The 288,358-nt window shown below is 29.8% G+C and overlaps 12 protein-coding genes across 21 annotated transcripts; 3 read left to right on the top strand and 9 right to left on the bottom strand.

The window, feature by feature from the left end:
- The first annotated feature begins 12,921 nt into the window (after positions 1 to 12,921).
- Positions 12,922 to 14,908, top strand: LysRS (Lysyl-tRNA synthetase). Its single transcript, XM_016061951.5, has one exon. It carries the CDS (start codon positions 12,977 to 12,979, stop codon positions 14,807 to 14,809), a length of 1,833 nt encoding a protein of 610 aa, XP_015917437.1. The 5' UTR covers positions 12,922 to 12,976; the 3' UTR covers positions 14,810 to 14,908.
- An 11,410-nt stretch (positions 14,909 to 26,318) lies between these two features.
- LOC107447121 (ribonuclease Z, mitochondrial) lies at positions 26,319 to 55,786 on the bottom strand. The gene is made up of 22 exons (XM_016061953.4): positions 55,305 to 55,786; positions 53,186 to 53,236; positions 53,031 to 53,101; positions 52,892 to 52,956; positions 51,504 to 51,558; positions 50,886 to 51,032; positions 50,664 to 50,734; positions 49,925 to 49,983; positions 48,587 to 48,647; positions 46,827 to 46,878; positions 44,830 to 44,995; positions 43,719 to 43,851; positions 43,344 to 43,438; positions 42,586 to 42,710; positions 42,411 to 42,501; positions 39,352 to 39,490; positions 37,579 to 37,727; positions 37,426 to 37,504; positions 37,216 to 37,339; positions 36,329 to 36,407; positions 29,812 to 29,956; positions 26,319 to 26,525 (listed from the first exon to the last, which is right to left on the bottom strand). The coding sequence occupies exons 1-22, from the start codon at positions 55,592 to 55,594 to the stop codon at positions 26,364 to 26,366; spliced, it is 2,409 nt and encodes an 802-aa protein (XP_015917439.2). The 5' UTR covers positions 55,595 to 55,786; the 3' UTR covers positions 26,319 to 26,363.
- A 187-nt stretch (positions 55,787 to 55,973) lies between these two features.
- Positions 55,974 to 65,589, top strand: mRRF1 (mitochondrial ribosome recycling factor 1). The gene is made up of 6 exons (XM_016061955.5): positions 55,974 to 56,333; positions 58,155 to 58,301; positions 59,387 to 59,502; positions 60,279 to 60,370; positions 64,108 to 64,264; positions 65,434 to 65,589. Exons 1-6 carry the CDS (start codon positions 56,129 to 56,131, stop codon positions 65,515 to 65,517), a joined length of 801 nt encoding a protein of 266 aa, XP_015917441.3. The 5' UTR covers positions 55,974 to 56,128; the 3' UTR covers positions 65,518 to 65,589.
- A 911-nt stretch (positions 65,590 to 66,500) lies between these two features.
- Positions 66,501 to 76,659, bottom strand: LOC107447127 (UNC93-like protein). The gene is made up of 4 exons (XM_016061961.4): positions 76,567 to 76,659; positions 69,777 to 70,803; positions 68,183 to 68,450; positions 66,501 to 66,793 (listed from the first exon to the last, which is right to left on the bottom strand). The coding sequence occupies exons 2-4, from the start codon at positions 70,635 to 70,637 to the stop codon at positions 66,540 to 66,542; spliced, it is 1,383 nt and encodes a 460-aa protein (XP_015917447.1). The 5' UTR covers positions 70,638 to 70,803; positions 76,567 to 76,659; the 3' UTR covers positions 66,501 to 66,539.
- A 3,742-nt stretch (positions 76,660 to 80,401) lies between these two features.
- Positions 80,402 to 113,251, bottom strand: LOC107447124 (UNC93-like protein). 4 transcript variants are annotated; one of them, XM_087150301.1, is made up of 4 exons: positions 112,904 to 113,251; positions 84,849 to 85,774; positions 82,413 to 82,680; positions 80,402 to 81,204 (listed from the first exon to the last, which is right to left on the bottom strand). In XM_087150301.1, the coding sequence occupies exons 2-4, from the start codon at positions 85,740 to 85,742 to the stop codon at positions 80,981 to 80,983; spliced, it is 1,386 nt and encodes a 461-aa protein (XP_087006427.1). In that variant the 5' UTR covers positions 85,743 to 85,774; positions 112,904 to 113,251; the 3' UTR covers positions 80,402 to 80,980. The 4 variants fall into 4 exon arrangements, with proteins under 4 accessions (XP_087006427.1, XP_015917443.3, XP_015917444.3 ...); XM_016061957.4 differs by lacking the exon at positions 112,904 to 113,251 and adding an exon at positions 97,397 to 97,530; XM_016061958.4 differs by lacking the exon at positions 112,904 to 113,251 and adding an exon at positions 89,783 to 89,926.
- Positions 113,252 to 116,435: 3,184 nt separating this feature from the next.
- On the bottom strand, positions 116,436 to 130,687 carry LOC107447129 (UNC93-like protein). Of its 2 annotated transcripts, none has more exons than XM_016061963.4 (4): positions 130,555 to 130,687; positions 121,029 to 121,953; positions 119,188 to 119,455; positions 116,436 to 118,271 (listed from the first exon to the last, which is right to left on the bottom strand). In XM_016061963.4, exons 2-4 carry the CDS (start codon positions 121,944 to 121,946, stop codon positions 118,036 to 118,038), a joined length of 1,422 nt encoding a protein of 473 aa, XP_015917449.3. In that variant the 5' UTR covers positions 121,947 to 121,953; positions 130,555 to 130,687; the 3' UTR covers positions 116,436 to 118,035. The 2 variants fall into 2 exon arrangements, with proteins under 2 accessions (XP_015917449.3, XP_071037504.2); XM_071181403.2 differs by lacking the exon at positions 130,555 to 130,687 and adding an exon at positions 123,442 to 123,498 and having other exon boundaries at positions 117,891 to 118,271.
- Positions 130,688 to 132,449: 1,762 nt separating this feature from the next.
- Positions 132,450 to 152,145, bottom strand: LOC107447117 (UNC93-like protein). 2 transcript variants are annotated; one of them, XM_043049736.3, is made up of 4 exons: positions 152,044 to 152,145; positions 137,342 to 138,293; positions 134,104 to 134,371; positions 132,450 to 132,797 (listed from the first exon to the last, which is right to left on the bottom strand). In XM_043049736.3, exons 2-4 carry the CDS (start codon positions 138,284 to 138,286, stop codon positions 132,577 to 132,579), a joined length of 1,434 nt encoding a protein of 477 aa, XP_042905670.2. In that variant the 5' UTR covers positions 138,287 to 138,293; positions 152,044 to 152,145; the 3' UTR covers positions 132,450 to 132,576. The 2 variants fall into 2 exon arrangements, with proteins under 2 accessions (XP_042905670.2, XP_015917434.3); XM_016061948.4 differs by lacking the exon at positions 152,044 to 152,145 and adding an exon at positions 139,600 to 139,799.
- A 669-nt stretch (positions 152,146 to 152,814) lies between these two features.
- LOC107447128 (N-acetylglucosamine transporter UNC93A) lies at positions 152,815 to 162,675 on the bottom strand. Of its 2 annotated transcripts, XM_016061962.4 has the most exons (4): positions 162,335 to 162,675; positions 159,984 to 160,923; positions 156,247 to 156,514; positions 152,815 to 153,246 (listed from the first exon to the last, which is right to left on the bottom strand). In XM_016061962.4, the coding sequence occupies exons 2-4, from the start codon at positions 160,875 to 160,877 to the stop codon at positions 153,032 to 153,034; spliced, it is 1,377 nt and encodes a 458-aa protein (XP_015917448.2). In that variant the 5' UTR covers positions 160,878 to 160,923; positions 162,335 to 162,675; the 3' UTR covers positions 152,815 to 153,031. The 2 variants fall into 2 exon arrangements, with proteins under 2 accessions (XP_015917448.2, XP_087006428.1); XM_087150302.1 differs by lacking the exon at positions 162,335 to 162,675 and having other exon boundaries at positions 152,892 to 153,246; positions 159,984 to 160,971.
- A 6,135-nt stretch (positions 162,676 to 168,810) lies between these two features.
- Positions 168,811 to 186,769, bottom strand: LOC107450251 (N-acetylglucosamine transporter UNC93A). Its single transcript, XM_071181400.2, has 3 exons — positions 185,662 to 186,769; positions 169,965 to 170,232; positions 168,811 to 169,161 (listed from the first exon to the last, which is right to left on the bottom strand). Exons 1-3 carry the CDS (start codon positions 186,607 to 186,609, stop codon positions 168,929 to 168,931), a joined length of 1,449 nt encoding a protein of 482 aa, XP_071037501.2. The 5' UTR covers positions 186,610 to 186,769; the 3' UTR covers positions 168,811 to 168,928.
- An 8,257-nt stretch (positions 186,770 to 195,026) lies between these two features.
- LOC107450217 (uncharacterized) lies at positions 195,027 to 232,427 on the bottom strand. Its single transcript, XM_087149564.1, has 6 exons — positions 230,571 to 232,427; positions 222,921 to 223,188; positions 221,586 to 221,810; positions 211,878 to 212,836; positions 196,172 to 196,439; positions 195,027 to 195,368 (listed from the first exon to the last, which is right to left on the bottom strand). Exons 1-6 carry the CDS (start codon positions 231,516 to 231,518, stop codon positions 195,136 to 195,138), a joined length of 2,901 nt encoding a protein of 966 aa, XP_087005690.1. The 5' UTR covers positions 231,519 to 232,427; the 3' UTR covers positions 195,027 to 195,135.
- A 3,251-nt stretch (positions 232,428 to 235,678) lies between these two features.
- On the bottom strand, positions 235,679 to 286,596 carry LOC107450242 (UNC93-like protein). 4 transcript variants are annotated; one of them, XM_016065998.5, is made up of 3 exons: positions 285,166 to 286,596; positions 242,011 to 242,278; positions 235,679 to 238,154 (listed from the first exon to the last, which is right to left on the bottom strand). In XM_016065998.5, the coding sequence occupies exons 1-3, from the start codon at positions 286,132 to 286,134 to the stop codon at positions 237,916 to 237,918; spliced, it is 1,476 nt and encodes a 491-aa protein (XP_015921484.2). In that variant the 5' UTR covers positions 286,135 to 286,596; the 3' UTR covers positions 235,679 to 237,915. The 4 variants fall into 4 exon arrangements, with proteins under 4 accessions (XP_015921484.2, XP_015921485.3, XP_015921483.2 ...); XM_016065999.4 differs by lacking the exon at positions 285,166 to 286,596 and adding an exon at positions 281,181 to 282,435; XM_016065997.5 differs by lacking the exon at positions 285,166 to 286,596 and adding an exon at positions 255,229 to 256,626.
- LOC147806154 (uncharacterized) lies at positions 262,358 to 267,687 on the top strand. The gene has a single exon (XM_087150303.1). It carries the CDS (start codon positions 262,863 to 262,865, stop codon positions 267,315 to 267,317), a length of 4,455 nt encoding a protein of 1,484 aa, XP_087006429.1. The 5' UTR covers positions 262,358 to 262,862; the 3' UTR covers positions 267,318 to 267,687.
- Positions 286,597 to 288,358: the final 1,762 nt, after the last annotated feature.

Below are 288,358 nucleotides of genomic sequence, written 5' to 3' on the forward strand. Positions count from 1 at the left end.
GCTTTTAGTTTTGTTCTAGGTTGTCATCATCATCAGTTACATGTGGAAATAAGGCTCCTGCATTGACTGAATTTTTCACAGTTCTGACCTGAGTATTGTTACGACTGCCAGGTCAGTCTTGTTGAAAATCCAGTTTTGGTCCCTCAGTACAGAAATAGATATTTCTAGGTGACCCAAATGAATGTTATGAAGAAAGCTGATTGGACTAGTATACATTTTGACTACTTGAAAGTAATGTTGATTAAAATAATGTTTTGAACATTTTAATTTGTTTTAATGATATAGTTAATAGTACTTGGGTAAATTTGAGTTAATAAAGTATATAGTAGCATTTTTTTATATCATCCTTTTTTTTATATTGTGATTGATTAACTCAACACCTTAGTACATTATCTCTCTCTTCTAATAATAAATGTTTTTAAAAAAGTTAATTAAAAAATTTTAAAGCGCAGAATATAGAAGTGATGGAAATATAAATATTATTCTATTATAAACTTAATAACTAGAGTTGATTTGTTATAAAAAGCAATGGAAAAAAAACAATTTTATTTTCGGGTTTACCCTGATCTCAGTGTAAAATCATTGAGATCTAGTCATATGGCTCTGTTTTCCTCTACCCCTATAATGGCTCTGGTATTGCAATATAAATAGTATTTTAGAATGTTTTGTTTCATTTTATTACATAAAGTGTCTTAACATTAAAAAGAAATACCAGCACTTTTGTAATTTCAAACATGATTGTTCTAAACTGTTGTCAAATTTTTGTCATTTTGTTTTCAAATTTTTGTAGCATGCCTATCATATTTATATCTTGTAATCTAAAACTTTCAAAAGTTAAATAGGCGCCTAATAAATATTTAGAATTATGAATGAAATGTATGACTGTCACTCACATCGAAAAGTATTACTTTTGGTATTTTATTTATCTTAACTGCTTTTAAAGAGCTCCTGTAAAAGAAGAATTTTACATTTTGTTCATAGACTAAAAATTTTATTTATTTAATTTGTAAAATGTACTGGATTTTTCTTATAATGTAGGTAGCTGTGGTATTTTTGATCCAAATGTATGTCTAAATTGTTTTCATTTTATAATAAATAAATGATTTTTCTACTGACTTAGTCTCTCTCTCTTCCTTTTTTTTTTCTCTTTGTGTTTACTAAAAAAAAATTTATAAAATGAAGAGGAATACTACTTTTAAACATAAATTGAATTTTTCTAAATATACTTAAAAGCTTAACTTCATAACTAATTAAATTAAGTTTTATAAAAGTAATCATAATTGAAATACACTATGAAAATTAAATTATAACAGAACATTTCATGCACCAAAACATGTAACTGCTTTATAGTAGTACATAATCAGGGCTCAAAGTAATCCTTAATTTCCTTTAAAAAAATAAGATAAAGAAAGTATTCTTAATTATTAAACATTTCCATAGATGTCCCGAAATTTTTGTGATTTTAAAATTTTGTTGAAATTAATAGGGAGAAAAATTACTATTTATCTAAAAAAATATTGAAGAAATTTCATGAAACAAAATAAATAACAAAATGAACTACGAAGTCTTCATAGCTCTCAAGTACGATATTAATCTACTTCCAGTATTAGAGACAATTACTCTTAAATTGATAGCATATTCGATGTGTGAGAGGAATATAGAAAAATCTCTTACCTCACTACTCCCATCATACTCTACTGTTTCTCAAAAGAAAATCCTCGTATTTTGCTACAACTTAACGATTTTCTATGTTTAGGCAATTTTATTCTCTCTTTTGTGAGAAAGAAAACACATTTTTAAGAAATATTTCTTTTTTCACTTAAGTACAGGAACTACTAAAACTATTAACAATTGAATATCTGCGAATTCATGTTAGCATTGTACAGTGGACCAAAAAAAAAAATAATTATAATAATAATAACTTTCCCTCATAACCACCCTCAATAACTTTCGTTCTAATGATCTGATTTTCACATACTAAGGCTGCGTTCCAATATTCGCACCGGTGACACTGGTTACACGAAAGCAAACTAATCACGTGACCTCAGTTCGCACCGTAATTTAGGAACGATCGGTGCGGTTAGGTCCAGTTCTGGTTGCCATTAGCAACCAGAAGCAGACGCTCTCCTCTTTCGGAATCTTTGAGAAAAATATATTAGTGATAACAAATTTATTTTTTGTTCTATTATATTTATTTCTTGACCATTCTATTTTTGCATTGCTTGTTAAAGAATATATATTTCTAGACTTTTAAAGCTGTTTCATATAATAAAGCAAAATATCATGATTAGTTTCAGTTTATCTTATTTATTTTTTAAGTTTAGTTGATAGAAAGTAAAACTTCAGTTTCTTATTGCATATTTTTCCTATTTAAATGTTTATTTTAAAATGCATCCATCATCTCAGTAAGTTTTATATTTAAATATTAAACAAAATTAAAGAGAGAAATAAAAATCTGCTTAGTACAATTTTTATTGTTTTTCTTTGAAATATTTTGGAAATCATATTTTTGAAAAATGAGTGAGTTATGATTTTTTAAATTAAAAAAATATATATATTTAGCTTGCTTTAAACTTCATTCTTCATGTAAATAGCGTAATTAATTGACTTTAAATATATAAAAAACTTACTTTTATAATGAATTTTCTGAAGAGAGCAACTTTATCTTAATATAATAAGATCTTTTAAAATGTAAATTTGATAGCATTTTAAATGCATGAGATGGCATCTTTGTAATGTCTCTCATTGTAAGCTTAAATGTCAATGACAAACAGTCAAAATAAGTTTAAAATTTGATTGCTAGAATTTAGAAAAATTAACACAGCTTCTATTATGATAGAGATGGTATATAGTGCAATGTTTATGAGCAAATTGACTTCAATTGTGTAATAAATATATTTTCATAGTGAAATTTTTCACGAAAGCTAATTTGTTTACATGAAGAAATTTTAAAGTGAAACTTCCTCAGTTCCTCTAACAGAAATTGAAAATAACCATGTGTTAGATAAGACTAAAAAGATCAAAATCCAGTTGTGAGATTTTTTTCTTAGCTGCAGTTTAAGCATTTATATATATATATAAAAAAAAAAAAGAAGATAGGTAATTTTTATTAGTGAACATACTGTAAGATATTTTTTATACTAGCCACCTTTGACGAGAAGTTATGTCACCTTTCAAAATTATCTTGTACAATATATAAACTTTAACGGTAATCAAGTCGAATGCAGAGCACATCAGTATTTAAATATTTTAATACTTCAAACCCACCACCGATCCTAACAGCATAATCAGTTTTAAAAAATATATTAACCAAATTTTTTTCACCTTTTAGCTGTTGCCCCAGTTGAAAGTACTTTGATCACAATTTTAACAAAATAGTTAACACAGAGGAAAAAATTAGATTATTGTATGGTAAAAGAAATCCCTCCTAATACTGGATAATAAAATCAAAATATATAGTATTTATATATTTCACTTCAATTTTCCCATTCACAAGATAACGATTTTCTGAAAATTCTGGTTTTCAAAATTACCCACACACAATTAATACAAAATACTTAACTGAAAAGCGGGTTTAAGTGAATAAATTAATTTTAGGCCATGCTCCAAGGTATCATGAAAAAATTATTAAACTTTACCAAACTTAATTTCATATTATAAAACCATATTTTATTTATGGTGTTTATTTCTATAAAATTACAAGATGACTCTAAATAAATACTTAATGCATAACTAACTGTAAAGCTTAGTGCCAAATATTTTTATTAATTTACAAATAGCACATGGACAAACAAATTTGATTAATTACGAGGAGAGAAAAAAGGGCCATTCGGTTTAAAGTCTGAGCATCCACTGCCTGGTATGTGGAGGTGCTGCAAGTTTTTATATAGTTAACATTTCTGTATGAAAAGCTAATTGTTGAACACTTTTTTTCAAAAAAAAAATTTTTTTTACCAGTTATTTGAAATTCTATTTTAGCATTAATAGTATTAGCAATAGAAAGAAAATAGTTGTCAAGCCACTTTTCTTGAATTCTACTGTGAAGCACTTATGCTGCTTAAAATTTACTTTGAAACACTAAACAGTGTTGCTAATATATAGAGAAATACCATGGTGCCACATGGGAGAAATATTTATAAATAGATAACATACTTAACTGAAATGAGTTTGTGTTACAAAGAGAGAAAGATATTATTATAATTTTGCTACAAGTGGGAGCTTTAGTATTCCATCACAACTATACAATTATAGTATTTAAGTGAGAAAAAAAATTTTAACACAACAATATCATTTTATTGTAAAATATACATGTAAAACTTAAATTATTTAAAAAAATTAAGAAACAAAAATGTTGCAACAAAACAAGAAATGAACTAATGATAAAGTTTAAAGCGTTTTTTTTTTTTGTTTACATTCAAAAATAAGAAATTCACTAATATTGTAATCTGCAGATATTGTTGTAATAAAAAATTTTCTATGTTGGACAGAAATATTTAAATTTGTAGTAATATAATTACACATAGTGACAGCAACCTTTGCCATCAAGTTTAAAATCGTTTCAGATAAACTTAACTATTGTTTGCAATTAGTGTGAAATAATGGTGCACACAAAGATGTTTCACATAAAGTTAAATCTCTCTGTCATAACTATTAAGTTGTATTTGTCAAAAATGTTTTAAATCAAACTTTTAAAATAAGTTTAAATATTAACCCGAAAGTTTAAGATGACACAAGCTAGTCAATAATTCACTTATTTCAGTCTTTTTTTAAAAAAAATTTGCCAAAAGTTAGATTTAGTAGTATAATTAAAAAAAAAAAAGTACACAAAACAACAGTTATAAATAAGTGTTTCAGAAATTTTCAAGTTAGTGTTATAAAAAATGAATATTTATATTACATATAGATCAATAATCACGTAATAAATACCTTGAATTAAAAAATAATTATCATTAAGAAATAGAAATCTTGAAACAAAAAGTAATAAACTAATAAGAAATGTAAATAGAAGTCGATTTTTTTAAAATTTTAAACAGAATCAAAGCTTAAATTAAAAATTTACCAATAACATAAAAAATCTTCATATTTTTCAAAATTATCATGTCATAATATAATACTAGAATGTTTATTATATTGTGATTTTCAGAATTTATTTTAGTTAACAATTATGAAAGAAATATACATGTTAAAAACCTTTGGTATTAAAAGTCTAGTTCTAATAACACAGGCCAATGAACGACCTTAGTCGTTGGGCTCTATTTAAGATCCTTTTACAATAACTAAACTTTTATATAATATCATTTGTTATTAATCTAAGACATTGATTTGCACGTGTGCTGAAGGAGGTACAGATCAGGATAGATTTCCATATCATCACTATGTTGTGGTTATCAGAAATGATTTAATATTATAAAAAGAAATACATAAAACACAAATTATAAGCATAATACATTGAAGGCCTAGTTTAACAACTTAGGTCAGTCCCTTTAATGAAACTCATATGATGTATAATATAGTAAAAACTAAAAGCATAATTTGTTATTAAGCTAGGATAATATTCATCGTTCCAGGTCTGATATGGAATATAGAAAGGATATAAGAAAAATTTATGACACAAAAGAAAAGTATTTAACAATCAAATATTGATTGGATTTGTTTATTTTAAAAACAATATACATTGGACAAAAATGTTTATGAATGCATATGAAGCAATAAATATTTTACTGATTTTAAAGTTCTATCGCTATTACAATGCTTTGGATAGTTGTTTGATGTACAAAACGATATGTTTATTGAAAATCACAAGTCAAAATTCTTTCGATGTGAATCTATCAAGTAAATCTAATCACCACACGTATCAAAATTCAGATGAATTCTTAGTCTTGAAAACAAAAACATACTAATATCAGAAATAAAACGTTTATGAATGATATCCATTGCTATAAACAGCATCAAGGTGATTCATCTACAGAATACATTTCCAATAATAATTATTATACTTCAACTTAATACAAGAAAATTTATTTTAAATGATAAAACAAGTTTTTATAACAAATTTATATTAAAATCCATTCAAAAATACAGCAAAATTATGACGATCTCAACAGCAGTATAATAAAGTTTGTAAACAAATAAGGGTAATGACGTCATGCGAACTGACCAAACCGACCAGAAACCTGGTGCACTTCGTGCGTAACTGGTGACACTGGTTTGAATATTGGAACGATCGGTAAGTGTCAATCTTAATGGTTCCTGAGGGTGACCTCATATATGAAAATTATTTAGTGCTAACTATTAAGTTTCGAAATCGGACACAGAAACGTACTTTCTCTGAATAAAAAAACATTTTTTTTGCATATTTGGATATTTATCCGTTTGTTTATAAATTATTCATAATTTTAATTCGGTTTTTTATAAGTACTGAATGGTCAATACTTTACTGTAGGTAAAATTTTACAACTCATCATAGGTCTTAAAAACCAAATTACTTTTAGGCAAACTATAAAAAATAATAGGCTCCATGAACTTTTATTTTACAAAAAAATCTGAAATGTAGTTTAACATAAATTTACAAAAAAATAGAGGGTTCGTTTAAAGAGTTAATAATGCAAATAGTTTTGAGAAACTAATTTTTTTTTGCAACAATACATGAAAAATTTAAAAATAAAATCAGATGCTGATTACAATTTAATACACTTAAGTAATAAGGAATTTATTTCGAAATATATATCTTTAAATTACGAATTTTCAACTTAAAAATACAATTTATTTGCCTCAAATGCCATGTTCTAGCTGTATAATACGACATATTCAATACCCAACTAATTTCTGTGATGGATTTTCCATTTTTATATAGTGCCACTATTTTTTCTTTTAGAATGTATGAGCAGTGGAACATTATTTTCTCTACTAAAATTAAATTCAATTAAAATTAGTAAAACTCCAATAAAAACTTGCAAATCTCTAAATAATCTACAACGGCAAAACTCAACGAAAAACTCTAAGTAAAATTTACTCTGCAATTTACTAGAACCTTCAGGACATGGACGTCAATTTTTGGCGAATTTTAATTTTTTCAAAGATTTGAAACTCTTTTTATTTATTTTCTTAAATTTGAAATTTCATTTAGAAAAATTAAGTTTTTATGCTTGTAGTAGTCTGTATCTTAATATTTTAACAGGACTTATATTGTCCTTAATAAATTAAGAAAACTGTAGCATTAGTGTCGTAATTATAAAGTTAAAATTAGAATTTGAAAAATCACACATTTCGTTACCACGAATTTACAAGTTTTTGAAATTAAATATTGAATGTTGTGGTGAATATACACATATTAAAATACTTCTTTTTAGTTTTGCTGCCACATGTTTAACTTCTTAAGGACTTAGATGGCTATTTAGCAAGAACTGAACAGGATAGTTTATCTCCATTACTATAGCCAACCAAATTAGCAAAAACTTATTTACAACCATTACCTATTTTTCGTTTTTAATATACTTCGAACCTATAAAAAATTGAAAATTATCTTACTTCCAATGTAACATAAACTTGTTCTATCTTTCAAAGAGAAAAAGAAATACTGAAATGCCAGCAAAATATGACATGTAAGAGGATGATACTGAATTTTATTGTCAAATCTAATTTGTTCCGACTTATAACAATTTTGTCAGAAAAAATCTGTTGAAATATTAAAATGTTGCAAGTTATATATCTCACATTCTGATTTTATAATTAAAATCAGAATTTAAAGCAATATAATTAGCTTTCCAAAACATACTGGTTAATTGATTTAATAGCCTTCATTTGATTATTTGTGTAGATTAAATTACGCAGATTAAACTTATATTTAACATAGTAGAGGAAAGAAATCTCTACAGTTGTCAAAACTGCTATTGAAATATGTGAAATGTTGCAATAAGTTTTTACTGATCCATTATTGAACTAATAAATGAACACATGGTATAACAATCAATGCTGTAATAAAAATTAAACTTCTCCAGAGATCTTGATAATTTTATTTTATCCTTCTTGATTACTTTATGAATTATTTTGAATAAATTATACATTAATGTCTTATCTGCAACCAATCTTTTCTTATTTATATGGAATATGCACAAAACAGAAAGACATAACAACACAATTAAAAAAGAAAAAATGATTTTAATTTCTTTATTTAGTATTTAATTTGGCCCTAAAGTGTGACTTTACATATTTATAATGAGAGAAACACATTTTCAGTTTTGCATTATGATTAAACTTGGTCATATAATACACGAAAAAGATTTGCTTGAATTTTAAGAAACATATTATTTTACTTTGATTAAAAAATATAACTTAATGTGTTCATTTATATTAACTCAATTTAGAAGTTAAACGCCAATTTTTAAGCTGAAATAGTTTATTTACATGAATATCTAATTTTAGAAAGAGATATTCTATCCTTATAACTTTTTTTTTATATCTAAATAAAATTTATCTGTTAGATAAATATTAGTTCAAAATAAAATCAATTATATATTGTCTATATAATCTTTTCTGCATTGATCTTATTTTCTTAAAAAAAAATTTTTTTTTTTTTAAATTCAGTAAATTTTTTGTGGGAAAAAAACGAGGTAGTTATTCTTTAGAGAATATAACCTATAATAGTTAAATTTATTCCCGTTTTGTGCTTTGCTCAAATGATTGTTCCAATCGTATACAGTTTATTAACTTTACTTAATTAAAATAACAATAGTTATTACTTAGTTAGATTAATAGTTATCTATATAACAAATTTATAACGAAATCGCGTAAATATTAAAGGAGTTATCAAATACCAGAGTTTTCAAAGTACTTAAAAAAAATTAATTAAACATTTCTAAAATCTTGCTTTATACATCTCAGAATGCATGCAAAGAATTCTTTTATCTCTAAATAGTACAAAAAATTTCTCAAAATTTCATGAAATTGACTTACATAAAGAATAGAAGAAATTGAATGAATTTGCAATCCATAGTAGTAAACTTGACATTTAGTGATAATCAATATACGTATATTCATTTCATTTACAGATCATTTGAATATAATATTAGTTAATGAACTCACTGTTAAGTGTCATAGTACTGAGATAAAGTTGCGGAAACATACATTATAGTTTTGAAACAAATATTTATCACTCTGACACAAACCACCAGAAAGACTGCATAAAATATTAGATTTTAAAATTATTATATTCATTTCATTTACAGAACATTTGAATATAATGTTAGTTAATGAACTCACTGCTAAGGGTCATAGTACTGAGATAGAGTTGCGGAAACATACATTATAGTTTTGAAACAAATATTTATCACTCTAACACAAACCACCAGAAAGACTGCATGAAATATTAGATTTTCACATGATTATGTAAAAACTGAGATATGTTTTTATCTTGAAATTATATGTAATTAAATTAAATAAGTGGCAATGAATGATTTAAAAAAAGAAAACGTAACACATTATTAAAAAAAGATGGAAAAAAAACCAAAGTATTTACGCATGATATTGATTACTTTTTTTTTCAAACCTCTTCTTAACGTACTTTATGAATATTCAACTAATCATCTAAATAATAATTTTCTAAGAAAAATTACGATCGCAACAGAATTACATAACTGGGTATAAAATATTATACAGCTAAATTTCCGAAAGCAAATATAGAAGGAAAAAAAATCTATGCACAGAAATCAATACTATATGTACCTTTGTACTATGTTAGCACTTTGTTGTAAAATACCTTGATAAGTATGAATACTCTTTAATTCGTTAGAATCCGGAAGAAAGAAAAAGAGAGTACATATAGTATATTTATTTGATTTGAATTAACTCGCATGAGTCTGAAAAAAAAATACCCTTGCAAACCTTTCTTGCAACGATTTTTCAAAATAATTATTAGACGATTTCACCACTAATTTAAAAAACATATCATCAAAGAAAGCTCTTATTTTATTAAGCATTCAATTAATCCCTTCACCTCAGTTAATAAGTTCATTGACAGTTAGATTTTTATTGGATGTCATTGATACGTGACACCGATATGGTTGACACTGAGATATGATCACACACAAAAGTATCAAATTTAAATTAAATAACTGCCATTTTTGAAGAAGATAATTCAGTTGTTCTCTAATCCGGGCCGTTAATATATATTTTACGAATCCTTATAAGTAATGGAATAAAAAACGTGTGTAGGGATCAAATTAATATTTAGGAGAGAAAGAACGCAGACACGCTGCTGAACTTTGATCAAAAGCATGATATAACGAGGTTAATAAGAGATGAAGGATTAAAATCATCTGAAATTATTTTTATCGATAACAAAGTTTTAAGGCGTTTGTGATAGAAAGTATATTTCAAAAAAATCAACAGGTATTTTTTGTCTCTTCCTGACTCAAAGAACATTTGGTTAGAAATTTTTTTTTCTCCAGATATTTCAATATACATATATCAGATATTTCAAAATACATATATCAGATATTTCAATATAACATATATCAGATATTTCAATATAACATACTAGAATAAGTTATTAGTAAAATAATAAAATCATAAGACATATATCAGATATTTCAATATAACATATATCAGATATTTCAATATAACATACTAGAATAAGTTATTAGTAAAATAATAAAATCATAGGAACCCGAGTACTTAAGTTTTTTTAATTTTAACAATGTAAAAAAAGTTCATGTTTATTTTATCATTTGGATATTTTCGCCATTACAAATACAATACTATTTGCTCGAATTTTATTTTCAGATGTTGACAAAAGACAACCTGATGAACCGTCAAATTTTCTAACAGTAATGAAGAAGAATCATTTTTCACTTAAAAAAAAAAAATAATAATGGTAAGAAGGGAAGCAGAAAATAAATCAATTTATTGAATCAAAATATACAGGCAAGTTCATCATAATTCCAAATTCTGGACGCATCAGTTTTATAATAAAGCATTTACTCTGGTTTTTGGAGTGGTTAATAATGGTATAAATATTTTTCTTCCTTGCTTGAATAAAAATTTGAGAAAACAATCATATTTTGCATTATACGTGAAGGGAAACCACGAAAATATCTTTCAGATGGCTTGATTCCATTTAGAAGTTCAGTAATCGCAATGAATTTTTTTTTATAATGAATCATTTTTCAGCATCTTTGAGAGACTTCTTTGTGACTATAACGAGATGTTCTTCAAATTTTTGTAGTTTTTAACCGAAAATCAAAGTAACTCGCTATTTTAGTATCGGAATAAAACCATATTTACGTTATAAAAATAATTATGTTTATAAAAATAATTAAGTTAATTAATTATTTTAATTAATTGATAAATTAATTAATAAATTAATTTTAAATAATTAAGTTAAAATAATTAAGTTAATAAATAATTAAGTTAATAAACAATTAAGTTGTAAAAATAATTAATTATAATCAAGATTAAATTGAAATTAAAATTATCAAATTTCGCGTTATACGCTATGAAAAACAGACAAAAATGTTTTTCAGATTGCTGCTATTGGTATATAAAATAAAATAATTTGCAATTTAAGTATAGGAGTAAAATTATAAATAAAAATTTTTTCATTATTATTATCCTTAATAGATAGGGTACCATCTTTCTGAACAGAACGAAAAGCTCTTCTTATTAACTCAACCCAGAAATCAAAGTGTGAGCTTTTTTATTTTGTGAATGTAATGAAACACCCTTATTATGCTTAATCCAATTCAGAAATCAAAGTAATTAACAATTTAAGTATCAGAATACAATCAAATTCATGAAAGTTATAAGAATAATTTATTTTAATGAAGATTAAGTTAAAGTAATCAAATTTGTGTTACATGCGAAGGAAAACCACGAAAAAGTCTTTTAAATTGCTTAATAGTAATAGGTTTCCAGCTTAATGTTGATTATCGCAATAAAATTATTTTTTAATAATCAATAATTTTTTTTATCATCTTTGATAAATAGTAAATGCTGTGAAATGCTCTAAATTTTTTTTGTACTTTTTTGAATTTTTGTAGGCAACCCAGATATCAAAGTTACTTGTAATTTAAATACAGGAATAAAATTATATTTTGAAAGACTTTTTGAATGAAAATAATTAGAATTTAGATTACGCACAAATGAATATCATGAATAAGTTTTAATAACTAACTAACTGAACGCTAACAGGAAATTATGAGACTCTATCTCAGCAATTATTAACATTTTCCAATTTATTGTTCATCATGAAATTAAATGCTTTGGGCAGCTTAGATTGCTTATAAAACTGTTCTATTTTATTTTAATCATTTTATTAATTTTTTTAGTTATTTTATATTTTTTATATATTTTTAATAAGCACTTAAATTGTTTTTTTTTTTTTTTATTTATTTCAAGTATTTGAATTTCAGAACAATATAAAAATCATTTTTTTAAAATACATTAATTTTTTCATTTAAAATTTACAAATTATAAATCTTTAAAAAAAATGTGATCAGATTTTTCTGGCACAGTAACAGAATGTTATTATTTATCATAACAATTTATGAAAATCAAATAAAAAAAAATAGAGACCAGTGATGTGTCCAGTGTCAAAGTTCACCCTGACATCTGTTTGGTACAGTGATTGATCTTTCCATCTTTATGTCTTTGTTTGAGTTACACGAGCAAAGGAGGGGATACAAGCGTCTATATTCTTTGTCTACGAAGTACTTAGATTGGTTTGAATAAATTATCAAACTGAGCATGCGCGTTATTAAAATTGCGCCAAACAAAAATGCTAAAAACGCCATTCTAGTAAACCTGACAAAACGATGAAGAGATAACGATGAAAACGATGATGTAATCGACCAATCAAATGCCTCTATTTATTAAAAAGGCGGTCAGCCAAGCAACAGCCTTAACTGCCACTGTGTGGCTTACGAAATATTAAGTTTCGTTTACATCATAGTTAACTGTTACTGTGGGTTTCTTTCTGTTCATGGCATGCCGCGTATTATTGTTATTATTTCCATATCGTCAGTCTAACTTGCTTAGTTTACACAAATTAAAGCATCTAATACAGGTCAATTCCTCCATTATGTCAACCTCAACTTCTTTGTCCAAAAATGAACTCAAACGTCAGCTTAAAGCTGAAAAAAAAGCTAAGGAAAAATCCGAAAAGGAGAAATTGCAAGCTCAACAGCCGGCTGCCGAAAAAAAGGATGCAGTAGCTAAACAAGAAGATCCTACTGATGCGGCAGAATATTTTAAGATACGTCTTCAAGCTATTGAAGATTTAAAAGCAGCTGGAAAATCTCCATACCCACACAAATTCCATGTTTCAATGTCTTTAACTGATTTTGTTGATCAATATAACAATCTTAATCCTGCCGAGATATTAAAAGATGTTAATGTGTCGGTTGCTGGCCGCGTGCATGCTAAAAGAGAATCCGGAGCTAAGTTGCTTTTCTACGATCTTAGAGGAGAAGGAACCAAGATTCAAGTAATGGCTCATGTTGCACATTACCCTTCTGAAGAGGAATTTCTTGAAATCAATGGTAGAATTCGAAGAGGAGATATCATTGGCTGTGTTGGACATCCTGGCAAAACTAAAATGGGAGAGCTGAGCATAATACCAACCCGATTAGAGATCCTATCACCCTGTCTCCACATGCTCCCTCATCTTCATTACGGACTTAAAGATAAAGAGACGCGTTTTCGGCAGAGATATTTAGATTTGATTCTTAATGATTCTGTCCGCCAACGATTCACATTTAGAGCTAAAGCCACTAACTATATCCGTGCCTTCTTCGATGGACTAGGGTTCCTCGAGGTGGAAACACCAATGATGAATATGATAGCTGGTGGAGCAACTGCCAAACCATTCATAACTCATCACAATGATTTAAATTTGGACTTGTATATGCGAGTTGCACCAGAACTCTACTTAAAGATGCTTGTTGTTGGCGGATTGGATCGGGTTTACGAAATTGGGCGACAGTTTAGAAATGAAGGTATAGATTTAACTCACAATCCTGAATTTACAACTTGTGAGTTTTACATGGCATATGCAGATTACAATGATGTTATGGATATAACAGAAAAATTAATATCAGGAATGGTTAAGGAGTTAACAGGTTCTTACAAGATTAAATACCATCCTGATGGTCCGGAAGGCGAAGAATTTGAGATTGATTTTACACCTCCTTTTAAAAGAATAAGTATGCTTACTGGTTTGCAGGAAGCAATGGGCGAAGAATTACCTAAACCATCTGATTTTCATCTGCCAGAATCAAATAAGAGATTATCTGATTTGTGCAATAAATATGAAATAGAGTGTCCTGCACCAAGGACCACTGCGAGATTGCTCGATAAACTTGTAGGACATTTTCTTGAAGAAAATTGCATCAATCCTACTTTTCTCTGTGATCATCCAGAAATAATGAGCCCACTTTCGAAGTATCATCGTAGTGTTCCTGGACTTACTGAAAGATTTGAAATGTTTGTCATGAAAACAGAGGTAGTCAATGCTTACACCGAATTGAATGATCCCATCGTCCAACGGCAAAGGTTTGAACGCCAGGCTCAAGATAAGGCTGCTGGTGATGATGAAGCTCAACTTGTCGACGAAAACTTCTGCACGGCTTTAGAATATGGACTACCTCCTACTGGTGGCTGGGGAATGGGAATTGACAGATTCATCATGCTTCTCACCGATACTAATAATATCAAAGAGGTTCTGTGTTTCCCAGCAATGAAACCTGAATCAAATATCAAACCAAATGAACAAGAACCATCATCTCCAGAAAAGAAAGCAACTCCAAAGAAATAATATTTTGCTTGTAATCACATCTGATTAACCTAACATTTGTCTAAATTATAGAATTTTTAAATTATTTATCAGGAATATTGAATAAATATTCTAAAAGTTTTTGTGATTATTTATTGTTGTATGGCTTTTATTTCTAAGTAATTTGTTCTAATATATTTAAGATTTCTAAGAGCGTGTTATTTAGAAGTATTACATTTCATTCAAGATTTAAAAGAAATTAGTGAGTAAATGTTATGTTTGAAAGATAAGTTAAATTTTAAATGAAGAAATAGATTGTCTTTTTTTTTTAAATTCTTAGTTTAGATTTTTAATTATATTTGTTTATGACTTTTAATAATTTATAGTAAATAAATCACTTTGATTCGTAGTTTATTGATGTTTGGTAAAAAAAAAATTATATATATTTAATTTTAGAAAATTGAATTTTACAGATTATATATATTATTGTTTTTTTTTTTTTTAGAGTGATAGCATGATCTAATAAATCAAAAAATTGGCAAAATAGCATGATTTTAGATTTGATAATACAATGAAAAAGCCAATAGCACCGATTGAATTTTGAACAATTCACTAATACATCACATAGAACTATCTTTAAGTATTGAAATTTTCAAGACTAATAGTATTCTAAAAAATTTCAGTTTTAATTTAACAACCTTTTGTGTTTTAAATTAATTAAAGAATGTGTTATGATTTCTACAACAATATCTTAGTAATTATTAAAATTAGTAATTTCATATACAAAAAAATTATTTGGGGGATATTTCTATGTTGTGCCATCTACAATTGCCAAATGGATTAAAAACATGTTACAGGTTGCTACTAATTATACCCTTTGAGTTGGCCCCTATCTCTGATTTTTTTTTTTTTTTTTTACTTTCTTACAGGCCACTACTACCCAAAAGTCTTAGATGATTTCAATGTCTGAACATTTGCAAGGTCATTAGTCTATTCATACTTGGACTTATTTTCGGTCACTTTGGATCCCATCACAAATTCTTGAGATTTTTTTTTTTTTATTGTTTCCCGATTCAATGTTTTTTTTTTACAATGAATAAAAAATTTTCTTTTTTTAAGGCAACTCAATATCTTTTCTATGTGAACACATACATACTTATTACATTAAGTAACGTTACTTGTAATCTTTCTTCACCCTAGTCCAGGGGTCGGCAACCTTTTGAAATGAAAGAGCCAAAAGTTACAATTTTACAAAATTTCCCGCTTTTAAAGGAGCCACTGAAAATTTTTTATTTAATACTATAATATTTTTTTATGTATATATGATTTTTAATTAAAAAAAAATGGTTTTGAGTACAGAATAATATTTATTCTTTATTTTTAAAATACGCTAATGATTTTTTTAAAATTTAGTTTTTATTTAATTTTTTTAACTTATTTCTTTTTTTTGGGGGGGGGATAAGTTATTTGGGTCATTAAAATTCGATGAAAATTGTAAATTTTCTTACTAATTCTTGTCAAATTTTCAACAGAAAACGCGATTTTTTTTTTATTAAATGTGCAACGAAACACAATCTTATCCGACAGATTTTATAATAATTCTTTTTAATTTTTCATAGCAATTCCGTAATAATATTCATTTATATTATATCAGAATCTTTTCACAATTTTCCTTTTTTAAGAAATATGTACCGTCTATTCTTGTTATTGTTAAAAACAATTTTTAAGCTCTTAATTATTAAACATTTAAATAAATTTTGCATTTTTTTTGTCAAGGCAAACGTTAAATCGACTTATGATGAAGTGCTAGAAACGATGGTCACATACTTTTTCTATTTATTGTAATTTCCATTTCTATTTATTGTAAACATTTATAGAGCCTCGAGCTTTCCAACTCAAATAATTTAACATTTTTTTTTAAAAAATTTATTTAATAAAAGTCACTGAAAGTAACGATCTTCTATTATTTTAAATATCTTTTATACGCAAAATTACAACATTAATGTATTTGATTGCTAAATTTAATAATATGCAGGTAATTCGGAGTGACCGCTCTTAATATGCATTTAAAGAAATTTTGTTTCAAGTGAACGCGAAAACGGAACGGATAGAGGTCACACATTAGAATTTTAACAATCGAAAACAAACAAATCACTGTTGAGGAAGGCGAGTGTAAAAAGGCTATTAACGATTTTTTACCAAATTAAATAACTTTATAAATTAAAAACTTCAACATTCACCTGGCAATTAAACAGGCCTCTTATTATTACTATTATTATAAAGATTATATCAATATATTGCATTAGATATTTTTTAAATTTATATGCTTGTTTTTTCCCTTTTAAATTTTAATTTACTACATCCGCTGAAGTAGATTTTTATCTTTATTTTCGACAAGGTTTATAAAAATTTATATTAAGGGTGGTCTTTTCATAACATAATGTTTTACATGATAATAACATGTGATACACATCAAAGGCTTTAAAAAATGTAGATGAAAATTAAATTAGTATTTATTCATTAAACTGAAAAATTATCAGACATCAATTATGACTCGTGCATTTTTTTTAAACTCTTAATCTAAGTAGGATTCTTTCTATTCAAATATTATATGCATATGCATTATATGCATATATATTATATGCATATGCTTTCTATTCAAATATTAATATTAGATGCATTTCAAATATTATATGCGTATTTATTTAATTTTAGTAATTTCATTTGCGAATAATTATTTTTAATGCTTATTTATTACTAAAATTTTATTTTTCATTTTCATTTAATAATTTTATTTATTTTTATTATTCATTTTATAATTTACATTGCTATTAATATAAGAGCTGTGACTAAAATCTTGAATGGGGATACAGAAATAGTTCTTTTTTTTCTGGGGAGGGGGGAATGAACTAGTTTTGGAAGCACAGATAAATTTTTTCACGCATTCTTGCCTTAAATTTGTAAAACGCTAAATTTTTTATCCGAATATTTCTTTATATAAAAATAATACTAGGTAAATAATAAATAAAACTTTAAAAAAAATTTAACTATGTATTCAAACATTGCAGCGTGATAAATCATAAATAAATATTTTTAAAATTTGATGATTTGTAAATAATGCTTTACCGAAGAATGTTTAAGTCTTTTTTTAAAATATTAAAAAAAAAAATACCCTTAAATCGCAAAATAATTTTTTTTTCTAGTTAAGGTAGTTAAAGTACAATTTTGTTAATTATTTATTTTGTTAATTATTGTGCCTTTTAATACAAAACTGTGAATTGAGTTTTTACATAATTACAAAAAATTAAGTTTCTTTTTACTAATAATTAACTTAAACAAATGGAAAATTGTTAACTTAAATCTAAAATATAAATAAAAAACATTAAATACATACGAAATACATCAACATAGTAACAAAAAAGATGGAAAAAAAATTATTTAAAAAAAAACTGCAGCTTTTCTATTTTTAAACACATTACATTTTTAATAAAATAAGCATTAGTATAGTTTTGTTCATAAAGGATTGCAGTTTGAACTTATTATAAAAACAACTGCTACGAACAAATATAGAATTTGATTTTTGAAATTTAAATTAAATAAGATCTGTGAAAAATAATCTCAACTGAAAAAATTAAATTTAAAAATAAATTACTATTTTAAACACAAAATTAAAAAGCTTAGTAAATAACTATTTAAAAAAAGGAAAAAGAACTCCTATATTTAGAATTCAAATGTGATTTATCTGTTTCCATCTCAAGCTCCTACTAATGAATATAAATAACGTAAAAAATTTTTAATTGCTCTTTTTTCTTTCTTTTAATCATTTTACAGTGGAAAAGAGATTAAAAATTTTTTATCTACTTCACAAAAATAAATTTTTACCCATATATATTTTTAAAATTTTTTTTTTCTTTTTTGAAAAAAGTCTTATGCCTAAATTTTGAAGCAATAATTGAGGAATTAATTTAATAAGAAAATAACAACATATTTAATGAAATTTAATTTTACCTTAATATTTAAACAATAAGACTGCAAATAGTAAATATTCATAAAAAATTTATACTTGCATTCAATAATAATATTAATTTATAAGATATGCTTTGAGTAACTAAGTACTTGTAAACTGGTACTGGACAGTTAAAGACAGGTCAGTGAAGTAACTGGGGAGGTGAGTGAAAAGAAACTGGACAGTCATATAGAGAAAACCACAGCTGTATGTGCATTGAGAGCCCTTTCCTTCCCTTTCTTAACGACATGGACAAAGATATTGTCTTTATTCTTAGAAAGAGCAAGAGAAAACGTGAGAAAAAGCCATTTCTAAATAATTACTTTTAAAGCACCCTGGATTTTTCAAGTTGACAGAAATTTCCGGGGTTTTGTCTGCTGTTTCACAAGATCGGAGTAGCAGGCATCACCCTTTTTTTGTGCCTTTTCATGGTGTCGGTAACGGCATGCTCAAACAGACAGCAGACTTGCCACTTTTCCGGGTGAATACTCGGAATCGAGTCGGAATGAGACACCCCTTTAACCGGGAATAACGACAGGCCTGAGGGTAGCGGTTTGTAATTAACGATTATAAGAATAGAAAGCTCTTGAGAAATTAGGTACTTAAAAATATTTTTTCTTATTTTTAAGGGCTTTGGTAACAATTTATTATTTCTTTCGTATGAAACTGGAGAGCCGCAACTTTACATCAAAAGAGCCACCTGTGGCTCGCGAGCCACAGGTTGCCGACCACTGCCCTAGTCCTATATTTAAAAATGGTCTCTTAATTGTTTCAGTAACTGTTTTCAATCCACTTGAAAACTTTTAACAGCACACGATTAATTTTTAAGGTTAAATATAAATTGTCATCTTGTAAAAGGAAATAAAAATTATGACCTGAAAATAAATTTTCTCGACTTTTTTCACAGTATTTTGCTTTCAATTTTTTATAAAACTTATTTAAGCAAATTTCATTGAATGCATTTTATGTTCATGTGATTAGTAAAATATAAAAAAATAAAAAATTTTTAATTAACCAAATATACTTCCGTTGAAGTGTGTAAAAGTTTGATGACATGCTTTTCTGAAACCTTATACATTATTCAAATGGATTAATAATGTGTTAAAAATTATTCAAGTATTGTTATTTTTCTATGCAATTTGACTTTCTGCACAAAGCAATTCCATAGTAAAAATTCAAGTTAGTCCAAATTACAACAATATTATCTAACAGCTTTTCTCATAATAAAAATATGTCACATGAAAACAACTGAAATTAATTTTAAAAAAATTTGCTCGGAATAAATTTCTTCAAAGAAAAATTTTTTATTTACATGAAATACATAGTATTACTCATTTTTTCAAATGAGTTAACATCAAGTTTAAGCTTTTGCATTTAGTTTATGAGGCTGATAGCAGGGATCGTAAATATCATGATATTTTCGAAAATATCCGATATTTTGATATATATTCAAATTTTTGTTTTATATTTAGTATCTTCAATATAAATTAACTTTTTTGTTAGGAATTGTTTTGCAGACATTATATACACATTTAAAACATAAAATAATTCATTTTACATAAATTCTAAATTCCTAATGTTAATTGTAATTAATACATTTATAATTTTTATAAAATAAAACATTAGAAATTTTTTTTAAATGAAAAGGTTCTCTGAAATGAATTTTTTTGTAATCACCAAAATACAAAACATTTTTATTTTACTTTTACTTTACTAAGTTTTAAAACACATTTTTTCTTTATTTCTTGTTAAAATATTTGAACATAAAAGTAAGTTTTTCTGCCTTTTCAGTCCCTAATCAATTCCACAACTTGGACTGAATAAATCCAAAGCTACAGAATATTCTCTCTAACCCAGTTGTGGAAGGAGAGGCAGTTAGTAGTTGTTCAAGAAGATTTGTTATTCTGACTTTTAATGGTTCCTCTAACTTGATAGTTTCCCACCAAACTGTGGGTTCCACATTGAGAAAGTCGTATTCGAACTTGAAGCCTGGAAAGGGGCGGCTCTTTTTTACCAAAAAATTCATAGCCATAGGTAAAATACTTTTGTCAACAGAACGTAGGAAATTAAAAGCTCTTTGTGTTTTCTCGTCATTTAGTTTTTTTCCACAATATCTATGGCATATTAGCAGCTAAATGAGCAGGGTTTAATGCCATTACTTCTCTTTCTGTGAACTTTTTCATCACGTCTTTTTTTCCACATGCTTCTAATTTCTCCTTTAGTTTACACCAGATTTCAACACATTGTGCTATTGTGCATTTATTTGCTTGAACTGCATCTAAAGCATTTGCAATTGGTTCTAAAATGCTTAGATAATCAGAGTAATTTACCATTGAATCATTTACTAAATTATCTACCTTGACCACTTACTCATCATAGAAGGGGTTTATTTCCTTCTTTAAAAGTGGGGGAATGAGAACAGGTTCTGTCTAAGAATGAATTTTTCTAGGTAGGTAGAGGGTATGTGGGGGCAGGTGCAATCTAAAACAAGATTTTTGTAGGAAGTAAAGATAGTGTGAATGGTAGCATGAGTTTGTGTAGTGCTTAAAAGAAATCTTGAAATAACGTGGGGGATATTTTAGAAATTTTGCTGAAAATATATTTATTTCAAAATAAATATCGGATACAGTAGAGCGCCGATTATCCGAACTGCTCGGAATCGAACGTTGTTCGGTTAATGAAAAGTTCGGATAATTGGAAAGTTGCTTTAAATCAAGTTTAATGATTATTATTTATGCCCTAACTTCTCTTCACACTTTTTCCAGGTTTAGGACAGGCAGTACTATCTAAAATAGCTTAGTTTAAAAGTTTTTTTTCTTAATTTTTAATTTATTTTTTTTACTTTTTTTTTACATTTTACTTTTCTATTTTACATTTTCATTTACTTTTTTTTCCATTCCAGCTAACTTTTTTTTTGTTAATTACTGATTTTGACACATTTTACTTTGTTTTCCATTGCCAAAGAAATTCAGCCAAGACTTTTGTTTCAAAAAAGATGCTCTTTTTTTGAGCAGTCATAAATCTTTTTAAATAAATCAACTGAACTGGATCAATATCATTTTGACGTTCTAACCAATTTATTGCAATATCTAATGAATTGCGTCCCGTGTCTCCCGGCTGAAAGAGACACGGTTCCCATCAGATCACCGAAGTCAAGCATCACTGGCTGCGGTCAGTGTGCGGGTGGGTGATCCACTTGGATCAGTCTGCGTAGGGACCGAGGGTGTGCGGTATTGGTCCTCGTTAAACTGTGCTACCGTAAAGTGCTCGACTTCGCGCGCAGGTCGTCGGGCTACCGAAGCGGGGGTGCCATCCCCTCTGCAGAGGATCAAAATTGTGATGGCATGTCTTCGGATCATCCTCAGGGATGTTTCCCAGACCGTCGCCAATAGCCCATTGTGCAGCTCTAGTGCGACGTAAATGAACAACAACAACTAATGAATTGCATGCTTCTATATGAGAAGGTCCACTATCTTGAACTTGATCACCTATCTCTTCCTCTGAGGAGTTCCAATTTTCTTTCACAATTTCATCATCAAACTTGAAATCCTGGGACGTTTTCAGTGTTTCGACACCAGCATTCTATTTTTCTATTTCTTCTGCTGCATAACCTGGCATCTTTTCAGCCGGAAAATCTACTGGTTTAGAAATTCAGAAAAAAAAGTTTTCTAAACTTCACGAATTCAGACATAGTTCGGATAATTGGACGTTCGGATAATTGGCGCTCTACTGTATATATCAACGAACCCTGGCTGATAGAAAGTTTCTGATTTACCTGCTGCCTAAATTAGTTTCCTTCATCAATCACTTTCTGCTTCTATGATAAGTTCTTTCTTTTTCTTTGAGACAATGTTTGACTGAATTATTTAAAATTCCTTATGTTAGAAAGAACATTAAGCTTCATTTAAACACAATGAGTACTCGCATCTTTATTGTAAGTAAATTTTCTAATTGTCAGAAAAAATCTTATTTTTCAGGGAAAACACCACCCATTAACCCTTTGGTCCTTTAATTGTGATTAGCTGCCTGATATATTTTTTAAAAATATATAGATAGCTGTATTTCTGTTAATTTCCTCGAAAATACTATAAGTAATTTTTTTTTTATTGTTTTTTAGGTATCTCTACTAATTTCAATATTTTTAATATGGTGTTATTCTGACACTCGAATTTTTATTTTTGATGTGCTTAGTTCAGGAATATTCCATTATTTCTAATTTCGTAACACTTACGATCAGTTCTTCAGCCTATGATATGTTAGAACATTCATAACAAAAATTATTTATAATTTAAGATCAGGACCGAGTGGAATTCTATTGATGGAATAAACAAACGAATAATAAAAAATCAAATAAAATTTACGAAAACCCTTAACTGGCATCCTTAATGTGGCATTTTATGTTAAAAATTTCATATTTTAATGAATTTAGTTGAAAAGAAAATTTTGTAAAACACAAAGGAAAGAGAAAAAAAAAAGAGAGTAAGAAGAAAATTAACATATGTGCAATTAATTTTATCCTAATCGTTAAATGTTGCTGACCCTTACTCTAATTGCAGTAAGTTGCATTTCATTGCAGTCATCAATATTTGAACAGGTGAGCCTGGTACTTCACGATATTAATTTGCTTTTAGATTTTTTTTTCCCAGCTACTCAACGTAAGTTAGACTTATTTTTATTGCTGTTTGCTGCATAATAAATAGAAATTGTTCTGGTCTATCCTTGAAAAACGAAAAGCAAAGCAATTAGCTTTATATTCATAATCAGGTAAAAAAAAAAATTTTTTTTATTTAAGTTATCTATTAATGATTTATTCTTAATGAAAACTTATCGTCCGAAATGGTTAAAACATTAATGATTTCGTTAAACATATTCTATACAAAATATTGTCTGTAATTATACATGTTTAAAAATAAAAAAAAACTGAAAAGATTTTAGTGAAAAAAGTTTATATCAAGACATCAATTTACCATTCATGTTTAACATAATTTTATAAAATTTAAAATTAAGATTCATAAGATTTAAAATTATAATTAAATTTTCTACAAATGAAGAATATCACACCGTTCTAATCACTAATTTAAGAAAAAACTTAGTTTTTATAAGAATCGCGATATTAGAAACGAAAAAAAAAAAAAATTAATAATCACGATATTGGATTTTTAAATCGCGTGAAAAAAATCACGGAATTGCGATGCATGATCGAAATGCATAGTTTTTAAATCACGTATAAATATAATGATCGAAGTTTGATAATATTAACTTAAGGAAATACGAATCACAATAATGGATGATTATTACGTATGAAAATACGAATAGCAATATTGGATTTTAAAAACGCGGGAATACGAATCGCGATATTAATTTTAAAAATGCTTAAATAGAAATCGCGATATTGGATTTTTAAATCGCGCGACTACGAATCGCGATACGATTTTTAAATCGCGTGAATGAGGAACCGCAACGTTAAACTTTCAAATCAGGTAAATACGAAAATGGATGTTTGATATTAAAATAGTGTGAATATGAATCGCAGTTTTATTCGGACTCCAGCACAGTTCCAAATATTCAAAACGGGGAAAATCCACAAAACAAAAAGAATCAAATTGGCGGGAGAATCACAAACATGTATGTTTCTCCGGAATTAAGCAATAGTTTCAAAATTATACTTGGATTATAAGTTTTAGATACATCAGAGAGCAAATGGTCTTGAAATACGATGAATGCTGCAAAATGGCTAGAAAGACATAGGGTAGAATCCCCTTGCTGTTGGGCTAACCTTGAGAAGCTTTCCACTCCATGTAATGCAAATGCTGGCTAGTTCCATTAAAAAGTCCTCCATGAAAGCTAGTTTGTCTCAATGCTTGATCCAGGAGTTACTTTGTCTTCTGAGTTGGGTTCATAATTACAAGGCCACAGAGTTGAACATTGATAGTTGTAAACTCAGGATTGGGTTGGCTGTTCAATACGGGTTATAAAATAAAACGTAAAGCTTTTAAATAGCTATTAATTTTTCCTTCCAAAAGTTAATATTTTACTTATTTTAAACTTCAGCTTTATTCTTTTATGCAATCACCTTTGCTTTTATATACTAATTTTAGTCAAATTCGCTTTATTTAATACATTCAAAAATTACGATAGTAAATACATCAGTATAACTTATTTTTATTACATTATGTATGTAGTGCAGCATGAATTGTTAAGTCTTCAACTGGTTTTAAATTAAATTAACAAAATATTGGTAAAATTTATGTTTTGTTATTTAATAACATTAACTATTATAAATTAGTATTAGTAATTCTGGAAAGATATTAGTTTTGAAAACATCTTAAAATTTTTATAATAAAATGGGCCTCCCTTTATCAGCCTCAGGCCCTGTAACACTTTTACTTGGCCCTGTTTAAGATGACTTACATTTTATTCATTAACTCCTACATATGTTTCAAAGAGCATAAAACATGCTTTGACGTTTATGCAACACTTTAAAATCATATTCCTGCCAACAGAAATTCAAAAAGCCTCATACCTCTTGTGACCATCGCATAACATATACTAAGCAGAGTTATAATGAAGATAAAAACAAGCTCACATTCTTTACATTAAATTTAACTTTGTAAGCCTAAAAATAATAAATTAACCTATTATTTTAAAGCAGAGTGACCAATTTAACATTATATAAAAAAATTTCAAAAAATACAGCTTTTTCTGATCTGCTTTTTCAGTCAACAAATTCGGAAAATCTAGCTTTGACAAGGAGATACTGTAACAGCGTGTTGGCTATAACGAACTCGGCTCAAATACCATGTAGGTATTACTTTTAATGCTGCTGTTTTTACACCATTTCATATTAATCCCATAAAAAAAAAATGAAAAAAAATACTGAAAAGTTTTCAAGCTGTTAAGTACAAAAACTGAGTGTATAGAACATTGAAAACAAGCATATTTTCCTAAAACTACCAACACAGATAAACTGTACATAGTAAATTTGGTGCTTGAAAAAAATAAAACAGTGGAAAAAATTTTACTCAAATTTATCTCTGTGTGAGTTCAGATATCACTGTTTGCATTTAACACAGCATTAGTATATGCTTAATTAATTTAAATATTATATATTTATCTTTTTTTTTGGGAGGCAGACATTTTGAGCAAAAAAAGATTACTAAAAAAAGAACTAACGGCAAACGGGATACAATCGAACTCGGAAAGAAATTCTGTTATCAGAAGGTAAAGAGTAAGGGCTGCAAGCAAGTTGTACATGGATCAACTAATTTATCCACTTAATAGAAAAAAGGCCTGAGACAATAATTCAATGGCCAAAAGCTAGATAGTATGGTAGGTGTACACATCTATGTGTTAAAAAGATAAAATTCATATTCACAATGAAAATTCCACAGCTTAAGTATAAAATTTTAGTACAAGAGTTAAGTAATAAAATATCAATAAATCAATGTTATTTCAGTTATCTAAATTAAAACTTAAGAATTTTTTAAAATTTTTTGCAGTTGAGTATAAATTTCGCATACTACTATTTTAAATTTGCTAACTAAATGCAAATAGAAAATAAAATATTTATTTACATTCAATAACATTACTTTACATTTTATTTGCAACTGATTCATTTAACATTGAATTAATTAATTCAATTCTCTTCTTTCTTTTATCGCCCCTGTTATTCATATCTTCGACATCTTCTGCAAATAAGCATTTCAATGCTGGAATAAGCAAAGGTAGAATGTATAATTCATCGGAACATACCTGGAAAAAACAAAATACGAAAAATTATTACTTTTTAACATCAACTTTTTATAATATATTTTGAAAAACATCCCAAAAAAGTGCCATTTTAATATACTTGCATCGAATTACATAGACTTGCATTTTAATTACATAGAATCTGAAGATCAAAACAGAATGCAATTAGTTTTCGGCTCTGATTTTTGTACACTGAAGATTAAATAACCAAAATTTATTTTTAACAAGTGGTAGACTAAATGTAAATAAAAGTTTTATAACTAGATAAACTAAAATAATTAATCTATCACCCTTTTATGGTACCTTTTAAAGGGGATAAATAGATTTAATTTAGAACCTTTTAAAATGCATTATTTCATTTTTTTATTAAAATCCTTTGTGTCCAAAATCACCCCAATTTATCCAGGACAGATTGATGGCATATTTGGTTTGTTTTTGTCTATAGGCCAGAGGTTTCTAAACTTATTCAGGTTGCGATAACCTTACACGATTTAAAATTATCTTGTGACGCTACAATATGAGATTTATTCACAGTATTATGTACTAATAATATCTGTTCCTATGTGCAAAACTATGAGACAGAAATATAGTTAAGAATGATGAGTGATGAGAATTTAAATATAGTTAATGATAACTTCTACTTAAAATCCAAACAGGTCATTTAATTGTACTTAATAAAAAGGCATTAACAATAATCATCAGCTTTAATAACATAAGAAAAAGTAGAAATGAAGAGAAATTACTGTGCATAATTAAAGATATTGTAAATTCATTTAGTGAGATGGAAAGTGAAAACATTTTGATAAGCAACCATGCAATCTATCCCTCTGTAATAGATTTAAAGTGACCTGCATCAATAAAATTGAAGATTATAGCACTTCAAAGAACCATACACCTTGATGTAATTCATTGATTTTAGTGTTTTTTAATGTATTAGCTTCCCAGTACTGTTTTAACCGATAGAGGATTGCAAATTAACGTGGTATGAACACATAAACTAGTATAAAGGCTCAAGGGTGCCAGCAGAATAATACAAAAGGGGGTGCAACCCTCTAACAAACTACTCCCCATCCCCCCCAAAAAATTACAAATATTCTGTTGTCACATTTTGTTTTGTTATTACATATACTTTCATCTGTTAATTTTTTTCAAGATACATTTCTTCATTGTTAACAATACATTTTAAAAAAAAGTACCATATTAAGGGGTACGAAATGTGGAGGAATAGAGAAAATTCTTATGAATCCCTGATCGATTTACTTATTGAGGCCACACCGTTTTATCTAGCTGTAACGGAGACAATCAAAATTAGCCTAACTCTTCCAGCTACTACGTGCTCTATTGAACGCACTTTTAGTACAATGCAACGCATCAAAATATGGAATCGGTCTACAATGCTTCACGAGAGGTTAAGTAGTTTGTGCATGCTCAGTGCGCATAAGAAAAGAATTAAAGATAACTCAGAATTCATTGAAAAAGTTATAAATAAATTTGGACAGCTAACAAAATTATTACAATCCTTGTTTGATTAAACAGTTTTTTTAATTGTTATATATCAATAATTACATAATTATTTGTTTTCGAAAAAAAATATTTTTAATTAAAAAATGTTATACTCTTTAATAGTTTTAAAAAAAAAGCCAGGGGGTGCAAGTGCACCCCCTTGCACCCGGCGCCCTTGCAAAGGCTACAAAACTGGACATTTATCAACGTGACTGAAAGTGTTAAAATAACAAGGTCCATCATGTTCTAAAAAGAAAAATAAGTGGTAAACAAAAATGTCAGTTTCTTCTTTGGAAGAGAGATCTCTTTTAGCTTGTTTTTAAAAGAGAGTACAAAGCTAAATCAGTTAAAGGGAAGAGAGCACTACCTTAAACTTTTCTACAAAAATAATGAATTTTAAATTATTTTCTGCATTATGAATAAATTTTTAAAAATGGCAAACATTAGACTTGAATCTATGAACACCTCACAACAGTCTAAGATGCCATAACAAATACTTTGGAAACACCTGCTGCAGACAATCAGCATGTACAAAAATTTATGAATGTGATGCCTCTGACTATTAATATGATAGTGCAATAAAAAATTAAGTGTTATACAAATTTATAATTGTTGCATTTTATTAAATAACAAAATGTAATTATGCTATACATACACAAAAATTTAATGATTAAACTAAATATTACGTTCAGTATCTGCTGAAAATTATATCAGCGTTTAAAAAGAAAATAACATATCAAATATCTGGCATGAAAATAATAAATGAGCCTTTTTTCTCACAAAATTTTATTTTCGATTATTTGTTTTAATATTTTTTGATAAACTTCATCACTAAAGTACTTTCTAAGTTTTGTTAGATGTTGCTTAATCATCATAATGAGTTCTAAAAAAATTTCAAATGAAAAAAAAAACTTTTTTTTTTCACTGTGAAAAGTTTATTTTTAAAGTTTAAATAAAATTCTATAAGTTAATATTGCAAAAAAATGGCTGAAAATTGCTAATATGAACAAATGAATACAAAACAGTTCACCAAAACCTAATTTTAGCTAAGTAAAAAAAAAAAAATAGTTTGAACTTGACACTGTTTTTCGCATTATGCTGAAATAGTTTATATCTTATAACAGCTAAAAAGATACATAGAGTATCTAAATATATAGAGTGGTATATAAATTGAATTGTATTTCAATATATCCTTAGTAACAACTGTTTTGTGTTTACCCATACAGCATATAATCGATTTTTAAAGGTGAAGATTTAAAGGTTTGATAGAATAGGGAATGGAAATAAATTTTATGCAATTAAATTCAATAAAATATACCATGAAAATTTTTAAACAAACTAACATACTAATAAAAATGTAAAAAATTAGTTTGGATATGAATAATTATACAAAATAAAAATAGTAATAACAATGAGTAGTAAATATAAATAATGAATCCACTATTGCAAAGCTGAAACTAAATTTTTAATCAAATAATAAATAAAAAGGCATGCAAAATAAAACTAAGAAAGAATAAAGTAGGGGAAAAAAACACTGCTGAGCAGTAAAATTTGGACAGAAAAAAATAAGAAGAAAAAAAAAGTTAGTATCAAAGAAATCATAATTTTCTAAACATAATAAGCATTGTATTACACATAATTTTTATCAACAGTATTAGTAAATATACCACTTAAAATTAAAATTTTTTTTTTAAAACACACTCAAATGATGAAGTGATTGACACATCTTATCATTGATTTTGCAATACTCTATGGTAAAATAGATTTAAGAAATAGCATTACTTACTGTCATATTATCAAAGGCACAGCCAACATGATTGTGAAAATTTTCATTAAAGAGTGGTATCTTTGCATACCGTTGACTAAAATGAGTAAGTACGGTGTAGTTTGAGTTCATATCTGCACCTATCTTGATTGCTTGACTAGTTGTACTTCAAAAAAACATAATTGAAAATTAGTTAAAAATATGTATGCTTAAAATATTACATAATAGAAATATTTCTTTATATTTCTTATTATATAACTGATGCAAATATTGAAACTGTCAAATGTTAAATTTACATGAATTAATCAGTCATGATGAGAATAACTATTTTAACTGAATCATCAAATAATTTAAATGGAGTGGTTCCCATCACTTAAAACATGCATGCTTTTGTTTCAAATTCAGAACTAATTTAATATTTTATCAAAATTGAAAAACAAAATTAAAAATTTAGCAAATACCAATTAGAAAATACAGATTTAATAGTTCATGTTAAAAATTAAAAAATACAGTCTGAAGATGCATTAGTTTATAACTTTTCGCTAAGTACTTAAATAGTAAAGAACAAGAACAAATAATGAATACGTGACAAAATCAATTTTTCAGTGAAAGCTTTTTATATTTTGCCCCTATAAATTATAAGTATTCAATAAATTTAATTTTGAAAGATATTTTTGATTAAAAATATTTAACTAAAAAATAAAGATTAGAAATTCCCCATTTATTTCAATAAAAATAAATATTTGTTTTCCTCATTTTTCTAAGCGTAGGATTTATTAAAAATAAATTGTAAACTTATTCTTATTTTATCTGTTTTACACACAAAACTTATATGTGATTGCCATCATACAAATTTTATAAATTCAATACACAACCAGTTCTTATCAGAACTAAATTCAAATAAATCCGCTAAGACCTACCCTACTTTAAAAATTACATTGTATCATAGATAATAGCTTTACAACACAATTTTAAATGGTATTTTATTAATCTTATGCCAGGCTATATTATTTTTTTACTAAAATTGTTGTTGAATATATGAGAAAGTGTAACACATCATTACATCAGGCCACTTGCCACAGAACAATACAGCACTACAATTAGAACTTGAAATACCAAAACATTAACCCTTTCGCAACGGGAAGCGCGCTTACCGCTGAGGCCGTCAGTCTCTCTCCAGGGCCAGAGGGTTTTTTGCTGTTAAGCCTAATTCCATGAAATTACCGAAACATCAACGCGTTGTTTAATATTATTCTGTAGAATATTTAAATGACATATGCTTTATATATATATTTCTATGGATACTTTAGTTACTTAAGGGTGTCTTGGAGTCGGGAAAAACTTCGATGAGACACTCGGACAAAAATAACCAGGTGTTTTTCTTTCCCCCAAGTAGTACAGTTAAGTCGTCAATCATGTCAAACCCCCATTTCACACTCTTTTTACACTGTTTGGGAGGTCTGACAACTCCATGGGTCTGACCACTGCGGTCATGCCTTACTTCAGAAAAGGACTAAATAAAAGCACGAATTTCTTATGTTCCTGGTGAATGAAATAAGCAAGTTTTTCTTTTTATAACAAATAAATTATACTTCGTGAAATCTTATCAATTTAATTATTTAAAATTTTAATAAAAAAATTTCTTAGAGATATTTCTTTTACTTCATTATTCACTTTTTAAATTTTATTCATAATGTTACATGCATAGCGTTTTAAATTCCAAACGTGGTTCTACTATTCACTGTTACTTTTTTCCGATTTTTTAAATTTAGATAATTTCAGTGTTTTTAAGCTTGAACTCTAAGAAAATTCATAAAGCCTATATGTATTTTGTGTTCTTTCTACAATTCTAAGTAAAGCGTAATATTTTATAGTTATCATTTTCATTTTAAAGTTCTCATAGTTACTTTCTTTTCCTTCGTTAGTTTATTATCATCTCAACCAAGATAATTTGAAGTTCAAATCAAACGACGATTATATATATATATATATATATATATATATATATATATATATATATATATATATATGTATATATGTATATATATATATATATATATATATATATATATATATATATATATATATATATATATATATATATATATATGTATATATGTATATATATATATATATATATATATATATATATATATAAATATATATATATATATATGTATATATATATATATATATATATATATATATATATATATATATATATATATATATATATATATATATATATATATATATATATATATATATATATATATATATATGATTGTTGCCAATTGAAACCAGTAGTGAATTTTTCAAGTTTAAGCAATATCATTGTATTTGGTATCATTTTTAAGTAAATTTGTTGTAATTTATAAATTCAAAAGTTATTCATTTATTTATTTATTTTTTGAGTTCTGCATGATCAATGCATGACAATTTATCATCTATATAAATCTATATAAATTTATTTATCACTTCTGCATGAAAATTTATCATAGAGGGCATTCATGATTTTGACTAATTCTACCAAAAAAACCCTTTTTTTAAAGAAGAATCCGTTATTAAAAATAAAACGATTTTACGTATAGTTTGATTTATATTGTTAAATAAATTGTTCCTGTTTAATTATGCAGTAATTACTGTGAAAAAAAAATTTTTCTTATATTTTAAGTCAAAAATTATCTCAAATATATAGTGTCTCCTATCTATATTTCATGCGTAGGTAAAACACCATATAAAATGTGTATGTGCTATTGACGAAAATGTGAATTTGTTATTAAAATCACCGTTATTTGCCTAATAAATACATAGAATTACTAAATATAGCGAGTTGCGACAATCATTCGATTGACTTTTTATTTTATAACCGTCGTTGAACAACAGACCCAAATTTTAGCTTGCGGCTACCAATGTTCAACTCCGTAGCCTCATAATTTTGAATCCAATCCAAAAGACATCGATCAGTACCCCCAGAGGCATAGATTTGTTTAGGAACTTGGTGGACTTAGGGATCCGACATATTTAATGTATACCAGTCACCATTTAAAACACTGGGAATCTTTTGATGTTGCTATAGATAGTTTCGCAAGTGTAAAAAGTTCTTGGAAAAAAATCGGTAGTTAATTTTGTTGCCCGAAAAGCTGAAATTGAGAAAGAAGCAAAGGATGCACTTTTTTTTTCTTTTTAAACAGAGTCTGGTAAAACAAAAACTTTCAAATATAACTACAAAGATGTAGTACGGGTTTCAATTATAGTAATGCTGCCAACTCCAATTTTAAATAACCGAAGAGTCACATTTAATAGTGATATTTCCCTTTAACTTTTAGTCAAATTTGTAAGACGTCCCCTCTGTTACATTCCATATCCTTTCTGTCTTATAATAATTTATTTTTCCTCGAAATGTGATAATTTATAAAAAAATAATAAAACACAGATAATGTTTCGGATGGTCTAAATCACAGAATTTAGCTAAAATAAGAGTGCTATAATAATATGGGATTTAATAAAGATAATGATATGGGATTAGATAAAAATATGGGATTTTATTTGTCCCCTCTGTTAAAACTACATTTAATCAATTTATTCATGAGGTTCTTTTATTATTTTATGCCAATTAATTAAACATTGCACCCTAAAGTAGCATATCCTAATAGAATTTTTGTTTTCAAAAATATTAAATATATTTTTTAGAATAAAATATTTGGGTGATTTCCCCTCTGTTACGCTTGAAATCTATCTATCTATCTATCTATCTATCTATCTATCTATATATATATATATATACATATATATATATTGTTCACTTGATAATTACACATAGATTACTCTAAATATTTTATTAATTACATTTTCAATAAAATAAGAGAGCCATGCATAGAAAAAAATCTTTCCTTTATTTCTTCACAAAATCAATTGTCTCACTGATAGTTTTCGAAAAGAAAAATGTATTCTGTAAATGTCATGACAAATAAAGAAACATTGATTTAAATTCGATGGATATCAATCTTTTTACTGATTATCACTCGATATTAGATAATTTGTAATTGATTAGTAATTTTCTGCTCACTTAATAGTACTTTTTCATTGAATTGTGTATAGAATGTTCCGTAAATACTACCTCCTCGATAAATGTCTAGAATTCTAGTCACAAATGAGATATAAAAAAAAAGGATCACAAAATAACACTTTAGGGAAGAAAAAAAAATTAAAACATGATCATTCATCAATTGAGAAGGTGAGATTAAAAATGTATGTTTAGATTCCGAAAAAACATAGAGGAATTGAAAGACACTTTTTTGAGACACTTCAAACTAAATTCGGCAATCAAACTGTTTTTAAAGTTTTAATTCCGTTTATCTTAATAGTGATTCTGACGATTTTCTTATCGTTTTCTCCCGCTCTTAAATTATATTTTGCGATTCCTAATTTGTATATTTTTTTAAACTTAATTCTTAAAGAAGATTCTAAAATTATATATGAGGATGTAGATTACGGAACACTCTCCATCATAGAAACAAGATGTTTCAGTTTTCATAATTAGATATTGAATGTTAGTAAAAGATATTGATTTGATTGTGAAATATAATTTTCTTCTGTTTAATGCCATGTTTTTGTCATATATTAGAAAAAGTTATTTTTATCAATCCATGCGTGTATTTCGGTTTATATTATATATATATATATACATAAATTTTATCTGACGACGTCAATGCAGCCTTTTTTTTTAATTTTAAAAGTAATGTCCCATATTAGCAATCTACGATAATCTATAACAAACGCTCCTCCACAAAATCTAAGCATGAAATACAAACAGAAATGCATGAGGATGCACATAAGAAAAGGTGGTAGGGAGAGTCATAAATCACAGTGAAAGCTGGTTTCAGCCTCCTGCGGTGCAAAGGGTAATTTTCGCTGTGGGTAATTATGTTGAAAAGGGTTTTAGAAGGGGAAGGAAATTTTGAGTCTGATGATTGAAATTATTGAAACTAATTTACGATTTACGTAATATGTATAAAACCTAGAATTAAAATATTAATCTTAAGTTATAGAGAGTGTCTTAAGCTTTAAATCTGTCTTAAAATTTTTCCAAAAATGTTAAAAATAAACTTGTAATTAAAGTTTATCTCCCAAATTTCAGTCTTTCGAAGAACATGTTAGTTTCAAAAAAGTTTTAAAAATATTTAAAATCTTCCAACTGAAAATTTTGTAAGATAGTTTAATAGTAGACATTTCAAAGCATACTATGAAGCAAAAGAAATTCCAAAATGTTAATTAGTGACTATATAATGAGTAGGCTAAGAATCATATAATTCTCCATAGACTAACATGGAGGACGACGAAAGAAGAATCTCTCTCCAAGACACCCTTAAGTTATTTCTTGTTTAAATGTATATAAATAAATATATATTTGACACATTTTATTTTCATTATGTACTTATCATTTACTAACATTCAACATTACATATCTGAAAACTAAATATATGACTTAAAGTTCTTTTTTCGAATGAAAAATTTTAAAACAGGGATTTACAAGATCTAAATACCCACTAAAAACTAAACCGAAAATCGAAAGTAGCGAGAAAAAAAACCTCCCCTGCTTATTGTAAACAAATACCACATGCGAATTTAAAGAGCCATCATAAAACATTCCTTCCCCCTCCATTCCTTCCTCCTAAAAACCACGTGAATGTACTCTCATCTTAAGTAGAAGGTCAAATCTATATGTATCTGAAACCATATGGACATACAATGGCATCTTTTGGAAGAAATTTTATTTTTTAAAATGTTCCAAAAAGCTGGCACAAATGAGTGACGGCCGGGGGTGAACGAGAAAACGCTCTGGCACACGGGTGTGTCAGCCGGGAAGTGAGAGCGTTTCTTGCTGGCACGTACATGTGAAAGTCGGCGCGAAAAGGTTAAATGAACTTTAAACATTAAAAACATGATGAAACTATTTATTTAACGACTATTCATCTAGAGGGACATGATATCCCTGTCCAGTGCAGCTTCTAAACGGCCAGAGCTAATCTAAATTAGAGTCAAGGTCATGACAAACTAATGCTGTTCATTAATAGTGATATTACAAAAAGAGCATAGTTAATATGCTTATATTTTTGAGGAGTTAAGCTAAACAATCATGTCATGCACTCAGTTTGCAATTAACCATTTGCCACAGCATCTATACATGGACTGAACTCTATCCTTTATTTTCTTCTAGACTTTATGTTTCAATTTAATTGAGAGTTATAATATATGGAATATATTTTTTTTAATGCTGCTCACATCAATACCATTCTCTATGTCACATGATCCCTTATGTTAAATGAGTATCAGTTAGAGGTTATGGTTACTTTTTAATTATATGATTTTATGTAAATGACATTAACCTTTAATAATAAAGACTTTTTTTAGATAAAAATTTAAACTTGAATAATTAACTGTCTTAAAGGGCACATAATAAATAATTAGTATATATTTAGTATTTCTGCAGTATTAAATGCATTTCACAAATTACATAAAATATATAAATTTTTACCTGTGTTTTTTAATGACTGCCTCATCAAGCAAATCATCTTCCATAGTAGCTTCATGTATCAATACAGAACAATCTCGACCTTTAATAAAGTGTGTGTATTTATATATATTAATAAGCATTGATAGAATTTAATTAGCTTTTAAAGGAGAACATAAGTAATATGCTTGTAAGCATTTTGAATGGACAAGTTAGATATTTTTTAAATATACATAGATGAAGAATACCTAAAGGTGTTTTTCATAGCTATTTCGTTAAAAATAAATAATAAAAAAACATAAAGTTTTTTTTTTTTAAATTACAAAATATCAGCATATTAAATAAAAAATGATCTTGAAAGTGAAAGGTTAAAATCCATAAAATACCTATAAAATGCACTGTTTTAATCAGAAAATAATCTTTTAAAGTTTATGAATTCTTATACTATTTCTGCACCTCAGTGGTATATGTATATTACTTAGTTTCTAGTCACACATTTAGAAACAGTTAGCAAATAAACATATTATTAAAATAAAATACATACAAATGATTTTTAAAACCAGTTTTAGAAAACTTTGCAACGTTTGAGAAATTAAAAAACATATATAAAAGAAACACACAGAAATTAAATATGATCAAAGTTGCTCAGTTGTATAAGTGCATTAAATCATTTGATAAAGTAGTATACCGATACAATTTCACTAATTATTGGCTCTTCCCATTGAATTTAAATTATATCTTAGTTTTGAAAGAAAATATTTGTATATAAATTTGAAGAAAATTTTTTTATTATAGTAATAATATTATTGGTTTTGAGGAGAAATCTGAGAAAAATATGTACAGAAGCTCTAAGTTAGATGTTTGACTTTCTTAGGTAAGAAAAATAAATTTAAATAAATTATATTGTTTACCAGCTTCAACTAGTTTTTCACAAGGCATAGTATCTCCAGAATAGACTATTTTCCATTTAGAATCTTTGGGAGCTATGATAACACCATGAGCATCAGGGCAATGTTGCACAGGAACTGTTGATATCTAAAAATATAATTGGGTCAGTAAATTTACATATACTATTTAACATACATTAAGTTTATAGAACTATGAAATTTTAGGGAACTTACTTGAATATGTTTACTAATTTTTATAGTGTTTTCTAATTTTACCATCTGATTATGCTCCAAACAAGTACATTCTAAGAACCTAAAAGTAAATTTTTTGTTAAGAGAAAATACTTAAATTATTTTAAGTTGATTCAGATTTTAAGTTCAGTTTACCTGTAGAGATAAGTAATGGGCTCTATCTGCCTGTGATAGTTTTTTAACCAAAAGTTTAACTGTTTTGGTCCAATAAGTAAAAGAGGTTTATTTTGAATTTTCATATTTCGGTACAAATCTTCTCTGGTTTTTAAAATTTTAATTAAACCCTGGAACAAGAAACAAAAAGACATGAAAAGTACTAAATTGTACTCAAATTAAAGTACAGTTTTGAAGTTTAGTAGTTAAAGGATACTAATTCTAATGAAAGAAAAACTAATTGTAAATAATCTTTCATTAGTTTAGAACAATAGTACAAAACATCAAGTATTTCAAAATATCATTAGGATTAAGATTCAAGAACAATAAGAAATAAAAAATTTCAATTATTTAAAACCAAAATAATTATCATGAAATATTTAATACATAGCATTAAGATATACAAGCATATAAAAAATTAGTACAAATGAATGAACACTTAAAAGGCTGATAATCACAGACTAATCGACTAAGGAAAGCAATACAACAAAATAACTGCTGCAGCAAAATAAATTAGGAATGTAAAAAATATTAATTTATGAACTACAGTAAAATAAAATGCTGATTATTTAAATAAAGGACAAAACATTATTAAAATGAAAAAAAATTTTTATACACATATTATAAGACTTTTCTAATCTCATTTATTACTCACAAAAAATATACGACTAAAAAGAAACCCACATACTAAATTTTTTTCCCCCATTAATGCCATAATAACAGTTCTTCAACATATACCCTTACTTGGTTACCTTTTCTTTTGATTGCTTAAAACCAATGGTATGAATACTGTACCTAGGTAATATTTTTTTCTTGATTCATAAACTCATAGAGAGAGAGAGAGAGAGAGAGTAATTAATTATGAATTTGGAAGTTGGAATGAATTTGGAATCACAATCATCCATTTTACCAATTGAATTAAAGGCATTATTTTAGATGATTTGTTATACTCTTGTTAGTTCAATATTGATACAATATATTAGTTAGCTATGGGAAGAATATGTTACTAACTGAGTTAAAAGATAAATTAAATTATAACAATCTAAAAAATTATTAATTTAACCATAAGAGTAGTAGTTTCATACTTGTGATAAAAGTGGAAAAACTATGCTGTTCTTCAATTATTAGTATTTTATTTTTAATTTTTATAATAAAAATTGTTATAAAATGTAAAGTTTTAAGCATGACAACAGAAATAACTGTTAAAACTATATAAAAAAAATACATAGTACATGACCAAATAATAAATTTGGAAGATGCGAAAAAAGCTAAAAACTTAAAATGACTCCTTCTTTTACAAACACATTGTTGATTGGCCTTGAGTTAACTCTTCGTTACATCCCCAAATGTTGTTGACGACGAGGATTTAACTAGTCATTACACTTGCATTATCTATTTCAATTTATGCAATCCAGGGTGATATAGAATATTGCAAAAGCTTTGCAATATCCTTTTCCAAAATTTCATTGCATTTCATTCAAAATAAATAAAATTTATTGGAGTTCATCTCGTATGTTTAATTTTATTTCTACATTCAAATACAAAAATAATAGCTGGTGCCCTAAAATATTTTCTGTATAAAATTACTCACCAACAAAGAGTTAATAAAAATGTTTTGCATCAAGCATATTTTAAAAATTAATTCAAAATATGGAATTCAAAAAGAATCTTATCTGAAATAAATTTGTATAAATTCCACACATAATAGTATATTAACACCTGAAACAACACAAAATAAAATAAAATGATTATTACCAAATGGTGATCAGCATGCATATGAGAAATAAAAATACAATTTAAGTGTTCCAAGACTTTCTTATGATGTTTACCATGCAGCCTAACTAACTGGTCGTGAGTCCCTTCACCACAATCTAGCAAAATATATTTATTTTCACTGCAAAAAAAAGAAAAAAAAAACATAGTTAGATTATTTCCATTTTCAAAGCCTATGTAAAACAGGAAAATTTTAGAATAAAAGTAAATGTAATGCTAAAATAAAAAATATTTTCAAACAATAACTTTTCAGTTTAGTCTTTACTTAAATTTATTCATTAACTTTTTTTTAATGTTAACAAGAATTTTTAAAGCAAAGAAAAAATATATGTGATTAGTCATATTTTAAAAATAAAATCTAAAGCATACATTTTAATTTTAAATTAACTTTCATGAAATAACAAGTATATATATACAATAGAATTAATCAAATTTCTTATTATAAATTAGAAAAAATTATTAAAGATGCTGTAACTGTTTAAATTTAATGCTAATAAGGTTAAAGATAGTAGTACTTTTTTTTTACGTCGTAGTAAAGCTGCACGATGGGCTACGGGTGGCAGTCTGGGAAACATTCCTGAGGATAATGTGAAGACATGCCTTCACAATTTTGATCCTCTGCGGAGGGGATGGTTCATCTTGCTTCTGTTGTCCAATAACCTTTGCGCAACTTCACGGTAGAAAAATTTAACAAGGACCACTCTCAGTCTCTTCCGAGGCTGCTCAAAGTGGTCACCCACCTGCTTACTGATCCCAGAATGTGATATTTGACTTCAGTAATCTACTAGGAACCAAACTGCTCAACAAGGTTAGATATACTCAAATTAAGGTGGGCTCACATCATTGATTACTAGTATTTTAAATATGAAAGTAAAACAAATTGCTTCTAGGTAGAAAAATAAAAAGTTTAAGCAATTTTTACTTTTAAAAAAGGTTGGTTTTAAAAACAAAACAGAAATGTACCTAAAAAAATTGCATAAGAAAAAAAAATTAGACGCAGGTCTATCTAAAGTGACTTGGCAAGTACAGTTTTTTTTTAAAGAAGGCAGAAAACTTTATATCTGAAATGTATGTTATTTTAAAATCCAATACACATCTTTTGGAGAGAAAAAAACTTCTGCTTAATGCAATAATTCTTCCAATTTAATAAAGCCAGTTTTAAATGTCTGGTTTAAAAAAAACCCATCTGAATTAAATTTAAACATATGTAAAGATTTGTTGATACATAATGAGCTTAAAGAAAAGTAAACCCAAATCTTGTTTCGATTTTAACATATTATTTAAGATATTGATATATTAATTAATAGCAGATAAATTATTGTTTCAAGTTAGATTTTCTTCAGTTAGAATATACTTCAATATTAAGCTTAGTATCACCGTTCACTTTCTACCAATAGAGTTTATAAGAAAGTTTCTGAATGCTTATATATTATTGTTTACGGTTTTAATTTTGCTTCCGTTTACCTTGAAGTTTTAGATTCTTTATATTTACTCGAGAAAAAATATTATTTATCCTAATTTGTTAGAAATTACGTATCAAGATGAGATAATCGAATTTTTTCAAGTAAAAATAATAACAAATTAAAAAGATCAAAATTCAAAACTGAAAAAGTCATAGATCTGAATTCAGAAACCTTTCTCAAGTTTAATCCACTGACGGTTTTGTATGTAAAAGCTTTTTATAATTCCAGAATTTGGAAATTGAGCAGTTAGGGCTGGTATTCTTTTTTTTGCCCATCACGAAGAATACAACATTTTGCTTTGGTAAACAGATTGAGGGTGAAAGTACTTAAGAAGCAAAGTTTATTGCTAAAAATTAATGCACAAAACCATTACTGAATGTTTTTTTGTTTTATTTCAGAAAAATATTTTTTGTTTCATCTCATTTAATAATTCAGCATCTTCTAATAACTAAATTTTAATGGTATTGGGTCATTAAGTATGAAACGTCTGATTCGAGACTGAAAGTTTGGCTTATTATATCTCGGGCAAGAAATAATATAATTAATTAAAATATGCACCTTAACTATCAATACAACATTGCCAATTTAACGATAGCTTATTAATACCGCTAGTGAAAAAATCTGGAGAGCAGCTGGTGATGAAATCCCGAAATGCATTTTCAACCACAAGCTGGGAATTAAATATTTTTTCTTACAAAAAATTTACCAAAACTAGGAAAAAAGGGTAGTCAGTTGTCACGAGAACTCATATTCGAAAATAACTCGCATTTTTATCTTATCCACGACTTACAATATTTAACCTCCAGACGACAATACAATAGACTATTAAAAACAAAAAAGTGCATCTAAAAGCTAGATGGCGTACCTTCTCAATGCAAGAAAAATAAAAGACGATCGAAGTGAAATATCGGAGACATCAAACATAACTGGCATCAAACTAGAGACTTTAGGTAATCGGACACTTTATACTTTAAGACCCAATACTTTAATAATATCTTATCAGCCAATCAAGACATAAATTTAAAAAAAAAAATTTTTAGGAATGTGTAATAAATAAAAAAATGGTAAGAGTTTTAATAAAATTTAGAATGTATTCCTAGGAGCATAAAAATGGGATGGGAAATATCATTTTATTAAAAAACATATTGCAATTTAAATATTTTGTATGTTAAAGAAATATGTGTATCCAGCAGAAAAATATATTTATTAATGATCTGAGAATGTCTTATTATACAACATTTATAATAACAAACACGATTTTTTTCATTATTATAACAACATTTATTATAAATAGAGAGGTATTTTAAACTGGTATGATTCAGTTTTCAAAAAAGAAAAAAAAGTACTTCACATGGGATTTGAACTCACTATCACTCATTTTCAACCTTAACACGGTTACTGAATATAAATTTTAATATTAGTTTAAGTATGTGTTTATACTAACTTCAATTGGAAAGCTTACTAAATAGGGGCATTGATGAACAAAATAAATATAGATGACCTATCAAAAAACTTAAATTACCATAATACAAATAATTGATAAATTTTGTAAGACAAAAAAATAAAATAAGAAGTTACCTTGTGTTTACTAATATTGCTGATACATTTCTAGCTTTGCTCGGAATACAAGAGCCTGTCCCAAGAAATGACATGATGGGAAAATGATCTTCTAAAAAATGCAAAAAATACTAAAATAAAACAAACTTAAACATAAATTTGTATATAAATAAAAATAAATTTTTTTGTTCCTTACTATTAGATTGTTGCAGTGAATGTTGTTGTATATTATTTTTCAGGTGATTGAGACTTTCTTGAAAACCTTCTATTAGCATAGCTTCCTCAATAAATTCTTCTGAATTCATCTTTATGCTAAAACTTCTATTTTTAAAAAATAATACTACGTTACTTGCTTTTACTAACTAAAGAAATTAATAAAAGAAATCTTCAATATAAAAGAGACTGCTGAAAAAATTAGATTTAATGCAACATTTTTTTTCTGATAAATTGTGATTATTTTCAAGCTACAAAAAAATGCTCATTAATTCCTTTTTCTCCCCTTTAGATTTATATGTTTCTTCAACATTTGTCACAGAGACAATGATTTCTAAATTTGAATTAATAAACAGATAAAAAGTACTCTTAAATTAATACACTACACTCACAGAAGAATGGACTAGAAAATAAAATAAAGCATGAAAATAAAATATTGCTAAAATAGGAAGAAAAAAAATAGAAAAATAAGTAAAAAAAATTATTATCACTAATTTTATTAGATATCTTTATGATATAAAAGATATGTCTTTTTCAAACATTTGTTAGATAGAGATAGCGTTTTTCATTTTTCCTTGCTTAGATATTGGTAGGTGAAGCCTAATTGCATACTTTTCTAACCATATTTTAGAAAAGAAGTTTTAAAACATTGATTAAAGACAGACATTTTGGAAAACCCTGTATACAAAAAATATATATTTGTTATTATAAATTAAATAAAAAGGTTAATTTGAAACTCACCTATCTAATCCTCTAGGAGGACGCAAGTAATATCTATCTAAAGTGTTGGCTTGAATAATGTTTTCTTTTTGATATTCTCTAAATTCTTCTGCAGTCTTTCAAATAAGAAAATATTAGTAACACAAAATATAAATTATAAGTGCATGTATGAAACTATAAGAAAATAAACATACATAGATTGCAAAGGAAATCAGTGGTTAATATTTAGTGAAAACAAAATAGTAAATTTGATTTGTATTGAAAATAATTGTTAAAAACATTTTACAAAAGTTAAAAAAAATTTAAAGTGAAGAGTGCTAACTGATATTTTTAAAAATAAGTTACTAATTCTAAACTATACATCTAAATTGTAAAAAATATTTTTATAATTATTACATCATTTTCATGTAGTAAACTAAATATTCCAGGGTGCAACAAGTTTAGCTTGTGCTGGATTCGATGAACTCCTGCACTATTAAGAGTTGCATTGGTTTTGTTTAAAATCAAATGGCACGTTGAATCAGGAAACCTAAAGTACAAAAAGAACAAATCTTATCATAAATAAATTATTTAACAAAATAAGCTAAAAATATTTTTTTTAAAGGCATGTTAAAAATTTATAAATATATTTAGCATTTTTTTTTACATACAATTTTAGAAATAAAATAATGTGGCTTTTATTGCTTTTCTGAAACAATATCAATAAAATACAAATTTCTAGATAACAAATTTGCAAAACAGAGAAATGAAAAAATTTTTCATCATAAAAAGAATTTTTTATTATGAAAAGATTTTTTATTTTGAATAAAATATATATGTCAACTATGTATTTTGTAAGGAATCGCAAAGTGATAAATGAACGTCAAAAATATATAGATATACAAAAAAACTAATATTTTGTAGAAAATATAGAAAAATTTATAATTTATAGGTCTGGCATTTATTTGAAACTATTTAAAGCTACATCAAAAATTTAAAATGCAACTTAGTTTCATGACATAATAAAATCAAATGATAATAAAGCCATTATCAAACTTACTTGTGAATAAGAAACAAAATTACTTAAATTTGCAAATTCAGTTGTAACACTTACTAATACTAGTATTACTGATATACACTTTAAAACGAGAAACTATTAAAGAAAAATTATACTGATTAACAATATGATTTAAATAAATATTGTAACTGAGTTAGTAATTTTCACCCTGAAAATCATTATTAAATTCACTTAAATTTTGGAATGTTTCACCTACCGAACATTTTTTTAAAAAAATTAAAAAAGGAATTTCAAAATGTCTCAAAATGAAAAATTAAGCTTAAATGTATGTATCTGACTTGGTCTGGACAAATAAACAAAATTATTATTAATAAAAAATAAATAAATAAATGTTTACAGTTCAATATTAACACATAATATACACAGTTAACCTGATACAAAGATATACATTTGAGATACTATCCTCCAAATCTCCACAACTTAATGAAGTAATCAAAATAGTATACATACTTGTTCATCCAATCTTGATATTCTGGAGTTGTCAAAATATTTGGCGGGGTAAAATGTACAACAAGTGAGGCTGCTTCAGATGAAGGAGATGAGGCGTCTTGATACTGAGAAAACTTTTCCTCACTTACAAAAGGCTTAAGAAATTTAGGTGAAGGGCACTCTACAACTAAAAATAAAAAAAAAATATAATAAAAAAATAAAAGCTTTTACATGAAGAATAGTGTATTTTGGAACAGTTTGATGCATAATTGGTTTGAAACAATTTTTATAACAATTTGGAGTAAGAGATTTGTACTTATGAAACTAGATATTAAAGAGTACCAGAATATTAGCAGATCTGGTGTTTAAACCAACTCTTTGTTCAAAATCGTGATTTTAGAGTTCATTGGGTGTAAATGTCGACTAGTTCAAATAAAAATTTTTAATCTATCATAAGACTTTATTATTTAAAAAAAATTTATAATATAAAAAATTTTAATTTCAAAAATTTATCTTATACTCAAAAAAAAATTATTAAAAATTTAAACAAGTAACTAAAAATGTTTTACTGCTATCTTACATCATAAAATATAAATGAAAACCATATGATCATACCTCAAATGAAGTATTTAAAATCAATGACATTAACAAGCTATAAATTTTTCAAATAAATAGAGTCATGTCAAACGATCTACGACATATTGTAAAAAGCTTTTACTTCTGTTCTATAAAAGTTACGATTCTTTTATAATTGTATTACTTTTATTGTATTTGAATTCGCACACTCAGAAATTTTTTAAGCTAAAGCGTCATTTGTTCCAGAAAAAAATTTCTTTTTATGGGTATACATGCATGGCCAGTGCTAAGCATTCGCCACCTCGCCAAATGAGACAAGATCCTAAGTTTGGCGAAAGAAATGTGTTTTAGGTAAAGTATTTATATTGAAAATAAAAATATATATTACACTCAATCATAGAAAAAAAAATCGAGTATAAAAGGTTAAAAGGAATTTTGTAGAAGAAATCTTGTATTCTTTAATTGATTACACTGATTTCCATAATATGCAGTGAAAAACCAATTATAATTATAATAAGTCCAGATAATGTAAGCATAAGCAACAGGAGAGATTACTTAAGAATGAGTAAAAAACTACAATAAAACACAGATTAATATGCTCATTACTGGATCGCACAATATTGCGGAGCAAAATTCTTTCCTACAGTTTGTGTCAATAAAACAGATTAAATGGTAGCAAGATGCATATTATCATCCAAATATATTTGCAGAAAATATATTTTCTCATGCAATAAGAAGACAACAACAAAATGTTGCTTCAGGTTTATCCTTATGTTACTGCTGTAGTAAGAAGACTTCTTATGTCTAAGAAGTAAACTAAAACTAAGTCTTAGACTCTAGTCTAAGATTAAATTAACCCCCCTCAAATTAACCTATCCCTATTTTTATCTATTCATTGCTCATTTACTCCATCCTATCTGCAAATTGACACTTTATTTGAATTTTATAAAATAATTCATTTTTTAGTAAATTTGCATTTTGATTTTAAGTTTTTTACAGAAAAAAATTCAATCATAAAAATTATTCGAGTTTTGCTTTTAGCTAAGAATTTTTAAAATTAGCTTACTTTTGATATTTGAACTTACTGGCTAATAATTTGAAGTGCTTTGCATGGTCCTGGGTATATAAGTAAAACCTCTAACTATCATTGCTATTTAGAATTCAAAAGGTTCACTTATATCTTGAAAACTACACTAATTTCTATTGCTCTAGAATCATAACTATAAAAAAGTTGTTTGTTTTATTTCACTTGAACTAAAGCAGAAATAATTTTAAGATGATACAAATTTAACTAAAACAGCTATTTTATAAATTAGGAGCTATTTTATGTGGAAATGTCTATTTTAAGCAACAATCATAACAATGCAGGAATATATAACGGTAAAATTTAATTAAATACTATATATATATAGTTGTTTACAGCTTATAGAAATTAAACTAACCTAAGAAAACTGGGCAATGCTGAACTTCAGACACAACATCTTTTGAAAGAACCTATATAATATAAATTTCATTATTCAATAATATGATTGAATAAAATACATAAATTACAAAATAATGATAATAAATAAGTGGAGTGTTTAACTTCATTTAAGTTGCATATTCAAAAGCAATTTTAAGACTAAAAAAGCTATATATTTCAATCTAGTAAGCTGACTAACTCATGTAAATATTATTAATAGTAAAGAAAAAATTTTTATTCATTACTTTTTTACAAAACTCAGCAAAAAATAACTTGCACTGTTTAATCAAATTAAAATTGAGAATAAGTTGTCATTCAAATAATAAAAAAATAATTCATTTTAGAAACAAAAATACAAAGTTTTAAATCTTTGCATACTCTCCAACTTATGAGGATTTTGAAAATAATTCTTTCTAGTGGTAGCGAACCAAAGTAGAAATTTTTAAAGCAAATGGATCTCTCATAAAACTTTTATCAGAACTTAAGAATCTAGCCATATGGCCTGCACTTTTATAAGTAATAGTGGACAAGTTACGCTAAAATTAATTTTTCTTAAACATTAAGACATTAATTTTGCTACCGTCTGAAAAGAAGATTTCTGAAACTACGGAAATTCCGTAGCAGTTGGAGGGTATGTCTTTGAAAGCAAAATTACATTTTTTGTAAGTTTAATATGCAGTACAGTAGTATTATGTACCGTACATCATATTATACTAAACTTTTAGGTTGTACCCATACCCATTAATATATTTTAAAATTAATGGTTAATACTAAACGTGTTCTTAAAATTACAGCACAACATGTAAAACCACCAAAATAATAAACCCATATTAAAATTTTAAAATTCTATATTATAGTTTAGAATTATGGAGCATTATAAATTGCATTACCTAAAATTATAAGTTATTTCACAATGAAAAGAAAAGCTATGCTTTCGGAAAAAATTTTATGAAGTGGTAGAAATTTTTTAAAAAAAACTTCAGAAATACATGGAATTTTTCTAAGACAATTTGTGCAATAAAATGTGTTATTTAAAATAACAATTGAATTATTTATATGCAACGGTGGTAAAAACCATTTTGTTTCAAATGTATTAAACACAGAATTACTTACATTAAAACACAAATTTTGAATTCCATAAAAAAAAATTTTTTTCATGCAGTGGAACAAGTCAACATCCCAAATTGACTTTGTAAAACTCTTTTTCTTTCTACCTCCCACCAATTTTGAGAAAGGAATGCTTACTCTCCAGATTTTCTCTGCTTTGTATTGCATGGGACTTTATTAAGAAACGAATACATTATTAGTATACACTATTAGACACCACTTTCATAGCTGAAACTGCTTGAAAGTTAGAGAGAAACGGATAACTTTGTTATCAGACCATAAATGCAATCCCCAAATGGCAAATGAATAAAAGCATAAAAACAAAAAAGCATATTTTCTCATAATGTTCAGTACAAAAATACACTATAGCTTTAAAATTACTAATAAAAAAATTTTAATTCTAGATGATGAAAAGAAGTATTATATACAGAAAGATAGATTAGAGATATAGCTATTAGTAAAATGGATTTAGATTAAAATCTGGATGTATCTTCAACTAAGATTGTTAAAAATAAAATTCAGAATTCATTGAGATTAGGCTACCGCACACAATAAAAGTAGGACATTAGGCACAAAAATAAAATAACAAGGATGAAAAAAATTATGCATAGTTAATATCAAAATATTACTCACAACTTTCCCTGTAGGTAGACAAACATCTTTGCCATTTTTTAAATCTCCTAACAAAGGACCCCTGACAACAATCAAAATACATTTATGCATTTCATTGTATGAAAAATTGAAATAAAAATATTTATAAAATACCTTCTAGATAAATTTTAATAAAAATATTCATCAAATAAAAATAACTTTAAAGAAAAACTGAACAAATGCAAATGTTGCAAAATAGATGATATTTTTCATGTGTTTGAAATTAAAAAGTGGTATAATAAAGTACATAATCTAATAAGTTAACTTTGCAAAATTACACAACAAATCACTTGAGGTGACTCAATTGTTTTGATGCCTTTCTTCAACAACTGACAATTCAGAATGCATTTACTTATTTTTAACAGACTATCTTGTTCTTATACAATACAAAAATAAGAAATACAAATTATAACTTACATAACTGGATTTTAAAAAATAAATTATAGTCAAAACAACTTTTAAAAATAAATGCTTTTAATAAAAAATTTGCAAAGAATTGTGCAAATTGCTGAATATTTAAAAGGAATTAAAACCTTAAGAAGGGAAATGGAAACAGATTTACATCATTTGTAAAAATGAAACTAATTGCAAAAAATATTTTTATAGAACAACTGCAACAGCTCACATAATAATTATTACCAAGATCAGTAAGATTTGACTTTTAATGTTGCAAGATGCTATATATATGTTGCAATTAATTAAACATTTCTTCTTTTCACTCACTCATTCATTAACTTGCTATATTAAGAGTTGTAAGCTACAATTCAGAAAATTAATATATATATATATATATATATATATATATATATATATATATATATATATATATATATATATATATATATATATATATATATATATATATATATATATAAAGTAACAGGATAGAAAATACTACACGATAGCTAAAAATATTATATGAAACTTCGTAAAGAATGCACAAATATTATGCAAGAAAATATTTGCTTAAATAAATAAAAAAGATGTATAGTCCTCATAGGGACAAAAAAATATAAAAGATGCTTGTTATGAGTTAAAATATTTGTTTTGTTCATATTTTCTCTTGACAGACTAAAAGTTTATAATTTTTCTTTTTCTTATTTACATTCACTTAATATCAATTTTTGTGATGAAAGTTTCGTATGAAACATAGCAAATGAAACAATTAACTGCACTAAAACATAACAATTTGGAAAAGTACTCAGTTTTGTCATACTTTTGTAAATTTTACTTTATTTTATTTTATTAATAATGGTATCTTGTTTTTTGAAATTAAGTTAAAACAAAATTCAAAGAAGAATTTGTCATAAAATAACTTACGGTGGAACTCCCAAATCAATGCATTTCTCATATAACAGTTGACCAGGTTTACTGTGACCCTAAAAAAAGTTCATGCAAAATTATAATCAGTAATTAAACTTCTTGAGGAAGAAAATAAATAAAGAAGTTATATTTGATGAAACAAATCACATTTTTGCAAATGATTTAAAGGTTAATAATTTTATTGTATGAAAATGGCTTTTCATTCTAACAAATTTTATTCAAAATATATCAAAAGAAATTTTAACATCCAGAAATATCAAAGTAAAATTTTTTTTATATATTTATATAATTTCAGTCAAAAATAAAAATAAGATTGAAAAAACACTTTCTTGCAAATCTGAAATAAATGAATTTCAAAACAACTACCTGCTAGGCTAAATGGTTTTATACAAAAAATTTACTATCAACTTAACAGTAAAACAATAAATCTTACTAAAAATATAACGGATAATTATCCAAATATTAATGAATCCAAATAATATAAATTAATTCAAACACTACTCATCTCATTGTCAAAAAACTAATACACAAATTTGTTCTTTTTTTAATATTTTATGTTCCATTTAATTTGTTTCATATAGTTAGTTCATTCATTGCTTAAAAAAATTAAAAATAAAAATAAATAAAAAAACACTTAAGGCATGTAACTAACTTGACATAACAGACCATCATTGCAACTTTTCTGTAAATAAAATTTTAATAATAAAGAAAATTATTTAGACATATAATTACAGACCTTACAGGCATATGCAACAACCATATCTTGGCATCTTTTTTTTTGTGAAGAATAGCACACTTTCTTTGGTTCTGCAATAAAAAAAAATTTGTACAAAACATTTACAGAGTAATTTCAATCAAGGTTGTTTCATTGTGCACACAGTTATATAATCAAAAAATAGATCTTCTAAATTTGAGAATTTTATTTATATTTTCAAGCAAAGAAATAAATTATGCATACTAGGCTCATCAATATCATCAAATTCTTGAGAGCTGCTGCCTGAAGAATCAGAATTATAGTCATCACTTGAATCTTCAGATAAAATAGGAATGTAAGAAACATCCATACAATCATCTGAAAACTTTTCCTCGCATAAGGGTTTTGCTCCTAAATGTAAATAAAACATTAATACTTATTTATAATTTACTAACTAACAATTTTATCAATAATAGTATATTTAAACTATAGATTACTTAGATTTAAACTAACTAAGAATAGATGCATTTTAATGCTTAATATAACGATCCTCGTGTTTTGGACAAAAATAGAAGTTAGAACATAAGGCCATTATATGGTAAGTGCACAAAAATACTGTAAATATTACCTCACAGCTAAAAAAATACTTTTACTAAAAAAATAGACCAATTTTAACGCAAGCAAAGCTTTACTTTAAAAATAATTTGGTAACTAACAGAAAAATTTGCACCAACACAAATTTCCTTGCTTCAGAATTGATTTGCAACATCCAATTAGTATACTTTATTCATATAATTTTTGACAAGGTTTCAAAAAATTTTAATAATAAAGGCAGTGATTAGGAAAAACCCTTTTTATTAAAAATAAAAATAATTTTCTTACCAATGTCAAGGCTTTTTAGTACAACAAAAGATCTGGCTTGGTCAAATAATGAATCCTAAAATGAAGAAATTTGTTTCTATTTTAGTAGACTCAGAATAAAAGGGTTAGCAGTTTTTACAATTTTTGAAATGAGAAAAAAATGTCCAAAATTAATTAATATTTACTTTGATTGTATTTAGGAAGAAAAGAAAAAAAATACCATTTTATTATTCAACTATGGACAGAATTTCTACAGCCAAAAATTAATTATATTCTTTATGAATGAATTTTAAAAGAAAATTGAGGGAGAAAAAACAATTTTCCTAAATCTAACTACTTAGCAGTTCTTTCAAAACTAGCATACTGATTTCATTTACACAGAGAAAAAAAAAGAAGAGAAATCTGATTTTAATTTAAATCACACTTACCTGATTCTTAACCATTTTTATTCATAAATTAACATAAATTTTTTTAAAAAATTCTGAAATTTTATAGATATTAGTATATATATCTTTAAAAAAAAATCTCTTTTTTGGTATCTAATAGTTTTAAACACTATCTTATTGATATGACATGTCCGATTTTATTAAATAAAGTGCATATTGCTAAACATGAACTATAAAGATAAAATTTTATGGCAAAATTAAATAAGTTTTTTTTCAATTGATTTTTTTAAAAATATTATAAATTTGTTTTCAAATGTCATAAATATTAGAAACTTTTCTCTAAACTACATTTAATGCAACAACTTTTTCACCTCATAATTATACATTTTTCTAAATGTCTGCACTAATATAAAAAAAAAAAAATTTTTAACATGTAAAAATCTTTTTTTCAACCTTCTTAGAAAAATATGCATGTGCAAATAATGTAAAAATATAAATAGTGTAAAAAAACACTATGAATATTATGTAAAAGTATGAATAGTTATGTTTATAATAGTTATGTTAAAATATAAATAGTGTAAAAAAACACTATGAATATTATGTAAAAGTATGAATAGTTATGTAAAAATTTTTATGTATTAAGAAAATTTGTCTGAAGGGTAAATGTTGAACTATACAAAGAAAACTATTTCGAAGATTATGCCACTAAGGCAGAATGAAGCTGGTTAACCCATAGAGTTATTCCAGAACTAGTCACAGAGTAAATTAATGAAATGACCTATTTTTTAAATTCAAGCTGTGAAGATTTGTATTGGATCATAAGTTGATTTTAAGAGCATGAATTCCCAAAATGGCTAAAATATCTGACTTTGTTTAATGCTCTAAATGATATAAATATAATGTCATTAACATTTTAAGATATAAATGTGATACAATAAGGTAGAATAGAAAATATACATTTCAGTTTTAAATATAATTTCTAACATTATATAATAAATTAAAAAAAAGTAATTGTAGGCCTACTATTTCAGGTGGACCATGTAGAGTAATTTCAGGAACACCCATGTCTTGCAAAGTAAGAGATAAACCTGTAAAATATGGGTAAAAATTAATGCCAAGTAAGATATACATTATAAAAGAAAACATATGAAATGTTCCTTACCTAATAAACCACCAATATTATCCCAGCTTTTATGAGTAATAAAGATATTATCTAATTTGGATAACTTTGTCCTGAAATGATAAAGATTAACTTCAATTTTTAAAAAATAATTAAACAAGTAGATAACATAATCAAAAATAAGTAAATGATATTACTTGTGTTCTGATGATAACCTTTGAGTTCCTTCACCACAATTAAAAAGATATCTAAAATTAAAATAAATTTATAAAGAACAATAAAAATTTAAAGTTCAGGAAACTTAGTTATTTTTTTAAAAAAAATATACTTCTTTAATCAAAGAAGAAGGAAAGATTTCAATTTGGAACTTTACCAACAAGCAGTGCCCCCCCTCCCCCGCAAGCTCTTGGGCGAATTCATCCCTCCCCCAAAAAAATTTGCTAACTTCCCCCTTCCATGTTAGGTTGTTCGAAATAGTGCTATGTTGCTTCTTTTATTTATGTACTTAAAAAAAAAAATTCTCTGGTCTAAATTCCCCCCCAAAACTATTTGTTTTATTTAGTGTAAAAATCCCCCCAAGCTTTAAAATCCCCCCACCTTCCCCCCTGATGGGGGCCTTTGCCAACAAGGGTACCAAATTTCTGTCTGTAATACCCAAAAGCAGAAGTAATAAGAACTATACCATTAACATTTCTAGGGATTTCAAAACGAACATCAAAGTGCTAAATAGTTTTTTTACTTAAAGAATAATTTAAAAAAAGTATGTTTCAACTTGCTTCCTATTGGCCAGGAATTCAACTTAGTCTTTTTCTGTGATTTTATATTTTTTAGTTTGACCTGTCTCTCTCCCCCATAGTGAACGTAGGCAGCAAGAGGGCAATTGGTTTATGTTCTCTTCAATATTTCAGACAAAAAAAAAGAAAATATTTCCGAATCATCAAAGTTAAAAATGAGAAAGAGATAAAAAATAATTAACCTTTTTGCAAATATTTAGAAGTCTTAAGAATGTTTTTGAATTTTGAAAGCTATTATAACTGTGTATTTTAATTTCCTCCCCCCTGTGGTGCTCATTCACTGCTCAGTTGTCACCAAAAATAGGGGAATATTTCGAAGCAAATAATAACAATGAAATTTTCTGCCACTTCAAGAAATATATATAGGTATAAATTATTAAAATTATTCTTTGTTTTTTCAAGGCCCACAGCAATCAAAAAGATAACAATTAGAGAAGGCTTAAAAACTTTAATGAATAGAATGAATAGGTCATTTTTTATTTTTAACAGTAACAAAACAAATTCATTGACTAATGAGTAGCAAGCACACACAACATGAAGCCATGAAGTAAGAAAATGGCACGAAAGTTCAGAATGCAAAATAGAAACATGATATACAAGTCAAGCAGTTTGACAATCTTGTAGTTCCTCACAATCTGTCAAATCTGGTATAGATTAGTTGTCAAAAGTGTAACTATCTTATCATTAAATTTAAGGATGTTTTCGCATCGAAATCTGTCGTGCCAACTACAATCTTGGGGAGATTTCCGTATAATCACAGAAAGAGAAAAACTCAAAAGGTATAACTCGCAGTCACCCCCAGGCATACATCTACATATTTTCTTTTATAAAAATTTTGAAAGTTTAAGATCTATTTGACACTTTGGCAATTGTAGTTGGCATGTCAGATTACGATACGGAAATATCCCCACAATCTCCAAGACCAAATGGATTTTTAAATTGCAAATCGGAAAGAAAAAAAACATGTAGAGATTTGCGGAGGGTCGCTACAAGTTATATCCCTCCAGTTGGCAAGATTTGTTGATTATTATTCTGCCACAGATAACGATACATAAAACTTCTTTTAAATTTTACACTCGAATTCCATTTCTTAATAATAAATTGTAAGATACAAGTATAAAAATTTTTGCATATTTTTTTTTTAAAAAAACCAATTTAACATTAACCCTCTGACTGATTATCCCGCGATTTCCACGGGTAACTGAATTGTAGCAAAATCTGCTCATCCCGCGATTTCCGCGGGCATGTGTTTTTCTTCCTTTATTGATTAGCGCATCCCGTTTATTCCCCGTTTCAGCGGTATTAGACGTTTAATTTACGTTTTGACCAACAGATGTCGTTAGTTGTCCTTTAAATTGCTGTATTTGAAAGCGCGCAGTGTAAAGCGATTTCGTAAGGGCGGAAAGCGCGTAGTGTAAAGCAAATTTTTAAAGCGGCTTCGGTCCAAAAATGGAGCAGTCAGAGGGTTAAGAAATATCCAGTAAAATTATAGATAGAGCAGAATGATAAAATTAGTTTTTACCTCTCATGATCGGTAAACATATAAAGAGCTTTAGGAGATGAAATCGATCCGTTTCCCAACACACATAGATATATTTCACCAGGTGGGAAACGAGCACTTTTGCATTGTTTTCTTTTTTTCATCCTAATTTCTTTTAAAGCTGCGATTTCGTCTTTGTTTCGAGGCATTTTAAAAATTGCTGGATATTTTTGGAAACTATGATACACCTTCTGAGTATGTTGAAGTTTTAAACTTAAAAACTGTCGACTTTTTATCAAACATAAATTAGTTATCTTATAACTAATGTGCATGAAAAAAATAATAATAAATTATGAAATTTACAATTATTATTATAATACAGCTGAAAATATTGCTTGAGAAATCAAAAATTTCTAATTTTTATCTTCATTCATTCGATAATTACTGTCACTAACCATCGAGAAAAAAAGATACCATGCTAATAAAAGTAAACAAAATTGTAAATAAACACGCTTCGAAATGATGATGAAATCACGGCGACTGAATGAACCGTTCAAAACTTTTCAGTTGAAACGGTTGAAATCAAACACTATTTCGAACTGAAAACTTTGTAGCCACAATTGTCAGAGTCTCAAGGCTGAAGTCACTGGTGAATGGACTTTATGAACGATTTTATAAATAGACTTTCAATTCATGTAGTTGGTTTTGAGTAAAATGTGTATTTTGATTATTAGAGAAAGTGTTTATTTTCATTTGAAGACATGAGTAGAAGATATATCTAAAATTTTAAAAATTCTTTGATGTAAATCCGTTTTTTTTTCGATTTCTCTGGCGATATATTTTTCAAGCATTTTTGCTTTTTTAGGATGGAAATATTTATTAAATTGAGAACTTATTCTAAGTTATTGAAAACTCTAAAGATGAAACCACCTTCTGTTTATAAGTCATGTAGTATCTTATATTCAAATGTAATTCCTATCGAAAGTACTCGAAGAAATATTTTGGTAGTGACACCTCTTCAATTGAATCATGTTTGCTTTGCAAAGAAGGCTCAAGGAAAAATGTCTAAAGGTTACATTCCTTCACATTTTATAATATTTATTAATTTGAATAAAAATTTCCTTTAATTTTAGTTTCATGCAGTAAGAAAGCAATTAAAAAGAAAAGAAACTTAACTAACAAAACGTAGGTAATGTTTTAAATAAGTCTTCAGTTATAAATATTGATAGTTATTCTGCCATAATTCTTCACATATTTTGCACTCTAAAATATCACTAGAAAATGGTCTATGCATTGTTTACCACAATATTTCTAACAATCATGAGAAATAATCTAAATTAAAATCTGGAGAGGAAATTAATAAAATTTCTTCATCCGTAGCTGTGCCAAAATAATCACCAAGTTTGGGTAACTTCCGAGCAGTGACCCTTGAGAAACTTTAAATAAAGTAAAAAAATCACTGAGGAAAATCAACCTGGGCAAAGCTCTATAAATTTTTAAAAGTTAAAAATACCTCTGGCGTATGTAATGAGCGCAAACAGGTAATAATATGAAAGCAGAGCTCATTCTAGGCAGAAAAAAGGGCAGGATGCAGAAGTTTAAAAAAAGGGCATTATTATTCTAAAAAGGCAATAATTTCTTTCTTTGGGCTTTACACGTTCTATTAAAAAACATTGTCCATTAGTAAAAGAATTTTTTTCTTCACTTTACTAAAAGTAGCAAAGCAATCATATTAATTACTAATTTTTATTAATAAATTAACATATATATTGAGTGTCATAGTGAGTAACATATATATTTTTAAGTGTCTGTAGTTATGATTTAATAATTAAAATAAATAATTATAATTTAATGATAGTGGAAGTAACTGCAAACTTTCAAAGACAAGTGCAACAAGGGGGTGTGATGGCTATTTTTCCTTTCCCATATAAATCTATGTATTGACAGCAATGACAAACTAATTAAAAAGAGTTGAAAATAACAAAAGTTTAAGAAATCCATAGTAGAGTTTGGGGAAAAAACAAAGGGTTGAGGAAAGAAAGCGGAAAAAGGGTATGGAGTCTATTATATCGGAGCACTAATTTACTTCAGGGGCAACAGGGTGGATTCTTTTGATCAAAAGGGCAGCAGGGTGCTGCGCCCTGTTTACCCTGCTTAGAATGAGCTCTGATGAAAGTATCCTTGAGAAAATTTACTCTCTATACTGGTTTATAGATGATTTATCTACTAAAAGATTTAATTTGTCTGTGCACATTTTCATTGGCTCATTTGTATACTTCTATTAGATTAAAAAAAAATACATTGGAATTTATTATGCAAAAAATTAACAATATATTATTAGAATTTTTTAAAAAAGAATTTGAATGTAGCTTCAAAATTTTATCATTGTGTTATAATAAACGACTTAAGTATTATATATTTAGACGAATATTGAACATATAAAATATTAAACTGAAATTTAACGAAAAATATTGGAGAGTGTGTGATATTTGTAACTATGATGATGTATGCTATTTTACAACAAAACACTGACCAAAATGATAAACCATTAAAATAAACAGTTTATACTTTGTTAATTATTTCATGATGGCCTGAATAATGTCTTAGTAATCCAAAATCAGTGTTGATTTCAAGTCCTGAAAATGTGTCTCGAAGTATTAAATATTGCAAATATCATTGTTTTGAATATCTTTATGCTAAAAAGAAAATGTTTTTCCACATAAAATTATTTTAGATATTTGATCATTATGCTTACAATTATTATTGTGAGTAGTCTTTTATTTTCTTATAGAACTAATGAAAGAGTGGAACAATGCATGCATAATAAAAAAAACAGTTACTATTTCCTAAGTTTTCCATTGAAGTTGAAAAAATATTATTATGTTATTTCAGGTGGAGGAAAATCTAAAATTGCACAGCTATCTGATGAAGAAATAAAAGAGGTCATTGATATTGAAGACTACAGAAATCAATTACTTACTGTTAAAGAAAAATTAAAGAAGGAATATGTTGAGAACCTTTCTCTTCGCTCAGCTTCTAGTATTAATTCCTCATTAATTTTATATCTAGCATTGATTTATTTTATAATTAGCATTGTTTTGTGTTTAAAACATATTAAATTTGCCTTTTTCTCTTCTGTTATTATTTTATCATAAATTTTATACTTATTAAGTTAAAAAATTATTTATGAATTATACATTTGATTACCATTTATTGTTTTTTTCTAGAAAAAATCGCAAGTTTGTTAACTGCATTACTTCCATGAAAATGCATTTTACTATGATTTTTTCGCTCTTAGCCACAAGTTTTTCTTAGTTTCTATTCTCTCTCGGTTAATGAGGTTTTTCTAGTTTTGTTACTCACCTTTATTTTACATTTTTATTAGCAACTTTACATTTTATATTTCAATACACTGTTGTTTCTCCTCATTCACATCTGGTCAATCTTGAAAAATTGGCGCATATTTTTGAGCAATTGAAACGTGTTGACTATTATTTCCAATCTGTATATTTCTGAAGCAAATTAAAGTTTTTTAATCAAATTGTATGAATAAATATGTTTTAAATAGAAACTTGAGATAAGTTATTGATATAACTTTATTATTTAAAATTCATTACACTTTGATTATCATACAATTTCAATATTCAAAATTCAATGCATATTGTATCTGCTTTAACAACTAAATTCAATTGTTTGACAATTTTGCAGGAACACACTTTGCTTAATTGTCCCACTGTTTTGTTTTATTTTTAACTATTAGTTTTAAGTACTAAAAACTTAGAATATTCTTGTGTTTGCTTATACCTGATATTTTGTTTCTTTCTTTAGTAGTTTATATCTTTGTTTACTTTTATAATAAGAATTGTGCATTTTTTTCATCTTAATAATTAATTTAGTTAATATTTTCTACAAATTTTAATTTTGAATTGTATTTACCTTTTCTTAAACATAATTAGATAAATTTTGCAACTTGCATTAAATTTAGTTTAGTTACTTTTCAAAAAATAACTTTTTCGTTAGAAAAATATTAAATATTTTGTTCAGAAAAACTTATTTGCTTACTAGGAATTTTTTAATTTAAAAATATTTTGTTTTCTTTTTATAAATAAATTTCATGTTTGTAGATGTGGAAAATATTATGGTCAAAATTGATGATGATGAGTACCCTCTACACGAATTAGCTCAAATTTCAAGGAAGAATCAAAACTTGATTGCCATCAATTTGATAGATTTTCCAGAGGTAATGAAATGTTTACATTTATTTTGTCAGTCATTTTTTTTAAATTTTAAATTTGTAGATTAATTTTAAAATTGTAAAAAGAGTTTTTTTTAAGCATAGTTTCTATTTTTATTGTGAGATTTGTAAGTTATAAAACTTACTCATTGGTAATACAATGTGTACCTGGTGGCAAAGTTTTCTGATTTAATCTGCAACAACATCTTCATAAATCAAAACTTGTCTGCTATCCAAACGTAATTAAGAGGAAACTAAAATTTAAAAATAAAAAATTGCTCACTTAAACTTGTAGCAAAATTTGCAAATAATAGATAAAAACTTAATAGTGCAGGAAATGTATGGTTAGTTTGAAATTTATAATAATGCTTGAAAGAAAGAGAGAAATTTGAAGAAAAAAAATTTAAATTTATTTAATTGTTAATTTCCCCTCCCCCTCCCCCCCCCTAGGTAACGACGAATTGAAGGTTACATGAACAAATTGTATTCATTTAAAAAAAATTTGCTGTTAGCCTGTTAACAATCTCTCAGTCAGAAGTTATCTTTATAATAAATTTTCACTAGCTGATATTACTCACTTAAATTTTTAACAATGCATATAAAGGACTACTGAACTGTTTATTTAAATTAATAAATCTTAATTGAAAATATATCTTCAAATGTTTCAGATTTTATTAAGAATTGCAATTTTGGTGTTTATATATTTTAAATTATAATTGTTATTTTTTTAATGCATTTTTTGTGTGTTGTTTTGTTTTTTCATATTTAAAGAATTTCAATAGGCGTTAAAACCAGCTATACAATCTATTATTGATTCTGGTATTGGCATAAATCCTCAGCAAGATGGCACTATGATCTACTTAACCATTCCTAAGTAAGACACCAGTTTGTTATCAATTTTCATTTTTATTGTTCATCTTATTTCTGTCATTGTATCCTTTTTATTTATGCCTTGCTTGTAATCAACTAACTTGCTTTAATTTTTATTTACTGAGAAAAATTCTATCTCAAATTCTTTAGCTTTATGAAACTTACCAATTTTTTAGATCTTTCAAAATCAGAATTATGAGTATTGTTTGCTCTATAATTATCTTTTTATCCTGTATATTATAAACTTACATTACTTAAATTACCTAATTTATTTATTAATGAACTCAGTAAAAGTATCCTTATCAATTTCATTTGTGATCTAGTGTAAAAAAAAAAAGAACAACGAAAGAAAAATAATAAAACTTCCAACTTTGCATACCTGTTTGGCTTTTTTTTTCTCCCATCAAGAATCGAATTGAACAAATTTGACAGTCAGACCTCGATATAGGGTCACCCTAAGGGACATCGCAAAACTGACCTTATAAGCGGGGTGACCTTTTAACCGATTCATTAGCAGTTCGTAACTAAGCACGTAAATAGTACACATCAGGATTTTTTTTTAATGGTAGTGCAAATGAGAACCATCAGCCGTAAATTAAATATTTGACCCCTTAACTGCCGCGGGCGTATATATACGTCTCAGTCAGACGATGCGTTAACTGCCGCAGGCGTATATATACGCTTTCCCAAAGTACGATGCATTGCATTGCGCTGCTATAAATAGAACTACACCCCCTACTTCAGAATGCAGTAAAATGGCCTTGAAAGTGTTTGCTTTGCGAATGTATTACTAATTTCGGAGGAGGGGGAATGGGAAAAGGATGTTATGGAGAAGTGATGTCGTATTAATCGCTTGTGTGTATTTATTTGAGTAAGGTCGGGTTTATTCTTTTTTCGCTTTTGTTTCCCGTATGTATTTGGTGCTTTTTATTCTTTTCATAAACGTCTTCAAAGAAAAATGCATCGCGAAAATGTGCTGTTTGTTCAAGAAAAAAAATTCGGCGTGGATCCCGCTATCAGTGCGATGAATGTGATGTTGGTTTATGTGTCCAACCATGTTTCAGGATTTATTATACAACAGCTAAGTTTTAACATCTTTTATATTGTATTTTTATTATTTAATTTAAATTTTGTATTTTCTTTCTTTCCCTTTTCTTGTCTTGTAAAATTAAACTGTTTTTAAATTGCAAAGAGTGCATCATTTTCTCCCACCAAAACACCGTGTAAGAAAGTGCACTTGAGCGAAAAACGGTGGCACTGGGGAGTGAATCACGTTAATTTTACTCGGCAGTTAAGGGGTTAAGTCAATAAATTTTAACAGAATTAGTAAAGAATTAAAGAAAGTTAGATTTTTTTTTTAATTATTTAAAATAAAGTTGTTTGAAAATTTCCTCAAAGTGTACATATATGCATTACATCTTACCTTATTTAAAATAATCAGTTATGCAGGTCTGTCTCGTTTTTGATTTCATTTTTCGAACAATGTTTTCTAGATTTTGTAACTTTTCAAAATGTACCTCAGCTCCCTCATGGTTTGTAAAAAAATTTCGTATGACATTTATTGCACGGAGGGAAGCCTTCACTTGGGTTACAGCTACAGTCTCAGGATCACTGTCATTGTCCTCACTGTCCACAACTTGTGAAACGATTTCAGCAATTGTAGCTTGTTCGTTGGCTGCAACAATTTCCTAGAACTCGAGAGGGGTGATTGTCCTGTAAGGAAGTTAAATATGCTTTTGTTAGAAAGGAGCTCCCCTCGCCTCAGATAAAAATGACCTTATAAGCGATAATGATTTTTTAAACTTGACCTAAACTAAATCTGTAACAAAGAATTTCTATTCAGTGAGCCAGGACTTTGGAAAAGTGACCTTATATGCTGGATGACCTTATATCGAGGTCTGACTGTATTAAGTCTTAATATATGTACAATCTTCACATTTACTGTCTTGTTTATGCATCTTTTTTATGTTTCAATATTTAATGGCAAGTTATATAATAAAAGTCAATTTAAAATTTTAATAAAAATTTCTCTTGACGTTCATTTGGCGGAAATATATTTTTGTATGTCTTTAGCACCAAATAGTGCTGTTGATTTATAAAACTTTGTTTGTATATCTTTCCTTTCTATTTGATTTGCATGCATGTTTTTAAATATTAAACAAAAGAAGAATAAATATTTAGTATGATAAGAATAAATATTTAATATAATAAGAATAAATATTTTTCTGAAGTAGAAATTTTTTTTTATTCCAATACATTGTTGGTAAAATATCTGTCCTATTTTTTTTATAGAAATTAGATTTCTTTTGATAATATTTAGCTTTTACCCCATTTATTGTTTTAATTAAATAATTTGATTATTTGTTGAATATTCATTTAAGATAACAAGTTAGTTTTATTTGATATCTTAAGATAATTGTAAATTTTATTGTAAGTCACAATTCTAGGATATAATTTTTTATGTGAATTTTAATAATTCTTGTAATTCATCCATTTTGTATATGCAACCACTAGCAAGAAAAAAGTGAATAAAAAAGTTGTCAGACTTTTTGTAACTTATAAATATGAACTAACTTACAAGTTATGTATCTAAAGTAAAGAGTAATAAGTGTACTTATAAGTTAGGTGAGTGCAGTAAAAACCTTTAAAATAAACAAAAGTTTATCCCTATTGGAAAAAAAGGGTCTTAATTGTAATTACAAAAAGTTCTATAAAATTTTTTATTTTTTAACTGCTCTCTTTGTTTACTTAACCCAAAAACTAACTTTCTTGGATAAAGTTTGATGGGTCAGGAAAAACACATAAGTGTTAGTGAGTGTAGTTTTAGAACCAGAATTCTTGTGATTTATCAGGAAAATTACCAGTCTTAGAACTTAAAAAAATATTTAAGCAGCTATTTTTATGCACATTAGTTAAATTCAATGTCTATTACAACCATTGCTTTTTCAAAATAACACTGCTGTTAATTTTTACATCTTATCTTCTTTGAGTGATAACTCATTTCACAGAAAAATCTAGTAATTTTCATATTGAATAAAACTAAATCTTGTCCTGATTAATAATTGCTTTATATAGCTGAAATATGATTTGAAATTTTTCTGTAAAATCTATAATAGTCAGAAATTTTTTTTTCTTAAATTAAGTCAGAGCCTCATATTTTTTCATCATGGGATATCATGCTACCAGAATCAGGAATTAATTGTATGAAAGTTCAAAGTTATGAAAGCCATAGCTCCGAAGGTTGGGCTTTGGCTGATTGCAAGTGATCCTTCAGTCAATTCTGGTATTAAGAGATGCCACTGTATCTGTTTAGCTTCTTTTTTTTAAAAAAAAAAAAAAAAAAAAAAAAAAAACTTTATTTATATCATTTTCTAAATCATTGCTTGTCCATTACTTTATACCGATCTAGAGCACTATATTATTATGATCTGATATGCTGGAATCTTCTTGAATAGACTTTTTATTTTTCATATTCAATTAGCTTCTTTTTATTTTGTTGTAATCATTTCTAATAATTACTCGTTACAGTATGCAAAAGTTTGGTCTCTCTTACCATAGCTCTTTTATATAGTAAATTTATCACATTACAAATTAATGAGCTTGCTTTTTTAATATTATGCATGTTTGGAAACTATCTTAAGTAGCCATTGTTTTAATACATTTTTTAGTTCTAAGTGTTTATAAGTTAATTATATTTCATTTCTAACTCTATTTGCTAATGTTACTTACTCTGTATTGCAGGATGACAAGGGAACATAGAGAACATATGGCAAAAAGTGCAAAATCCATGTTTATGAAAGCTAAAGATGAAATTCGGAGCATCCAGAATTATTTTGTGAAAGAAGCTAAAGGAAAAACTGATCTGTCTGAAGATCTAATTTTCAATGCCTCTAATATGGTAAAAAAAATTCATAATAGTGATATTTTAATTTTATTAAATATTTCTTAAACCGAACTCAAATTATTTTTTTTAGTTTTTAAATGACATATATTAAGTTGCTATTTATATTATTGACATTTGACATATCTATGGTACATAATTTAACTGTAATTATATTAAAAAAACATGTATTTTTTTATTATTTGTATGATAATAATTAAGTAGAAGATCTTTATAAAGCAATCCTTTAAACCCGGGGCTATGCGTTTTACGGAATTTTGTGTTGTATAGATCACTTTGCTTGTCTTTAAATTTACCTACTAAATAAAGCAATATTAGTCAGAAACACATCAATAGTAAAATGCTATAAAACAATTTTTGGATACAAATACTTAAAAATACCAGTAAGTATTTTTTATTAAAAAAAAAAACAATAAATAAGTAAAAAAATAAAACATTTTGCAACTTTAAAACTTTTTTTTGAAATTACGTCCATCATTTGCTCTCTCGAGTGAGAAGTCTTGCTGTCCAATATAATAAAGAAATATCTCCAGGGGCGGAGAGCGTCGTGAAACTAGACGAATTACGAGCCTCCTGGAGGGCAGAGCAGTTCCATAGATGCCTGCCATTCATATGAGACCTATTTGCACATAGAGTACAGTAGGAGAGTCAGAAAGACCAACACGGTGCAAGTGCGCCTGTAAGTAATCGTGCGCTGTCAACAATCGGAAACAACTTTAAAACTAGGAACAAACAATTTAATAAATTTGGTTTGTTTAGCTTTTGAAATTTTAACCTTTTAAAATAATTAAGCAAATAATGTTAGTTAATAGTAATTATAGTTAATAGTTCATTCTTATGTATAGAAATTTTGTTACTGCAGTTTTCTTTGTTTACTGCCACAAAGCTAGTGTGGTTTATAGAGAATTGCAGTTTATAGAATTGTGTTATATAGATCTTTTAATGTATTAATATTGTATTCGATAAAAACATGGGATTATAACCTGGACTCATCCCACTATAGACAATAATTTAGGACATTAAGTTCCCTTAAGATCCACAAAACTGATTTGTTTACTTAGGTTAATTATTTAGTTTCTTAAGATAAAAAATTTTATTCTGTTTACTAATTTTAATAAAACTGTCATTTGTAGACTGTAATTACTTTTTTTATTCATTTGTTTTAGATTCAGAATGTAGCTGAACTAAATGTCGCAGAGTTAGAAAAAGTACTCAAGATTAAACAAAAAGAGTTGTTAGGAGAAACTTAAATGAAAACTTTTGTTTTTTGTAAGTTTAGGTAGTTTTTTAATGAATAAAAAGTGTTTATTATTAGGTGTAAAGTCCTTGGAAATGATTTTACTAGTTGTTATGAAACAATAATTGAAGAAGGATGAATTTCTTTAACTAAGTTACTTTACCAGTACTTCAAACTATAATTGCTTAATTATTAGATCTTGTTTGCATATGTTTAAATTATTGATTTGCTAATGTAGGTTAAACAAACTTTTTTGAAACTTTAAAAACCAAGATTTTTACAGAAAAACATACCATTACAAATCCTTTTCCTCACTGGCTATATAATTTAGCAGTTATGGAAATATGCAACACATAAAATATTATGATTTAAAATAAATCTTTTAAATTTTTAATATATCTTAACAAGACCTGGTATCCTTTTTAATATTTTTACTTATTAATTTAGTTAATAGTTAGCTGAAACAAATGAAATAAAAAATAAAAATTGTGGCAAATTCTCCAAAAGAATTATAAACTAACACTCTATATAACGTGAATAGAAACTTGTATACAAATATATTTTGTACTGCTATTTCATGATTAAAGAATATCCCTCATTGTATAAAATATAAAGTTCACACAGTTAAAGAAAAAAAACTTTCAAGTTTAATTTAACTGTTTATTAATTTTTATTTTTAATTAACAATAGATTTTCTCAAAGTTTCTGGACTAATACATCTTATTTTTTCTGAAATATCTTGAACTTGCTCCTTTTTATTTAATTTAAGTTTGAAATTTATTATAATTGGTAACATTAACTTCATAATAATAATAAAAAATTTTGTGTTTCAGTTCAGTGAAATAATAATCGATAAAATAAATTCATAATTATGTGAAATAAAATTACAATGAAACATTTTCCTGACCAAGCAATAAAAAGTTTATAAAAAAACATACAAAATATCTAATTACACCTCTTATTTCTCTTATTCTTATATTAAAAAAATTATATAAATTTAAAGCCAACAGTTTATAAAATTTTATTTCAATTTATTTAATACAACTCAGTAATATCGTTAATTTGATTGTTTTGTAATCTGTGATTTTTATATTTACAAATAAATCTTACTTCAACAGAAATATAGGCAGTTATGGCTATAAACAACAAACTAAGCAATATGTAAATTTTTATATCTGTACATAAACTGTTACTGTAAGCATAGGCTGTTGAAAATCCTAAAGAACTCCAAAAATAGAAATTTGAAAATGCTGGTTCTTCATTGTCTTTGAAAATGACACCATAAAGTGCTGAAAAATAAAATGCAATCTATTTTAAAATTGTGTAAAAAGATAAATTTTAATTAATTAGTCATTACATTTCGGTAATTTAATTCTTATTGGTGCAATATTATTGTTATGATATGAATATACTTCTAAACTTTTTGTGCATTTTATTTTAATAACATCATTAATTTTGAAAATATGCATTTCTGATGTCAAATTTTTTTGTGCTGCACTGTTATATTTAAATTTTGAAATATAGCAATTAAAAATTAATGCAGTAGGCAGTTACATCATGAAAATTTTTTAAAAAACAGTTAGATTTAAAACTTACACAAACACACAAAATGAAGCAGTTTTATCTCAGTTTGTGTATCTGTCTTTTTTGTAATGAGTACAGTAATTACAAGAAGACCTCATGTCTTGCTGAAATAACTATTCTCTACTTGTTAACCTCAAAGAACTTTTATATGTACACAACAAGTATTTTCTTTGTACACTATTTTCAATAATTACATAATTTCTATTATATGAAAAAGTGTACTCTATTCAATATTTTTTTGTAACTATTCTAAACAGCATATTTGTCTTTCCATATTTTAAACACATCCCAGAATGTTCTCCCTGATAATTTAGTTTTTTCTTTCAAGGTTTCGAAAATTATACAAAAAGGGAGGTGATTGTAGAACACTATATTAAATAATTTTTTGTATTACATTATAATATATATATATATATATATATATATATATATATATATATATATATATATATATATATATATATATATATATATATATATATATATATATACACACACACATTGCAAGTATTAGTGGATAGATCTAGTTTTTAAGATTTTGACTTTTCTGATTTATGGGAATTATTGTTACAATAAAATATATTTCAACCTACATAACTGGTAGCTGTAACTTGCTGCATTTTTTTAAGTTCCTTAAAGGAATTTTTTTTTATTCTGAACTTACTAATACTTCTACAAGAACTAATACTTCTTAGAGTAAAAACAGAAATACAAACTATAAATTTAAATTATATATTTTTTTATTACTTTTTTTATTACTTTTGGTACTCTTTATCGATTACTGCATGTGTTATTTTTAAAATCAACAAATTATAATGGCATATAATTTATGTGAATCCGCTATTTTCATTTTACTTTTACTTAAACTATTGCTGCAATGTTTTAATTTACTTTTTAGTTTTATTTTCTAAAAAAAATTCTTCCACTAAAATAAGACTTTTGTACTTTTTTGTGTAATTCATTTCCTTTTTTAATTCTGTGTAATTTATTTCCTTTTCCCTTTTGTATAATTTATCAATAGCTTGAAATTTTCATTTATAAACTAATCAAATCAGTTTTTATATTCAATTTATTTGGAAGGCAATTAATCTCACCTATTATTTGTGACCACCAAACACTTGCACCAATCCCATAAACTCCTGATAATATGAAATAGAGGTTAAAGTTGTTGGCATCTGGTCTCCATAGCAAAAGTGTTAGCATCATGGCGAAATGTGATGCTGCAGCTAATAAAAATACTGGCATACGTGTTAAATATTTTACCATAAATCCTAAAGAACAGTCCATCACAGCACAGACAACACCATAGCATATAGTAACATAACCAACTTGAGATATACCCCATGCACATGCTATATAAGACTGGAAAAAAAAAGAAATGATAAATGCTTTAATATTCTATAGGGAAAAAATATTGTCAATACAAATCATTTGAATTTCATTTATCGTAATTATTTTGAAATCTCTATTAATTTTAAATGATAATTTAATAATTAGTTTAATTCAGTGTTTTCTCCAATGTGTATAAAAATATACAAAAAAGATATTCTCTGATCTGAATTATTCAATTAAATAAAAAGTTATATTAATAGAAAAGATTCTGTCATTCCTTTTTTTTATTAGTATTACTTTTTTATCAGTTGGATTATTAAATTCAAAAGCCTCATTAATTAAAATCAAATATAATTTTAAGAACCGTTCATGGTAGATTTTTTTAATGTTGATTTGGAGTTACAAAAATATGTTTGCCTCAAAAGTATTTTTAATTCACATATCCAGACTGAGATAAAAACTAACATACTAAACTATCTTAATTATTAATAAGCTATAGTCATGACTGCACAGTTTAGACAAATTTCACAGCAATAAAAATCTCTGTTAATCGGTACTGAGAATGCAATTTTTTTCCCTCCATATATAATTTACAAAGTTAGGTTAATTAAGGTTTTATATCAAACTTTTTAACGCTTTTTTTAATTCCTTCTTATTCTTATTTACCGAAGTCAAGTTGGACATATATTAATAATTCATAATCATAAAATTTCACCATCATCAAAAAGATGTGCCTTTTTTATTTTAACCCTTCTTTCACAACTCTATTTAAAATTATAACCTTGTCTAAAAGCAATCCGATATCGAATGCTGTATTATAAGAATACATTCCTCTAATTTTTCAGTGCAAATGAAATAAAGTTTGATGTTCTTTTGAATTCGATTTTAAGTATCCTCTATGGTTCAGATCTTGCATCCTGCGACTTTCTTTTTTTTTTTGGACAGAAAAATGTTGAACATTTTTATAGAATGGTCTTAAATTTATTGATCTTTTTTGAAAGCCTGAAAAAAAAATTAAGAGAAATGATTTAGCACTAGAAAGTTTTGCGATCGAATAAAGATTATTTTAGTGGCAAAAGACTGAAAGATGCTTAGGCAAAGTACAGAATTTATTAGTAGTAAAAGATTAACGTATGTGTATTTTACAATAAAGAGTATGTTAGTTGTAAAAGACTAGGAAGTGAAGATATGTATAAGACACAATAAAGTTCTAGAAGAGAGGAAGATGTAAGGTAAAATAAAATAATTTAGTAGGAAGTACAAGAAAAGAATGTGTAAGATGCAAAAAAATTAAATAAAAAAGAATTAAATTGGTAAAAGAAATTAATTTATGTATAATTATTAAATTATACTTACTTTTGTGAAATCGCTGTTGTAAAATCCATCAGCTAAACCACAGTAGAATGACAGAGGAATCAAAAGCAGCTGATCTTTGTTTCGCATATGCTTTAAAGTTGCTATAAGAAGATCGGCTGATAAGCCTGTTTCTTTAGACTTTTTAATTCTAGGATCTGTTTCTTTTTCTAGTGGATCCACTATGAAAAAAATTACAATCCCAGCCAGAATTACAAAGCAACTGTATATTATCACAAGCTTTAGCCACTTTTCATCTGGAGGTCGTTCTAAATTAGGATTAAAATCGTCTGCACTGACACCACAAAATTCCGCTCCACATTGAATTAAGGTTTCGTTTTCAGAAGCAATCAATGTTTCATTGGATGATTCTCGAAGCACATAATACGATAGTACATTTCCCCAAATTTCAGCGTTTTCATGGAAAAATGAATAAATACCAAAAAACCAAGCATTAATTACACTTGTTGAGGATTTCGTGTAAGCTGAATATTGAAAAGCAATTTCATTAACGTATGTGCTTCGAGCAGCCCATAGTGGTCCAAATGATATACCACTTAGCATCGCTGTTGGTAATAAAGTTCCCCAATGTGGGAAAGCATTTGCAGCTACATAAGGACAAATACTGAACACTGATATAAGTAAAGTTTTCTTGCAACCAAATTTTCTAATGAGGTAGGTTGGTAGAAAGAAGGATGAAACAGTGAAAAATGCATAGATGACAGACTGGGAGATGATTCCTACGCCTTCTTCGTGATTGACTGTGCTTTGAAGATTGCTCAAAGAATCGAATGCTGTGAACACGAGGAAATGGCCGAATGCTAAGGCCGTGAGATTTTTCAATATCTTCCTTTTGCTGTGCATTATTAGTCTTGAGTTGACTTTATGTGCTTTGAATTTTTGAAAAATGAAAGACTATTTTTTTTTTCGTTTTGTAAACATTTATCACTAATATACCTTTCTGATGTGCCTGCATGTAGTAAATTCATATTCTCTATCATTGCATTTTCTTTGACTTTTGCATTTGAGCCTAGGAAATATAAAATAGAAATTCAAGTAATTATAACTATCATTTTAATTATTAAAAGTTGAATATAAAGATAAAGCTTCTGAAAGAGAATAAAATTTTATTAACTCAGGAAGGTTTACTTCGCAGTCTTTGCTATTGTGAAAATTAACTCAATTTTAATTTTCTGAAGAACTTTTATTATCTAATGATAAGATTGGTTTAATGTAAAAAATCGAAAATATATACAAATACCTCATGTCGGTTCCAATCAAAAAAGGCACCGTTACATTGATTTTCTTTTCAATTATACAAAAGGCGAAAAGAAAGAGAAAGAAATAACCTGCATAACTTTTGATCTTATTAGATTTTCACGTTCCCCAAATAAACTTAATGCTTTACGAGGCTGACCTGACATGTGCTAATCAATTAGTGCAGACGATTTTTTAAGTTACGAAATCAGTCACAAAAACCTACTTTCTTTGAATAAGTACACCTATTTCTGGATGGATTCCTGACCCCCTCAAAACATGGAAAATTACTATCTGGAAAATATGGTCCCAACAGTTTGGTCAGGGGTGGGGTTATTTGGTTCCTTATTAATTTTACTTTTTCTGTATTTCGCTATATCTCGAAAATGTTTTTAACAAACAAATTTTTTTTTTTATACAACCATAAAATTGGTTTATCCGAATTGCATTCAAAAACTAATTTTTAAAAATTATTATTAATTAGTTTATTTAATAAGAGAATTGTAAAGTATAAATTTTTTTATATCATTTTAACGAATGTAGTTTTATGTAGTAAAATCTAAAATTTGAACTAAATTGGTCGAATAGTTTCTGTGTAAATGAATTTTAAATATTCGACTATTTTTAAATTCAATTTCTCAGGAATTATTCAGCCAATTTCGTTCAAATTTTATATTTTGCCATATAAAATTACCGTCTTTAAAATGATGTAAAAATTTGCATAACTTAAAATTCAAAACTTTTTCTACTATTTTTAAGCAAAATAATAAATAATTATTAAAAATTATTATTTATTTATTCAGAAATACCTTTAGGTAAGTAAATTTTATAATTGTGTGAAAAATTTTCAATTCGCTTTAAAAGTTTTCGAGATATAGCAAAATACGCAAAACGTAAAATTAACGTTAAGAGTTCCGAACTTGGTACCGATTTCCTCTGACCAAAGTATTTAGACCATATTTTCCACTTTGCGACCACCCTCCCCCCATATTTTGAGGGTAAGGAATTCAATTCTGTCCAAAAAAAGGGTATGTTATTCAGAGAAAGTACGTTTTTGGAGTCTGATTTCGTAGTATAAATATCGCCTGCACTTATGAGCATATGTGAAGTCACCCCTGTGAACCATTGAGACTAAGTTTGACGCGTGAAAACCTGATCATTCGATCAAAACTTATTCAAAATATTTTTTTTTTTTTGCTATGTACAATTTTTTTTTTTAAATTATTGCCTCAACATATAATATCATAAAAATGAAGTGTTTGATAAAAAAATGCTCTTTTTTATAATTATGAATTAGAAAATTCCAGATTTTCAGAATAAATGGAAAAGTTTAACATGCACCTCAAATAAATGAAAAGATTTTTAGGATTTTCTATATAAATAAATTTAAATTATCTCAAGTTGTAGTGAGAAATAATGAATCAAATCCGTACTCAGAATTTCTAATTAGGAGAGAATAGAATCCCCCTAAATAAATGACAATGTCATACATTTTTAATTAATTCTAGATTTGTTTATTTATTTGATATATCATCTATATTTACTTATTGAATATTACAATAACTTCATTACTAGTTTAAATAATATATCCACTTGTATAAATATTGTTTTTTAAACTTAACTTATAAAGCATTTACAGGAGTGATTTGTAAAAGAAGAAGAAAAAAAGTGAAATAAAAGTTACAGAATGAGTATAAAAAACTTTTGCATATCTATCATGTGTACAGAAAATTAATCAACTTACGATAGTGGATAAAAAGTATCAAATTTAATTCCATATAGTAAATATAGTAAGTTTTACAAAACTGGAAGATTGATATATCATATCACTAATAGAACAACTGGTCACAAAAATAAAGCTTTTGTAAACTGCCTAAATTATTTACAAATAATCGTATGTTACTAAAAAAAAATTTAAAATAAATAAAGAGCATACTACAAAAAAAAAAATATAAATATGCATGATCTAGCTATTATAAGTAACCAAGTCATTGAATAAGTGAATCCATAAAAGGACGAAAACTGTGGGTCAAAAAATCCACGAATCAACGATTAAAAGTTAAAAAACGAATTTGTAATTCAATTAACCCCTTGACATACGAAGACGTCTGGGAGACGTCATTTGTTTCTTAAGTCAAAACAATAATTGACGTGTCTCAGACGTCTTCAACACAGAGATGCCAACTTGCTCCGGAAATGAAATATATATTTTATAGTGGTAGTTTATCAATTGTGATTCTTGGTTTAATAAATTCAATTTAGTAGATTTTTATCCACCACTATTTCTAAATAATTCGTAGGCTTATATAATTCACCACTTTATAGTAGTTATATCATGCTATTATACCTTTTGAAAAGCAAGCAAAATTAGTCAAATATTAGCAAAATTTAGTTTGTAGTTATTTGCCGTTTTTTTAATTATTTTGGCGTGTCCGGAGCAGTTGGCATTTCTGTCAACATTCCGTTGCGAGCTGTTGTTTACAGTGCAATCAAAGATCATTTCTATATCAAGAAATTAATAATTCCACAAAGTTTAGAGTTTGTTTAATCATATGTCAAGGAGTTAGTGAACGAATTACGGGTTCTATGATATAACTATTTGCCATGTCCCTGTGATGCGGGAGAACTGCATCACATGGAACTCTAGAAGGATGTTCGACCTCTAGTCGAGAAACTGTAGTTCAAAACTGGTTATGGTTCAAAAAAGTAAAGTTCAAAATTGCTGAGAATACGAATCCAAGACGTCGATCTTCGTTCAAAAATGCAGGTTCTCTCTTAATATTGTTATCGGAAAAAAATGAGGTATTGATTTCTGTGTATTTTATACAATGAATCACGATAGTGATTTATATATTAAAGTGCAATTTTCGTCTTGTAACTGTACATATATGCAACTGCCTGCGATCTAGACAACTGAAGCATTGTTTCTTATGTACAGGGTGTTTATAAAGTCCCGGACCCATTTTTATGTTTAATAACTCATAAAATAATAAAGATAGATTAAAATTAATAACATAAATGGTTAGATAGACACAAAAAGTTTCATGACCCTTGTCAATGAACTTCCACGTGTGCCCCCTTCGTCGCACGGAGAATATCAAGTCGATAGTCAATTTCGCGCCAGGTAGCGGCAAGCATGTCGGCATCCACAGAGGCTATTGCGGTTTTCTGTAGCACATAATGTTCTCCGACGAAGCATCCTTTCATGTTTCTGGCATTGTTAATCGCCATAATGTGTGCATATGGGGATCTGAAAAACCCCCATGAATACCGTGAGACACAAAGGGATTCATCAAAGGTTAATGTGTGGTGTGGACTAATGCACGACCGAGTCATTGAGCCTTTCTTTTTTGCAGAAAAGACGGTCTGATCAGTCGTATACTTAGACATGTTGGAAAACTTCGTATTTCCACAACTAGAAAGTTTCAGCCACATGTATTTTTGCAACAAGATGGTGCACCACCTCATTGGGGTATCATCGTTCGTAATTCTTAGAATGACCATTTTCCAGGAAAATGGATTGGACGAGGAGGTACAATTCCTTGGCCACCCAGATCACCTGATATAACGCCGCTGGACTCTTTTCTTTGGGGATTTATAAAGGACAATGTTTACAGGAGGATCGTGTCGAACATTGATGACCTAAAAGCCAGAATTACAACCGCAATAGCCTCTGTGGATGCCGACATGCTTGCCGCTACCTGGCTTGAAATTGACTATCAACTTGATATTCTCCGTGCGACGTAGGGGGCACATGTGGAAGTTCATTGACAAGGGTCATGAAACTTTCTGAGTCTATCTAACCATTTATGTTATTAATTTTAATCTATCTTTATTATTTTATGAGTTATTAAGCATAAAAATGGGTCCGGGACTTTATAAACACCCTGTATTTTGCGAAACAAATTTTACAATTACGCCTGACATTGCTATATAGACAAATGAGGTATTGTTTTTAGTATTTTTTTAGGCTAAATGAAATGAGAGCGCGTCCATTGGACTAAATAACTTGGAAGTAATAAGGGATTATTATTTAACTCAACGGTTTAATATTTATCTTAATAGCTTCTTAACTGCAATATTATATGAATAGATCTGCTATAAAATTTTAAAAAGGAATTGTTTCTTTATATATTTAAAAGTTTTTATTAAAATTTATTTTCCACTGCCAACTTTTATTTTAAAAGTCCTGTTTGACAGTGAATTTTAAAAAAGAATATTCAAAAAAACATTTTTAAGTTATAAAAAGACAATCTTAGTTATAAAAAAGTATTTATTTATTTAATAAAAAGTGCATTATAAATAAAAAGTTATATAATATTAAAAAAATAACAAGGCTATTCTCTGGCCTTGCGATAAAAAATTACAGCAATAAGTTGATGATTATGTGATAACACATTCAAGTGAAAACAAAAAAAGTCAGCTAAAAATTTTCAGTGTGTGATGTCATTCCAGAGCAATTTATCACAGAAAATTTTATCACCTGATCTGAGAATACTCATTTCAAAATTTCAGACTATGACCTATAGTTTATTACTTCTAACTAATTAATTATATAAAGTGTGCAGGGCAGGGCCCGACTTACAGGTACCGAGACCCTGGGCACAAAACCACTTAGGGGCTCTCTAAAAGAGTCGTTAAAGTTTAAGTTAACCTGCAAGGTGTTTTAATCACAATATCAAAAGATAATCTTTTACACAACAGCAGAAATAGCTTATTTAGAAGTATGTTCTACATTGTACTTACATGGAAATGGAAAATTTAATTTAGTTAAACTGTGCAAAAAAATCCTAAAATTTAATTGATAGAGTTGTGTGAGAATGATTAAAATTATGATAAAAACAAGATAAATAGCAAAGCATCCATAGCATTCTAAAAAATGATTTGTTATTTGAATAAGAAAATAATATTTATCAAATTTATTTTATGAAATGAAAACAACTCACATTAAATGTATTTCACATTTTGAAATACTTGCATTAAAGTTGACGTTATAATATTAAAAAGTAAAAGAAAAATTTGGGGGTCCTTACAAGTTAGTAAAAATATTTCTCTTTCTTATGCATTTTGGGGTGGGGTTCCTCACAAGTTGGGGGCCCTGGGCATGTGCTCTTCTAGATAAACAAAGCGCTGTTTCATATGTATCTTTACGCTAAATTGAACGAGATCAAAAATAAGTCAATAGGAGTAATAGTTCAGAAGTTAAAAAATTTTGTCTATCAAAATAACTATATTATTATTTCCTTACAAGTTTGAGACCAAACTTTAAGAAATAAAAATAAATAATAATATTTCTTTTCCATATGTAATTTAGTGTGGGAACGTTCACTAGTTCGGGTCCCTGCGCATATACCCCGAATGCCCTCTCACAAATCAGTCCTTGAAAGTATGGGTTAAAATACATTAAGTAGAATAAGTTCGAGCGAATTTTATATTCTCAGTTAATTAAGAAATTAACCAAAAATTCACTTTAAATAATTAATACTTTCAATAACTTATAACAAAATTTATTATATTGTATCAAAACAGTCCTTACCTTAAGTAAGATAGCTGTATAAGTTGAAATATTTTGAACGGTCATCTGATCATGCATCTCACACCCGTTTCCTTCTTTCAACATCTTAAAAAGAAAGAAATTAATTCTCGCGAATTTTGGCGAGACAGTCTGATATGTGGCAACTGTTTATTTCAAAAGAGATGTATGTGCTTTGGATTGTGATTTCTCTACTCGTAGACTAGCATCGCGCAATGAACAATTATCGAATATAGAAAAATATGCCGCGAGATTTTCAGCTTAAAACTAATCGCTTTTTTGATCAAGAATTTAATATTGTTCAGCTGCAAGTTTTAGCTCAAATTGAAAGCATCGCGCTGTTAAAAGATGTGAGGAAGCTAACGGAAAAATATTGTAGTAGTCTAAAATATATATAATAATAATTCTTAGTTTTACATCATTGTTTTTTTATTTATTTATTTATTTTTTAATCAGTTTTTATTAAGTTCACAAATTGAAACTATTTTCAATAATTGAATAAACTAAGTGATAAAACTAATAAAACATTTAATTGTAAATAAATTTTTTAAAAAGTTCTTTTTGTGTTTATTTATTGCAATCTCGAAAATCGTTTGCACATTTGAATCGTTTTAAGTAAACAGATAAAAATAAAAACTTTTTAATTTAAACTGACACTATTTATGAAATTTTAACAAAGATTAAATTTCTGAACAAAAAATTTAAAAAAAATAATATCGCAAAATTTTTAATGTTATCTTTTTTTACTGACAGTTAAAAATTGTCAGCAAAATATGTTAGTAAAAAGTTTTAAAAAAATGCTGTTTCTTAGTACTTTTCAAAGTATATAATTACAGAATTAATTTTAAACAATATAATTTTAAGTAGCAAGATCTAAAATTCAAACGCAGTCTGGATAGATCTAATACTTGAGCAACGAAATTTCAAAATAAGTGACATTTTAAATTTTGATTTATTGAGAACGATTTTACGAATTCATTACAAAATTTACATTTTGTCATTTAAAATTACACTGCTTAAAAGAATGCAAAATTTTATCATGGAGAAAAATTTCAATCAGTCTTAAAATAAATAGTAACTAAGTTTTTAAAAATTATTTTCTGCTATAATTATCTTCGAAAAAAAACGAGTTTATTACAGTGAGTGCAAAATTCGTTTTGATTTCAGTAATAGTTTCGAAGACATGGCGAAATACACAAAAAGAATATTAAACTTTCGACCGCTATCCTTACACAGGAATAGTTCCAGATTGCGTCAATCCTTCATGTTTTTTGGGTCAAATATTCGAATTCTTCGAAACAATATAGGCAGTGAAAATACGTTTTGAAGTTCGAATTGATTTTCGAAATCAAAATATTCTACTCTTACTTACACTTATGTATTATATTCCTTCTATATCTTACCATTTATTTAGAATAACAAAAGTTGTACCCCTTGAACAATTAATCTGATTATTTAATCAAAGGTTATTTAAGATGTTTTGTATTAAATTTTTGAAACTGTTGTATAGTTACACATTACCGTAAAGTTATAGGTAATTTTAAAGTTATGTGTCGCATATGATAGAAATGGATCAAAGAAATTCATAAGCATTTCTGATATTGAAAAAAGGTTAAGGAGAAATTTTTCACGTTTGTATTGATAATGTATTTCGTAGTTACTGCCTTTAATACATAAAATCTAAATCCTTTTTTTAAAAAAAAGTAAATAAATTTATACATAAGAGGTCCCAAATTAATAAAATAAGGAGTAATACGTTATCAAAATTATGCACATCGGAAGATTTCAATTAGGATAGGATGAAATTCATTTAATTATTTTGAAAATCATTTAATTATTAAACTTCATAGTGTAAAGCGATTACTAGAAGCATATTTCATTTTCACTCTACAATCAAACTGTTTTTTTTTTTTTTTGCATTTCATTAACTGGTTTCGATAAAAATTGGATGCCTTCACTGAGAATGATTTCTATAATAAATCGTCAAATTTTGATACTGTTTTTTTTTCTATCTGTTTAATATACATATTATTAATATGGGACTCCTTATGAAAGCTTTTTTTGTCTTCGTACTTTTTCTCAAGAATTTCTAAAATAAATATATATGAAGGGAATGTATAGTGCCCAGGCATTGAAAAATATTTACACAGAAAAGATGTTCAAATAACTTAAAATAACTTTTTATTCATTCATTATACACAATATTTCCTGTTAAAAAAACTGCATTTCTACATTCTTTTGTTTAATATCTTGCCAACATACAAAAACATAGTTGTTTAATAAACTAACAAAGTTTCGCATTTTTTTCCACACATACTTTCAAAGGAATAATCATATGACGTACACATCATTATTATCATGGTTTTGTTATTTTTAGATCACTTCCTCTTAAACTGTCAAGAGATATTATTTATATAACCTCTCCTCCTTTTCCTCTATATTATACCGTTATCAGTAACCTTATAGTTAGTTTCATCATTTCGTTTTAACCCCAAATAATATTCTATGTTAATTTAATTTTGTAAGTTCAAAAATTTCAAGACATCTAGTTTGATTTATTTGTTTTAATAATAACTCAAACAACAATAATAATTTTTTGTACATAGTTCATCTGTTTTATGTATGTGTTTACAAAAGAAATAAAATGTCTGTTGACATACATTTTAAATTGGTGTCAAAAAACAACTTCCAAATTAGTAAACAAATCCAAATACAAATGTAACTAGAAAATAGTAACTTTTTCTATTAGATTGAGACAGATACCACTTCCGGTACTTCCTGCTGCTCATTATCGAATTTGGAAAATTTTTTTTTTTTAACTATACTAAGCTAGATCTACAGCCTAAATAGACTATATAAAAACAAATATTCAGAACAAAGTCTAAGGAGACATAAATGTGTTTTAATTACATTTAAAGGAATCCTAAAAATAATTTTTTATTTTACTTTTGTTGCTAGAAACTTAGTGTCAGAAATTAGCGAAAAATGCAATAAAAAATATATCAATTTAAATCTATATTTAACTACGCCAAATTACAAAATTTCCTTGCACTACTGTTTTTTTTTTTTTTTTTTTTTTTTTTTTTTTTTTTTTTTAAATAATTTTTGGACACGAATAAGAGTTAGAAAAACTTCCTTAAACAAAAAGTTCTCCTTAAACAGCTCAAAATCTGCAATCGGGGCATCCAATCAACCGTAAAGTTTACGGTTAGAAACTTTTTTTTTACTTTTACTTTTTAAAACCGTTTGCAACTGTTATGTTTAAAAAAAAATATTAATGCAGACTATACCGTTATGTAACCATTTACAACTAGCATAATGTCAAAACAGTATAAATGATATTTAACTGGACTTTTGAGACATCTGAGACTCAACTAGACATTTGAGTTAGGTCGAGGTTAAGTTTTGTCTTGTCAAATGAACCCAGGAATTGGGCTAAACTAGTTTTTTTGGTGGTTCCATCGATCATGAAAGATAAAAAATACTAAACTTTTTTGTGTTAAGCAGCTCTGTACTGTTGCAATCTATACGTGAATGAGAGTTTCGTATTCTGCTAGTCCAGAGTCACCAATAGGGGAACGCTGGGCATTGGAAACTCCTCGTGCGTTGAAGGAATGGAAGAAATATTGCGGTATCAAGGCTGGCATTCATGAGATTGGTAGATTAATTAATATTAAAGCTTGCAATGCATTTTTATGAAACTTGGCATCTTTGATATGTTGCATAAACTTAGCTGACACTAAAAAAATGAATTTTTAACATTTATGTCTGTATGATAAAATATTAAAAATAAGAAGCTTTGGATTACAAAGATCATCAATCGTTCCTTAATTTTAAAAAAAAGATTTGGAAACAAAATGTTTAAAATGTTAGAAAAGAAATTAAGCTCGTTTGTTGAAAAACCAGTTAAATTAGCATTATTTTTTTCTATGTAAATGAGATACGATATTAACTCTACCAAGACTACCAAAACAATTAAAATACCTAAGTTGTTTGCATTGGTCAGATGTAATATGCATGAAGATATAAGGAAAGAAAAGCTATAATATGTTAATACAAATGACATTAAACTAATTTCTGTTAAACCAAAATATCATGCAAATTTTCTATAACTTTCAAAAGTTGTGCACAATACTCTTGTGTAAAATTGTTAAGGTTCGTTCCCTTACTTGACAATATTGTTTAATTCGGACGGAAATTTGCTTTAACTTGCTTAAGCTGCAGCAAATTCAAAAGATATAAATAGCTCAACAACCTAACATATTTCAACAGTAGTTCAATGTGAACCATTTTTGTGACTGTACGCAATCACTGTTCAATAAATAACTACATCTAATCAGACGTGGCTGACAACCCCGATCTCAGAGTAAGCCAGCCAGGGACCATCACATACATTTATTTCATTTAGCATAACTCTTTAAGCATTCTCTAAAGACCTCCTTCTTTCAAAAAGCAGAAGAACTTCGACAGTGAGGTAACCAATTACTCCGACAGTCAACGAAGCCAAAACTATATAAATTTTTGGACCTATGCATAGAGCACTGCTATACGCGAATGCAATTGTGAACCCAGCAGCTTCCCATAATCTGTAATTGGCAAAAGCTGCTTCTTCATCAGATCTGAATAGCACACCATAGAAAGCTGAAAAGAACAAAAAATATTTAATTGATGAAGCTCAAGAACACTGTTTAAATAATTCAGAGATAACGGATAACTAACCTCCTATTTATTATTTTATTTTTATAAATACTTATTAAAAAGCGTATTTATATTTATCAAATCTCTGTTGACAAAATTTCTTACATTGCATTTTAGTTATTCAATGTATGGAGATATTACTAAATTATTTTAAAAAATTATTTTCACCGTAGTTTTCAGGGATATGGGATTTTTTGCATCGTCAAATTTTGCTCGACTCTAATTTTAATTCAAATCTATTTTTTCCTATTGCATTATTGATTGAGTTAACGCTTCATAAATATTTTTGAAAAGGCTTTTTTTCATTTAAAATTTTTGAGAAATAATATCGATTCTGATTCTTAAATTTCATATAACCAGTGTTCGGATGTGTGAGATTCTACTATATAATGGTTTAGTGAACATGATGTCAGTGATTGCAGCGTCTTGATAAAAACACTAAGAAAAGTATGGTTAAAACAATTACTATGAGATTTTATAAGAACACCAAAAAGCTTGGTAATTCCTACCGAAATGTTTTGGTAATGATTTTGGTAAAATTAACAATAAAGCATGGTTTTTATAATGTGTAATAAAATTTTGCAAATGATGTAAAATTGGGTATTTTTATCATGACACCTTAGAGAATGGCAAAAAAAATTATTTATACATTTAAATGTACTTTTCAGTTTTGTGTTTTTTTACCAAATGTGTGGTAATTAGAACTATAATTTTGAAAACCAGAATTTCTTGTAAACCGTTATCATATGAACGGAAAATTATCAAACGAATGGTTGAAACACCGTATATTATAGTTTATTAACCAAAATCATGTTTTTTTTGTCCTTTTAAAAAAAATCTAGAAATGTCATTATTATACATTACGGTAATTTTACGAGAATATTTTTCTCCGTGCACTAACAACAAAATAAGTTTTATAACACTCATTTTTACCTGTTCTTAAAAACAGATTTCTAAATTAGTAAGAACTGGTTATAATAAAATAAGATTTCTTAGTAATTCTTGTTTATCCCGCTAGGCTAGGTATAAATTTCAGAAATATGTTGTTCAGAAATATTAGCCTGTCTTCCCCGCTAGACTAGGTATAAATTTCAGAAATTGATTTAACGATTTCGTGGTAAAATTCTTCTAATAAAATCGTAGTCACTTACCATTCACCATAGTTTGCCATATTCCGTCACCAAGACCCCATATTCCGGCTATGAGAAAGAATACGATGTACTGCTCACTGTTTGGTTCCCAAAGCAAGAGAATAATATAAGCTGTCAAACTTCCCAATCCAGCAGTCATCATGATTATTACTCTAGGAACGTACTTAGCAAGACGTCCGGCAGTAAATGAAATAAAAGCATCCACAATTCCCAAGAATACGAACACAAGGCCTACATGATGAATTCCCCATGCACATCCTATATAAGCCTGCACAGAAAATAAAAGAAATGTTACATGCTGTGACTTTGAATCTTAAGTTGAACATTTTGTAAGCATTCCTTGATTGAAATCTTAATTTGCTTTAAAAAATATATAAATGTGAAATAACATTCGACATATTTCAAGCGCTCAAAAGTAGGCGTAGATTTTCAAGACTTGCCGGACGTGAATGAGAAGAAACAAAAACGATTTGAAAAAAAAAAAGTGATTTTTGAGACTTTCAAACATGTAGACTGTTATTTCCAATTTGTATAATTTCGAAGTGAATGGAAGCTTTTAATCAAATAATATCTAACTACTTTAGTTTCTTATTATTACATTTCGCAGATACGTTTAGAACAAATAGTTTTTAATTGTTTTAAAGATATTTTTAGCAATATAACTAAGCACGAAGCCAATGCAGGGAAAATAAGTGAAATTATTTGATGAAGTGATAGTTTGGTGATAGTAGATTTGAAGAGAAATCAACAAAGCAATTTTTTATGCTTTGGCTCCTTTCCAAATGAAATTTAGAATAGTTGATAACTTTAATTATGAATTAGGTAATTTAAACAATGTATCTAAAATTGATAAGTATAATACAAAATGAAAAGAGATTTTTGATAAATTAAGGTTTGAATTTCTTATTTAGAAGAATTGTTGAATTTTAAGAAAATACAATTAATAAAATTTTTTTATATTTGACTCTTTACAGAATAAATTTACGTTTCTGTATTATGTTTTTAAGAACGCACGATATACTTTTTCTATATTGAGGCACCCTCAAACACTTTTAAGTTGAATTTTAATTTAATATTATCTGCAAAGCCCTGGTTCATTTATTCGCTTGGAAGAAACTTCTTCATTGAACGAACATTTTTTAAAACTTTATATCAATTGATATTGGCTTTTAAAGGCTTTAAAAATTATCGAGAACTTTTTAAAAAGATTATAAATATATTTCATAATATACATATTGTATTATTATAAATCAAAGACGTGGAAAAATATAGCTATTAGGAAGGAAAAAATGATTTTCCAAACACATATTTGTTAGGCAGAAATATCAGATAAAAGATTGGCTGCCATTAGCATAAGATTAATAAAAGTTATAATGGTATTTACTTGTAAATTATTTATTTACCCATTATTTAATGGCATTAATCAGCAATATTATTTATATTCCCTTTTGAATATTATTCATTATTATTGATATTAATTTTGAATATTATTACTCTAAGTTAAAGGCTTAGACTCTAAAGTGTTCTTCTAAAGTGTTCAGATCTAAAATGTAAAATCTATTATTACATTTTAGTAGAACCTTATTACAAACACATTTAGTTACAGTGTTACAATTATTGGTAAATTATATTTACTTTTTAATATGTGGTTATGCTTACCTTTATAATAAATCTGTGTGAAACTAAATTTAATAGACGTATGTAATTCAGGTAATAAATGCGAAATTTATACTTAAAACTCGGTATAAATTTATATAAGATACCTTTTGACTTTTGGCATATCTATTAACTTTTCTCACAAATGCAAAATAACCTCTATAGCGAGTTTTTTTTTATAGTAATAAAGACATAATAAGAATTTAAAAAATAAATTTGTGGATGAAGTTACAAAATGCAACAAAATTATTAGGTTTAAGTTTTATCCCCAATAAAATAGGTAACTAAGTCTATGTAACAAAATTTGTGGTTGTTCAATAAAAAACTTCAGAGTTCTTCAAATGAATACTTTGTTAAGGCTTAATTCTAGTATACGTTATACTTTGTATTTTGCTACTCAAGCGATGTTTAGAAGGCGGATAAATTTCGCCATCTGTAGTTGTAGATTTTGTGAGCAGTACGTTATCGATTTTTTTTCTTGCATTTATATGCTTTTTTTCATGGTATATTTATTGATTTGCCATTTTCAGGCTACGAATTTCTATGTTTTTGCCTGCTCCAACTTTTCGACAATCGTAAAAACATGATTTCGGGGTTGGTAAAAGTCTGGAGACATTTTTCAAAATCGTGCTAACGTGTAATGTATACTAAGATTTTACCCCTTTTTATATTGGTGTAACAATTTGCTTTTAATCAAATGAATACAAAACTTATTGCGAAGCAAATCATGAGTTCCAAAGTAAAGCCCCTATACTGATACAAAAAATAATTAGTACTTACTCTTGTAAAATCTCCCAGAAAGAAACCTTGATCTAGACCACTAAAGATACTTAATGGCAACAATAACATTTGCTTTGGATTTTTCAAATGTTTAAGAGTAGCAAGTACTCTAGACGATAGACTTTCTGCTTCATCTACGGTTTTTCTTTCATAAGAGTCCAAGAACAATCCCATAATTAGAGCAGCCATTGCAGCACACATCAAGTAAATACTAATAAGAATATATCTTTTATCATCGCTTGGTGCAACTAGGTTGTCATTAATTTCAAAGCAAAAATCAACCCCACACGTGATAGACTCGTTGTAATTGGACATGGCCACTACTTCATTGCCTTCTGACGGTTTCAAAACGTAAAAAGACACCAAGTTACCAAATATCTGAGTGCTTTGGTATGTCATGAAGAATATTCCGAAGAAGCGAGGTGTCACAACTTCGGTCGTCTCTGAAATATGATTAGCATACAGCTCACTGATTTCATTTAGGTAAGTGCACTTAGCTGACCACAAAGCGGGAAATGCCAGACCTAAGATAACAGATGCAGGTATAAATAGTGGCATAATTGGATAGAAGTTTACAGCTATGTATGGAATAAACATCAAAGCACTTAATACCAAGGTGGTTTTGAGTCCATATTTTCTAATTATAAGTTTCGGAAGAAACAAGCATGATATGATCATAGCAGCGTAGATGACACTTTGAGAAATCATTCCTATGTTGTCCTCTATGTTCAGAGTGCTTTGGAGATTTGCTAATCCTAGGTAAGCACTGAACAGAAATAGAAATCCGATGCATACTACAAACAGATTTTTAAGAACGCGAAATTTTGACATAGGTGGCTGAGGTAAACTCATTTTTAAGGAATCGAGATAAACTGTTGTGTTCTTAAACGCCATCTTGTTCAGACAGAGGTTTTCTTAAATTTTTCCTAAAAAAAAATTAAGACCTATTAATACAGGATAAATATTGTAGCGAGAATACTAAGAAATGAGTATTAAAAGTAACATGGATAACTTGATTCATTTCATGGTTTAGGATTAGAAAATGAGTTTGCTGACTTAAATCATGTATAAAAGTAGCAAAATAAGCTACTTTAATTTCAAAAAACATGCTTAAATAGAGAATTCTGATCTGGAATTAAAAAAAAATTAAAATAACGATATGAGGATTAAAAAATATTTGTTCATAAGTAATATTTCAGTGCTGTTTACTCTCCTTTTTATAAGTAAAAACAGTTATAGATTTCCCGGAATGTTCATGTTTTTTTCCTTTTAATATAAGCTACAAAGAAAATAATTAAATTCTTATGGAAAATTTAACTTCATAATACAAATCTAATTTAAAACTTATCTTTGTTATTATTTTTTGTCATTATATCTTTTCATTATTTGTTCAATTTTCTACTCACAACCAACAAAAACAAAATTAATAAACAAAATGCAACTCCAATTAAATTTCCGTTAGGAATATTTACAAGTAAGGTGTTTAGAAATAAAATTATTCTTATATATCGCCATTTAAAAAGTTAAAACCATTTAAAAATCAAATCTGCTTTTTTTTTAAGAATAAAATTAAGAATTATTTTTGAATTTTTAACAGATCTAAGTTTAAAATGTTTGTTAAAAGCAAACTATTGAAATAATGAACAGTATTTAACAAATTAAAAACTAACATTTGCTCGAATATTAACTAAACGAAAGTAAAAACTGTATAAGAAATGTTAATTTTGAGTAATAATATTGGTAAAATTAATAAATCGATACATTACTTCCCTGAAAGCGGAGAACTTTATGATAAATTAATTTTCATTAACTGTACAAAAAGCATCGTCTTCTATAAGACCGATGTAATTAAGAGTACCTCTTTATTAATCAAAAAAGCGGGAGGATTACGTTGGTTAAATCTTGTGAAAGAGTAAACCAGGAAATATTTCAACAATGTAAAAGATTTTTTTTGAAATATAATAGATAAAAAATTACTGTAATCTAATAGAAAATTTGTTTTCGTAAAAACAAATATTAATAATGTGTTTTACTTTTACCAATAAAATGTAAAAATATTTAGTTGATTGTGGCAATTCTTTTAAAAGTTTTTATAAAACGTACAGTGAAAAAAAATTTGGATCAAATTGCAATAAAAAGTATCGACACTCAAGGTGCCAGTATTTTTTACTGTAAAGTCCATTTTTACAGAAACCACTACTTATCCACTTTTACATGTACAGAACAAAAAATTGATGTACCGTAATTTTTACTGTAATAAGTGCCGTTAAATCACTGAATCACTCTAATTAAATAAATATTATTGTAAAATTTACGTTATAATATTTTAAGGTAAAAAGGGATTTTACGGATCATGCATCCAAAGTACTTAATATCGTAATTTGATCCGTCGTTTTTACAGTGTAGAGAATTAGTTATTCGAAGAACCAAACAATCACATTATTCTTAAATTTGTTTAAATTAAATACAGGGAGGTATCATTATTTAAATAATATTCTTTAGTACAAGGAGTTTTAAAAATGTATACTAAATATAAAACATAATGAAATACTATCGATGATAAACATACTTTTATTAAATAGAGTAGTCCAATCCATTATTCATTTAAAAAATATTCCTTTTCAAACTTGTTTGAAAGGACAGACGCTTTGAAAATATGCGCAGACTGTTTGAAACATACTCTAGCTTTTTATCAAGTGTTTCTTAAAATAAGTCACATCCTTTACATATTGGCTTTAAGGAAAATTTCTTTTCCTTCTTTTATTCTTATCGTATCAAAATTCTCTTCATAAGTAGAGTTGAGACAACCTCCATGTAGAATATTTTCAAAAGTGATTCCGGGAATTTATATTTTTGTGTTAAAAATATTTATAGCTGAAATTGGTTTCATTTTTCTAAATTCCCATATTTAGTTGTTTTTTTTTTAAATAAAAATTATGGGCTAAGAAATGTACGTTATTTAACACCTGTATTCAAAATTATTTTTAAAAATACCAAATCAGCTATCAAGCAAATGCATCGATAATTGGCATTTTATATTTCTACATTCTGCAAAAGAAAAGTAAATCATATATAAAGCTAAATGAGATATATTAATATAAAGCTAAATGAGAAAATGTATATGTTTTCTGTATTTTTGACGATTAATATAATATTGTAAACAAAATATACTTTTTATCTTAAAAAAATAAAGTTGATCATTTTATTGAGTTTAATATCAATAATAGTTTATAGTGTATAATCAATTTCTTTATCATAAGTTAAGTGAATCATTCTATCGAATTTATTTTTAATAATTAAATGAGTAATACAAATTTTTTCGTATATTTTCTGATTAATAGCTAAGTGTATAAAAATTTTAGTACCTGGAAAATAAATAATTGACAGCTTATATATTCAAATGCATATTATAAAAAGAAGGTGTTTCGAAGAAAGGTGATCCACTCTTGATGCCAAACTTTTTTCCAATATTTTTTACTCCTCCCCCCTTTTACACAAATTGCACTTTTACACAATTTTACAAATACTTCTCCCCCTTTTCATTAGCATTATATATAAACATTAATTACATATTGTGTGCTTTAATGTGTAACTACGTATATTAATAGCATTTGTGTGTAACAATAAAAATTATTATATGTATACTTATTTATAAGAAATAAGATTTAAGTTTGCTATCAGAAATACAATTAATTAGTAATAAAATATTGATGTAAATGAGAAATTCGATGCAGTATTGTTTTTGAAATTCGAAAATATGCTTTACTTTAAACCTTATTTTTTCTTTATAAATACCAAATACTCTTAAACACATTGAATTAAAAAAGTATCATTAGTTTTACTCAATGATGTTGCCATCTTATTCCATAAATTATATTATTTAAAAATAACATTTTTAAACTTATATACTTTTTTTACTTTTTAAACTTATATACTTTTTTAAACTTATATGCATAGCTTTTTTTATTAGCGTTTTTAAAAGGGATTTTAGAATAGAATTTAGAATAGATGGATGGATTATAGAATATATAGAAAAATAATTCAAACATATTTGATCTGCTGATTTTGAATTTTAATAAAAGTTTGTGTCCCACTTAAGTTGTTATTTTCCCCCTTTTGGCATAAACTGTCACAACGTTACGAAAACGTCTACCTTTTCTAAGCATCACAATATTTATGGATTTATTCTAATTTAAAGTTTCGAAACTAAATATAGTTTTGTCTTTTTCTATATGATACGTTACACTAATTTCAATTTAAATAAATAATTAATTTAACAATTTAAACTACTTAGCAGTTATAAAAGTAATACAATAAAAAATAGTAAAATGCTTTTCCTTCAAAAATTTTGATATTAATCATTTAAAATTTTCAAATCGCAGAATTTATTTAACAATAAAAAGAACAAAATTGAATTTTTTTTCTCATGCAGTAAAGAAGGTTTGTGGTCAAATTTTATTTCTGAAAAAAAAATGATAATGAAAAAAATAAACAAAAAAAAATAAAATAGGTAAATTTGAAAGAGTATTGAAAAGATATTATGGAAAAATCACATCGAGAAAAAAAAATTTTTTTTTACATGTTTTTTAAAACTAAAAATTTGATTTTATTACAAGTTTTTTAGAAAATGTAGAAAAATATTATTTCATGAAACAGCCGTTTTTTAAACACCCCAAGAAAAGCCTCTTAGTCTTTTATACCTCTCAAGAAAAGATCTCAGAAATTGAAATTAAATAAGAATGAAAAAAAAAAGATAATTCATTTGGAAAAAAAATACGGATAAGTGAAGTTTTGAAAGAAAGCTTCTTATTAGAGTCAAATAAAATATATTTTAGCTTTGATTTAACAAGAGTAATAACTAAGTTTAATTTAACAATACAAAAGAAATGAATTTAAACTTTAAGAAAATGAATGTAAAATATAATCAAACTTACTCAAAATATGATTTTGTTCCTTTGAAGAAAAAAAAAAGCAATTATGTATTTAATTTCTAAACTCTGGTTTTACTTTAACAGCATCAAATAAAAAATTGAAAAAGTATCCTTCTAAGTTGTCGCATTTTACTTTTTTTACTCAGTCGCGTTTTTATTTATATACCGCAGACACGTGCTTTAAATTCTGCATAAATTAAAAGTAAATTGATAAACTAACATCGTTCAAGGTCATCCGTAGTACTTTATCTACAAAAAAGAAAGAAAAAAACTAATTTTTCAGGGTCTCAAACAGTAGCATGTTGAAACTTCTGTATCAAATATCTCAAGTATATACTCGGAACACAAAGATAAATATTAAACAAGGCGAATTGTTGAAATTTTGCATAAACACAGTATTAATTGCTATAGAGGAAACCAAAATTTTCTAATGATTTTACGTTTCCTCACATTTAATTATTTATAACCCCTGTTGTGACCCGTATCTTGTTTATCAATAATCAATTTTCACATTAACTTGACGCTCTTTTAATTAAGTTAATGAATGATTTTTCGTTTCGTCTAAAGTAGCGTCTCGAAAGTACTACGCCTTACGCTTTCAAAAATAGTGTGGTCACGTTTGAGACTTAACGCGTGATACATGTATCAATGAAAGTTTCAAAGTCTGGCAGCAAAAAAAAAAAAGATGTGAATGAGTGAGTGTGTAATGAGCATTTTTAGATATAATAGATGAGACTATTACATCATGAATAAAACTTAAACGGTTATTTACAAGTACGTATGATAACTCATTGTGATAACAAGAAACATTTGTTGGATATATCAGTATACATCATTAAGAGGTACCTTTCGGAAAGATACAGTCAAGTTGTTTCGTAGTGACTTCCTTCGGGTTAAACAGAATTTGCAATTGTTTCAGAAAATTTCCTGATATTTTGTGCATCTGTCTGGTGTGACTCCATGGGCAACATTCCAAATTTTATTCACAGGGCTTATCTTAATCCTTTCTTAAGTAGTGTGTCCTGTTTAGGACTACACCGAGAAAAAAAGCATGGCCAAAACTAACAGAATATAATAAAATTTACCGTGCTTCTGGCTCTATGGGAACACCAAAAAGCTCAGTAATTTTTACCAAAGGACTTAGGTGATTATTTTGGTAAAATTAACAAGAAAATATAGGTTCAATATAGGTTCAATTAACAAGAAGTAATAGGTTCAGTAAAAAATGTGTGAAAATTTGGTTAATGTGGTAAAAACATAGCGTAATAACCATTTATTCGGTTAAATTTACTATTCAGTTTTGTGTTTTTTACTAAATGTGTGAGATAATATGAAATATAATTTTGAAAACCGGAATTTCCGGTAAACCGTCATCATATGAACGGAAAAATTACCAAAAGAATGATTTAAGTGCCATATATTTAGGTTTTATTAACCAGAATTATGTTTTTTTTACCGGAAATGTCATTACCACACAGTATGGTAGTTTTAGCAGAATATTTTTTCCGTGTACTTAATCCATAAGTTTTACTAATAATTATCAGTAACAGGATCCGATTAAGAAAGGATGCGGCCGTGTGTATGGTACTGACTTGGAGACACAATATTTTCTGACTGATGAGTCCTTTTAAAAATAATTGTATGTAAAGCAAAAAATATAAATAAAAAATAAAGATTTTAAACTATTTATTTATTGTAGAGAAGCAAAACTTTTTATTCAGCAAAGCTGTCGTAGTTTAATAAGGACATTTAAATACTTATAACTGAATAAAATAACATGTAGGTTTGATTTCATGTAAATTTTATTTATATTTACCGAAAAAATCTTTTGTAGGGAAAATAGTCACTTGCTACTTTTGCTAGTTATGGATTTACCAATTTACCAAAACCATTCGCATTTCTGATATTCTACAAAATGAAACGTTTTTATCGTTTATTTATTTGTTTATTGATACATTTTATAAATATTTTTCACAGTTTTAATTAAAAGATGATTTTCCTCTGTGATTTCAGTTTTTTCTAACGCTCTTTTACATATTGGTTGACAATAAATGTAATTTTTAGCACTTTATTTGAAACATTCACGTGCGTTTTAATTTTAGAATGAAATCTATCCTGAAAAGGGAATGAAATTTGCATTAGACCATAAAGTGGTAGATTTTGTTAAACCATATAGACTTTCATTACGTAGTTTAAACAATCAAGCAATCTTTCTCGAACAATCTCTTTCAGAATTGTTTGAGAAAACATATAATTTATTTTAAAAATGGTTTTCCAGAAGAAAAAATTGAGACGGAAGTAACAACTCATTTTTTTTAATAAAACTAAAATCATTGAAACAAAATTTTTTTTTTCTGGACTTAAAAGAAGTAAATGAATAAAAAATAATGTGAACACTGATATATTGATATTAAGAAGCAATATTTCCTCTCAATAAAGCATCTTTGGAAAATTTTATTTATGTCAAATTTGTGAACATGGTTTAAAGGATTATGATCAAAACTTTTAAGTAGTAGCACATTGTTAAAAATAATTCCAGATCTCAGGGTGCCAGTACTTTTTACTGTAAAGTCCATTTTTACCAAAAATTTTACGGAGCAAAATATCTGATATACCGTAGTTTTTACAGTAATATTTAATTATTGACAGCTATTCAGTGATTTTACAGCTTTTTTATGATTATTATGATTTTTTGCAGTTAATTACAATTATTCAGTTATTATACAATAAATATTACAGTAAAAATTACGGTATAAAATTTTACGGTGAAATGGATTTTACGGAAATGCATATGCTACATGCTGTACTCAAATTGTCAGTTCTTTTTATCCGGATTTTTTTATCTGGAACTTTTTACTGTGTTATACGTGTATCCATGTAAAAGAAACAATGAAATATGAAAAAAATGGAAAAATATGACAACCGAAGCTGACGTCTTCAGTGGGTACCAGTTCCGGAAGTCATAAATATATTAGTCATAAAAATAATATATATATATATCCACATAAAACTTTCACTGAATCTTTTTGATCTGATGCTATGAGATCTTTTTTTAATAAAAGTAGTTGTATAAATACCAGTTTTATTAAAAAACTAACCACTTAATTTATAATAGTTCCTGCTAAAATTTCAAATAAAGTTTGCTCATTTTGCATATTGTTTTAAAATGATACTTAAAACTTTGAAAATTTGTTTAAAAAATGATTTGAAATTGCTATTAATGAGAGCGAAAACTCAAACTTTAAATTTCTTCTTCTGAGTATAGTTGTTGCAAAATTTGCTTAGATCCAAATGTATGCATCGCAAGAGCTATAATGATTTTTGAAATATTCTAATTTTTTGTTTCATACTTTTCTTTACTTTTATACTATTAGAAGAATGTTGCAGCTATAAAAGTGACAAAATTCTAATCTAATTATTTTGCCCATCCCCCTACCCGAACAGAAATAAAAGAAGATTAAAAAATAATGTTAATTAAAGTATCTGTTTTTGAAGCTCGCTCCAAGGTATAAAAAAAAGAAGCGAAACTAGTCTAGTTTATTCAAATAATAATTGTTTTGGCAAAATTTACATAAACGCGCATTTCGAATAAACGATTGAAACGGTAATGATGTAAACTAGAAACTGACTTATATTTACCATTTTTTGAAGCCTGTCTTGATAACTTTATATCAAAAATTATAAAATGGATATTTTCTTATTACATGAAATGAAAATATTATGCCCATGTTCAAATGGTAAATGCGCTCGATATATTGATTTTTTGAATCAGCTAACAGCTACCATCTACTGACGATAAACGATATCATAATGTAAAGACAGCTTAATAAAAAAATAAAACTCAAAAGTTCATTTTTAATGTGTTCTATAAGTTTAGATATTAAAATTAAAAATATTCCACTTTTAAAACTACATAAAATTAGTTTAAATAACATACATAATTGTTCAGCAAACAGTTCCATTTTTCTATCTTAAAATAGTTAAGAAAAATGTTTTGAAAATTATCTATAATGATGTTAAAATAAAAGTATTTCATAAATTTCAAATTATTTTCCACATGTAGTAAGAGTACTTTAAGTATTACAAGCATTTTAATAGTTTATAGCTAATTTAGAAGCGTTGCTGTATTAAATTAAGTACAAAATTATTACTTTCGCATTATTTTTTAGAAACGTTAGACTCTTCCGCAGAAAATTTTTAATGCTTTCCTAAATGTTTTTCTTAAGTTTATTGCTTTTAATTAATATTCTTAAAATCAATTCGTAGTTATAAGTACGGCTACATTTCCGTGGGAGATTCAACTTCGAAATGTAAAAATGCAGTGTATTTAAATACATTTCACCTTAAAACAATTTCCCATAAAAGAGAAATTGCAAAAGAGTTTCTTTAATTTCTGAAACTAAGGTTTCTTTCAGATCTTTATTGAAATCATAATGTTAAGTGTATAAAGACATAAGAAAATGAAATCTGTTATAGTTATTTAATTTAATTTGTTTTCCAGTTCTGAAACACTAAAATATTGATAAATAAAATAATATGTTTGAAGACCATTTTATGATAGCAAAACTCTATTTCAATCATTCGAAAATAAAACCTAAAACAGGTCTTTAATTTAATATCATTTTCTAGTTTTAAATTTTACAATGCTGTAAAATAAAATAATCTGTTTCAGGACCAGTTTTGATAGTAAAATTCTATGGAAATCGTTTGGAAATGAAATCTTAATCAGGTATTTTATTTAATATCGTTTTCAAGTTTTAATCTTTAAAATGTTATTAAATAAAATAATACGTTTGAAGTCCATTATAGATAAAAAAATTCTTTTTCAGTTGTTTGGAAATCATCAATGAAGAATATTAGGAATGCAAATTCGTATTAATTAAGTACATAATTAATATTATTGTTCAATTTTATTCTTTAAAAGGTGTTCAATTAAATCTAGTTTCCAAATTTCAGATTTTAATGATGTAAGTCCTTTAAAATGATTTCAAAACTTTCATAATAATTTTGAAAATGTTTTAGAATTATTTATGAACTTAAAACATAAAATGCAGTAGTTTGGTGTACATTTCAACATACAAAATAGAACCTAAAATATTTTTAAAATATTAGCTAGTTACTAACAAAAAATTGTGTTCATAAACTTCTCACGTTCCTCGTTAGAACAACATCTTTAAACACTTTACAAATATACATTTTGAACTAACATCCTCAAAATTTTACTTTCATTTTATTGGATTAAGATAGATTTTTTATTTGAAAAGTTTTGGTAAGTGTTTTTTTTCTTTATTAAAAAAAAGTTATTTTTGATTTATTTATAAAGTAACGATCATAAAAAAATAATCAGTAAACTTGACACAAGAGTTCCGTTGTCTTCTGATTTAGATTCAAATTGCAAAAACAGGAATTGGGTACTTGCACTTCAAGAAGAAGGAGATCACGAATACCCACACATGTGATCTATGACGTCAGCGCCAGCTGATCGTTTATAAGCGAAATGGCGTGTTAAAGATGAGCAAAGTTTCTCCTCATAAGCTCGAATGTTAATTAACGTGAAGTTATTTAACTACAGCTCCGTATCGCGCATCGAAACTGCTAAAATATAATTTTTTCTCGTCTACGTCTTTTACTTTACTTAGATTTATTACATGTTTATATATTTGTGTACCTAGTATTTTCGATACATAATTAGTTTGTTTATGTTTTATATGGCTTTGCGCCTGTCTTTGTGTTAAGTAAGAAATATATAGAGAAAAAATAGAAATATTTGTGATCGAATCTCATTGTGAAAGAATATAGAATGTGTCACATCAAAATTAATACTTGACGGGCTTTGTTTACTTGAAATAGAATGGAAAGAGCAGTTGAAAATGTTAACAAATTCCACATTTCAACAGCCAATTAGGATTGAGATACCCACACAACGTCACTTGCAGGTATCCCATTAAAAATCCATAAAGTGGATAGATTTTTTACTGATGGAGATTTTTAAAATATAGCTACCAAAAGTTTTGTTTTAGTTACAACCATTAGGAATTTTTACAAGCTTGAAAACAGATATGAACTAAAATCTTACCTTCAAGCAATAGGTGTCGCGAACAAGTCAAGCAAAAATTTTAGAAAAAACCATTAATGTCTTCTCCATTTGATCAATAAACTGTCGCATTAATTATATCCAATAAAATTAATAGAATGAATGCATCAACAGATAGCTATCGATCTTTATTCATCCGAATATCGTTGTTACTATGGCAATGGTATTATTCTCTAAGTTGTTATTGTTTGAATATTCTTAGTAATGTTTTCTTATTGTATTCAATTATAATAGACTATTAGTTGAAACTTTGACCTTTTCTTTGTAAACTTTTACATAATGCTTTGATTACAAAAATAATTAATTTCTGTTTGTTGAATTAAGTCTTTTTTTTTTATCGAAGTAAATTATCAAGTATGAAGTAAACGAATTAGTTTTTTCTAAAATTATTCAATTTACGTTATTTAAAAAATTCAGATCCTTAAAAAACAAATTTCAGATTTAAATTTTAGTTTAAGATTTATTTTTTAGAGCTGTTATTTAAAATGAAAATAAATGACTTCATTAAATTTGATTCTTACATTTTAACATACACTGTAAGAAATTCCCGATCTAATTACGATAAAAAGTAGTGGCACATTGGGTGCATCATCCGTAAATTCCATTTTTACCGTAAAATGCTTTACAGTAATATTTATTTAATTTCAGTGATTTTATAGTAAATACTACTGTAAAAATTACGGTATGTCAAATTCTTAGTTACATAAAATATTACATTTAAAAATGGCAAAAAGTAGTGCCGGTACTTTTTACTGTAATTTGATCCGGAATTTTACACAAGTGATATTAATTACGTTACTGATAGTTAACGTAACTGTCTGTTCATAGTAATCAATAATTAAACATATGTTGTCTCAAATAATAAAAATAAGTAAAAACAAGCTTGAAGTATAATTTTAGTTTGTGACTGATTTCTTAGTACCGAACTTTAAATTACAAATAAGTAATTAAAATAAAATTGACGCTTACATTTAAATAAATATTGATATTAGTCACGTTATTATAAATGCACTGTAAAAAATTCAGGGTCAAATTACAATATCAAGTACCGACAGTTTGAGTGCATCATCCGTAAAATCCATTTTTCCCTAAAACTTATTTTTAATGTAAAATATTATACCTTAATTTTTACAGTATAATATCGATTTAATTTGAGCGATTCGTTGACTTTTTCTGTAATTATTACTGTAAAAATTACTGTTTATCAGATCTTTTGTTTCGTTATATGTTCCGGTGAAATAAATTTCACTGTAAAAAGAACTGGTTGTAGCAGTACTTTTGAACCCTGAGGGCTGATACTTTTTACCGTAATTTGATACAATATCTTTTACAATGTGGGAATACAATGCTCGCATTTAGAATTTTATACAAATGTATTAAATAGTATATTCTAAATCAGTTCTTAACCATGGATGGTTTTTTTTTTATACAAAACTAATAAAATCAAGTTTTAGGCTTTATTCTAGTTTAAAACTAATTTGTAAGAAATTCAAATAGATTATTTAGTTACATTAGATACTTACATTTCATTAAATGTTGGCAACTTATCATGCAATTAATTGAGCAATAGTGTTAACTTTTCAAAGGGGTGTTCTTATCTAGTTAGCGGTTTTCAAAAATATCCACTCATCTCGTAAACTTGATAGTGTCCCCACTCAAATAATCATTCCATTTGGCGGAACTAACTTCGTGTTTTCAGACTCGTATAAATGTCAGCAATTATAATAATTTATATCCTGATTTATATGTGACTATAAATCTTTTTCCTGTTTTTTTGAGATACTGATGTATACTTTGTTTACATTTTTAGAGATATCCAAACCCCATATTCTAAAAATATCCAGATCCCATATTCTAGAAGTAATCAGACCCTATAAGTTTTAAATGCCTATAGTTTAACACGCACCTGTCAAATTTTACGAATCATATTATTCGCACAAGGTCGAACTGATAGTGTGGGTCGTAGACGGGCACTTTAATATGCCCTTGAAAGAAAGATTTTTTCTTCGTTTTTTTCAGAAGTGTAAATGAATTGTTTTGATTTCATTATTTAGAAACTGGATTTGCATAATTAATTATTTATTGACTGAATTGATGAATTTATTTACATAATTCATATTTTTTTAAATATTTACGAGTTTGAACAAAAATTGGTAAAAATTTACATAATTTTTTTTAAAAACACCTTCAGCGAGGGCTTCAGATCTGCCCTGAGCAATGGCAATGAATTTACTCAAAGTTATTGAGAATGATGCAAACTTTTTTTACAAGAGTTTATAAGATTCCAATTTTTAAGATTTGTCGTTAATAAAGTTAATATTATGTCTGTTTAGCTTGATTTCTATTTTAAGTTAAACTATTAAACGGAAATAAATAATGCCCACTTGCACCCTATCTTAATGCGTATAGTTTTTGTTTTGTTTCATAATTCATAAAAACGAAGATTAAAATTTATCACACTTATAAGTATTTCTTCTTTTTTTCCCCTCACCTTTAAAGGGGTGATCTTTAAAGGACACACTGGCCTTAAACATTTTGGGGGTATGGCCTCAATTTATTACCTCAGACTCTGCCCATGCATTAAGCTGAGATAAAATTAACTTTAGTTATTAAATTTATTATAATTATTTATTATATATTTAATAAATAATTTATATATAATTAATATAATGTTGTTAAGATTTGTGAAGATTGTAAATGGAGTTAAGAGACATGCTTATTTAAATTGTAAGATTATTGAAAATTCACTATTTTAGATTTTACTTGCTGTTTTATATACGCTTACTATTTACAATGACGTATGTTAAATGGACAATGAGTAGGGCCCTATTTTCAAGGAGGGCCAGCTAACAAATTCTGAGTCACAGGGACGATCACATTTTCAGACCTATAGCCATTTTTTTCCCTCGAAAAGCGACGTAGGTGTTTTCGAGAGAGTTTTGAAAAAAATGTTATAAAATAGTAAGCGTATATAAAACCTCAAGTAAAATCTAAAATAGTGATTTTTCAATAATCTTACAATTTAAATAAACATGTCTCTTAACTCCATTTACAATCTTGACAACATCGGTAGTTGAAATTCCAGACTTAAATCATTGGCTGCATACCGCCTTCAAGAACTTATGATATTTTTTCCCCTATTCCATAGATTTGTTTGATTTGGAGTTGTTATTTTATTTCGAACAGCAGTAAAAGAATCGACTGTTATGTAACCTAGTTAATTGTTATGTAACTTTTAACACGATGTAAAATTAGGGCTCAATAAGCAGCACATTTATGTATAGGAACGCTATACACAGCAAAAAATTCCAGATCAAATTACAGTAAAAAGTACTGGCATCTTGAGTGCAACATCCGTAAAATCCAATTTCACCAAAAAATTCAATTTTTATCGTAAAGTTTTATACCATTATTTTTACAGTAAATTTTTTTTAATTACAGTGATTCAGTGATTTTACAGTAAATATTACTGTAAATCATTGTAATTAAACAAATATTACTGATAAAACATTATTTTTACTGTAATATTGATTTACTTACATTGATTCAGTGATTTTACAGTAAATATTACTGTATTCTGTCAATTTTTTTGTTATCTAAAAATTTAAGGTAAAAAGTACTGGCACCCTAAGTGCGGGTACTTTTAACCGTTTTAAGATCCGGAATGTGGCATTTGCTTTACTTTCTACAAATAGTGATTGATTAATTGTACAAGCATTAACAGTTGGAATAAATTTTAATCAGGACAATCTAAGAAGACGCCCGAAGTCTAATTTTCTACATTTCGATGAAGTTTTTAGATATTCAACTCTCAACTCCTGTTCAGTATATGAGAGTTTCTCATCTCCTTTCCTCCTCCGGTTCCACTCCAGTCTTTTCTTATATTTATTGAAGTAATCAAAGCAACACAGGCATAAATTTTACTAGTCCAAGAGGCTATTTATACGATAGCGTAATAAATTAAAATAATTTTGTTCTGTTAGATTTCCGCCTCTAAAGCATTGCTTTCGTGCAGATGGATCCTTTCCCCAAAGGGAATGAATTTCGCAACTTCACCCTTCTGTCAAACGTTTAAAGAAAAGGGGACAATTTCAAGAAAAGGGGATCTTGGCGTAGCATCGCGTACGCGGAAGGACACGTACCGCACCAATATTTAGCCCAAATAAAAATTTTTCTAAAGTTGATTTAAAAAACAAAAACTTTTTTTTTTGATAGCTGAACAGCAAAAATAGATATTATTTTAACCGCTATTTTTTTTATTCAAATCTTTTCCCGCTTATTATTATTATAATTACTGAGTTTCTCTCATTCTAATGCGTTCATCAAAGATTAAAGGTCACTTGTAAAAAAAGGAAGAGACTTTAAATTATTGACTTAATAATCGTCTGCTTCAAGAATCTATTTTTGTTCCAAGTACTAACTTGCTGGTTGCTGGTGAAAGCAGCTGTTTGAAAAAGCAGGTGAAGAGAATATCTTTCTATTTTTTAAAAGGGTTAAAGGGATTGTTGATTACTAATTTAAACTTCGGCAATGCAGCCATTTTCTACAATGTACTCGTCCATAAGTTTGGTCTTCAAAACATGATGGTTTGTTACTTTTAAAATTTGAATTTTAACACTCGTAAGAAAAGAAAAAATTCTTATTCTTATAAAAGATTGCTGCTTTACTGTTTAAAAAATTACATTAACTCAAGGTAAGTGAAATATTTTTATTTTAAAATTACACTACGATTATTTATTTAAATTATATTACTTTTTTCTGACAAAAATCAGTTTTCTCCCCAACCTTGGTTTATTGAATCTTATTTTTGTTTTCTTTAAATTTTGTATTTTTATGTTTCTTATATTATTATGCCCTAAAAGTTCTTTAAATATGATTTAATAAAATACCCACAACACACAAATAGTAAAATTAAAAAAAAGTAGTTATTAGACTTTGTTGAATTAGGGATCCCTGGCTGGCTACACTGCACTGTAAAGGGTATCGTAATCCATATCCATAACATAATAATCATATATCCATAACATAAACAAAATAACTAGGATGTTGTGAAGAATCATGTATTTATTTAATCGCTATGATGAATAAATATAAAAATATTTTGTTAAACAGTCAGGCAATTCCATGTCAGAGACTGTCAGAAAACAGAATATTTTATGCATTTTTTTTATTAATGCGAAAATAGTGCTTACATGTATTTTTATTTGGAACAAAGATATTGCAGTCATACTTTGAAGATTTTCTTCAGATTATATTTTGAAGATTTTCTTCTGATTCTATTTTGAAAATTTTCTTCAGATTCTATTCTTAAGAATATCTTAAGTTATTTGGTCCACATAAGCCTAAATCTTAAGAAAATCTTAAGTTTATATTTTGAAGATTTTCTTCAGATTATTTTCTTAAGATTTTCTTCAGACAATATTCTTAAGAAAATCTTAAGAATAAGTGGACCAAATAAGTTAAGATATTCTTAAGAATTTTTTTAAAGAAATTCTTAAGATTCTTTTTAGTGGGGAATATCTATTCACAGAATGTTTTTTACTTAAATATTAGTTATTTGGGCTGTTCATTTGCATAATGAATTGCCTTTTATAAATCTTGATCATTCGTCAATATCGTGATTGTTCACTTGATTGTAGTAGCTTTCTTAATGTATTTTTTTTTAATTGAATTGTTCTTCAGAGAAATGAATAGTTTTGATTTGAGTGGATGTCAAAAAAGAAAGAGAGCAGTAGCAGAAATAGAAAAAATCAGCAAGTTGCCCAAACTTACTTCATGGCGAATATCGAAGGAGAATAAATTGCAAAAATTGGCGGGGTTAATTAAATTAAGTTTTAAAATATGATGTAAAATCTATTAAAATTGTTTTAGAAGTCGAGTAATGATCACTATTGCTGTAATTGAGTCCTGATGACTCAGGGGATAGAGCTTTCGCCTTCCAATGAGGTAAATCACAGCAATGGCTAGTCTATACTAATTCCGCATCCGGTTTGCAAAGACCACAGTGCTGACGTAAAATATTCTCAGTGGCAGATGGATCATGGGTAAGAGTCCCCTTGCCGTCAGACTGGCTAACCGTAGGAGCTTTTCGTAGTTTTCCTCTCCATATAACGCAAATACGGGTTAGTTCCATCAAAAAAGTCCTCCACAAAATGGCAATTTCTCCCAATACTTGATCCGGGAGTTCCTTTGTCCTCTGTATGAGGTTCAAAATTACAAGGCTGCGGAGTTGAACGTTAATAGTCGCAAAAACAAAAAAAGATGGGTCGGCTGCTCAACGATGGTTACATAAAAAATAGCAGTGGCTCAAGGGGTTGAGCGTTCACCTCAGAATGATGTGAACCGGGTTCGAATTCCAGCGATGACTGGTTTGTACTAATTCCGCACCCAGTTCACACCGTTCACAGTGCTGACCTAAAAATATCCTCAGTAGTAGACGAGTCATGGGTTAGAGTCTCTTTGCCGCCAGGCTGACCTACGAAGATTATCGTGGTCTTCCTCTCCATGTAGCGCAAATGCGGGTTAGTTCCATCAAAAAAGTCCTCCACGAAGACAAACTTCTTCCAATACACGTTCCGGGAGTTCGCTTGTCTTCTGTATTGGGTTCAAAATTACAAGGCTGCGGAATTGAACGTTAATAGGCGTAAACCCAAAAAATTGGGTCGGCTGTTCAACGACGGTTATAGATATAAATATTGCTGTATATATATATATATATATATATATATATATATATCATTGGAAAGAATGCTATTTGCTTTATTGCCTTTTATTAAATTGAACTCATTGCTAAATGGATGAAAATGCTGCCGAGCTCCTAAATTTGTTGCTTCCGAGAAATTACACTATTTGTCAACAAGTCAAATATTTCTTTTCGTTGTCATCACTTGATCTCATCTAATTTAACTCAACATGAGGAAATTTCATTAATCTTGTTATAAATTTCGATTAATTTCACACATTTCGCGAATTATTCGCAACCCTAAATGCATCCTTAAACCAATAAAATAAGGAAAATTTCCTCAAATATAAATAAATAACTCAGTTAATATCAAAGTAATGACGAAGACGTATAGCGTTTTTAGAGTTGTTTATAAGCTTTTTATAAAAACAAAAATTGCTAAAAACCGAAGTTTTTTCTTATTAAACACGACGCGTAAAGGAGAAAATGTGTATGTCAAAGCAAAACTCATTCGATAGCAACAAAGATCTAACTTTCTAAATAAAATAAAACACATTTCACATTATTTAAACGCATCCTTAATAATTTTGCAACAATTTACGTGAACCATTCATAAGCATTCACAATTTAAATGTTTCGTTAAAATTATACAAGTACAGAGATATTATAGGACATATTATAGTCTGAAACAAGTACTAAGCATTAATTCATTCCTCCCATACTTTTTTAAAAAAAAAAAAAACAAAGAGAAAGTATTTCCATGCATTTGTAAGATTATTTTCTAATCATTTGAAAAGATTATTTACTTTTAAAAAAGCAAAATAAATATTTAAAAATAATTCTCGGTAAAAAAAAGAAAACTGATAAAAAGTTGAAAAAATTATGAATAAAAAAGAAAATTGCCAAACGTATTTTTCAGATGCAGGACTGGCGAATTCCTCAAAAAATATCTTAATACTGATTTCAATTATTACTGTGAAAGTTTAAACAGCTGTACCGTTTAAAGAGGGTCTATATTTGTTTATTTGAAAATTTTGGGTGTTCAGTTTCATTAAAATTATCTTCTTAATTAAATTTGAAGCCGTGATTCTTACAAATTAAACTGAAACAAAATAATTAGATTACAAATTTCAAAAAAATTATTACTAATGAAATATTTAGACAATACAATTATTATGTCTGAGAAACATTCGTATTTAGTATTGGGTGTGGTACAAAAAGATACTGTAAAAACCAACAAAAACTAGACACCAAAAAAAAGTTTTCTCCTACAACAAACTATTAAGTACCCTCCTTAGAGTAAATGTTAAAAAGTAATCGCCTCAATTCTTACAAGAGAATAGATTTGGAAGAAAATTATATAATGCTATTTAGCATTTTGGGTATTGTTTTTGATGTACTTTTTTACGTTATCAATGAAACCAAACATAAGTCGATAAGCATTTCAGATTCAATCAGCATTTCAAAATTTACAAAAGTTTATTTACATAAAAAGTTATGTTTTTAAATTATACTTTGAACTAATAAAACTCTTAAGAAGCCTTAACTATTTATCCTAACTGTTCATGGTTTGCCTCATTATATTCAGAGTTTATTTCATTACCGAATAAATACCTTTTCTGTAGAAAAAGCAGATTATAAGTTTCTCCCTCAATTTGTTCCCCTTTTGGGAAACTTTTCACCACTAACTAGGAGGAGGGTGCTTCGCAGTTTCCCACAAATTAGAACTTTTTTTTTTACTGTGAAATTATTTCAAACTAACCATAATTCAATTATTGTGATATTATTTCAAACTGGAACAGACATGAGTTCGCACAGTTGGAACTGCAACGGCACTGCTTATTGATATAAGATATCAGAGATCAGTTAATTATAACTGATGTATGTTATCTTATATCAACTAGTAGTATCATCTTCAGTCCTGGTCATCAGTCTTCAAAACCTTCCATAGCTTCCTTAGGAGAGACGCTCATAATTACACTATGTCCGTTTTTACACATTTTCCTCTATTAAAATATAATTTTTCGAAATTTGCGTATTTGTATTCATTTGCATTGTGCTTCAATCTTAACATAATGTAAGCAATTTTTAAGAGTCCATGAATCATTACACATAAATTTAATATATTGGAAAACAATAAACATGAATAACATGGTTAATTAAACACTGTTATGTAGTGTTATTACACTCATTAAAGTATTGGTATCAATTTAGATGATTAAAAAATTACAGTACAAGCTAAAAATAGCAAAAAGGTTTCATCTACAATAAATTTAAAAAAATAAAAATATCTATTTCTTATTTACGAAAAATGTATTTAATTAAAAATAATATTGCGTAAAGGTGTGGAATCGGGGTCCTTCTGGTTCGGCTATAATTTGGGTTCAATATTGCTAAAATTCGGCTTCTGATTACCATAATATTGTTTGCTGCCTTTGACTTCCATGATGTTATTTTTGGGTTACCTTTATTTTAATTGGCTCGTGGTTTATTTTCATATAAATTAGTTTATTTTCACATAAATTAGTTTATTTTCAAATCGCCAAATGGAAGAGGGGACTGCAAATAATATATAATATTTTTGGTTCAAAGCATATACTTGAAAATTAATTTTGAGAAATATCTATCTATTTGTTTCCAGTTTGTTATCTGAAAACTTGTAAATTATTTTGTGATGCAACGTGCAAATTAATCATGCATTAAAATCATAACTTTAGAAATATCTATATCAAGGTCACGAATGAAACTTATCAACTGAAGTCATCGACAGTAGCGTGTTTACGTTTTAAATAGTACGCATCACTATATCACGTGCAAACTGAATGAATGAATGCAACAGAAAGCTGAAATTTTGTTTCGTCATATCTATAATTAAATTCTAAACATTTTTATTTATCATTTTGCTCACTTTTAGTTCCCACAGACAATAAAGGTAACAATTTTTTTTCCACACCTATATTTATTTCCGATCTCTATCAAAACTCGACAAGATGCCCAATACAGTGAAGAATATTGGAAAAAAAATCAAGAAGTGCATTGTCAGTTAGATATAAAAGAAATAGTGAAGAAACTTAATGCATTCATTGGGGTCATAATCTGAAGTTCAATTCTCACTGCATGCGATTCACGCATCTCCGAATGCCGTCGAGAAAGAATGAGAACCTGCTGATTGACGAGTTTTTGGCGGGAAAAACATTGAAGAACCAAAACATTATGACCAAATACTCAAAAATGCGTTTTGCCACCTTAGACCTTCAAAACAGCTGTAAATCTCATTGGCATGGATGCTGCAAGTTCTTGGTAGGTACAAGTTGTACCAAATGTATCAGCAGCGATTTGGTCCCTGAGCTGCCTTTCTATGACATCCCAAATGTGCTGCATCGATTAAGATCAGGTGAGTAAGATGGACATTACATTAGTTGTCATTACATCATTATGCTCTTATTAATGGAGCATTTGGAAAAACAGACGTAATGGAGCATTTGGAAAACAGTTTCAGGTCCTGTTCTACGCCACTGTGATTAGAGCTGCCCATGAGAACAACCCTAAAATCATAATACTGCCACCACTAGCCTGTGTAAGACCTGCTATATACTTGCAGAGAGCAACTATTAGCCTGAAAGACGGTGTCCCTGACATGAACATTGAAGTGATAAATGAGAAACCGTGATTCATCAGGGCAGGCAACTGTCTTCCACTTATCCACGGTTCACTATCGATGTTCCCGGACTCACTGTAGGCATAGTTGACGATGACGCTTGGTAAACAGAATGGGACATCTGCTGGGCAGTCTCATATCCAACAGTATATGTTAAACTGTGCGTTCCGAAAATCTTGCACTTCTATATTTTAAAGTTGTTTTTCGAATGCTCCTTCGTAATATGAAATGATGCTTTTTAGCGAATAATATGCTATTTTTATAACTGATGGGAGTTTGCAACACGTTTAGCCTATCTAAAGTCAGCGCTGTCTAAGCTTATTTTAAAAATGGCACAAAATGTCAAAACTGCCGCAAAAGTCGCAGTTTTGTGAAAATAAAAAGAGTTTGTTGTCTAATTTTCAAATGGGCTATTGGCGACGGTCTGGGAAACATCCCGGAGGATGATCCGAAGACAAAACTGAGAATACTGCAGTGATTTTCATAATTTTCATCTAGGTGGGAAAATGTTGATGATTTTTGGAAAAGTTCAAAAACTTTTAACATATTTAAGTTATTTGTCTCTTATAAAGCCCAGATAGTTCTTCATGGCAAGATTATATATATAGTTTAAAATCATCGCATTGCTACAAGTGTAATGCAATTAAACTATGGCTTTTTTATTTACCTTGGAGACGAAGCCTCTCAAAACAGCGTTAAACAATTTGTACCTTATTTCCATTTGGCAATTACAGCATCAACTCTATTCGCAATCGCAACACTCGCATTTGCTTTTTGGGGAAAAGGCCGGTTCCATTTTAGAGCTCCACTCCTCCTCTCTCCACCCGTGCACAAATTCAGAGGAATATTCTATTTTTACAGCCTCAATATTATTCGCATTTGGATTATCAAGAAAATATATTAAAATTTCCACGGTGCTTCAATTAAGCACTATGTTTAATGCAGTTTTGTGTCCCAAATAGTTTCCAAACTTTGATTTTTTCTAAATCGGTTTGAAAATCAAGTCGGAAACTAAATTACTCCCCTCTCCTAAGATTATCCATACACTAATGGTGAAAGTATGCATAGTGTTATCATAGGAAAAGAGTTCTGGAATAAGTCACCTATAGCCAATTTTAATGGCCAATACATAAATTCAAAAACCTGTACATTTTTTTAATGGAGAATCCAAATCTGCAATAACAATTTCGGGTTCGCATTTAATATTTTGAAGTTGTTTCATCCTAAGTAGGTATTCAAGTATATCAGTTAATGCGTGTTTTGAAAATATTTCACTAATTTTTATTTAAAATTTTGAAGCGATTTATATTTCTCGAGGTGTTTGATAGTTTCCATACTTTTCGCGCACCCTGTATGTGTAATATATGGTGTTAAATATTTATAGATCTAAAACTAGAGTAAAGTTGATACATTGAAGCAAATACAAAACACGCGGTTTGCAAAAAGCCGTCTATAAATAGTTATGATCCGTGACAAGTTAACATTCATATTGCACTTTCATATTCATATTGCACAATCAGATTCAAAACGGCTATTTTCAAAGTGACCAGTTGTCAGACGGGGAGCAGGAGGCGCCACGAGTCTGCGATTGATATCCTGACAGTGACATTCTGTAATATGGGTAAAAAATATTGTAATGACGCAGTGGCGATTCGATAACTCACTCAACTTCTTTTATCTTATAATTAATTACTCAACACTTGCCGAAATTTAATAATGATAACACTTTGTTATTCTTGATTATTTCTAGCTTCCATCTCAACTGAGTTCTAACTTTTATCTCAATACAATCATTTGAAACTAACTTTCAACCCGATACAGATGGGAGCAGGCAATGAACTCAAAATTGGTTTAATACTTATCCTGATATTTATTTTTAAATATTCAACGCTCCAACTTTTTCTTATCCTTTATTTTTCAATAACAGTTATTTCAGTTCTTACAATAAATTCATAAATTTATTGTGCAAGTCTTAGAGTTCGATATTCCTTTAAAAAATTAACATCTAATTTATATTTTGACGTTTGTAAAAATTTATGGTTCTAGTAATGTGTTGTAATTATCTATTATAAAAATGTTTGCAAGTTACTTTGCTCTTAAAAATCACAAAGTTCAAGGTCTTAAGATCGTCATAGCAAATTTAAAACATGAAAGTTGTTGTACTCGAAAAAATGATTGACATTGTCAAGTGTACATAAATAAAAAGATTATTTCGAGACATTTAGACTAAACATCAACATAAAACAATTACAAAAGCTTTTTGCAAACCGCGTGTTTTGTATTTGCTTCAATGTATCAACTTTACTCTAGTTTTAGATCTATAAATATTTAAATGTGATTATAAATATTCCGATATCAGATTTCCTGCATCTGGGAGATTAAATAAATATTTTTTTTATTCAACTTTTTATTTTTATTCTGCCAACTACACGTGTCTAATGAAATTGTTGGCTTACACACGGCTGTTTGATAGTTATTAGATATTTGAGTTTGATAGAAAACTGAGGCTAAATCACATAATGTAGAATTAGAGTTCCTATATCTAGCATAGTTAGAGAATTAGAACATACAGATAGCATTCCCTGATTGGTTGAAAGTCAAAATTTACCGGAAAAAAACATTTTCTTTGTAGTCTTAATATAAAGTCATCGGCAAGGTAAGTCTATCCTGAGAAATGTCAAAGTTATAGGTATATATCCCATTTTCTTATTTTTAAACTTAATCAAAATTATTTAAAGTATTATTTAATCATGACAAGTTGACGGATGGCGGAATAGTCTAGTGCAGGGATGGGCAAACTACGGCCCGCAGGCCAACTGTGGCCCACCTGAAGGTTTTATCCGGCCCGTGTATAGAATTTCAACTTGCCGATCCGTGACGAATATAAAAACAATATACATCTATTTTCTTGTCTACTTTGTTTAAGGCTATTTTTGTTCTTACTTTTTTAACAAAGTATTGATGATCTTTTTACTTTCTCTATTTTTTTTCTACAAAACATAAATTGATGGCTAATGGACAGCTTCAATTGTTAAAATGTTGAAAGTAAACGTTCTTTATAGAATAGTCGTAGATTGGCGCCATCTGAAGCAGTTGTTTCTAAATATGCCAAAGTTAGAGTTTTGCAAATCATTACCAAACCCTAGTTTCCCAAATTTAATATTTCACGCCCAGAAAATCAGTGCTAAGTTTGCTTCATCTTATATGTGTAAACAAGTGTTTTCAACTATAAACTTTTGAAAAAATCCTTTCAGAAGTAGACTAACAAGCAAACATTTAACCTTAAGCATTAAAACAAATACATCTCACTTGGAACCTCAATATAAAGAACTTCTAAAAATGAAATCGCATTTGCATTCATCTCATTAAATATTTAAATTAAAACTTGCATATCGTTTTTCTACTTTAGAAGTTTTTACTTGGCCCACCAAACTTTTTTTCTTCGTTTTTTCGCCCTCGACCAAAAAGTTTGCCCAATAGTTTCACTTTTTTATAGTTGTGAGAAAATAAAGCTCGCCGCTAAATATAAATGCTTTTTTTATTTATTTTTTATTTTGAGAATTTTAATCATTCCGGTTCTTTTGTTCAATGTGATGACAGAAGGCTCTTTAAACAATTTAGATTTTTTATTCATTTATTTAACACAATACACTACATAAAGTGCCTGTATTCACCTTCCGACACTCCGTTTCCCTTTCGCTTCGACTTGCTTTGCCATCTTCTCCTAAATCGCAGAAATAAACTTTAATGGTTCGCTTTACTCTCACTTTGCACACGCTAACTCGTGATGAAGGACATATACCTAATGTTATTAAATAACAGTATACTTTGCGAAAGAATTAGAATTTTTGAATTACTATAGCTCTACTTGGAATTTTTATGAAGTTGCTTATGACAAATAAACAGTTATTTATTTTGATAAAGCACTAGTTTTCGTGCTAAGAAATTATTTATAACAGAAATTCCTGCAAGATAAAGAGAGTAATATTTAAAGAACTATTTTAATATTTAAAAGAACTGAATACGCTGATAAATATTTTGAACACAATGAGGACGTAATTTCGTGTCTCTCTGCTTGAAAAAAAAATTTAAATGTTTATTTACCCCCTAACTTTAATTAATTCTGTCGATAGCTTTTTTTTTTTTTTTTTTTTTTTTGAATAACAATAAAATTGAAAAAGACATAATTAAAACTCTAAAAAGATCAAACGGCAAAAGCAGATCTTCAAACAAGTTGGAAGAAAATGGAATTGAGAGAAATTTCTCCAATTACATAAAAGCCAAATTTAACGCTTTTTGCAGAGGATCTGGTAGAAAACAAAACTTTTCAATTAAGTCATTGAAAGGTTTTCAACGCTAATTATGTGTCCTGCGATTTTAGACAAAAATTAAAATAATTTCAACATTTTTGGTGTTTTCTTTTTAAAAATGCTTCCTGACACACAAGTTTTTTTTCATTTTAATTCTATAAAATTTAACATAATTTTTGATTCAAACTTACCGGGTGTTCCGTAGTGTCTTCTAATGTGCTTTTCAAATTTTTGGCAAAAATATTTTCACTGTGGTTCTCAAGTTATTATTCATGTGAAAGGAAATACATAACTTGAACGACTTTATTATGGAGATTACAAAAACATACAAATCAAATAAGTATTAAAACGGAATTAATAATCAATGAAAATTAAAAAAAAAACTTTTTTTTATCACTCAGATAAACCTCAGGACACCTGTGACAGTTCTCAATTTATAAACGTTTTCTTATTATCTGCAACATTTATTATTAATATTATTGACGGAATTAACTCGCTTTCATGTCAGTAACGATGGTAATTTGGTAACTGCCCTTCTCCGTCTTTAGAAAGTGATGCGTTCTTTTTTTTTTCTTTTTTTTTTTCTTCTTAGGTGTGACAAAATAGAATAATTTTCTTATTTTTTCGCTCACTTGAAAACAAGTAGTGTTCAAATTTTTATTTTACATTACTATTTTCTTTATTACAGCCAATTAAACATAATAGTATATACATTTAATATGTTGAATTCAAAACAGTTAAAGTTTCGAAATAATTATAAATTAATTCTATAATCAAATCGTTATATGTTGCTTCACTTTGATTTCATTTCTGTAAAAATTAGCAACAAAAAGTGAGTTTTATCTATAAGGGATAAACTGACAAGAGCGATTACTTTAATAACGCATAATACGCTTTCATAATGAATTGTACTGAACGCTAATTTTATCGTAAATTCACAAAAAGTCACAAATAGCAGCTTAACGAAAAAATTTATCAGTTTTATTTATTTTTTTTTTTTTTAATATTTTATTTACATAGTTTATTGGCTTGAGCAAAACGATTGTTATTTGCCTGTCGGTCTGGAAAAGTGGAACACCATGAGTAACTTTTTTTGACTCGGACTTTTTTTTCTAACAAGGACTTTTAAAAACTAGCACTTTTTTTCTAACTAGGACTTTTTTTTCTAATGGCAGGTACTGAACTTTTACGTCCTTCACCTGGGAAGATCACCTGGTTACGTCCTTCACCTGGGTTGCTCATTTAACGTTACCCTGTGGGCACCTGTGAACCTAAGACACGGAGGCGAGCAACATTGCCCACGCCACACTGCCTGATACCCGTTCATAGGGTGGGCAACATTCACACACCACACAACAACACACAGAGAGAAACATCCACGCCTAGAGCGAGATTTGAACCCGCAACCATTGACTTCGCAGTCAGGCACGCTAACCGCTCAGCCACCTGGCCGGCCACATACTAGTACTCAATCTTAATGAATTCAAAAGTCAAATCTTAAATGTTCTGATTAATTAATGCAAACAATATTTCAATGATGAAACAGATTACGAAATCAGACATAAAAACGTACTTTCGCGGAATAAACATATCTCGTTTCAGCCAATTTGAAATTCTGACACTCAAAATATGGATGTTAGCTAGTTGCAATCTGGAAAAGATGGTTGCAATAGTTTATGAAGAAGGACACCTTTTTAAAGTATGTAATTTTAAATTACAAAACACAAAATTTGAACAAAATCGATCGAATAGTTTCAGAGTTAACAAATTTCGAAAAGCCGTATATTTAAAACCTGATTTATAAATTTAAAACCTGAATCCCATACATAAAGAGTTAAAATACCAAATCAGTCTAAAAACAATTTTAAAAGATGTTTTTTTTCTGAGAGAGTACTTTTTTGTGTCTAATTTCATAACTTAAAATATAGTCACAGTTAATTAATTAACATATTCAAATTTAAGTCTTCGTACTATTATGGTTGAGTACGTAAAAATCCAATCATTTGATAAGATCAAAAGTTATTCTGAGGCGTTTGTTTTGTGCACAGTATATCAAACTTGGCCATTTTAACGTAAGCTGGATTAGAACACACGACTCTTATTATAAACAAATTATTTATTTGATCTAAAATAAAATTTAACTCATAGTACAATATAAAAAATGCTACCTTTTTCACATTAATTTTGAATCTAATGAAATTTTTCCATTGACAAGTTATATGTATTTTGCATTTGAAATAATCGATTTAAAATCAATTAAAGAAATTCACCGTGTGATAAAAAAAACATTATCCTGTAACAACATTTATAAATGAAATGATATCTATAAATGTAAAGAGGGAACACAAGTTAAATTAACTTAATGAAAATAAATAGTTACTTTTTACGTCCGTCGTAGTCTTCGAAGAATCTCTGGGGGGTTCTTGCTTCTTTTTTCTAACCACCTTGCATTCTTAAAAAAGACGAACACTTTTAAAAATGTAACAGGTCTCCTTGAACATGAAGCTAACAAAACACACGCTCAATCAAGATAGAGTTGCACTCCAAAATTAGTTTAAGTTTTAATAAATGTTCAATTTTCTCTTATACGCCGAAAATTTGTAACTGATGTAGCTCCTAATCGTGTAATTTGTTTAAAAAAATATGTCAAAGATCCTTTTTCTCATTAGCCCCTCCCACTTTTCTGTAACAGAAGTTGCCCCCAAGATGGGGCAATTTTAGGATGATCACAAGAAACTTTTATTTTGGTGCCACGCGATCTTGCAAATGCTATCTCGCACGTGTTTTTGACCACAAACAAAGTGCGGTAAGAGATCCTGCCACGTGTATAAGAGATTCTTGGGGGATCTTATCTTTTGGTTGTTCTCCCCTTGTCGCGTGGCTATTTGAATGTAGAATCTAGTAACTACAATTTGTTTATGATCAAAAACACGTGCGAGATTGCGAGTGCTAGGTCGCGTGGCACCAAGAAAAAGTTTCTAGCTAAGAGTAAACAACTTTGATTCTAGCAATGAAATTTAACCAAATCACAACATTTGAAAGCTGCAAATCGTTTGTTATTGCCTCCTTTTACATGGTGGACGCTACCAGGGCTAAAGAGAATAGAAGGGCTAGTTCACTCCGTTCTTAGAGCTGAAGCTACGATTTCCCTCCTCATGACGTCACTGTGTCCACAGATCTCGGAAGATCGCACGCAAAGCTATTATGATAACTTTGCATCTTTCTCTTTGTAAAAATAAGTTAGACTTTCTCTGGTTATTAGGTTTCAAACTTTACGTAATTAACACATTATTTCCATTCATAAACATAGTTTAAAAAAACTTCCTTGGCCATTATAATAAAAAAATACCATTTTAAACTTATAAAAATATTTTACTAGTTGGCGAAAATGACACTATAAATACTTTATTTTAAAAGGTTCGGTTTTAACTTTAATTAGTAAGAAAAATTAAAGCATATAACGACACTTTTTTACCTACATATTCTTTTATAACAATAAGTTGAGTTAAATTTAGAATCCCCGATTTTAAAATATGCCGTTAATAGCAATTTGTTCATACTTAATCATCAGGAAACATCAACTTTAAACGCTAATTCCTGAAACAAAATAATAATTTAGGTTCATAATGACATTAGAAATTTTACAATTGTTTATAGGTATTTAAATTTAAGATGGTATAATTTATAGATATTTAAATTCAAGAGAATATAATTTTTAAAAGAATCATAAATATTTAGAATAACTACATTAAAAAAATAAGTTATGAAATTAGGAGAATTTCAACTGTACACTATATATTTTATTTATACTTTTTACTTACGTTTTAATTTTCTTCGACTTTATCCATTTTTTAACTTTTTTCACATGCCTTTCTTCTTGAAGTAGCGAGGCGGTTTCTATTTAGATAACGAATTTTTATAAAAGTTCTTAACGATAGAAAAAACGTATTGCTGTTTTATATTAACTGTGTCATCTCGGAATCCATTCTTTACATAGTTGTTCATTTACTTTAGGGAACACGAGGAAAATCATATTTTTTCCTTTTGTTTTTCTATCAGAATTTTTGCAAGTTGCAATCGCGTAAACTTGTATTTCGTTAATAGTTTTAAAATTTTGTAAATTCACGGCAAAAACTGAGGAAAGTCATTATAGAAAATAACAAATGTCTTAGAATACGTCACAGCAAGAAATGCTCCAATATTAGTTAGAGCTAGTAAGGCCGAAAGCTCAGTTCTTGAAGTAAAAGTGCGAGCTTTGCGCCAAAGTGACGTCACTAGAGAAAATGGGAGGATTGGCGTGGCGAGAGCTACTTGAAAGGAGTGAACCAGCCCTTCTATTCTCTTTAGCCCTGGTGAAGACCACCCGTAGGGAAAACAGAGGTGGATATAAAAATTGATGGATCTTATGAAGAATTAGAATGCAGAAAGCCTTATCTTTTAATTTGTTCTTGTGGATTTCTTTTGGGTTATTGCGACACTCCCAGTTAACCTCTCGTCCATATTTCTATTGACGAAAAGTTAACCGGGAGTGTCACCTAAGGCCTCCAATACTGTGAATGTAACTGCATTTTGTTTTGAAGGTATGTTTAAATACAATGACATTAAAACTATCAAATGAGAACCATCTAAAATATAATTAATCAACAGCCCTCAGCGGGTGGCAGAAAAATTACTGATCAGCGATAGAAAAGGTTGGAGAGCACTGCTTTAGAACATAAGAACTGGCTTTCTTTAAAAGTAACTCAGTTTCGAAAACCGCTTCTTGCAGTTCAAACACTGCCAACTTATCGCTACCAAAAATTTCTCTTAGTGCAGAAAAAAACAGAAATTGGATTTCATTAACTCCTGAGCCAGTATTAGAAGGTTTTGTTCTCTTCAGTAATGTATGGTTGTGCCGGAACGACTGTCATATTTCATGTCATATACAGGCGTAATAACTTTATATTGGTTACCTGTTATGATGTAATGGAGTAATGATAAACTAAAATAAATGGATGCCTGATTTCGGAAGTCAAAATATCGTCTGCACAAATTAGTTATCATATTTAAGTTTAAGCCGTCGAACTATAGAAACCTAGTGGAGATGAGACGGACCCAACGCGGATTAGGACACATTATATTTTTTCTTTTGCTACTTTTAAATAAACTCTTGGTATAGTTACTAAGTATAAAAAAATTTAAATTTTATGAATTAATTGTAATAAAAAGGTTTTAATGACTAATTTTTTTGTGTTTAGACATTAAGGGCCGAGTAGTTTGACAGCGAAATACGACCTTTACCCGACCTATATCTCAGGTTTGGGTGGACTCTGGATTGGGTGGACTCGTATTAAAATTTTTCGGGATCTACTTTCTAAAAGCGATTTCATACTTATCTCTAAGTCCTAGTACGCGTAAATCCAATCATTATAAGTAGTAAATCCAAAGTAGCAAATTACATTAGTAAATTCAAAAGTAGTAAATTACATTAGTAAATTCAATCATTACGTCAAAATTTATTCAGAGTTTTCACATTTCCTTCCTTTTTTTTCGGACTGTGCATTTTGAATATAGTTGATAAAATAATGATGTTTCCACACGTTAAAAACACTTTTATTTACAATTTAATTACATTTACATACATGCATGTTTTAAAAGAGATCTTCAAATGCTCTAAGAAAAAATTTATATTATTTTTCTTCCATTTTTGTTTTAAAAAAGACATAAAAAAATAGAAGCAATGCATTAAACTTCGATGTTTAACACAGATATGATATTGTTGTTTAAATTTATGCTAATTTTACTCTGAGTATTAGTTTTTCAAGCAAAATTAATGTGTTGTTAAATGAATATATTGGAGAGGATTATTTATTTAAAAGAGATGCAATTATCTAGTTTTTTTTAATGTTTTGTTAAAATATATGAAATATTTTTTTTCTGAGAGTAAAGCGCCTTCTTTATATTTAATGATTAAAATTACGATTTTATTCCAACGTTATTAACACGTCCTGGTGGATTACTTTTTGCATACTTTCAATGTACAAGAAAATTTTGATTTATCCTAATAATAAGAAGTAATATACGACTAAATACACGACTGAGTGGTTCCCTTATTATGTCCAGCCGCTATCAGCAATTGTTTCACATTGTTTTAATTGTTATTAGAGAGCTCGTGTTGTACTGGCATGTTTGCTGGACTTATATTTCGTATGCATAAGAGTCTATTAACCTAAACATCGTTATTGGATAAGTGCATTCTATAATGTTGATATACATATCAATCATTTAAAACCTACAAAACATTCTTTTGATTCGTCCTCTTTTATATCTATAAAAACTGTCAGCATTCATATATGAAGCCAAGTGAGAGTAATAAAAAACGCGAAAATATCAACCCACGTAGACGTAAAGAAATTTACACTACTGACAAGTGAACGTACCATAAATGGTCAATCACGTGCCCCTAAACAATCCAAGCCAAAACAAATCAAGATTGTAATAAAATAAAAAGATGGTCTGATGAGATATCAGGGGTAGGTCATAAATGGCAGCTCAATGCACTATCGTATAGTATAAAGGCCACTGTAATTACGCCAGTAAAAATTAGTGCATTAATTTACATTTTTTTCTTTCATAATTTAGAAATTGTTTTCTGACTAAACCTTAATTTTAGCTTCAACCTGATATAAAGCGTAATATAAGGGGTCTGTTTAGATGAAATTTGTGTCCGTTAACGGACCCTTTACAAAGTAATTTATCTTTTAATCGGACCCTTCACTAATTTGTTTATCTTCATTACTGTTTTGTTAATTGATTAAGCCCTTCCCGGGGGGGGGGAGGGATAAAGACTGTTTGAGACAAACTAAGTTTCCCTAAGTTTAAATTTCAAATGTAGTATTCCAAGAAAATATTTCTACCTTTACAAACATCGTGTGCGCATTCTTATCAATATTAAATCATAAATTATTTTTTTTTGTAAATAATTGATCAATTTACATTTATTCAAAAAATTAATTCATGGAATATTGTGTAAATAAAAATTTATTTCTGGCAATTTTTTAAATAAAATATTTTAAATTTAAGAATTATTTAAGTTTACTTAATGCGCTATACATTAAAAGTGATACATTACTAAGTTGTGTTAGTTAAAATATGTCAATTGAAATTATTGAAAATGTGAGTGATTTTGCTTCCATTATTCGTCTGAAATGAATTTTCTGTGTTGAGCAGTATAGGCTAAATACCAAATATTTGTACGTAGCAATCTCTAATTTAGTAGCAGCAATTGTTGAGCAGAATCTTGTATCAATTTACAATTTAAAAACTTGTTGAAAAGGGTTTTAGCAATTTTTGCAATATCAGGACCCTATTTTCACAAATTCACTAAAGCAAGACCCTGGTTGAAAGAATGTGACTTAACGCTTATTTTATCCTCACAAATTATGAATAGTTTTTTCACAATTTTACAAAAACAGGACCTTTCTCAAAATGTCTGGACAGACCCCTGAAAGTGTTGAGGAATTATGGTACAATTCACAATACAGTATCAATATATTGTTTAGATTTAGTAGATTGGTGAAACACTATAACTTCTGTTGTAATATAACATATCATTCCAATGATTAACACAGTAAGGGCAATGTAAATTTTCGGTGCGACACAAAGAAAGTTGCTGCTTACAAAAGCAATTATAAATCCTACTGATTCCCAAAGTCTGTAGGTGGAATAGGCTGCTTCCTCTTCGGATCGAAAAAGTACACCGTAAAATGCTGCAACAAATGAAAATAATTTTAATCAAATCAAAAGCCCTAGTGGATTAAAAAGATAATTTATCAATATAAAAAACAGTTTCATGAAAAATCGGCTATTTGTTGCCTTTCAAATTTTATATACAAAATTATTGCATATGACCTGTCTTGACGTGATGACTCCAAAGCAGAGAACGATAAGTGCGATTTTAGTAGATGTAATTTAAAGCATATTTAATAAGTGGTAAGCCATGGGAAGCAATAAGTTATAATTAACTAAAAAAAACTTAGTTCATAGCTTTCTTAACTTCAAGAGAATTTCCATACCATAGGATGGTTGATGATTTTATTTCTCATTTACATTATTAGTGTTCTTAAAATCTACAAAGTCTTAATATCAATACATAGAATGTCAAATATAAAATTATAGTAATCGCTTGGAATATAACCAAGTCTGAGTCTCTTTCGCTTCCTGAATAATTATGAATGAAAACTGATATATTATAATTTTGAAAATAGATTTTTTTTCCGTATTAATTTGTTGCCTTAGCATTTTTTTTGTTGGAATAGTACTATAACAACTAAAAAAAAATTCTATTCAAGCATTAATATAAGCAAACATAATTACATGAGTTTTCAAATTGGGCATTTTGTGAACAGTTTTAAACATTTTAACTATTCTAATTACTCAATGAATATTAACAGAACTAAAACTGTAGTAAATCCGTATAGTATGTCTAAGTCACTTTTTGTGTTCTTTTTTATACAATGAACTTTATTTAGCTTAATGTTCTTCCTATTGCGTGAAAACATCATGACACCACATCAGTACTAAAGCATTAGGTTTATTTTTTAGTAATGCTCTTTTTGCTAGAAAAAATTACGAACAAAAATTTTTTTTTTAAATTTATGGCATGTTTAAAGTAAATATACTTACTATTTAACATTGTTTGCAGCGTGCCATCACTAACACCCCATATTCCAGCCAATATGAAGAACATAATGTATTCTCCATTGTTTGGATGCCACAATAAAAGAACGATGCTGACTGCAATATTCCCAGCTGTACCAATCAGCATTATTACCACTCGAGGTATGTACTTGACAAGACGACCGGCAGTAAATGCGGTAAATGCATCTACCACGCCAAAAAACATGAAGACAAGTCCTACGTGGTAAATTCCCCAGGCACAGGCAATATAAGCCTTTGCATATGAAATAAGTAAATGAAATTGATTAATTAAATTAATATATGAACTTAATATCTTAGCAATTATAAAAATACTTTAAATATTTAGAGCTCAATGGGCAAGAACGTGGTATTTGAAATAGTTTTATAGCTTGGTAAACACTCGATTTTTCAGATTTCACAATATTTTATTCTATTACCAGCGTTAAACAGCCGGCTCATTTCTGAGTTTACTACTATCGTTATTCTACTCCGTACTCTTATAATTCTGAATTCAACCCAGAAGAGTAGTGAACTCCTGGATCAAGCAGCAGGACTAACTGGCCTTCGTAGCGGTCTTTTTTGATGGAACTAATCCGCATTTGTGTTAAATGTAGAAGAAAGCCACGAAAACTTTCCACGGTGGCTTGGGCATTCTGACCCATGATCAGTCTATCACTTAAGATATTTTACATCAGCATTGAGGTCAATGCGAAACGGGTGCAGAATGCGTATCCAGCCACAACTGGGATTCGAACCTTGTTCACCTCATTGGAAGGCCTTGAGCCACCGAGGATCAGGTTTAATAATATAATATAATATGTTGTGATCGACTATAAGCATTAAAATGCAACACTATTCACTGAAGAACAGAGGAGCAGCGAGTCTTAGAGGATGAATAAGCTGGCCACCCAACGCGCCTAATTTCTAACATTTATATAGATTTAAGGTGTTACACACCACCCATCTATGGCCAAACACCTAGCCCCACCCTTTTTTCAGAAGCTCTATCTTTTAACGGTCATGGTAGGAAAGCCACGTAATATTGACTCCGATCAGACTACATGGTGAGTACCTGGACTGGCACCCCTCTCTCCAAAATTTCGCTCTGCAACCAACGAGAGAAGTTTAAGCCACGGGAGATTTAATGCGCACCTTGCTGCGTATACACGCCTTTTGTTTCGTCGGCTACTAGGATCCAGCTCGCGACCCTCATCTCTTTAAAGTTTAAATTCATTCAAGTCATTTTTTTACAGTTTTTTTCCGAAACAACATTTAGTCAGCTGTTAAAGACTTTAGAATAATTTTAAATATTTTAAATGGAAAATCTAGCAAATTAAATAAAAAATCTAAGTTTAAATTGCAAATGATACGAGTGTAGGAACTTTGAATTCGATTGGTAAAAAAAGGTAAGACATGATCTGTTATCCTGCACTACTGTAATTGATTAATACATTAAAAACCTGCCTACTATTATTTCAACATTACATTACATATCCGTTTAAATAAATACTTTTGATTTCTCTATATTATACGAATGTAAATTATTTCAATTCCTTTTTAAAACTTCCTTTTTAAAATTCCTTTTGTGAATTCCTTTTGTAAATTTCTTTTTAAAACTTACCTGATTAACCCAGTTTAAGTTAGTAGTAGGAGCATTTTTTTCGAACTAAAGTTGGCGAGAAACTTTGGCCCTGACTATTTGACGACTACCAAGAATATTTACATTGATACTAGCCAAAAGTTGACCATTTTTTTTGTATTGTGGGGAAGGAAACAGAAAAAGTCATGCAATTAATATCAATATATTGATAGAAAGAAGTCCATACTTTGGTAAAGTCCCCAACAAAAAATCCCTGCTGTAAACCACTAAAAACTGTTAGTGGCAACAGCAGTATTTGTTTTGGTTTCTTTATTTGATTCAATGTAGCAAAAATTCGTGAAGCTAGACTCTCATTGTCGTCTTCATTTTTCCTTTGAATGGTGTCCAAAAAAACGGCTATGATGAAAATGGCCGAACAACCACTAACCAAATAAATACCGATCAACATATTCTTTTTTTCATCACTCGGTGACTTCAAATTATCATTTAATTCAAAACAATATTCAGCCCCGCACGCTACGGTTTCATTAAAATATGATTTTTCAGTATCAGGTCGTAAAATGAAAAAAGACGCCATATTTCCCCATAATTGAGTACTTTGGCACGCCATAAAGAATACACCAAAAAATCGAGCAGTTACGATTTCTGCAGATTCAGAAGTGAGACTAGCGTACAATACACTAATTTCGTTCAAATAAGTACTTTGTGCTGACCACAAAAGAGGACCGACAAGACCAGAAAGGAAGCTTGCTGGAACTAGAGTGTATATACGAGGATAAAAATTTGCACAAATGTAAGGAACACACACTAATGAACACATGACCAAAGTTGATTTGAGGCCATATTTTCTAATAATAAGTTTTGGTAAAAATAGCGAGGATATGATCATTGCTCCATAAAGAGTGCTAAGTGATATCAGACCAACGTTTTCATCTATGTTGAGAGTACTCTGCAAATTGGCTAGTCCTAGATAAGCACTGAATAATAAGAGAAATCCAATGGATAAAGCGATGAGGTTTTTTAGAATTCTGAGTTTAGACATAGTTGGGTGATTTGTGCCAACTTTCAGAGTAGCGTCATAAGTCTTTACTCCATCAACAATTATTTTGCTTTGATCGGATACCCAAAACACTTTTTTAGCCATTCTTAACCTGAAATACATAAATTATTGGAATTAATGGAAAAAAGTATCTTATAAGTTCTTTAAAAAATTAGCTTTTGAATTTTAATAATTTCGTTATATAATACTGCAAGGAGAAAAAAAGTAAAATTACCGAGCTGTATAATAAAGAGATTTTTAATTAAAAAAAAAGAATAATTCCAGTAATAAAACCAATATATGCGTTATTTAAAGCATTCGTATGGTAACGGTTTCAACGGAAATTCAGATTTTTGAAATTATAGTTCCCATTACCACACATTTAGTAAAAATGCAAAACTGAAAAGCAAATCTAATCGAATAAATTACTTTTATGCCATGCCCTAAGATATTATGATAAAATTACCAAAATTTGAAACGTTTAATAAAACAATATTTTATATTTAATTTTACCAAAAATCATTAAAGTGCTTCGGTAAAAAATATTATAATCTTTAGTTTTCCTGTAGTAAACGCCATACCTTTTTACCATATTTTGGTAGTTTTGACTATACTTTTTTCTCAGTGTATTACTTAAAAATATATACATAGCACTGTTCAGTTATACTTCAAACAATTTGAACCAATAAGTTCTTTCAAAATTATAATAAGCACTGACTATAATCGGTGCAGTATAATTAAATAGTTATACGCATCATCCCGTGTAATGCATGCTAAGCACTTATTTCTGTACAAGTAATTTTGATGCAAAAGCTTATAACCACAATGAACATAAGAACTCACTACTAAATTATACAATAATATACTATTATATATTCACTGCCAGCGCTGACCTATTAAACAAGCATTTGATCTAAAAGCTTAGAGCTAGAATTATAGGTATAATCTTAGTTATAAGTTAGAATAATATTATATGTATATTGTTCCAACAGACAGTAGACTATACTATTACAATATATGTAATAAATTAATGATATCAATTTTAAAATGCAATTAAATATATAATAGTTAAATATTTGCATTTGTCAACGAGTAAGTTTAAATTTTCAGATTTTATGAAGGAATATAAAAAATTTTAGTAGTGCTAAAGCTGAATAAATTTTTAGGCATTATGTGAAATTTTATTAAAAGCCTTAAAAGAATAAAAACTGGTAAATCTTTAATTTTTTTACTACATCTTTTGGACTTTTAATGTGGAGGCTTCTACTCGCATCAAAAACGCCCATTGCCCAAATCACGCATCATAAATAAAAGCTTAGATATTTTTTAGACTTCTCATAAGCAGAACACTTTCACTAATTATATTATTTTAGGAAAACTGAAAAATTTAAAATTAAAAACTAAACAAATTCCGCATATCATAAATCTGAAACTAAAATTGAAACTCGTTATTTGTGAAAACTTTGATTATTTTTACTACTAAACTAAATTATTTAATTTTCTTTAACATAATTGAGGTTTTGTAGATTAATTTTAAAGAAGTTATATGCATATAAGTCTTTTGAAAAACAGAACAAAAGCCCATAAGTATAAGTTCTACCTGCTAAAATTGTAACGTCAATAAGCTTCTTTTCTCAGAGAAGGTATTCAACGCCGGTACTATATAACTCAGCTAAGAAAATGCAGCTGTCTTCGTTAAAATAGTGACGAATCAATTTTATGTATTTGGTAAAAATAAAAATATTCTTATTTAAAACCAAACAAAAGAGAGCAATGTTTAAAAAAAAATTGAAAATAATAATGATGGAAGACTTAATTATAAGCGACAGCATGACAAAACATTATTTAATATTTATTATAATTTTTTTTTCTATTTTTACATATTATTCCTAAACTATTTTTATTTTCTAATTTTTCGTACATCTAAGGAACAAATATGAATTTCATCGACAAACAGTGCTCTAAAAAATAAGCGGACCACCCTGAATTACTTATGAGCGAATTTTAAAAACACGATTTTTTAAAATTTCGATTTCTCAGAAACTATTCTACTGATTTCGCTCAAATTTTTTATTTTGCCATGTAAGATTACATTCTTTGAAAGGTCGTAAAAAATTTTATACCCTACAATTCAGAATTTTTTCTTGATAATTATAAAATAAAATAATAAATATTTTCTAAGAGTTATTTATAATGAGAAATTATCTTTGGATAAACGGATTTTATAACTAAGTGCAGAGATTTTTTAATACGCTCAAAAAGTTCACGGGATATGGCGGGTAAAATACGCAAAAAATAAAATTAACATTAAGGGATCCAAACTTTGAACCTCTCTCCTGATCAAACTATGGGGACCTTATTTTACAGATTTCGGCTACCCCCTCTAATATGAAGATCAGAAATCTGAATACGTCGAAGAAAAAGTATGTTTATTCAGAGGAAGTACTTTTTGTGTTTGATTTTGTAACTTAAAATATCGTCTGCACTAATTAATTAGCATATTTGAGGACACCCTCTCAAATATTTAAGATTACGTCATAGAACAATCCGAACATTAGATCAAAAGTTATTCAGGGTGTCCGTTTTTTATTTTGCACACTGTACATGGATTGGGTTAAAAAAAAAGTTGGTAATAAAGAAGCGCAATAATGCCATACTTATGATATTGAACGAATGTATTAATTCTACTTGATAAGTTTAACTTATTACTTTATAGTTACTGTATTTTTAATGCAAGCAAATTTATTAATGAATTTATAATATTTTGTTATATTTAGTTGAAAACCATTTAAAAACTATCGCAGAAAACATCCCTAATAAAGCTTAAAATAGAACTTGGTTATTTCCCTTTATAACAAATTGTTTTTTTCTATGATGTTATTTTATTGAGATTTTAAGGTTTGCTTAAATGATGAGATATGCTATATTAGTACTGGACAAATAGAGACCCGTGGAACGCAGGCAGGTCTTTAAAGAATCAACTTGTCAGGATAGCAAAAAATCAAATTTGAACCAAGAAAGGGTGATGAAATTAGAGGAGAACATTATTTTAACGGGGGGGGGGAGGAGTTCATATGTATTTGATACATTTTGTTTGCTTAAAAACATGAGAATAATAACAAAGAATAGCATTATGTAATATTATAGTGAAGAATTGATAGCATACATTTGTAGTTTTAAAATACTTTAAAAAAAATTTCTTGCACATTTAAATACATTTTATAAGAATATATTTTATAATGATTCTTTATGTTATGTTTTGTATTTATGATATCATATTTTTTTACATTATATTATACTTTTTATATTTATATTATATTTTATATTTTTTACATTATTATATTTTATTCGTAATTATTAATTTTTAAAATAACAAATGCAGTAGTTTTTAAAGGTAAGGCTCTCCGCTAGCCTGCATTACAACAGTACTATCCGGAAACCAAAACCAACCAACTGAAGCCCTTTTTACTCTTTATTGTAAAAAGGCTTTAACTAACGTATTTCCCCTGTTGCAATACTTGTTCTGAGTAAAACTAACTTAAATTGAAGAATTCATGTCCGTTTCAAGGCCATAACGTGTGTTTGTTAGTTGACCGATGGCAATCGAGTAGAACAATTGGATTTTCTCAATAAACGTTTAACTAGAAAATAAATTTCGTTTCGTAGTATTTTTTACGCAACCAACTGAACTAAAAACAAACTGTAACGATAAAATGTTTAATCCATAAAAATCTCTTTTTATTTGAAATAAATAAGAAAAAGTGCACATAGATGTATGTTAATTTGGGAAATCTTTGTTAATTATGGAGGAGAAAAATGTACAGATAAGAATTCATAAAATGATACTTAAATGACGATTAAAGAATGTTTTTAATATCTGGCTAATAACTATTAATAATGGCGAGATTTAAAATATAATGTGACCAGTTTGATAGTCTTTCGAAATCTCAAGACGTTTTTATTAATCATCTTTTACTTCCTCTTCATTTTCGGGTAAGTTAAGGGTGGTTTCTACAAAATATCCTTAGTAAGGAGTGTAGAAATGCTTGTACTCTGTTAAAAATTCAGAATCAAGTTACGGTAAAATTACAGGCAGTCTGTGTACCAGTACTTTTTACTATGAAATAAATTTTTTCCCATAAAGTTTTACGGAACAAAAAATTTCATATATCGTAGTTTTTACAGTAGTATTTGCTGTAAAAATACAGGATCACTGTAACTAAATAAATAATACTGTAAAAATTATGGTATAAAATTTCGTGGTAAAAATGAATTTTAAAGTACCTTCTACGGATGGATTTTACGGATGGATTTTACGGATGTTCAAAGTGCGAGTACTTTTATCGCACTTTAATCTGTAACTTTTTTCATGATGTGTAATTATTTTAAATATTTAACAGTATAAAATTTATTTACTTTACTGATGTACACTGAAATCATATTAAATCGCTGCAGACATTATTTCTTCATATCATTTCATAGTAAAATTGAAATAATAACGCGTTAAAAAATAAGATTGAAATGAACTTGATGAAATTTTTTTAGCAACAAAATCAAGAATGAAGTCAAAATGATAAAACTGGAAAGTGCAACAAAACAAACAAAACGAAACCATAAAGCAGGAGAACAACAACAAAAACAAAATCTAGAAGACTTGTGAGAAGATAAGCAAAAAGAAAAAGTATTATTTCTAAAAAGTTTCGGGGCTGTGGACCTCATATTTATTTAAACAACATAAATCCTTTGATTGCATATACAATTGAAATGATAAGTGTTAAGTTGTTTCAGTTGTAGAGTTAAATTCTAAATTTTAAAATTTTTATATAAAAATGTATCAATTGTTGAGCTGATGAAGTATTTTCCTAAATATATAACATAAAAATAACAACCAGTCTGCAATACTGGAAAGCAACTAAGCCCTTACTAGCTCTAAGGGATATAAAAGTTTTTAAATCATAATATGACGAAAATATGTTATGATATGTAGCTCAAAAATAAGCTCATGTTTGTGAAAATTGCAACACCATGAAGGACTTATGCGAGTGAGCTGAAATTTTCAGGAAATGCAAAGTAAAGCATAATATGCAAATGATTAGAATTTCAGACCCGTAGGGCATGCGTATGCTGAGAAGCGCCCTCTGAACCAGGGCTAAAGAGAATACAAGGGCTAGTTCACTCCGCTCTTAGAGCTGAAGCTACGATTTCCCTCCTCATGACGTCACTGTGTCCACAGATCTCGGAGATCGCAAGCAAAGATATGATAACTTTGCATCTTTCTCTTTGTAAAAATAAGTTAGACTTTTTCTGGTTATTAGCCTTCAAACTTTACGTAATTAACACATTATTTCCGTTCATAAACATAGTTAAAAAAAAAAAACTTTCTTGGTTATTTTATTAAAAAAATACCATTGTAAACTTATAAAAATGTTTTGCTAGTTGGTGAAAATGACACGATAAATACTTTATTTTTTAAAAAGTTCAGTTTTAACTTTAACTATTAAGAAAAATGAAGGCATATATCGACACTTTTTTTATCTACATATTCTTTTATAACGATAAGTTAAGTTAAATTTAGAATCCCCGATTTTAAAATATGTCGTTAATCGCAATTTGTTCAGACTTAGTCATTAGGAAACATCAACCTTAAACGCTAATTACTGAAACAAAATAATAATTTAGGTTCATAATGACATTAGAAATTTTACAATTGTTTATAGACATTTAAATTTACGATGATATAATTTATAGATAGTTAAATTGAAGAGAATATAATTTTTAAAAAAAGTCATAAATATTTAGAATAACTACATTAAAAAATATGTTATGAAATTAGGAGAATTTCAACTATATACTATATATTTTATTTATACTTTTTACTTACATTTTAATTTTCTTTGACTTTATCTATTTTTTAATTCTTTTCACTTGCCTTTCTTTATGAAGTAACGAGGCGGTTTCTATTTAGATAATGAATTTTTATAAAAGTTCTTTACGACAGAATAAACGTATTGCTGTTTTATATTAACTGTGTCATTTCGGAATCCATTCTTTACATAGTTGTTCATTTACTTTAGGGAACACGCGAAAAATTATACTTTTTCCTTTTGTTTTTATATTAGAATTTTTGCAAGTTGCAATCGCGCAAACTGGCATTTCGATAATAGTTTTAAATTCTTGTAAATTCACTGCAAAAACTGAGGAAAGTCATTATAGAAAATAACAAATGTCTTAGAATAACTCGCAAAAAGAAATGATCCAATATTAGTTAGAGCTAGTAAGGCCAAACGCTCCGTTCTTGAAGTAAAAGTGCGAGCTTTGCGCCAAAGTGACGTCACTAGAGTGACGTCGCAGGATCGGCGCGGCGAGAGATACTTCAAAGGAGTGAACCAGCCCTTCTATTCTCTTTAGCCCTGCTCTGAACGGCGGATGGTTCCGAATAAATAGACGGCTGTAGCGAGGCGTGTATGGTTATCGGTGGTTATCTGCTAGTGGTAAACATTAGCTCAGACGTTACTTATGCCTCTTCGACGAAAGAGAGCGAGATTTCAACAACTTACGGAGTTTGAAAGGGGGAGAATCATCAGCCTTCGTGAAGCTGGATTGTCTCATCGTGCAGTAGCCGCTTGTGTGCAGCGTAACAGCAGCACAGTGATGCGTGTTTGGAAGCAGTGGACGGACGAGTGTCAGACAACTCGGACCCCGAAATGTCACGTCAGCTCGCGATGATAGACACCTGGTCCGCATGGCGCTGACAGGCCGTAAGGCTCCCTCTAGACAACTGGCAGCACAGTGGTCAATAGCTACAGGTGTTTCATTGTGTGCTTCATTAATTCGTAGACGTCAACTGCAGCGTGGACTGCGCGCAAGGACTCCTTTATACAGGATCACCATCACGCTAAACCATACTCGCCTGCGGCTACAATGGGCCAATTAGCATAAGGACTGGCATGCTGATTGGCAGCATGTCGTGTTTTCTGACGAATCCCGCTTTAATTTGTGGTACCATTCGATGTGGTACCATTCCATGGCCGCATTCGTGTCAGACGCTATGCCTGTGAACGCCACCTTCCGGTTGCATTATCGAACGCCACAGTGGACGAACACCCGGAGTTATGGTCTGGGGTGCCATAGCATATCATGGATGATCTCAATTGCTACGAATTGTGGGTAATCTGAAGAACAACCGGTACATCAGTGAAGTTTTACAGCCCCAAGCTGTTCCCTTCCTTCAAGCCTTGCCAGGAGCTGTATTTCAACAAGACAATGCCCACCCTCATATTGCTAGGACTGTTCAATCCTTCCTTGCATTGCGGCAGGTACAGTTTCTTCCTTGGCCTGCGTATTCCCCAGATACGTCACCGATTGAACATGTGTGTCATTTCGTTGGTCGTTGCCTCGCTCGTGATCCTCGTCCTGTTGCTTCTACAGACGAACTTTGGGTACACATACAAACTATATGGAATGCTCTTCCTCAGACAGACATTCAAAATTTGCTTGACTCCATGCCACGTCGTGTAGCAGCGCTTATTGCGGTGCGTGGTGGCCACACAAAATACTGATTTCGATCTCTTGTTATTTTTTGTTTGCTTTGAAAGTTTAATCATTTATTTGTACCACTACCACTCAACTGTGTAGTAAATTTCATTCAATTATGACGATTCCTTCATGGTGTTACAATTTTCACAAACAAGAGTTTATCTATGGTTAACAATTTATCGCAATGTATCGTCAGGAAATACCAATATTGCATGACATACCTTTACAAAAGATCGCTATTCCACTGTATATTGTAGTATATTGTCAGGCAACATCAAGATTTCATAGTGTGTAACGATATTTTCATAATTTGTAAAATTTATATGGTTTATACATTAATCAATATTTTTTGCTACCCAGATAAAATTTATAAACATATACCGTGATATCGTGTTCGATAATTTTAATTACAGATAATAATTGTAAAATTAATTTAATCAGAAGTTATCTTAGTCTATTATGATCATGATATTATTGCTTTCGATAATTATCGTTATCCATAATATTCGGGGTATTATCGTACCGATAGTTATTGTTTTTAATTTAATCATATCTATTTCTAGGCATTGTATTTGGAACATATGAGGGCTTTCCTTTAAAATTACTTTTATGATAATAACGACATTTCACTATATTCTAGATTTAATCATTCCCTGAACGAGGGTGTGTAGTACAACTGTTTCACAAAGTGAAATAATTTAATAAATTTAAATTAAAATTAATTAAAAATTAACTAAAATAAATTAATTAAAAATAAATGGAAATTATTTAATTTAAATAAAATAATTAAAATAAATTAAAATTAATTATTAAATAAAATAAAGTAGTAAAAATTAATTATTAAGTGAAGTTAATTAATTAAAAGTAATTAATAAATAAAATAAATTAATTAAAATTAATTATTATGTAAAATAAATTAATTGAAATTAATTATTAAATAAAATAAATAAATTTAAATAATTATTAAATTAAACGAACTAGTTAAAATCACTTATTAAGTGAATAAATTAATTAAAATTAATTACTTAATTTAAACTAATTACAAATTAATTAAAATAAGTTAATTAAAATTAATAATTTTAAATTAAAATAAAAGTGAATTTTAACTCATTCAAGTGAAACTTTTTTCCTTCATTCTGAACTTATATTTCTAATAAATATTAAAAAATTAACTTACTTCAATTTTCTGTAATTTCTTTAACATCAATTTTACATTTAATTATTCTTCTATAACGATTACAATTTTGCACAATCCATAACAACTACACAGAATTCACGCATCTATTGTTTATTTTCTCAAAACAATTCAGAGTAGATGCAAATCTACTCTCAGATAAAAGGCGATATAATAAATCACATTTTTACATCTATCTGTACGAAATAAACGTGACGAAATGTATGAAGAATGAGCTTATCAGTTGAAAACAAATAAAAGTTATTTTAGTACAGTTTCAAACAAAGGAATTTACCATTACAATTCATGAACTTCCATAAAAAGAAAATTTCATAACATTTTCGACTGAGCACTTTTATTTTAACTTGAAATATTTTTTTATTTCTTACATAACTTTCACTAATGAAATAAAATTTTGAATTGTCTATTAAAAGTTTTCATTTAGTAGAGGAATGGAATTGAAACCGCCAATAAATTTTTCGAAAACCTAAGTAATTATGTAAATATGGTTTGTAGAATTTTCAATGAATGCAAGGTGTTCCGAAATTATTTTCCTACTATATATTTTTAGAATCCTTGTCAAAAATTATGTGTTAGTTGAAAGGCGAACGCTTCCAAGTTTGACAGGTAAAGAAACTAGTTTGTTTTTCATTCTACTTTCCTCACTAGTGATTGGACAGATTTCAATAATATTTTTTTGTTTTTTTTCCCTGCTTGAATATTTATCTGGGTTTCTCAATGTGTAAACTTTTTTAGTTTCATTAATTTAATTTTAGTTCCATCGGATTCCAACAACCTAAAAGAAATTGGTAGACTTTTTTCATTTTTTATAATTTATTTATAATGTGCAGGATATATAAAATACGATCATAAATTACAAAAGTTTGAAAGCAATCTCTAATGAAATTTTTACTTCGTTTGGCTTTAATAGGAAAAAAAAGCATAATGTATAACAAACCTTTTTTTTTTTTGCTGTAAATATATAAAATCATTTCTAATTTGTAAATATATAAAACTATTGTAAACATATAAAACTATTTTTTTTAAAAGTTCTTAATAAGAAAAAAAAAATATTTAGGTTCGGGAGTCAAAACTTAGTGGTATGAAACTTCGTAGATCCATGACTTCACAAGTACTTACTTCACTTCGCGGGTACAAAGCTTTGTTAATCTAAGACTTCACCAATGTAGAACTTAGGTAAGATTATAATTAGAAAGGTTTTTTTTTCTTTCTTTTTCTGAAGGAATTTATGGAACGGATTAAACACTCTAATGAACAAATCAATTTTTAGTAATAAATTATTTTACTATATGTCAATCATAAATTTCCATGCAAATCATGGACTTTTTTTTAACTCATCACTTAGCAAGTTAAAAATTTTTCAGTACGCCTTGCATAAAAATTCTTTAACAACTGCTAAATTAAAATAAAAAATTATAAAAAAAATTATAAATTTAGTATTGTTACTTTTATTAAAATTAAATTGTTTATGAATTAAAGCCTTTAAAACATTCACTTCTTTTCTAAATTAACATTTATTATACTTTTTAAATTAAAATAATAGAATACGAAAAAATATGTTATTTAATACTTTTGTTGTTGTTATTAGTTATGAATTTGAATTTATTAAATTTATATAACACATAAATAATACATAAAATATTATGCATAATATATAATATTATAGTATATAATATATAATATATAAAATATTTTCTATTAAAATTTTAGAATTGATACGAGCAAAATTTTGGCCGAAAAAATTTTGTTTTTCCTGTTTATTCATGAAACAAAACAAAAAAAGTTTTTTGAAACTCCCAAATTAGATTGTTTATATTTAGAAAGAGATTTGGTAAACGATTGAAAATAAAAACAATAAATAAGTCTGGAACGATTGCTTTGTATAGAAATGTTTCATTTATTTTGATCAACAACATGAAAACAGTTAATGGTATGATTTGTGATATTTTACAAATGATGTTTATTTATTTTTGCATCAATATAATTCAGTTTGTTTACTGCCTGTTATAAATGCTCAGATGTTTCTTCTCTGAAAAATAAGAGCATTTCTACAACAATGTATCCTATGAATCCGATAGACAATATGATTAGAACGATGTAAATTTTAGGTGCCATGCATAATAGACTGCTGCCAGCAAATGCAATAGAAAACCCTGCAGCTTCCCATAATCTGTAATTGGCAAAAGCAGCTTCTTCCTCTGATCGAAAAAGTACTCCATAGAAGGCTGGAAAAAAATTACAAATATTTACTCAATGTTGAGGTATATAGGAAAATTCGACATTTTTTAGAAATACGTACTATTTATCCTGCGAGATTGTATTCACGGGTAACATCCTTTACTCTGTTGAAAATTTCTGAGAATATTAAACCTAATTAACGTAAAAATTGATGCAGAATTTTTACTAAACACATTTTTCATACTTTGTATTTTGTATTAATTTAGGTCAAAATAAAAAGTATTGTATTTAGCACTTTAATTTATGGTTATGAAAAACAGTATGAAACACCAGTATCTCTTTCTGCATTAAAGGTAAAATATTACAAACGCGGCTCACTTTCAAGCAATACTTTTTTCCATTTTACACTTATTTGTTGTTATTTAGATCTAAGTGAGACAATTATTCATCATTTAGATTTCTTTAATTTACAAAATCAATTATTAATAAATTTTTGATTGTGAATGGAAAAAAAAATTTAAAACTCTTTTTTTTTTTTTTTTTTGCAGTTTAGTACAATTATCTAACAGATTTTTTTCGTAACTGTTAAACTATTTTTAATAATTAAGAATACTGAAATATTTTTTTATTTGTATTTAGAACGTCCGTAAAAAAAGGGCCACCGGTGTTCTATTTGCGTCAAATGGCGAATATGGTGCTATATATCATAATGCTGTATTTCTTAAACATGATTACACGATGGCATGGTTCAATTTGAACGGAAACCTGGCTCGATTTAACACATCATTAAGGTTGTAGCAAATTTGCAATGAGTGATTGTTCAATGTGCTGATATTATGGTTGAACATGGAGCCAATTTTCTTGAGAATTATTCAGTCTAGCTTTCTAACAGTTGAAAGGTCGTGCGTATATCCTAGAAACGTTATTCTGAAGTAAAATTTTTTTAAGAGTGCAGATTTAAACGGTAATAAATTACCGTAAAAAGTACCGGCACTCAGGGTTTCGGTACTTTTTACAGTAAATTATTTTCTACTGGAACATATTACGGAACAAAAAATCTGATAAACCATAATTTTTGCGATAATAATTACCGTAAAACTATTTTATTTGCCTTGTAGTTATTTTATTCCAAAGTTACAGTCAGAACAAATGAGTTTAAACATATGAAATTCAAGCAATGTAAGGCGATATTACTTAAGGATTTCAAATGACAACTTTAAAATGGAGCAAAGAACGGCGATGGAATAGGCAAAGACTGATTTTTGTGATACTATCAGGTTAAAAAAATACAAAACAAAACAAATTTGTTGAGTAGCTTTCAGTAAGAGATTAACGCATAAAAATATTACTTACAGTACAGCATAGTTTGCCATATACCATCACTAAGTCCCCATACACCTGCTAAAATAAAGAATACTATGTATTGGTCACTGTTAGGATGCCACAAGTGTAGAGCTGCACAGACGCCTATGTTTCCCATAAAGGCAACTGTCATCAGAATTACTCTAGGAATGTATTTTACGAGACGACCAGCTGTAATAGAGACGACTGCATCTACAATACCGTAGAATACGAAGACCAATCCTACATGATAGATTCCCCAAGCACATGCTACATAAGCCTAAAATGTAATAAAAAAATGTTAACGAAAAGTTGCTGCGTAGAATATGTTTATAAATATCATTACTAGATAACGTTACAATTCAATCATCAAAATTTTAACAATATATCACAAAGTATAGTCGAATTGTAAAACTAAATAAACTAGAAAAGAACAATTTAAACTGACGAATTATTCATTGGATTGTCCGGAAAGTAATTTCGTTTGCTACCCAGCAGAGGACTTATATTTTTTCACAGTCAACTTCTTATTTAAGCTGCATAATCGTTATATATTTTGTCAGCTGATATAGCAATGTTTGCTTGTGAAAAAGTTTCGATTGATTCTAAGCAGAGGTGTTTGGTTAGTGCCCCTATAACACTAGATTGCCCAGAGGAAGTCATTTTGACTCAAAATAAGGAAGTCAAAAAAACCCGGATCAGTATTTTTTGCCAGCTAAGAACAAAAAATTCATATGCGTAGAATCATGTACAACCGGAAAGATAGCAAAAGGTATTGGAACAGAATGACCAATGTATGATTCCGCAAAATATTTATTCACTATATTTATTCACCACAATTACTTTTAGATTTGGAAGTTCCACGTCATTCATGCTGCTGATCTAGATCTGCTCCAAGTAAATTCGGCATCTTCAATAAATTTGGAAAAGAGTCAACTGTTACAAATGGACAATGAAGCGAAAGTAAGTACACGCAAATGGTTCAAATAGCGATTGATATTTACGAGTAACAAAAAACCTTTTGTGTCATTATGCAAAAAATTCCTTAACGTTTGCTCACTTATTAGTTTCATTTAATAAACTGTATTCAATAGCCTTTGATTCGTTATATTGTTTACTGTAAGTAAAATATGTAATATTATATTTATATTGGTAAAATTAGCTTTTCATTCTAGCACTTTTCAATTTATCATTAGATGACGCTTAGCACTAGCTTTCATTAAGGTTTCCACCCACGTGTATCATACGGAAAGTAAAATTAACAAAGTAAATATATTTTAAATGTTGAGTTTCTTAGCGTTTGAGAAATATTGAAGAAATTTGTATTAAAAGCAGTTTTTTTTTCATTTTTAAGATATCATTGAACAGCTTTAATTAAAAAAAAGCTCATTTCTGTCTCCAAAATAAATTTTACTGATTACCGAAACAAAGTGTTTCTTTTTCTTTCCTCAATTTAATTTGTAAAGTACGTGTATGTGTAAACTTTTTTTTAAGATCATAAGCTTTCTAATCTTAAAATACAAATGCTGAATTGGATTAATACAGTTTAAATTTAATTTACCAGCGTTTATATTATTTTATACAAGCTAAAGTCAAACAGGGCAAAAATTATCCTTTAAATACCAGAAATATTTTTTCCAAAAATAAAATATCTATACACTTTAAAAAATTTTGGTTAAAAATGATATAATTCTTTGCTTAAATGTGAAACATTTTTAATTGTTTTTCTTTCAGTTTTGCTGCGACTAAAATCTTTTTTTGAAATCAGCTAATGCTATTGTGCAAATTAATCGATTAAGTTTATTTTTTAAACTACAGCATGACAAAAAAATATCGTCCGAAATAATGTTTTGGATTTATTTCTTCAGCAAATGATGCTGTAAGTTTAATACGCGAGGCATATTTAATTAAATCAAGTAGGCATAAATGTTACGTTACAGGATAATTCTATACACAATATTGCAATATTTCTGAAACTGCATGGAAACACATTAAATTCCGATTTTGATTATGTGGAATATTTTGAAGTATTGTAAATCTAAAAACAAAATGAATAGCGAAGAATAATTATAATAAATATCAAAGCTTTCGTTAAGATGACTCATAGAAGTCTGATTTACGGGAAAAATCTGCTTTAAACAGTCGAATCGATAGCAATTCGAACCTCGACTTAATAGTGAGACAGCGTAAACAAGTTATTTTAATTTAAGGTTGAAAAAATTGATATTTTGGGGATTTTTTAAAGGGCAATAGTAATCATCTTATTACTGCTGTCAATTAGAGGGCAACAAAACTGATAAAACATAAGTCTCTATTTATTTTAAAATGAATAAGAGTTATTCCATTTTTTTTAATGGCCGACATTGAAATCTCGTTTTTCGTCTCGGAAGATGCCGGAAGTGCTGCTTTTTAACGTTACCCGGTGGGCACCTGTAAACCTAAATCACGGAGGGGAGCATAATTACCCACACCACACTGCCACAGATACCACCGGGTAACCTAGGTAACCAATGTTCCTAGGGTGGGCCACATTTATACATCACACAACAAAGAACAACACACAAAAGAAACATCCATTCCCTGAGCGGGATTCGAACCCACTATCATTGGCTTCGCCTTCAGACACGCTGACTGCCCTGCCAGCTGATTGGCCATTCTATTTTTGTGTGAACTATGATTTTTATTGCATATTTCTAGATGCATTTCATTTATTTTATCTTAATTTGAGCTTATCGCTTTCTGCATTTTCTAATAGGGACATTGATTACAGTATGTTCCAAAATTTGACCCCCAAAAAAATTTCAGAGATAATTAAATAAACCAAAAAGAGGAAAACTACTCTTCGAACATGGAGTTGCAAATCGCGTTGAGAGGGTGAAAATCGCAGAAAACCCATGCAGGATTTTTCGTTTCTCAGGTGAACAACTACAGCTGATACGAAAACCTACCAAAAATATTTATTTGATTAATTATTACTAGAGATATTCTTTCTGCTGATGTCATTGCACAGTCTACAACGACATCAAACGCTTCGCGCTCGAAGATACCCGATAAACTTTTCATGTTTTCTATGCTAAGACAATCTAGTTTTCAAATTTGAATGGGTTTCTCACGGTTTTCACAATGTTAATATATTTCACCATCACTCTGAATTTGTCTGTCGGATTTTGGAACCACCTACATAAGTTCCATCTGCAACTGGACAAAAGTGAAGTTTTCCTACTATTCAAATAAGAGTTAGAAATCATACCTTTGTGAAATCTGCAAGAATAAAACCTTGTTCCACTCCACTAAAAACAGTTAAAGGCAGCAACAATAGCTGTTTCAGATTTTTCAGATGCTTTAGTGTGGCAAGAATTCTGGAAGTCACACTTTCCAAATCATCAACATTTTTCCGTTGCACTGTATCTAAGAAAAATGCCATCACTAGGACAGCCGCACCGACGCACAGCAAGTAAATACCAACTAAATTATTCCTCTTTCCTTCACTGGGTACTTTCAAATTCTCATTCGCTTCGAAACAAAAGTTAATACCACATTGAAAAGACTCATTGTAATTGTTAACTAAGACAAAAGTTTCATTTCTACCATCTTCTGTTGGTCTCAGAACGAAAAAGGACACCAAATTACTCCATACCTGAGTACTTTGAAACACTAAGAAAAAGATACCAAAAAATCTAGCCGTCACCACATCGTCTGAATCGGAACTTTGATGTGCGTACAGACCACTTATCTCATTCACATAAGTGCATTGTGCTGACCATAACATAGTACCTGCTATACCTAAGATAATGGATGCTGGTACAAATGTAGACATGTTTGGGTAAAAGTTTGCACCAATGTACGGTGAGTACAAAAAAGCACTCATTACTAAGGTAGTCTTACAACCGAATTTTCGGATGATGAGCTTGGGTAGAAATAAAGATGCTACTATCATAGATGCGTAAACGACACTTTGTGATAAGACGCCGACATTGTCTTCTGTGTTCAGAGTGCTTTGCAGATTTGCTGTTCCTTGGTACGCAGTGAAAAGGAAGAGGAAGCCTAAGCACAATACTAGAAGATTTTTCAGTATGCGAAGTTTCGACATGGGTGGTTGAGCAATATCGACCTTGAGCTTTGAATCTTCGTGAAATTTTGCCCCATTGGTTGGTATATCATTTTGGTAAGACTTCACTGAATATTTGTCCTTCATTTTTCACCTAAAATAATAAAGAAAAACATATCAAGTACAATACAGGATGCAATACAAATTTTGTGCTTACGTATGGTAAAGCACAAAATTCTTTACCACTTTCTGAATTACTCAATGAAGACATATGACATTTGTGTTTTGATTGATTGCAAAGCAGCTCTACATTTTCATTTTAGCTAAAATGTATTGAGAGGCGTAATTAAATTATTTTACTTCAATTCTTTGTTCTATTCTTCATTTTACTCAACTTTCTTGAAGCACCTTGTTGGACTTATATGAATTCCGAGACAGCACATTTCACGTTAAGAAAAAATATTTGAAGTAAGAAAAAATTACTTTTCCCAAAAAAGTTGAAGATTTTTGTATATACAGATTGAATTTTGTATGTGAATCGCAACAATCATCATCTATAGATGGATTTAAAAAATGCGACTTCTTTTCTTAGTTAAGTTGTAACGTAGTACTGAATATACATAATAATGGGCTATTGATGACACTTTTTTCTAAGTAGTAGCAGTGCTTTATTTATGTCGCACTAGAGCTGTATAATGAAATATTGGCGGTAGTCTGGGAAACGTTCCAGAGGATGAGCCCTCACAATTTTGATCCTCTGCAATGAATGACTCCTCCCTTTGGTAGCCTTGAACAGTTTACTGTTGAACAGTTTAACGAGGACCAATACCGTGCACCCTCTGCCCCTTTGCATGCTGATCAAAGTGATCACCAACCCGCTTACTGATTTCAATCAGTGTTGTCTGAATCCGATGATTTACTAGGAACCTTGTATTTCAATCAATTCACAGTGGAGAATTTTTTTCTTAGAAATGAAGTAAAATAAAGTTAATTTTCCCCCTCAATATTTAACAAAATTAAAGGCAGAAATTCTATGGTTATTCAAGTGAAAAGTGTACGCGTGTGATAGTGCCAAAATCCTCCCGGTTTCTAAATTAAGGTAAGAGAAAGGTAATTTATTATACTTAGTTTATGTATAACAGATTAACCAGTTCACATGAAACCATTTTAATTGAATGTAAAGTTTAGCCATGATAAATGTGACTAGAATAGGACAACTCACAGGAGCATTACTTCTAGTAGCCGAAGAGGAGCGGAATGTGGAAGGTAATTTGTTATACGCAATTTACGTATAACAGATTAACCAGTTCACATGAAACCATTTTAATTGAATGTAAAGTTTAACAAAGATGAATGTGACTAGAATAGGACAACTCACAGAATTTACTTTTTTTTTATTTATTTTAGGATCTATGAAATAGATTTAACTGTACAAAAAATGTTGCATAAAAATAACTTACGGTATATCCTCACATCAAGGTGTAATTAACCTATTCTTTGCAAAATTTAACAAGGAAAAACTCATCGAAAGTGAGTTCACAAATTTCGACACAATTCCAATTACATAAATAAAACATTTTAGAACAAAAAATGACTAATAGTGGCATCAATTCTTGTCTCAATTATTATGTTTGAAGTTGATATTTTTGATGACATTCTTGCTTATCTAGCTGTTATCGCCTGAATTGTCTTATCACCTTTTATAGTATTTTTGTATTTTATTGTTATTTACCCTAATAGTACATGTAATAATTAATAATACTTAAATAATCTAAGGCAAAGATAATTTTTAACAATTCTTAATGTAGTATTATTGTTGATATTGAATGATATTCGAATAATATGATAAATATTTGAATATTATGATTAACTTTATTTGTTTTCATCATGATTAACTTCAATTGTTTTTCAAAGATAAGTAAGATTATAAAGAAACTGGAGTTTGTTAAATAACTGTTATACTAATGCTTAGAGTTACTGGTCCGTTAACAATCAACTATCTCCTTTTTTTCTAAAAACAAAAAAAAATGGCATAATTTTAATAGTTAGCATCATACCTCTTAAGAATTTATTTAATTAGGACAAAATGATAAATGATACTACGTAACTCAGAAAAGATGGCTGATTTTAAAAATCAAAAGAAATTCGGAGGTATATATAAATATACGGTTTTCTCTACGTTCTGCTTAAAAAAAACAGAAAATTCATTCTCAGCAAATTTCGAAGCTAGTTAAAAAATCCATCAACAGATGGCACTACTAAATTAAACTAATATATAATGCTGCGTGGTAGACTATTCCAATTGAAATATTTGTTTTTATTTTTCCACTAACCTTGCTTCGTCATTTATGCAAATGGTTATTATTTCGAAAGTTTTGTTTTATAGTTATAGTTTTTCTCAGCTATCTGTTGACGAAATTTATGGCTGATTTGAAAATAGTTTAGAATAAATTATAGTTTCCTAAGTAAAATGAAGCAAAATGAAACCTTTCTATTTCCAATATCACGTTACTTTAACTCAATTTTCAAATCATCGGTTATTGTTTGGGTCGCCAACTACATACATATATGTTTTGATTTCGAGATAAGGCTGTTAGTTTTTAAGCCTAAATTTGTAGTTAATAAAGAATAGTTACTAACTATTTTCACCCAAAAAATAATACCACATTTTAATATTTGCACTTTCTGCATCAATACAGGTCTTTGAATATGAACAGATTGTTAAAAAAATATACTTAATTGGAATTAATAAATAAATAAAAAAGATTTTTAAAAATAGTATTCATTAAGTTCTTTTCTAAAAAAAATCGTGAAATGTTCATATAATTTAAAATTCTGTCTTTTAATTATTTCCAAAAGTCATTTTTTCATAAGAGATAAGAATTTGCCCATAAAATCTAACAAAATATTTATTATTATTATTCTTGTATATTATGTTTATTATTGTAATGAAGCAGCTTGACAATTAACAAAATCGATTACTATTACTAAATTCTTATCGATTACTATTATCATTTTTACCGTAAAAATACATTAAAAATTAAGTCAATCACTATTATTGAATCATATGTATCGGTATAAATATTTTTATTACAAAAATAGATTGTACTTTAAAAAAAATTGATTACAGTTATTGAAATCTTATGCAAAGTGACTGTCATTTATACTGTAAAATAAAATAAAAAATAAGTCTATTACTATGATTGAATAATATGTAGAAGTATTATCATTTTTATTACGAAAATATAATGTACCTTGAAAAATTAATCAATTATTGAATCCTAAAATGTACCATATTAATTTTAAAATAAATTTATTACAATCACTGAAATATTACGTACAGGTATTATCATTTATATTTTAAAAATAAAAGAATGTATTTAATTAAATAAATTAAAAGTAAATGTAATAATCAAATAAATTAAAAATTAATTAATTTATAAATGGATTATAATCTGAATCAGAGTCTAATAGTAAGGGATCTAATTATAATATTAATAATATTATTCGATCTAATAATAATGGATTATAATCTAATCAGAAATCTTTTGTACAGGTACTATTATTATTTTATTATCTAACATTCAAATAATGTTTTTGCAATCTAAACTAATGTAATCATTACACCTGACTTTCGTTAATGATTTTATCTGAAATTGATCTTTAATTCAATCTTTTAAGTGAAGATGTATTATTTGTCTCTTTATTTTTATTATTATTCTTTTTTTTTTTTGCGCTAGTCAATGTAGATTTTTTTTTCTCTGGCGTCGTCCAACATTTTTTTTCCTGTTGATAAAATATCATTTATCGCATTTGAAAGACAAGTAGCTATAAAACTTTTTATCAGAAAGCACATCTGTAAAAAGACATACATTTTTAATTTGTTTTTATCAAAAATGATAAAAGAGAGCTTATATAAATTCTTATATACATTCTTATGGATTTTTATATTTTTTTAAGTTTATTACCGTCCGAACTAGAGTCCCAACTAAACTATGTCGGTAGTTCGTTCAAAAATTTAATCTCTCTTTACATATCAAAAAAAAGAATTTATCTTACTGTTTCGTGGATTCTCATTGGAGAGAAACGTCACATGATATCGTCGTTAATAAAGAAATAAAATCCCAATATCTTTGGTCGTCCTCAACGTAAAATTAAGAAAAGTGACAATGGTGTTTACCTGCAAATCACTTATTTACTCCTTTTTTTTAATGGTTCATTAAGAAATATTTATATATTGTTCTGTTTTTTGCTGCGTAATTATATATAATGATATCTGTTTTTTCGCGTATTTATATATTGATATCTGTTTTTTGCCGTGTAAGACTTATTATTCTGCTTCTTCCTCTTTTTCTATTAATTCTATTTCTTCTTCTACTTATCCTTCCAAATCTTCTTCTCTCTATATATGTCCTTCTACTACTTGTCTTTCTACTTCTTTTACTTCTTCTTTTAATCTTCATCTTCCACTTCTATTCCTTCTACCACTACTACTTCTCCGTTATTTACTTCCTCTTCCCCCTTCTTTGATAACTCTTACTTAGAAAGTCCAAATTTGAATATTGTGTTCATTCTTTGCACAGATTTAAAAGCACATTTAGGGTGGTGATTACGAAACATTCGGCATCTTAATTACTTTGATTTATGCTACATTTAATTATCCTTTATTGTACCCCATAATATTGTCTTATCTTTCTAGTGAAGAAGGGTAAGCTTTCTACAAGAAACAAAATATGAAATTTCTGAAATATTACATCTACGGCCTTTTTGATTGTTAAACTATTATCTGAAATAATGAGACAAATTAGAAATTTTGTTATTTACTGAAATTTGAAGCCTTTAAAAATATAAATCCAAAAAGAAGACAATTCTATATACATTTTCTACATTTACTAATTCCATATTCTTCCTAAAAACGAGTTTCATATGTCCTTCTTGTTACACACACAGTTATTTAAAAGCGAGCGTGATTATTGAAATCAGAAACATACTTTCACGAAGGAAAGAGGCAAGGTTTTCGGATATTTAATTACAGTCAAACCCCGCTATAGTGAACATGGTTTATAGTGAACTCCCGGATATAGTGAACCAAAAGAAGAGAGGAAATCGGATATTATGAACTTTTTTTCTGCCTTCGACTGATTTTTTCCTTCGTTTCTTGGTAATTTTGAAATTTCTTCATAAAACACATATACCGATTTTTAAAACCATCTATTGAGTGGAATGGCCGACCGACCTGTGTAGGGGTTAGGGAACTACCCTTGCATCAGAAAGGTTTAGGTTCGAATCCCGGGCAAGGCATGAGTGTTCTTTCCTTCTCTGTACTACCTGTCCTTACTGTGGGAGCAACGTTGGCCCACCTAGTATGGTGACCCTGAAAGAGTGTCCGACAAAACTGCACTTCAGACAAATCTGCCTGTATGACGTAAGTAATTCCCCAGGTGGGCATTGGAGAAAAAAAGTTGAGTAGAATGTAGCCATAAGCATTTTTTCTGTTTGCTTCTTCTATCTCAGTTTCCCATCCCTAAATAAAGGCCATCCCTAATTCTTTTGTACGCAAAACAAAGAGTAATAAAAAATATAAGTTAACGCATTTTTTGTTACTACATATTGTTTCATCATTTTTGTATTTTTACTGGTCATTTATTTTAATAATATGTAATAAAAAGGAGCAGTTCGGAAAATTAGTTAAAATTGTTTGCAGTAGGGGAGAGTGGGGTCAATTGTAACAATTTTTACTTAACTATTTTTAACTAACAAAAAATCCAATATATTATTAGTATTAATTGACAGACGAGTAAAGTAGGCTATCCTCTACTAGAAAAAAAAAATACCTGATTTTAAATATTATTATATTAGTTATTAAAAATTTTTGACAGTCGTGCAGTTGTTACAATTGTCCCCACTTACGGGGTCAATTGTAACAGTTCATAAATTCAACTTAAACATAGTTAATTATACATATTATCATAGTTGTGATATATTTTTTTATTGATCAAAATAGTAGTGATATTTTAGGAGTAAAAATAATAATGAGCAGAAACCTAAAGGGTTAAACTTTTAACTTTAAGGGGTTAAAAATTTTAATTTATGCTGTGAAAGGTGACAAATAAAATAATGCACATGCAACATAATATAAATGATATAGGAAACTATTGGTGGTTCTTAAAGAGTTAAGTAATGGTTTGTAAACATAAGATTATTTATTTTCAGCTGTTACAATCGTCCCTTTACTTATTGTTACAATTGTCCCCAAAACGCCATTTCAGCTTCATTTGTTAAAAACAATGCTAGTTAATTAGCAAAACTAATCTTTTTTTTTTATTGAAATGTTAATTAAAGTGTCCACTTACATATTCGGTTACTAATTTTTATTTGTTTAAACAAAATTACTTTGTTACAATATAATATTCTAATACCAAAAAAAGTACTTGCGTGGCGTGAAAATATCTTTTGTGATGTAACTCTTTCAAAAGTACATAAAAATGGTTGCCATCAGGGGTGTACATGTAGATTTATTAAATACACCTTGTGCGCCACCTAGGAACCAAATCTAGAACCCGACACTCGAAATTTTTGCTCTGTTACAATCGTACCCTGTTACAATTGACCCCACTCTCCCCTACGGATATAGTGAACTCCCGGTTACAGTCAACTGAAATTTCGGTCCTTTGAAGGTTCATTATAACGGGGTTTGACTGTATTTTGTTTCTAAGATTATTTGAAATAGTTCATTATTTTCCATAAGGTTATGAAAACTCCCCTGAATGCTTAAAAATAGTGGATTTCTTTGAGTAGAAGTGATTTTAAAAGCTATTTTTAAAAAGTGCATGTCTACAGTTATTAAAACTGATTATTTGGATCGATATTTGTGGTCTTAGAACACTTTCTAATCTCTTGAATAGATTTGAAATAATTGTAAAACAGTTTATTCAATTAAAAACTTGGAAAAAATATAATAATAAATTTAATAAAAATAAGGAAAATTAGAAAACTGAATTAGAAAGACGAATTTCAAAACAGCATCCACTCTCTATTAGAAAAAAATAGCACGTGTTAGGTACTTTCTGAAATTAGGTCTCATAACTGGTCAAAAATTTATTATGATAAATAAAGGAATTATCATAACAATTTCTTGAATATCATAATAATATGTTTTATCATAATTACTTAAATATTAATTTGTCTTTAAAGAAATCATTCATTTAAAATAAATCATTATCTCTAAAAATATTCATTATCTCTAAAAAAAATCATTCATTAAAAAAATAATTCATCAAAAACATCTAGAAATTTAAAAACTGGATGATAGCAACTCCTTTATGCGTTTCTCAATTCATCCTGAATTCATCTTACTTCAGATTAACTTTATAGCCTTTTTACCAACATTAAATTCGTACTTTTTTTAATCTCACTCTCGTACTTTCTACCTTGATGACATCTATTGACCATAAACTTCCTATTCGTTTTATTACTTTCCTTGAGAAATTATAATCAAATATTGTATCCTAAAATAAATCGTATTATCGATTACAATCACTGAAATCTTATGTGTACAGGTATTATCATTTATATTGTAGAAATAAAAGAATAAATTTAATAAATAAGTAAATTAAAAAATGAATTTAATAATTAAATAAATTAAAAATAAATTTAACAATTAAACAAATAAGAAGTAAATTTAATAATTAAATAAATTCAATAATAAAATAAATTAATTAAAATATATTAATTAAATAATAAATTAATCATAATTACTAAAATCTTGTCCAACATTCAAATAATGTTTTCTCGTTTTAAACTAGTGTAATCATTTATCTCGATATATATAACTTTCTGTTAATATGGATTTTATCACATATTCTGAAATGGAGTTTTAATTCAATCTTTTAAGTGAAATACGTATTATTTTCTCCTTATTTCTGTTATTACTCTTTTTACGCTAGTCAATGAAAAATTCTTTTTTTTGTTTTTGTTTCTCACACCGTTAACCTTTTTTGTCTGTTAATAAAATACCCTTTATAGCATTTGAAAGACAAGTAGTTATAAAGCTTTTTATCAGGAAGCACAACTGTAAAAAGATATACATTATTTATTTATTTACATCAAAAATGATAAAAATAAAGCATATATAAATACATTCTTATGTTTTTTTTAAAATATTTTTTGAGTATATTACCGTCCCAATTAGGGTCCCTACTCAATTATGTTGGTAGTTCGTTCATAAAATTTAATAATTTAAGCCGAACATTCAGGTTATCCAAACCTTTCTCTGCTAATTTTTACCTTACTATTATGAAAACGAAAGAATGATAAATAACTATCACATATGCAACTAAATGTGTATAAGAACTCCATTACAAAGTTAAAGCTTTCATCCTAAATATATGCAAATATCAATATTTTGTGCAAACTGTTTTCTCACAATAATTTTTAAAAAAATATTTTCTATCTGTAAGCAAACACCATTAAATATCGAATTCAAATCAAAAAGATATCCTATAATTAAAGTATATAAAGTTAGGTTGAAAGTAGAGTTACACAAACTTAAAGAAATAATAATAATTAACTTGAAATATTGTAAATAACAAACATTTTTAGCAATAATGTTTAGTTATTTGATTAAAAAATGATTTAAACTTTTTAAACCATAAGTTCTTTTCCTCTGTATCTTATAGACTCACCTATTTATTCAATAACAGAAACTTATTTTTCTCGTGGTATTCCGTCAAAATCATTCATATCGTTATGGTATATAACACATTAAAAGCTTTTGGCAATTTTTATTTAAGCTTGAAACTTCACCTTTTTTAAGAATTATTGGCACTTTTGACTTATATACTTTTTTTCTGAATTCCCTGGCAATTAAAGATAAACTTAAACTAAACTAAACTCAGTGGCGCGGTAGTCCTTGGAGGGCCAAGGCCTACTGTGCCCATCTCAGTTTCCTTGACATTGGACTCTGAGATGCAGGGGCAGATGATCCGGTTGGATAGTCAACCCCACGTGGAATCCCTCCGCCCCCCCTAGTGTTTAGTCCCTAAGCATGTTTGGTACTTATTTTATCGACCCACTGAAAGGATGAAAATCTGAGTCAACTTTGGCCGGCCTGAAGATAGAACCCGGGACCTGTGGCACAAGAGCGCGAAGGGCTACCACTCAGTCACCGGGCGTCATCAAGGATAATCACTCTTCTATTTATCAGAAAATACCGATAATCTTAATTATCTTAATAATCTGAGCCGCAATGGCTCAAGGGATAGAGCGTTCGCCCTTCAATGAGGCGAACCGGGTTCGAATCCCAGTCCACTGTGCTGACGTGAAATATCCTCAGTGGTAGACGGATCATGGGTTAGAATCCCCTTGCCATCAGACTAACCGCGGGAGGTTCTCGTTGTCTTTCTCTCCATGTAACGCAAATGCGGGTTAGCTTCATCAAAAAGTCCTCCATGAAGGCAAATTTCTCCCAATACTCGATCCAGGAGTTCCCTTGTCTTCTGGATTGGGTTCAAAATTACAAGACTACGGAGTTCAACATTAGTTGTCGTATGCCCATAAAATTGGGTCGGTTGTTCAACGATGATTATACAATAAAAATCTTAATTATCTTAATCTTAATTAACACCGATAATCTTAATCATTTTAATATTTTTACTGCTTTTCGTTTTGCTATCTTTTGATCGTTCTATATTGCTCAATAGGTAGCAGTTTGAGACTGGAATGCAGTTTCTAAATTATTTTGTGACTAAACATCAATAATTCAATCATCTTTTAAAGTTTCGAAATTTATTTGATCACTTTCTAAATTTTTTAGCCCTTATCCTTTTATAAAGTTTCTAAGATCATTTAATTTTCTTTTTAAGTGTCTTTTTCCATAAACTGTTTTGTTTCTAATGCAATTTTTCTTATTTCAACTTTTCTTTTAAAATTTCCAATCAAAGTCATTTCAGAACGTGAAACTATTTGATGCTACATACTCAAAATATAAATTTTTACCTTCTAACTTTTCATCACCACAAACTAATATTTCCAAACCAATCAATTTAAGTTATCTGAGTTATGGTTTTCATATTTTTTCTTTGGCGTAATGTATTAGCACTTATCTAATTTAAATATCTACAAATACGTCATCTAATATTTTGACAATTTAATAAACCGGCACTTCTTGTTCACCATATTACATTTCTCGCACCATTTTTCACAACCTCTAACAGCATTAATTAATTAGCATATTTGAGTTCACCTCCTTGAACCATTGAGATTGAGAAGACCTAGAACGTGAAGATCTAATTATTGGATTAAAAGTCATTCTGTTTTTTATTTTGCGAACAATACATACCACACATTTTTAAATTGGAGGAATGAGACAAGTCTTGAAAAATGTGAATTGTTCAGATTCAAATATAAAATGATATAACAGATGATATAATGTTGGCATAAATATAAAAATGTAAAGATATAAAAACAGCGTATAAAGTATAGATAACATGGAAATATATATATATCACATACTGCAAGTCACTATATTTACAAATCAGTATAAAACTGAACAATGCATGTAAAATGATCTCAGACTTTTAACGATTCATTTAAAATCTTTTACACAATATGAAAGTAAAATGAGCACAGACATTTATGATTCATTTAAAGTCATTTACACGAAAGCCATTATATTAAATCAATGAGTTGTAGTATGAATTCATTAAATGAGATGATGCGAGAAATCTGTAATATTCTTTTTCATTATGAATGATGTTAAATGAAGTACAGCAAAGCAATTAAGTTTAATAATTAAAAAATATATATATTCATATTTATGAACAAAATAATCTAAAACTCCATTTGAATTTATTTTTGAACATTATATAATTTAAAAAGAAATAATGTTTAAATATTTATGTTGAACAGTTAATAAATTTGAATAAATATTTTTAGAATTATTTATTTTTCCAAAGTGAACTATTAAAATCTTCATTTCATATCATTTTAAATGTATTTTTTTAAAAAAAAGAAATGTCATTTATCGTTTAAAAAGTTTATATATGTTTTTAACAATTGAGATTGTTAAAAATTTCCTTTTTTTTAAACGTAATGTATAATCATTTAGTATCATGTGCAACGCGCTAAAAAAATGGAACACCCTGAATAACTTTTGATCTAAGGATCGAATCTTCTCGTTTTAGGTCTCAATTTTTATTGTTTGAAGGTGTGACCTTTAAATTGATAGCTAATTAATTGGTGCAGATGATATTTTAAGCTACGAAATCAAGCACAAAAACTTTCTTCGAATAAAAACGCCTTTTATTCGACGAAATTGGATTTCTAACCCTCGAAATATGGAGAGCAAACAAATCGAAAAACTTGCGCACACAAATAAAAAATGTATTTACCCAAAAATAATTCCCTAAATAAAAATTTATATCTATTTATTATTTTATGTATAATTGACTGAAAAATATTTGAACTGTAAGGTGTACAAATTTTTTACATCATTTAAAAAATATAATTCAAATAAAATATAAAATTTGTACGAAAATGTTCGAATAAGATAATAAGAAATCGAATTTAAAAAATTCTTTTTTCAAAAATTCGATTTCTCTTGAACTATTCGGCCGATTTCGTCCTATTATGTTTATCTATACCTATCTATAGCATTCTTCAAAATGATGTAAAAATGTTTATATCTTACAAATTATTAAGTGAAATAACGCAAAACAATAAATGATTAGTAAAAATTACTTTTTCCTTGAAATTATACTTGAATTACGAATTTTGTAATTGTGTGTAAAAATTTTCGATATACTTAAAAAGCTCTCGAGATACGAATTACGCAAAAAATGTTATTAACATTAAGGGGTTCAAATTTTCAACCGTTCTCCTCACCAAACTATTGTGGACCATATATCCCAGATTGCGATTGACCCCCATGTTTTGAGGGTCAGGAATTCAAATCCGTCGAATCCGATTCGAATCCGATTTTGTAACTTCTAACATCTTGAGGTCACCCCAGTCAACCATAAATATTGAGTTCTAGTACGTGAAGATAACCGATCATTAAATCATAAGTTATGTAGAAAATCTCTTTTTTTGAAGTTATACTTCTTATGCGACTTCCAACAAGGTTGTGTTAAACGTTTAACGCTACATTTTTATTGACCGGGAAATCACGTAGTAGGATCCAGTTTTCCCTCATACATTTCCATATTGTTTTAGTTCTCACTAGCATTAAAATAATAAAAGTTATAAAAGTATTGTTTTTCTATAAATATTTTTTTAGTTTGTTTCGATGCATATATCATTTAATAGGGAAGTACTTTTTATTTTCAAATTTAGTGGATAACAATTGTAAAAAATGAGTGAAAACAATCCCACGGACAATGCGACGGATTTAAGGTTATGTCAAGGCACGTCTCTTGTGAATATCAATTGATAGTTAGGTTTTCTCTTCTGAAATTACATTATGACGCATTCACATACATTATTAATACAAATACATTTTCCAGGGTGAGACGATGAGGCAACCACAAGCACTTCCACTGGTTCAAGAGGTCCACGAGGGAAAAATGCACAATATTACCGTGATTACAGAGCACGGAAGCGAGCGGAGCAGGAAAAAGAGTCGTTGAATAGAACTAGTGATCCTTCTACGACTGCTGATTCTTCTACAATTAACGTCGCAGGTTGCGAAGTTTAACTTCTTCCGCGCGGAGGGACTCCACGCACTATTTTTTTTCCTTTTTTTTGCTCAGTGTACAAATACCATTTAGAAATTTAATTAGATAGTATTACACATTAGTCTTATACATTATACATTAGTCTTATACATTGCACATTAATCTTATACATTATACGTAATTCTTATACATTAGTCTTATACATCAATCTAATAGATTATAAGTATGATTTATCTTAGTCTCAGAATTTACTGAGGTAATCTACACCACAATCAGCATTAATTCAAATCTATCTCCGTGCACAACGTAGTTACTCTAATAGAGACTCTAATAATTATACTTAATTTAAAACGTGTATAGTAAATTTTGCGTATGTAAGATTAATAAAAATTATCCACAAATAATTGTATGTTATTAAAAATTTATATAACTGCAGTTGGAATTTTATATAATAATACTTTGGTTATCCTAAAAGAGCCTGAAACCAAGTAAAGGAAATCGGAATCTTTTGAAATTTTTATGTTTTCTTTTTAATATTTTCTTTTAAATATTTTTTGAATTAGATTCCAGGCAATTAAAGAAAATGACTTGAATATTTTTAAATTCTCTTTAGCTTAAATAACTGTTGACTACTTTCTTAATTTCAGAAATTTAATGTTTTTTTTTTTTTTTTTGCTAATTCAGAAAATATTTGCATAAGTATAAAGAATAATCCAAATTTTCGAATCCTACAGCTATTCATATCTTGTGTCGGAATTCAAAAGTGAAAATTGTCACTCATCTTTCATCAAAGTGAATAGAAAATTCTTTTTTTTTCCTTAGCTCTTTAATTTTTTTCTTTCCACAATTTTTTAACCACTTCTCCCCCGCGCGATACCAAGTATTAAGTATCATTAAATATTATGTATCTATATTATTCTGCATGATAAAAAAGCGATTATTTTGCTGTTATTTACGAATATTGCATCACTTTATTTAAAATATCAATTATGATGAGATGATTTCTAGAAGATTTTTAAAATATTTTAAAAGTTTCAGAAAAAAATGGTGCCGATAAACATTTTTCTTTCAAAAACTTTTAAAGTAATCATTTTTTAATGAAATTATAAGCCATCAGTAAAGCAGTTTTTTTTTATACATTTGCGTGTCTTACTGGATCTGTAAATTTATTTCGTTTCAAATTATTTAACAAAATTTAACGAAAAATATAAAAGAAAGCAGGAATCTTACTTGTTAAGCAACAAAAAGCAGCACTGCTATAATTTTCCGATTTGTCGACTACTTCAACCCATTATTTTGGAGACAGACAAATTTATTTGATATTCGTGATCGTATTAATGCGGATATAATTTCCATTTCTTCAGAAGAATATTGTCGCAATTTATTCAAAATGGCTTGTTAGAATAAAATTGGGCAGGATTAACTCGGAGACTTGAAAAACAACAATTGTTGAGACAGAATAAAATCGTATTTTGATTTATTTAATTTATCATTGCTCTTTTATTTCCAGAAAAAAACGGCAAAAGTAGCGTGATTTCTAAGTGTTTCTACATAGAACAGTTTTATTGGATATAAATAATTATAGTTTTGCTACAAAATTGCTACTATTGGTTTCAGATACAAATTAAAAAATTTTACTTAAGATCTACACTGTAAAAAAAATGCTACATTTATCCGTAAAATCCATAATGATACAGTTTGAAATTTCAGTTCATTTACTTAATTAATCTGATTTCATTTGCATTAACTAAATTGTTACTCGTTACTGAATGTCCCACAAATAACCAGTGATTTTAAAGAACAATAGAAAAAACGAAAAAAAATTTCAAAAAATGTTCAGTTTGCTGCGATTTGCTAAGGGTACAATGAATTCAGTTAAGGAAATAGTTATAAAGATCCCCAACAGATGGCGCAGACCACTATAAAATGATAAGCAAAGTTTTTAAACAACATGGTAAAGTCTAAAGAGACGCCCGAGCAAATATTTCAACTGACCGGTTTGGCATGCAGCAGAAATTATTTCATTATTTTTTCAGCTTTTAGCGCCATCTGAAGACGAACTTAGTGGCTTTGTTACCAATTTTGGGTGAGAATAAAACTAATTCCTTAAGCAGAATGCTGAAAACTGTTAACTTCCATCTCCTTCTTATCTTTTTTTTTTTTTTAAATTATTCTCCAAATCGTTGGCCATTCATTTTTCATCATAATATTAATATAATTAAGAGGAGTTTTTTCGTTCAAAATATACCAAAATTTCAACTGTTATGTATCCCATCATTCCAATCACAAGAATAATAACAACAATATATATTTTAGGTGTCACACAGAGTAAACTGCTACATAAAAATGCTATAGCGAATCCTAATGATTCCCATAATCTGTAGTTGGAAAACGCTGCTTCTTCATCAGATCTAAAAAGTATGCCATAGAGAGCTGTAAAAAAAATAGTAAAACATTTCAATATCATTAACATTACAAAACAATTGAAGCATTTGTACTTTTCAATCTGAGCTATTTTCTACGTTAACTTCCATTAAAATATAAATTCAATTTCAGGCTTATCGTTATAAACTGACTCAAATAACCAGGGCTCGAAAAACCGCCCGTCCCCCCGTCCTAGGCGGTCAAAAATTCCCAGCGGACAACGAACTTCTCGAAACCGACGTCCGCGCGGACGGCCATTTTCCCGTTAATGTTAGTGATACATTTTCAATTTTTGTTATCTTACAATCTTTTTTGAAGGAGTAGATAAAGAAAATTTCTCTCATGAATGGGTGTCATTAAAATTTAAGATACATAACATCGCTAAACACCAGAAAACTTCAGCCCTCCGAGCCCAAGCTATTTATAAAGACCTAATGCAGCGAAATGACCCACGATACTTCAACATACTGCGCATGGTGGAATTGATGATCTCTGTCTTTGAGTTCTGCAGCGGTTGAAAGGGCTTTTTCAACTATGAACTTATTATAAAAAAGAAGAAAAAAACACACTTTACGTACTGGTCTTAAACAAGAAGCGTTAAACGCAATGATGAACATCTACCTAAATGGAAAACCCCTTTCAAATTTTTGTGCAGAAACCTCTGTAATTCATTTGGCTTGATTGTGGAACTGCAAACGTCATATTTATTTCATTAAAAAAACGCAGTACCCTAGGATAAATTGACATTCCAGATAACTTGACCATTGGTCATTTAAATTATTTCATAATAAAAATAAATTATTACATAAGAGAAATACTGGGTTAATATTAATAACCTGGTATTTCTTTTATTACTGTGTAATGTAATCCTAGTAACTACGAATTCATTGTGCAATTTATATAAATGTTTGTAATAAATAAGAGAAAATTAAATTTTTTTATTTATTTAGAAGCGACTGGTTAGTTTCAAAGGAGGACGGGTATATTGTTGGACAAGCCGTCCTCGGGGACGGGTAAAATTTCTAAGTTTTTTCGAGCCCTGCAAATAACTATATTAGGCTAGTAGGTCAAGGTTTTGATTTGAGGCTAAGTATAATTAGAATTGTGTTATTTAATTAGGTATTCTTTCGGCTGAGAATTTGCTTCTCAAAAGAGAGTTCTATACTTCATTAATTTTAATTTAAAATGCATTTTTACAAATTTTAATAGCCTTTCAAAAAATATTACTCGAAAATTCTATTTATCTCTATTTCCTTATCCGAGGCATTTGGTTCAGAGTTATTTTATTCTTGAGGCCTATGCTTTTTTTCCAGGGTTAAAAATAATGGAAGACAGTTTATGTCATAGTTTAATTCAAGGCTGAATCACTTCAAATATTTTTATTCACGTCAAATTCAAAAGTTATCTAATTCTTTCTTTATTTAATTTGACTAATTCTTTCTTTATTTAATCTCTTAGAAAGATGAAATCGTGTAGAGCCATATTATACTTTAAGTTCGCTCCATACATCCTTCATAAGGTACTAAATTTAACCGCATTATTTCACTTCTTAAACTTTATTTAACGATTTTGCGCCTCAAATTAGATAGAAACGTGGTTAAACATAGTTGCGTATTACAATTCAAAGTATCTATATTAGGGTTCAATGTTGAACCAAATCTTCCTGATAATAAAATCTGTGAGAAGGTGAGTAAGATTTTACGAAAAAAATTGATTTAAACTTTCGCATTCCTAATTTGGAGAAAAGTATTTTATAAGATAAAGAGAAATATTCAAAAAAACTAGTACCTAGGATAATTAAAGTCATATATAAAATGTCTGCAATATATCTTTTCTTTAAGATTGAACGAGTTCCACGCCCGGAGCCACATGAGCACGCAGAATTCTTACGTCATAATTCTTTATTTAATAATAATTATTTTATTAAATTTAACTTCGTTTATCAAATTAACCAAATAATTCTGTCTCAAAAATAAACTATAAATGACAAGCTTACACTATAATAATATTCAATTTTTGATTTTCTGAAACTTACTGAACATTCTTCTCGAATCTGGTTCAATGTTTCTTTCTTCTATAATAATTTGCGAATTTAGATTATAAAATAGTATTTTAAAATTTCCACAGTGCTTACATTAAGCACTATGTTTAATACCGTTTTGAGTTCCATATAGTTTCCGATTTAAAATCTTTTAATTTTATTTTATTTTATAACGTTCGTTGAACGGCCAACACAATTTTATGGGTTTACGACTACTAATATTTAACTCCGTAGCCTTGTAATTTTGAACCCAATCCAGAAGACAAGGGAACTCCTGGATCGAGTATTGGGAGAAATTTGCCTTCGTGGAGGACTTCTTGATGAAGCTAACCCGCATTTGCGTTACATGGAGAGGAAGACCACGAGAACCTCGCACGGTTAGCCTGACGGCAAGGGGACTCTAACCCATGATCCGTCTACCACTGAGGATATTTCACGTTAGCACTGTGGTCGGTGTAAGCCGGATGCGTATTCGTATCGACTGGGATTCGAACCCGGTTCGCCTCATTGGAAAGCGAACGCTCTATCCCCTGAGCCATCGCGGCTCAAAATCTTTTAATTGGTTTGATCCACATATCCACTTGCTAATGGTGAAAGCATGCCTAGTCATGCCGCAGGAAAAGAGTTCTGCTATGCACCACCTGTAGCCCATTTCGATCGCCAATAGCACAGTGTTAGAAAATATTTTTCACCACGATTGAAACTTTGCTTTTAATTGTGGTGTCAAATTTTATTGAACACAAAACCATTTATTTCCGAAATAAATAAATAGAGAGAAAGAGAAGGACTGAATATCTTCACTTCCCTCAAATTTAAACTGAGTGAATTTTTTAGACTGGAAACTGTAATAACAGCTTGAACGATTTGAAGCCCGCTCCAACTAGTTCCATTTCCGAGAACTCGCATATAAAGAAAAAGTACTTTATGCAACTGCATGCATAGTTAATTATGTTTCTTACAATACTTACAATTAATCATGGTCTGCCAAATTCCATCACTCAAACCCCAGACACCAGCTAAGACGAAAAACACTACGTATTGTTCACTATTGGGTTTCCATAGCAAAAGTGTTAAGCAGACTGCTAAATTTCCAATCGCTCCAGAGATGAAAATTGTCACTCGAGGAATATATTTGGCAAGGCGACCAGAGGTAAATGACACCACAGAATTCACTGCACCGAAGAATATAAACACAAGTCCTACGTAGTAAATTCCCCAAGCACATGCAACGTAAGCCTGTAGATTTGAAAAAGTTACCATCAAACATAAATGAATCTGCATAGAAATTAATTAAATTAACGCTCATTGGCAATAAAGGGATAATTTTTTGTTTACTTTTTGAACTTCAATCGATGATGCGAATGGAATTATCTTTACGATTGAGAAATGTACATATTTCGAAGGTATCCAGTAAAATTTTCGAAATATTATTTTGTAACCCATTGATTCGTATAAACTTGAGTAGCAAGTCTTCAGTGAAGCTGCGAATGAACCCATGAAGCTAATAAATGGTTATAAAAATTGTATTTTTATATTCCAATTTATGAGATATGTCTTGACTGGAATTTTTGGAGCAGGTTAAGCAGTGCACTGTAAAAAATGGATGCTCAAATTTTAGCGAAACTTTCTTTGTTTTTGACGAAACCGTTTCCTGGTATATGCTGCGAGCAAAAATTTCGTCTAAGTGACGAAATAGCTAGCGTCATTTCTCCGAGAAAACGAATTTCGTCAAGGTTCAAAAAATATTTCATCACTCTGCTTTGTTTTGTTTTCTTCGCATAGAAAAAGAAACTCGTAGCGCCTAATGTATCTAACTTTTCTAATAATCACGTGGCATTTACAGATGTATCAATATTGCTGAAACAACACAAAACAACAGACAGATAGAACAGACGGATGAATTACACGCATGCTCCGGGATCTGCCTGGCACAAAGCCAACTTCTTGACAATCACGCAACCGGTCGGTTTGTTTCGTCACTTTATTTTTCGATCGTCTGGTCTTAATTTTAATTAACAATCTCCCACAATGCACTACGATGAGGTTTCTAGTTTAGGAAACATTTTCGTCATATACTTGAGAATTCGCGTTTTGTTACAAATCACGTGATTTCTCGCAGAAATGATTCTCAAAAATTTACGAAACACAGCTCGAGAATTGCTGAATCGTCAAAAACGAGTGTAATGTCGTTCAAATTTGTTCAAGTTTTAATTTGAAGCAATTGAACCATATAATCGCATTTCTTAAACTTGATTAATATCTATAACTCAAACATATTTTATTTTAACAACTCATTAGGGTTGCCAAATATTCGCGCGGTATTATGGTTGAAACCTAAGTTATTTAAAATTATTAAAAAGTTAATTGATGAAAACTTTAAAAATGTATTTCTATTTAAATAAACCTGAAAGACTTATGTAGCAAAATAAACAGTGGTTTCCTGTTTAACTTAATGTCACAAAGATATAATTGGTAAAAGATAAGACTTACACACATTTCGTCACTTAAAAATATACCCCAAAAAATCAATCCAGATTGTTTTGGTTATAGATGGTTACACAACATAGACTGCCTTAAATTAAGACTGATGTTTAAATAATAGTTGTGAAATTAAAAATCTCAAGCATTAAGCAACACTTACATCTTGTTTTCACTTTTTCAACAACCTTTGCAATCTTAAGTTTATCGTTTCGAAATGGATATGATGAAAAATAAATAAATATGAATAACGTTCATATTTTCCGTACGAAAAAGTGACTTTTTAAATTTTAAGAAACTTGTAGTTAGATATCTGACTGCTACAATATATTTATGCTATGTAACTTATTTATACTATGTGACATATTTTTGCCTCTTTAAATCTTTTAATGTGCCTCATTTTATTTAACAACAAGATTTTAAAATCGATAATTAGATGATAATTCCATAATGTCGTCTTTCACAAAATCTTTTTCCTTTTGCAAAAATTTCATGCTTAAAAAAATTGTTTTCACAAAAGTCATTTTCTCAGAAATTAATTTTCTCAAAAAAATATCGTGCTTTTTATATAATTTTTTTTTTAAATAAACTGTATTGATACACTTTTCCTGTTAAAAATTAGTAAAAACAAATGTTTATAAGTTCTTGAAAATATGAAGGTTACTAATCAGTTAATTGTTTACTAAATTATGACGATAATTATAAAAATCTAAAATTATAGTTTTTCACTAATTAAATTTTTTTATATGTTGTAGCTATATCTTTTCTTATAATTTCTAGTAACATTAACGATGCAAAATTGAAAGTGACATAAAAGACCAAAGAAGTCCTTGGCCTCATTTGTTCTTTTTCGAGTTCGTTAACAATTTAAATTTTGAGTAATGGAATAATTTATGAAATATTAATTAACTAAATTCAGCAAACTTAACGAAATCTTTAACTACCAAAAAATGATAGATGTATCTAGAATAGTTAGATTATGATATATCTATTATCATAATCTAACTATTTCGTTAACATTCTATCTAGAAAGAATTATAACGAAATAACATAGTAGTAGCAAATCAATTAATTGGTAAAAAATATATTTTATAATACACATCAAGAAGCTCTTTACTATAGAACTTGTTCTATAGAAATCCCTTATTAATAGTCTTAGATGAATAAATTACTGTTAGAAATTCTGATGCGAATTGAACCACAATATTGTATATATTTGCTGCAACCTAAAACATAAAGTTTAACCATATTATCATGCAAAATATACCTTCTTACTCAATAGGTACAAGTTAAACTAAAATATTTTTCACTTCAAGATTTTTTTAATGTTGCAGAAAATTTTCAGGATATTGCATCGTTAAAAGCTTCATTTTTTTGAGTGAATAAACTACATAAAGAGAAAAAACTTTTCGTTGCATTTATACAAGCATTTGATCTTGCCTAATCCGGATGTGGGGATTTTAAATTTAAAATTAGCATTGCTCCAAAAGCTACAGATATTTTATGACATTATTAGTCTACATTTTGTTGAAATGTACAAGATTAAAAACATTATACACAACAGGAGGTCACATAAATGTTGCGACAAACTTCTAGAGAAATTAGGGCACATCATCAGGATTAAAATTCCATAAGAACACATTCTAGGAATTATCATAATACGCCGCTAGGGGCACTTCCCAGTTATGTATGACCTGCTTATAACAGCACAAAGAAATCTTTCATAATAGAAAAGAGGCCTTAGTAGCATATGACGACATTTCCGGCCACAGGTTACGTAATTTCAATTCTGATGATGTGCTCTAAGTGCCCCAAAAATTTGTCGCAACATTTATTCAATCCCCTGTCATACGCAGCGTTTTTAAACTTGCACATTTCGACAAAACATAGATTAGAAACGTTATTTTGGAAAAGCTTCAGCTTGGCGAGAGAATTCTATTGCAGATTTGAAATACTATAGTATCTAAAACCTGCAAAAAACCTCAGGCAACGGAAAACAAAAAAAATTGCTACTCAGTGTTATCTAAATAAATGAGTGTTTTTATGTTCTTCTACAAAAACACTTTGCATTGTTGACCATCTTGTGTTGTAACCATAAAAAATACCCATGTCCGTTGGACCAATATGAGTAGGTTCAGGTGGTTGAAGCATGCGCAGTAGATGTTTAATTACTGACTACAATAATCAAGTTCTTAATTACTATAACTAATCATTAAAATAAACGTACCTTTGTAAAATCTCCAAGAATAAAACCTTGTTCGAGACCACTGAAAACAGTCAGGGGAACCAGGAGTAACTGTTTTGTTTTCTTCATGTGCTTCAAAGTAGCTAAAATCCTCGATTCCAAACTCTCCGTGTCATCTGCTTTCTTCTTATCATAAGAGTCTAAAAACAGTCCCATTATGAGAGCTGCCAAAACAATGCAGAACAAGTAGATGCCTATCAGGATATGCTTTTTCTCGTCACTGGGAGCTTTCATATTCTCGCTGACACCGAAGCAAAAATCAGCTCCGCATGTGACAGTTTCGTTCAAAGTTGGAATGGCTCCGGCTAGTCCATCTTCATCGCCTTCCGAGGGTCTCAAAACATAAAAAGACACCAAGTTTCCCCATATCTGCGTTGTTTGGAATACCATGAAGAAAATTCCGAAAAAGCGATTCGTTACCACGTCGGCCGAGTCAGAATCTTGACTGGCATATAAAGCACTGATTTCATTTAGGTACGTGCATTTCGCTGACCAAAGAGCTGGCGCGGCAAGACCTAAAATAAATGCCGCTGGCAAAAATGTCCCCATACCAGGATAGAAATTAACAGCAATGTAGGGAGCGTACAATAAAGCACTCATTACCAATGTGGCTTTGCAGCCATACTTTCTGATGATGAGTTTTGGCAGAAACAGAGAAGATATTATCATGGATACATAGATGACACTTTGGGAAATGACTCCTATGTTACCTTCGATGTTGAGTGTGCTTTGGAGATTGGCAAGTCCTTGGTAGGCACTGAACATAAAAAGATATCCGATGCACACTATTATTAGGTTCTTGTAAATACGAGGTTTTGAAAAGACTTGTCCTGTACGGACCGTTTCGAATGTTGAGTGGATTTTTTCGACCACCATCTTGATTTTTTAGAAACACTAAAAATCACCAATTTTTGTTATTCACCTGAAATATCAAAAACTGTTTCAAAAATAACTCAGGATAAACGTATTTGTAGTGAGTAATAAAGTGCACAAAATATTTCTGAAAGACATTTATAGTAAGGTTTGTTACACACCATTTTTTCTTTTATTACAGTCGTAACTTTTGCATCCTTAACGCTTTCAGTTGGCCGTTAAAAAGAAATTTATAAACTTTTATGAAGTTAATAAAAAATTTTTTTGTCCAATTATAACCTAAAATAGGACACCAAAGTTTCGAAGTGAATCCGCTTTGTGAGACAAATACCGCAGAGGTTAAGGATGAAGTATAAGTAGTAAAGTGTCTAGCTTTCATAATTATAGTAAAAAAAATTTCTGTTAAATTTTTATAGCAGCAGAAAATAAATACGTAATAAATATTGTTACGTAATTATAACATTTAACATATCACAGACAAATTTATTTATGTTCACTGCATGTTTATAATCAATGTATTAGCTTCATAACAAAAGATAAAACAAAAAATTTAAACTATGACTATCGATGTTTAAATATTTCAAATTTCTGAAAAGATAAATCAGATTTCAACAGCATCATAAATAAAGCAAATAAAAGCCAAAAATTTAAAAATATCGATTAAAATGATGATGGATTAACAATTGATGAAATTCTTTCAAGTATTACGCTTTAATGGAAAAAAATATTAAATTTCTGTTTTGGTATTCAAGTTTATAAATTAAATATTTTCATGAAAATTCAAATTTAAAAGGTATAGTATATCTATGCATTGACTTTAAAAAAAACTTTTTGTTAAGTAAGGAATAATTTCATATTATAAATAAATGCTAACGTTAAACAATTGAAACATGTAAACAATCAGAGATTTGTTTAATTTTTATTAACTGAAATTTTGTTTAAATATATAAACATTTTAATAACGACTTACTAAATTTTCATATTGTAAGTAAATATATGTAGTTTTAAAAATCATGCAACTACTTAGATATCATGACTTCCAACATTAAAATATTTCAAATGTTTAAAAATGATGATGTTTTTAACATTATTATAATTTAAGGAAATATAAACCTTTAATCAAAATACACAATTTAATCTCAATTTAATTAATTAAGCATTCGATTAACTGTTTGAGTTTAAATGGATAAGTAAATATATTCCAATGCAAACGTTTAAATATGCAAAAAAATATTATCGTCAAAATTTTATGAAAAATTTTATGAGTGAGTAGAGAATAGACTAATGAAAAAAATTAGTTAACATTTAATTTTACTAACTAAACACATTTTAAATGTTTATGTTTATACTTACATAAATCAATATTAGATATGTTACATTTCCGAATATCTCTGTTCCGAATATATATCTGTTTACATTGAGGCTTGCACATATGAGTTTTTAAGTGAAGTTTTACTTACATTAAAGGAACGGGTATCCATTTCCCGAACCGAAGATCTTAACAAGATGTCCAGTAATTTAAAGGATTTCTGAATTTTAGCCCGACCATTCAACCGCTGAAGGACATTTTATATTCTCGAAATGCAACTAAATTATATCGATTTATTTTTCATTTCATTTCTATACTAGTTCAGTAAATTTCAATCTTAGAAACCAGTTTTGATTGAATTCTAAATAACCACATTCTTTAAAATTTACACGTCACTATTTCTTAGTTACTATCCAAAGCTTGGAACTGTGCTCCGAATAAACATTCCAAAGAAACTCGTGCATTAGAACTGTGTATTAAAGGATGCTGAAACTAATTTCCTCAATAGATATTACGGAGATAAAGGTTTTGTAATATATCTGTCAACAGAAGGTTAAAAAAAAAAAACATATGCCTAAATTTCAAAACAGAAAAAGTCGGATACTAAGATTGAGCAATACTTGGAGGAATAAACTTTTTACAATAAGCTTCAATTAGGCTTTATAATCGTTAAAACGTTTAGTTTTCTAGCTTCACTTTCATTGGATGCCATTGACACCTATTCGCCCACAAGCTATTGATTCTCAAAATCATCAAATATTGTTCCTAAGAAATATTTTACATTATGGGGAAAACGAAACCTTACAGATATTTGTATTTCTTGAGAAAAAACAAACAACCGGGGCCTAACGTCACGTGTTTACAATGTAGCAGTTTACAGAAAATGGATAAAATAATGTGAATAACATTAGTTTTTTAAAAAAAGGCGCTATTTTCTTTCAATACAGTTGCATACTTGCACTTCAAGAAGAAGACCTCCCATACCCACACATGTGACCTATGACGTCAGTGCCAGCTTATCTTTATCAGCAAAATGGCGCAGTTAAAGTTCAGCTAAATTTCTCTTCATAAGTTGAAACGTTAATTAAGGGTAAGTTAATAAAATACATAGCCGTATCGCACATCGAATTAGTTAAAATATAATTCTTTCTCGCCTACTTCTTTTACTTAACTTAGATTTATTATTTGTTTGTGTATTTCATTGTAACAGTGATATATTTTTATTTTGTGTACCTGGCAGTTTCGATGCATAACCAGTTTGCTTTTGTTCGACATGGCTTCGTGCCGGTCTTTGTGTTAAGCCTGTGTGTAAATATATGGTGAAAGAAATTAAATCTTTGAGAAAGAATTTAGAATGTGTCACTTGAGAGAATTGATACTTGACGGGCTTGGCTTACTCGAAATAGAATAGAAAGAACAGTTGCTAACGTAAACAAATGCCCCGTTTCACAGGATCGAGATAGCCCCACTACGGCACTTGCAGGCATCCCATTATCCTGGAAAAACTTTGTATGCCAAAACTGCTGGTACATTTTCGAAGATTGTGCCAAAAACTTTCAAATCGCATTATTTCTGTCTGTACAAAACTGACTCGAATTACAGTTAGCTAAAGAACTTTTAAGTAAAAGAAAGTGTATAAATATTTGATTTAAAAATTTACCTTTTTTGTCCCGCAGTGGATTGATCGTTAAGACACGGTTCCCAGCAGATCACCGAAGTCAAGCATCACTGGCTGCGGTCAGTGTGCGGGTGGGTGACCACTTGGATTAGTCTGCGTAGGGACCGAGGGTGTGCTGTATTGTTCCTCGTTAAACTGTTCTACCGTAAAGTGCTCGACTTCGCATGCAGGTCGTCGAGCTACCGAAACGGGGGTGCCATCCCCTCTGCAAAGGATCAAAATTCTGATGGCATGTCTTCGGATCATCCTCAAGGGATGTTTCCCAGACGGTCGCCAATAGCCCATTGTGCAGCTCTAGTGCGACGTAAATTAACTACAACAACTACAACTATAACAATTTACCTTTTTTTACCAAGATTTCCTGATAATTATGCGAATTTAATTTGCACAATATGCGCATTGATCTGCTAAATTGCAATGAGAAATATTTTTGGTTTGAAGGTACTTTTTCGCAATTTTTGTTTTCATGTAATTTTTTATTTGTATTTAATGTAGTTTAGGATAATTATTATCTTAAGAACTAATTCAAAATTAACAAAATAAATATTATTTATTATTTTTTGAACTAAAAATTATCTGTAAAAAAATGTAGTTTTTATATTTATAACCTAATAAAGCTAATTCAACATAAATTTTATTTATTATTAAGCTGAAGAACTATCTGTAGAAGAAAACCAGCCTGATTGGCGAGTAACATCTTGGGTATTTCCTAGAAAGATCTTAGAATGAGTTACAAAAATCATAATTCTACGCACCCATGTCATTCAACCTATAACTATCTTGAGCGTCCCGTCTCGTTTCACCCAATTAGACACCAGATAAACTATTTGAAAGTGAAGTTCATTGATTCTTAGAATCACATGAAATGAAAACAAACAAGCTTTCATCTTCTTTGTTTGAGTAATTCCAATTTATAAACAGAAGTTATCTACAGTTAACCCCATTGACATACGAAGACGTCTGGGAGACGTCATTTGTTTCTTATGTCGAAACAATAATTGACGTGTCTCAGACGTCTTCAACACAGAGATGCCAACTTGCTCCGGACAGCAAAAAAATATTTTATAGTGGTAGTTTATCAATTGTGATTCTTGGTTTAATAAATTCAATTTAGTAGATTTTTATCCACCACTATTTCTAAATAATTCACTGCCTTATATAATTCACCACTTTTTAGTAGTTATGTCATGCTATACCTTTTAAAAAGCAAGCAAAAATAGTCAAATATTTGCAGAATTTAGTTTGTAGTTATTAAACATTTTTTTTTTTTTTTTTTTAATTATGTTGGCGAGTCCGTAGCAGTTGGCATCTCTGTCAACATTCAGTTGCTAGTTGTTGTTTACAGTGCAATCAAAGATCATTTCCATATCAAGAAATTAATAATTCCGCACAGTTTAGAGTTTGTTTAATAATATGTCAAGGGCTTTTATTTATTATTTAATAAGCTTTTTATTTACTTATCCTAGTTTTGGTGAAATATGCGAGGCTTTTCCAGCTTTGTAATTTTCCATATATCTTTCCTTATGATCACTGTCAAGGTATTGAAATATTTATTACTTAGACATCTTTGGCGCATTTCGAAACTACGCTTTATAACCCAATTTTTTTGACTTTCAACTTTTTTTTAAACAATGATGTATTTTAATACTTATGTCTGGTCCGTGGTGGCTGAGGGGATAGAGCATTCGCCTCCCGATGAGCTGAACCGGGTTCGAATCCCAGCGATGGCTGATTGATACGAATTCCGCACCCGAATTGCACAGACCACAGTGCTAACGTGAAACATCCTCAGGGGTAGACGGGTCCTGGGTTAGAGTCCCCTTGCCGTCAGACTAACTGATGGAGGGATTTGCTCCATGTAATGCAAATGCGGGTTAGTTCCATCAAAAAGTTCTCCATGAAAGCAAAATTTCCCCCAATACATAATCCAGAAGTTTCCTTGTCTTCTGAACTGGGTTCAATATTACAAAACACCCGTGAAGTGCAACAAATAATTATTTTAAAAAAAATGGAACTATTTCAATTTTATCCGATATTTCTTTTTCAGTTTTTTGCATTATTTCGTATGTTCATCAATACTGAATTATTGATTATTTCCTTTTTTAATATCCCGTACGAAAAACGGGTATTTAGCTATTATTTTTAAATAAAAAGGCTCTTCAAAATATTATAACGCTTAATTGAGCTAAGATTTATCGAAACGGGAAATGACCATTAATAGGAAATTAACAACTCTTCCACTAATAGCATTGGCGTGAGAGAAAATGCTAACATTCCGGAAGTATTTTTTAGGAACAAGATAAAGAAAATCCGTGCAATACTGTCAAGATAATTTAAATAAGACCTTATAATTAGTCTCCTCCCTAAATCACGAAAAACTAATGACACTAACTTCTTCAATTTAGAAGTTAATTTATGTTAATAACTATACTTCCGTCTGCAAGGCTTACATTAATCAAATAACATGAGTCTGAAAAAACAAGGACAGTAATTGGCTTACTATGACATTCCTCTTTTCAATCAAATATTTCAAAATAGCATACTTACTGATGTCTATGTTTGGATATTTGGCACAAAGTTATGGGTTCAAATAAAAATATTTTGGATATGTATTCTACTTATTTCTATCTACTTATTTTCGAACTCTATGAAGTATCTAAATCAAGTAATAACTAGTGGTTTAGTTAGAGAAGACGAGAACTTTTTTGATTAGTTACTTACATTTTAAAATTATCAGTCCGCGAGAGATAACTTTTTTTTTAGTGTTATTCTTACCATACAAGTTCATTACGTCTTCAACTCAAAATTTACAACATAAAGAGAATCATTCATAACCAATGGGTTGGTTGGACTGAAAGAATAGTTGTAAATAAATGTTGTTGTTTTTTTTGGGGGGGGGAGAGATGGAGGAATAATTTTTATTACATCTTTATTAGATCCGAAAAAGATGGGAGTTCTAAGAAAAATCTAAGTTTTAAAGTCTTCAGTTTTTTGGTAACACTTTACAAAGAATTAGAAAGTATCTCTAAAAGTGAAGAGGTAAAAAATCTTAGCAGGGCAGACGAAAAAAATTTTCACAAATATAAAATAAAGAAATACAAAAAAAAAAAAAAAAAAAAAAAAAAAAAACGTCTTACCATTTTTTAGAAAATTCTATATAACCACTTCACTTAATCAGCTATTTCTCTTATTCCTCAAATTTTTCGATTTTTTTTTTTTTTTTTACTTGGCAACGACATTAACTTGTCTCAAATTGCTCTACGAAAAGGGCACTAATCAAAATTTAACTTATAACAAACAGTGTTCGTCATGCTTGAGAATTGTTATTTTCATAGGTTACGGAAAAATAGCTCTGAAAAAGAGTAAAGGAAAATGAAGCATTAGAAAAAAACCACTGGGGAAAAAAACTCCATTACCAAATTGAGTCTGAATTAAATATTATTAATTATTGGAATATTATTTAATTAAGTAAATATTATTTAATTAATTATTATTATTTTTTATTTATTATTATTAATTAATTAGTATTTAATTAATTAAATATTAATGATATAATTAAATATTGGTATGATTAAATATTATTTAAAAATTAATTAATATACAAGCATTAGTTTGCGAAAAGGAACTTTTCACATTCATACTTTTTTATACTTTTATTTCATATTCTTATAAGAGTTTTAAAAAATTTTAATACCAATAATTACACTTAATATATACAGCCGTACAATAATGATAGTGACAATTTTACTCGTAGTTTTTGGCATTTTTTCAAATTTTTTCAGAAATACTTAGAGAATTATTTTATTTTATAATGAACCTGAGAGGTGTTTAGATCATGCGGTAGCTCAAATGCATCAATAAAAAGTTTAAAATTTTCAGAGATTTGAGTGACCGGTAATAAAGGTGTTTTCGTATCAAAAATATAGCAATATAAGCTTGTAACTTTATTTGGTTATCATATGCAATAACTGCACAAAAATTATTCCATACATTCATGAAGGTATGAACATTTTTACAAAAATAAATAACCAAAAAAATATAAAAATATTTTTTGCTTTATGTTTTCTTACTATAGCTATAGCAATATTTAATAAAATTAAGCAACATTTTGGAGTGATTTTTAATTAATAACAAAAATATTATTTTTCAGTATGAAAACAATTCGTTAAAAACTGCCCAAGATATTGGCACTTAAAATAAGCCTTTCATACTGTTCATGAGCGGAAAAAATTTAATTTTTGTCATAATTTTGTTTTGAATCGTATTCGGTAACTTATGAAAAAAAAGTCTGAATTGAATATCTTGAAAAAAATTTTGAAAAAATAGCAATTTTCTAAGCAGTTTTCGTAAAATTTAAAAGAAAGCTCTGAATGGTAAGGGGTTTTAACCAAATTTGTTTTATGAGAATATATATTGTCGTAAATATTCAAATTATGTATTTAATTCTTATTTACTTTTAATAATATTTTAATCTGTTTGATTCTCTGTATTGTAGTTCTTAGAGATTGATGATTCAATCCATCAGCATTAACAAATTTGTTGATTGCCTGATTGTCATAGCTTGATTCTTTCGATATCGAAAAAGAAATAAATATTAATTCAATAAATTAATTTCCATAAATAATGGGGAAAAAAACATTAATTTAAGCATTTCAAGTATGAAAAATATTCTGTTAATTTAAGATCTAGAAAATATCTTATTTTCACTTTAATGTGTACCTAGTAGGTAATGTGCTACCTTGCTACCTACCTAGGTAATTCAGGAAATAAAACAATTTTCGGCTCTTTAATGAATCACTCTAGTTAATCTGCACATAAACTAGATAGTCTGTAGAACAAATAATTTCGGTAACATATACACTGCTCAAAAGTGATGCTATTAGCCTAAATTTGAAACCTAAATGCTCCATGTTTTAAGCATACTATAACACGGTAATAAATACGAGGAATTTGGTGATTTTTGTTTTTATTAATGTCACACCAAGTATCGTTATTTACAAGCTCTTTTTCTATGTACAATAATGTTGATAAGCATCAAGTTTTGAGATTCTAAAATGTTTGCTATCATTAATCATCTCCGATTGCAATATATTCTCTCCGCGCAGAACATTTCATCTTGAACTGGCCTACTAGGTAACAGGCCATACTAATCAGTAGGGATGCCATCAGGATATTTATTTTGACAGAAATGGAAAGGTAATTAGCATAAGTGTAACTTAGAAAAGATCCAAAAAAGCTCCAGAAATATAAGTTTGAAAATCCAGCTTCTCTATCTTTTGGAAACATCAGTCCGTAGAGGGCTAGAATAAAGAACAGAAACTATTAAATAAAACTAACCAATACACTGTTTATTGAATACAAGGAACAATATTGAATACATATGTTATGATGAAAACCCGAAGTCTGCTAAATCCTACGTTTTATCGGCTTTTACCAAAATGGCTTCGTAAAAATCCGAAGAAAGTTTTATTATGATTCCTTTTCTGCCTTTTACCAAGCCTTAGCTATAAAACGTAGAAGTTAACTAGCCACTTTGGTAAACCCTAAGTTTTATCGATAAAACTCAGGACTTATCAGACTTCAGGCTCTTACTATAATAGATATAGCCCATACTATATAGCCCATATATATAGAGTTTCTCGTTATCATTGCTCTTAATCTATAATTTTACAGTTTTTGTCCAAAATTAAATCAAATAAGCGTATGTATTACATATTGCAAATAATTAAGAAAAAAATAACTTTATCAAAACTAAATTAATTATGATCAAGATTAATCTCTGTAAAAACTGGAAGTTCTGGTTTTAGCAATAAAAGCTGCAAAAAGTGTTAGATCTAAAAGACCTATAAAAATAGATCAAATTTATAAACGGGATGGCTCAAACTTTCAAATTGTCTCTATCATATATATTAAAATGAAATTAAGAGCTGAACAACTTAAATATTTAGACATTTTGAAAACTTTAAAATTTCAGGGGTAAAAAAACATATTATGCTAAGAATAAAAGCATTAATTTAATTTATTTTTTCAAAGGAATAAAATGATTGCTGTTATTCTCTTATTTTTTTCTAAACATTACAAGCATTTTCTTGAATTCGCTCACCTGGTATTTGTGACCACCAAATGGCATCTCCCATTCCCCATATTCCTGCGATGACAAAGTAAATGCCAGTTGTCTCTGGCGATGGTTTCCATAGAAATAACAACAAACAGATAGCTACATTAAGACATGCTCCTAAAATTATCACGGCTATCTGAGAGATGTACTTCGCCAATGGTCCCACGAATAGAGAGATGATAGCTCCGCCGATACCGAAAAAAAGGGTAACAATGCCAACATGATGAACACCCCAAAAACATGCAATATATGCCTGAAAAAAAACATATGTAAAACAGGAGAAAATATTATATGCAGTGAAACCTCTTGGGAGCGATCACTTTCTGTTCCACAATAAGATGGTTGCTAATGGAGGTTGGTTGTTCTTAGGGATTACCTCCTTTGACTTCAAAATGTTAAGGGACATGATTTTGAGAAGACGATTTTAATTTTAGTTGTGTCATTTTATTGGTGCGAAAATGCTACTTGTATTGGCATCATGAAAACCGGATAAATGAACAAACTTTAGTCAATGATCCCTACTGATATAATTATGTGTAAAACCAAATTTACCAATAATGAAAGATAGAACTATTTTTAATAAATGAGCAATTATGCTTTTTCGTTTAAGTCTGCATTTAATTTTATATCATAAAAATTAGCTAGCCTTAAAGCTTGTGTGTTTAAGATGCTTGATTTTTTTTAATAACTTTTTCTTTTAATTTAACTTTTAACTCTTAAAAAAAACATTGATATCATGGTCTTTAGTGCACTCTGACTGCCACATGTGGTTGAAGATATCTTTCAGATATCATCAAAAATACCTCTCGAAAAAAGAGCCACTCACATACATTTTAATCTACTTATTTGTTTTGTTATTATTTTTTGATGTGATATTTTTTCGTGTTTCCTTAATTAACCTTTTCTGCTTTTGAAGTGAAGAATTGCTAGATCGCTGGAAGAGGTTTTTTTGGTCTCTCCTAAAGGTTTTCTTCAACACAAAATCTATGAAAAAAATTCCGCGCCTCCCTAAAGTGGTCGTAAATAGAGTAGGTTGTATCATAGAGGTGGTCTTTCCTGGTGGTTTCACTGTATAATAAAGTTAACAACATTTGTAATACAACAGCTGTAGTTAACTACAAAAATAACGTAGTTTTTCCGACCACTGATGTGTGATTATATACACTGAAGAGCCAAAAAAACTGGTACAGGCGTGAGTATGCAAATAGAGGGGGTATGGAGCCAATCAAAGTACAGCGCTGCGATCGGCAACGCGTATATAAGACAACGAGTGTCTAGCACAGTTCTTAGATCGGTTACTGCTGCTACAATGCCAGGTTATACAGATTTAAGTGAGTTTGAACGTGGTGTTATAGTCGGCGCACGGGAGATTGGACATAGCATCTCCGAGATAGCAATGAAATTTGGATTTTCACGTACGACCATTTCACGAGTATACCGTAAGTATCGGAAATCCACCAAAATCCCCAGACATGAACATTATTGAACATATTTGGGATACCTTGCAACGTGATGTTCAGAAGATATCCCCACCCCCTCTTACTCCCACTGGTTTATGGACAGCCCTGCAGGATTCATGGTGTCATGGTCTACTTCACACATTGATCGAATCCATGCCACGTCGTGTTGCGGCACTTCTGCGTACTCACGGGGGCCCTACACGATATTAGGCAGATGTACCAGTTTTTTTGGCTCTTCAGTGTATTTTCTACTCTCAAGAAGCTTTTCGCCCTACGTCGTACTCTATTTTTGTGAATTAATTTTCGTATTTCCGTCTATCGAACGGCATTGTGTTATGCAACGTGAGAAGTTAGAAAGATATTTTCAGGGTTGGCAGTCATTCGATCACCTACTTCTGAAATGTTAAGTGGTATTTTTATTTTATTTATCTATTTATAAATAAAAAAAGTCTTTGATTTATTCAAAATTGAAGTTGAATGGAGATCGCTTTCTGATGGGAGTAAAACGATGAGTGAAATTTCAACGATCCTTATGAATCCATCATTGTTAGACTCTAAGTCTAAAAACGCAGATATCTTTAAATACTTGATTTATGGATTCAAGCAGTTAAATGCTTATTTTTGTCACAAGTATAAATAAAGAAAGTCTCTTCACCGCCGAAGCTACATATATTCCTGATGTTTAATGCATATATTTATATAATATAAGAAGAGAGTGAAATGGTAACAAGCAGCCAATCACAGAAGATTTGCGGTTAGTAACGCACAAAACAGCCAATTAAAATTGAGACCGCATGTGTGTGAAAAGGTAATAATTTTTAATAATGCCGCTTGCTAAAATGTTACGACTAAACTTACCAGCTAAAGCTGAGTGGCGATTTTTATTTTATTTTGATTATGTCTAATGATGGTGTCACAGTTTTCTATTATTGTCCGTGCATTTCTATTGGCCTAAAAGTCACGAGGTAGGATCCAGTTCTTCCTCATTCATTTAAATATTATTTTGGTTGTAATCAGCATAAAATTAACAAAAGGTATTGTTTTCCTTTAAATATTTTTGTATCCCCAATTGGGTATAATATAAAAAAAACACAACTACTTCCACTTAGTAGGAATAACATTTACCATGACGCAATGCTAAATTCTATGCCACTATCCACATAAATGCCACTATCCACATAAATCAATTATTAATCAAAAATCGAATATCAATTACTTTTCCTTATAATGCAATAAAATCTGGCGAGCATCTATTTAAACGATCAAACACTTCGTTTGTTTATTTGTGGCTTGAAGTTAGGCTCGCAGAAAATGCCGTTCATGGGTTAAATTTAGTAGGAATGACACAACCTGTGACGTAGGCTATAGTATACCCAATTTAAAGTTATTTCGAAAAATCACTTCTGTTCACCAAGACATCTAAATGTTTATAATACTAATAGATAGTAACAGGGGCGGATCTACTTAAGGGCTTTTTGGGCTGCAGCCCAGGGCCCCGTGGATACAAAGGGCCCCAGTCCCCACTGAAAACAATAGGTGATATTTCGTTCTCGTAGTCAAAGTGACAAACTTGTTAAGTTTACTAATAAATGATAACCAGAAAGTTATAAAGACCGGACCTTTCTTGTATTTTACTTATAATTGAAAGTACATAATCAGTATAAGAAAAGATTTCCTGCTCTTAGTTGGTAAGTAAAAAGAATTATAAATCCTTTCTTTTCTTTCTTTTAATGTATTTTTTCAATACTAAATGAACTTTTTAATCGATTTTTAATGATAATTTCTGAATTACTGCACTCATTACAAAGTATTAAAATGTAACGTGAAAAACAATATTACATCGATTATCTCGTTCCCTGTTTATTACCAGAAAATTATCAAGTTCATTGTTTATTTTCAGAAAAATATTGAAGTCTTATTTTACAATATGTCTGGTAGAAAATATAAAAGTGGAGCTGAGAAACGGAAATTACAGCTAGATCGAGAAAAAGAAAGAAAGAAATGTACAAAAACTGAAACTTTTTTCAAATTAGAACATAAAAACGAGAATGAAATAGCTACAAATTTTCAAAATAAAGATCCGAAAAATATATATTCAGCTTCAATAAAGAAATGCAAAGAACAAAACAGAACATTTTCAAATAGGTATTTCATTAAGAAAATGAAAAATGGTCAATCACTGGAAAGATCTTGGTTATGTTATTCAACCAGGGTTGGTACTGTTTTTTGTTTGACTGGCAAACTTTTTTCTTAAATCCCTTCTCAATACACAACCAGAATTTCTGATTGGAAATACATAGGAACTTGTTTTTTGAAAATCATAAAAATTCTAATGAACATAAGAAATCAATGTTAGTGTGGTTGACACGAAAAGAAAATAGATCTGTTTTAGACAAGCAGTTTCAGAAGCAATTAAGAAAAGACACATATTATCACAATGTCTTAAAATGGGTTATCGTAGTGGTCAAATTTTTAAGTATAAGGGGCTTAGCATTTAGAGGTTCCGAGGAAGTATTTGGTCTCCACATAATGGTAATTTTATGGGTGCTCTGGATCTGTTGGCAGAGTTCGATCCATTCATTCGTGAACACATTGAACAACGAGAGCTGCGACCAAAACCCATAATATCGTACCTTTTTGGGATGTACCTTTTTAAGAAAGATGTGTATCCTTCATTAAAATCAGTAGTCATACTGGCTTACATTTATTTACAAGACTTTTTAGAAACAAATGGACTACTACTGATAATTAATTGTAGGGGACAATCTTATGACAACGCTGCTAATATGGCGGGTCACTACAATGGTGTACAAGCACTACTAAAACAAAAAAATAAATCCGCAGATTATGTGCCATGTGCTGCGCATTCCCTTAACCTAGTTGGTGAAGAATCTGCTAAGGTTGCAACCGAAATTGTGAACTTTTTTGCAGTAGTGCAAAAAATATACGTTTTCTTTTCTACTTCGACCCATAGGTCGGAACGGTTAAATCGTGAAACAAAACTCAAATTTACGTTAAAAAGTTTAAGCCAGACCAGTTGGTCTTGTCACTATGATGCTGTTAAAGCTTTGAAAAATAATTATGAGGACATTATGAAAATTTTCGAAAGTTTCAGCGAAAATGAAGATGAGAAAGTTGATTTCCGGAAAGAGGCACGAAATTTATTCAATAGAATGGCGAAACTCGATATTGCAATTTTGATTATTTTTTGGGAAGAAATTTTGGAGAGATTTAATTTAGTTAATAAAAAAATACAGAGCCCTGGTTTAGATATTTGTGAAGGCAACAAGTTAATTGTGTCATTAAAAGACTTCGTGAACAACCTAAGGCACCAATCAGATCAGAAGCTAAAGGAATACGAAGAGAATGCTAAAAAATTAAGTACTAGTGTGGGAATAGACTACAATGTCATAAACAAGAGACGCATTACTCCAAAATTTTCAGATAAGTCTACAGATAAAATCTCAGTATACGGCGCAGAAAAATTTTAAAAAGAAAAGCGTTGCGTTAGATAAGCTGATCATGGATTTAATTAAAAGGAGCCAAGTCTTGAGATGTATGGCAAGAAATTCAAATTTTTAATGGATTTGCAAGACAAAAATATGGAAAACATAGATCTGGAAAGTGTACGTAATATTGTTGATTATTATCCAGATGACGTAGACGAGCATTTAGTGAATGAGTGCATTCAGTTAAAATCTTATTTACTTCAGTCTTAGCCAGAGTCTTACACCTCTTGCAGTGAAATTTTTATGCTAATTTATAAAAAGAAACTTGTTGATGTTTTCCCAAATTGCTGTACTATCTTAAAGATTTTTTTAACTTTGCCAATCACTAGCTGTGAAGCGGAGTGTTCTTTCTCCAGGATGTCATATATAGAAAACAAATATAGGACAACAATGTCGAACCATCGACTAAATCATTTATAAGTTCTTTCCATAAATTGTGATTTAACGAAGGACTTACAATGTGATGAGCAAATAAAGGAATTTGCAGCACAAAAATGCAGAAAGTTTGCTTTATAATTTATATAACATAACTACACATAACCTGTCAATTTCTGCTTATATACACAAATAAAAATAAATAAATAAAAAATAAATAAAATTATTTTTTTGTCCTATTTTTTTTTATATACTTATCTACATCACTATAGAAAACAGTTTTTTGACAAAATGGCTATTAGGGCCCCAAAGTAGTTTCAGCCCAAGGCCCCACAAATTCACGATCCGCCCATGGATAGTAATATTTGGACGTGGGAAGTAGAGGCACAAGCGTAAGCAAATAGAATTCCTTTTAGTTCACATATGTTAAGGGAATAATTTTAACTTCAGTAGAAAAAGTGTTTTTTGCCAAGAAAAGACAATTATTGCGAAGCAATCATCGGAGTTAGTGAACGGTAGTGAACAGGGGGCTTAGCCCCCTAGTTATTATATACTAATATACATTTTTAATGCGACTGAAATGAGTTAAAAATAAATGACCCTAATACTAATTTTTTTCTAATTTAAAGATGTTAAATTATTTGATTTGTTACGAACTTGTGTAATCTGGCGTCTACCTCGTGTTTAATATTTTCATAAAAATAAATGAGGGCAAAAAAATAATAGCGTAATATCCTTACTTTCGTTTTTAAATAATTGTGTTTTTGTTCCAATATTACATATTTCTATAACAATGCATTCCAACAAGTTATAAGCATATTCTTATCAATAAATTTGAGATAAAATTCAATTCGATTTGAAGGTTAGTTGCGAATATAAAAAGCAATGATCACTTTTGTTTTTTGTTTGATAACTTGATTTAATCTATTGCTAATTAAAAACACGTGACGGGAAAAAAAAGGTAATAAAAGTGAAGACGCCGCACTCTTAGTTTTGATTTTTAGTTGGGTTATGCGGCATCAGTGGCGTAGCTACCAAGGGGCTAGGCGGGGCAGTGCCCCGGGGCCCTCAAGCTCAGGGGGCCCTCGAATCCTTACCAGAAATCTCGATTGAACTGAAGTTTTGGAAATTTCTCCCATTTTCTAAATAAATATGACAGGTTGCAACCCCACTTTAATCATGACAACTCAGTTGAGAGAAATTCAAAAGTTATGCCTAGGGAATTCCCCTGAATTCTTTCTGTAGGTTGGCAGTGTTGTCAATTTGACGGATAGTGAGTGCTATGTGCGTTTTATTATTCATCGATGTGCGCTTTATTGTGAATTCGAGTTAAGATTTTTTTTTCGAGAACGGTTAAAGAATTAATGCTGTATCAGGAGTAAGTAAGCAAATGCCAATAAAAATTTTTGTATTGGTCAATATAGTGGTTCAATTTTATTTGATTTTACCACTAATACTGATGTCCGTTAAGTCAATAAATCGTGTCAAATCTATAGATTTCGGCTACAGCTCATTGTATAACGCGAAATATCGTGAAAAAATGCAAGTCACCTGCAGTAGGTACATTAATTCAGGTCCGCGGGCAGGAGATCGTTCATGGTCTCTGTAATGCCTTTCCTATCCAATAAATAAGCAGACCAGATTTTTAAAACAATAAAACTTAACTTTATTTAAAAAGAAAAGAAATAGGCATTGTTTTCCAGTAAGAACTTCCAGCTCTTAGAATACCCTATTATATGGAACATACATCTACCTTTCTCTCTCTCGCATCCTTCCGACGGGGTGACAAAATGCTCCAAGTACGCCTTAAACGGTCGCCAAACAGTTGCCAACCATTACAGATTCCACCGTTAAATGTGATAACACTAATTGTGATAATTTTTTTCCCGAGGATTCCCCAACGACACTTGTAGCGTATCATTATGTTTCTCTTTCTTTTTATTTTACTTTTAACATCGTCAGTGAACAGTGAGTACCTACCTACTCGAGCACAATCTAATATTGTATTGTTTAAATAAATTAGGTCCCGCAGTGGACTGATCGTTAAGACACGGTTCCCAGCAGATCACCGAAGTCAAGCATCACTGGCTGCGGTCAGTGTGCGGGTGGGTAACCACTTGGATCAGTCTGCGTAGGGACCGAGGGTGTGCGGTATTGGTCCTCGTTAAACTGTGCTACCGTAAAGTGCTCGACTTCGCGCGCAGGTCGTCTGGCTACCGAAGCGGGGGTGCCATCCTCTCCGCAGAGGATCAAAATTGTGATGGCATGTCTTCGGATCATCCTGCGGGATGTTTCCCAGACCGTCGCCAATAGCCCATTGTGCAGCTCTAGTGCGACGTAAATTAACAACAACAACAACAAATAAATTAGAAAACTAAAATTATGGATAAAAAGAAGAAACCCAGTGGTGCATTTAAACGCAAACAACGCCAAGAAAGAGAAGATAGTAAACAAAAATTGCTCAAAATTGACAAGTTTTTTAGTCAGCCTTCTGCAAGTACATCTGGCCAAAATATTTCTTTTGTTAGTGACTAAAATAATGTGGTAACTGCAGTGTTGGTTAAGAAGCCTACTGAAGAAGATTCGACAATTATTGCAGTTGGAGATACCTCCGCCGATGATCATGTGGACGTGAATGATGTTTGCATGACACACATAAGAGCGGAGGGTTTGGAGGAACCACAGACCTCTACATTTTTCGAAAATGTGTACGACAAATCTTCTTATGACTTGGGAAACTTCACGAACAAGATATTAAGTGATAGCGAAAAACGTCTAATTCTTTATATGGGGCCCTTACAGCCTTCAGGACCTTTTCCAACAGACATCAACCAGAACAATAGGTGTTTTTCAAAATCGTACTACGCTTCGTATTCTAAATACGGGCCAGTTAATCGTTTTTGGTTGTGTTATTCCAAAATACTAGACGCTGCCTATTGTCAACCCTGCTGGTTATTTGCTTCACAAAGGAATAATGTTTGGTGTACGGGAATTCAAAATTGGAAGCATTTATCAGAAAGAATTAATCTACACAGTTGTTCGAGTGGCCATTCGGAAGCATGTGCTGTGTATGAGTTTTGGAAGAAAAAAAACGATACTAATACTATCGACAAAGAACTTGAAAATGAAATTCGCAAAGAAGCATCATTTTGGAAAATGGTTCTTCAAAGGTTATTCGATATCATACTTACCCTAGCAAAGAGTTCTTTGGCTTTGAGAGGACATCAAGAAGACTTACGTCAGAAAGGATACCACGGAAATTTTCTGTCCTTTGTAGAGCTTGTCGCTCGATATGATCACATTTTGCGGCAAGTTTGGGATATGCCCAAAGGTAATAATAATTATTTCTAAGTTTTTTTTATCGTTTTATTTTGTTTACAATTATTAACTGTTTAATATCAGGACTTCTTTGAAATTGTATTTTTTTATGTTTTTAGGATCTGCAAGATATCTGAGTGCAACAATTCAAAATGAAATGATTGAGAGCTTGGGGACCAAACTCGAAACCCATCTGCTAGAACAAATTAGAGCGTCACCGTTTCTTGCCATCATAATGGATACGACACAGGACATATCGAAGGTAGATCAGCTAAGCATTGTTGTGAGGTATGCAGTAATAACCAGATCGGAAAATGGACAGTCAATTGATATAGAAGTAAAAGAATTGTTTCTAGGCTTTTATGCAGCTATCAAACATGGCGCAGTAGATTTAGTCAACCAAGTGACAACATTATTTATCGACAAAAATACTGATTTAAAAAAATGTGTTGGGCAAGGCTATGATGGAGCCAGTGCGATGAGTGGTGTGTATAATGGTGTACAAAAACATATTAAGGATATCCAGCCTAACGCAGAGTACGTACATTGCGCCACTCATAATTTAAATTTGATGATAAATGATGCTGTAAGCAGTTGTGTGGAAATACAGATTTTTTTCGCAACGTTGCAAGACTTGTATAACTTTTTCGGAAACAGCATCAAACGTTGGGATCTACTGTCAAAATTCACTGGCGAATCGGACACCACTCTAAAAAAACTAAATCCGACTAGATGGTCCAGTAGGGTCAATACGATATCTGCAATAAAACTTCGTTATTTTGATATTATCAAAGCATTATCAGAAATAGTTCTAAAGAGTCCTAATAAAGATGAGCGTAGTGAAGCAGAGAGTATTAAAACAAAAATGCTAAATTTCGAGTTCGTGTTGCTTTGCGAATTCATGCACAGTGTATTGAACGACATCAATTATGCATCCAAAACTGTACAAAAATGCGACATCAATTTGGGCGAGGCGAGTAAAGTTTTAGCAGAGACCAAAGTAAAGTTGCAAATTTATAGAAATGATTTCGAATTATTCAAGTGCAAAGCTAGTGAAACTGCAAGAGAATATGATATTGATACCCATTTTCAAGAAAAAAGGCAAAGAAAAGTTAAAAAACATTTTGATGAACTAGCTGCTGATCACCGATTTCCAAACCGAGAAAAAATATTTCAAACTGAGATTTTCAATAATGTACTAGACACAGCAATTAGATACCGTTTTATTGGTATGAGTGCAGTCTGTCATATTCATGCACATAATTCATGCACAGTATATATAATTCAATATATAATTCATGCACAGTGTATTGAACGACATCAATTATGCATCCAAAACTGTACAAAAATGCGACATCAATTTGGGCGAGGCGAGTAAAGTTTTATCAGAGACCAAAGTAAAGTTGCAAATTTATAGAAATGATTTCGAATTATTCAAGTGCAAAGCTAGTGAAACTGCAAGAGAATATGATATTGATACCCATTTTCAAGAAAAAAGGCAAAGAAAAGTTAAAAAACATTTTGATGAACTAGCTGCTGATCACCGATTTCCAAACCGAGAAAAAATATTTCAAACTGAGATTTTCAATAATGTACTAGACACAGCAATTAGATACCGTTTTATTGGTATGAGTGCAGTCTGTCATATATTCGATTTTCTAACAGCAACATTTTTATTACATGTTGATGAAGCAACTTTATTACAAAAGTGTGACGAATTCCAAAGAAAATATTCAGATATAATAGGCCCTAGTTTTTCACTTTAATTTATTAATGTTTACCACCTAGTTTTACCTCCACTAACTCAAGCATAGACTGTTCACCAATTATGTAAGGAAATAATGAGCAAATATGGAGTGCTAGAATGCGACCTAATGGAAGTATTTACAGCGATGTTATTATTCTCTACAATTCCTTTCACTTCTGCAGCAGCTGAAAGGTCATTTAGCAAATTAAAAATAATAAAAAATTATTCAAGAAATAATATGGGTTAAATTCGACTCCGACATTTATCGCTAATAGCAATTGAAAACAAAACCGCATCAAGCCTGGATTTAAACGAAGTCATTGATACTTTTGCGGAAACTGAAGCTGGGAAAATATTATTGTTATTTAGTCAGTTGGTAGGCCCGACCTTTATATAATAAACCCTTGAATCTTCTCTATTTCGTTTTATTAGCCAAACCTACACCAAGTATTAATTGTAATTTATGTTGCTACTGTTTAATATTTTTATTACCTGCCCTGCAGTGCGCAAAAAAGAGCTTACGTAGCTTAGCATTTTAAAAGTACTTGCATATTTCACATTTTTATTTGATAAAACCTAATCACTTTACATAGCAGTGTGGCCCCATTTTTTAATTTGCCCCAGGGCCCTTGGTTACCTAGCTACGCCACTGTGCGGCATCTCTAAAAGTGGTAAGTCGCCGCTATAAAATTAGGTAAATCTAAACCATTCTTATTCAGAATGCAATTCACGTTGTGTCAATAATAATTTAAGAAGAATTATAATACACTTTACTAACAAAATGCCAGAGAATCAGTAATAATATGCTAAATAATGATGTATGTTTTGGGTCCATTTTAACTCATTTTTATGGCGTGAAAACATAGAAAAGTCTAACGTTTTAAAAACTCTTCGCATAATTAAAAGGCCTAATAACAGTAATCTGTACAGTCCGCAAAAAAAAAAGATATCACCCTGAATAACTTTCGTTCTAATGATCGGATTTTCACGAACTAAGTGTCAATCTTAATGGTTCCGGAGGGTGACCTCAAATATGCTAATTAATTAGTGCTAATTATTAATTAAGTTACGAAATCAGACACAAAAACGTACTTTCTCTGAATAAACATATAATTTTTTTTGCATATTTGGATTCCTTATCTTCAAAATATATGGGGTAGCCGCAATCTGGGAAATGTGGTCCCCATAGTTTGGTCAGGAGAGCGATTCAAAGTTTGGACCCCTTAATGTTAATTTCGTTTTTTGCGTTTTCAGTCATATTTTAAAAACTAATGAAGCAATTCAAAAAAAAATTGCACCCGCTCATAAAACTCATTTACCCAAAGATAATTTCATGAAAAAAATAATTTTTAATAATTATTTATTATTTTTTATTATTTAATTAAAGTGAGGATGAAAAAATTTTGAATTATAAGGTAGGGATTTTTTTATACCATTACAATCTACATATTTTTCAATTGAAAAATCTAAAGTTTCTATTGTTTTTATTTATTAGAAGATGAGAAAAATTAAAATTAATCATTTAAAAAAAAATAATTTGGCGACAATGAAGAAATGATTTAATGGGGCGATTAATACTAAAATGTGATAAACTTACGAGGAACTTGACTTAGCGCGAGTGGCGTAAAATTTCATTCATATTTTTTTCGCTAATAATCGTTTGCTAAACTTTTTATTTTTATTTTTTTTAAAACTATAAAATACGATATTTCTTTTTTAGTCGTCTAAAATTCTATTTGCAATTGGGTATAATATGAAAAAAACACAACTACTTCGATTTAGTAGGAACAACATATGACGCAATGCTAAACGAATGGAATTTAGTTGTTGTTTATTTAGTTATTGTTATTTGTAGTTGTTGTTATTTGTTTTAGTTGTTGTTGTTTATTTAGTTGTATTTAGTTTCAATAACTTTTCTTTATAATGCAATAAAATCTGGCGAGCAGCTATTTAAACGATCGAACACTTCGTTTGTTTATTTGTGGCTTGAAGTTAGGCTCGCAGAAAATGCCGTTCATGGGTTAAATTTAGTAGGAACAACACAACCTGTGACGTAGGCTATATTATACCCAATTTAGTAAAGAAATTTGAATAAAACATTTTAATCAACGAGTGTCGAGTTTTATAAAAGCATGCTTGTGATTGAATATGATTATACACCAGATTTTGCTTATTTAATGTGATTATTTTTTATTCTTTAGTTTTTTTTTCTCATTAACTGATACAATTTCTATAATATACATACGTATGAATAGATTTGGAATAAAATATTTATCAATTTCATGAATATATTTTTTATAAATATTAATAAAAATAAGCAGTCAACATTTTTAAGCATCTCTCACATCATTGCAAATTTCTCAACATCTTATATATCGTCTTAATCTTAAAAGTAATTTTTTAATCACCTGTCTGTGAATGACCGAATGTTACCTGTCTGTGAATGTTACTGTGAATGACCGAAATCTGGAGAATGTCGACTTTCACCAGTGAATGTCAACAATCACATAGTAGCTTTGGTGATTGTAGGGTCATCATTGTAGGGTATACCGGGCAAATGCATACCAGGGAGTGGCACTTGACCTTAAAAAACATCAGTGTAGGATATACCGGGCAAATGTATACCGGGCTGTGGCACTTAACTAGACCTAGTATATATTTCGGACATTTACCAAAGGTCTAGTCATACTAGTTCTAGTTAATTGCCACTGCCCGGTATACATTTGCCTGGTATACCAGACACTGATGTTTTTTTAAGGTCAAGTGTCACTGCCTGGTATACATTTGCCCGGTATACCAGACACTGATACTTTTTTAAGGTCAAGAGCCACTTCCCGATATACATTTGCCCGGTATATCCTACACCGATAATTTTTTAAGGTTCAGTGCCATTGCCCGATATATATATATATTAGCCTGATACTCCAAACACTGATGTTTCTTCTAATCTATCGTCAGTAAGTATTAAAATATCGAATAAATGTAATTACATCCACGAATAAATTAATATCAAATCGGATGTAATAAGTATTTCGGACATTCACCAAAGCGACTATGTGATTGTCAGCATTCACCGGTGAAAGTCAACATCCACCAATTTCGATCATTCACAGTAACATGCACATCGTTAATATAACATAATGACCTCATCACCATGTTTTTTTCATATTTTGCCTAAATAACATTCGTCATTCTATAGAATGCCTAGGGAAAGTATGTAATACCTCTCATATTTCGATACTTTGCCTAAAAACATCCGGCATTGTTTTAGAACATCCGGCATTGTTTAGAATGCCGAGACATTCTATTCAATACCGGCGTTTCATACTTTGCCGGTAACATATATAAGAAAACAAAAATAATCATAGTAGCAGTATTTGATGGTAAATGTAGCTGTAATCGTATTTGAAGAATATGCTGTGCGACATTTTATGGTGAATTTGCGAATGTAAGTTTCAGAATGTATCGAAAGATCAGGATGCTATTTGCTAATCATCTTTATCCAAAGAAAGCCTTGTAACCTAAATATCTAGCAAAATGAAGCGATTTTTTAAACAATGAATCTTACAATATGCAACATATTATTTCAATATCTTATTCTTAAACATCACATAATTCAGCGTTTTTAAAATATCACTAAACATTCAGCAATTCCTTGAGTTATAGAAAAAAGAAATATCGTAAGTTATAGAAAACCTTGTGAATGCGCATTAGAATTACTATACAATATACATTTTATTTTTCAAGCTCTTTTCTTCTTCACACTTTCTTGCCTCGAACACTCGATTAAAGCTGGAAAAATGATTATCCCTAAAATTTTGTATATAGCCATAATAAGTTATGTTAATTTGATTTTAGTATGAAATCCTCGAATTTTTATTAAAAAAAACAACATAATCTAAAGAATATCAGATAAAAAGTTCATGTATTTAATTTCTAAAAACTTAGAAAATCATAAATAATTTATAAATCGATTCCAATTTTCTTTTCAAAGGAGATTAAAATAAAAAAAAATTTGCTTTTTGGACAGAAATTAGCTTAAAAATTGTCTATATTCTAGAAACTTTGAGATATTTTCTATTAACTTTGAGATATTTCTATTAAACCTCTCCGAGCAATCACAGAGCATTATTTAAATTTTTTTTTACAGTCAGAAATTGGTTGCTTAGCAACCTAGTGAAATTAAGTCTGCTTCTTTTGAATTAGTCAATGGGTTACCTTAAAATATTAATTTGCGTTGGCGACTTTTTCTGGCGGTTTTCTGAACTATCGCCAAATATATAAACCTTTACTGTGACCCAATTTAAAACCCAATTTTTTCAAAATTTTGTCTACCCCCCCCCCCTAATTCAAGTGTCTGGATTCCAAATTTGTAAGAAAAAATACATGTTTATTCAGAGAAAGTACGTTTTTGTGTCTGATTTCGTAACTTAATTAATAATTAGCACTAATTAATTAGCATATTTGAGGTCACCCCCCGGAACCATTAAGATTGACACTTAGTTCGTGAAAATCCGATCATTAGAACGAAAGTTATTCAGGGTGATATCTTTTTTTTTTTGCGGACTGTACATGGTTATTTTCAACAGTTAAAAATCAAAAAATTTTGTATTTCGGTGCATTTAAACAGGGAAACTCACTGCTACATGCCACCCGTTTTATATTTGATTCTCGTAGAGTAAGTATTAATTTAAGTAAATTATTAATCATTTTACAAACAGAATACAATATATCGCTCATGAGCTGCAATAGTGGCACAACTCAAAAAGCACGCGTTTTGGACTAAGAACAGGTGTAAATATGAAAATACATATTCTTTTCAGCAGCAATACTAGCATAATTCATTTAACTTGAAGGTAATCTTCATTTAAGCAAACTAAAGCATTTCCTGTGCATTTTCATTAGCAATGAAAACTTTAAACCGACTTACTCAAAACTTGATTTTTTGAGTTGTGCCACTATTGCAGCCCATGAGCGATATATGTGCGATAGACATTAGAAAATATATGTTTTGGGTCCATTTTACGCATTTGTATAGTGCATAAACTTTGAGAAATTTAAGATATTGCACCTCACATAATCTTGGAATGTACCGTTAAATTACTATGTTAGCATTTTTATAATTGAAAAGATATTATTTCTCGTTTAAAATATTTTTACCAGTAACAGTAACCCATACATTTTGAATTTAAAACTTTATTTATTGAATCAATTTTAAAAACCTAATCTAGCTAGTTTGCATTGGATAGCAAAAAAAGAATCATTTAACTCACCTGGGTAATTTCATTTAAATAGAATGGACCCTCCATTCCAGCATAAATAGAAATAGGAACTAACAGAATTTGATGCGGGTTTCTCAGATGCTTTACAGCGGACAGAAATTGGTTCAAAATAAAATTGCCTCCACTCCCTTCTTTCAAATCGTTCTTCAAAGGATCCAAAAACAAAGCAAGGATGAGAGCTGAAAGAATTCCAAAAATGGCAAAGGTACCGACCAAAAGCTGTCTTTGGCTTTCCAGAGGAGGATCTAAATTGGAATTCGTGACATTATCGTAAGGCTTGAAGTAATATCCGCAATCATCAGTCGTTGATTCGTTAATAAAGGTATTATTGACTCTATTTGGTTTCAAAGCATAGTAAACGAGGATATTACCAAAAATGTATGTTGATTCCGTGAAAGAAGTAAAAACTCCAAAGAAACTAACCATAACTACTTCAATGTTTTGATTAACGCTTTTCTCAAAACGGGACGCCAGTTCTTCGATATACACAGCTTGGGCAGTTACGAAAGGTCCATTCATCAGACCGTACAGTACAGATGTCACTATCATCGTGTCCCATCGCAGGTACATGTTGGCGGCTAAATAAGGACAGCCTAGCAGCGTGCATGCTGTCAGTACCTTCTTGCTGCCGAATTTGGCGATCAAAAAATCTGGTAAGAAAAGTGATGAAAGTAGAGACATACCATTGATGACTGCTTGTGAATCATCGCCTATGCCATCATTACTATTCATTGTACTTTGTAGACCTCCAAGGCACCAATATCCAGTATAAAAGAATAAATAACATAAACTAGTAATAAATAAATTTCGCAGGATTCTCCTTTGGCTCATGCCCTCTTGCGAATCATCTTCTACGGGAGGTTCTTCATGGTTTACGGAAAAATCCCTTGTAAAATTGCTCAAATGTTTTGAACTATCCTTCTTTACTGAATTTGACATCGTTGAATTTTATGAATAATTAAAAGGAAAATCCCGATGAAACTAATAAAAACATATAATGAGTATATATATGTACAAAAACAAGAAAGAAATTAAATTTCTTTATTTTCAGAATGCATGAACGAAGCAAGTTGACACAATAAACGTCTAAATCATAACTGAAAAATTATGTTATCTTATTTTTTTTAACTTATCCAGTTAAATGACGCGACAATTTTTATCAACAATTCCTTTAAATTTAGATAAACGTTATAATGCAAGACCTAATCTCCCTCTTTAAAAAATGAGTAACACGTTTCTTTAAAAGAATTGTCATACTATATTTACATACAAATAAAGATGTTTTGTTGCTTGTTGAAAAGTTTGAAACATATTCCGCACAAAATAAAATTATCCTCGAACCAAGACAAGATTTGTAAACTTGTTTTTGTATTTTAAGAACTTAAAATAAATTTTATAACGTTTATTTTATACCGTCACGTATTACACATTTTGGGCAACTTCATCTTCGCTTAAAATCCTCTTACTAAGCCATTCATCTGCCACTCCTTTTACTTTTACTTTCCGCATTAAATCATCAAAGAATGAAGCCCAAAAATTATAGTTATATTTATCAATCGAACCTAAACGCTTGGACGAGTTCCAATGCCTCTTCGTGCGACGCTTTTTCTGCAAAATAATAAAGCACAGGTATTGTTTTCATTTATTCTGTGAGTTGTTAAGTCTAGAGCTATTCATGAACTTTTTCAATTCCTTTTACAAGGGAAAAAATCAGTAAAGGTTAAAAAGCATCTAAATGAATGACTGCAAAAGAAAAGATATATAAATGTATAGAGAGAGAGATTTCAAAACTTTAAAAAAAAAAGCTGTAAATAAATGATAGAACAACTGAAACAAATTTCGACGCAAGTGTATTTTGATAAAAGTTAAAATACAATCTTTTTTAATCGAAGATAAGAAAAGATTAAAAAAAACTTTGTTGAAATGTTTAGAATACTACTCACATGCAATGAAAATATAAGGTAATGCGTGGAAACTTCAAAGCCAATAGGCTTTGCTCGCTCACAAGCTTTTTTTAAAAAGTTTCAATTCATTTTTATAATTATTTAACATGAATTGTCGGAAAGGATATAACTGTTAACCGCATTCAAAGAAAAGGTGGAGACATATACACCGCCACATCATTTTTTTACAGTTTTAAAGTAAACGAAATAATTTCAATATAAACGAAAACATGTTATAGTTTATTTTTAAAAATTAGCTTAAAATTTCACGCTTTAAAAGAAAAGTTTCGTCAAGCCACTTTCTAGTAGTTTTGTTGTCATATCTTACTCATTTTCAACATTTCGTCTTAAAGAGGTATTAATTGCAATGAATGCAACTTCTCCAGTGCATTCCATAACAGTTTGTTACACTGTAAATTCCATTATAATTATTACAAATACCAGAGCAGTCTCGGCACGTTTAGGACAAGGTTCAGACCGTTCTTAGACGAATGAATATTGAGAAGAAAATTTTTAACGTACATCAGCTCTTTACCAAATCTTAATCCTTGCTTAAAATCAAGATCAAACAAATTCAAATTTTATTCTTAAATAATATCAAATTGCTTTTACCCTATTTGTAAAGTAAAGAGCAAATTATGTATTCATATTTTCCATAAGACACGCGTTAAAGTAAATTTCTTAAATTTTTGCACAGCTAAAACTATTAATAGAAGAAAAAAATAGTGGCTAATTTTTTTTTTAATATACGATTGTAAAAAAATGACATTTTTTTAAATCATTTTCCAAATCTTTTAGTCAAAAGCCTAGGATTTAAAATGAAATAATTCATATAAACACTGTTGGAATTCATTACAAGGCAACAGCTTGAAAAGTGTGTAAAATTTGAGTAGGAATTTCTTCTAAACAATTGTATACATAGATGTTCCTTACATTGTTATTAGCCTCAATATTAAAGGCAAATACATATTAGGCTGATAATCTTTAACATTGCATTTCTTGCAACCTTAATTTTCACATTTTCTATTAGAAAAATAAAAAACTTGCCTCAAAATTTTAAACAAATAATCAAGTGACGCTCTTGAATAACTCTCTCAAATCTTACAACGTGATGTATCATATTTAAATTAAAACGTAATTAGATAAAGAATCTGAAAACACGTTTACATTTTTTTTTCTTCTCATTTTTAAACAATATTTTTAATACGACATATCATCAAGCAAATATTTTGAAAATAAATAATTTTACCCTACTAATATTAAGCTTTGCAAGGATTATTTTAATATAATTTATAGATAATCTATGACATTAAAACTACAAATAAAAAAAATTTCACTATAGGAAAAATATGAAATTAAAAAAGAAAAGAGCCATAAAAACTTCTTAAATTTTAAAAATTTGAAAAACAACAATTATGTAGGCATATTTTGAAACCAGAGTATTCTACGTTCAAGAAGAAATATTTTATATTATGGGGAAAACGAAACCTTACAGATATTTGTATTTCTTGAGAAAAAACAAACGGGGCATAACGTCACGTGTTTACAATGTAGCAGTTTACAGGGAATGGACAAAATAATGTGAATAATATTAGTTTCAAAAAAATGCGCTATTTTTTTCAATACAGTTGCATACTTGCACTTCAAGAAGAAGAAGACCTCCCATACCCACACATGTGACCTATAACGTCAGTGCCAGCTTATCTTTATTAGCAAAATGGCGTATTTAAAGTTCTGCTAAGTTAAGTTGGAATGTTAATTAAGGATAAGTTAATTAAATACAAAGCCGTATCGCACATCAAATTAGTTGAAATATAATTCTTTTTCGCCTACTTCTTTTTCTTGACTTGGATTTATTATTTGTTTATGCATTTTATTATAACAGTGATATTTTTTTTTTGTGTACCTGGCAGTTTCGATGCATAACCAGTTTGCTTTTGTTCTACATGCCTTCGTGCCGGTCTTTGTGTTAAGCCTATGTTTAAATATATAGTGAAAGAATTGAAATCTTCGACAGCCTTTCATCCCTTCAGTGGGTCGATAAAATGAGTACCAAGCATGCTTGGGAGCTAACACTGGGGGTTCCGCGTTCGGCTGACCACCTGACCGGAACATATGCTCCTGCACCCCAGAGCCCAAGGTCAAGAAAACTGAGATGGGCACAGTCGGCCTTGGCCCTCTTAATGGGCTGTCGCGCCACTGAGTTAGTTAGTTAGTTATAATTCTTTCTCGCCTACTTCTTTTACTTAACTTAGATTTATTATTTGTTTATGTATTTTATTGTAACAGTGATATATTTTTATTTTGTCTACCTGGCAGCTTCGATGCATAATTAGTTTGTTTATGTTCCACATGGCTTCGTGCCGGTCTTTGTGTTAAGCCTATGTTTAAATATATAGTGAAAGAATTGAAATCTTTGAGAAAGAATTTAGAATGTGTCACTTAAGAGAATTGATACTTGACGGGCTTGGCTTAATCGAAGTAGAATAGAAAGAAGAGTTTCTAACGTAAACAAATGCCACGTTTCAACAACCAATCAGGATCGAGATGCCCACACTACGTCACTTGCAGGTATCCCAAATAAATAAAATTTATCTTGTTAATTTTGAATTAGCTTTATTAGGTTATAGATATAAAAACTACATTTTTTTCCAGATAATTTTTAGTTCAAAAAATTATTTATTATTTTTTGAACTAAAAATTATCTGTAAAAAAGTTTAGTTTTCATATCTATAACCTAATAAAGCTAATTCAAAATTAACAAGATAAATTTTATTTATTATTAAGCTAAAGAACTATCTGTAGAAGAAAAGCAGCCTGATTGGCGAGTGACATCTTGTGTATTTCCTAGCAAGATCTTAGAATGAGTTGCAAAAATCATAATTCTACGCACCCTTGTCATTCAACCTATAACAATCTCGAGCGTCCCGTCTCGTTTCACCCAATTAGACACCAGATAAATTATTTGTGAGTGAAGTTCGTTGATTCTTAGAATCACATTAAATGAAAATAAACAAGCTTTCATCTTTTTTGTTTGAGTATAAACAGAAGTTATCTACAGTTAACCCCTTGGCATACGAAGACGTCTGGGAAACGTCATTTGTTTCTTATGTCGAAACAATAATTGACGTCTCTCAGACGTCTTCAACACAGAGATGCCAACTTGCTCTGGACAGCAAATAAATATTTTAAAGTGGTAGTTTACCAATTGTGATTCTTGGTTTAATAAATTCAATTTACAGTAGGGAACCGATTATCCGGAAAGATCGGGGCCATCGCTATTCCGGATAACTGATTTTTCCGGTCTTCTGAATCGCTACAAAAAGCCGTTTTTTTTATTGTTAAAACCAACTAAAGAAAATAATATTTGGAAATAATCTTAAAAAGAAGAAAAAACGAAGTAATACACTAATGATTATTTTCAAATTGATAGTAAGGTAAACATCTTTCCAGAAAGAAAGAAAAATCCTAAAATCTTATAAGGAAAAAAAAATTTTTTTTTAATGGCTGGAAAATGTATCGAATTTTATTCCGGTTTTTTGGTTTTCCGGTTCTCTGATTTCCAGATAACGGGTTCTGTACTGTATTAGATTTTTATCCACCTCTACTTCTAAATAATTCGTAGGATTATATATAATTCACCACTTCATAGTAATTATGTCATGCTATGCCTCTTAAAAAGCAAGCAAAAATAGTCAAATATTTGCAAAATTAAGTTTGTAGGTACTTCCTGTGTTTTTTTTTAAATTATGTTGGCGTGTCCGGAGCAGTTGGCATCTCTGTCAACATTCAGTTGCGTTGTTGTTTACAGTGCAATCAAAGATCATTTCCATATCAAGAAATTAATAATTCCGCACAGTTTAGAGTTTGTTTAATAATATGTCAAGTGGTTAAATAAGCCTTTTATTTACTTATCCCAGTTTTGGTGAAATATGCGAGGCTTTTTCCAGCTTTGTAATTTTCTATATATCTTTCCTTATGATCACTATCAAGGTATTGAAATATTTATTACTTAGACATCTTTGGCGCATGAAAGAACTACGCTTTATACCCAACGTTTGTGACTTTCAACTTTTTTTTAAACAATGATGTATTTTAATACTTATGTCTGGTCCGTGGTGGCTGAGGGGATAGAGCATTCGCCTCCCGATGAGCTGAACCGGGTTCGAATCCCAGCGATGGCTGATTGATACGAATTCCGCACCCGAATTGCACAGACCACAGTGCTAACGTGAAACATCCTCAGGGGTAGACGGGTCCTGGGTTAGAGTCCCTTGCCGTCAGACTAACTGATGGAGGGATTTGCTCCATGTAATGCAAATGCGGGTTAGTTCCATCAAAAAGTTCTCCATGAAAGCAAAATTTCCCCCAATACATAATCCAGAAGTTTCCTTGTCTTCTGAACTGGGTTCAATATTACAAAACACCCGTGAAGTGCAACAAATAATTATTTTAAAAAAAATGGAACTATTTCAATTTTATCCGATATTTCTTTTTCAGTTTTTTGCATTATTTCGTATGTTCATCAATACTGAATTATTGATTATTTCCTTTTTTAATATCCCGTACGAAAAACGGGTATTTAGCTATTATTTTTAAATAAAAAGGCTCTTCAAAATATTATAACGCTTAATTGAGCTAAGATTTATCGAAACGGGAAATGACCATTAATAGGAAATTAACAACTCTTCCACTAATAGCATTGGCGTGAGAGAAAATGCTAACATTCCGGAAGTATTTTTTAGGAACAAGATAAAGAAAATCCGTGCAATACTGTCAAGATAATTTAAATAAGACCTTATAATTAGTCTCCTCCCTAAATCACGAAAAACTAATGACACTAACTTCTTCAATTTAGAAGTTAATTTATGTTAATAACTATACTTCCGTCTGCAAGGCTTACATTAATCAAATAACATGAGTCTGAAAAAACAAGGACAGTAATTGGCTTACTATGACATTCCTCTTTTCAATCAAATATTTCAAAATAGCATACTTACTGATGTCTATGTTTGGATATTTGGCACAAAGTTATGGGTTCAAATAAAAATATTTTGGATATGTATTCTACTTATTTCTATCTACTTATTTTCGAACTCTATGAAGTATCTAAATCAAGTAATAACTAGTGGTTTAGTTAGAGAAGACGAGAACTTTTTTGATTAGTTACTTACATTTTAAAATTATCAGTCCGCGAGAGATAACTTTTTTTTTAGTGTTATTCTTACCATACAAGTTCATTACGTCTTCAACTCAAAATTTACAACATAAAGAGAATCATTCATAACCAATGGGTTGGTTGGACTGAAAGAATAGTTGTAAATAAATGTTGTTGTTTTTTTTGGGGGGGGGAGAGATGGAGGAATAATTTTTATTACATCTTTATTAGATCCGAAAAAGATGGGAGTTCTAAGAAAAATCTAAGTTTTAAAGTCTTCAGTTTTTTGGTAACACTTTACAAAGAATTAGAAAGTATCTCTAAAAGTGAAGAGGTAAAAAATCTTAGCAGGGCAGACGAAAAAAATTTTCACAAATATAAAATAAAGAAATACAAAAAAAAAAAAAAAAAAAAAAAAAAAAAAAACGTCTTACCATTTTTTAGAAAATTCTATATAACCACTTCACTTAATCAACTATTTCTCTTATTCCTCAAATTTTTCGATTTTTTTTTTTTTTTTTACTTGGCAACGACATTAACTTGTCTCAAATTGCTCTACGAAAAGGGCACTAATCAAAATTTAACTTATAACAAACAGTGTTCGTCATGCTTGAGAATTGTTATTTTCATAGGTTACGGAAAAATAGCTCTGAAAAAGAGTAAAGGAAAATGAAGCATTAGAAAAAAACCACTGGGGAAAAAAACTCCATTACCAAATTGAGTCTGAATTAAATATTATTAATTATTGAAATATTATTTAATTAAGTAAATATTATTTAATTAATTATTATTATTTTTTATTTATTATTATTAATTAATTAGTATTTAATTAATTAAATATTAATGATATAATTAAATATTGGTATGATTAAATATTATTTAAAAATTAATTAATATACAAGCATTAGTTTGCGAAAAGGAACTTTTCACATTCATACTTTTTTATACTTTTATTTCATATTCTTATAAGAGTTTTAAAAAATTTTAATACCAATAATTACACTTAATATATACAGCCGTACAATAATGATAGTGACAATTTTACTCGTAGTTTTTGGCATTTTTTCAAATTTTTTCAGAAATACTTAGAGAATTATTTTATTTTATAATGAACCTGAGAGGTGTTTAGATCATGCGGTAGCTCAAATGCATCAATAAAAAGTTTAAAATTTTCAGAGATTTGAGTGACCGGTAATAAAGGTGTTTTCGTATCAAAAATATAGCAATATAAGCTTGTAACTTTATTTGGTTATCATATGCAATAACTGCACAAAAATTATTCCATACATTCATGAAGGTATGAACATTTTTACAAAAATAAATAACCAAAAAAATATAAAAATATTTTTTGCTTTATGTTTTCTTACTATAGCTATAGCAATATTTAATAAAATTAAGCAACATTTTGGAGTGATTTTTAATTAATAACAAAAATATTATTTTTCAGTATGAAAACAATTCGTTAAAAACTGCCCAAGATATTGGCACTTAAAATAAGCCTTTCATACTGTTCATGAGCGGAAAAAATTTAATTTTTGTCATAATTTTGTTTTGAATCGTATTCGGTAACTTATGAAAAAAAAGTCTGAATTGAATATCTTGAAAAAAATTTTGAAAAAATAGCAATTTTCTAAGCAGTTTTCGTAAAATTTAAAAGAAAGCTCTGAATGGTAAGGGGTTTTAACCAAATTTGTTTTATGAGAATATATATTGTCGTAAATATTCAAATTATGTATTTAATTCTTATTTACTTTTAATAATATTTTAATCTGTTTGATTCTCTGTATTGTAGTTCTTAGAGATTGATGATTCAATCCATCAGCATTAACAAATTTGTTGATTGCCTGATTGTCATAGCTTGATTCTTTCGATATCGAAAAAGAAATAAATATTAATTCAATAAATTAATTTCCATAAATAATGGGGGAAAAAACATTAATTTAAGCATTTCAAGTATGAAAAATATTCTGTTAATTTAAGATCTAGAAAATATCTTATTTTCACTTTAATGTGTACCTAGTAGGTAATGTGCTACCTTGCTACCTACCTAGGTAATTCAGGAAATAAAACAATTTTCGGCTCTTTAATGAATCACTCTAGTTAATCTGCACATAAACTAGATAGTCTGTAGAACAAATAATTTCGGTAACATATACACTGCTCAAAAGTGATGCTATTAGCCTAAATTTGAAACCTAAATGCTCCATGTTTTAAGCATACTATAACACGGTAATAAATACGAGGAATTTGGTGATTTTTGTTTTTATTAATGTCACACCAAGTATCGTTATTTACAAGCTCTTTTTCTATGTACAATAATGTTGATAAGCATCAAGTTTTGAGATTCTAAAATGTTTGCTATCATTAATCATCTCCGATTGCAATATATTCTCTCCGCGCAGAACATTTCATCTTGAACTGGCCTACTAGGTAACAGGCCATACTAATCAGTAGGGATGCCATCAGGATATTTATTTTGACAGAAATGGAAAGGTAATTAGCATAAGTGTAACTTAGAAAAGATCCAAAAAAGCTCCAGAAATATAAGTTTGAAAATCCAGCTTCTCTATCTTTTGGAAACATCAGTCCGTAGAGGGCTAGAATAAAGAACAGAAACTATTAAATAAAACTAACCAATACACTGTTTATTGCATACAAGGAACAATATTGAATACATATGTTATGATGAAAACCCGAAGTCTGCTAAATCCTACGTTTTATCGGCTTTTACCAAAATGGCTTCGTAAAAATCCGAAGAAAGTTTTATTATGATTCCTTTTCTGCCTTTTACCAAGCCTTAGCTATAAAACGTAGAAGTTAACTAGCCACTTTGGTAAACCCTAAGTTTTATCGATAAAACTCAGGACTTATCAGACTTCAGGCTCTTACTATAATAGATATAGCCCATACTATATAGCCCATATATATAGAGTTTCTCGTTATCATTGCTCTTAATTTATAATTTTACAGTTTTTGTCCAAAATTAAATCAAATAAGCGTATGTATTACATATTGCAAATAATTAAGAAAAAAATAACTTTATCAAAACTAAATTAATTATGATCAAGATTAATCTCTGTAAAAACTGGAAGTTCTGGTTTTAGCAATAAAAGCTGCAAAAAGTGTTAGATCTAAAAGACCTATAAAAATAGATCAAATTTATAAACGGGATGGCTCAAACTTTCAAATTGTCTCTATCATATATATTAAAATGAAATTAAGAGCTGAACAACTTAAATATTTAGACATTTTGAAAACTTTAAAATTTCAGGGGTAAAAAAACATGTTATGCTAAGAATAAAAGCATTAATTTAATTTATTTTTTCAAAGGAATAAAATGATTGCTGTTATTCTCTTATTTTTTTCTAAACATTACAAGCATTTTCTTGAATTCGCTCACCTGGTATTTGTGACCACCAAATGGCATCTCCCATTCCCCATATTCCTGCGATGACAAAGTAAATGCCAGTTGTCTCTGGCGATGGTTTCCATAGAAATAACAACAAACAGATAGCTACATTAAGACATGCTCCTAAAATTATCACGGCTATCTGAGAGATGTACTTCGCCAATGGTCCCACGAATAGAGAGATGATAGCTCCGCCGATACCGAAAAAAAGGGTAACAATGCCAACATGATGAACACCCCAAAAACATGCAATATATGCCTGAAAAAAAACATATGTAAAACAGGAGAAAATATTATATGCAGTGAAACCTCTTGGGAGCGATCACTTTCTGTTCCACAATAAGATGGTTGCTAATGGAGGTTGGTTGTTCTTAGGGATTACCTCCTTTGACTTCAAAATGTTAAGGGACATGATTTTGAGAAGACGATTTTAATTTTAGTTGTGTCATTTTATTGGTGCGAAAATGCTACTTGTATTGGCATCATGAAAACCGGATAAATGAACAAACTTTAGTCAATGATCCCTACTGATATAATTATGTGTAAAACCAAATTTACCAATAATGAAAGATAGAACTATTTTTAATAAATGAGCAATTATGCTTTTTCGTTTAAGTCTGCATTTAATTTTATATCATAAAAATTAGCTAGCCTTAAAGCTTGTGTGTTTAAGATGCTTGATTTTTTTTAATAACTTTTTCTTTTAATTTAACTTTTAACTCTTAAAAAAAACATTGATATCATGGTCTTTAGTGCACTCTGACTGCCACATGTGGTTGAAGATATCTTTCAGATATCATCAAAAATACCTCTCGAAAAAAGAGCCACTCACATACATTTTAATCTACTTATTTGTTTTGTTATTATTTTTTGATGTGATATTTTTTCGTGTTTCCTTAATTAACCTTTTCTGCTTTTGAAGTGAAGAATTGCTAGATCGCTGGAAGAGGTTTTTTTGGTCTCTCCTAAAGGTTTTCTTCAACACAAAATCTATGAAAAAAATTCCGCGCCTCCCTAAAGTGGTCGTAAATAGAGTAGGTTGTATCATAGAGGTGGTCTTTCCTGGTGGTTTCACTGTATAATAAAGTTAACAACATTTGTAATACAACAGCTGTAGTTAACTACAAAAATAACGTAGTTTTTCCGACCACTGATGTGTGATTATATACACTGAAGAGCCAAAAAAAACTGGTACAGGCGTGAGTATGCAAATAGAGGGGGTATGGAGCCAATCAAAGTACAGCGCTGCGATCGGCAACGCGTATATAAGACAACGAGTGTCTAGCACAGTTCTTAGATCGGTTACTGCTGCTACAATGCCAGGTTATACAGATTTAAGTGAGTTTGAACGTGGTGTTATAGTCGGCGCACGGGAGATTGGACATAGCATCTCCGAGATAGCAATGAAATTTGGATTTTCACGTACGACCATTTCACGAGTATACCGTAAGTATCGGAAATCCACCAAAATCCCCAGACATGAACATTATTGAACATATTTGGGATACCTTGCAACGTGATGTTCAGAAGATATCCCCACCCCCTCTTACTCCCACTGGTTTATGGACAGCCCTGCAGGATTCATGGTGTCAATTATCTACAGCACTACTTCACACATTGATCGAATCCATGCCACGTCGTGTTGCGGCACTTCTGCGTACTCACGGGGGCCCTACACGATATTAGGCAGATGTACCAGTTTTTTTGGCTCTTCAGTGTATTTTCTACTCTCAAGAAGCTTTTCGCCCTACGTCGTACTCTATTTTTGTGAATTAATTTTCGTATTTCCGTCTATCGAACGGCATTGTGTTATGCAACGTGAGAAGTTAGAAAGATATTTTCAGGGTTGGCAGTCATTCGATCACCTACTTCTGAAATGTTAAGTGGTATTTTTATTTTATTTATCTATTTATAAATAAAAAAAGTCTTTGATTTATTCAAAATTGAAGTTGAATGGAGATCGCTTTCTGATGGGAGTAAAACGATGAGTGAAATTTCAACGATCCTTATGAATCCATCATTGTTAGACTCTAAGTCTAAAAACGCAGATATCTTTAAATACTTGATTTATGGATTCAAGCAGTTAAATGCTTATTTTTGTCACAAGTATAAATAAAGAAAGTCTCTTCACCGCCGAAGCTACATATATTCCTGATGTTTAATGCATATATTTATATAATATAAGAAGAGAGTGAAATGGTAACAAGCAGCCAATCACAGAAGATTTGCGGTTAGTAACGCACAAAACAGCCAATTAAAATTGAGACCGCATGTGTGTGAAAAGGTAATAATTTTTAATAATGCCGCTTGCTAAAATGTTACGACTAAACTTACCAGCTAAAGCTGAGTGGCGATTTTTATTTTATTTTGATTATGTCTAATGATGGTGTCACAGTTTTCTATTATTGTCCGTGCATTTCTATTGGCCTAAAAGTCACGAGGTAGGATCCAGTTCTTCCTCATTCATTTAAATATTATTTTGGTTGTAATCAGCATAAAATTAACAAAAGGTATTGTTTTCCTTTAAATATTTTTGTATCCCCAATTGGGTATAATATAAAAAAAACACAACTACTTCCACTTAGTAGGAATAACATTTACCATGACGCAATGCTAAATTCTATGCCACTATCCACATAAATGCCACTATCCACATAAATCAATTATTAATCAAAAATCGAATATCAATTACTTTTCCTTATAATGCAATAAAATCTGGCGAGCATCTATTTAAACGATCAAACACTTCGTTTGTTTATTTGTGGCTTGAAGTTAGGCTCGCAGAAAATGCCGTTCATGGGTTAAATTTAGTAGGAATGACACAACCTGTGACGTAGGCTATAGTATACCCAATTTAAAGTTATTTCGAAAAATCACTTCTGTTCACCAAGACATCTAAATGTTTATAATACTAATAGATAGTAACAGGGGCGGATCTACTTAAGGGCTTTTTGGGCTGCAGCCCAGGGCCCCGTGGATACAAAGGGCCCCAGTCCCCACTGAAAACAATAGGTGATATTTCGTTCTCGTAGTCAAAGTGACAAACTTGTTAAGTTTACTAATAAATGATAACCAGAAAGTTATAAAGACCGGACCTTTCTTGTATTTTACTTATAATTGAAAGTACATAATCAGTATAAGAAAAGATTTCCTGCTCTTAGTTGGTAAGTAAAAAGAATTATAAATCCTTTCTTTTCTTTCTTTTAATGTATTTTTTCAATACTAAATGAACTTTTTAATCGATTTTTAATGATAATTTCTGAATTACTGCACTCATTACAAAGTATTAAAATGTAACGTGAAAAACAATATTACATCGATTATCTCGTTCCCTGTTTATTACCAGAAAATTATCAAGTTCATTGTTTATTTTCAGAAAAATATTGAAGTCTTATTTTACAATATGTCTGGTAGAAAATATAAAAGTGGAGCTGAGAAACGGAAATTACAGCTAGATCGAGAAAAAGAAAGAAAGAAATGTACAAAAACTGAAACTTTTTTCAAATTAGAACATAAAAACGAGAATGAAATAGCTACAAATTTTCAAAATAAAGATCCGAAAAATATATATTCAGCTTCAATAAAGAAATGCAAAGAACAAAACAGAACATTTTCAAATAGGTATTTCATTAAGAAAATGAAAAATGGTCAATCACTGGAAAGATCTTGGTTATGTTATTCAACCAGGGTTGGTACTGTTTTTTGTTTGACTGGCAAACTTTTTTCTTAAATCCCTTCTCAATACACAACCAGAATTTCTGATTGGAAATACATAGGAACTTGTTTTTTGAAAATCATAAAAATTCTAATGAACATAAGAAATCAATGTTAGTGTGGTTGACACGAAAAGAAAATAGATCTGTTTTAGACAAGCAGTTTCAGAAGCAATTAAGAAAAGACACATATTATCACAATGTCTTAAAATGGGTTATCGTAGTGGTCAAATTTTTAAGTATAAGGGGCTTAGCATTTAGAGGTTCCGAGGAAGTATTTGGTCTCCACATAATGGTAATTTTATGGGTGCTCTGGATCTGTTGGCAGAGTTCGATCCATTCATTCGTGAACACATTGAACAACGAGAGCTGCGACCAAAACCCATAATATCGTACCTTTTTGGGATGTACCTTTTTAAGAAAGATGTGTATCCTTCATTAAAATCAGTAGTCATACTGGCTTACATTTATTTACAAGACTTTTTAGAAACAAATGGACTACTACTGATAATTAATTGTAGGGGACAATCTTATGACAACGCTGCTAATATGGCGGGTCACTACAATGGTGTACAAGCACTACTAAAACAAAAAAATAAATCCGCAGATTATGTGCCATGTGCTGCGCATTCCCTTAACCTAGTTGGTGAAGAATCTGCTAAGGTTGCAACCGAAATTGTGAACTTTTTTGCAGTAGTGCAAAAAATATACGTTTTCTTTTCTACTTCGACCCATAGGTCGGAACGGTTAAATCGTGAAACAAAACTCAAATTTACGTTAAAAAGTTTAAGCCAGACCAGTTGGTCTTGTCACTATGATGCTGTTAAAGCTTTGAAAAATAATTATGAGGACATTATGAAAATTTTCGAAAGTTTCAGCGAAAATGAAGATGAGAAAGTTGATTTCCGGAAAGAGGCACGAAATTTATTCAATAGAATGGCGAAACTCGATATTGCAATTTTGATTATTTTTTGGGAAGAAATTTTGGAGAGATTTAATTTAGTTAATAAAAAAATACAGAGCCCTGGTTTAGATATTTGTGAAGGCAACAAGTTAATTGTGTCATTAAAAGACTTCGTGAACAACCTAAGGCACCAATCAGATCAGAAGCTAAAGGAATACGAAGAGAATGCTAAAAAATTAAGTACTAGTGTGGGAATAGACTACAATGTCATAAACAAGAGACGCATTACTCCAAAATTTTCAGATAAGTCTACAGATAAAATCTCAGTATACGGCGCAGAAAAATTTTAAAAAGAAAAGCGTTGCGTTAGATAAGCTGATCATGGATTTAATTAAAAGGAGCCAAGTCTTGAGATGTATGGCAAGAAATTCAAATTTTTAATGGATTTGCAAGACAAAAATATGGAAAACATAGATCTGGAAAGTGTACGTAATATTGTTGATTATTATCCAGATGACGTAGACGAGCATTTAGTGAATGAGTGCATTCAGTTAAAATCTTATTTACTTCAGTCTTAGCCAGAGTCTTACACCTCTTGCAGTGAAATTTTTATGCTAATTTATAAAAAGAAACTTGTTGATGTTTTCCCAAATTGCTGTACTATCTTAAAGATTTTTTTAACTTTGCCAATCACTAGCTGTGAAGCGGAGTGTTCTTTCTCCAGGATGTCATATATAGAAAACAAATATAGGACAACAATGTCGAACCATCGACTAAATCATTTATAAGTTCTTTCCATAAATTGTGATTTAACGAAGGACTTACAATGTGATGAGCAAATAAAGGAATTTGCAGCACAAAAATGCAGAAAGTTTGCTTTATAATTTATATAACATAACTACACATAACCTGTCAATTTCTGCTTATATACACAAATAAAAATAAATAAATAAAAAATAAATAAAATTATTTTTTTGTCCTATTTTTTTTTATATACTTATCTACATCACTATAGAAAACAGTTTTTTGACAAAATGGCTATTAGGGCCCCAAAGTAGTTTCAGCCCAAGGCCCCACAAATTCACGATCCGCCCATGGATAGTAATATTTGGACGTGGGAAGTAGAGGCACAAGCGTAAGCAAATAGAATTCCTTTTAGTTCACATATGTTAAGGGAATAATTTTAACTTCAGTAGAGAAAGTGTTTTTTGCCAAGAAAAGACAATTATTGCGAAGCAATCATCGGAGTTAGTGAACGGTAGTGAACAGGGGGCTTAGCCCCCTAGTTATTATATACTAATATACATTTTTAATGCGACTGAAATGAGTTAAAAATAAATGACCCTAATACTAATTTTTTTCTAATTTAAAGATGTTAAATTATTTGATTTGTTACGAACTTGTGTAATCTGGCGTCTACCTCGTGTTTAATATTTTCATAAAAATAAATGAGGGCAAAAAAATAATAGCGTAATATCCTTACTTTCGTTTTTAAATAATTGTGTTTTTGTTCCAATATTACATATTTCTATAACAATGCATTCCAACAAGTTATAAGCATATTCTTATCAATAAATTTGAGATAAAATTCAATTCGATTTGAAGGTTAGTTGCGAATATAAAAAGCAATGATCCCTTTTGTTTTTTGTTTGATAACTTGATTTAATCTATTGCTAATTAAAAACACGTGACGGGAAAAAAAAGGTAATAAAAGTGAAGACGCCGCACTCTTAGTTTTGATTTTTAGTTGGGTTATGCGGCATCAGTGGCGTAGCTACCAAGGGGCTAGGCGGGGCAGTGCCCCGGGGCCCTCAAGCTCAGGGGGCCCTCGAATCCTTACCAGAAATCTCGATTGAACTGAAGTTTTGGAAATTTCTCCCATTTTCTAAATAAATATGACAGGTTGCAACCCCACTTTAATCATGACAACTCAGTTGAGAGAAATTCAAAAGTTATGCCTAGGGAATTCCCCTAAATTCTTTCTGTAGGTTGGCAGTGTTGTCAATTTGACGGATAGTGAGTGCTATGTGCGTTTTATTATTCATCGATGTGCGCTTTATTGTGAATTCGAGTTAAGATTTTTTTTTCGAGAACGGTTAAAGAATTAATGCTGTATCAGGAGTAAGTAAGCAAATGCCAATAAAAATTTTTGTATTGGTCAATATAGTGGTTCAATTTTATTTGATTTTACCACTAATACTGATGTCCGTTAAGTCAATAAATCGTGTCAAATCTATAGATTTCGGCTACAGCTCATTGTATAACGCGAAATATCGTGAAAAAATGCAAGTCACCTGCAGTAGGTACATTAATTCAGGTCCGCGGGCAGGAGATCGTTCATGGTCTCTGTAATGCCTTTCCTATCCAATAAATAAGCAGACCAGATTTTTAAAACAATAAAACTTAACTTTATTTAAAAAGAAAAGAAATAGGCATTGTTTTCCAGTAAGAACTTCCAGCTCTTAGAATACCCTATTATATGGAACATACATCTACCTTTCTCTCTCTCGCATCCTTCCGACGGGGTGACAAAATGCTCCAAGTACGCCTTAAACGGTCGCCAAACAGTTGCCAACCATTACAGATTCCACCGTTAAATGTGATAACACTAATTGTGATAATTTTTTTCCCGAGGATTCCCCAACGACACTTGTAGCGTATCATTATGTTTCTCTTTCTTTTTATTTTACTTTTAACATCGTCAGTGAACAGTGAGTACCTACCTACTCGAGCACAATCTAATATTGTATTGTTTAAATAAATTAGGTCCCGCAGTGGACTGATCGTTAAGACACGGTTCCCAGCAGATCACCGAAGTCAAGCATCACTGGCTGCGGTCAGTGTGCGGGTGGGTAACCACTTGGATCAGTCTGCGTAGGGACCGAGGGTGTGCGGTATTGGTCCTCGTTAAACTGTGCTACCGTAAAGTGCTCGACTTCGCGCGCAGGTCGTCTGGCTACCGAAGCGGGGGTGCCATCCTCTCCGCAGAGGATCAAAATTGTGATGGCATGTCTTCGGATCATCCTGCGGGATGTTTCCCAGACCGTCGCCAATAGCCCATTGTGCAGCTCTAGTGCGACGTAAATTAACAACAACAACAACAAATAAATTAGAAAACTAAAATTATGGATAAAAAGAAGAAACCCAGTGGTGCATTTAAACGCAAACAACGCCAAGAAAGAGAAGATAGTAAACAAAAATTGCTCAAAATTGACAAGTTTTTTAGTCAGCCTTCTGCAAGTACATCTGGCCAAAATATTTCTTTTGTTAGTGACTAAAATAATGTGGTAACTGCAGTGTTGGTTAAGAAGCCTACTGAAGAAGATTCGACAATTATTGCAGTTGGAGATACCTCCGCCGATGATCATGTGGACGTGAATGATGTTTGCATGACACACATAAGAGCGGAGGGTTTGGAGGAACCACAGACCTCTACATTTTTCGAAAATGTGTACGACAAATCTTCTTATGACTTGGGAAACTTCACGAACAAGATATTAAGTGATAGCGAAAAACGTCTAATTCTTTATATGGGGCCCTTACAGCCTTCAGGACCTTTTCCAACAGACATCAACCAGAACAATAGGTGTTTTTCAAAATCGTACTACGCTTCGTATTCTAAATACGGGCCAGTTAATCGTTTTTGGTTGTGTTATTCCAAAATACTAGACGCTGCCTATTGTCAACCCTGCTGGTTATTTGCTTCACAAAGGAATAATGTTTGGTGTACGGGAATTCAAAATTGGAAGCATTTATCAGAAAGAATTAATCTACACAGTTGTTCGAGTGGCCATTCGGAAGCATGTGCTGTGTATGAGTTTTGGAAGAAAAAAAACGATACTAATACTATCGACAAAGAACTTGAAAATGAAATTCGCAAAGAAGCATCATTTTGGAAAATGGTTCTTCAAAGGTTATTCGATATCATACTTACCCTAGCAAAGAGTTCTTTGGCTTTGAGAGGACATCAAGAAGACTTACGTCAGAAAGGATACCACGGAAATTTTCTGTCCTTTGTAGAGCTTGTCGCTCGATATGATCACATTTTGCGGCAAGTTTGGGATATGCCCAAAGGTAATAATAATTATTTCTAAGTTTTTTTTATCGTTTTATTTTGTTTACAATTATTAACTGTTTAATATCAGGACTTCTTTGAAATTGTATTTTTTTATGTTTTTAGGATCTGCAAGATATCTGAGTGCAACAATTCAAAATGAAATGATTGAGAGCTTGGGGACCAAACTCGAAACCCATCTGCTACAACAAATTAGAGCGTCACCGTTTCTTGCCATCATAATGGATACGACACAGGACATATCGAAGGTAGATCAGCTAAGCATTGTTGTGAGGTATGCAGTAATAACCAGATTGGAAAATGGACAGTCAATTGATATAGAAGTAAAAGAATTGTTTCTAGGCTTTTATGCAGCTATCAAACATGGCGCAGTAGATTTAGTCAACCAAGTGACAACATTATTTATCGACAAAAATACTGATTTAAAAAAATGTGTGGGGCAAGGCTATGATGGAGCCAGTGCGATGAGTGGTGTGTATAATGGTGTACAAAAACATATTAAGGATATCCAGCCTAACGCAGAGTACGTACATTGCGCCACTCATAATTTAAATTTGATGATAAATGATGCTGTAAGCAGTTGTGTGGAAATACAGATTTTTTTCGCAACGTTGCAAGACTTGTATAACTTTTTCGGAAACAGCATCAAACGTTGGGATCTACTGTCAAAATTCACTGGCGAATCGGACACCACTCTAAAAAAACTAAATCCGACTAGATGGTCCAGTAGGGTCAATACGATATCTGCAATAAAACTTCGTTATTTTGATATTATCAAAGCATTATCAGAAATAGTTCTAAAGAGTCCTAATAAAGATGAGCGTAGTGAAGCAGAGAGTATTAAAACAAAAATGCTAAATTTCGAGTTCGTGTTGCTTTGCGAATTCATGCACAGTGTATTGAACGACATCAATTATGCATCCAAAACTGTACAAAAATGCGACATCAATTTGGGCGAGGCGAGTAAAGTTTTAGCAGAGACCAAAGTAAAGTTGCAAATTTATAGAAATGATTTCGAATTATTCAAGTGCAAAGCTAGTGAAACTGCAAGAGAATATGATATTGATACCCATTTTCAAGAAAAAAGGCAAAGAAAAGTTAAAAAACATTTTGATGAACTAGCTGCTGATCACCGATTTCCAAACCGAGAAAAAATATTTCAAACTGAGATTTTCAATAATGTACTAGACACAGCAATTAGATACCGTTTTATTGGTATGAGTGCAGTCTGTCATATTCATGCACATAATTCATGCACAGTATATATAATTCAATATATAATTCATGCACAGTGTATTGAACGACATCAATTATGCATCCAAAACTGTACAAAAATGCGACATCAATTTGGGCGAGGCGAGTAAAGTTTTATCAGAGACCAAAGTAAAGTTGCAAATTTATAGAAATGATTTCGAATTATTCAAGTGCAAAGCTAGTGAAACTGCAAGAGAATATGATATTGATACCCATTTTCAAGAAAAAAGGCAAAGAAAAGTTAAAAAACATTTTGATGAACTAGCTGCTGATCACCGATTTCCAAACCGAGAAAAAATATTTCAAACTGAGATTTTCAATAATGTACTAGACACAGCAATTAGATACCGTTTTATTGGTATGAGTGCAGTCTGTCATATATTCGATTTTCTAACAGCAACATTTTTATTACATGTTGATGAAGCAACTTTATTACAAAAGTGTGACGAATTCCAAAGAAAATATTCAGATATAATAGGCCCTAGTTTTTCACTTTAATTTATTAATGTTTACCACCTAGTTTTACCTCCACTAACTCAAGCATAGACTGTTCACCAATTATGTAAGGAAATAATGAGCAAATATGGAGTGCTAGAATGCGACCTAATGGAAGTATTTACAGCGATGTTATTATTCTCTACAATTCCTTTCACTTCTGCAGCAGCTGAAAGGTCATTTAGCAAATTAAAAATAATAAAAAATTATTCAAGAAATAATATGGGTTAAATTCGACTCCGACATTTATCGCTAATAGCAATTGAAAACAAAACCGCATCAAGCCTGGATTTAAACGAAGTCATTGATACTTTTGCGGAAACTGAAGCTGGGAAAATATTATTGTTATTTAGTCAGTTGGTAGGCCCGACCTTTATATAATAAACCCTTGAATCTTCTCTATTTCGTTTTATTAGCCAAACCTACACCAAGTATTAATTGTAATTTATGTTGCTACTGTTTAATATTTTTATTACCTGCCCTGCAGTGCGCAAAAAAGAGCTTACGTAGCTTAGCATTTTAAAAGTACTTGCATATTTCACATTTTTATTTGATAAAACCTAATCAGTTTACATAGCAGTGTGGCCCCATTTTTTAATTTGCCCCAGGGCCCTTGGTTACCTAGCTACGCCACTGTGCGGCATCTCTAAAAGTGGTAAGTCGCCGCTATAAAATTAGGTAAATCTAAACCATTCTTATTCAGAATGCAATTCACGTTGTGTCAATAATAATTTAAGAAGAATTATAATACACTTTACTAACAAAATGCCAGAGAATCAGTAATAATATGCTAAATAATGATGTATGTTTTGGGTCCATTTTAACTCATTTTTATGGCGTGAAAACATAGAAAAGTCTAACGTTTTAAAAACTCTTCGCATAATTAAAAGGCCTAATAACAGTAATCTGTACAGTCCGCAAAAAAAAAAGATATCACCCTGAATAACTTTCGTTCTAATGATCGGATTTTCACGAACTAAGTGTCAATCTTAATGGTTCCGGAGGGTGACCTCAAATATGCTAATTAATTAGTGCTAATTATTAATTAAGTTACGAAATCAGACACAAAAACGTACTTTCTCTGAATAAACATATAATTTTTTTTGCATATTTGGATTCCTTATCTTCAAAATATATGGGGTAGCCGCAATCTGGGAAATGTGGTCCCCATAGTTTGGTCAGGAGAGCGATTCAAAGTTTGGACCCCTTAATGTTAATTTCGTTTTTTGCGTTTTCAGTCATATTTTAAAAACTAATGAAGCAATTCAAAAAAAAATTGCACCCGCTCATAAAACTCATTTACCCAAAGATAATTTCATGAAAAAAATAATTTTTAATAATTATTTATTATTTTTTATTATTTAATTAAAGTGAGGATGAAAAAATTTTGAATTATAAGGTAGGGATTTTTTTATACCATTACAATCTACATATTTTTCAATTGAAAAATCTAAAGTTTCTATTGTTTTTATTTATTAGAAGATGAGAAAAATTAAAATTAATCATTTAAAAAAAAATAATTTGGCGACAATGAAGAAATGATTTAATGGGGCGATTAATACTAAAATGTGATAAACTTACGAGGAACTTGACTTAGCGCGAGTGGCGTAAAATTTCATTCATATTTTTTTCGCTAATAATCGTTTGCTAAACTTTTTATTTTTATTTTTTTTAAAACTATAAAATACGATATTTCTTTTTTAGTCGTCTAAAATTCTATTTGCAATTGGGTATAATATGAAAAAAACACAACTACTTCGATTTAGTAGGAACAACATATGACGCAATGCTAAACGAATGGAATTTAGTTGTTGTTTATTTAGTTATTGTTATTTGTAGTTGTTGTTATTTGTTTTAGTTGTTGTTGTTTATTTAGTTGTATTTAGTTTCAATAACTTTTCTTTATAATGCAATAAAATCTGGCGAGCAGCTATTTAAACGATCGAACACTTCGTTTGTTTATTTGTGGCTTGAAGTTAGGCTCGCAGAAAATGCCGTTCATGGGTTAAATTTAGTAGGAACAACACAACCTGTGACGTAGGCTATATTATACCCAATTTAGTAAAGAAATTTGAATAAAACATTTTAATCAACGAGTGTCGAGTTTTATAAAAGCATGCTTGTGATTGAATATGATTATACACCAGATTTTGCTTATTTAATGTGATTATTTTTTATTCTTTAGTTTTTTTTTCTCATTAACTGATACAATTTCTATAATATACATACGTATGAATAGATTTGGAATAAAATATTTATCAATTTCATGAATATATTTTTTATAAATATTAATAAAAATAAGCAGTCAACATTTTTAAGCATCTCTCACATCATTGCAAATTTCTCAACATCTTATATATCGTCTTAATCTTAAAAGTAATTTTTTAATCACCTGTCTGTGAATGACCGAATGTTACCTGTCTGTGAATGTTACTGTGAATGACCGAAATCTGGAGAATGTCGACTTTCACCAGTGAATGTCAACAATCACATAGTAGCTTTGGTGATTGTAGGGTCATCATTGTAGGGTATACCGGGCAAATGCATACCAGGGAGTGGCACTTGACCTTAAAAAACATCAGTGTAGGATATACCGGGCAAATGTATACCGGGCTGTGGCACTTAACTAGACCTAGTATATATTTCGGACATTTACCAAAGGTCTAGTCATACTAGTTCTAGTTAATTGCCACTGCCCGGTATACATTTGCCTGGTATACCAGACACTGATGTTTTTTTAAGGTCAAGTGTCACTGCCTGGTATACATTTGCCCGGTATACCAGACACTGATACTTTTTTAAGGTCAAGAGCCACTTCCCGGTATACATTTGCCCGGTATATCCTACACCGATAATTTTTTAAGGTTCAGTGCCATTGCCCGATATATATATATATTAGCCTGATACTCCAAACACTGATGTTTCTTCTAATCTATCGTCAGTAAGTATTAAAATATCGAATAAATGTAATTACATCCACGAATAAATTAATATCAAATCGGATGTAATAAGTATTTCGGACATTCACCAAAGCGACTATGTGATTGTCAGCATTCACCGGTGAAAGTCAACATCCACCAATTTCGATCATTCACAGTAACATGCACATCGTTAATATAACATAATGACCTCATCACCATGTTTTTTTCATATTTTGCCTAAATAACATTCGTCATTCTATAGAATGCCTAGGGAAAGTATGTAATACCTCTCATATTTCGATACTTTGCCTAAAAACATCCGGCATTGTTTTAGAACATCCGGCATTGTTTAGAATGCCGAGACATTCTATTCAATACCGGCGTTTCATACTTTGCCGGTAACATATATAAGAAAACAAAAATAATCATAGTAGCAGTATTTGATGGTAAATGTAGCTGTAATCGTATTTGAAGAATATGCTGTGCGACATTTTATGGTGAATTTGCGAATGTAAGTTTCAGAATGTATCGAAAGATCAGGATGCTATTTGCTAATCATCTTTATCCAAAGAAAGCCTTGTAACCTAAATATCTAGCAAAATGAAGCGATTTTTTAAACAATGAATCTTACAATATGCAACATATTATTTCAATATCTTATTCTTAAACATCACATAATTCAGCGTTTTTAAAATATCACTAAACATTCAGCAATTCCTTGAGTTATAGAAAAAAGAAATATCGTAAGTTATAGAAAACCTTGTGAATGCGCATTAGAATTACTATACAATATACATTTTATTTTTCAAGCTCTTTTTTTCTTCACACTTTCTTGCCTCGAACACTCGATTAAAGCTGGAAAAATGATTATCTCTAAAATTTTGTATATAGCCATAATAAGTTATGTTAATTTGATTTTAGTATGAAATCCTCGAATTTTTATAAAAAAAAACAACATAATCTAAAGAATATCAGATAAAAAGTTCATGTATTTAAATTCTAAAAACTTAGAAAATCATAAATTATTTATAAATCGATTCCAATTTTCTTTTCAAAGGAGATTAAAATAAAAAAAAATTTGCTTTTTGGACAGAAATTAGCTTAAAAATTGTCTATATTCTAGAAACTTTGAGATATTTTCTATTAACTTTGAGATATTTCTATTAAACCTCTCCGAGCAATCACAGAGCATTATTTAAATTTTTTTTTACAGTCAGAAATTGGTTGCTTAGCAACCTAGTGAAATTAAGTCTGCTTCTTTTGAATTAGTCAATGGGTTACCTTAAAATATTAATTTGCGTTGGCGACTTTTTCTGGCGGTTTTCTGAACTATCGCCAAATATATAAACCTTTACTGTGACCCAATTTAAAACCCAATTTTTTCAAAATTTTGTCTACCCCCCCCCCTAATTCAAGTGTCTGGATTCCAAATTTGTAAGAAAAAATACATGTTTATTCAGAGAAAGTACGTTTTTGTGTCTGATTTCGTAACTTAATTAATAATTAGCACTAATTAATTAGCATATTTGAGGTCACCCCCCGGAACCATTAAGATTGACACTTAGTTCGTGAAAATCCGATCATTAGAACGAAAGTTATTCAGGGTGATATCTTTTTTTTTTTGCGGACTGTACATGGTTATTTTCAACAGTTAAAAATCAAAAAATTTTGTATTTCGGTGCATTTAAACAGGGAAACTCACTGCTACATGCCACCCGTTTTATATTTGATTCTCGTAGAGTAAGTATTAATTTAAGTAAATTATTAATCATTTTACAAACAGAATACAATATATCGCTCATGAGCTGCAATAGTGGCACAACTCAAAAAGCACGCGTTTTGGACTAAGAACAGGTGTAAATATGAAAATACATATTCTTTTCAGCAGCAATACTAGCATAATTCATTTAACTTGAAGGTAATCTTCATTTAAGCAAACTAAAGCATTTCCTGTGCATTTTCATTAGCAATGAAAACTTTAAACCGACTTACTCAAAACTTGATTTTTTGAGTTGTGCCACTATTGCAGCCCATGAGCGATATATGTGCGATAGACATTAGAAAATATATGTTTTGGGTCCATTTTACGCATTTGTATAGTGCATAAACTTTGAGAAATTTAAGATATTGCACCTCACATAATCTTGGAATGTACCGTTAAATTACTATGTTAGCATTTTTATAATTGAAAAGATATTATTTCTCGTTTAAAATATTTTTACCAGTAACAGTAACCCATACATTTTGAATTTAAAACTTTATTTATTGAATCAATTTTAAAAACCTAATCTAGCTAGTTTGCATTGGATAGCAAAAAAAGAATCATTTAACTCACCTGGGTAATTTCATTTAAATAGAATGGACCCTCCATTCCAGCATAAATAGAAATAGGAACTAACAGAATTTGATGCGGGTTTCTCAGATGCTTTACAGCGGACAGAAATTGGTTCAAAATAAAATTGCCTCCACTCCCTTCTTTCAAATCGTTCTTCAAAGGATCCAAAAACAAAGCAAGGATGAGAGCTGAAAGAATTCCAAAAATGGCAAAGGTACCGACCAAAAGCTGTCTTTGGCTTTCCAGAGGAGGATCTAAATTGGAATTCGTGACATTATCGTAAGGCTTGAAGTAATATCCGCAATCATCAGTCGTTGATTCGTTAATAAAGGTATTATTGACTCTATTTGGTTTCAAAGCATAGTAAACGAGGATATTACCAAAAATGTATGTTGATTCCGTGAAAGAAGTAAAAACTCCAAAGAAACTAACCATAACTACTTCAATGTTTTGATTAACGCTTTTCTCAAAACGGGACGCCAGTTCTTCGATATACACAGCTTGGGCAGTTACGAAAGGTCCATTCATCAGACCGTACAGTACAGATGTCACTATCATCGTGTCCCATCGCAGGTACATGTTGGCGGCTAAATAAGGACAGCCTAGCAGCGTGCATGCTGTCAGTACCTTCTTGCTGCCGAATTTGGCGATCAAAAAATCTGGTAAGAAAAGTGATGAAAGTAGAGACATACCATTGATGACTGCTTGTGAATCATCGCCTATGCCATCATTACTATTCATTGTACTTTGTAGACCTCCAAGGCACCAATATCCAGTATAAAAGAATAAATAACATAAACTAGTAATAAATAAATTTCGCAGGATTCTCCTTTGGCTCATGCCCTCTTGCGAATCATCTTCTACGGGAGGTTCTTCATGGTTTACGGAAAAATCCCTTGTAAAATTGCTCAAATGTTTTGAACTATCCTTCTTTACTGAATTTGACATCGTTGAATTTTATGAATAATTAAAAGGAAAATCCCGATGAAACTAATAAAAACATATAATGAGTATATATATGTACAAAAACAAGAAAGAAATTAAATTTCTTTATTTTCAGAATGCATGAACGAAGCAAGTTGACACAATAAACGTCTAAATCATAACTGAAAAATTATGTTATCTTATTTTTTTTAACTTATCCAGTTAAATGACGCGACAATTTTTATCAACAATTCCTTTAAATTTAGATAAACGTTATAATGCAAGACCTAATCTCCCTCTTTAAAAAATGAGTAACACGTTTCTTTAAAAGAATTGTCATACTATATTTACATACAAATAAAGATGTTTTGTTGCTTGTTGAAAAGTTTGAAACATATTCCGCACAAAATAAAATTATCCTCGAACCAAGACAAGATTTGTAAACTTGTTTTTGTATTTTAAGAACTTAAAATAAATTTTATAACGTTTATTTTATACCGTCACGTATTACACATTTTGGGCAACTTCATCTTCGCTTAAAATCCTCTTACTAAGCCATTCATCTGCCACTCCTTTTACTTTTACTTTCCGCATTAAATCATCAAAGAATGAAGCCCAAAAATTATAGTTATATTTATCAATCGAACCTAAACGCTTGGACGAGTTCCAATGCCTCTTCGTGCGACGCTTTTTCTGCAAAATAATAAAGCACAGGTATTGTTTTCATTTATTCTGTGAGTTGTTAAGTCTAGAGCTATTCATGAACTTTTTCAATTCCTTTTACAAGGGAAAAAATCAGTAAAGGTTAAAAAGCATCTAAATGAATGACTGCAAAAGAAAAGATATATAAATGTATAGAGAGAGAGATTTCAAAACTTTAAAAAAAAAAGCTGTAAATAAATGATAGAACAACTGAAACAAATTTCGACGCAAGTGTATTTTGATAAAAGTTAAAATACAATCTTTTTTAATCGAAGATAAGAAAAGATTAAAAAAAACTTTGTTGAAATGTTTAGAATACTACTCACATGCAATGAAAATATAAGGTAATGCGTGGAAACTTCAAAGCCAATAGGCTTTGCTCGCTCACAAGCTTTTTTTAAAAAGTTTCAATTCATTTTTATAATTATTTAACATGAATTGTCGGAAAGGATATAACTGTTAACCGCATTCAAAGAAAAGGTGGAGACATATACACCGCCACATCATTTTTTTACAGTTTTAAAGTAAACGAAATAATTTCAATATAAACGAAAACATGTTATAGTTTATTTTTAAAAATTAGCTTAAAATTTCACGCTTTAAAAGAAAAGTTTCGTCAAGCCACTTTCTAGTAGTTTTGTTGTCATATCTTACTCATTTTCAACATTTCGTCTTAAAGAGGTATTAATTGCAATGAATGCAACTTCTCCAGTGCATTCCATAACAGTTTGTTACACTGTAAATTCCATTATAATTATTACAAATACCAGAGCAGTCTCGGCACGTTTAGGACAAGGTTCAGACCGTTCTTAGACGAATGAATATTGAGAAGAAAATTTTTAACGTACATCAGCTCTTTACCAAATCTTAATCCTTGCTTAAAATCAAGATCAAACAAATTCAAATTTTATTCTTAAATAATATCAAATTGCTTTTACCCTATTTGTAAAGTAAAGAGCAAATTATGTATTCATATTTTCCATAAGACACGCGTTAAAGTAAATTTCTTAAATTTTTGCACAGCTAAAACTATTAATAGAAGAAAAAAATAGTGGCTAATTTTTTTTTTAATATACGATTGTAAAAAAATGACATTTTTTTAAATCATTTTCCAAATCTTTTAGTCAAAAGCCTAGGATTTAAAATGAAATAATTCATATAAACACTGTTGGAATTCATTACAAGGCAACAGCTTGAAAAGTGTGTAAAATTTGAGTAGGAATTTCTTCTAAACAATTGTATACATAGATGTTCCTTACATTGTTATTAGCCTCAATATTAAAGGCAAATACATATTAGGCTGATAATCTTTAACATTGCATTTCTTGCAACCTTAATTTTCACATTTTCTTTTAGAAAAATAAAAAACTTGCCTCAAAATTTTAAACAAATAATCAAGTGACGCTCTTGAATAATTCTCTCAAATCTTACAACGTGATGTATCATATTTAAATTAAAACGTAATTAAATAAATAACTATAATAATAATTAATAAACACGTTTACATTTTTTTCTTCTTTTTAAACAATATTTTTAATACGACATATCATCAAGCAAATATTTTGAAAATAAATAATTTTACCCTACTAATATTAAGCTTTGCAAGGATTATTTTAATATAATTTATAGATAATCTATGACATTAAAACTACAAATAAAAAAAATTTCACTATAGGAAAAATATGAAATTAAAAAAGAAAAGAGCCATAAAAACTTCTTAAATTTTAAAAATTTGAAAAACAACAATTATGTAGGCATATTTTGAAACCAGAGTATTCTACGTTCAAGAAGAAATATTTTATATTATGGGGAAAACGAAACCTTACAGATATTTGTATTTCTTGAGAAAAAACAAACGGGGCATAACGTCACGTGTTTACAATGTAGCAGTTTACAGGGAATGGACAAAATAATGTGAATAATATTAGTTTCAAAAAAATGCGCTATTTTTTTCAATACAGTTGCATACTTGCACTTCAAGAAGAAGAAGACCTCCCATACCCACACATGTGACCTATAACGTCAGTGCCAGCTTATCTTTATTAGCAAAATGGCGTATTTAAAGTTCTGCTAAGTTAAGTTGGAATGTTAATTAAGGATAAGTTAATTAAATACAAAGCCGTATCGCACATCAAATTAGTTGAAATATAATTCTTTTTCGCCTACTTCTTTTTCTTGACTTGGATTTATTATTTGTTTATGCATTTTATTAAAGCAGTGATATTTTTTTTTTGTGTACCTGGCAGTTTCGATGCATAACCAGTTTGCTTTTGTTCTACATGCCTTCGTGCCGGTCTTTGTGTTAAGCCTATGTTTAAATATATAGTGAAAGAATTGAAATCTTCGACAGCCTTTCATCCCTTCAGTGGGTCGATAAAATGAGTACCAAGCATGCTTGGGAGCTAACACTGGGGGTTCCGCGTTCGGCTGACCACCTGACCGGAACATATGCTCCTGCACCCCAGAGCCCAAGGTCAAGAAAACTGAGATGGGCACAGTCGGCCTTGGCCCTCTTAATGGGCTGTCGCGCCACTGAGTTAGTTAGTTAGTTATAATTCTTTCTCGCCTACTTCTTTTACTTAACTTAGATTTATTATTTGTTTATGTATTTTATTGTAACAGTGATATATTTTTATTTTGTCTACCTGGCAGCTTCGATGCATAATTAGTTTGTTTATGTTCCACATGGCTTCGTGCCGGTCTTTGTGTTAAGCCTATGTTTAAATATATAGTGAAAGAATTGAAATCTTTGAGAAAGAATTTAGAATGTGTCACTTAAGAGAATTGATACTTGACGGGCTTGGCTTAATCGAAATAGAATAGAAAGAAGAGTTTCTAACGTAAACAAATGCCACGTTTCAACAACCAATCAGGATCGAGATGCCCACACTACGTCACTTGCAGGTATCCCAAATAAATAAAATTTATCTTGTTAATTTTGAATTAGCTTTATTAGGTTATAGATATAAAAACTACATTTTTTTCCAGATAATTTTTAGTTCAAAAAATTATTTATTATTTTTTGAACTAAAAATTATCTGTAAAAAAGTTTAGTTTTCATATCTATAACCTAATAAAGCTAATTCAAAATTAACAAGATAAATTTTATTTATTATTAAGCTAAAGAACTATCTGTAGAAGAAAAGCAGCCTGATTGGCGAGTGACATCTTGTGTATTTCCTAGCAAGATCTTAGAATGAGTTGCAAAAATCATAATTCTACGCACCCTTGTCATTCAACCTATAACAATCTCGAGCGTCCCGTCTCGTTTCACCCAATTAGACACCAGATAAATTATTTGTGAGTGAAGTTCGTTGATTCTTAGAATCACATTAAATGAAAATAAACAAGCTTTCATCTTTTTTGTTTGAGTATAAACAGAAGTTATCTACAGTTAACCCCTTGGCATACGAAGACGTCTGGGAAACGTCATTTGTTTCTTATGTCGAAACAATAATTGACGTCTCTCAGACGTCTTCAACACAGAGATGCCAACTTGCTCTGGACAGCAAATAAATATTTTAAAGTGGTAGTTTACCAATTGTGATTCTTGGTTCAATAAATTCAATTTACAGTAGGGAACCGATTATCCGGAAAGATCGGGGCCATCGCTATTCCGGATAACTGATTTTTCCGGTCTTCTGAATCGCTACAAAAAGCCGTTTTTTTTATTGTTAAAACCAACTAAAGAAAATAATATTTGGAAATAATCTTAAAAAGAAGAAAAAACGAAGTAATACACTAATGATTATTTTCAAATTGATAGTAAGGTAAACATCTTTCCAGAAAGAAAGAAAAATCCTAAAATCTTATAAGGAAAAAAAAAATTTTTTTTAATGGCTGGAAAATGTATCGAATTTTATTCCGGTTTTTTGGTTTTCCGGTTCTCTGATTTCCAGATAACGGGTTCTGTACTGTATTAGATTTTTATCCACCACTACTTCTAAATAATTCGTAGGATTATATATAATTCACCACTTCATAGTAATTATGTCATGCTATGCCTCTTAAAAAGCAAGCAAAAATAGTCAAATATTTGCAAAATTAAGTTTGTAGGTACTTCCTGTGTTTTTTTTTAAAATTATGTTGGCGTGTCCGGAGCAGTTGGCATCTCTGTCAACATTCAGTTGCGTTGTTGTTTACAGTGCAATCAAAGATCATTTCCAAATCAAGAAATTAATAATTCCGCACAGTTTAGAGTTTGTTTAATAATATGTCAAGTGGTTAAATAAGCCTTTTATTTACTTATCCCAGTTTTGGTGAAATATGCGAGGCTTTTTCTAGCTTTGTAATTTTTTATATAGCTTTCCTTATGATCACTGTTAAGGTATTGAAATATTTATTACTTAGACATCTTCGGCGCATTACGAAACTACGCTTAGTACCCAACTTTTTTTACTTTCAACTTTTTTTTAAACAATGATGTATTTTTAATACTTATGAGTGGTCCGTGGTGGCTGAGGGGATAGAGCGTTCGCCTCCCGATGAGGTGAACCGGGTTCGAATCCCAGCGATGGCTGATTGATACTAATTCCGCACCGGAATTGCACAGACCACAGTGCTAACGTAAAATATCCTGAGGGGTTGACGGATCCTGGGTTAGAGTCCCCTTGCCGTCAGACTAACTGATGGAGGTTTTTGCACCATGTAATGCAAATGTGGGTTAGTTCCATCAAAAAGTCCTCCATGAAAGCAAAATTTCCCCCAATACTTAATCCAGAAGTTCCCTTGTCTTCTGAATTGGGTTCAAAATTGCAAAACACCCGTGAAGCGCCGCAAATAATTATTTAAAAAAATGGAACTATTTCAATTTTTTCCGATATTTGTTTTTCAGTTTTTTGCATTATTGTTTTAATACTGAGTTGTTTTATTTTATTTTATAACCGTCGTTGAACAGCCGACCCAATTTTATGGGGTTTACGACTTCTAATGTTCAACTCCGTAGCCTTGTAATTTTGAACCCAATACTGAAGACTAGGGAACTCCTGGATCGAGTATTGGGAGAAATTTACCTTCGTGGAGGACTTTCTGATGGAGCTAACCCGCATTTGCGTTACATGGAGAGGAAGAATACGAGAACCTCCCGCGGTTAATCTGATGGCAAAGGGATTCTAATCCATGATCCGTCTACCACTGAGGATATATCACGTCAACACCTGAGATCTAGAGCGTTCGCCTTCCAATGAGTCGAACCGGGTTCGAATCCCAGTCGATACGAATACTGAATTATTGATTATTTCCTTTTTTATATCCCGTACTAAGAACTGGTATTTAGCTATTAATTCTAAGTAAAAGGGCTCATCGAATTATCATAACGCTTAATTGAATAAAGATTTATCAAAACGGGAAATGACCATTAAAAGGAAATTAACAATCGCATTGGTGTGAGAGAAAATGCTAACATTCCGGAAGTATTTTTTATGAATAAAAAAAGAAAACCCATGCAATACTGTCAAGATAATTTAAATAAGACCTTATAATTAGTCCCCTCCCTAAATCACGAAAAACTAATGGCACTAACTTCTTCAATTTGAAAGTTAATTTATGTTAATAACTATACTTCCGTCTGCAAGGCGTATATTAATCAAATAGCATGAGTCTGAAAAAACAAGGACAGTAATTGGCTTACTATGATATTCCTCTATTTCTATTCAATCAAACATTTCAAAGCAGCATGCTTACTGATGCCTATGTTCAGATATCTGGCACATAGTTACACTAACGACCGTACTCTTCCGTCAAAGGGGAAGAAACGAAAGCTTTCATTCAATAAGTTATATTGGATATGGGTTCAAATGAAAATATTTAGGATATCTATTCTAATTATTTCCATTTGCGTATTTTTGAACTCTATGAAAGTAATAACTAGTGGTTTGGTGGTTTAGTTACATTTTAAAATTATCAGTCCGCGAGAGACACTTTTTTTTTAGTATTATTCTTACCAGACAAGTTAGTTACGTCTGCATCTCAAAATTTACAATATAAAGGGAATCATTTATAACCAGTGGGCTGGTTGGACTGAAATATTAGTTTTAAATAAAAAAAAAAATTTGTGGGGGGGGGGGAGGTGGAGGAATAATTTTTATTACATCTTTATTAGATCCGAAAAAGATGTTGGAAGTCTCAAAAAAGTCTTAAAGTCAAAAAAGTTTTAAAGTCTTAAATTTTTAGTAACAGTTTACAAAGAATTAGAAAGCATCTCTAAAAGTGCAGAGGTAAAAAATCTTAACAGGGCGGAAGAAAATTTTTTTCACAAATATAAAATGAAGAGTTTAAAAAAACGCCGTACGATTTTTAAAAATTTTATATAACCGCTTCACTTAATCAACTAATTATCTTATTTCTCAAATTTTTAGATTTTTTTAAATTGTTAATGACATTAACTTGTCTCAAATTGTTCTTTAAAAAGGGCCCTAATCAGAATCTAACTTATAGCTCTGAAAAACAGTAAAGGAAAATAAAGCATCAGAAAAAACATTCATAACCAAATTGAGTCTGAATTAAATGCTATTAATTAATAAAATTTTATTTGATTTAAGTAAAGATTATTTAATTAATTATTATTTAATATCGGTAAGATTAAATATTATTTAAAAATTAATTAATATATAAGGATTAGTTTACAGAAAGTAACTTTTCACATTTCTCACTTTTTAATACTTTTATTTCATACTCTTATAAGAGTTTTTAAAAAAAAAGTTAACCCCAATAATTACACTACTTAATATATACTGTCGTACAATAATGAGAGAGACAGTATTTGCATTTTTTCAAATTTTTCAGAAATACTTAGAGAATTATTTTATTTTATAATTAACCTGAGAGGTGCTTAGATCATGCTCAAACGCATCAATAAAAAGTTTAAAGTTTTCAGCGATTTAAGTGCCCGGCAATAAATTACGAACGATAAAAGGTGTTCTTGTATCAAAAATATAGCATTATAAGCTAGTAACTTTATTTGGTTATCGTATGCAATAACTGCACAAAAATTATTGAATACATTCATGAAGGTATGAACATTTTTGCAAAAATAAATAAATAAAAAATAATTTTTTTGCTTTATGTTTTCATATTATAGCTGTAGCAGTATCTTAAAATAAAATTAAACAACATTTTTGGAATAATTTTTAATTAATAAAAAAAATATTATTTTAAAGTATGAAAACAATTCGTTAAAAACTATCCTAGATATTGGCATTTAAAATAAGCCTTTCATACTGTTCATGAGCGGAAAAAATTTAATTTTTGTCATAATTTTGTTCTGAATCGTATTCGGTAACTTATGAAAAAAAGTTTGAATTGAATATCTTGGAAAAAATCTGAAAAAATAGCAATTTTCTAAGCAGTTTTCGTAAAATTTAGAAGAAAACTCTGAATGGTAAGGGGTTTTAACCAAATTTGTTTTATGAGAATATATATTGTCGTAAATATTCTAATTGTTTAATTCTTATTTACTTCTAATAATATTTTAATCTGTTTGATTCTCTGTATTGTAGTTATTAGAGATTGATGATTCAATCCATCAGCATTAACAAATTTGTTGACTGTTTGATTGTCATAGCTTGATTCTTTCGATATCGAAAAATAAACAAATATTAAATTAAATAAATAATTCAATAAATTCAATTCCATAAATAATGAAGAAAAAAAACATTAATTTAAGCATTTTAAGTATGAAAATATTCTGTTAATTTAAGAACTAAAAAAATATCTTATTTTCACTTTAATGAATGTCTAGTAGGTAATGTGCTACCTTGCTACCTACCTAGATAATTCAGGAAATAAAATAATTTTCGACTCTTTAAGGAATCAGTCTACTTAATCTGCACGTAAACTAGATAGTCTGTAGAACAAATAATTTCGGTAACATATACACTGCTCAAAAGTGATGCTATTAGTCTAATTTGAAACCTAAATGCTCCATCTTTTAAACATACACTACAATAAGTACAAGGAATTTGATGATTTTTATTTTTATTAATGTCACACCAAGTATCGTTATTTACAAGCTCTTTTTCTATGTACAAGAATGTTGATTAACATCAGCTTTGAGATTCTAAAATGTTTGCTATCATTAATCACCTTCGATTGCAATATATTCTCTCCGTGCAGAACATTTCATCTTGAACTGGCCTACTAGGTAACAGACCATACTAATCAGTAGGGAAGCCATCAGGATATTTATTTTGACAGAAATAGAAAGGTAATTAGCATAAGAGTAGCTTAGAAAAGCTCCAAAAAAGCTCCAGAAATATAAGTTTGAAAAACCAGCTTCTCTATCGTTTGGAAACATCAGTCCGTAGAGGGCTAAAAAAAAGAACATAAAACTATTGAATAAAACTAACCAATACACCGTTTATTGAATGCAAGAAACAATATTAAATACATATGTTACATATGTTACGGTAAAAACCCGAAGTCTGCTGAATGCTAGATTTTATCGGCTTTTACCAATGTTTGAAGAAAGTTTTACTATGATTCTTTTTCAGCCTTTTACCAAGTCTTAGCTGTAAAAAGTAGGAGTTAATTAGCCACTTTGGTAAATCATTGGTTCTATCGATAAAACTCAGGATTTACCAGACTTCGGGCTTTTACAGTAGCGCATACTACATACAGTTTCTCGACATCACTGCTCTTAATCTATAATTTTACAGTCTTAGGTCAACAATTAAATGAAATTAGCGTACGTATTACATACTGCAAATATTTAAGAAAAAGAAAAATAACTTTATCAAAAATGAATTAATTATGATCAAGGTTAATCTCTGTAAAAAATGGAAGCTTCGGCTTCAGAAACAAAAGCTGCAAAGAAGTATCAGATATAAAAGACCTATAAAAAGATATAAAATTTATGAACGGGGTGGCTCAAACTTTCAAAATCAAATTGGCTCTCTATAATATATATTAAGATTATATTTCAACAAAAATCGGGCAATAAAATTGAAATTAAGAACGCAACAACTTAAATGCCGGCCAGGTGGCCGAGCGGTTAGCGTGCCCTACTGCGAAGCCAATGGCTGCGAGTTCGAATCCCGCTTTGGGCATGCATGTTTCTCTCTATGTGTTGTCAACTGTTGTGTGTGAATGTGCCCCACTCTATTAGCGGGTATTTGTGATAGTGTGGCGTGGGTAATGTTGCTCGCCTCCGTGACTTAGGTTCACAGGTGCCCACTGGGTAACGTTAAATGAGCAACACTTCCGGCATCTTGCAAGGAGAAGAACGAAAATTCAGTTCCTGCCGTTACGGGAAAACAACTTAAATATTTAGACATTTTGAAAACTTTAAAACTTCAGGGGTAAAAAAACATGTTATGGTAAGAATAGAAGCATTAATTTAATTTATCTTTTCAAAGGCATAAAATGATTGCTGTTATTTTTTTTTCTAAACATTACGAACATTTTTTTAAATTCGCTCACCTGGTATTTGCGACCACCAAATGGCATCTCCCATTCCCCATATTCCTGCGATGACAAAGTAAATACCAGTTGTCTCTGGCGATGGTTTCCATAGAAATAATAACAAACAGATAGCTACATTAAGACATGCTCCTAAAATGATCACGGCTATCTGAGAGATGTACTTCACCAATGGTCCCACGAATAGAGACATGATTGTGCCGCCGACACCGAAAAAAAGGGTGACAATACCAACGTGGTGAACACCCCAAAAACATGCAATATATGCCTGGAAAAAAACATGAGTAAAACAGAAGAAAATATTACATATAGTGCAACCTCTTTCTGTTCCACAATAAAATGGCCGTTAATGGAGGTTGGTTGTTCTTAGGGATTACCTCCATTGACTTCAAAATGTTAAGGGACATGATTTTGAGAAGACGATTTTAATTTTATTTGTGTCATTTTATTGGTGCGAAAATGCTACTTGTATGGACGTCATGAAAACCGGATAAATAAACAAACTTCAGTCAATGAAAATGATCGCTACTGATATAATTATGTGTAAAAACAAATTTACCAATTATGAAAGATAGAACTACTTTAAATGAACAATTATGTTTCTTCGCTTAAATCAGCATTTAATTTTATATCATAAAAATTAGTTAGCTTTAATGCTTGTGTATTTGAGATGCTTAATTTTTTTAAAACAACTTTTTTTCTAATTTGACTTTCAAATCTGAAAATAAATCATTGATAGCATCGTCTTTAGCGCACTCTGTGGTTGCAGATCTCTTTCAGCGGTTTTCCAAAAGAGCTCTCTAAATAGGAGCCACTCACATATATTTTGAATACATTTCAATCCATTTATGATATTTGTTTTTTTTACATTTTTCGCATTGATATTTTTTGGTGTTTCCTTAATTAACCTTTACCGCTTTTGGAGTGAAGGATTCCTCTTTCGCTGATGGAAGAGTTTTTCATGGTCTCTCGTAAAGGTTTTCTTCAACACAAAATCTATGAAAAAAATTCCGAGTAATGGCCGTAAATAGAGTTGGTCGTTTCATATAGGTGGTCATTCCGGGAGGTTTCACTGTAAAATAAAGTTTACTGCATTTGTAACAAAGCAGCTGCAGTTAACTACAAAAAAAAAAGTTTTTCCTACCACTGATTTACCAAAAAGGGATCTTGGTTCCTCCCTGAAACCGTGCGAGAACTAGGGATTCATTCAGCTTAATTTAAAATTATTAGGATTCCTGTTAAACATAAAGAAATGTCCTGAAAAAGAAAATGTTCTACGCAAATGCGTTCAGACGTATTTCCTACTCTCAACAGGCTTTTCTCACTTCACTGTACTCCAGTTTTCTGAATTTTCACATTCCCCCTCTAGGGAACGGCATTATGTCATGCAACATGAGAATTTAGAAAGAGGTTTTCAGGGTTGACAGTCCTTCGATCTGAAATGTTAAGTGGTGTTCTTATTTTATTTAAAAAAAAAAATCTTTGATTTGTTCGAAATTGAAGTTGAATGGAGATCGCTTTCTGATGAGAGTGAAACAATGGGTGAAAATTCAACGATCCTTAAGAATCCATTATTGTTAGACTCTAATTCTAAATATGCAGATATCTATAAAAACTTGATTTATGGATTCAAGCAGTTAAATGCTTATTTTTGCCATAAGTATAAATTAAGAAAGTCTCTTCACGCGTGCAGAAGCTACACGTATTTCTGATGTTTAATGCTTCCATCACTGTAATTTGAATATTAAAATTTTGGGTCAGCTTTTCTTTAAACTTTGTCTACTTTAATTTTTGATTGATTGCTATTGAATATTATTCTCTGCAAGTAGAAATTCTGACAATTGATATATATATATATATATATATATATATATATATATATATATATATATATATATATATAATAACCGGGCTACATCCCTGTTATCGTTGCTGTATTCAGCTTTAATAATGCAGTCGTCAGGCATCATACTTTATCAAAAGGTTTATTTAAAGGTAGGATGGTGGTTATAACAGTTCACATCCGCAGTCCGTAAGGGAGGGGGTGGACAAGACTTCGACAATTCCGGAACAACTTATGAGGATCACAACATGATGAAAAGGACACGCGAAACGTGTGTGTGTGTGTGTGTGTGTGTGTGTGTGTGTGTGTGTGTGTGTGTGTGTGTGTGTGTGTGTGTGTGTGTGTGTGTGTGTGTGTGTGTGTGTGTGTGTGCGTGCGTGCGTGCGTGCGTGCGTGCGTGTGCGTGCGTGCGTGCGTGCGTGCGTGTGCGTGCGTGCGTGCGTGCGCGTGCGTGTAAATTATTTTAAAAACTCAAGTTTGATTATTTTTTAATTTGCGAAGACAAAGGTTTAGGTTTATTTTATAAGTTTGAAAACAATTAATATAGAAGTTAATAGTTCAATTTATATTTAAACTAAATGGATAGGTTTGTATTACTATTGAGTACTATAAATTTATTTCTGCTAGTTAATGACATGATTTTTGCAGCCACGCTCTGCATTAAGCACTTACTGATAATCCTTCATTTTAATCAACGACTTACTAATTTCTAAATGCTTCCCGCTGTGAAATGGCTTTGCATCTTTCGAGGAGCAAGACACGGAATATGCTCTTCTTTAAACCATTGATTGTTACTGACAGGAATTATTGTCGTCCAGCCCATTTCTTTCGTTTAAATATTGCTTACTCTCCCACACGTTTTCTTTGCACGACTGCTTCGCATTTAGACGAGTGCCTTGCATTGCCATCTTTCTCAAGTCGAGCTGAGAAACATTAGAAAACCCGTGACGAGTACCCTGCATTGCCATCTTCCTCAAGTCGAGCAGAGAAACATTAGAAAACCCGTGACGAGTACCCTGCATTGCCATCTTCCTCAAGTCGAGCAGAGAAACATTAGAAAACCCGTGACGAGTACCCTGCATTGCCATCTTCCTCAAGTCGAGCAGAGAAACATTAGAAAACCCGTGACGAGTGCCCTGCATTGCCATCTTTCTCAAGTCGAGCAGAGAAACATTAGAAAACCCGTGACGAGTGCCCTGCATTGCCATCTTTCTCAAGTCGAGCAGAGAAACATTAGAAAACCCGTGACGAGTGCCCTGCATTGCCATCTTTCTCAAGTCGAGCAGAGAAACATTAGAAAACCCGTGACGAGTACCCTGCATTGCCATCTTCCTCAAGTCGAGCAGAGAAACATTAGAAAACCCGTGACTAGTACCCTGCATTGCCATCTTCCTCAAGTCGAGCAGAGAAACATTAGAAAACCCGTGACGAGTACCCTGCATTGCCATCTTCCTCAAGTCCAGCAGAGAAACATTAGAAAACCCGTGACGAGTACCCTGCATTGCCATCTTCCTCAAGTCGAGCAGAGAAACATTAGAAAACCCGTGACGAGTGCCCTGCATTGCCATCTTTCTCAAGTCGAGCAGAGAAACATTGGAAAACCCGTGACGAGTGCCCTGCATTGCCATCTTCCTCAAGTCGAGCAGAGAAACATTGGAAAACCCGTGACGAGTGCCATGCATTGCCATCTTCCTCAAGTCGAGCAGAGAAACATTGGAAAACCCGTGACGAGTGCCATGCATTGCCATCTTCCTCAAGTCGAGCAGAGAAACATTGGAAAACCCGTGACGAGTGCCATGCATTGCCATCTTCCTCAAGTCGAGCAGAGAAACATTGGAAAACCCGTGACGAGTGCCATGCATTGCCATCTTCCTCAAGTCGAGCAGAGAAACATTGGAAAACCCGTGACGAGTGCCATGCATTGCCATCTTCCTCAAGTCGAGCAGAGAAACATTGGAAAACCCGTGACGAGTGCCCCTGCATTGCCATCTTTCTCAAGTCGAGTAGAGAAACATTGGAAAACCCGTGACGAGTGCCCTGCATTGCCATCTTTCTCAAGTCGAGTAGAGAAACATTGGAAAATTTGTGACTAGTGCCATGCATTGCCATCTTTCTCAAGTCGAGTAGAGAAACATTGGAAAACCCGCAATCTGTGAAAACACCTAGTGGTCAAAAGACTGACATTTGTTAAATGAAATAAGCATTTAATTCTTAACTATTTCATAACAAATTTAATGCTTAAGTGAATTTTAAGTGTGCGTTAAGTACTTTTATATTCTCCCTAATTTATCTCACAGTTTCTGCTTCAGTCTTAAACATCTTATATATATGTGTGTAAAATATATTATACCGCAGGCAAATATAATAAGAATGGAGGACCGTAAGACAGTTTTAAGTCTCGTAAAGTTTCCTCAATTTCGAAAAGTTTGAAAACTCCACCTTTTTAAGTTGCAGCTTATTGCATGTTTGATGTTAAAAAAGCCGCCTTTTTTGTCATCCGGAACCTAAGCGATCAGTGAATAATCAGAAAAAGTAAGTCGAACAGTGAAAATGCAGAAAATCAATATTATTAAACTATATTATAAGTAAAATATGAACCGCGAATAATTTTTGCTTATTCACGTGATAGGCTTTTTATTCACTTTCTGTTGAACCATATGGAAAGGACATGAATGAAGAACAAAATTAATTTGTTTCTAAACGATATGAACTACAAACACACATGGTAACTTTCCTTTGGCACATGATTACAAGAATTTTAATAAAATCTCTGCGAAAAACGTGGTCACCAGTGATGTAAAATGGTCTTAGTCTGGAAGCTTTAATCTATACACGAGAACCAGTAAGAAGTCATCTCCTTTCATCTTGCTCTACAATTCTCTCCCCCCCACCCCTAAAAAATATATAAGTTTAACCTAATCGTTGTTTTCAAGTTCCTCTTTAATCTAGAAGTTTTCAACTGGAAAACATGAAGAAATAAGAATTAGACCCATCCAACATAGCTGAGAAATAGGAGGGCTTAAATTCTCGTTAGGGGAGGTAATTTCTTAACGGCTTGATGTAAGTGCCAAATTTTTAAGAAGCTTCAAGGCTAATATAATCATTTACCATCACTTTCAGTAATGTTTTTCAAAGAAGATTTTAAAAATCTTTTAATTAAACACTGAACACCTGAATCTTCCTGGAAATGGTATCTAAAAGTTGTAATGCTTTTCCTTATATATTGCTTGGTTATAATTTCTTTTTGGTTCTTTACTTTCTTGTCTTTTTAAATACGACGGAAATGAGTTGGAAATAAATTACCCTAATACTATTTTTTTTAATTTAAAGATGTTAAATTCTTTGATTTGTTATGAGCTCGTGTAATCGGCGTCTGCCTCGTGTTTAAAAATTTCATAAAAATAAATGAGGGTAAAAAATAATAGCGTAATACCATTACTTTTGTTTTTAAATAATTGCATTTCCATAACAATGCATTCGAATGTATTCTGCGAGCATGTTCTTATCAATAAATTTGAGATAAAATTCGATTCGATTTGAAGGTTAGTGACGAATATAAAAAGCAATGATCACTTTCGTTTTATAATTGATAACTTGGTTTAATCTATTGATGATTAAAAACACTTGACGAAAGAAAAAGGTAATAAAAGTAAAGACTGTTAGTTTCGATTTTTAGTTGGTTTATGCCCTATGCGGCATTTCTAAAAGTGATAAGTCGCCTCTATAAAATTAGGTAAATCTAAACCACATTTCTTATTCAGAACACAATTCACGTTTGTGTAAATATTAATTAAAGAAGAATTATAACACATTTTATTTACAAAATGCCAGCGAATGGGTAATAATATGCTAAAATATAATGATGTATTTTTTTAACCCATTTTTATAGCGTGAAAACATAGAAAAGTCTAACGTTTTAAAAAATCTTTGTGAAAAAGCCTAAAAACAATAGTCTGTACATGATTATTTTCAACAGTTAAAAATCAATATTTTTGTTGTATTTTGGTGCATCTAAACGAGGAAAGTCATTGCTATATGCCACACGTTTTATATTTGAATCTCGTAGAGTAAGAATTAATTCAAGTAAAATATAAATCACTTTACATACAGCAGTGTTTCCCAAAGTGTGGTACGCGTACCCCCAGGGGTACGGGAACAGTTTAGCGGGGGTACGCGTTCTTATGTGAAATATCTTACAACAAACGAAAATTTAAAAACAAAGCTAGCCATTAAAATTTACGATTGCGTATTTTTCTATTGGCTATTTTTCGAAGATTACAGAGTTAACTAGGAGGCTTCGCCCCCTGCTCGCTGGTGCTCACCAACCCCCGGAACTGCCTTCGCAGTTCATTTCGGAATGCTTCGCAATCCGATGCTCGCTTTGCTCGCTCATTGGATACGTTCTTAACGTCTAGCTTTTGTGTACTTTTTTGAACACTGAAGTTCCGAAAACTTTTCACTGTAGAAAATTCTAAACCTGTGCATTTCAACATTAATTTGAAATTGCAAACAGTTCACATATTTTTTTAATCACACTATTCTAAATTTCAGTTGTTGAAAAAAGTAACTGTTGTAAGTTTTTTTTTAAGTCTTTCCCACCAGAGGGCTAAAACCATGTGTTGTAAAACAATATGAAACAGTACTGAACGCCGGATGTAAAGCATCGGCTTCGATGAAGATAATTTTGTGAGAATTTTTTTGATAATTCGGTGAGAATTCACCCGATTAGACATATGATGCTCACTACGTGCTCTTGCGCGCCGAAGCCTATCAATTAAAACGTATTAGCGTTTTATATAATATAGATTAGCCATATGATGCTCACTACATGCTCTTGCGCGCCGAATCCTATCAATTAAAAATGAAAACTGTTGCCAACGCGAGAAAAGAAATATCATCGATTTTATTGATACATACGTATTAGCGTTTTATATAATATAGATAGATAACTGGTGGTGCCAACAGCCAGTTGTGATTTTTAGCTTTAACAACATCCATGCCAGAAGGATTGTTGCATGCGGAAGAAGAGCAATTATTGGAATTGACATCAGGCGGATTCTTGAAAAATAAACGAGGAGTGTACTTTAACATTCTGGCTGCAAATGCAAAATATGTATCCAGTCTTAACAGAAAAAGTTGTGAAATATATTTTGCCTTTTCCAACTTCATATTTATGCGAAGTCGCTTTTGCAGCATTCGTGGGCATTAAGTCGAAAAAAAGAAATAGATTATTGGACGTGGAATCGCATCTCAGACTAAAATGACCACAAAAGAACCGAATTATGATGAACAGTTATCACAGTAAAAATAATATCATCCTTTTCACTGATGCAAATAAACTTATTTATAAAACTTTGAACGAAAGAAAAATACACACTTTTATAAAAATACATTCATTTTTTTACTAGTGGTACACGGCATTACGAAAAATTTAGAAAGGGTCCACAGCAGTCATAAGTTTGGGAAACACTGACATACAGAATGCATTATATATGCGCAATAGACATTAGAAAATATGTGTTTTGGGTCCTTTTTACGCATTTGTGAACTTTAAAAGTTACACATAAACTTTAAACGTTCAAGATATTGCACCTCACATAAGCTTTCAATGTAACGTTAAATTACTATGTTAGTATTTTTATAATTGGAAAGATATTATTTTTTGTTTTAAACATTATTTCCAGTAACAGTAACCCATATATTTTAAACGGCAACTGAATAATTTGAAACTATATTTATTTAATCAATTTTAAAAGCCTAATCTGGCTATTAAGTATTGGATAACAAAAAAAGCCCATTTAACTCACCTGGGTAACTTCATTTGCATAGAATGGACCCTCCATTCCAACATAAATAGAAATAGGAACTAACAGAATTTGATGCGGATTTCTCAGATGCTTTACAGCGGACAGAAATTGGTTCAAAATGAATTTGCCTCCACTACCTTCTTTCAAATCGTTCTTCAAAGGATCCAAAAACAAACCAAGGATGAGTGCCGAAAGAATTCCCAAAATGGTAAAGGTACCGACCAAAAGCAGTCTTTGGCTCTCCAGAGGAGGATCCAAATTGGAATTCGTGTCATTATCGTAAGGCTTGAAGTAATATCCGCAATCATCAGTTGTTGATTCGTTAACAAAGGTGTTATTGACTTTGTTTGGTTTCAAAGCATAGTAAACGAGGATATTTCCAAAAATGTATGTAGATTCCGTAAAAGAAGTAAAAACTCCGAAGAAACTAACCATAACTACTTCAATGTTTTGATTAACCCTTTTTTCAAAACGGGACGCGATTTCTTCTATATACACAGCTTGGGCAGTTACGAAAGGTCCATTCATCAGACCATACAGTACAGATGTCACCATCATCGTGTCCCATCGCAGGTACAGGTTGGCGGCTAAATAAGGACAACCTAGCAGCGTGCATGCTGTCAGTACCTTCTTGCTGCCGAATTTGGCGATCAAAAAATCTGGTAAGAATAGTGAGGAAAGTAGAGACATACCATTGATGACTGCTTGTGAATCATCGCCTATGCCATCATTACTATTCATTGTACTTTGCAAACTTGCAAGGCACCAATATCCAGTAAAAAAGAATAAATAACCTAAACTAGCAATGAATAAATTTCGCAGGATTCTCCTTTGGCTCATGCCTTCTTGCAAATCATCTTCTGCGGGAGATTCTTCTTGGTTAACAGAAAAATCCCTTGGAAAATTGCTCAAATGTTTTGAACTATCCTTCTTTACTGAATTTGACATTGTTGAATTTTATAAGTAATTAAAAGGAAAATACCGATGAAACTAATAAAAACATTTAATGAGTATATATATATGTACAAAAAAAATAAAGAAATTAAATTTCTTCATTCTCAGAATGAAGCAAGTTGACACAATAAACATCTAAATCACAACTGAGAAATTATGTTATCTTATTCTTTTGAACTTATCCAGTTAAATGGCGCAACAAATGTACAAACCACTTTTATCAATGATTCCTATAAATTTAGATAAACGTTAGAATACAAGGCTTAATCTTTCTCTTTAAAAAATGAGTAATGCGCTTCTTTAAAAGAATTGCCATACTATACAAATAAAGGTGTTTCGTTGCTTGTTGAAAAGTTGAAACATATTCCGCTCAAAATAAAATTATCTTCAAACTAAGATAAGATATATAAACTCGTGTCTGTATTTTAAGATCTTAAAATAAATTTTATAACGTTTACACCGTCGCGTATTACACATTTTGAGCAACTTCATCTTCTCTTAAAAACCTCTTACTAAGAGCTGTTTCATCTACCTTCCTTTTACTTTTGCTTTCCGCATTTAATCAAAGAATGAAGCCCAAAAATGATAGTTATTTTTATCATTCGAACATAAACACTTGGATGAGTTCCAATGCCTCTTCGTGTGACAAATTTCCTGCAAAACCATTAAGCACAGGTATTGTTTTCATTTATTCTGTGAGTTGAAACTTATTCCGCACAAAATAAAATTATCTTCAAACCAAGATAAGATATATAAACTAGCGTTTGTATTTTATAACGTTTATACCGTCATGTACAACACATTTTCGGCAACTTCATCTTCTCTTAAAAACCTCTTACTAGGCTGTTTCATCTACCATTCCTTTTACTTTTACTTTCCGCATTAAATCAAAGTATCAAGCTCAAAAATGATAGTTATTTTTATCAATCGAACGCTTGGATGAGTTCCAATGCCTCTTCGTGCGACGCATTTCCTGCAAAATCATAAAGCACGGGTATTGTTTTCATTTATTCTGTGAGTTGTTAAGTCTAGAGCTATTCATAAATTTTTTCAATTCCTTTTACAAGGAAAAAAACCAGTAAAGTTTAAAAAGCATATAAATGAATGACTGCAATAGAAAATTATAAATATATAGAGAGATTTCAAAACTTTTTTATAAAAAAAAGCTGTAAATAAATGATAGAACAACTGAAACAAATTTCGACAAGTTCATTTTGATAAAAGTTAAAATACAATTTTTTTTAATCGAAGATAAAAAACAAAAACAAGGATCGTTGAAATGTTTAGAATACTACCCACATAAAAGAAAAATATAAGGTAATGCGTGGAAACTTCAAAGCCAATAAGTTTTGCTCGCTCACAAGCTTTTATTAAAAGTTTCTATTCATTTTTATAATTATTTAACATGAATTGTCGGAAATAAAGCTGTTAACCGCATTCAAAGAAAAGGTGGAGACATATGCACCTCCGCATCATTTTTTACAGTTTTAAAGTAAACGAAATAATTTCAATATAAACGAAAACATGTTATAGTTTATTTTTAAAAATTATCTTAAAATTTCACGTTTTAAAAGAAAAGTTTCGTCAAACCACTTTCTAGTAGTTTTGTTTTCATATCTTACTCATTTTCAACATTTCTTCTTAAAGAGGTATTAATTAAAATGAATGCAATTTCTCCAGTGCATTCCATAACAGTTTGTTACACTGTAAATTCCATTATAATTATTACAAATACCAGAGCAGTCTCGGCACGTTTAGGACAAGGTTCAGACCGTTCCTAGACGAATGAATATTGAGAAGAAAAATTTTTTTAGCGTACACCAGCTCTTTACCGAATCTGAATCCTTGCTCAAAATCAAAATCAAATAAAGATTAACCTTCAATATCAAATGTTGTCTGAACTCTTATTTCTCGTACTAACTGAGGGTTATCATATCCAATATTGCTAGATAGGTCATGGTCAAGCTACTGAACAGTTTTCAAGTAATTGAATTTCACACATTATGTTGGCATACCACTATTCAAAATCAAGGATTAATTTCACTTATTAGTTATTGACATACAATAGCTAACTTTATGCATCTGAATTAGAATATCTTCTCTTTATCAATGTTAGCGTTTTTCGTTTTAAAAAAAATTAATGTTACCAAGAAAAAATATGAAATATGGCATTTTTCAGTGAAATTACGTTTCTATATCTACTAATTTCAGTTTCAATTAAAATAACTTTTTGATTTAAAAACATGTGCATAATTTTATGCATTAGAGCTCAACTTTGCATATAATTTATCGAACGCCATAACTTACATTTAAAAACCAAACATTTTTTTTAAAAAATGAAAAAAGAACTATTGGCTAACAACCAGAAGATGCAACTACACAGTGAAGATATTGCCAATTTGCGGAAGAATGCTATCAGTAGTAGCAAATGATCCATTGTTATTCAGGAGTGTAAGCGTTAACAAGTACAAGGTGTTCTACAATGATCACCCTTTAAGTATATATTTAATATCCCTGTAAAATGATGCTAAAAAAATATAAACACTTGGTGTCTCAATTTAATATATAAACAAGAAGAAATAAACAAAAACGTCACGTATCCAAATAAGACAAATCACAATTGTGTACAGCGGGTGAAAAAACATTTAAAATCTGATTGCCAAAGAAAACAGAGGAGTTGAAAGACGATTATTAGAAACGCATTCAGTTTTTTATAGGCCTTCATCAAGTGTTTTTTTGTTTTCAAATTTTTGTTGCGTCCACATTTACTTTTTTGTCAAGAAGGACTGTAAAAATAAATATTACAATTATCCATGACGGAACAGCTGTGAATATTTTTTTACAATTGCGAAATGTATAAGTATTTTAGTATAACTAAATTACATTATAAGTATCTTAGATATAACTAAAGCTTTCTTGACAATATTTAAAATCTTATTGCATAATGTTATTCTTTACTACTCAGTGTTCAAAAAAAAAAGATTTCGTACAATTTCGCATACAGTATATACACAGGATAAAGAGAAATAGAAAATATAACTCCAAATAAAATACTTTGCTTTAGTGGTCATTTAATAGAAGGGGATAAGTAATTGTTTTTTGTAACATTTGTTAAATCATGTTATTTTTATGTATAGCGTATTATTCATACATCTCTTGATAATAAAAGTAAATGCAAATTTCTTTACCGTGACTTTAAAAATTTATTTAGCAACACTATCTTTAAAAAAAAAAGAGAGAGATTAATTAACCAGAATGAATTACAGTTTATTTCATAAATACAAAAAGAAACTTACTGAATTTAAAAAAATGTCATCTTTTGTTTAAGATGCATGCCAGATAGTTATAGAAAATAATTTTTTAAAATAATAGTACAAAAGACCACATTTGCAATAATAAAACTTAGCATTATATCCATTCCAACATTTTATAAAATTTGTTTTGTTATACTTATAAACTTATTTGTCAGAAAAGTTCTTAAAAGTTTTCCCAATCGGTCAACTCATAAAAGGGTTTAAGTTAGTGTTTAATACTATTTCAACAATTCAGATGAATACTAATACCTAACATGCATGTGAAATTTCCAGGAGAAAAAAAAATTTCTGTCCAACTTATAAAAAGTTTAAGTTAACATTTTGTAACACTCCCAGACAAATTTGATTTATTTCAGAGATTAACGTACACGATAGAATGGTGGTCAGGTTACCAAAGTTTTGCTCTTTTTTATTTTATAACACAAATTTTATGAGGTATAAAATAAAATCTTATAATGGAGACCTTAATAGATTAATAAGGGTATATAAAATCTAAAACAAAGGAGATCAACTTGACAAGTTTTTCGACATTATATTAAAAAAAACTATTTGGATTTTAAATTTTTTCCTCACATTTCCCTTCGCATCTAATTTTCGAAATTATACAAAGACAATCTGGATCAAAGAAAGAAATCTGGAAAATAAATGATACATAAAAAGCTTCAAAATTAATTTAAGATGACAAAATTTTTTTAAAGATAAAAACATGAATCAAAATAGCAATTTTCCAACTAATAAAAAAAGCAATTTAGAAAACAATGTGAATTATTTAAAAACTAATTATGTGATTGTTCAACCATTTTGAACACAGTGTTTTTATAAGAAATAATCATTTACAGAATAGGAAAAAAAATGTTTATTGAAAATTGATTTATAACAAGATAACACATGTGATAACATTCTTAAATGATTGTCACAAATAATTGATTTAGTAGTTCATTATACAAACCATTCTAAATAAATTTTTAATGAATAAAAATTCATGAATAGGATAAAATATTATCCTTTGTATTTCTTTAACTCTTTTTTTTCCCATTCTTATTTTTTAGAATTTTTTCTGCATAAATTATGATTCTTTCCCAAATTTTATTAAAATAGCATGAAACATACAATTTTACTGCCAAGTATAACTAATTTTAAATTCCTAACTAATTTTAGAACTGATTTTTTAAATAGTTGATAAAAAAATTAAAAAATCCAATAATATTGAATTTAAACTTTTAAGATCTTTTATTATATTATTTTAACTACAAAAAATCAAATCAATCTAATTCAAGCTGTATTAAAAAGAAATACATGTTTAAATTTTTTCTACGCAATATTTAGATAAAGTGTTAAAAGCTGGGTTAAAATTCATTTAAAAAAGCTTTTTAAAATAAAATAATGCTATTTTACCTACAAACATATATATTTAATATCTTTAACAACCCTCTATGTGCTTTTTTTAAACTATTTCAAAACAACATAAACTAAAACATCATTTAATTTTCATCTTGCAATTAATTTATCCAAAATAATTTTTCATTTTTCTGAATTTTCAATTTTGCAAACATGAAAAATAATACACTTACAACCAATACAACACAGAATTACACCACATTTTTATGATAAATACAAAGCAATCACCTAACTTAAAACGCAAATAAAAATGGTACTCATTTACAATCAGTTCAAAAGACAATTTCAAATAAATAATTTACAATGAACATTAAAACAAATGAAAGTTTAGTTGTAATAGGCAGTTCTCGAAAATGAATTCATCACTTTGAGGAAACATGTACAATAAATGGTTTCATGTAAAAAAAATACAGGATATAGTTATTTAAAAAGTACTCTTACATTAAAAATATTGCAACATTTTTCAAAATTCAAGAACATATATTTGATGATTATTTGTCTCAGATATCAACATAAAATTAGTAGGAAAAAATCTTAAAAAATGGTTAGCATGAAATACATCTAAATTGTTACAACTTTTTATGTTTTTAATTCGTTACAAAAAAAATTCAAGTTTTGAACCTTATTTGATACACTGCCATGTTAAATTTTTTATGACATATTTTGATTCCAGTTTTATTCAAATTTTATTCTTAAATAATATCAAATTGCTTTTACCCTATTTTTAAGCAAATTATGTATTCATATTTTCCATAAGACATGAGTTAAAGTAAATTTCTTAAATTTTTGCACAGCTAAAACTATTAATAGAAGAAAAAAATAGTGGCTAATTTTTCTTTTAAATATACGATTGTAAAAAAAATGAAATTTTTATATCATTTTCTAAATCCTTTAGTTAAAAGCTTAGGATTTAAAATAAAAAAATTCATTATAAGGCAACAGCTTGAAAAGTGTGTAAAATTTGAGTAGGAATTATTTTAAAGTATTTCTTCTAAACAATTGTAAACATAGATGTTCCTTTACATTGTTATCAACCTCAATATTAAAGGCAAATACATATTAGGCTGATAATCTTTATTATTGGCAACCTTAATTTTCACATTTTTCCATCAGAAAAATAAAAAACTTGCCTCAAAATTTTGAACAAATAATCAAGTGACGCTCTTGAATAATTCTCTCAAATCTTACAACGTGATGTATCACATTTAATTTAAAAACGTAATTAGATAAAGAATCTGAAAACACGTTTAAATTTTTTTTTCTCATTTTTAAACAATATTTTTTAATACAACATATCAAGCAAATATTTTGAAAATAAATAATTTTACCCTACTAATATTAAGCTTTGCAAAGATTACTTTAATACAATTTGTAGATAATCTATAACATTAAAAATACAAATAAAAAAAATTTCACTCCAGGAAAAATATGAAATTTAAAAAAAAAAACAGTCACAAAAATTTCTTAAAATTTAAAAATTAGAAAAACAACAATTCTACAGGCATATTTTGAAACTAAAGTATTCCATGTTGAAAGCATAATCACAAAATACAGGGAACAAATAGGTAATCAATTTTCGTTCCCACCATTATCACACTGGGTATATTTATGTACAAGTTCTATTTTTATGTACAGGAATGACTATAAGCATTCATTCTGAGATTCTAAAGTGTTTAATATCATTGATTACCATTTTCGATGTGAATGTACTCTTTCCGAGCAGAACATTTAATTTTTATCTGGCCAACCAAGTAACAGGCCATTCCTGTTAGTAGGAATGCCATCAGGATGTTTATTTTGACAGCAACAGAAAGGTAATTGGCGTATGAGTAACTTAGGAAGAATCCAAGAAAACTCCAGAAATATAAATTGGAAAAGGCGGCTTCTCTATCGTTTGGAAACATCAATCCGTAGAGAGCTGCAATTAAAAAAAGAAACACATTAAAAAAAAGAACACAATAAATGAAATCAAATACAAATGTATACAAAAATGCATACATATCTACAAGTACAACGCGCAAATAAAAAAAAGCTGGTGATTGAATTTTCACTTACGAGGACTCGATCTTAAAGGTACAAGTGCGTGAATATCAAATATGCTAATTAATTTAGGCAGATGATATTTTAAATTATGATATCAAGACACAAAAACGTACTTTCTCTGAATAAGCATACCGATTTTTCGATGAATTCGGATTTCTGACCCTCCCTTTTGAAAAACTTGTACTTTTAAAATTCGATTTCTTAGAAAGTATTCGACCGATTTCAATGAAATCTTGTATTTTGTCATTTAAAATTGCATTCTTTAAAAAATTGAATGCTTTGCAATTCGAAAGTTTTTAGACTATTATTAAATTAAATAATAAAAAAAATTTACTGAAATCTATATTTTGCATGAAATTATCTTTGGATAATTTCACACAAAATATAAATTACGTATTATGTTTTGCATGACTATTGTGTACAAAAAGCTTTCAATTCGCTTATGAAATTCTCGAGAGAGGATGAAATACGCAAAAATTAAGATTAACATTAAAGGATCCAAAATTTAGACAGTTTTCTAGACTAAACTATCGGGATCATATTTCCCAGGTTGCAGCTATCCCCCTATATTTTGAAATTCAAAAATCCAAATCGTGGAAAAATAGGTGTCAATTCATAGAGAGTACGTTTTTGTGTCTGATTTTGTAACTTAGAATACAGTCTGCATCAATTAATTAGCATATTTGAGGCTACCGCCTTGAACCATTAAGATTGAGTCCTAGAACGTGAAGATCCGATCTTTAGGACGCAAAATTTACGTAGGGTGGTCCGTTTATTGATTTGCGCATTGTGCATGCAATAATAGAATGTTTCGTAATCACCACACTTACTATAGATTTTTTTATCTATAAAATATTAAGTAAAAAAAAATAATTGCATTAAGAGATAAAATTCTGTATTTTAGTGAAAGAAAAAATATGGCGAATCATTATCGAGATTAACCAATGTAATGGGTTTTAAAGCCTCAAAACAAAACTTTTTTTGTCCGGTGAAACTGAAAAGCGTTTCTAATTATTGCATTTCACCTCTTTTTAAATTTCAAATCATAATGAAATTTATTTTAATGTATCAAATGTCCCTTTTATTGAAATAAAACTCGTTAATGGTTCGTTTCATTATGAAGTCTTTTTTTTTTTTATTTAAATATAGATGATTTTAAGTGTGATATATCATTGTTAAAAAGGAATCTAAAATATACATGTAAGTCGCGAGATTTTTGATAATTACCGTACTGTAGCTCTTTGATAAAAATTTTGTTTTGAAATTTAAACTAACCTTAATCTTTTATTTAACTTCATAATGTAACAAATTTTTTCGCAAAATGTTTAAAAGATGGCTAACTTATAAATTGATGTAAGTTTGTTACAAAAAGGAACCCACTAAACATGTATCGAATGATTCTTCGTCACAGATTCCTCAAAAAGGATTCTATTAAAATGTAACACGAAGAGCAATAAAAAGTGAACTGGCAACAGGAAGGAAAAAAACATATTTCTTCATACTTTTGCTAAAAATAACATTTCATTACCGTTCTATGTTATTAGTGATTGTTTTTGTGATTATGTGTATAGAAAATTATAGTCAAATTCTATTCCCAGATTCTAGCTAAGAACTTTCTCTTTGTTTGGAATATTTCTCTACATCAGAAATTTATCTATATATTTCACTATTAGAAAATTATAGTTCGCGTCTATTTTCAAATCTTATGTTTTTATTTTAAAGGAAGAAAGAGAGAAAAAAAGATTGATTTATAGATAACATTTCATTTGGTGCTTAAGAAACGGAAATTTGGTGAGGTTATTACAAAAAGGGAATCATTCGAAAAAATATAGTCAATGCTTCAGCCTATGCATTCATTTGGAATTTTAAAACTACTTCCAATAATTTCGAGGTACGATTTTTCTGTGTTCTTTTAACTTAGGTTAGAAAGAATAAAATACTCAGTTGAACTTGTAAGCGTCTTTTAAATAAATCGAAGCTTCTCTAGGTAGAATTGAACGATAAGCGTGTTATAACAAAGAAAAAAAAATCGTTGGAAAAACTTCATTGACAATTTGAGACAAGTGCAAAAAGATGAACATCACTATCTTATAAAAAGTTAAACATCTTAACACCTTGCGTTACTGCATTTCAAAATCGAAGGCTTATTTTGCATTTATTTACAATATCAAACATTTTATAATAGGACAGGATATAATAGGACAAGGTCGAAATTTAATAACTCAGACATTTCCATTTGTATCATCAAATTTTAAGTGTAGTTTCAGTTATTTAATAATACATAGTTACTCAAAATTTTCCGCTTTTAAAAAACTAATCTAATCCTTTAATGAGTAATTAATTCTAACTTGTAAGAAATGTGATCCTTTCAAAGCTCTATGATTAAAAATTAAGTCCCAATTCAAGAAAATATTCAGCTTTTGAAATATCAATTAAATTAAAGTTTTTATTAAATAAAAATGCATGAAAAATATACATAATTAAATTGCTAGAACAAAATTTAATTTGAAAATAATATTGCTTCAAAATTTTACTAAATGATATTACTTATGCGGCAAGTTATAATCTTTCCTTATACACGATAATTCATTATTATCGCATTTACGATCAGTTTTTGGAATGTTTGTAAAACATGTAGTAAAAAAAATAACAATTAATCTAAACAACTATATGCAAAACACGTTATAAACATCTTATTACCCGTTATTCAAGATGATCTAAAGCATGATTTAAGAAATCGAATTAGAGTTTATTTACAATATGAACAATACAAAACGTTCACTAATTATTAATAACCGATTTTCAGCATTATTAAACAAAAATAATTAATTCCTTTAGTCCTTTCTTTTCTATAGTTGACCTTTATATATTAGCCCGATTTCTTTCGTCGTCTAAATATTAATTTGAGAGCCCAAGTGGATACATATATTTAAATTTAATTGATAAAATGTCTAAAAAAATTACAAGTGGTACAGTAATAATCAACCTTATTGTGCATTTATAGAATCCTTGTTAAAATTTAAGTCAAAAAAGCTTGCGCATTAAAGCTCGAAAATTGATATTTGAGCAAAGAAAGAACTTGATGGCTGATGAATGCAGGACTGAAATCATTAAAACCTGATTTATTTTATTTTATGACCGGCATCGAACAGCCGACTCGATTTTGAGTTCACTACTATCAATGCTCAACTGCGTAGCCTTGTAATTTTAAACCCAACTCAAAAGACAAGGGAACTTTTAGATCGAATACTAGGACAAACTACCCCTCTTGAAAACATTTTGGGATGGAACTAACCCGCATTTGCGTTACATAGAGAGGAAAACCTCAAACGGTCAGCATAACGGAAAGGTGATTCTAACCCATGATCTGTCTGCCACTGAGGATGTCTTATGCCAGCACTGTGATCGGTGCCAGCCGGGAGCAGAACTTATCTCAACCAGCCACTACCGAGATTCGAACCTGGGTCACCTCATTTTGAGGAGAATGCTCTATCCCCAGAGCTACCACGGCTTAATTCCTATTGATTGTCGGGTGAAACAGAGTTCGGTGAAAGCACTAAATTTCATCAAACATAATTAATTTCGATGTTTTTCCATCCCATCCTCTTCACTTACCACCGAACGGATACCTAAGCATTATGCGAAGCAAGTTAACTATTGGTATCAAGGAATACTAATTTTAAAGAGTTCATATCAGTTATAAAGATGCAATATCGCAACAATTATCTCACCTGATATTTGTGACCACCAAATGGCATCACCCATTCCCCAAACTCCTGCTATGATGAAGTAAATGCTAGTTGTCTCTGGCGTCGGATCCCACAGGAATAACAGCACACAAATACCTATATTAGCACACGCTGCTAAAATCAGGACGGCCATCTGAGAGATATATTTCACCAAGGGTCCCACAAGTAGAGACATGATTGCACCGCAGACGCCGAAACAGATAGTGACAAAACCGACATGATGAACACCCCAAGAGCAAGCTATGTATGCCTAGAAAAGAAAAAGAAAAAATCAAATAAAAACAGAAAAACACAGACAAATATACAGCATGCAAATTTTAACTATCAGCAAACTATCGTACATCTTGTGAAAATTTATGTTCTGTATATTTGCTGCACTTCTAAAAGAAAAGTCATATAAAAAACAGAATACTGGCAAATATACAGTAAATAAATTTTAACAGTCTGCAAACTATGACACATATTGTTAAAATTTATTTTCGGTATATTTGCTGCACCTCTAAAAGAAAAATATAAAAGCAGAACAATACAAATTTTAACAATTTGCAAACTATCCTAGTTATTTTTTAAAATTCACATTTTGTATATTAAAAGAAAAATAATACAAAAGCATAATAATGCGGACAAATATACAGTATGTAAATTTTGACAATTTGCAAACGATCCGACTTATTGTTAAAATTTGCACTCTGTAATATTTGCTATACTTCTAAAAGAAATATCGTACAAAAGCAAAATAATACTGGTGAATATACAGCATATAGATTTTCTTCAATCTGAAAACTATTATAGATTTTGTTGTAAAATATGTGCTTTATACTTGCTGAACCTGTACTTCTTACTTAAACTTAATCACACGAAAACCTGGTTCAACTTGCCGAAATATGGTTTAATTTACCATATTTCTTCGCATTACTTAAACCATAATGCGGTGCAAATTTGCTTATTTAAAATAAAACAAATTTGCACCGCATTATGGTTCAACAGAATACAATGGTTCAAAATTGATATACCGCATAATATAATGGTGCAAAACTTATGTAAATGATTCAACATTGAACCGAATTTATTTGGGAAGCTAGCGAGTATTTTCAGGTAGATGAAAAGTTATAAAATGAAAACCTTATTGCAAAAGAATGATTGATAAGCTACCAAAAGAAGTACTAACATACTCTTGGAGGAGCATCATTAATAGTTTCTCGTTTTAATTTTTTAACTAAGTTGAAATAATTTTAATTCTTTCGATTTTTTTCAGGGAACATAGAAAATACTTATTGTCTTAAAATAAACATTTTTACCATGTTAACTTTTTCAATTGAATTTAACTTTATGGAAAGAGAACTGGAATCAGATATATTGAACTAAACGTCAATTACATAAATTTTAAGTAAGCTGATTAAATGGTATTAAACGTAAATAAGTCTGCCGGGGGCTAAAAATGAGGGTTTGGTAAAATCACTGTGGTACCTCGAGTATTTGGAGACCTGTTGTGCTTATTTTTATTGTTAAATGTTTCCAAGTAGTGTGACTATTTGGAAAATTCTTCAAGAAAATGCTGCTTTCGGATATTTTCAATGCCCGGGTAAATGCTGTTGTTTTTTTTTGTTCCCTGTTTAAAATATTTGAAACGTTTCGAGCTGATTTTGAATTAAAACGCCACAATTTAGGTATGCTAAAAATAGTACTACACCGCTTACAAGGACTGTAAAAATTTAACTATTGATGAGTGAAGCTTAATTAATTATGTTAATAGATAATACTGGTATTTTAGTAATAGATACTGTGGTATTAGATTTTTACGGCCTCCGCAAAAAGAGTTGTACCAAAAATATATTATTTCGATAATAATTGAAAAATGCTGTTGCCACTAACGTTTATTTAATATGTCCTGCTTCACAAATTAATAAAAAAGAATTGAAAAAAAACCCAGTTATTTGAATAATATATTAAAGTAAACATATTTTGATATTTTAAAATCGAATCCATTTTTTCGAAGGAATTTTATCGTACCATTTGAGTTCAATAAACGTCTTATGATTCCTCAACTGATTAAATCTGTATATAAAAATGCAGTCATAAAAGCAGACGACGCAGTCTAGCTGTAAATAAACATTTAAAAATAGTTTTCTGCAATTCGAACAAAATAAAAAATAAAGATAGCCAATTCCTCTCGCTTGTCAAAAAAGAAGAAATTGACGAATACTAAGAATTTTAATTCACTTCCAACCTTGGGGAAAATGTTCTTTTTTTCGATCACGTTCCACGTCGGTGATGCGAAAATATTAACCCCGTGACTGAGTTATTAAAAAAAAATATAGAATCGGCTGTCATGTGACCATGAATCATTACATAAACAATGCGCCAAATGTGACAGGATTTCAACCGCCAGGAACAAGAAAACAGCTGTTCCTCAAAACACCGTTTTGTACAAGAATAATTAATAACTTCAAAAAAGATAAAACTAACAAAACTGTTTGTTTACGTTCTATCAAAACTTTAAATTCAGCAGACATATAAAACAAAAATACAACGGCGAAAAACTTAACAATAAATCAGTAGGAGGAAATATATTTGTTTTTTTTCGTCCTCAAACTAATGCATTTTAATCTTTTTAAGGACGAAATATCCAGTTTAAACCAGATAAAACCGAATAAAACTTGAATAATGACATTGACCTGTTATTATTAAGATACACAGTAACAATATTTACTTGTCACGTAATTTATTTGTTATGAATAAAATTTAAATACGTAAGTTTGATAATATAGATAGCCATTAAATGAGTAAAGTAAGTAAACAAGCGACAGGGGAATACATAATATTATATCGGAAAACATAACTTTCAGATAATCATTTACTTTAATATATACGTATTTTTGAATGCTTTGTAATCACCTCCGTGTTTTTATGTTCCTTGTAAAAAAATGAATATTCACATTAAAAATTACAATATTCAAGCGAGGGTGAACATGTTGTCTAACTCAAACGAATCACATCCTCGGAGGACATAGCTGGAAACATTGAAAATTGCTTTGTTACCGCCCAATTAAAAACAATATTATATCTGAAGTACTTAACATTTCCAACTAAAATTATTATATGTACAGTGCTCAAAAAAATATAAACGAACCACCCAAAATAACTTTTATAATAATAGGATCTTTATGTTCTACGACTCAATCTGAATGGTTCGAGGGGGTGACCTCAAATATGCTAATTAATTCGTGGGGACGATCTTTTTACGCTAAGAAATCAGACACAAAAACATACCTTTCTTTCGATATATTCGGATTTCTGACTCCCAAATTCTCAGTAACTATTCGACCGATTTCGTTCAAATTTTGTATTTTTCCATTTAAAACGATATAAAAAAATTTTGTACTTTTTCGACTATTATGAGAGAATAAAAAACGTTTTGTAAAAGTTATATTTTGCATTGAATTATGTTTGGATAAACAATTTTTATAATTATGTGCAAAAATTTTTCAATTCACTTAAAAAGTTCTTGAGATATGGTGAAGGTGAAATATGCAAAAGTAAAATTAACATTAAGGAATCCAAACTATTGGTACCATGTTTCCCTAGATTGCAACTATTATATACCCTATATTTTGGATGTCAAAAATCGGAATCCAATGACCACTCGAGTCCTAGAATATGTAAATCCGATCATTACATCAAAAGTTATTCAGGGTAGTCTGATTTTTATTTTGCGCACTGTACAATTATATTAAACTAATTGCAAAAAAAATCTTAATTGTTTATATTCAAGGTCAATACTTTAATGATTTTGTAATGACAATTTATCAAATATCAAATGAAATAAAAAATTAATTTAGATCAGGAAATATAAAAAATATATAATAAATTTTACTAAATTATTCTTAACAGAGTAATAATTTTAATTCATTTATGCACATAAACTATATATTTAATAAGTTTTAAAAGCATTTGTATTTCGAAAAAAAGTAGAAAACTAAATTGGTATAATTGAAATATGTTGCTAAATTGTAAATTGTTTACTTACAATTTATAGAGAAATGAAAATTTATTATTTAAAAGTATCAAATGATCCACATTTTTATTCTTCCACTTAGTCTATTTTAAATGTGCATTATCTTATATCAATAATTGTGGAGAATTAAGAGAAATTAAGGAATATATAAGACGCGCGCATGCGCAAAGAATTACGTAACGCTTCCACCCACGTCATCAGATGATATGTACGAGCTAATTAATACGGTCGCTTTAATGCGGCGCTCTGTCTTTTACTATTGTTGTTGTTTATGTTAATAAAATGTTGTTAATTACGATCTGCCTAATTAATTAAGAACCTCGATGGACATCCTTTAGACAATACTAAGTAAGTTAAGCGAAAATAATTCTCTTGATTCTTCGGATAAAGAATCAACGAAATATCAACGAAATCAGACTTTCAAAAAGATACCAGTCTTAATATATTTATAAATTATCCTGACTTTTTACTTAAATCTATTTTCCTTTCATGTAAAAAAAAATTTATTTAAACCAGTAGTTTCTATAAAAATTCAAGCAATTTAAATGAAGTGATTTAAATTGCGTTAACCCTACGTAATTTTAATGATATTTTTTTACCATATTTAGTCGGCACCATATCCGGTTATCAATATTTAACGACTGAATGAATAATTTTGCTTAAAATTAGAATGTTTCAACTACAAAGTATAAAGCAACTTAAACATTAATAACTCTTTCATATTTAAATATAACCTTGAGGAAGATCTTTTAAGATACTGCTAAAATCAAGGTGATAGTAATTTGTAGACTATGTAATTGTTGGTTTTCGTTCAAGCGATGATAAATTACAGCAGAGATAGATATTTATTTCTATACTTAGAAATCACGTGAATAAATAGAACGAAGATAGTTTTTAAATTTAAGCTAAAATACTTGACCCTCTAGGTGACTCAAAAAATAAATAAAAATGCGTGGATTTCATTTGCTTGCAGAGTGTCTCAAAAACTAAATTGTGTGGAATTCATTTACCTGCAGAGTGTCTTAAAAACTATATCAAAATGTGTGGAATTCATTTGCCTACAGGATATCTCGAAAACTAAATTCAAAAGTAGGAAATTCATTATGAATTACACTTCATTTATGAAACAAACCTCATTTTTTAACTACTCATAGATAAGTCATCTTATTAGTACAATTAAATTTAATAATTTAAACCTAACATCCTAAAAAAATGGTCCTGTCTAAAGGAAAACTTAAGTATCCTCCTCTTAGTAAATGGTAAAAAGTTGCAAGACTTCGCGCATCGGGTTATTGTGGAAAAATTTCACTATTACTATCCAGATAAATGAGGTACTAATTCCGAAGAATTTTTTTTTTGCACAGAATGTATTAACAATACAGTGTAAGGCTTATATTTGTTTAAGAATCTAAAATTGCTGTCTAGACGAATGAAGTATTGTTTTCTATGTTTTTATTCGTGCTGAATCGAAGGATGCAATCATTAATACTACCATAATTTAATAAAACCATAATCGCTTAACAAATAAGTAAAAAACCTTACCTCAGTGAATTCGTTCAAGTAGAGAGTGTTTTCAATTCCAATATATATGCTAATAGGAACTAGTAAAATTTGGTGACATTTTAAAGCATGCTTGATCGGAGCCAAAAACCGATTCCGGACATTTTTCCACCCACTAACAAGTCCAATGTCATTTTTGAGGGGATCTAAGAACAAGTACATCCAGAAAATACTAAGAGTGCTTAAAATTAGATATATGCTGATCAAAACCAATCTTTGGTGTTGGGTTGGTGGCTCCAGATATGAACCCGTTACGTTTTCATTGTTTTGAAAATGCATACCACATGGTATTTTATGATACTGGATGTCCAATGGTCTTTTCGATCGCAGCACAAAGAAAGCGATCGCATTTCCAATAATTAAACTTATCTCACTGAAAAAGAAGCAAATTCCAAAAAACGAAGCCAAGATATAATCTAAGTCTTTGCTGGTTAAACTTTGATAACGAGTTGCAAGTTCGTCTATGTAAATTGCCGATGCGCTATTAAATGGTCCACTGACTAATCCATACAAAACCGAAGTTGAAAATATTAATTCCCAGTGCAAATGCATATTTGCAGCCATGTAAGGCAAACTGAGAAGTGTAGAAAAAATCAACACTTTCTTGCAACCGAACTTTTCAATCAAAATATCAGGCAGCATGAGGGAAGAAATTATTGAACAACCATAAATAACTGCCTGCGAATCGGGTCCTATACCATCAGCAGCGTTCATGGTACTCTGTAGATTGGATAAACCTCCGAATCCTGTGTAAAACACGAAGCAACAGCAATTTAAGACATAAAAGTTCCACAAAATCCTTGCTTTTGACATCAGCGGAGAAGCGAGTTTAATTTCGACATTTGCTTCATTTTCTATTAAATCTTGGTGATCATGCTGAAGCAAATAGTGATCCATCATTGCTTCAATAATATCTTTAAGACTCTATGTCTCTTCAATAATAAATATCACATAAAATTTAGAATGAAATATGTGAATCAAAATTGAAACTGCAGCCTCCGGTTAATTTAAAGAAAATAATGCTTAATTGAACTAATCGTAGTGCATTGCAGCGATCAGAGTTGAGAAAATTGACTCGTATAAAAATGGGGCGTTGAATACAGAATTGACTTTCTTTTCTGGAATTTGCAATGATGTCTGACAAACCTACACTAATCTTAAAACGAAATAATATAATCTGAACTTCGTGGAGAAATTCAAAACTAGCTGTTCTGCAATTTTTGGCATAATGCATATCACATACTTTCTTATAAAGAATAAAAGAAGTTACAACGAAATCATATACTTTCTTATAAAGAATAAATATTAAAATATCAGCTCCGAAGAAATAACAGAAAAAGTCAAAAGAAAAATTATGTATCTTTCCTATATTTTTAATATTATGATTAATATAGTAATTTATACTGCTTTCTTCTGTAATTCATCCACTAGAAAAATTGCAAATATTTTTTTATTTTAGTCAAGTGCATAGGCTTATATCCTGCTTTAACAATGCAATATGCAAGATACAATAAACCATGTGGCTGAACCACATGACTCTATAAAATTTATTATTTTTGATTTTGACAAAAATTGGTTAAACGAGCCCCAATACAAAATGTTGAATATATCAGGCACAGAAAAAAAAATAGACTAATGCGCTATTTTAAATATGATACAAATTAAAAAGTCAATGTGACGATACCAGTGCAAATATACCAAATTTTATGAAACCCTTTATTTTTATTACTCTGTTTTCAAAATCTTCTTTAATTGGAAAAGTTATTCTAATGAGTCTACAAGTCAACTCAGGAGATCATTTTATTTTTTTTATTATACCTTATTTGCACTGAACAGACTTTGAAGGGCTGTTTCATATTTAAATCTGATATAGCACTTAGTACACTCAACTGCGGCACTGCAAAAAGTAATATTATTGAATTGGATCACATAGTGCCCTCAATTTTTTCAAACATTTTTATTCCAGGTTTGAATAATATTTTAAAAACAGCTGTGTAAAAACAGCTGCTGTGCTCACACCACGTAGTTACAACCGTAAAAAGTTGAAACGTAAGAAATAATAAGATATTATGCTTCTCGATTTTATTCTCAGTGGAGATGTAGTCGAGCTATCAAAGCGGAGAAGCCATACCCTCTGCGACGTAAATTAAGTATTACTACTACAAATTGTATTTCGGTACTTTTTATTTAAGCACTAGAGCTGCAGAATAGACTATTAGCAACTATCTGGAAAACATCTCTGAGGATGAGCCAGAAACAACATACATACGTCACATCCCGTTTTACAGGGAGGACATATTCACACACATCTATCCGCAGATCATAATTTTGACCTGAATCAGAGCTCGATGAATCTCCGATCCAGTACCTCAAGAGGCATTTATGTGCTATGGAAATTTGGAGGACTTTGTGACCCCGACAGATTTAGCGTGCACCAGTCACTATTTTGTACGCAGGGAGTCTTCGGTCGACAGGGAAAGAACCAACGACCAAAACCCCTTTCCAACCAGGATATCCCGGTCTTCAACAAATTGAAATCGATTTAATAATTATAACCGTCAAGATGAGAGAACGGATGAAACATAGTAGTCGAGCACACAAGCCTGCATAATTATGTGTTTCAATAAATAAATTTAAAAAAAACACAAAAATTGAGGAACCTCCATAGCCGAAGGATATCGTCCTTTCCGAATTACGATAGCAGGTTCGAGCCCCGCCATAAACTTGGTTGAATATTTGTGCCGTTCTTCTCTAATTTGTTCTATCTATTCCTCAACTTGAAAGAGGTTTAAAAGATGTTCTTTGCATCGAGCACACAAACTTGCACACGTATATGTAGCAATAAATAAATAAAACTTGAAAAATATCGGTGCACATTTTTTGTACCGTGTAGTTATAGTTCATTTACGTCGCACTAGAGCTGAACAATGGGCTATTGGCGACGGTCTGGGAAACATCCCTGTGGACGATCCAAAGACATGCCATCATAAATTTGATCCTCTGTAGAGGGGATGGCACCCCCGTTTCGGTAGCCCAACGACCTATACGCGAAGTCGAACACTTTACTGTAGAGCAGTTTAACTAGAACCAATACCGCACACCTTCGTTCCCTACGCAGAATAATACAAGAGGTCACCCACCCTCACACTGCCACAACCAGTGTTGGCGAAAGAGAAGATCTCAAATTCATGTTCAGAAGTTGCTGAAAAACATCAAAGCTTACAAGAAAACTACATAAATGCCTAATTATTTTTTTATAAATAGAACACTTTCTAGAGGTGTCCAGATTCTCCAGAATACGACGAAGAATGCCACGAGTTTGAACCCTAAAGTCACTGAGGAAACTCAGCCTTTGCATGCGAAAAGCGTGAGTACAATTCATTAATTGTAGGATTATAAAAAAAACAATTCACTCCGTAATTTTGAATTCTGTAAGACAACTTGTTAGAAGCAGTAAGCTATAAGAAGCTATAAGAGTAAGAAAACGACCTTTACCTGCTATCTCAGCAGAATTCTTGATTCATCTCAAATCAAAACCTCGATACTTAACTTTCCATTTAAGCTCTCATCTTCTTTGCACTCAACTATTGTAATCTTAAGATTTCGTTTCAAACCTAGAGATATAAATTATTTATAAACCCAGAGAGCCAAAGGGTTTGTTTACTATCCACTCATCGTAAAAAAAAGACTATTTAAGGCGAGTTCATGGTTCGAAACCATCAGTTAAAATAGCGATTACGCAAAATTGAAACCAAAGTAAGATAAAGAAACAAGGGATAAAAGGTTTAACGCAATGATGTTCCCGCATCAAAATGATCTCTCAGAAGGTCAATTGTCCTCTTATGATGGACAAACAATGAAGCAATATGCATGAAGGCGTTTAATTACTTATTTATTTTTAACAAATATCCTTAAGATTTTATTTTGTTTTATAACCGTCGTTGAACAGCCGATTTTCAGTTTACGACTACAAATGTTCAACTCCGTAACCTTGTAATTTTGAACCCAATCCAGAGGACAAGGGAGCTCCTGGATCAAGTATTGGAAGAAATTTGACTTCGTGGGCGACTTTTCGATGGAACTAACCCGCATTTACGTTACATGGAGAGAAAAACCAGGAAAACTTCCCACGAATAGCCTGACGGCAAGGGGACTCAAACCCATAATCCGTTAACCACTGAGGATATTTTACGTCAGCACGGTGATCAGAGTGAGCCGGGTTCAGAATTCGTATCAGCCAGCCATTGCCGGGATTCAAACCCGGTTCACCTCATTGGGAGGCGAGATGTCTATAACCTGGGATAACACGACTCTTTTCCTTAAGAATGAAAATTCTAAGATTCTCAAACTCCACTTGTAAGACCATGTTAAACAAAAAGGCATCACAAACAACTCAAGGGCCAGAATAGCCTGGTTGGTAGGATTTTGGACTCATGTTCGTGAGAACGGGAGTTCAAATATCTCTGGTCGAAGAAACCCCATGTATTAAATGGTAACTGGTGCACGTTAAATATGTCGGGGTTACAAAGTTTTCCAAATTCCCATAACAAATTAATAACTCTGAGGGTACTAAATTCGAGATTGATCTTTCTCTGGTTCGGGTCAAAATTACGATCTATGGATGAATGAATGGATGTATGAATGGTTCCACCCTATGAATGGATGTGACTGAAATCGTATTCTTGGCCACAGATGGTGTCTCTGAAAAACAAGAAACGCACCCTTTGCCTCAATTTCATTTGGTTTCCCAAGCAGGCTTGCTGGTATGGCAAGTGGCAATAGAAACAACAACAACAAACAACACAAGAAAAATAAGGAACAAAACTACCTTCAAAAATCAGACTTGCTACCTTACATGCATCCAAAAGATTTGCAGATGAACAATATAATCACTACTGATGTTCTTATTTATTTTTCTGTCTATATTTTTTTTTTCAATTTTCTTTCAATTGATTTAAAGTTTTAATAACACGCATGCATATTAAAAAACTTTTTGTTTTAAGGAAGAAAAAAAAATTTCGTTGATAAAATTGTGACATGAAACAAAATGAAAAGAACAACAAAAAAAAACCTTGTAGAATACTTATTGAATGAAAAATATCTTATAAGGCAGTATTTCAATTACCCAATCAAAAAACTACAAACGATGCTTTTTTTTAAAAGAAAAAAAAATCTACGGTTGTATTAAACTATTGGAACTAGCTCAGGAGTATGAAAAGCGCCGTAAAGAAAAAAAAAAAAAAAAAAAAAACAATTAACGAGCCACAGTTACTTTAAAAAGTAAAATTCATTAATAACTTCTCAAAACGCAATTTTAAACAAATCCTATGTTAGTGTTCATCTATTAGTTATTTGCCTGCGAGAAAGAAAAGCAGTGTTAGGAAAAATTTAATGAAGTTTTATTTCATCCATATTTGCGTCTGAGCAAAATAAGGGAATAGCAAGAGTTTTAACATACAATTTTAGATAATATTTTCGAATACGCTTACAGTTGAACTCCATAAAAAATAAAATAAAACCTCTCTTATATTTTAAAAAATGTATTGCAGTGGTGTTCTATTTTAAGACCTAGTAATGATAAAAAAAAACTTTCGTAACTGAGATACATAAAACGAAAACAAATGACGTAGAATAAAAACACTTCCTTCGATTGAGGCAAACAGTCAGCAGGCATTTCATAAATAATAAAAAGTAACTGTTTCACAAACAAAATGACGGAGAGCTTATTTAAACACGTGATGTTGAAAGGCAGCCGTTTGCGTAATGACGTTTCACGTGAATCGCAATGTCTCAGTTTCCACACTACGGTTTCAGCTTTATTTTGTTTTCTTACGAATTGAACGCATTTGATACGATTGTTTTTCGCTTAATTTCGCTGTAATGTTCTTTTTTATGAGTCTAGTTTTTCAAGGCCACGGTCTACTATTTCATTATATATTGAAACAATTCACATCATAAAATTTCTAGGAAGATAATGAAACAGCTGATTTTTACGGAATATATATAAAAAGAAACTATCATAAAACTACCTGGATTGAACAGCCGGCTCCTATATTGCAAGAGCGGCAAACAATGTTCAATTTCATAGTTTTGTAATTTCCAACTCAGAAGACAAATTTTGGGCTTTTGATGGAAATAATATGCACGAGATCTCCATGAAGAAGAAAATCACGAAAATCCTCCCGGTTAGCTCGACACAAAGGAAATTCTAACCCTTGATCCGCCAACTACAGGGAATATTTTACGTCACGATGTAGTCAATGTAAGCCGGGAGGCTAATTTACAATTTAACAGCCTACAACGACTCGCTGTCTTTTTTATAAATTTTTCTCTTGGCTACAGGTGGTCGCAATTATAATGTAATATAACGCAATTATTCGCTATTAATTGACTTAAAATAAGTTACCTGAACTAAAAAAATAAAAAAATCATGTTTATCTTTATTTTTAAAAAAATGCTAAACGGTTGAGAGTGTCGATAAGAGCCGCTGGATTGGAAAATCGCGCCCGGGAGCAGCATTTGGATCAGCTTGGATCAACGGATTTCGAGTTTGGGTCACTTCAAAGGAAGGCAAGAGCTCCCCCCTTCTCTAGCCAGTATTAGACATTTTACTGGAATGAATAACACGAAATAGGTCTCAATTCATGACCCCAATTGGGTGGAATGCCCTTCCAAAGAAGCTTTGATGACAGGTCAGGAAGACTCGACGACCCAAAAAGTTAAGAACCCCTCCTGTAGATAGATCCAGATTCGGGGAAATTTATCATCGTCAAACTTATAAAATGGAGTGTACAACTAGAATTATAACATATTTAAACCTTATTTTCGCAACAAAATACCTAAATGTAATTTCTATTGTTTTAATCTAAAATATGTAATTTTAAGTTACAGTTACAGAGGGTTCTCGAAATCCCTTAGTTATCATATATTTAATGATATTTCTCGAAAATGAATTAATGAACACCTAATGAAAACCACAAGCTTATATTAATAGTAAAATTTAAAATAGTTTTTTTGAAAAAAAGAACTCAAATTAAAATAAGTATTAAGTATAAAAACTACCTCTGAGGTTTTAACCCCTTTGGAACCGTGATCACATACACGTGATCACACGATTCTCTTCTCACAGCATGAAACAAGTCTCCCAAGATTACACTTACGTGATTAATTCCGTACACTTATATCACATCTCGTATTACGTATACGTAATCATATCTCGTAATACGTATACGTAATCGGAGCGTACTAGCCTGAGAAAGCGCAACTTTTTTACGTTCCGCCAGTCCTGGATGTGTTAAACCTATTTTATACAATTTAAAGCTTCTCTTAATTATTCTAAATGATAAAAGTTAATAGGATTTATATCATCCATAAGAAAAGGCGTCGATAGAAGGAAATTACCAGATACGATAGTTTAATTCTACAGTGATTCGTTACAAATCGACTTTTTTTGCATTTTCTAGTAATTGCTTAAGTTTCCATGTTTGATAAAGATCTTAAAGATAAAGATCTTAAAGATAAAGCGCGGTGATTATACAACACCATACATAATTAAAACATATATCTGCATTGTAAGTTATAAAAACTTTTAACTATGTATAAAAGAAAACTATAAATAAGATTACCTCAGTAAATTCATTAGAATATAGAGCACTTTCTATTCCTATTAGTATGGTGATTGGTATTAGCAGGATTTGATGTGGATTGCCAACATGCTTAATAGCTGCTAAAAAGCGATGACATGCAGATTTCCACCCACTACCCTCTTTGATATCATTTTTCAGAGGGTCTAAGAAACAGCACAATAAAAGAACGCTAAATAAACCCATACCTACATAGGTACACACCAACACTATCCTTTCATGTTCAGGTGGAACTTCTAAATTGGAATTGGTCACATTACCATGGGCATCAAAATCAATGCCACACTTTAAAGGTAGAGTATTATTATCAGTTAAGTTCCTGGGTATGACATGTCTTTCACTTATTACGATAAATGAAATTGCGTTGCCGAATATCTGGGTACCTTCCATGAAACAGGAGTACACCCCGAAGAAAACTGCTACCACAAACTCTAAATCTTGCTTGGTCAGGGCCTGGTACCGGATGGCAAGTTCGTCAATGTATACAGTCAAGGCGCCATTGTAAGGTCCACTTATCAGTCCAAATAATGTAGACATTGACAGCAGTACATCCCAACGAAGATACATATTAGATGCCAGATATGGTAGTCCTAGAATTGTTGTGAATATAAGTACCCTCTTGCAGCCGAAGTTTTCAATGGTAATTTCAGGTAAAAACAAAGAAGAAATCATTGATGCGGCATAAATCACAGCTTGTGAATCTGGACCCATTCCACCAGCAGCGTTCATGGTGCTCTGAAGATTGGTCAAACCCCAAAATCCAGTTTGGAACATGAGATAACTGAAACTTAGTACAAAAAGATTCCATATGATTCTTTGCTTGCTCATTAAAGGTACTTCTTCCATTAATTGCGTCTTGTAACTTGAGTTCACAGACCCGTGGTCGACTACGGGATTTTGAAGAATATGGGAACATTCATTTACACTAGATGAATGGGTTAAGTACGATACAAAGGTCTCTTCGTTGGCCATGGTGATTTTTTTCCGGATGTTTAACAACAGTTAAACAACTCGCTAGAGTAATTTTCAGAAGTATCTGATTTTTTTTCTAAAAAATTATTGCACAAAAAGTATAAAAAAATGACTTAAAGTAAGGAAAGTTAAGTGTTTCAAATAGGAAGTAAAGCGTATTATTTTCTAAATGAACTGTTTCAGTCATTGCGTGAAAGGCCATTACGTAGAACGAAGTCTGAAATCCTTTTCTATTATCGGCGCACAAAGCTAGACTACTAACACTCGTTCTTCCGTGAAAATAAAAATAAAGCGATTTCATCTAACTGAAGAGAATAAAATACTACTCACGCTGAGCGATAAGGTAGGACTATGTATTTTAAGATGGCATTTTTAAAATTATCATTAAGAGAACAAGCAAATAAACGATTATTATGGATGTCAATGTCAAATTTATTGCATTTCTTGAAACGCAAACAAATATCTGTTACATAAAACAATGGTTACGAGTGATAAGAAAATAATTACGAAATGCTTAACTTATCTATTTAAAAAAATCACTCTCGCGTATTCTAATTGTAAATTTATAGATGTGAAAATTCGAATAAAATGAAACACTTTTTTCAGATATTTCATTTAATTAAAATCCAGTAAAAACGTAATAATTCTAAGCTTGAACTAAATGTATCAAAAAAATTTAATATTAGTTACTTGTCCCTATATTGTGCTTAATTCTTCAATTTAACTTTTTTTTTATATAAGCTCTTCCCATGAAAGAGTACACCCTATAAAAATTCCAATAGTATAAGAAAAATAACTCTTCGTGAGTACAATCAAATTCAAAACAACTTTTTTTTTAAAAAAAAAAAAAAGCACTAAAATAAACTATATTTAAAACATGCTTATTTCTGGTTTAACCAGGAAGAGAGAAATGTATATTCTTGTTTACTAAAGGAACTATAGTTAATAAAAAAAATTTCTGTCCTTCAAAATTCTCAGACGTTTCTCAAGGTAAAAACTAGCTAATGTTTTTCTAAAGACATTGCTTATTTGAACGAGAAATGCTTGACATATTTAAAGAAAAAAAAACATCCAATTAAAAACAAGTAATATTTGATGTATATGGGTCATTTTCATTAATACGGTAATAATTTTTACATCTCCGTTGTGCGTTATGCTTGTTTTATGATTTCATAACATTTTGAAATGGAAAAAAGTGTTTTTAATGTATTTTTACAAAATGTTAAAAATAAGACAATTATATCAACTTAATGAACAAATGGGGATTAAAAAGTAATCTTCCTGTCAACACTTTTTTGGTTAGAAATGCACCCCATGTGCATTTTATTATTATTATTATTATTTTAAATATGGAATTGTTATGAATATTTTAGAATATTCTGAAAATTACTTTATTTCACGCTTGTTTCTTAAGATTTTTCTTCATTTTAGAAATGAAGCTTATAATATTTATTATATTTTGAAAAATGTTTCAAAGGGCTTACATTACGACCATTAATATCAACAACTTTCCTAATCATTTAAAATTTACAATTTTTTTAAAAAGTGATCACCCTTAAAAATACTACTACTGTCCACAGCCCAGTAGCAAAACTTTCCAATTTTGTCCCATACCTTACGTGTCATACCCTCACATATCTCCACTGTTCAATTAAAATACGAAAAAATTGTTTTTTAAAAAAAGGGCATTAAGTTTATAGATCTTTTTCAATTTAGAATAAGATGACCAGATTTGTAAACCATGATTTGAGGACAAATCAGCAGAGCGTTCTCGAAAAATTTTATGATTTTAGACCACCCATATATCTATGGAAAATATTAATTGATGTGTGAACCATCAAACTTGATTTTATTACTGAGCAGTTTTGAAGATTTTGAACAAAATGAGTCAGTACATGATTATTAAAATTTATTTATTTTTTGCTCAAATTATTTCAAGACCAGTATGGTGTTTTCATCTTTTAGCATGGTACTTTTTTTTGTAATCTGTAAAACATAACTATCGTGTTTAAAAAAAACATGCGCATTTCAGATTTTTTTTCATATTTCCTAGCATATAAAAAAGATTATATGCTTTCGAAAATTTTCAAGTAAATTTGAGGACATATTTTTAAATTTGGAGACACTTTCTGCCCACAAAAAGTTTGAAAATTTTTGAGGACAATCAAGGAAATTTGAGTACAGTCTTCAAGATTTGAGCACGTCTGATCACTTTAATTTAGAATATAGAAATATAATTCAGAAAATAATTTTAAATAAAAAAATTTTTTCAAAAAATAGTGCCTCAGTATAATTTTAAAATATGTCACTAGGGTTTTAAAATATGTTCAGATAGGGTGTTGCATTCTTTAAAAATCAATAACCCCCCCGTATAAAATATTTGAATAAGAGTTTTAATGTTTCACGTTTTAGAACAAAATTGCAGCATATTTTCATCGTCAATTCACAATTCAATTTTTGCAAAAAAATAAACTGATACATCATAATTTCAGAATTTATCTTTAAAGTATTTAATCATTCCTCAAAAAACAAATAACCCCCAGAATATAATATTTTAATAAGAATTTTAATGTTTCTCATTTTAGAACAAAATAACGGCATATTTTAATTCTCAGCTTTACCGGTGAAATCCATTTAAATCAGGTATCATAAGGGTGTAGCTTTTACATTTATCATTTTCACATGCCTTTTTTAAAGTAAAATAAAATTAAGTAATACCTAGATGAGAATTATAAGTTGCTTTCTTGCAAGAATATATCCATAAAAAACTGATTTCAAAAATCAATTAAGCTTAATTACTATTTTTAAATTAGAATTAATTTGTTATTCCCTCACTAATGCATAAAATGAGGGAATGATGGGGTGAGGGTAATGATTCTAGAACAGAAAAACTCAAAACATAAGTGTCCATCACGTAAAATATATTATTTCTTAACTTAATAAATTCAGAAATCACAACTCAGCTTCAGTTATTTGGATTTTATGAACTTAACTTAAAATGACGGTTTGACCTATATATACGTTGATAATACTGTTGATTTTAAATTCCACTTTACTTAAACCAGAAACACATTTTTCTAATCTTAGATGGCTATGATTATATCACTCAGTCAAACAGTCATATGGCATTTTTGTATGACAATGAAATGAGGTCCGAACGTAAAAAAATAGGATTTGTAAATGTATACAAATGGATTGATAAGATACAACTTTTCAAAAAAAGTATAGTAGGGCTATTCCATGGTAACTTACGTTACATTCACAGAAACTTTATTGCACTGAGAACTTAGAAGCGAACAAATAATACTAATACACAATCTAAAATAAAGTGATTTCTTAAAATTTCAATCAAAACCAAAAGGAAACTAATTAGAATAATTAATATTTTTCAATTTAAGCAGTGTAAAAACCTAAAACTAGTGTGGTAACTTACGTTACTGAAAAAGGAATGGCATAAATTTGCAATATGCTTGAAGGCAAAATTCTGTTCTTATACAAATGTTAATTGATTAAGATTATATGTATCATTTTACTGACATGTTTAAATATTTATTATGCCTAGATTTAGGATTTTATTTCAAAAGTTAAATTAAATATAATTTTTTAAATGGGTAACTTACGTTACAGTAACTTACGTTACGAAATTCCCTTTGCATCAAACTTTTACTCCAGTAATGTACAAATGCAAATTAACATATTTAAACAGTATAGTGCAAGGGAGAAAAAGTGTACATGAAGTAAACTCAAAAAACTTTTGATTTACACACTTGATTCAGACATTACTATGCACACTTATAATGTCCTCTGTTATTAACTAGTATAGGGGCTCAATTCTTTTCACCATGCTTTTTTTCTGGTAGAATATTTCATCTCTTTTTCCTGGTCATTTCCAATAGATTCCCACAGCAGCCATTACATTGACTTTAAATTCTTGCTCATCAACAGACATTACCACACCAGGATATTATATTTCCTCGTATCTAACCATATACCAATCTCCAGCTTTTATTTTGGATTCATCATTTTGTTTTTCAACATCTTTCACTTAAAAAACCCTTCTGGTATACCTTCTTGAACATTTAAATGGTGGATCTGCTTAATGTTTTTAATCTGTGGAGCTTTTGAGAATAGACTAGACAGATTAACTTTTTCTGACACTTCTTAATATCTTCTGGTGTGATTTCTACCATATTTATTTTTGTTCAATGCTCTTGTGTTGCTACCCCAAGCTCAGAGGCATTGATGACAATATGTTTTCTTTTCTATACGGTATTTCTTACACTTCCTTTAATAGATCCACCTGTCCCATCAACAGGACTCTTGCCGTGTGACGTGGCAAAATAATTCCACATCAATATTTTTCCATGATGAATCTCAAAAACAGGTAAGACCGGAGTTATATATCGATTCTTGAACTGACTCCTTGGCCCATCTGACCAGATGTGAACATTTTTGATATCCACCGGCACACATTCTCCAGACCAGCACTCATCTGTTTTTTCTGAACATAAAAATAATTTTCTGAAGTATTGCGTAAGATGGAACATTATGGAATTTTCTGAAGGCTTCAGTAGCTTATTCGAAGTTTTCGTGATACTTACAAAGACAAACATTTCTGGGAGGTTTGCTACTAAGCAAGACATGCTTTGGACGGAGCTCAAAGGACTTAGTCTTCCAATTTTGCATTCTGGATTTTTTTTCCATAAACATTTGGTACATTTCTCGAACTGAATGAAGAAGACCGAACTGAATGAAGAAGAATTGTACTTTCTTCTTGCCACCATTAGCTTGTAGAGAGATTTCGTCCAACTTTGAAAACATATGAATGCCAACACCCAATAAAATGACTTAATGCAAAGATTTTCAATAAAATTAATATCCTAAGGCAATGTTTATTTATTTAAACTTTGTTATTGTAGCTGGATACATCTTATTTAGTTTATATGCCAATTTTCAAAAGAAATGAACTCATTTCACATTGGTAACTTACATTACATGCAAGTCAGTAACTTACGTTACATATATTGAATAGTGCACAAAACAATAAATAAATAATATTTTCAAAAAAACTATTGCTACTTATTTAGTGCTAGCCTTTAAGAAAGAAAAAATAATATTCTTACTTTTGTATCACATGTTTTTTTTTACACATAAAAACTTTTCCTAGTTTTTGGTAACTTACGTTACATGCATTAATGTTTAGTTGAAATTTATATAATTAAGTGAATTTAACAACAAAAAGTTATTTTAACACTGCACAATATTTCAACTAAGTGTAATAAACAATATTTATTCTTTGGAACATTTTGAAAGGAAGATAATGTTAAGTTACTGATTTTCAGAATCTGACCATGTTCTTCCCCCAAATCAGAACAAGCAAATGCCAATGTTAAATGGGCTACCAACACTAAAAAACTGAATTCTCAAAAATTTTTTTTATAAATTATCAAACTTCAAACCTTTCTAATTCAGAAAAAATCCAAAATAATAACATTATTCTTATTTGAATTTTCCGATGCTTTTCCCCTTTTTCATGGAATCGCCCAGTAGTAGTTTGATAAATATATTTCCGGGGTAAGAAATCTTGAGATCAATCATTTTTTCTATTTTCATTTTACTTTTGGAAATAATAAACTAGGACGTACATGGGTGATTTTCACGAAATATGACAATTCACTGTCCCTTGCTCCAAGATCTAATACTATAAAAGAACTTTTTTTTAAAAAAAAGTAATAAATTGCATTGCTGTTAGCATTTTAAAATGATTTTGCACTAGCATTGACTGTTTTGTATAGTTAAAAAATTTAATTGAACTTCAAAATGTCATTTTCCTGGCATGTCCCAAACAATGTTTCCAATAATAACTAACTTCAAAACTTCCCATAAATTTTTCAATATCAAATTTCTTTAATCTCAAACGGTGTAAGCATTTCTAGAATATACGCAGAGGGTATTATTTACAAAAACTTCGTTTGAAATATATTTTTCTGTCAATTATTTGTTTGTCCCAAGAAAATCTGTCATTTTCCTGGCTACTTTTATTTAGTGGTTTATAACCAAAATAGATAGAGCCAGCAATCAATATCTTATGTTAATAGATTCATTAGATACCCTCTGTCATGCCTCCATGTTGCGATGGCGCTGTCAGCAAATGGAGATGTTGTAAATAAAGGTCGAGAGTTCGCACGTAGCGGCTGGAAAGAAAAGACGTTCTTTTGTTGGTCTAATTATTTATTTGGACAGTATGATATCACAGCACGCTCTCATACGAGAATTAGAGCCAAAACATGGCCAGTAGACCTAGAGATGATTTATGTAAAGTTATGGATTACAATATTTAATTCTGTGTCTTGAGCGATAGTTTTGGTTTCGTTGGACAACGATCCCGATACAGCGGAAGTGCAATGGCGTTCCCCTTTTGAATAATAATAATTGAGTATGATTTAAGTTGTAGGGGTAAGTGGAATCTTCGATTAATTGTAATTTGTGATGCTTTTAGTTTACTATGTGTATTGCTTTAGAGGAGTTAGTTTACTTTGTTAATTAGTGTTTAGTGAAGAGAATTGCTTTCGATGAAAGCGTAGTGATTAGTTGATTGAGTTACTGATATTAAAGTGTAGTTCTTTTAATAACTAAATATAAAAATGGCACTTAAGTTGAACCTTAAAAAGGATGAGTTAATTACGATTGCAGAAGAATTGGGTTTAATAATTCCCGAAAATGCTAAAATAGTGGATTTAAAGCGCTTAATTGAATCTAGCGATGAATTTAAAAATGATATTGAGTTTTTACGTGATCTAATTGAGAATGTTTTGGAAGAAAAAAGGGAAAGGTTAGAAAAAGCAAAACGGGAATCAGAACAGGAAATAGAGTTAGAAAAGTTAAAATTAGCTCAATTAGAAAAGCAGTTAGAAATTGCGAATATTAGAGGTAACCTAGTTGACACGTCTAAGACTACAGTGACCAGTGAAACGGATTGCGATAATTTAGAAAATTTAATAAAAAGTGTGAGAACATTAACAATTCGAGTGCCGAGTAAGTCGGAAGGGTGGGGCTTTTTTTTTACTTCCTTAGAAAGAGCCTTTAACACAAAAAATATATCCGAGAAATATAAAGCAGAGATTTTACTAAACTTGTTAGAGGAAAAGGCGTCTAATATTTTAACTTATATAACAGAGAAAGATCTAAACAATTATGAGGTGATTAAATCAATTGTTTTGAGAGAATTTGAACCCACAGCGCAGGCAGTATTAGAGAATTTTAGAAGGGCATCAAGAGAAAACGAAACACATATACAATTTGCTTCGCGCTTAACTACGAGTTTCGATTACTATTTAAATTTGAGAGGAGTAAAGGATTTTGAAACTTTAAAGCAATTGATAGTGTCAGACAAACTGTTTCGAACACTAGATCGAGATACAGCCTCACATATTAACGTTAGGCAGGGCGAAAAATGGTTTAAGCCACTTGAGTTAGCAAAAGAATGTGACTTATATTTTACATCTCGAGGAAAAATTATAACTGAAAAGAGAACCGAATTAAGGGCTTATAACAACAATCACAATTCGAATGGAAACCATAAGTATGTTCCGCCTCCTTTCAGAAACTCCCCATTTACTAGAGAAAACAAATATTTTCCCTACACACGCGAATGTTATATCTGTTCTAGTAACTCACATATGGCTAAGAGTTGCCCAAATAGAAGAAATAAATACTATGAGCAATCAAATAAAGCCAGTAATGATATTCAAAACAAGACACGAAGTAACACACAAACGTCTATAAATAAATCCAGTGATAACACTGCAGTGGTTACAAATGTAAATTCGAAACATTTGCAGAGTTCTAAAACTTTAAATGAAATTAATTTGTACCCTTTACAAAAAGTCTCTATTTCTATTGCAAGTAGACAAATAGACGCAATCATCGATAGCGGGGCTGAGATCTCTATTTTGAATACGACCCTACTTCCGTCTTTAGAAATAGAAGCTAAGGGAAAAATAATTTTACAATCCGCATTTAAAGAACAAGTCGAGGCGAAATTAGCAGTATTGCCAGTTTATTATAAAAACCCTGACGATTGTCTATTTTATAGTTCAAATATTTTGTTTGCTTTAACAGATAAATTAAACATCCCTTGCTTAATTACACCGGACGCTTATAATTCTTTGATTTGTCAAAATGATGATTCAGCTGAAATCGAAAACACTTTAGTTTTAGAATTCGACCCGTCAGTAGACGTGGGGGAAGAAATGAATATAAGTTCACCAAGGTCAGAGAATTCATTTTCTCAATCGAAAGAAAGTGAAACAGGGTGCGTTGTTTATTTAATGTCGGATACTAATAAATTATGCAGTTCTAGTGATGAATATTCGGAGGCTAACAAATTTCGAGAAATGCAGAAAGATTGTTTAACTTTAAAGAATTCTTTTCAAGATGCTAGTTTGAAAAAGAATAATTTCTTTTTGCGGGATGATTTATTATTTCATAAAGATAAAATTAGTGGCGATACAATATATCAGTTAGTATTACCTAAAATTTATAGGGATAAAGTTCTTCAATTAGCTCATAATGAGAATCATTTAGGAATACGGAAAACTAAAGAACGCATAAAATTATCCTTTTATTGGCCTAATGTTTCAAAAGATGTTGAAAATTATTGTAAAACCTGCAAAAATTGTCAATTAAAGAGCCCGGAGCGAAAATCTGATAAAATTCCTATAACCCCTGTTGTTAGAGCTCCATATCCTTTTCACACGGTAAATATAGATTTAATTGGAGAAATTGTTCCACCCTCAGGTAGAAAACACAAATATTGTTTATGTTTAATTGATCAAAATTCTAGATGGCCTGAAGTCGTCCCACTAAAAAATTTGTCTGCTAAGACAACATGCGACGCCCTTTTAGAGATATTCATGCGTACCGGAATTCCAGAAGTAATTTGCAGTGACCAGGGTACTAATTTTACGTCGCAATTGACGAAAGAATTTGAAAATAGGTTAGGAGCAAGTCCTCGATTTTCCACTCCGTCTTACCCAGCCTCCAATGGTTTAGTAGAAAAATGGAATAGGGTATTTAAACAGATGTTGCACCATGTTATCCGTTCAGATCCTACCGATTGGGATAAACATATTCCATATTTACTTTTTGCGTACCGCGAAGTACCAAATTGTACGACGGGCATATCTCCTTTTAAACTTATGTATGGACGCGAAGCTAGAGGTCCCTTGTCAGTTTTAAAATCTTCTTGGTCGGGTGAGATTCCACTACCCCTAAATCTTAGCAATTCGGCAGTAGATTATTTACAGGAATTAAAAATAAATTTGGAAAAGGCCGCAGATCTCGCTTCTTTGACTACAACTAAAAAACAAAATTCTTATGCTCATTATTTTAATCGAAGTACAAGAATGAAAGAGTTTAAGAAAGGTGAATTAGTTTATTTACTCATTCCGGATTCTTCGAATAAACTATACGCAAGATGGACGGGACCAGGCGAAATAATAGAACGAGTTAATCCTAATTCATATAAGGTTAAATTACCAGATGGCAATGTGCGACATATTCATGCTAACAAAATAAGACATTTTCATGCTAGAGCACAAACTGTGGGTGTTATATTTGAAGACGATGTTGAATTTGGTGAAATTCATCCTACACCGATTATAACACCTTCGTTAAGAAAAGATGACATTGAGGTAGATGTTAGTCATTTAGAAGAAAGTAAACAAACCGAGTTGCTTGAACTTTTGCACAAGCATGCATCATTATTCTCTGGTAAAGTACAAGTAGCTAATGTAGGTGAACATAAAATTCGATTAATACCAGGTGCTGAGAGGAAGAAACCCTACATTTACAAAATTCCCGAATCTTTAAAGACTGAAGTCGACAAACAAATTTCGGAATTAGAGAATCTAGGTCTTATCGAACACAGCGAAGCAGACATTGCTTACCCAGTTGTCTGCGTGGCAAAGAAGGATGGCAGTATGCGATTATGCATCGATTTCAGACAGTTAAATGCCGTAACAAAACCCTTTGATTACCCAATGGAAAATTCAGCGGACCTCATTAACCAAATTGGGCATGCTAAAATTATATCTTGCCTAGATGTCTTAAAAGGGTACTGGGAAATTCCTTTAGAAGAGGAAAGCCGTGATCTTACTTCATTTAAAACTCATCAAGCCCAATATAGATGGAAGGTAATGCCATTTGGCCTCCGCAACGCAGCAGCTTCTTTTCAGAAAGTGATGAATAGTGCTTTAAGCGAATATCGTGAATTCTGCAAAGCATATCTCGATGATATAGCTATATTTTCTTGTGACTGGGATACGCATCTTAAACAGTTAGATATGGTACTGACCAAATTAACTGATCTGAAATTCACCGTTAATGTCAAGAAATGCGTTTTCGCAAAAACACAAATCAAGTATCTAGGTCATATTATAGGAGATGGTAGACATGAACCAGATCCTGAAAAGCTTCGTGCTATTGAAATTATCGAAACACCTAAAACCAAGTCAGCTTTAAAAAGTGCGTTAGGTCTCTTCAATTATTACAGAAATTATATAAAAAACTATGCTGAGATAGCAAAACCATTGACGGATTTAACCAAAAAGAAAGTTCCAGAGCTTATTCCTTGGACTGACATAGAGGAATTATCATTCCAAAAACTAAAGAAAAAGTTGAGTGAAGCTCCTTCCCTTTATACTCCAGATCCAAAAAAACCTTATGTTATACAGTGTGATGCAAGTTCCTATGGTGTTGGTGCTTGTTTATCCCAAAGAGATGATAACGGTCAACTTTGCCCAATCAGTTTTGCTAGCCAAAAACTGAACAAAGTGCAGCAAAACTGGGCTACTATTGAACGTGAAGCGTATGCTGTAGTATGGTCGATCAAAAAGTTTGAAAATTACGTGTTTGGTGCGAATATTGATATTATAACTGATCATAATCCTCTAATATTTTTACAGAAGTCAGCACCACAATCTGCTAAGTTGCAACGGTGGGCTTTAGCTCTCCAAAGGTACAATATTCACATCACACACTGCCCAGGTGCTCAATTAAAAAATGCTGATGGTCTATCAAGACTAGTAAGTGATTGAATGTTGGTGTGTTTATTAGAAAACAAACTAACATATATAATAATCTGTTTTATAACTAGGCTTCTTTTCATCTGTAAATATACATAATTCAATTGAAATTTAATTTTCATGGTAATATCGAATCTATTGTATCAAGGTTTCTTTTCATCTGTAGTTATATAGAAATATATACCAGTTTTATATAAATTTGATTTGTACATAGTAATTGTATATATGATGCGTTATAACCAAGCAACTATACATCTGTCATATTTCTACTATTTTCATCTGCGTTTTGCATATTTTATGTGTAAGTAATTGTAACAAGTGTTCTATTCATCTGTTTTATTTATAATTAAGTGTTAAATATATTTTTGTATATATATATATATTATCCTATAGTGTGGACCAGATTTCGCTATACCAGGTGTAGCGCAATCTTGTCGGGGGGGTGTCATGCCTCCATGTTGCGATGGCGCTGTCAGCAAATGGAGATGTTGTAAATAAAGGTCGAGAGTTCGCACGTAGCGGCTGGAAAGAAAAGACGTTCTTTTGTTGGTCTAATTATTTATTTGGACAGTATGATATCACACCCTCCTATTTGAACATGCCTTGTAGCATGAATAAAGAACCAATTTTCTGGTTCAAAATCTATTTCAAAAAATTTTTCAAGATGAGTATGTTTTTGTGTTGTCATTTTCCTGGCTTCTTGAAATCATAACATAAATTACATAGATTTATCTGAGTTATTTTAAGAAATCTTGTTGTTTTCTACAGAATGTTAATGTCTTAGGCCAAAATATTAAATTAAAGTAAAATTATATGCTATAAAAGGGCGAATTTGTCATTATCCTGGTTGTCATTTTCCTGGTTTAGGAATTCCAGGACATTGAAGTGTTAACAGAATTTTTTTTTAGCTGCTAATACTGAAAGGAGGAAACGCAAATAGTAACTAATACCAAGTTCATGTATGATTGTAATATGGTTGGATGTAATCAAAGTTATTTATTTATTTAATGATTGATTATTATACACAATTTTATTCTGTACATATCAGCAACAACAACAAAATTTGATTATTTCTATTTTTACAGTGGATAAAAAGAATTAATTTAAGCAATTTATGGTCCATCTAACATAAAGGCTTAAGTTGAGTTACTTACTATTAACTTAAAATAACTATTTTTTAAACTTCTAAGCTAATATGTCATTTTCCTGGCATTCATGATTTGGTGAATTTCTATTTTATTTTTTTCTCGAGCAAATGTCAATAAACTACACTGCTGTCAGTAAGATATTAATAAATGTAACTAAAGAAGTATACAAAAAAATTTTAGATTATTTTGAAGACATTTTTTGGTCCGAATTGTCATGTTTAAAAAGAATCACCCATATCCATCGTTATGTAATTATTGAGAACAACGTAGATAAATTAACGTGAGTTAGTTATTGATATTAATTAATTCACGCAAATTTCATTTCCCAATTTGAGGGAGGGGTACACAACTATAAGTTTGCCACAAAAACTAACAATCATCGCTGATATGCGTAAACGCATACAATGATGTTAAGCTTTATAATCTTATCATTCTGAATCTAACTCGAAAGATAAATACACTTTTCGATTATACTTATTATTGTTATAGAGAGCTTTATATAGTAGTCGTCGCATACCAGGACCATAAAATATGACGTTAGTATTCAATGGTCCTGGTTTAATACATATTAAAAAACATTTTTCTAAAAGTTGTATGAGAAATTTACATTTTCATCATATTATTGCGATATCATCTTTTATTGTATCATAACTTAACTAATATTCTAGTTTAACTAAATTAATTAATTTAACTGAACTGATTATTTAATTGCTTTTATGTACTAACTAGCTGAATATCCGTTTTTTTAACGGGGTAGAAAAAAGGTAAATATTTAATAAATTGGCAGTGATCAGCACTACGAAATCATGCACAAAACCTCACATATACCAACGCAATTAATTAAGTTAAAAAAATTACAAGTTTTTTTATTTTTATTAATTGTTGCCCTTCCCGGTGGCATTATGTAATCAGATTGAGAAAAACATGTTTTTAAACAAACATGTTTTAGTCCATCCCCTCGAAATAAAAAAATTAGTTATATTAAGTATTATTTAGCATAATGCTGTTGTTCGACGTCAACTCCAAATAGTCAAAAATCACCATAGTCAACAATTTTCTCCTATATATATATATATATCCCTTTCAATGGGGCGTAAAAACCTATACCACTAAGGTATCTTGGTACCAATATTAGTATGTTTAGTATTTACTTAAAAACACCAATCAACACTATAATTATAGTACCAATTACTAAAATTGACTGAACACCATTGGCATTAAGCGTCAATAATTATAAGGCAATTTTTTATGGGTTTTTTCCAGATGAAGAAGCACATTTTTCCCTTTAATTAACTTTTTAGTACAAAACTTATTTTTCATTTCAATTTATACCTGTTACCAAAATTAATTAAGAATAATTGGCGTTAACAGCAATATGACAATTTCTTACGGTTTATTGTTTCTTACCGTTAAGGTTCGAAAAACGTAAAAAATCACCAAACTATTATTAACATCAGAAATGCTTAATTATAAGTGGTATGAAATACTTCTGACATTGCCGTTATAAGTACTCTAGAATTGAGAACTTATAAAAAGATTCATAAAATGGGTACTGCGTAGTAGATTTTTTAGTTCCACCTTTTTCCCTATTATAGTAAAATTCAAAATTGTGTTTAAATCTTAGCGTGCAATTGTTCTAGGAAAACTTTTCCATATGTAGAGTACTTTAAAAAGGAAAATATATTTGCATATATCCATCGAAATAACAAGTTAACTATGCCGTCAAAATTATTAAGATGTTTAAATATACATAATTCCTATCCTAATACTCTATTAGAATAAAATTCGATTAAGAGTGTAAATTTTTCCTTGCAATTATTCTAGGAAAATTTTTACATACATAGTCGGATAAAATGTGTAAAAATTTTGTAGCAAAAATTGTACTCAATCAAAAACTCTATCCAATCTAAAGTAAACATCAATGAAATCGGCACTTCATTACATGGTTTAAGGACACGTATAATATGCTAAATAACCGATGCCAAAATATCGATAAAATTTAGATAATATTTATTTGATTTCAAAACCAAATCGATCGGGAATACCAGATGTAACAATTAAGTATTTTGTTATCAAGTTTTTTTTATATCCCTGATAATTCAGTTGCGTCTATCAAAGATTAAAAACACATGACAAAAAGATAAATAAGCATTAAAGCTTTCTTTCTAAAAAATTGCCTCCGTTGTCTTTTTCCTTCCGATATAAAACTATTCTCTTACAAACCGGTTATAATCGTGACTTAACCATATATGTGGTTACTTCATTCTATTTGAGATTACACGAATGACAATGACAATTCCTAAACCATTCAAACGTGATTTAAATTACCAGCAACTCCTCCTGAATCAGTGATTACAGTTTTTCATATTTGCATTTAATATCGCTTGATTGGAGGGAGGGACTCAAGTAAAAATCCTGAAATTGAAAACATCGTTTTTAACCGGTTTTAAAAAACGGTGTGACGCGAAAAAGTGTAAGGTTTCAAACTGAAATTTCCCATTACATCATACGTCCAATGACGTCAAGATTATTGGAATTCCCTCTTACAAGAAAAACATAAGTTCTTATCATTGCTTTTCTGCAAAAAAGGGATTCCTTTATCAGAAATTATGGCAATTTCAAAATAATAATATTAAATAAAATAAATCAGCAATGCAATTTAATTTATACTAATAATCCGTGAACAAAAATTTCTGATAAACAAATCATTTGATTTTGTAAGAGATTTATTCACTTAATACTTTTTTTTATATAAATAACTTTTTTTTTAGCTCTGTTCTCTCGTTTTTTTTTTTTTTTTTTTTTTCTTTTTTTTTTTTTTTTAAAAGTTTTGTACATTTTGTTTCAAACAACACACATTATAAGCCGAATAAATAACATAAAAAAATACAAATCTTAAAAGTTTAAATTATAACTTATAAGTTTTAAAGTTTAACGTATTTCATAAATTCTTAGAGCTTCAATTTTATTTTAATTTATTCATTTTTTAACTAAATAAAGCTGCTTGCAAAGAAAATTGAGAGAAATGGCGCCACTAAACTCTAAAAGATATGTGTGGCAAAATAAATAACATTTTAAAATACATAAACTTGGTACCAACAGACTGACCTTTACACCATTTTTTTAACAGTTGTGCTATGTGTTCAATAATTAAAAAATTCTCCATTTTGATTTAAAATTATCAATACCAGCCGTTTACAACAATTGTATATCTATTAGCGCGATCAAAATGTATGTATAAATAATTTAATAGTTTCTTCATAAAATGCTATTAGGTAAAAGAAGTATATAGGGTATAATTATACAGGGAAATAAAAATTATACAGGATATAGAAGTATAATTATACATGGGTAAAAATAACATTAAATTAATGTAAAAGCCTGCAAAATATTGAAAATATTTTGGACTCCCTAAAACATCATTTTGATTTTAGTTTTTTTACTCGTGATTTTCATCACAATTTTACATTTGAATTTGACGCAATGAATGCATACGTAAATATATACTCGATGTTTTCATGTAAAACCATATTTAGCAAAAAGAACAGAATATTAATTGTTATAAGATATCACTGCAATAAGCAGAAAAATATCGTGGATTATGTTTGTTCAGTAATTAAATCATCATTTTGAGTGTAACTTATTTACTTGTGCTGTTCATTACAATTTTATGCAAGCGTTACCCATATAAAAAGCGGACACGCGCGATCGAGTCAGAAATACAGTAGCGATAACAGCGCCCTCTTACGGAAGCGTATATTAAGGGAAGAAAAGTGAACAGTAAATTCACACCACCACCATTCCATTCCGACTTCAGCCACGGTTGAGAGAGGTTGCTTCTCAAACCGGTTCTATGGATAACGAAAACGTCGACGGGTCTGCAGGCGCAGGACAGTCCGAGTGTTGCGGGGGCCAGACCCCCGAACGGTCGGGCACCCCGCCTGTAGATTCTTTTCATCTCGCGTCCACCTGTTCACCCCAGCTCTTATCAGAGCTCTCTGTCAGGGAAACAGGGGACAGGGCACAGTCACTGCCACGAGATGCGGGGCTACCTGGCACCCTTACGGCACCGACAGGGACGGCTACGCCGGAACTGCACGGACCGTCTGGGAGCCTTGTAGTGCCCAACACGGTTAGGAGTGACAAAACAAATCACATCTCCGGCCCCAAAATGGAAACCGTAATTGTTCAGGATCCCTTCGATAGTAACCTGACGTTAGATCAACTAAAGGACAGCTGCGATAGGATCAAGTTACACATTGTCCCAACTATAGAGGATAGCGACATCAAAAATACAATTCTAGTCCAAAATTGCTACATAGAAAGACTAGTAACAGAAATAGCTAGACTAGGTGATGTAATAAACAAACTAAGACATGACTTATCCTGGCAAATAGAGGTGAATATGTCAGGCCGAGAATGGAGTAAACCCAAAATAAAAAATAACTTAAATAGTAAAAATTATAAACCCCCATTCCAAAATTCTAAAACAACACACCAGACAGATATGGAAATCCCAATTAATAATCGCTTCAGCCCCCTTGAAATTGAAGAAACAGACATAGAAAATAATGACACTATGGAAACTGAACAGCTAATTCAGACAAATAATAATAACAAATTTAAAGGAAAAAGGAAAGCTTCCCCAGTCAAGGATAGCTTCAGCGAGAATAAACGACTTGCTACTGATGACACTCAACAAAATATAAACGAAGATAATAACAGTAACGAAATTGAGATAAACGAAATTGATTTTCTAGCCCCAAAGAAAACAGTTAAAAATCCACCCCTAATAGTTAGAGACGAAAACTTTGACTACAAAAAATTCTCAAAAGATATGAAAGATAATAACATTACGGATTATATATGCAAAAGCAGTCATGATAGTATGGTAATTAAACCAAAAAATGAGGAAACAGCCAGATTTATAAGATCCTATGTTGAAGGCAACAATATAGCGCATTATACCTACAGACTCCCCAATGAAAGAAATCTAAGAGTAGTAATTAAGAAAATCCCCAAAAATTACTGCAAAGAAGATCTAATCGAGCATCTTCTCTTCGAAAATTTTGATGTTATAGATGCCGTTCAAATGACCAAACGATACAAGGGTGAAGTTACAAAACTAGGCATGTTCCTAGTCACCCTTAGTAAAACAGGAAAATATAAGGAAATATATAGCCTAACTACTATAAATAATATGCAAATAAAAGTAGAAAATTACAAAACAAGACCTGGCCCTGCACAATGCCACAGGTGCCAGGGATTCTACCATTCAGCAGCAATGTGTCGCCTCCCGCCCAAATGTGTTAAATGTGCGGGTGAACACTTAACCTCTCAATGTAATAAATCTAGAGATGAAAAACCAAAATGTTGCAACTGTGGCCTGGATCACCCAGCCAGCTATAAAGGACGCATAAAATTCCCAGTAGCCCAAAACTCAAAACCAAAGAGGAATAGGCCCAATGAGAAAATCTTTCAAAACAAAAGTTACGCTGACGCACTTAAGCAACAGAATAATTCAGATATGCATAACACCATCACTGAGGCCAAAAATATCTTTAATAAATTAAATGATATGGTCAGTGTTCTAAATGGTTTAAATGCAATTCCACTGCTAAGCAAAGCAGTTAAAATGATAGAACATGAGGAAATATCATCACAATATAATGAATAGAAAACCAATTAGAATGATGTTATGGAATGCGGCAAATATCAGCACCAAATTCCATGAATTTAGCAACTTTATACTGGAGCATGATATAGATATTGCTTTAACTACTGAAACGCATGCTAATGCATGCAACAAGCTAACATTAGCAAACTTTAATACCTATAGAACAGATAGGACGAACTGTAGAGGTGGTGGTACAGCCATTTTCGCTAAAAGATCTCTCAACACTACCCTATACAGTAATAATAAATGTGACGGTTTTGAAGAAACCTCTATACTACTACATAAAAATAGTAAAGATTGCATTAAAATCACAGCTATATATAATAAACCGCACCACATCCTTACTAAAGATATGATAAAAAACCTATTACCGGATGGAATTAATTGCATAATAGGAGGCGACTTTAACGCCAAAAACACCATCTGGGGATGCCGAGTGAACAACAAACATGGCAAAGAACTCCATAAAAATTTACTCAGCCTCAACCTAACAGCCATATCCCCTATGGAACCAACGTATTTTCCGTATACCCCACATAAACAACCAGATCTGCTAGATTTCTTCATTACAAATAATAATACCGCAATGAGTTGCCACACTGTTACAGAATTAAGTAGCGACCATGTGCCGGTCATTGCAACTCTCGGTGTTACTATACAAGATACACCCATCACTACAAAAAGGACGGACTGGGAACTTTATTCCAACATCCTCACTCTAAATAATAATAATACTACGCTAAGCACTGAAGAAGATATAGACACTGCCATAAACAATCTCACAAGTGACATACAACAAGCGTATAACGAAGCAACAAAAATCAAAACCAACAAACATAACTATATGGCCCTACCACAGGATATAAGAGAGCTTATAGGTTACAAAAACTATATCAGAAAAAAGTGGCAAAATACTAGAAATCCACGAGACAAAACAGAACTGAATAGGCTCACAAAGGATATCAAGAAAAAATGTCAACAACTCAGAAACGAGAGATGGGACGATAAAGTTTCGAGTTTATGCACAGACGATCAATCCGTTTGGAAAATGTCCAAGTGCCTAAAGACAGTCAAAACTGTAAATAAGCCGATAATCCATAATGATCAAAATATATACAGTGATGAAGAAAAACTTAAGATATTCGCTGACACGATTGAGGAGCAATTCCAACTCAATAAGACACCTTCAGATTCGGATGAAGATGAAATTACCAAGGACACCTATGAAAATTTTTTCAATAACAACCTAAGCTCTAATAACCTCGAGGAACTTCATTACGCAGAGCTAGTAAATATTATCAGAAAACTCAATAATAGGAAAGCTCCAGGCATGGACAATGTAAATAATATTATGGTGAAATACCTACCAGCCAATAAAATCATTGAACTATGTAATATATATAATGCTTGCCTGAAAAATAACACCTTCCCAGACGTGTGGAAAAACGCCACGATTATCTTATTCCCCAAACCGGGGAAAGACTCCAGAATTGCAACAAACTTCCGACCCATTAGTTTGCTACCTACTTTTGGCAAAATTTACGAAAGGATTATACTACACAGGCTTCAGCCACAAATTGATTTCCTACCCAAACAACAATACGGGTTTAGGAAGGACCTTTCAACGACTAAACAGCTGATAAGGTTGGTCGACTTCATAAGCGACGGAATATATAAAAACGAAGCAACAGCACTACTAATGCTAGACGTGGCGAAAGCCTTCGACCGCGTCTGGCATGTAGCACTAATCTCAAAAATGATAAAACAATCACTGCCATATAATATCATTCATATTATAGACTCATACCTGAAAAATAGAACTTTTCAGATAAGGCTAAATAACAAAATATCAGACAAACGCCCAATCAATGCAGGTGTGCCACAGGGCAGCATCTTGGGACCAGTATTATACCTGATTTATACCAGTGACTTTCCGATAACGACAAACAACCCAAACTACATGATTGCGTTCTACGCAGATGACACGGCGATAGCCACTCGCTCTCTTAACCCAAATCAAGCAGTCAAAAAATTAAATGATCAAATGCCACCCATCGAAAAGTGGTGCGCTGCTAATAAAATATCTATCAACACTGAAAAATCGAAACTCATGATTATAAGAAAGAAGAAAAGGAATAAACGAATTAAAGACAGAGTCACTCTGTTCTCAAATGACGTACCAATTGTCACTAAAGCCGACTACTTAGGTCTAACAATCAACGACAAACTGAACTGGAACAGCCATATAGATAAAGTTAAAAATAAGGCCTTAGCAGCCTTCTCCAGTCTTAGACCACTACTGAATGCAAACTCTAAGCTCCCATTAAATCTCAAAAAACTTTTATATATCACTTGCATTCGTCCAATTATCACATACGCCAGCCCAGCCTGGAACTGCCTTAATAAAACGCATATTAACAAATTAGAGGTCATCCAAAATAAACTCATTAGAAGGATCACAGGTGCACCGTGGTATATCACTAATAAAGCCCTAAGAAGAGACTTAGAGCTAGACACGATTACTGAATTCACAACTAAACTAAACGCCGGCTTCTTTAGCTCAGCAATAAACAGCACAACGGCAGATTTTAATGAAATCTTCAACAAAGAATTACTACAAGATGCTAAAAGCCACAACCCTATCACCAACTTCCTACTCTCAGACGGGATACTATCTAAGTATTTCAAAATCACAAACAACTAACATACACAGACATATGCACAGCCATGACACTAGGCCTACAGCGAACCCGGGGAAGGAGCAACCCTGTAGGGTCCCAACTGGGTAAGCTGTAGGTCTACTAAAATAGTACGATGAGCAACCCGGCACGAGCGGTAGTGCACCGGGACGGCCGGGTCATCGTTTTAACCGAGGTTTACTAAATGTAAATAATGTAAATATATGTAAATATAATGTAATCATACTATTTTTTAATATCTAATTTACTAGTTATCATATTGTATATATATTATTAACCTATCAGATATGTACATAACATTGTACATTACAACTCACATCATCTAATTTTTTCCCCTTACTCCATTCTCTCCTCACCAAAGCCAAAAGTAATAGTCGCCCAAGGGCACACACTAAGAGATGAAAAAGTCAGATGCCCGCTTCGCGGGCAGGCACTTTGAATTACAACATATCTAGCGTCTAGCTAGTAAATTCACATTCGATCATTGGATTTCGTTGAGTAAGGTTGTTTTAAAACCGAGCTCCTGCTATCATGTCAACGCACAGATTCGGCCGCGGAGGGAAGGCTTTCCGACCCTCCCAGGTGCCCTCTCAACCAGCTATAGACCATGACTCCCTGAAGGAAGCGATGAGACTCAAAGCCAAAAATCTTTTTATCAGATCTGTAAAACAAGCCGATGAGCATATCCTAAGATATCAAGATCATGCTGATTTCTACACAAAGTGTTTAGAAAGAGATCCAAACAATCACTCGGTTGCCATAAATAGATTAGAATCATTATATATCATCGATATCCTGGAAGCTGAGAAAACATCATTTGCCTCAGAGCCTGAGATATCCCCAAAAACCGAAGTCTATATAGAACTAGCAGTTCCTCAGACAACAACTCCAGTAGATACACCAACAATCCCAGATGAGCCAACCCCAGAGGAAGCTACTGACAACATAGATCAGCCAATCTCTACTACCATCCCAGAGACTGACTCCACCACTTCTACTTCTAAATCCAGCAAAAAGAAGAAGAAGAGAAAGAAGTGCAGTGTCAACACGGCGACACAAAAATGCACGGAACCAGAATCAGATAGCGAACCCCCCCCCCCGGAGAAAAAGATTGCCTCCACACCCACAGTGGAAGATTCACCATCAGATCCAATTATTACTGCAGCCCCGGATATCGCCGAGACTCCAGTGGAAAACAGCGAACCGACTGATATTCTACAACCCACCCGTAGAAAATTGAAAGCCCTCATCCGAGGACTTAGCACAGACATCGAAATCCCTGATCTCGAAAAAGAACTTACAGATTTAGAGCTGCGGCCAATCAGAATCGAACAGTTGAGGAAAAGGCGTGGCCAGGAACTCAAGCTCCTCCCCCTCTACCTAGTCATCTTGCCAGATTGTGGAAACCACAGCAATATCTTCGAAATCGAGAGACTCCTAGATTCTCCTGTTAAGATCGAGAGATTTCGTGGCGGCCGTCACGTAATACAATGCTACCGATGTCAACAGTTCGGACACACACAGAAGACATGCCATGCTGAGCCTGCTTGTATGAAGTGTGCCAATGCACACTTCACGTACACTTGTACAAAACCAGTGAGCGAGCCTGCTAAGTGCATAAACTGCCTAGGTGAGCACCCAGCCTGTTATTCCGGCTGTGGTGCAAGACCCAGAAGAAGACCTAGAGAGAGACCCACCCAGCCCAGCAAAGCCTCAGATAAAGCCACCAGGTTCCTGCTGCTATTCAAGGAATTACAAGAGCTCCTCAAGGACCCAGATCTCCAAACTCTACTCCGATCTCTACTCCCAGATATGCCTTAGACGCAGAGATCTCCTCCAAGCTGACCCGATATCATCCCAAGACGACCACAGCCCCCTGTGGAATTTCTACTTTTTTACAGCCAACTAGTCATAGTCACCTAAGGGTTCACTACCGATGAAGAAGTGAGATGCCCGCTTTCGCGGGCAGGTACTTCGAATCATTATATATCAAGTCAAGTCAAGTCAAGAACAGTAAATTACTTATAACTGATGAACTCGAGGGTTACGTTACCAAAGTACGTGCAGAGAGCTTCGATTAGACTGCATTGATTCAGAGTAAAAAAATAATAATAAAAAACACATTGGAAACTATGTCTCGAGTTTTTAACTATTTACCTAAAAATCTTGACATATTTAAAAAAAGATTATGAATAAGTATGGATTAAAGGGCAGGGGCCCCCATCAGGGGGGAAGGTGGGCGCACAATGCGCCCACTTAAAGCTTGGGGGGGGGGATTTTTACACTAAATAAAACGAATAGTTTGGGGGGGAATTTAGAATTTGCCCAAGAATGCGCCCAAGAGCTTGGGGGGGATGGGGGCCACTGATAAAGGGACTTATAAGAAATGCATGATAAATCTGAGTTAGCAGCAGAAAATTATCCTGTTAATTGAATAATCTCAAAATAATTCTTCGAGCTAACTTAATAAATTTTATTTGCATTAATACAATTAATTGATGAACACAAAATAGTCAGTAGAACTGATTTTTCTCAATATTTTTAGTTTGATGTACTACACTGTGAAAAAGTCCAGATAGAATTACAGTTAAAAGTACTGGCAACCTGAGCGCAACATCCGTAAAATTTCATACCGTAATTTTTACTGTAATTCTTACTTAATTACAGTGATTAAGTGATTTCATAGTCAATATATCTGTAAAAAATACGGTATGTCAGATTTTTTTGGTCCGTAAAGTTTAACAGTAAAAATAGATTTTGCGGAAAAAAGTATCGGCACTCATTATGTAGATACTTTTTACTGAATTTTTTTTTAAAATGTATATTTAATAAAATTAATAAATAAAAAAATGTGTAAATAAAAATAATGATAAATCGGCAGCCTATTTCCAAATTAAAGAGTTATAAACTTTTCTTATTTATTTATAAACTAATATTATGATTTATCCCATTCACACCGGATTTACCCATTAATTCATTCTTTTTCTATATTTCATTAAAACCAAACAATTGGGTATAATATAGCCTACGTCACAGGTTGTGTTGTTCCTACTAAATTTAACCCATGAACGGCATTTTCTGCGAGCCTAACTTCAAGCCACAAATAAACAAACGAAGTGTTCGATCATTTAAATAGCTGCTCGCCAGATTTTATTGCATTATAAAGAAAAGTTATTGAAACTAAATAAACAACAACAACTAAAACAAATAACAACAACTACTAATAACAATAACTAAATAAACAACAACTAAATTCCATTCGTTTAGCATTGCGTCATATGTTGTTCCTACTAAATCGAAGTAGTTGTGTTTTTTTCATATTATACCCAATTAGAGCCGAAATAATCATGTAATATTCTCTCGTAAAACAAAAGCATGAAAAAATATAAAAATTTAATTGGCATAAAATACATTAAAAAAACGAATTCCGTCATGTAACTGATAATAAATAACTATCACGTAATAACTGTTGCGACATCAATTGGGTATAATATGAAAAAAAACACAACTACTTCGATTTAGTAGGAACAACATATGACGCAATGCTAAACGAATGGAATTTAGTTGTTTATTTAGTTATTGTTATTAGTAGTTGTTGTTATTTGTTTTAGTTGTTGTTGTTTATTTAGTTGTATTTAGTTTCAATAACTTTTCTTTATAATGCAATAAAATCTGGCGAGAAGCTATTTAAACGATCGAACACTTCGTTTGTTTATTTGTGGCTTGAAGTTAGGCTCGCAGAAAATGCCGTTCATGGGTTAAATTTAGTAGGAACACAGCCTGTGACGTAGACTATATTATACCCAATTAACAATTAGTTTAAATAATTGTTTTAACTCGTCTGCCAACTCTTGTAAACATAACTGCAACTTTCTGGTTGCTAGGCAACCAAACGACTTTTTCTTGTTATAAATGTTTTTGTAAATCGACTGTGTATGTCAGTGGAAATAAAAGACTACAATCGCTATAAAAGCTAACAATAACGACTGTTTAACATTGGTTAAAGTCAAGATTTAGACATAGGTTTTTAAACTTAGAATAAAAACATTCTGATAAGAATAACGTAATTTTGAACATGGAAGATTCTTCAAAAACGGTGTTATCCTGAATCAGTTAAACACATAAAATTTCATCAAGAATTTTAGGTATTGAAAGAAATCCATATTTTTTTTCTAGGTAAGAAAAATATTCATCGAATTTAAGTAATGAATGATTCTACAAATGCCCAACCAAAATCAATCGAAATGTACCAAATCTCAATCCTTTAATCAGTTAGTGAACTAAAATTCATTCATTTCAAATTATTTTGGTGCTCATGATAAAAAGAAGAACAAAAAATCATTCAACTCACCTGCGTAACTTCATTAGAATAAAAAGGTCCCTCGACTCCCATGTAAATGGCAATAGGAACGAGTAGCATTTGATGTGGGTTCTTCAAATGTTTCACAGCGGACAGAAACCGTTTAAAAATGATATTGTATCCTCTGCCTTCTTTTAAATCGTTCCCCAAAGGATCCAAAAAGAAACCGAGGATCAGAGCAGAGAAAATTCCTAAAGCGACGAAGACACCAACCAGGAGCAGTCTTTCACTATCCGGAGGAGGTTCCAAGTTAGAATTGGTATCATTACCTCCGGGTTTGAAATGATAGCCGCAACCCGTTGAATTTGTAGAAACAACATCGGTTGTGTTAGGTTTAAAAGCATAGTAAACAAGTATGTTACCAAAAATGTTAGTAGATTCTGAGAAGATACCAAAAAATCCAAAGAAACAGGCCATAACCACTTCAATATTCTGATTGATCGTTTTTTCAAAACGGGAGGCGATTTCTTCTATGTACACAGCTTGGGCAGTTACAAAGGGTCCATTAATCAGGCCATACAGTACGGACGCCACCATCATTGTGTCCCAACGTAAATATATGTTTGCGGCTAAGTATGGACAGCCTAACAAGGTGCACACAGTCAGTACCTTCTTGCTTCCAAATCTCGCAATCAAGAAATCTGGCAGGAAAAGTGATGAAAGTAAAGACATACCATAGATGACAGCTTGCGAATCATCGCCTATGCCTCCAGCACCATTCATTGTACTTTGTAAACTGGAAAGGCACCAAAATCCGGTATAAAAAAGAAAATAACAGAAACTGCTGATAAATAAGTTTCGCAATATTCTTCTCTGGTTCATGCCATTTCTCAAACCGACTTCCACGGGGGCCTCTTCTTGATTAATGGAAAAATTACTCGTTAAATCGCTTAGATGCTTTGAGCTATTCATCTTTTTTGAATCCGCCATTTGTTAAATATTAGAAATAATCCGATAGAAAAACTTCAGAAAAAAATGTCATACAAATACACAAATGTACGCGTGCAACCTAGTCCTTCTCTGTACTGAAAATGCGTGGATGAAGGGTGCACCGTCAAAAGCTATATTGACTGAAAATTGACGTTATCTTTATTTTTGGGACGCATCCAGTTAAATTACAAAACAATTGAGCGGATGATTTTATCAACAGTTTGTTCAAATTTAGATAAATTTTGAATGCAAATAATAATCTTCTTCATTTTTTTAATAAAAAAAATAATAGTTACGCATGTCACTGAGTGATTCATCACATTATCTTAGAATTATGCACATTAAAAAAAAATTATATACACTATATAGTGTGATAAGTAATGAAAATACAAGAGATGCTGGAGCTAGGCACTGACATTTTTAAAAAAAATAATAATCAAACAACGCGTATTGATTTGATTTGTCCAAGTCGACTAATATAATCTTATCACACTGAATATTAGATATCATCTTCGGTTGATGTTAAGTGATATTACAGATGACTGAAATATTTTCAATAAAATATAAAGTAAGATATGATGAAATAAGTTACGTTATTGCTTGATAAGAAGCTATTCAAAATGAAATAATACTTTTATAAAGAAGAAATCTTCGCTTTAAAACTTCCATTAAGGATAGTAACATCTTCAGAATCAGTTGCATATTAAAGCAGGTTTGTAAACAGTAAAAATATTAATCATTTCATTAATAAAAAATGCATAATTATAGCGATTAAATATAATATTCATAGCATAAATATTTAATTTTTTTAAAAACAATAGTGTTATTCATATACATTTAGTAATAAGCGCAATAATTGTATGATTATAATATTCATTTCATTAAAACAGTTAATTAAATATTTCGTTAATAAGAAATAAATTTCCATCAGATCCTACAGATGTTTATATTAGCGAAATATTTCTTGTACTTTAAGTTTTAATGTTTTCATTTGGATACAGAACAGAAGTACAGAAGTTGGTACAGAAACTAAATAAACTTAAATATAGCGTACATGCATTAGAGTTTTTCATAAGTCTTATGATGGTGTTTCAGAAGTTTTTATACCTAATGAAAATTTAAAAAAAAAACGTACTTATGTTTTTGAAAATTTACATTTTTAACTCTCTCTTACAAGATAACGGATTTGTGCAAAAAAAAGTTACCCCTATTAAAGTTACCCTATAAAGCTACCCCTACGGAAAAATTTTACCGCCATTAATTGATCAAAAATCCATGATAGTCGTCAATTAGTTGAAATGTAAAAAAACTAAAAAATTCTCACTTTTGAATGCTAGTATTTATTCCTTAGAAACAGTTCAACATATTTCATTTGTAATTTAGGTTTTGAACTTTCATAATTCCTTTTTTTTTAGAAGATGTTCAAAAATGTTGCACCAGGTAACTAAAAATATCTGCGATCCATATATAAAGAAAATAATAATAATTATTATTTAAAAAACATTCACAAAAAAAATTTTAAAATTACCTTACTGTATATTTATGACACTTCTGGTGAAAAAAAAAATAACCATAATTATGAATAATAAAACTAAAATATACGGTATTTAAACCATTCATTTGGTAGTTTTTCCGTTCGTATGGTAACTGTTACAGTTCTTATTATCACAAATTTAGTAAAAAGTACTAAACTGAAAATAAGGAACGCAATATCAAATAAAAAAAAATAAACAAATTGCCATAATGTTTTAAAATAACATGATAAAATTACCACATTTTATCACAAATGATAATAAAACCATTTTTATTGTTAATTTTGCCAAAATCACTGGAAAAGCGCTTCTGTAAAAATTACCAAGCTTTTTGGTATTCACATAGAGCCAAAACACAGTAAATCTTACCATATTCGCGTAGTTTTTCCCATACTTTTTTTTCTTAGTATATCTTTAGACAAAGTTTTAAAAGCGAAAAAAAAATTATTTTTATAAAACAAATTCCACCGAAAAAATATGGGTATTTTCAGAGAAAGTATATTTTTGTTCGAGTTTCGAAGTTAATAGGGAGAAAATGCTTCTAGCGGATTTCTCATAAAAATCCGTAATAGGTGGTTCAGTATGTAACGTTTATCATTTTATTCATTGTTTATTTCCCAGATTTATATCGATTATATCAAATTTTTCAAAAAGTTTTAACAATATAAATTTCATAAATGTTACAAAATAAAAAAATATTTCAAGTTATCATCGATAAACAAGTCATTCCCGTAATCCGATAGGAAAGAAACTCTAATGCAATGGTTCACAAATGGTATTCAACGAAACCTTAACAAAATATTGCTTTAGTATTTCCTATAGCGTTTTTCAAATCGAAATAAAATAATTAAATTCTTTAATAAAGAAATATGTTTTTCTAATAAAAATGTTCCACGTTTATACCAGTTTTTTAACGTTTTCGTCTCGAAGCGAACCATAATTCGCCTTATTTTATTCATTTTCAGGTTATGTATATACACCAAAAACAAATTCGTACACAGCTAAATTATATATAGCAAAGGTCAGCAAATTTAACTGTCAAAAATAAAACCTAATTTAAGATTATTAATGATAAAACGATTAAAAAAAATACTCATTTCTCTAATTAAATGTTTTAAAAATACTCTTTTTAAGGTTATAACGTTCACAATTTCTATAAAATCGGGTTTCTTCCGAAGGAAGATTCTCTGTAAGGAAGAGGCTCTGTACCCGAAAGAAATTGGGAACCACTGCTCTAAGGTACTACCTGTCTATCACAGTAAATATTTCACAGCAAATCTATCACAGCAAAAATACCAAAGCCAACGCACTAGGTTAATAGGAAAATATAGATTGACACGAATTAAATCTAAATGTTAAACATAAATTTGAAGAATGTTTGTTGATTCGAATAGAACTTATTTTTTGACATTTAATTTTCTACACGACAATTTATAAATTATTTAAACTGGAGTGAAAAATTTTCAAGAATAAACTATTTTCATGCACAAATAATAATAGGTTAAATATCTTACCTGCGTAAATTCTGCTGTATAAAATGAAAGTTCTATGCCCACAAATATTGAAATGGGAAGGAGCAATATTTGGTCTGGAACACTAGCTTGCTTAATAGTTGCGAGCAGACGATCCGTTGTGCCAGAACCCAAAGAACGTTCACCGTTGCCAACATCATTGTCTAACTTATCAGTGAAAAGTCCCATCAAAGTAGCAGCAGTTACAGTGCTAAGAAGATATATGCTTACTAATAAAAATCGTTTGTCTTCTGTAGGTGGTTCTAGATTAGGATTTGAGCTGTTGCCACCAAATCTAAAGTCAATTCCACAAGTGATATTGGTATGATTTAGTATATGGGCTGCGCTTGGCGAAAGAACATAATAGGATATAAGATTACCCCATATTTGAGTACTCTCGGAGAAAAAACCAAAGAAACCATAAAATTTAGACACAGTTGAATCTAATGACTCCTCTGGATGTATTTTATGATAGCGTAAGGCCATTTCATTCACATATAAGGCTCCAGCTGAATTGAGAGGCCCAATAGCCAAACCCATTAGAGCCGAAGATGGCATTATGATACTCCTTGAAGGATTAAAGTTGGAAGCAATATAAGGAACACTCATTAGGAGCATACATACAATTGTTCTTTTGCATCCAAAATGTTTTATTAACAGATCTGGCAACAGCAAAGATGATATCATAGCACAAACGTAAACTAAAGCTTGAGAATCCATTCCAACGCCTCCATCAGAATTCATAGTACTTTGAAGATTTGACAAAGATTGAAATCCTAAGAAAAATATAAAGTACGAAGATCCCGTTACAACGAGATTTCTCAACACGCGTTTTTTACTCATATTTTCGTGATCTCTAGCTTTCATGGCTGTTGACATAGTAATCTCAGAACTATCTCGGTTTATACTGGAGCGACTAATTAAAGGTTCCGTGTCCTCCACATAATACAATCCAGGCTCTTCCTCCATCATATTGGTAACTTACAAGAGAAGTGTAAAATTATTTTCTCAGTTGCGAAATATTATGCTATGCTTATTTGCATAATCAAAACCCAACTGAAATACGAAAATTACAACAAAAAATATAGAACAAAGACAAAAACGAGATACCTAATTAAAATGCATCACTCGTAATTCTATATTCATATTTGAAAAAACTTGTTTAGAATAAAAACATACGCCATGAGCAGCTATCTAAAATTACCTATTCCTATTACGTAGAACAACAACATTTAGTCACAGCAAGCACTACACCTAAAATCCAACAGCTGTTCTGTGCGTACTTGAAAAGAGTGAAGGCGAAATGGCTTTGTTGACTATGACATGGTTAGTAAAAAAATAAAAATAAACCATCCCTCGCCTTACTTTTTCTTTGTGCATGGATTCTCCTTATTCCCTCAGAAGCGAATGCCATTCGTAACTTGGCAAAGAGCCAAATAAAACGATTCATTTTCTGTCCGGTGTCGTCATATTTTGGAGGAAGGGGAAGCCGTTAAAAACACCTTTGCTAAATAATTCAGGTTTAGAGCAATTATTCTTTGTTCCTTCTAACCTTAGCAACACGAATACGCTTTTGAAAGCGAATGAAGAGTAATTAGTGTTTGAATTTTGAAGTTTCGCTTCAAGAAATTTTAAAATTACGTAAATTTAATTTTCATTTGAAACTATTTTTTCTTACAGTTAGAGTATAAGCCAAATTATTATTCATATTCCCTGAGTAAAAATGTTTCAAAATTAGTTTACTAGTGTAACACAACTTTCAATCTAAGAATGAAAAATAATTTACGTCTTAAATATATATTATGTAAAAGTTATGTATGTTATGTATATATTATGTTATCTTAAATATATTTATGTTTTATATTATGTAAAAGTTTAAAAACAAAATAGAAATGATGAAATATGTAGGTTTGCTTGCTGGTTTTTTTCATCAAGTGATTTTAAAAACAGTATATCTCTTAACCATTTGACTCAGATAGAGCACCAGTTTTCCTTTCAAAAAAATTTTTTTGACTCTCTAATTACAAACAAAAATATTTTTCGGTATTTTTTAATTATGAAAAAAAAATCTAATAGTTTTTAAAAAAATCTGTTAGAATTATGTTTGTATCTAAATATCAAAAAAAGTAGTTTGAAAAAAAAATGTGTTCATTCATATTCAAAAATTTATTAATAATTGGTTTTGTAAATTAAAGAAATTTCAATGATGAATTACTGTTTCACTTAGATTTAAATAGCTGCAAAAAAGAAAAAAAAAAGGAAAAATGAGTGTTTGAAAATTTTTTCCTTTAACCCAGAAAAAGATTCCGGTGTACTGTATTTCATAACCATTAATTATTAAAATGCTAAAGTAATATTTTTCACTTATTTTGACATAAATTAATACAAAATAATGAAAAAAAAATATGAAAAATATGTTTAGCAAAAATTCTGCGTCCAAGAGTTAAATCGTCAATTTATTATCAACTATCCAATTTTGTTTTTTAAATAAAATAAAGGGAAAAAAACTTTTAATGTAATATGAAATTTTAAAGGTAAATTTTACATGCTTCTTAGAAAATGTGATCTAGTCACAATAGTGTCTAGCTTTTTGTGCATATATCAGCTCTCAGAATTAAATCGTGAAGTGTACCTTAAGAGGAAAGGTAAAAAAAATACTTAAAAGATGTTATTAAAAGTATTTAAATATTAAAATAAAACAAAATGTAACGATTTAATGTCATGATACGTAAAAATTCTGTAGAATTATTTAAAAAGCTTCGTTCAATGAGATAATTTAAATATTTGCAAATGAATGAAAATTAAGATATAAAATTTATCATAAAAAATAAAAGAAACTTAACTGTCTTAAATTGTTTTTTTTTTCTACTTATTTTTAATTATATTTTTATTTCTTTATAACTTCAAATTTTTTTAGGCTTACTTATTCTTTTTTAACAGACTAAAGAATTAGATATTTGCAAATTAAAACTTAGACTGTTATAAAAATTTAAAACTTAGTGCTGTTATTCTATGCTTAGAAATTGATGTAATAATTAAATTTAAACACAGCGGAATGAACTTAACATTTAAAGAATAATTATCGATTAAATTATAGCTTAAAATTAAAATATATTATAAGTTCATCAATCAAAGAAAGCAATCAATTTAACTTTTATTAACACTTGAAAGACTGAAACTTAGTATATACCTGTAT

This window comes from Parasteatoda tepidariorum, chromosome 8, assembly GCF_982258835.1.
Source record: "Parasteatoda tepidariorum strain Cologne lab strain chromosome 8, Ptep-v5.0, whole genome shotgun sequence".
NCBI lineage: Eukaryota > Metazoa > Arthropoda > Arachnida > Araneae > Theridiidae > Parasteatoda > Parasteatoda tepidariorum.

Bases quoted from the DNA above. Each gene is read 5' to 3' on its own strand.
- LOC107447121 (XM_016061953.4), bottom strand. From the start codon at position 55,594: ATGCACATTAGTTATAAGATAACTAATTTATGTTTGATAAAAAGTCGA. The intron at 53,237-55,304 runs GTAAAAACTAAT...TTTTAATTTTAG, and splicing joins ATGTTTACCGATCATGAGAG to ATATCTTTTTAATTGTGGTG. The intron at 39,491-42,410 runs GTAACTTCTTAT...TTTTTTTTGCAG, and splicing joins GCAATATTAGTAAACACAAG to TGAAAATAAATATATTTTGC.
- LOC147806154 (XM_087150303.1), top strand. From the start codon at position 262,863: ATGGCACTTAAGTTGAACCTTAAAAAGGATGAGTTAATTACGATTGCA.
- LOC107447124 (XM_087150301.1), bottom strand. From the start codon at position 85,742: ATGGCGTTTAAGAACACAACAGTTTATCTCGATTCCTTAAAAATGAGT. The intron at 82,681-84,848 runs GTAAGTACTAAT...TTTTCTGTGCAG, and splicing joins TTCTGGGAGATTTTACAAGA to GCTTATATAGGATGTGCATG. The intron at 81,205-82,412 runs GTAAGTGACTAC...TGTTCTTTTCAG, and splicing joins ATGGCAAACTATGGTGAATG to CTTTCTATGGTGTGCTATTC.
- LOC107450217 (XM_087149564.1), bottom strand. From the start codon at position 231,518: ATGTCAAATTCAGTAAAGAAGGATAGTTCAAAACATTTGAGCAATTTT. The intron at 196,440-211,877 runs GTGAGTTAAATG...GTTTTTTTTCAG, and splicing joins ATTTAAATGAAATTACCCAG to GCATATATTGCATGTTTTTG. The intron at 195,369-196,171 runs GTGAGCGAATTC...TCTTTATTCTAG, and splicing joins TTGGTGGTCACAAATACCAG to CCCTCTACGGACTGATGTTT.
- LOC107447129 (XM_016061963.4), bottom strand. From the start codon at position 121,946: ATGGCTAAAAAAGTGTTTTGGGTATCCGATCAAAGCAAAATAATTGTT. The intron at 119,456-121,028 runs GTATGGACTTCT...TCATATGCAAAG, and splicing joins TTGTTGGGGACTTTACCAAA to GCTTATATTGCCTGTGCCTG. The intron at 118,272-119,187 runs GTAAGTATATTT...CATTTGTTGCAG, and splicing joins GCTGCAAACAATGTTAAATA to CATTTTACGGTGTACTTTTT.
- LOC107447117 (XM_043049736.3), bottom strand. From the start codon at position 138,286: ATGAAGGACAAATATTCAGTGAAGTCTTACCAAAATGATATACCAACC. The intron at 134,372-137,341 runs GTATGATTTCTA...ATTACATTTTAG, and splicing joins TTCTTGCAGATTTCACAAAG to GCTTATGTAGCATGTGCTTG. The intron at 132,798-134,103 runs GTAAGTAATATT...ATTTTTTTCCAG, and splicing joins ATGGCAAACTATGCTGTACT to CCTTCTATGGAGTACTTTTT.
- LOC107447127 (XM_016061961.4), bottom strand. From the start codon at position 70,637: ATGCACAGCAAAAGGAAGATATTGAAAAATCTCACGGCCTTAGCATTC. The intron at 68,451-69,776 runs GTAAGTATAATT...TTTTTTTTCCAG, and splicing joins ACAACAGCGATTTCACAAAA to TCTTATATAGCATGTGCATG. The intron at 66,794-68,182 runs GTGAGATTAATT...TTTATTTTTCAG, and splicing joins TTGGTGGTCACAAATAATAG to CACTTTATGGTGTCATTTTC.
- LOC107450251 (XM_071181400.2), bottom strand. From the start codon at position 186,609: ATGTCAAATTCAGTAAAGAAGGATAGTTCAAAACATTTGAGCAATTTT. The intron at 170,233-185,661 runs GTGAGTTAAATG...GTTTTTTTTCAG, and splicing joins ATTTAAATGAAATTACCCAG to GCATATATTGCATGTTTTTG. The intron at 169,162-169,964 runs GTGAGCGAATTC...TCTTTATTCTAG, and splicing joins TTGGTGGTCACAAATACCAG to CCCTCTACGGACTGATGTTT.
- mRRF1 (XM_016061955.5), top strand. From the start codon at position 56,129: ATGGAAATATTTATTAAATTGAGAACTTATTCTAAGTTATTGAAAACT. The intron at 59,503-60,278 runs GTAATGAAATGT...GAATTTCAATAG, and splicing joins ATTTGATAGATTTTCCAGAG to GCGTTAAAACCAGCTATACA. The intron at 60,371-64,107 runs GTAAGACACCAG...TCTGTATTGCAG, and splicing joins ATCTACTTAACCATTCCTAA to GATGACAAGGGAACATAGAG.
- LOC107450242 (XM_016065997.5), bottom strand. From the start codon at position 256,218: ATGGCCAACGAAGAGACCTTTGTATCGTACTTAACCCATTCATCTAGT. The intron at 242,279-255,228 runs GTAATCTTATTT...TTTCTTTTCTAG, and splicing joins ATTCTAATGAATTTACTGAG to GCATACATAGCTTGCTCTTG. The intron at 238,155-242,010 runs GTGAGATAATTG...TTTTAATTGCAG, and splicing joins TTGGTGGTCACAAATATCAG to CTCTCTACGGATTGATGTTT.
- LysRS (XM_016061951.5), top strand. From the start codon at position 12,977: ATGGCATGCCGCGTATTATTGTTATTATTTCCATATCGTCAGTCTAAC.
- LOC107447128 (XM_016061962.4), bottom strand. From the start codon at position 160,877: ATGGTGGTCGAAAAAATCCACTCAACATTCGAAACGGTCCGTACAGGA. The intron at 156,515-159,983 runs GTACGTTTATTT...TCAAATCTACAG, and splicing joins TTCTTGGAGATTTTACAAAG to GCTTACGTTGCATGTGCTTG. The intron at 153,247-156,246 runs GTAAGTATTGTA...TTTTTTTTACAG, and splicing joins TTGGCAGACCATGATTAATT to CTCTCTATGGCATACTTTTT.